At 39.9% G+C, this 235,184-nt stretch overlaps 1 protein-coding gene across 2 annotated transcripts; it reads right to left on the bottom strand.

Annotated features, from left to right (window-relative positions):
• Window positions 1-2,099: 2,099 nt before the first annotated feature.
• Window positions 2,100-201,927, bottom strand: Rorb (RAR related orphan receptor B). 2 transcript variants are annotated; one of them, XM_057779305.1, is made up of 10 exons: window positions 201,339-201,927; window positions 78,178-78,263; window positions 74,239-74,380; window positions 68,197-68,598; window positions 53,127-53,248; window positions 51,547-51,679; window positions 48,553-48,660; window positions 46,424-46,534; window positions 43,617-43,729; window positions 2,100-2,233 (listed from the first exon to the last, which is right to left on the bottom strand). In XM_057779305.1, exons 1-10 carry the CDS (start codon window positions 201,343-201,345, stop codon window positions 2,222-2,224), a joined length of 1,236 nt encoding a protein of 411 aa, XP_057635288.1. In that variant the 5' UTR covers window positions 201,346-201,927; the 3' UTR covers window positions 2,100-2,221. The 2 variants fall into 2 exon arrangements, with proteins under 2 accessions (XP_057635288.1, XP_057635286.1); XM_057779303.1 differs by lacking the exon at window positions 2,100-2,233 and adding an exon at window positions 22,470-29,854.
• Window positions 201,928-235,184: the final 33,257 nt, after the last annotated feature.

The raw sequence follows: 235,184 nt of genomic DNA, 5'->3' as shown, positions 1-235,184 counted from the left end.
AAGTTCAGGCTGCTAGCAAATATTTGAAACAAAAAGTTCTTGGTCAATTAATTAATTCAATCAACACTTAGCGGCCATCCTCTAACTATAAACCTCCTGGCCTTGGAAGTGCAATGGTGAACCAGATGCCTACGGGGACCGACACTTGAGAGTTATCATAAACAATAGAGATAGCTGTATGAGTTTTGGGGAAATTCTTTAATTAATCAATACCATCAATTGCTTCTGAGTTTCTTTCTGGGCCACCATCACCATCATCATTTTTTTACGTGTTTGATGAAAGTTTTCTGAATCACATGTCAGGCGTGGGTTTAGAAAAGGTTGTTGTTTTATTGCTCGAGAGCATGAATCTATGAACACACTGTCCAAGTACAGACAGATTCCTAGTTTACCCTTTCAATTCTATGGCTCCCTGTCTGGTGTCAAGTTTTTACTGCACACAGATAATGAAATCACTGTATTGTGTGTACTGGGAATATGCACCAGTCAGTTGCTTCAGCGCCGTGTGTTAAGTACAGAGGTAGACGGGGGCACAGAACATGCTAACATACTCCTGTGGACACCTAGTGTATAAGGTTGGGGGTGGGGCAGAGAAATTTTTCCGGAGAAGCCAGTGGAAGCCTGGGAATGGGATGCTCAGCAGGGAGAGCTTTGGTTTGGTGGAGGCAGTGCATGTCTCAGGGTCACAGCCCTGGCTGCTCTATGGAGTGGATATTGGAGGCTGACAGTGGAAGCCTAGAATACATGCTGCTTTGGGTTAGATTCCTGCCATCCTCGTTTCTTCACAAATTCCATGAAATAATGAGAATTGTGAGCCCAGTATAAACTACTGTGCGGCTTGGGTTCATTCTTTAATTTCATGAATTGGAATCCTACTTCCAAAATCCATTTTTTTTTTCATCTGGAGGTAGGCCTGTTGGAGACTTTAAGGACTGGTGAAATCTAGATAAAGTCATGAGAGTAGGGTCCTAGCTCATTTTAGTTACTACTCTATAGAAGAGAAAGAGAGACCCAAGATAGCATCCTTGCTGTCTGCATGTAATACCCTCTGCAAGAAGGCCCCCACCAGATGCTGAGTAGATGCTGGCACAATGTTTTTGGACATCCCAGGCTTCACCACCGTGAACCAAGTAAACGTTCATTCTTTATAAGTTACCCAGCATTGGGTATTTTGTTATAGCATTGAATATGGACTAAGACAACTGCCAAACATCTCTTCTTTCATAATCTGCTTTTCAAGGTTGTTGGCACCTCTTTCATGGCCTTCGTGATGTGGTCTGAGAATCTGAGTGTCACACATTTGATATCTGATTTTCGTTGGACTAAATAGACAACAGGACTTAATAAAAATGATTTTCATTGGCTTACAAGGTCTGAAATTAGGTCTGAGAAGTTTGTCGAGAAAAAACAAGAATGTAAAAAGACTGTAGGTGTGACTAAGTTTAATAGATAGGGAACGAGTCAGCCTCTGTCAAATTTTAGAGGAAGCAAAGAGAATGGAAGGTTCAGGGCTCTAGTAGGGAAGCGGCATTTCCCTTGACCAAATATATGGCTCTTCAAGATGTCAGGGACCACTTGTCCTCCCCTCATTGTGATCTGCCACACACTCTTTTTCTAGGAGGAGGAGCCATCTCCTCTTCTAGTTTTTCTGAGGTAGAGTCTAAGTGTCTTTTCTCCCTTTCTTTTCCTTTTCCTTTTTCTTTCTTTCTTTCTTTCTTTCTTTCTTTCTTTCTTTCTTTCTTTCTTTCTTTCTTTCTTTTTTTTTGAGGGGAGAATCAAACCCAGGTCCTTACCCATCTAAGCTCTCCTTACTAAGAAAAGACAAAATTTGCCACCAGTGTAGAAGAGAGACACTGTTCTCAACTTCAACATCACTTTTATCCGACCCTGACTATTTCAGAATGACCTACCTGACTTGGAAGTGTCTTCCAGGTGTTCCTCTGGTCCTGCCAATATTAACTGAGTGATGGTGTAAAACACCTGGGGGCCATTTGCCTGTTGCTTGGGTCTCCAACCCTGTCCCCCCCCCATCCAAAGCAATGTCCATGTCGTGAGTAAAATTTCAAATTGTGTCTCTCTGATGGTGCACTCTTGAGTCTCTGGGAAAGTATTTTAATTAGGTTTTGGAAAATTAGCTGAAATCTCTGTCTTGTTCTCTGGATAAGGAAGCTTCTCCAGCTCACGGTTCCTCTCACAGCCACTCACCTCACTGGAAGGATTGCTATGGTGCTCTCTGCGAAGAAGAAGGGTTCACAGGTCAGTGAGTATCAGCAGTCCCTCGCTCTAGGCTGCTGACACAGAGAATTCCCGCGCCTTCTCATCTTACTTTTTGGCTTCACTGAGGTATAGTTACCTCCTGCTGGTCAGTTGCCTTCAAGACACTCACCCTAGCCTCCTGGTCTGAGCCTTCCAGCCTCATCTGGGATTTGAACTCGTGGTCCCGAGAGCAGAATGGATTAGTGCTCAAGGGCTCCCACGCTGACTTCATCAAAGCTTTCCCCGGCACATCTCCATTATGTGAACGGCTCTGTTAACCAAACCTATTATCTTCCCCCCTTGGTTTTCAACTTGAGAAAGGGAAAGCAACTTCTTTAATGGCCCACAGATTGATGATTAACATTTTACATGTCCCTGCTGCTAAGTAAAAGAACTGCTTTGTGGACAGTGAAATGCCTGGGAGAAGGAAGCGGGAGTCAACGTGGTTTATTAACTTGTGCTGCTTCATTAATCACAATCTTTTTTTATGGCGGTGCTTAAAGGCCCATCCATTGTACTTCTCAGGAATGGGGCAGATCAAAACCAAGTGCTTTTAGTGCACCTTTGACATCTGGCATAGCAGCCGGCTATCTGCGATATTGCTCTCCAGCAGGATGGGGAACTGCCTTCCCTGTGACCGTGCTGGCCCCTCTGATTTAAGCTACTACAGAGGGCAATGAATTACCTTAAAGGAGCGGCAGTGCAGAACTCCAAGTTTTATGCCGGACCCCTGCCAGCTTCCCCACTTTATGAGTATGAACAATCAGACAATTGAACTGATTTGACTTTGCCGCTCCTGGGGTTTCATTGCTGTGAACCTGGGGCTGTAATGATGGCAATGCCATGCTAAGTGCCGCTCTGACTAGCGGCATTGCCTGCTGCCCGTTCAAGTAGGGCACCCATTCTTGTTAGCTGGGAACTGCTCTGATTTGCAGTAAGGGGGAAAATAGATCCCATGCAATCAGATTAACTCAACTCTGAATGTTATTTTCATTTAACACGGTGGAACCAGGCAGTGTCCCAATTTTTTTTTTTTTTAATGGTAAACTCATTAAAAGGCAGAATTCTTTTCAATGAGTCTTTACAGAGTGAAGGTAGAAAGCACCTGCGAAGTCTTGCCACAGATCACGGAAATACACAGACACCGATATGCATAATGTTCATAGTCACCTCCCCACAGACAAGCTCAGGCTGTGGGGGGCCAAGGAATCAACAGAGTGAATGTTTGTTGATTCAACTGAGTAATCCAAGAAGATACAACAATTCCCTCCAAAAGAGAAAAGCCATGTTGACCTTTCGGGCAGGAAATTCAATGTAGACAATAAAATGTTATTTTCAAGAAAAAAAATTTTAAACTTTATTACTCAAGAACCTTATAGTTCACAAATTTCTTATGTGAAAATGAAAACCAGCCCAGCCCGAGAGACTGTGAGAGAATCATTCTCTTCTAGATATTTGTCAGGATGCTGAAAACTGAGTGGATCCCAAGAAGGAAGCAAGCATCATGCTCACGGTTCTTGCTGTGTTCTGGACTCTCCTGAGTGTACACCATAATCCATTTAAATCTATTCTGTGCAAATCAGTAACAGTTAGAGTTGAGTTACTCTGACAGCAGTGCAATTGATCCCTACTGTTAAGGGGGAAGCCGAGGTACAGAAAAGTCCGTTGGCTTCCATGCTCAAACCTTGTGCCAGGGGCTGCCAGGGGCAGCTTTTACATTTAATGCTTATGCTTTGTTACCTCGCTGAGTCTTTGACATGATCACAGGGACTGATATTGGTGATCCCAAAAGATTACTTCCCTCACTTACAAAATACAGTGCTAAAAAAATAATAAAAAAAAAAAGTTTCACCTGACATTGTTCAGAAGCCCAGATAAAAGGAAAGATAAGGTAGAGAAAAAGATCCTTAAAACAAAATGCTGGACTCATTGTTTAAGGAAAAAAAATCTAAAAAAATCAATCATTTTGATTTTGTTATTGATGATTAGATAAAGATGCACATACTCTTATATGAAAAGCACACAAAACAGTTCTGCTCTAAGGTCCTCTGCAATAGCAGCAAGGACATTTAATGGCTGAGTCACCTCTTTAGCCCCTGCACATCTCTCTGGAAAATGACAGAGACGGCTTTAATGGAAACAGGCAGTGAAGGCTTCCTGTATATGAGACATAAGCTCTCTGTGTTGTGCAGGTAGAGCAGTGACCCGAACCTGGTGAAGAATACAGCGGTAGTGAGGTGATTAGTCTTGACAAGTTAACTTGACTGCAGTTTGAGTGAGCTAGACATCTCTGGGTAAACCTGGGTGTGTGAATTCCTGAGAGATCTAACCCCGTGCTAGCACACTATCCGTGGGCTGGGCTTCCAAGCAGAATAAAAAGGAAGAGCTGGACCACGAGCGTTTAACTCTTTCTGCCTTCTGAGTGTGAATGTGCACGGTGAGCAGCTGCCTTCGCCTCTGCCTGTCACAGTTTCCCAGTCTTGAGGGACTGAACCCTCAGACCATGAGCCAACACGAACCTTCCCTTCCTTAAGTTGCTTTTTGCAAGTGTTTTGTCATAGCAACGAGAAATACGCAACATAACTGGGTATGGGGAGAGAATAACCCTATTATGCAGAGTTACTAACAGGTTCCCTCTATTTTCCCTCCCTTTTGCCAGGTATGGTGGTGCATTCCTTGAAGCCCAACACTTGAGAGGCAGAGGCAGGTGGATCTCTTGTGAGTTGGAGGTCAGTCTGGTCTACATAGTGAGTTCTAGGCTAGAAAGAGCTACATGGTGAGACCCAGCCTTGAAGTTTCCCTTACTTTTAACAAAATTTCAAGGGATTCCTGAATCACCACGGGAGTGATAATCCATTAGAGGCACTTACAGCAATCACTGAGCCTATGATACTCATGGATTTGCTTTCCTACAAGAAAGCAGCCAAAGGAAGAATGCACAGGAGAACGCAGGGGTTCAAGTGTGAACAATGTGAAGGAGTTGTCCTTCTCTCATGCTGTGTGACAAAAACCAGCTGAAGAAACTCACTGCGCTGTCTCTAGACTTTCTGCCAAAAATTAACTATAGACTTTCTGAATAGCTATTTTAGTATCCAGCCTCACTAGCAGCTTGTGGTAACATCTTGGTCTATGGTCTTTGTTGAGGTCAGAACTGACGCAGTGTGATCCAAAGTCTCAACATAAATTAATTAAACATAAATGTTAAACTGACCAGTGACACAAGCTCCTAAACGGACATTTCTATCAGCTGGTGCATCTTAAGGGCCTAGAGAAGCACCTTCCATTAACCAAGGGCAAAATCCAGGCCTGTTTTGGGTGAGGGTCAGTCTTTATTGAATAAATACATGGCGACAAAGAATAATAAATCAATGAAAGGGAGCAGAGAGGAAAGTGGTGGTGGTTGCTCTTGTAGACAGAACAGCAGAAGTGGGACGAGAGAAACACCTGGGCAAAAGCGTTTCAAACCGAGAAAGCTACAAGATCAAAGGCAGTGAGGCACAGAAAGAGCAAGGAGCTGATTTCAGCTAAGGAGGTGTGAGCAGAATGTGAGCATCAGGGAGATGGTGAGGAGCAGGCTGAGGGTCAAAAGAGATCGGGAGAAAGATGGATCGTCCTGGGCCTTGGCTATCAGAGATTAACTCCGAGGGAGACTCCTGGAAGACTTGAGCAGAGGAAAGAAATGGTGCTCATCCCCGTTAGCTTGAACTGTCAGCTTGACCCAGCCTGGTGTCATCTGAGAGGAAAACCTGGGTTGAGGAACTGTCTAGATCAAATTGGCTTGTGGCATATCGTCTTGCTTGCTAGTTAATGCACACTGTCCCAGTCCCACCTTTAGGCAGAATGGTCCTGGGTTGTATTAAGGAAACCAGCTGAACATGAGTCTGCCTATGATTGAGCCAGCAAGCAGCGGTTCCCCATGGTTTCCTGCCCCTGAGTTACTGCATGAGTTCCTGTCCAGACTTCTCTCAGGGGCAGACTGCTAAGTAGAAGTGTACGCCAAGGAAATCCTTCCAACCCCGTAAGTTGCGTTTGGTCAAAGTGATTTGCCATAGTAACAGAAAGGAAACCAGAATGCTGTTATAACAAAATGCTTGGGATGAAGTAATAACAAAGCGTAGAGACTGGGCTCAAGTTTCTCGAGACTTGGATGCGGCTGATTAGAATGTGAGTCTTCCCGCTATGTCACAGCATGGTGGGTTAACGTCAGGCTCCTCCTCCTTTGCGTAAAGACACTCACGCTATCACAGGTTCCCACCCTCACAATCTGTTCAAATACAAATTCATTTTTAATTTACATCTTCATTTCTCCTTCAGTCTAAGGGTTACCTAGAAGAAATGTCTAGTTGCTTTGATTTTTTCTGTTTTGGGTGGTAATAGGCTCTTCATGCAGTTGAATAATTTCTTCATTTTGGAATTTATTGAGACTTTATTTGTGACAGAACACAAATTTTTAATGAACGTTCCATGTGTTTGAAAACAATGTGCACTTCCAAATTTATTGGGAACAGAGTTAAATATTTATCTTAGGAGATCAAACTTGTTAGCTGCGTTATGACGATCTTCTCTTAATTATCTTGGAAGAAACTTATTTGATCTTTTAGTAGCTAAGCACTTTGTTCCATGTGATTTTCCAATTTTTCCTTGGAACTCTAAAATATTTCAGAAGTAAAGGCTGAGGTGCGTAAAGGAACCTTCAAGTATTGAACACTCTAAGTGGTTTTGTAATTTTTTGAAATGTTAGACAGTTCACCTCTATTTCTCTTGAATTCTTTTGTCTATTACGGTTTCTATACATATAAAATATTTTTTGTTAATCTTTATCTTGGATTTTAAAAAATTAGTTTTACTATTATCATCATCATTATTATTGTGTGTATATGTTTGTGTGCATGTGTATGTGTGTGTATATGTGCGCATGGCCACACTCCCCACAGTGCACATTTGGTGACCAGGGACAATGTGCAGGACTTCATTCTTTCATCCTACTATGTGGGCCCCAGAGATCGAAGCTCTGACTATGAGTTGCAGTTGTTCACTTGACACACCTGGGAAGGCGGAATCTCAGCTGAAGAACCACCTTTATCTGATTGACCTGTGAGCATTTTCTTGCTGCTTGATTGATGTGGGAGGGCCGAGTCCACTGTGGGAAGTGCAAGTGGGCTTGGCATATGTAAGGGAGGGGTCCTGGACCAACCTGATGAACAGCATTCTTCTGCAGTCTCTGATTTAGTTCCTACCTTGGCTCCTCTTGATGATGGACAGTTAATCTGTAAGCCAGACCTGTAAGTCCTTTCTTCTCCAACTTACTTTTGGTCTTGATGCTTATTAGAGCAACAGAAACTAAACCAGTACACATGCAAAGCCATCTTGCCAGGTCCATTCTCTAGGGCAGGTTTTCAATACTTTGTTTTCCCCTTTTCTCTTCCAACCATCTTTAAAATTCTACCTTGAAACATTGCATATTAAAGTGTTTAAAAATAAATTTGTGATCTTATCATTAACAGGAGACAGGGCCTCTCTTATAAATTATTAACATGAGTAATTCTTTTTGTGCCATTTCATTTTATGTTCCTTATATAGTACATATTACTACATTATGATTCCATTGTTCAACCTGTTCTTTCTCCTTTAGGAATTCAGTGCATTTCTTCATCTTCTTGAGTGTGTGTATATTTATAACTTTATCTATATAGGTCTGCTAATTTTTTTCTGTTACTTTATGGCATTTATTACACTGTAGTTTGTGTTTTCTTTTTCTGTATTTCTTAATAATATAGAACTTTAAAAAGATGAGGATTTTTTACACACTTATTCACTTAGCTACCTAATGAAAGTGTCTTTTTATGTTAGGCAGAGGTGGTACACACCTTTAATATCAAAACTCGGGAGACAGAGGCAGGCAGATCTCTATGAGTTTGAGGCCAGCCTGATCTACAGAGCTAGTTCCAGGAAAGCCAAGACTACACAAAGAAACCCTGTCTCAAAAACCAAAAAAAGGTCTTTTTCATTAGAATAGATTTTGAAAATCAGGTTTTCTAGAAATAGTTATTATACTCTACAATGTAGTGATTTTTATCTCTACAATGTAGTGATATTTCATTTTTAATAAATAAAGCTTGCCTCAAGATCAGAGAGTAAAACAGCCACCCTGGTCAGCCTTACAGAACAGGCAGTAGTGACACACACCTTTAATCCCAGTAGCCACACTAGTTTGCCGTAGAAACCAGGTAGAAGTGGTGTATGCCTTAATCCCAGCACTAGAGAGGAATATAAAATGGGAGGAGACAGCTCTCAGATAGCCTTAGTCTGAGGATTCTTGGAGGCAGAATCTCCATTTCAGACTGAGGTAGAGGTAAGAGCCAGTGGCTGACTCTTTCGCTTTTCTGACCTTCAGGTTGAACCCCAATATCTGCCTCTGGATTTTTATTATTTGTGCTATATTACTCTCTTATATTTACTTTGTCATCATTATTGCCTGTGTATGATTTGTGTTGGGGAACTTGCATGCACAGGAAGTGTGTGGAAGCCAGATAGCATCTTTTAAGGATTGGATATCTCCTTCTGCCATAGGTTCTCTGGATTCAACTCAGGTAGTCAGGCTTCCTCACTTTTACTCACGGAACCATCTCAATGGCCTCTGCTCTCTGATACTGTCTGATTTCTAGTTCTCTTCTTCAACTATATTCCATGGCTTCTCGCTCATCAGGTATTAATAAGAGCTTCTATTAAGAATGTTTTTGGCAGTTATTAGTAAATACATTAGCACTTCTATATTTTTACATGATTTGTTAGCACACACAGATTTACCATGGGGTGACTGCTTCAAGAATACCACAGTGCAGTATAGAATTATTTTAGTAACTTTAGTCTGAATCTTGAATTTCTGGTCCTATTAAAATATGAAGAACTTCCTTCTATCTCTCAGATATGTTCGGCTTCGGGAAGTTGCATGTCATAGCTGAAGTTTGGAAGTCCTGCCTGCCTGCAAATATTGATCTTCTGCAACACCAGTTTTCTCATATAGGCTGTTGGGATGCTCCAGTGAAGGATGCATGTAAGTGACTTCTCTGTGAGGAAGGCTGCAACAGTTCTCTACTGTTATTGCATGAGGTATTCAGTTAGCATCAGTTATTTCAATTTTATAGCTAACTTAGTCGCCTTAATCAGATATTTTGTTTTCAATCAGTGCTATGGAAAAAGAGATATGGGATCACGTGCCCAGAGGCACACTTGGGAGTGTAGAAATTATTCACTTAGAAATGAATAATATGCAGCTTTTTTTAAAGGCAAACTCCAGAGTGTTTTGTTTTCCTCCTGCTGATCCTAACAACACATCTGTGGAATACAGCTTCCCAGTGGTCATTTTTTGTCCAACACAAAGCTGAACAGATGCTCGCTCAAGTCCCAGCCACCTGGCAGGCCATTGTTGCCTTGGCAGGCACCTCCAGACTGGGGAATCTGAGGAAGACATTTCGTCCCAGCTGACGGCAGGATTACGACTCTGGGAATCGGTGTGAGACCCAAGGTTTACTATGGGCATCATTGGGAATGGCATGGGAAGCTTGGGGATTCACATCCATCAGGCACAAGCATCAGGAGCCAGCAGGTAAATTATGGAGCAAAGCCGTCATGCCAGCTGGAAAGATGTTGCAGTTCAACTGTAGTGCAGGTAGGACTGCCCTCGTTAACAAAAAGTCATTGGGAAAACTGGAATATACTTTGCCACAGCATTGCTCATAGCAAATTATTAGTATACATGGCACACACAGTTTTAGAGAAAATTCCCCATTTTTTTCCACCTTGAGTTCCACGAGCCTCTTTCTAAGCAAAGAACTAGAGAGTCCAGGAAAACCTTCTCTTGATTCATAGTCGATAGGCATGGTCAGATGCTGTTGTATCTTGTTGGTCCTTACACAAAATTAATGCAGTTTCATCAGAAATTAATATCAAATGGCAAAATAACTTAAAATATTTAATAATTTAATGAAATACTTAAGCGTGAATTTTATCTTAAACAACAATGAAATTCTCACGTAAATAATATTTTATCAAGATTTTCTTCTGTTATGAGACTCAGATTACATATACAATTCCCTGCCTGTGGACAGCCAAACCTCTTCCAGACATCCTTGAGTTTCTTGGGAAATATTTAAACTCTTGTCATCTCATAAATCTTTTGAGGATGACTATATGAGTGTATTGAAGTGCTGTTATGTCCATATGTGAAATATCACGTGTTTGGGAACTTAGTCCCCAATTGTTGATACTGTTTTGGGAGGTTATAGGACCTTTGGGATATAAGCCTGTGCAGCTTACCCAGAGTAGTATGGTTGGGCCTAGAGGACTAGAACTGGCTAGTCCTCCTCCCAGCCGAAGGGCCTGCTTTCTGTCTGCCATTGCGATATAATCAGCGGCAGCAAGCTATGATGGCAACAGGACAATCTGCTCAGTCGCTCTGATTTCCCTGCAGTGAAATGTGAGCTAAAATAAACCCTTGCCCCTTAGCTGGTTTCAGTTATTTGGTCCTAATGTGACAAAAAAGGTAAATAATCCAAGTACATGGGGCTCTTTGAATAGCCAACAGTCCAAAGCCTGTGCCGCCACTTGGTTCTGCTGCTCCTCAGAGCCATCCCTGCTATAGGGAGTTTACGGACTTCTGACTTATCAGTGCATTGGTTTCCTGATCTCATTGGCTCCTGTCCTGATAGGTCCTTCGTATTTCCGCATGTCTGTCTTTCCTCTTGAAGAACCCCGGAAGCTGAGTTCTTCTTTTCTTGCCGTCAAGTCCCAGCAGGACTGAGTTTTCTTCACGATAGAAAGGGTCTTCCTGAGCAGGTGGCAGTGAAGATCCAAGAACTGACATGTTTGTCATTTTTATGGGCAATGCTGTGCCCAAGGCGACTTCCAGAAGAAAGGGTTTATGTTGGCTTACATTTCCAGAGGATGAGGGTCATAACGGGAACGAGGAAGAAGCAGGCTGCAGCATGCCGACACGAGCAGGAGATGGAGAGCTCACATCTTCACTTCTTGGGTAAAGCAGGGGTGGGGGTGGAGGAAGAAGAAGGGGACAGTAAAAGTGGTGGAGGCTTTAACCTTAAAACTCTTCCCCTGGGATGTACCTTCCTCCAGCAACGTGGTACCACCAAACCTCCCTCGCGTCCATCAACTGGGAACTGAGTGGTCAGTCAAACACCCAAGACTATGAGGCACACTGCACCACAAAGGGTGTCTTCTTTTTCTTCGCAAATTAATCTTGATGAGATGAAGCCAATCCTGATGGGGTTTTTTTTTGTTATTGTTTTATTAAGAAAGTATATAGGGGAAGAGAAATAACTGTTTGATTTAGCCCACGGATGGCTACTTCTGTGAGGGCAGCATTATAAAAGTATTTAACTAAAAATTAGCCTCCATGGAGGCATGTCAGGGTTTTGTAACAGCTGGCTTCTGATCTTCCCCCATCACTGAGCACCAGATGCTATGCTGCCTGCAGAGCCAGGAAGGTAGAGACGGGCGGAGAGGAAACTGGAGGAACTGTGTCCTGGGTGGAGGAAGGGCCTTGGCTGGAACAGTCACCATTTCCACATGTCTGTGTGGAAACTATGTGGCCAGACCCCTTCTGTTTTCTCTTTTGTTTTACAAAAATTCTTCAAATGTTGATTTAATATGAAACTTCCTAATTAGATGAAAGCTAAACAAAGCATGTTTGGAGTAAGAGTTTGGATGTAGTTGCCAATTATTCTGCATCCTAGTTTTCTCTCCGTCTCTCTGCTTCCTCTCCCTTCCTGCCCTTCCTCCTTTCTTGCAGTTTTTTCTCTTCCCTCTTTTCTCCCTTTTCCTTTCCCTCTCCTCCTCTCTTCTCCTTTCCTCTTTCTACTTTTGTCTCTCATTCTTTTTCTTTCTTCTTCCTCTCTCCATATTCCATCCTCTCTTTCACTCTCCTCTCTAGATTCTTCTTCATCACATATTCTGGTTATCATTTTAGGACTCTGTTTAAATGGCAGTCTTTTTTCTGATCCCCATTTTTTCCTACAGCTATTTCCAAGCAAATTTAGTCACTTCTTTTCAGTTCAAATACATATTTCAAAGCTCCAGACTATTTGTTTGCTGGACTATTTGCCCTGCTAGACTGTGGAAACCTGAAAGACAGAAGCCATGTTAACCACCGGTCATCTCAGGACTGTCATAGAATGTTTAACATGTAGCAAATTCTCCAAATGTGCTCAGGAGATGAGGGCAACGGATATGTCTCTTAGCTGAGTCCTGACTGCCTCACTTCTCTGATTCACTTCTCCCACAAAGCAAGGTGACACGATGCCCTTCTTTTATTGGGCACAAAAAGTTTATACTTGGTCTTTGGGGACAAACAGAAAAGTAGCTAACTGAATCTATATGAGGAAAAAAGATATTTGTTTTCAGTATATATCTGTGCTCTCTTTTTGAAGAGCCTATTTAAACAAACAAACAAACAAACAAACAAACTTTCTACCCCTCAAATTATCCCACAAAATAGAAACAGAAAGAACATTGCCCAACTTGTTTTATGAGGACACAGTTACCCTGATACCCAAACCAAAAAAAGACTCAGCAAAGAAAATTAAGGATCAATTTCCTTAATAATATAGATACAAGCATTTTCAATAAAATACTTGCAAAATGAATCCAAGAACACATCATAAAGATCATTCACTATGATCAAGTAGGCTTCATCCCAGAGATGTAAGCAGGAGTCAATATATATAAATCAATAAATGTAATCCACCCATATAAACAGACCAAAAGACAAAAACCATATGATAATCTCATTAGATATACAAAAGGTCTTTGACAAAAATCTGACGCTTCTTCATGATAAAAGTACCATAAAGATTAGGGATGCAGGGGACATACTTCAACATAATAAAGGCATTTTGCAGCAAGTTCATAACTTAAATGGCAAGAAACTCAAAGCAATTCCATTAAAATCAAGAACAAGACAAGGTTGTCTAGTTTGTTCATACCTAATCAAGACAGTACCTGAAGTATTTTCTCTAATAGCTAGAGCAATAAGACAACTAAAGAAGATTAAAGGGATACAAATTGGGAGGGAAAAAGTCAAAGTATCTTTATTTGCAGATGACATGATAGGATACATAAATTACCCTAAAAATTCTACAGGTAAACACCTACAACTGATAAACACTTCAAACAAAGTAGTTAGATATAAAACCAACTCACAAAAATCAGTAACCCTCATATATATTGTTGACAAGTTGACTGAAAAAGAAACAAGGAAACAACACTTCACAATAGCCTCAAACAATGTGCAATATCTTGAGCTAACTCTGACCAAGAAAGTAAATGGTAAGAGTTTTGCTCTTTGAATGGTCAGAACTTTGTTGGGTACAGTGGCACACACCTATAAACTGAGCACTCAGGAGGCATAGGTGGCAGACCACCGGGTCAGAAGCTATCCTGGTCTACAGAGTGTCTTCCAGGACAGCCAGGACAACACAGAGAAATCCTGTCTCAGAAGACAAAACAAAAACAAAACAGCCAAAAAACCTTCAAGACAATGAAAAAAGAAAATGAAGAAGATATCAGAAGATGAAATAATCTCCCATGGTCAAGGATTAATTTGATTAATATAGTAAAAATGGTCATCCTCCAACAGCAATCTATATATTCAATGCAATCCCCATCAAAATTCCAACACAATTCTGCATACATCTTGAAAAAACAGTTTCAATTTCATATAGAAACACAAAAACTGAGGATAGCTAAAATAATCTTGAATAATAAAATAACTGCTGGAGGCATTACCATTCCCACTTCTAAATTGTACTTGAGAGCTATGGTAATAAAAGCAACGAGGTATTGGTACAAAACGAACATGTTGATCAATGAAATCAAACTGGAGACCCAGTCATAAATACACACACCCACGACAACCTGATTTTTGATAAAGAAGTCAGAAAAATACACCGGGAAAAAAAGACAACATCTTCAACAAGTGGTGCTGGTCAAACTGGAAAGCTACAAATAGAAGAATCCAAATAGATGTGTAGTTATCACCCTGCACAAAACTAAACTCAAAGTGGATTAAAAACTTTAACATAAAACAAGATATACAGAACCTGATAGAAGGAAAAGTGGGGAATAGCCTTGAACTCATTGGCACAGGAAAAACTTCTGAACAGAACACTGCTGGCATAGGAAATATGAGCAACAATTAATAAATAGGACCTCATGAAACTAAGATGTTTTGTATGGCAAGGGACATTGTCATTTAAACAAATTGGCAGCTCCAGAATGGGAAAATATTTTTTACCAACTACATATCTGATAGAGGGCCAGTATCCAAAATAAATGAAGTACTCAAGAAACTTGTAAACACCGAGTCAGGCACAAATTCCTTATCTATAACAGTGTGCTAACTGCATGCTATGCTAAGGCAATGGTGCACAGAACTTGTTGGGAGGAATCAACTGTCTTAGTGAGGCTTTTTCTTGCTAAGAAGGGGCACCAAGACCACAGCAGCTCATAAAGAAAACATCTAGTTTGGGTGGCTGCTTACAGTTTCAGAGGTTCAGTCTATTATCATCATGATGGGAAGCATGGCAGCGTGCAGGCAGACATAGGGCTGCAGTAGTAGCTCAGAGTCTTATATGTTGAAGGCGACTGTTGCACTAAGCAAAGCTTGAGCCAAAGAGACCTCAAAGCCCACCCCCACGGTGACATACTTCCTGCAACTTGGCCATACCTACTTCAACAAGGCTACTACCCTTGGGGGCCATTTTCTTTCAAACTACCCCACCAAACAATATCTGATTTGACTGAAGACCCACTCTACCAGATGGAGCCCATGCCAACATAGCTTGGGTGACCAAGAACCTGAGACTAAATCGCCCAGGGTAAAACCAAATACTACTTACAATGGTTCTAAAACAAACAGACAGCTCAACAATGAAATGACTCCCAATGACATTCTGCTATACTCAGAATTCAGTGCCTTGTACAGCCGTCAGAGAAACTTCCTCCTGCAGCTGATGGGAACAACTACAGAGAGCCACAGGAGAGGAGGCATAAAGAGTGGAAGAGCCAGTGGGGATGAAGGACACCAAGGAAACAAGGCCCTCTAAACCTACACGATCCAACATGTGTGAACTCACAGAGACAGAGACTTGCGTAGAGCCTGCATCAGTCTGCACCATTTGGAAGGCCTTGAGCTGAAAGAGGGGATACATGCTTCCACCCAGAAGCTATCTCCAATTGATAACCACTTGAAAATGAAAATTTAGTTTCATCCAAGGGAGAAACAAACTACCTGGGGAAACAAACTACTTTTAAAAGCAGGCTGCATGCCCAGCAGTAGACGGCCAACAGAAAATGAACCGAGCTGCGTCTTTGAGGGCGCCTAGAATCATAATATAGTCTCAAGCCTTCCTTTTTAAAAATTACCTTATTTTTATTATAAGTAATAAAAATACTATTAAAATTTTGTTTACATATAATACATATGTACATAGACACATATTTTTGTTTTACTCTATTGGTCCTTGGTGTATATATTATGGCTTTAAGTTTAGTGTTTTTATGGGATTCCAGTATGTAAATGAGAAGGTCTGTGTTTCTTGTGCTTTTTCTTGGACTCTTTTCTTTGGTTTGTTTTGTTCAATTCCAATATGTTAGTTTTTGTTTCATCTTATTATATTTTATTACTATCCCACAGAAGACTGTTTGTTTTCTAATGAGAGACAGAAAGGAGGTGGATAAAATGGGAAGAGAGGAAGGAGCAGCTTGGAGGAGTTGAGGGAGGGAAAACCATAATCAGGATGTATTATATGAGGGAAAAAAATCTATTTTCAACAAAAGAAAAAAATAAATACAGAAAATATTCTACTGAGCCATCTTTCTGGGAAACTGGAGAGATGTTTGTCTTTCCTGGGGTGTGAGGAAGCATGCAAGACGGTGAAAGCTGGAAGGTGGATGGAGCTATCGACATCACACTAAGGACTCCTTTCTGGAACATGAATTGGGAAAAGCAACAGAACTGCCGCTTTGAACCTGTCTGGATAAGGGATTTAAGCTCTGCTTAGAAGTCACTAAGCATTTCCCAAGAACGACATCACTTAGAGGGCTCTGAAAGTTCAGATAAAATTACTTCTAGAGATTGACATTCTAATTCAGAGAGGAATTATAGCTGGGAAGGTGGATGCAGAGGAAGAAACTTAGAGCCTTCCACGTTCATCTAGAACAAGAAATCTTGATGAAGAAATCTTTAAAACAAAGAGGTTTTATATGAATGGTGTAGAATCAAGATGTGTGTGAAGGGATGCTTTTAAAATTAATTTCCTTTTCTTTCTTTTTTTCTCTCTCTTTTGGCTTTTTAGAGGCAGGGTTTCTCTGTGTAACAGCTCTGGCTTTCCTGGAACTCACTTTGTAGACCAGGTTGGCTTCAAACTCACAGAAGTATTCCTACCTCTTCCTCCCAAACTGGGTTAAAGGTGTGTGCCACCTCAAACTGACTAAAATTATTTTTCTCATTTATTAATTATCAGTTGCATATCATCCATATATTTGTGTTTAGAATACATTTTGGTCGCATTCATCCCCATATATTCCTCTCACCCCCCTTCCCCAGAACCCTTCTCCCTGTTTTACCTTTCAGTTTGGTTTCTGTTTTCGGTTTTGTTTTGAGTCCCACTAAGTTTAATGGGTCCACAGAGTGGGCATGAGAGTAGAGCTACCCAAAGGAGCATGGACAGTTTACCAGTGGCGACACCACTGAGAAACAATGATTCCCTCCCACAACCACCATCAGCCAACAGCTTCCCAAGGAAGGCCCACTCTGCGAGCCTGCCCGTATTCACAACTGAAGGATAACAGACCCAATCCTGCATGGGTACCCATAGCTGCTGTGAGTCCATTAGTAAAATGATCTTATCCTTCCCTGAAGACAGATGCTCTCATTTTTCACCTCCTCTTTTGTGATGTTCCCTGAGGCTTGGAAGGAGTGCTATGGCTGTTCCATTGAGGCATAAACACTCAATAGACGTTTATTTTTAGCACCTTGACCAGTCATTAGTCTTTAACCACAGTTTATTGCAAAAAGAAGTTGTTTTTGACCAAGGTTGAGAGTAGCACTACTCTATGGGTATAAAGGCAAATATTAAGGAGCCGTTTTATAATGTATTCATTGAATGGAACAGAGGCAGTAAGGTTCCCCCTTTGAGTCTATGATCTCCCCAGCCATGGGCCCTTGACTAGGTCCACAGTGATTAGGCATGGACTCCCTCTGCTGCAGGAAGCCCCAGGTCCAGTCCCAATACCATTGGCTGCTCTTTTAGGCAGTGTGTCATTATTGCAGCAGGAATCCATCCAAGGGATTACAACATTACCTTATTTGTTTGTACATTTGTTTCTTCATTTTGGTATTGTATGTGTGAACATGTTCACATGCCAAGACACACATATGGAGGTCAGAAGACCTTTTTTTTTTTTTTTTGAGTCAGTTCTCTCCTTCTACCCTTCAAGTGGCTTCCAGGGATTGAAGTCAAGTCGTCAAGGCTTGTGTAGCAAATGCCTTTGAATGCTGAACCACTTCATCAGTCCCCAAAGGATTATTTAAATGGTAAACATTTTATTTCACTGTCCAGGGTTAGAAATATCTTAGAGTATAATGGTTTTGAATACAAGATCAACAAAAATTTATGAAGTTCCTATGTGTGTCAGATTTCAGTCTCTGTAGTATGTGTCAGGGAATTTTAAGGTACCATCAACCTGAATTCCCTGGTCAATGATGTGGCTGTGGTTGGAGGAGAGAGGAAGTTCCTGTGAACCGAGAGATGGAAGGGAGGTTATCTATTGTGGGACAGTCCTTTCCAATTTTACCTTCTCTGCTCATCAAGCCTATCACATAGCTCCCAGTCAGCCCTCTTTCACCTAATCCTTCCAAAACCAGGGACAAGCCATATGACACGCTATCACCATGTGTTTGAGGATTGTAGGATTGTAGGCTTGCAATATTTGGTGAGAATGGAACATGCCAAGCAGAGGACTTGTCAACAAAGTCTCAGTGACACCAAGTGGTGTCCCAGAACAGATCATAGTGCTGGGAACTCGGCCGTCCTTCTACAAATCTCTGCTGCCTGTTGGTTCTAAAAGAGATTACAAATCCTCTCCTCCCTCCTCCTACTTAAATATTTTCTTTCCTGGCTGAGGAAGGAGCTGTGAAAGATTAGCACTTATATTTGAATTCTTAGTGTGACATAGGATGTTTTCTTCCTGGGTCACATTCATGGAAGGGGGAATGGCGTATTCGTGAGTGGCTAGCTGCATTTGAATCATAGAATTCCCACTTTACCTGTTTGCTCCTCCCCATAGTCTTTAACTAATTTGTTCAGATAGCTTCATCCTCTCTCTCTGCCTCTGTTGGTACTACTTTGATATGTGTCATTTGCATCAAGATCGTTCTATGTCATTTGTAGATTGGCAGTCCAAAATGAAGTTGTTCAATTAATACCATCGTTTTCCTGAAATCAACTTGAAGTTTTCAACATCTTGTTAATTGGGCGAGAAATCACAAGATATACACACTGTTTATTAAAGCATATGTTGAAGTCTTAACTTCTAGAAACTCAATATGTGACTTCATTTGGATCCAGGTTCTGTATAGTCATAATCATATGAAAAGGAGGTCATCAGATGGGAATAGTAGCCTTATAATAAAGGGAGAATGTAGACACAGACATACATACAAGCAGCATGTCCTATGTATGAGGATGAAGGCACAGAGATATTGGAACAAAGTTTCCGTAAATCTTACACAAAAGGTAGTAGAAATATTGCTTTAAAAGAGCCAAATACTGGGCAAGGAACAGAACAGTTCTTTTTTAGAGAAACTTTCTCAGAGGGAAACAATCCTGATAACATATTATTCTACAAAAGTGGGAGGACACACACTTCTGTCATTTAAAGCAGCCTGTTTGTGAGGCTTTAGCCCTTGAAAACTGGTACACGAGGATGGACACATTATTGACAAGAGCTTGACGGATAGAGGAAAATGGTTTCTTAAAGTGTTGCCACCCACGTGAGAAGCCTTGGGGTACCTGGAAGTTGCTGCTGAGCGCCTGTCTCCAGGCACTTAGACATTCTTTCACAATTCTAACTTAAGATAGAAATTTCCTTCTTTGGTGTCTATTATGAGACACAGCTCTCTTTGCTGGGCAGAGAACTCCGGAGCTCTGGGGCCAATTTTCCACCTCATAGAATCCCCCAAGATTAGGAATTACAAGGAGCCTGAATGCAGAGTCAGGAAACAGAGGGTGAACGTTTCCTCCCTTGGAGAACTTGGATGGCTCTGTTCTTCCTGCATGAGGGGAGGGACCATAGTGAGTTCAAACGCATAAATCATTTTGCATAAGCATGTCCTTTTATCCTGATGCTTTGATATTTGGGGTCTTGCTGTCCCTAGAAAGATTGTGCCCCTCCCCCAGACTAGCCAGATCCTTGGATAGGAAATGTCTTGCCTGTAAGTCCACTCTAAGCAAAGCAGTGACTCTAGACAGCAAATCCTAACTTCCTCCTTTGCTAAGCTTCCAGGAGTGCTGTGCCCCTATCTCCCTGGCCCAGTCATGCAAGGGCCAGGTAACAGACAACCTGTAAGAGCTCAGCATTCTAGAGACCACTGAAATCATACATACTAGCAGTGCCCAACCTACTTACCTGGTCACATCTATTCTTTCTCATAAAAATCCCAGAGTATGGTTCATGAACTCTAGACCGACAGCTGTGGAGCCTCCATGGGTCTGAAGTAGGTCCTCCATATGTGAGAGACAGTGGTGAAGCTATCTGAGGGGCCCCTGGAAGTAGGTACACGATCTATCCCTGGTGTATGAGCTAGCTTGTTGGAGTCCATTCCCTATGGTGGGATGCCATGCTCAGCCTTAATGCAGGGGGCAGGGGCTTGGTACCTCCCCAACATAATGTGCCAGACTTTGTTGACTCCCCAGCTGAGCCCTTACCCATGGGGAGGTAGGCTTGGGGGAAGGCAGGAGGGGAGGGAGGAGGGGTGGGAGGGAGAACCATGGCTGGAATATAAAATGAAATTAGAAAGAAAGAAAAGAAAAGAAAAGAAAGAAAGAAAGAAAGAAAGAAAGAAAGAAGAAAGAAAGATCCCAGTGTAGGATCCTGCTCCTATCTCTCCTTGTTTGCTCTCTCTGCCTCCTGATTGGCCCTGTAGCTTCTTTGACTCATCTTTGATGGACCCTACTTTCTGAGAACTCTGAGTCATAAACTGCCTTTCCTTTTTTACAATTAAAAATATTTGTTTAAAAATTTATATTTATGAGTATTTTACTTACATGTGTCTTGATGTACATGTATGCAGTGCCTAAGAAGTCAGAAGTCAGTGGCTCCCGTGGAACTCTAGTTACAGGCTGTTGTGAGCAGCCGATCAAATCTGGCTTCTTTGAGACATCTCTACAGCTCTGCAAATTTCCTTTTCAATGATGTAGCAACCACCCAATCTCTTGACCTTCCTTTTCCTGAATAATAGTGAAACCTATATTTTAAAATGCAAATAGCTACAAAACTATTTTGTAAGGTAGACACACACCTTTAATTCTAGTGGGAGGAAGATACAGACTCTATGAATTTGAGGGAAGCCTGGTCTACATAGTGAGTTCTAGGACAGCCAGGGCTACTCAATCCCGTCTCAACATTTCCTCTCTACCTTACTCTCTCCTCCTGCCACTAAAACAGTGACAGCAAGCAGCAGCAGCAATAACAACAACAACAACAACAAGAAAAACCTGTGCCTTAAATGCACAGCTCATAATATTCACCGAGATGGCATTCATAGTGGATCCTGTGTTCTGATCTTTGCCACTGGTTGTTCTGATGAGCTTCAATAAATAAACCTTGTGCTTAAGAGCAGACTAAACTGTGAGAGATGTTTGGGATTACAGACATTCTAGTTTGGGAAATGGCAGGCCAGGACGGAGGTCCTTCCAGTCCCCTTACTGTAGACTGATAGGACAAATGTGAATTTGCCTGTGCACTTAGTCTGAGTAGAAATAACTAGGAATAAAAATTAGACACAGACTAGATGTCCATCAACAGATGAATAAATAATAAAAATGTGGTTCATTTACACAATGTAATGTTATTCAACTGCAAAAAAAAAAAAAAAAAAACCAAAAAAACCAAAAAAACAAATCTTGAAATTCACAGGTAAGTGGATGGAGTAGAAACAAAAATCATCCTGAAGGAGGTATCCCAGATCCAGAAAGACCAATATGGTATGAATTTGCTCATATATGGATGCTAGCTTTAGATAGGCATGCTACAATCCCTAAACCATAAATGTTAGTTCTAGGACAAGGGAATGAGGGTGATCTCTCAAGTAAGGGGAATTAGAGTACATAGTTAAGGTGAGTCAGGAAGAGACTGGAATGGGAGGATTAACGGAGGGAGGGGAGGGGGGGAAGGGAGGGGAGGGGGCAACTAACACTAAGGGCCATTTGATGGGTCGTACGGAAACCTGCTACAGTAGAAGTTTTTTAAAGTATATACACTCATGAAAGAAATCTAAATGGCCATTACCTACTCTCCAGGATGGCGTCGAGCAAGAGTCAAAGCGTTTCTGGAAAGTTCTGGCTTCCGTGGAGCTACACTACGAACAAAACAGCAGCAGCACAGATCCTGAGACTTGCTCAGGAAACTTCATCATATATGAGGACTGTTTTCATTTGTTTCAAACTTGCTGCAGCTTTCCGCAGACTATACGAAGGGATTGCTTATGGCTCTGCAGGAGGTGGGGGACAGGGCAGGCTTCTTTTTATGCAAATGTTGAGAACAGAGCACTTACTTTTGAGAGATATAGGTCCTTTAACTGTACGACATAGCTGTGAGGAAGAACATCTCTTAGAAAAACACTTATCACCTTACCAAGGTCAAGTCGATTGCATTCTAGTAAGTTATTCAGTCAAAATGCACTCCAAGTCTTTTCTTCAAAAATCACTTTTCACGTAAGGCAGATATGGGAGACACAGAGTTTCTAGTGGAGCGATAGCCCATCAGTCATTCGAAAAAAGACAACTTTCGAAGCTAGAATCTCCAGGATCTTACTCTTAAAGCCCCGGTTATCTGTCCTCTCCACCCACTCCTTCTTGGTTCCCTGTGTGTGAAGAAAAGCACCAGGAGAGACTTTCATTTTCTTTTTCTTCTTTAATTTGTTCAGCATTGAAGGAGGGAAGGTCATAAACATTGATTGTCATTTACAGGAAACATTCAGAAATCATGTGTGCATTATCTGGGAATGCTAACAGTATTCAACTAATAATTTACAGGACATAAAATAAAAACGAACCCCATTACATTCTAAAGTAATATAAAACTCTCTTTAGCTGTTAGGGAGTGCTGCTTTAATCTATTATATTTATAATTAAAAAAATTCAATGCTTACTTCCTAAATGACTCAGGCTGCAGATTTACTCACATACACAGAAATTAGGGCTTATATATTAAACAAGGAGAGAGAGAGAGAGAGAGAGAGAGAGAGAGAGAGAGATCAGAAAATTGTAGATTTAAAAACTACATATACCACTGGGTTTATTGGTAGTTTGCCTTGCGCCCTACAGGTTGGTAAGAGTATATGGTAATAGCAAACTTCAGCTCCTGAAAAATCAGTGGTTGACTACAGGAGGCGTTGCTCTTTTTTTTTTTAAAAAGGTATACTTAGCTTTTCAGAATGAATGCTTTTATTTTACATACTTGTGGCAATGCGGCACCGGGGCACTGCCAACAGTGGTGTGCATGCTGAGGAGGAGGAGCAAGCTGGACCTCCTACCCTGCTCCTCTAGGTGCAGCCGCTGAGTAGGCACAGCCACACCCCAGACAGTCCTTGGCTTCACCTCTGGACTCAGTGGCTCTGCACCGTGGACTGTAGTCTGGAGCTATGGCAGAAGCGTTAAATCTCAGAACACCAGAAGGATAGGAAAATCATTTATCTCAATCCTAAAAGCAGGGAAGCATTGTCAGGGATTTCAAAAATATTGGAAAGTCTCATTTAAATCTAAATATCTTTTTATTTTATAAATCGATCATCATAAAATACTAGCCTTTTAAAGTCATATTTGGGATGCAGGGAAAGCATCAGTTTCACTGGCCCTGCTCTTGCCTATGTCGTTCCCTTCACCACATCACAGATCTTTCCTACCTCTCAGTCTCTTCCCAACCCCCTCCCCCAGCTTCTTTACAACATTTATTTGGTGGAGGTCAGTTATGGCTTCAGCGAATGAGTGGTCTGACCTCAAGTCATTAATACGAAATAAACACATACAAAAATATTTTGTTCATTAGAAAGCAGGGTTCGTTTTCCTTAAGCTAGTCCATGCAGAGCGGATGTGGACAGAGCCACTGGCCGTGAGGAGAGACGACGTCACTTTGACAACGGTCTCTTTTTTAGCGTCCCTTTCTCATATTTGCCAGTTTAGCTGGAGTTTGCAGGTCTTAGGCCAATCTTCCATACAGAATTCTTTGGAGCAGTTAATTGATAGCCTTGTTCCTTTCTTAGCTGTATTATGCAAAGAAGCATATACTTAACACCGATGACCTGTCAAGATGCTTAAACCGTTACAACCATTTTCCATTTAAAAAACTGAGAGGTACACAGCACTCAGGAAGGAAGCAAGTACATATTTTATCTTTGTTGTTTACCCCCCTCTAAAAAATCGTTACAAAGTCTTATGCTTAAACAGAGACATAGAAAAATCAGTGTATTCGCCGTCTCTAGATATTTACAGCAAAAATTGCAGAGACAGCGTACATTGTATTAGACTTCCCACAAGCATATATTAAAAGTAATTACATTTGAAAAAATATTTTTTTTTTTTACTTTTCCTCTACATTTCTACAATACATACTCAGTTTTCTGTGGGTGTATGTAGTTTTCATTCTTGGGCGTGTGCTAATGGGATGAAGCAAGTGGTGGTGTGCTCGGGTGTGGGGCTTGTGGCTTTCGGACATTCCTCGTGAGCGTCTATGAACGGCCGTGCTGGTGATGGGGGAGGGTTCACCATTAGCCATAGCCAGAGCGTAAGTGAGGTGAGCCTCATGCTGTCAACAGGGGGACAGACAACCTGCATTTCCCCTCGCTGGGCTTACTTAATTCCAGTCATCTTTGTGCTTTAGTTTTGGCTGTTAGAACAACCACTGGCCTGGCCTCTCTGATCCATGGGAGCTTGTGCTTTGGTCATTGAGAAAGCAACGGTTGTTGTGACCAGTTCACCTTGGGGAATGAATTTCAGCAGCTTAGGGCAAAAAGTGCACAGACAGACAGTTCCCACCTGCTGTGTAGGGACCTGTGACGTGCACTTTAGAATGGGGGGGGGGCGAGGATATTCCCATGATAGAATAAATTGCTCAGAAATGTCTAACTAAGAGACAGCGAGAAAGTGTCACAGATTTGAAGCCATACATTTAAGGACACATGGACAGGCTCAGAAACATGCAAGTTATACATCTGTCTTTCAGGGAAAAAAAATGGACAAGAAATCTGGTTCTCTCGGCTCCTTCACGGCAGAGCTCGTCAGGACACATGGAAGTGTCTTTTGTAAGCCGTCATTCAGCCGATTTGCCTCCATCTTTCGACCGTTATTTTGTTCAAGCCACCTGTTATTATATCTTTGAATAATGATGAGTAAATATTGAAACTAAATTGAGAATGAGAAGGACAAGATCTCTCCTCTCTCCCTCTGTACTAGCATACTTCCAACATCGCTCTCCGTCAAATCTGACCTGATTGGTTCTAGCAGAACAGACCTCTAGATCCGATATTTGATATCAACTGGAGGCCGCAAATTGACAGTCTATGAGCCTCTTCGGCTCAGAGATGTGTTTGTTTGGTCTGCGCTATGCTCAGTCAGCTGTCAGCATTTCCAACCTGAGACAGCTTACATAATTCAGAAGCACGGTCAGCATACAACCTCGGCTGAATGGTGGCTGTCCTATCCTAGGTAGGGCATTTCCTTGCCAGCTTAGTTTGACTGATACACTATTTGCATCCACTCCTTGCCACTCTGGGGGTTTTGAGCTTTCAACTCTTGATTTAAACAGGCAGGCACCTCTGGTTCTGAAACATGCTTCTCTTGAAAAGAAAAAGTATTAGCAACCTGTTTCCAAAAGACCCCCTGGCTCCCCACACCAGGCCTTTCTTCTGGCTACGCATGTACCAGCAGTTGCAAAGAGAACATCAAATAGTACTTCTTCATCTTGGTGGCGTTTCCCTCCTCTTCATAAAGGGACTCTGCAGAGGCTTCCCTCCGAATGTACAAGAGCTACCGCTATCATTCAGTGCCTGGCAGAGCCGAGATATCCTTGCCTGAGCCTACTGCCTTTTGTCATAATTTTACTAGAAACAATAGTTAAAACACACAGGGGGGGGGGAGAGAGAGAGAGAGAGAGAGAGAGAGAGAGAGAGAGAGAGAGAGCCAGGAAGAATGATTTAGACAGCAGCCAAATATTTCCTGCTTCTGGAATAAAGAGAGACTAAGGATGTGGAACAACACTGACATTACTTGTTTCTGTCTGGTGGCTTTGAGAAAAAAGAAAACAAAAACAAACAAAAGAAAACAAAAACCAAACAAACAAACAACGGGAACATTTTAGGTTGTCCTCGGGGCCTAAGAGTTGTTTTAGAATTGGAACCCCTTATTGTGGAGAGTCAGTGAGAACTGGCCATGCATCTTCAAGGCTTTCTCCAAACAGTTTAGCTTGACTGCTGGGATATAACCTGCTTGATAAGGCAGTCATGATGTCCCCTGATGCCTCTTGTTAATATCCAGTTGGGTAGACTCTCGAGTCTCCCAGCTATTGCAAGAAGAATCTAATCACCTAAGACCATAATATTCTCTGCGTTTTACTTAGAGATCCTTTAGCTCAGAGCCCTGAAGAAAGCATTAAGACAAACAAAATGCGGAAAGTGTGCTTGGAAAGAATAACCTGACCTTCAATGTCTAACCTGGGAATAAAAGAACCCACAGAAAACCTGACACAAAGATAGACCAAGTCACAGACTGCGTGGCCATCCATAACTGTCAACCCAGATTCGAAATCTCTGATTCTCCCTCCAAATTTTGCCTTTCTTTTTACAGAGTCCGGATGCCCTAGAATTGTCACTCACATAGTCTTTCAGTTCTGTCTGTTGACAGTTAGATCCCTGCATTTCTTTTGCTAAGGACTTACACAGGAATTCTGGATTAATTGGGAGAGAAGCGGGGCAGCTTGGTTGTTTTGTTCTTTGCTCATTTTAGAGACTGAAACTAATGTCTTTACTTGTGTAAGACTTTCAGGCAGGTCCAAAGGAGAGTGGGGGGCATTCATTTTCTTACATGAAGCCACTGTGGTTGGTCTGAAGCCTTTTAGAGAGCGTCTCTCCCTGGCATGTTCAACTTATGCCACGTAGATTTTATTGTCATTTTCCCATTTTATCCCTTCCACATTTCTAGATGATTTTTTTTTCTTAATGAAACATCCCTGAGCAGATTCAGTGCAACATCTGCATCAAGCAGTGATTGTCATCCTTGAGGCGTGACAGAGACTACAGACCCCAGTTCCTTCTTCCAGTGTATACCTCATCCTAACACACTGTGAGCCTCGGCCAGGTCTCAGGAGAAGGAACAGCTTGCGGAGACTGTGTGTGGTAAAGAGAGTTTTTCTTACTGAAATTTCATGCAGTCACTGAGATGTTCCAAGGGCAGTGTTTAAAGGCTTTCTTACCATCAAAAACATGACTTGATTCTCTTTTAAGGGAAAAGTTGGCAACCACAGCCCAAACTGGTGCGCTCTCCTTCAGATGGAAAGTGGGCTGTGCCTGGACTGGTCACCACTGTCTGGTTCTGGTTCAGTTCCTAGCTGCTTCCTCTCCCTCTGCTTCAAAGGGTAGTGCTGCCCCAATGAAATGCTAGCACTAGTGGAAATGACACAATTTCAAAACCAGTACCCCCTGAGGCAAATGTGGGGAGCAATCTTTTTCCTACACCGCCCGTGGGGCAAAGGAGGAAAAAATTCGCAGCTACTTCGCCAATTGAGCCGATGAAAATCCTCTAAGGTAAACTGGAGGCAACAATGATTCCCTTTGCAGCCGAGTGGGATTTACCGGCTGACAATGGGAAACACTGAGCCAACAGAACAATGAAAACGAAGTTTGACATGAGTTCAAAGCTCAAAGGGGAACGCCAAGTAGACACAGTAAGCCTTGCCTATCACAAGCCAATCATAAAACATACATTGCATTTGGAAGTGGCTTGGTTTAATTGAGTGCCTTCCATTACCCTGTTTTCCTAGCAATCAGAAAAGTATCTTTCCATTAGAAGGAAATATGACTCTTGGAATTAATTCTTTATACAAAGAGCTAGCAAGAGTGACATTTACACCAAAAAGAACTGAGTCCCTGTAGCGGCATAATAAGCAGTCTACAGCTGTCTTCTCAGAACCAAAGGTAATTTGGTTCGATGTAGTTAAATTAATTGAATATAACAGTGGTTGAGAAAGAGATTCATTATTTTAAAGCCTTTTTGTTTTCCCCCAATGGCTTGGAATTCATCAATCATGAGGTGAGAAAAGCCTCTGTTTTCTAAAAGGAAAGACTAACAGCACTGTTTAGATCATCCGCCAGAGTTCCAAGGCATTTTGGCGATGACTCTCAACCAAGAACTTCAGGAGAATGTGAGAGATCGAAAACAAATAAATAAAGCAAGCAAAAATCCAAACTTTCTATTAATGGAGATTTACAGAGTAGGTGCATGCGCGCACGCGCGCGTGTGTGTGTGTGTGCACGTGCGTGCGTGTGTGTCCAGGGAGAACAGGGCAGGTTTTTTTAAGCTAGGGCCTGTGCCACACTTACAGTAATCATAGCTTTTGGTGTCTCATACACAAATGTGTCCCTTAGCTGCTTTTTCGAAAGTCTTAGTTTGGACTAGATCACACTGAAGGCCTAGGCCTTCCAGGAATTAGAAGAACAAATGGCTTCAAGCCCATGCTTTCTGGTACTTAATTTCATAGATGTGTGGATGAAGAAACTGTAGAGGACACCCTTTCATTCTGTTCTTTTAAGTGGCTAAGAACTAACCAGTGTGGACAGAGGAGGTCTTTTAAATTTGTGTAGGAAAGGATTTTGGCTTTGGGATATATCAGTCTCATAAACAAAGCATTTTTTCTAATCTTTTGAACTTTTGCTCTATTTTTATTAGATAGCATTTTGAAGTTGAAAACATTGGAGACCCCAGGCTCTAGACTGTGTTCTCCTTTCTATCAGCATGTTTTCTAATAAATAAAATGAGTATGAATTTAATTTACCTTGCATGTTCTATTTCTTTCTGTTCTTTGGGAGAAGATGGCTAGACAGTATTTACACAAAATGACACTGGGACCTTGTTTTACACTACTAGTTTGATATTTCTGAAAACACTGATGGTGGTCATAATTTATAGACTGATTTTTTTTCTTTTTGTTAAAGAAATAATTAGCATCAAAGTTGAGTTTCACAATTTTAAATCCAAATCCAAAGTGTGTGTGTGTGGGGAATCTCAGTATTTTATATTCTGTATAATAAGAAATATTATTGTCTGGTTTACAGACCGATTTGTGAAACAGGAAAATGACTTCAAATCCCATTGCACCCCAAACCCTATGTGCCATCTTGACAGGGCTTTGAAGTCATTGACAGAAACGAAGCTTTTAGAAAGCAGTTATATGCTACACCGATTCCTTTGTAGACTTGCTTCCGAATGGGTACTATCCTGTTGTTATGTGTGGATGAAAACTCTGGCTGGGAAAAAAAAAACCTTGATTGTCTGACATAAAAGTAACACATAACAGAAAGTAAATCACATGAGAGCCTGACCAGACCTCCATTGCTAGCGGGCATGGCATTTGAAACCACAGTGCATGAATACGTAATAGTCATATATAATACTCTGACATATTATATATTCATTACATACATGCACAGTACTTTCCAAGACAGTTACAGATTTCCACATGCATCAACTATCTAAAAACATAGAAGTAGGTAAATCCTAGTAAGTGGAATTTTCTTAAATTATATTTGAACAATCAGCAGGAAAAGTAGTCATGTGAAGGACGGCTCTGTTCTTGTATATATCTACAATAAAATTCTATAAACAGTTGTCTCCAAAACATACCCGAATAAAATTAAAAAAGATAACACCCAGTGTCCTATATTTGTATATTTATGATCATTTCAAAAACAAACAAACAAACAAAAGAGCCCCACTCAGGTGCATATTTACATTCTTCAAACTGTAGCGGTGAAAAATAATTCTATTAAGTGCAGGACATTCCTAATGTTGCAGTAGTGACATTTTCTTAAGTCTCCATGAACACATTGCTTTTGTCTTAACGGCGATGCATTCCGTGACTCTGAGAGTTCTCAGCCCCTTCATTTGCAGACCGCGGCACAGTCAGGATTAAAGAGCTCCTTGTACAATGGAGGAAACAGTGTATTCACTATGTCTGGATGAGATTGCTTAAATACCTGCAGCTTCTCCCCATGCAAGTTGCAGACTGCTGTGATAGTTGGTATCTTGGCTATTAACTGCAGAACACAGAGACAAAGGGAGACAAAGAGGGAAGCTCGTTAGTGGACTGTCTTGTGAATTAGTGGCTTTCGGGGGACCCGGATAAAGGTAAATGGCTCTGGAAAAAGATGTGCAGAAAGAGAGAAGGCTCACTTTCAGCTTCCCTTGAAAAGAAAACAAAAACATTCCTCATCCCATGGTCTGAAGAAAAAAAAAGAGAGAGAGAGAAAGCAAGCAAGGAGGGAGGGCTAAAGCCCCCTGGTTCATTGTTCTGAAATAAAATATGCACAGGAGGCCTTCTTGTTTAGTAAGTGTGAGTGGGTGCTGAGCAGACAAGCTGTCTGAATAGGAACCGTGCTTCCCAACAGTCAAGGACAGCGCGACAGTGCGATCTGAGGCACTTTCTGGCTCAGTCTTTTCACTTGTAAAATGGGCTTGTTAGTCCTGTCTTTCTCTTTGAGTTAGGTGGACTGAGTAAGGAAATTGATTTGAAAGTGTTCAGGAATCTGCAGGTATGAAATGCAATTGTTAACTAATAGTATTATTATCTGTCCTTTCCTGCAGACGTCTGGGCCATGCATATCGTATTTCTAAGCTTTGAAGGATGATCATATTAGGAAAGGAAAGGACACCAGTATGAGGGATGACACAAAGGCAGAGGAGGCTGTTGGAGGGAGGGATGGGACCAGCAGGAAGGGAGCAGGGAAAATAGAGAGGGCAGTGGGCACACATATAGTGAAGTACACGGTGCGCATGCATGAAGGTGATATAATGGAGTTTATTATTTTGTACACTAATTAAAAAATCTGTTTGAGGTCTTATGATTATCTGCAATACTTGGAAATCAAACTCACTAGAGCTACCTGTACCTCCCTAATTGTTTTTCACTCTGATGCAGAAAATGAGACTATGTTTACTCAAGAAAGTCTGAGAGGTACTGGCTTTGAACATCTTTAGAGAAGTATTTTACAAACAAGTGGAGGACTAGCCTATAATCACCAGGCTTTGATTAAGTCTTCTCTCCCTTCTTCTTGCTCCTCTTCCTTCTTTTTTTGTGCTGAAGATGGAACCAGACCCTTGGACATGCCAGGCAGGTACTCTACCATGGAGCAATATCTACAGTCAGCATGTACATGTGTATGTGTATATAAAATCATTATATTATACACAATCATAATGATCTCCACTGTGCTACATGCTATAAAGGTCTTAGGAGATGAACATTTCTGATGTTACACTTGCTTACACCCATCTTTTAGTATCAAATTGGCTTAAGCATATGCTCCTATGACAGTATTCCCGTCAGGATCAAGATAAACTTTCCTACAGGGAACACTCTTATTAAAGGTAAGTGTGGTAGTTCACCCAGCTGCTTGAAGATGGACTGCAAAGTGACAATGATAAAACACAGTCCCTGTGTCCCTCTCCCACCAATAAGAATACTTTTCAGCCTTTGAAGTAGAGCAGCAAACAGATAATTACCCGGTGGTTCTTCAAAATCAGAAATTTCCCCTCTTCCTCTAACTTCCCTTTTAAGCACTAATTATTCCGTACCGGTACACTAAGAAAGGAGAAGCCGGCTTAGGAGCAGAACTGCTGACACACTAAAGGCATCTAGACAACATCTTTACAACGTGAGGCTTCAAACATCCAAAGATGTTTGAGGCTTCTGGCTCTGCAACCTAGCTGTCTCTGCTGCTGTCTGAAGAAAGGCTAGGCACGAAAACAGGTGGAATCTTTGTTGTCGATGTCAGACTTCAGACTGAGAATCAAGGCTGTATCTTCAACAGTATGAAGTACATTCCTTTCCTTCATGATAATTTACAACAGTTAACTGCATGTTTACTTTATAGCGAGGCTTCACTAGACACTGAATGCACAAAACTATTAGCGATTAGTAGCCCATAGTGTACTTGTTAAGACAACTGGAGATTAAGTTACCATAGTGATTAACAGGGAGAGAAAAACTGTGGTCAGAGTGATGGGTGGTAGATATGCGGATGTCCTAATTTCTTGTAACAAACCCTCCCTAAGAACGTGACAGTCAATCTGAGCAGGAAAGGAAAAGTGAGAACTGTGCAGGCTCTTGGATAGGGAAACCAAATATGCCCAGGGCTGGGGCAAAGATGCTGGGCATGTAGTGTGCCGAAAGCAACTTAGGCTTTACTGAGGCAGTGGGTGAGCATGAATTTGGGGTTGATGGTGATGGAGAGATGTGCACAACCAGAATATGGCAGCTCTTATGGTGTATGTCACAGTCTTTGGCTTTAAACATAAGCGAAGATGACCAGAAGACAATTCTGAAAGACTCACTTTGAGTCTGGGTGTCTTTTGTATATTTTTATATGTAAACAGTTTATAAGTGTCCACTTAACTGGGGCCCTTATTGAAGCTTTCTCTACCAGCCGCCGCCGCCGCACACAGAAGGAAACGGCAACAATTTAGAAACACTCCTTGCACATTACTGGGCTCCCTGAAATAGCTATCGAATGCGGAGAAACTCTGAAAGCCTTCTATAATCATCTACTGTTGAACTGATGATCGGCAGTGCTGCCGAAACTTCCAGATGCAACTGTGAAATGAGTGCCAATCTTTAGTGTGACAAGCATCGCTGAAGTGCTTCTTCAAAGTGCAGATCACCGGGACCCTCTCCCAGGGATTCAGTTGCAGTATGTCAGATTCCATGGTTGAAGTAAACATCCCTTGTGAACACTCATGTCATGAGCTGGTGGAATAGGCGCTGAGAAACAGTGCCTTGGAGGCTCACATTTTGTGGGGGAAGAAAAAAAAACTTTAAAAATTGACAAGTAAATTCTGTATTCTCTCTCATTCGGTCCTATTCCCTGAGCGTCAAGTAGGTACTTTCAGGTGACAAAGACATTTTCATGTTTGCAGGGGGAAGACTATATTTGCTCCTTCTACTATATGGGGAGGGACAAGTTGGGGGTCCTTGGTGACATACAGGCTTTACATGGAGAGGATAATGGATACAGGGCTTTGGAATCGGGTTGTCTGTGCTGAGATCCTAGCACACTTCCACTCAAACTTATGCAATCTTGGCCAACTTGTCTAATTCAGCATCCTCATTAGCCTGATATTGCGTTAGGGTTCCTATCGCTGCAATAAAACACCATGACCAAAAGCATCTTGGGGAGGAAAAAGTTTATCTCAGCTTACAGCTTATTAAGTCCATCACCGAGGGAACACAGGTCAGGGACTCGGGGCAGAAACCTGGGGGCAGGAACCGAAACCGAAGCCACGGAGGAGTGGTGCTTACTGGTTTGCTGGCTCCGCCTGCTTTCTTATACCATCCAGGACCACCCACCCCTTGCCAGACTGGCCCACCCACGTCAATCATCAATCAAGAAAATGTTCCACAGGCTTGATCATAGGCCAAGCTGGTGGGGACATTTACTCAATTGAGGTTCCCTCTTCCAAAATGACTCTAGTCTGTGTCAAGCTGACATAAAAACTAGCCGGCACAGATGGTAACTATAACATTTCCTGCTTCAGAGGGAGGTTGACAGGATTTAACCAGTCAATACACGTGGTTTTATAGTGCTCCCTGCCGCCAGCTGACGACACACATGATGGCTATTGTATTAGCTTCTTTCTAGCCATTGCAAGCAAAATTCCAGAGAGCAACGTCATGTGTAGGATACTCATCTTGGGTCACAGTTTCAGAAGCGTCAATTCGTCATGGCACTGAGGGCGTGGGAGAGAGGGAATTTTGTCAAGTCAGGCAGCTAGCAGAGTGTGTGTGAGGGGCAGGTATTACAATGCCGCTGGCCTTACTTTATTTTGACCTCATTTCCTGGGTTCTTTATTTTTTTGCAGGTTCCCTGTGATGGTTCAAATGAGAATGGCCCCCCAAACCCCAGATATTTGAAAGCTTAGTCACTTGTTTTGGCAGGTAGGGTTGTTTTGGGAAGGATTAGGAGGTGTGGTCTTGTTGGAAGAGGCATGTCACTGGGGGTGGCCTTTCTGGTTTCAAAAGCCCATGCTGGGTCCAGTCTTATTCTCTGCCTCCAACTTTTGGATATGGTTGTAAACCCTCAGCTACGGCTCCAGAGCCATGCCTGCCTATCTGCTGCCAAACTGACTCCCTGCTGTGATGGCCATGGACTCCCCCTCTGAAACTGTAAGCAAGACCCCATTGAATGCTTTCTTTTATAAGTTGCCTTGGTTGCAGTGTCTCTTAATAGCAATAGAAAAGTGACTAAGACATTTGCAGCACATTCAGGATGAATATTTCTCCCTCAGGTAGTCCTCTCTGGAAGTGCCCTCCCAGATATACAGCCGTGATTCCTAATCCAGTCAAGTAGACACTGAAAGTAAGCTGTGATGCTCCCAGTTCCACATATCACTTCCTCCAAGGGGTGAAAGGGTTAAGGTCACGCTCTTCAGTCTTAGCATGTGAGTAGCAGAGACCCAATTTAGTCATTAGCTAAGCACCAAAGTCTAAGTCTGAGCACATTGCATGTTATTTCGTGGGAAAATTAGCCGTTTGCTTTTATTGGAACGAGTGTGCAAAATCATGACTATTTTTCATTTTTTTTGCTCATTAACTGATTATAGACTAGATCCCAGTGCTATGGTTCTTCCTGTCATCGCTACTTCTGTTATAAAGGGATCATATGGGAAATTAAAAGCACAGAGTAGGACTGGACTCTTGATGGCTTCTCATTTGACTAGAGATAGGGAACTGTATGTCTGGTTTTAGAAAGTGAATATCGACTCGTTGCCTCTTTCTGCAAAAAATTGGCAGAGCCTGGCTCATTCAGTTCTGTCTCCTGTATGGGGTTTAAATACATTTCCTATTGTTCGTCTGCAGAATGGGCTGACTAGCTAACAAGCACTGTCAGCAAATAACCCCGAGAAAGCTAGAGAGCTTTATCAGACGCTATGGTCTCAGCAGCGGCTGGTGGAGATGTCCCATCAACTGTGGGCATGGAGGTGCTGGCGTGGCATCACAACTCTGCAGGCACAGTAGGTTAGGAGGCCATGCAAAGACAGTGACAAGCAGTTGGCAGCGCCCAGAAGGGCCCAGTGGAGGAAGCAGCAGGCAGGCACTTATTGTTCATTAATATTATGTACTGCAGCTGGGGACCCCCGTTTCAAAGGGCGCTCAGAGCAGCCTCAGCAGCAGTCAATGGTTCAACATCTTTTGAAACAGCTGGGGAGGTGATGCAGAAGCACTCGGAGATGGAGGGGGTAGTCAGTTTGAAGCCATCGTGAAATTCCTTCACATTCAAATAATCCTCTTCGCAGAGCTAGACAGAAGATCTATAAAAGGGCCTCCCACATCCCGTTCTTATAAGAAGGAAGCTGTGGCTTCTGTCTACGGTGGTGTACAAGAAGAGAAGGCGCTCTCTGAGAAGAGATAACAATCCTACGCTTCTCTCCAGAGAGTGGTTTTGTGAGAGAATTCACATTTTTTAAAAGTGGTACATTTGATGTTGGGAAAATGGGACAAGCAGAGGGTAAAACTAGCTGTCAGGATGTTGTCTCTCCTGACACAGGAAACCAGCGATGGTTTGATCAAAGTAGAAGAGGGAGAGGCTGAACGCATCCATCTCACCTGTCCAGGTCCACATTTCTTTTTTGATTTTTGTGCAACCAGACCTAGGCATTTGGACTGAAATAATATGGAGCTTGAGATTCCTTTCCATGTCATAAACCTCTTCCCTTCCTCTCCTCTGCCCATTCTTGACATCATGTTGTGGCACATCTTCTTTCCACCTAGCCTTTGGGGGGATGACATTAGATGCGGGCATTTGTCTCACTAAGACTGGGATTTAGAATCAGACTTTAGCCCAAGGTATTTTCTAAATGTAGCCAAGACTACAAGTCACGTAAGATACTCAGTGTATCTCCCCATAAGGACCAGGAACCAAAGAGCATTGGTATTCATACACACACACACACACACACACACACACAGAGAGAGAGAGAGAGAGAGAGAGAGAGAGAGAGAGAGAGAGAGAGAGAGAGGTAAAGAGACACAGAGACAGGCACACATAGAAAGAAATAAAATAGATACCTCAAGATGGATAAACATGGGGTGGAAAATCTTAAGGCTTTCCAATTCCATTATCTTCATGAGTGTAAACTTTTTTTTTTAAACTTTAGATTCTGTCATACCTTTCTACTGCTTCATCTCAACTCATTTTATTTTTTAGTACAGTTAAACTCGACTCATGTTACTTGTAACTAAAGAACCCCAAATGGATACACCACCCTGCAACTTGAGGAGTAAAGAGTAATCTACCGAACTCTTCTGTTTTACAGATACTTAATCTGACGGCCAGTGCCTGGAATTCTGTGGTGCCGGCCTTACAGAGTTTACCAGTCCATTGTAAGCAGCTACAATAGACTGCCCCAGTCTGGTCTCTTCCAGGAGTTCCTGGAAGAAACTGCCAAGGCACTGTTCGCCATGTTCTCCTGGCTCCTGAACTCATAACAAATGCAGGCTGAAGGGGCAAACTATCCCAGGAGAGAACTGTGTTCCGTGAATAATGATTTGAAATTTAAAACTTGTGGACTCTGTTAAGGTGTTTTATATAATTCTGCCTGTTCTTGCATTATTTTACTATGTATTTACAGCTGTGTAGAAGCCCGAGGGGAGCTTCAGGGATGCCCCAGATGTGGTTACACAGGTATGTTACATTGTGATATTATTCACTGAGCGATATAAGACATTTGAAAAAAAAATAGAGACATTTAAAGCTGCAGAACAAATTCCTAGTCAAATAGAAAAGAGGATAGTGAGACTGAGGACACAAGCCACAGCTTCTGGGCAGGGCTGTCTTATTTTCTGGTAGTACTGACTGTTGTTTTCAGGTGAGCTTGACACCTATTATCTAGTTACTCAGCTAGGAAGTCTCAGGCCTCCACTAAAATTACATGCGTGGAAAGGATACACACAAGGCCTCAACAACCTGTTATTAGCCAGAGTAGTGTCTGTTTCTGACCCCACGGAATATGCAGGGAAAGACAGCAGGAAAGGCTTTCTGGTTTCCCTGGCTCCTTCAGTATTTTCTGCATGGACTCTAGGGGGCCAAATGCTTGTTTTTTCTATGTTCATTTCACAATGGCCTTGTTGATACCGGGTCCTCATGAGAGGATACATCAACACTTAGCTGAGAGTGATCAGGAATGATAGAAGCAAGGCCTCAAACACCGACATGTAAAACAGGGTTAAGATTTCTATCTTTTAAGCTTTTCTCTAGTAACTTATATTCTTATAATAGAAAGATGAGGTCCTTATGTTCAAGAAATGGTTTTCTTATCTTATACTAGAAATAGGCAAAGGAATTAAGAAGTTACTGAGTCTGTTAGCAATATCTTTCCCAAGCTCAACCTAGTGCAGGACTCCTGGGAAGGTGGAAGCCTTTGAAGGGGGATGTCTCTGAGTTAATCAAACATTTAGAAGTGGGAACCCACAAATTAATTGCTTAGCTACTGGTAGTGGCTTAGGTATAAATTTTGACTCTCCTGTTCACACACTGGTCTACTCTGGGTAAGGTACAGGATTGCTTGAGTTTTCAGTTTCCTCTTTCATAAAGTAAGATAATAAGAGTATAACTTTGAAAACTCAAAGTCAGCCTATCTGGAGCTCTCAGGGCAGTGTTGCACACAACAAAATTCTCAGTCACTCTGAACTATTCTTTGCCTTGGCCACTCGTGTGATTTTGATGATTCGTTGTTTTTTATTGTAATCATTGCAGTGCTTTGTTTCATCCTCCGCGTCATATGACATGATATCTCATATACACAGATATTGAACATGCTATCTGTAATGAACATTTGTGAAGTCAGCAATACCACTATGACTAAGGAACCCTCTTTACACGTGAGAATTTCTTCCGCGGTGTAAAGCGTTGGTTGTAAGACTATGAGACACTGCCTCCTGCAAAGTTAGGGCTTTGTACTGTAGTGTCTCACCTGGAAGGGGGAAGCAATGCTCAGCTCCCTCACCCGGGTAAGAGATTATGTTCAGACATAGAGAAGGGAAGGAGAGGCTGGGTCTTAGGTGGACAGAAGACACTAATCTCCCTTATGTCTGAACTTCAGAGTCTAAATCAGCAATGTCCAATAGAAACAGAAGAGAGAATGCTCGTGTATTTCTTACTACAACTTAGGATAAGAATACAACTCCAGGCATTTCTATTTGCAGAATTTCTAGGAAAAATAAATATATAACTAAGGATATGTCATGACTTTAATAACCCAGGAGACAGAAAGAAGGGACCGAATTGGGAAGGCCTACGTCAGATGTGCCTCTAGTTGTTGGCCAGACTCAGAGACCTCTTTAGGGGAAGATTGAGAAATGGACTTGAAGGCATGATTGCAGGAGACACCCAGTTCTGGGCTTTGTCCTTGACTTTATATATATATGCTCTACATTGGATTGGTACATCCTTCTTCTCTGCCTCTGCTCCTAAGGTCAGAGCAACAAGAAGGGAAGATTTAGTGATTTATGATGAAGGAGGAGGACAGGCCAGAGGTGTGAAGTGACAGCAGTGGTCACAGTTCCGAATTTGTTACTGATCTTGCATCTGCTCAGCAGGTCCTGCCATCCTCATCTAGACCCTGGACCTCAAAGATCCTCACCTAGGAAACAAACCTCCCCTAATGAGTCAGGGCAATGCCTGCTGCATCAGGAGCAGAAACTACCCTGGAGAGCCGATGGAGAGGCTGACCTCCGGATACATGTACCATCGACACTGAATGCTGTAAGCTTTGGTCTCCAAGATCACTCCAAGCAACATAGTACCAGTTTGAATCAGCAAGATAGGGCAAAATCGTCCTCTTCTGTTCCCCATTACGATGGAAAACATCCAAGGAGTCCTTAAAATAACCACACAGGACTGAGCCGTGGAGGGCATAGAGAACGTTTGGAAGAACCTTTGTTTTTTTCCTTTTGGACATCAAAGAATGTTACACTGAAGAGAACTTAAAGACCAGGCAGTCCATCCTACTCGTTTCCCAGACAAGAAAAGTGAAGCCCAGAAACAGATGGGCTGCCTCCTCTAGTCATATGGGGCTTAAAAATATATATGTCTATTTATTTTTTCATGAGCTTTCATGAAAGTGACCAGTGTTATCTCATTTCCTGGCTTCTCAAATGCAGGATCCTGCCCAATCTAACTATTATTTATAGTGTGGATAAACCTTCTACTTCCCTACCTCCGTACTGGCCCATCACATGGACCCCCTTCTCCACTTTCCCCACCATCCACTTCGACTTTGTGAAAAGTTTCCACCCTTTAAGGATGATTCCAAACATTAATTTTTATATAGGCATTTCCCTACTGAAGTAAAATTCCTCCTATCAACACCAATCCTATCCTTTATAAAACAATAGCTTACATAAAGGTAAATACTTTGAAGGACTACATGGGATGATTGAAAATGATGTAACTTAGTCCTTGAAATACCCCCAAGACACTGGTGACACTTTCAGCCTGTTATACAGTGAGTTTGAAACCTATGCTTGGGGGTTCTCAGCTATCACAGCTCTAAAGCTGTGATAATTTATTAAAAATACGGTGCATATTAATATACTTCCGAGGAGAGGAAAATCTAATCCCTAACTTTTTTTCCCTTAAATATCCTTATAAATGGAAAAAAAACAAAAACAATGAAGCTTCCTAGTTAATGGATACTGACCCTTAAATTTTCAAATCCTCACTACATTGAAGTTAGGCTCAAAGTATAAAGCATTGCTGCCTAAGCCTTAATTTCAAGGTAGGTTGAAGTATGTTGTAGTCTGTTCTTTCAGGGTGAAGTCCATCAACTGTATGGATACTGTGTCTTTATCTTGTTATCCTCTATGATTATTCAGGCTCAAACAGGCAAGTAATACGAGCATTTTCTTTTCTTCAAATTATAGCAGAGGCTGACTGGTGTCCCATCCCATCCTATGAAGATTTAACATAAATTTATGCTTTACATGACTTTTCTTAGACAAAGCTTTAAATGTTTCCATGGATTATATGAACAATAAATGTTGGGAATGACCATTTTTATTTAAGAAGTGACCATGAAGGAATAGGAAAGTTCCTGAAAAGATGGAAAAATTTACAGCGCTGTGGAGTGGCTTTCACTTGGGCTTAACAAATTTTTTTAGCCGGGCGGTGGTGGCGCACGCCTTTAATCCCAGCACTTGGGAGGCAGAGGCAGGCGGATCTCTGTGAGTTCGAGACCAGCCTGGTCTACAAAGGGAGTTCCAGGACAGGCTCCAAAGCTACAGAGAAACTCTGTCTCGAAAAACAAAAACAAAAACAAAAACAAACAAAAAAAAACCTAAGCAAACAAATTTTTTTTTCCTTTGGGAGAGTTCTGTTGGAGACGTTGGTTTTCCTTGGATATTAAACATTTCCCAAAGGTGCATATATTAAATGTTTGTTCAAAAAGCCTATGGTGGTGTTGGAAGGTGGTGAGACCTTTAATAAATATGGCATAGAGAAAGGAAGTTAGCTAATTGGGACATGGCCTTCTGGGGGATTTTGGGAGTCTTCTCCTTTCTTGATTTGTTCTTTGCATCTGACCACCTTGAAGTGAGCAGCTTCGCTCCACCATGTGTGCCTGCAATAGTGTTCTATCTCTCCAGGGGTCACAAAATTACAGGGAGTTACATGGATTGACGCTTCTTAAACAATGGGCCGAAATGAAACATCCTTCTTATAAGTTGCTACTGTCGGTCGTTTTGTCGTACCACAGCATGCTGACTTGCGTATTGTCCTAAACAGTGATAACACCTGTGTCCTCTAAATGTTAAGGCAAGAAGAAACCATATGGGTTCACTCTTGCTCCCTGGCACTTGACAATGGATCTGAAACTCAAATTAAATTATGTATCTGAACCCAAGGGGGACAAATGAGAATCTATTCTTCATTGTGTTTTGGTCTTTCTACATTAGCAAGCAACAACTCATTAATGTGACAGCTATTATAAAGAGTGGTCCAAACAAGAACCCAGAATTTACAGATGAGCTCTGGGAGTTAATGCTTCATCATCCAGCTCCAGAGAGTGGTGCACAAGAAATAATCCTCTCCTAGAGTTTTCCTAGGATTCAATCTTCTAAAATTATCTCTTTATTAAAAAGAATAGAATTGTGTATTTTTCTTTTGCTAAAGCTGAAGAAAACAGGTTTAAGCTGATCTATAGAATCGATGTTGCAATTGTTTTCTTACCATCAAGTATATTACATCTGTCAATTTCTGTCTGTTTTCTAAAGTCTCAAATAGTTCAAATCATGACCAGAATGTCAGAATGTGGAATCTAGAGGAAGCATATGAGCACAAATATTTCACCTTCCTGAGAGAAGCAATATGCTTAATTTTATAACAGATCTGTAGAGAAGCATTAAAATTTAATCCTTTTTGCATTGATGTTGAGAGCAGGATTTTTAGGCAAATAGACAACATTCTCAAGAAGAACAGCAAGAACTTTTGTTTAACTCTGTTTTCTTTAAGACCTTAACTTTAGAAGGTAAATGTAGAGATCAAAACTTTTGAGAGATCCAAAACACAAGCAGGAAAGTTTCTGAAGAGATCAGAGAGGTAGCGGGAGATATAGTCAATGTACGTTATGTATTTGTATGAAAATGTCCTTGTGAAACCTAGTACCATGTACCATGAATGATGCACCAAGACAAAAGGAAACATCCTCTCCATTAATTCGCTGGATAGACTTATACCTACGAGCTAATAAGTAATTACAGACTAATATCCAGATGTTCATTTTGCTGCCCTTTTTACCCAGAGAGGCTAACAGTAGGTTCAAGCTTTACTCTTGACTGGCTAAAACCTGAGGTACTGAGAGCAAGTAACTGGCCCTTGGGAAAAGTTGTGTTGAAGGGAACTATCACTGTAGAGTGCTGTGGAAATGTTCTTCCTGGCGATGTGTTAATTTTAACAAACTTTATCATAATGAAGAAGCATATTTAACTCATGGAGGGTTTTTTTTATAGCAGTTCTCAGTAAGTGCAAAATAAAATCTGATGAAGTCTCCAAATAGTCTTTTCCCTCCCCCTTTGTAAAATAAAGAACTCCAAGGGCAGAGTGGGAAGGCTTAATGATAAAAATATAAAGAGTAGGATTCCTATTATCTTTAACCAAGAATAAGTTAAATTTGCCAGTTTCTTTCCTTCCGAAGAGTTTAGTTAAGGAAACAGAGATACGTTAAAATTTAAAATAATATTGTTCCTCTAAGAAATTCTAGTACTTGAGAAATTAGTTTAAGAGTTAAAATGATGCTGAATGTCAATCACTGACAATTAATTACTTTGGAAAACAACTTTTCTCAATACTTCTCTGTTGCATAAGTTTCCTTGGAGTTTGAAACATTCTGTCTTGCAGTGAAGTGCCTTAAGCCGGCGGAAGGTATACAACCTGATAGCTCTAAGAAGTCCCTGAAACTGACCAGATTCACTAGGCCCCTTCCTGCCAGTGTAAGCAATAGAAGCTGAGCGTCCCTCTGGGACTGGCCGAGTTAAGGTGCAAAGACTTTCAGAGAGCCAGGCTATAAAAGAAGACTCAGAGACCAGACCACCTGCCTGGGAGAAGCAGAAACTAGCCACGCTGCCTGAAAGACATTTAGGCTGGAGTCACTTGGGAAGGACATTGTCTACCCCGTTGAGCCTTCCTGCAGGCTGTGCAGTATGCTCCAGCTTCCCTGGGCTTTGTGAGCTGCTAAGGTCGGCCTGGATGATGCAGTTGTTTTTTGAGTCCTTTTTCCTTCTGTAAGTAACCCCTCACTCATATTCCTGTAAGTAACCCGGTAAAAGTCATCACTTCACCACTCTGGACCTTGGTAGTATCTGTGATCTGTTGTGGGTTTTCTGTCTGAGGTGTGTAGACACGTGTGTTGTGTCTCTACAGGAAGAGTTGTTACACACATTGCCTTAAAGATGACCATGCTTAATTAAGCCACATCAAGAAATGCGTGTCATGTGGCTGTGTGCATTCACCCCGTCATGCCAGCATGCTGAAATAACCCCGGTTATTTCAGACATATATGAAGAGATTAGAGTGGAAGGAAAATTAAGAGGTTATGGGGCCACCCTTAATTTCCACCCTGAACAGGCCAGTTGTTTGGACGTATCGGAGAAGTCAGTCAACACAGTGTCTAGCAGAACTTGACAGTGGCATGCTACTTCGCGTGGCAGCCGACTCCTGTGTTCAGAAAGTCACACACAGCATTCGATGCTTCTCTTTAATTTTGAATAAACATCTCAGTGATCTTAACTTGGCCCAGACCTGACTCATGATGGTGCAGCCTACCCTTTTCTCACCGATGAACTGGAAGGCTTGTCTCCCTGCTTCAAGTCTCTGATCCTTGGATGACACTCACACACCTGTGGATTTTTTTGTTTTGTCTCCCTGGGTCTTGGGCTCTCATCTGTCCGCATTGTCTTTCTCCAGGAAAGCTGTTCTCCGCAGCCAGGCATGGAGCTATACAACTGTAACCTTAGCATTGGGAAACTAAGGCAGGAAGTGTGTGTGTGTGTGTGTGTGTGTGTGTGGTAGGGGGTGGTCATGAGTTCAAGGTTAACCTGGAAACGTAGCCTGGCCCTGCCTAGCAACCAACCAAACAAAGCCCAAAACAACCCCTAAAGCAAATCAACTCTTTTCTCAGTGTCTCCGAATTGACTCATCTCCCTTTGGAAAAGCATGTGTTTGTACTCATGCAGCCCTACACTGGTGAGGAATTCTCCTTGCTCATGTAGGGCTCCTTTGGGGATAGCAGGACTGTAACCTGCGGACTTACCTTTGCCAGGGTCTCGTCATCCAGGTGATTCTTCTGAATCACATGTTGAAGTGCAAAATAGATTTTTTCCTGAAGCTTCTGGACCTTTCTTGGTTCTATCAGCCAGGCTCGGTCTGACAAGAAGAAAAGCCAAAGAATAAAAAGAGGGAACACACGCTTTGCCTTGTTTCCCTACATGTATGAACACTGAATTTTGGACCCATCTTAACTTAGCCGTTGCTTTTGAAGATATGTAATTATTTATATAAAACATAAATATCTTATAAACACTGCCAGGAAGTCAGCTATACAGGGAAACCATTTGGTTCAAAGAAAGGCCCTCTTTGCCTAGTGTTGGTGACTGTTTCAACGTTTTGTCCTTTCCAGGCAGGTGCTTAGATTTTCTTTCAAAGCAGAAATAGCTGATTTGAAACCACATAGAAACACTGTTAGTAATCACAATCCTCTTCCTTAGCTTGAGTTATTCCTTCATCGGGTATAAAACTGATACCATGCTATAATTTATAGGGCACACTCATCAATTTCAAAAGCTAACTTCTGAGTCTGATTTTCCTGTCCCGAATTAAGCGATAGGTAGGTTAATCCCACCTTTTTCTTTTGCTTGCTCCAGTTCACTTCCATTTTCCTAGTTTTCTATCTTCTCATCTCCATTCCTTCCTTCCTTCCTTTCAGCTTAGAAGCTTTATGCACCATGGTGACAAAGTGTAGCTAGTCTAGTATCATTGCCTTGGTTTGCTCAAGAGACTCTGGGAGTCACCAAATGATGAACAAATGCTCATGGAAAAGCACTTGGCCGTGATCCTTCTGAACGTAGTTCAGGGCAGGTGAGAAACCTGATTCTGTAATCCTAGCCAGGCCAAGGACAAGTCAAGCCAAGAGTTAAGCAAACCCTTACATAAGTGAGCACAAAGGACTTCAGTGACAATTGTCAATCAGAATCAATGAAGTTTCCCTTTCCCTTCCTTAAGCTATTTGGGAGTAAATAGACAGGAGCTCGTAAGTCAAAAGGCAGGGGAAGAGTGGGGTCTGATCCGAGAGGACACGGACCTCTCTTCCGTCTCCTCTAAGCCTGGCGCTATGCCAGGATAACGAGCAGTGTATTTGATATTGCAAAGCCTTGGAGTGTGGGTTGCTACCAAGGCTGGAAGACTCTCCACTGGGCAGAGAGAGTAAGACAAACAGATGCTTCCAAACTCTTCAGAGCGCAAGGACAGCATCTGTAGTTTCCAAAAAGGCTAAACAATTCAATTGGTTTCTAACTCATGGAGACCAACCTAGCCTTCTGGGAGGGTCCTTTGTACTGCTCAATCAAGCTGGAGCTGGCATGTCTTCAGCCTCTGCTGCTAGGAGTTTGCTGAGTTCCACAAACATGCCCAAAGAGGAGGGGACTTTTGAAAGGCTCTTCCTTTGAGAGAGCAGGAGACACAGAGGGGCTGTCTTCTGCATCTGTAGAAGACATCTTCTATGGAGCAGATCTCAGGGCAGACAACCGAGAGCAGCGAGAATACGAGAGGACACTATCTGGCATGCAGTTGCTACTTAAAAGGAGCTTCTGTCACTTTCCAGATCTGTATTTGTGTTCCTGGGACTTTTGGTTTTTGATGAAAAGGGTCAAATGAAAACCAGAAGCAATTTTTTAAAGACGTGATTGGATGGACTATCAGTGATCATGTTGTGAGCAAGACAGTCTCTGGACAGGAAAGGGCAGAGGCGCCTATTTTATTACTGCAGCTAGGATGATATGTCAAAGATATGATAGAATCATAACCACATTAAAACTGTTTCTTCCAGTCTTACTGCAAGACATGAGGATGTAAGCAAAGAGGGTTGATCTCGGAGAGAAATGGATTGCAGAAATAATTAGTCTTACAAATGGGGAGGGGTACATGCTTCATTCAGGAACAAGGTGACAAGAAGCTGTTATGCCACATATCTAACAGACAGTGGCTTGAGTGACTCTGGTCAATGAGGGAGCATGTATTTATTGTCATATTATTTTTATTCTATTACATGATTATACATTATTGAGTTCTTTATTGTTACACTTTAAGCAGGTCATATAAAGTACATCCATTGTTACAGTTTTAGCTGATCCATAAACACCACAGCTTTGGAAAAACAGTTTAGTATTTTATTTTAGATCTAGAGAAGGTGTGCTGTCTCCCCCCCCTCCATTGTAGAGTCTAAGAGTCTATTGTCTTATTTTATCAATGAAGTGACCACAGGTTTGGTGTCACACAGATAAATGATGGCATGCAGCCATGTCTGAGATTCCTCCTCTTCCACTAGGCAAGACCCACTCTACAACTAACCTTCCCCTTAGAAATGCTTAATATTCCTAAGGATATTTGTCTTGAAAGATGATTGCAATGCATTGTGGTAGAAAAGTCTAAAAATGGTAATTAGGGTCCCTATACTTGGTCTTTCATTTAGACATTTTCTGTAAGTTTCACTCTATTGGATTTTACATTAAAAATATTTCCTTTATTCTTAAACTCGAAATAGAACCCGGCCACTGAGTCAGGCCACTATTCATTTTTTATTATTTGTTGGGAAACAATTTTGCTTACCTGGATCTGGGGTGATCCCTGCCACATGTGACACTCTTGTTTTAGGGGAAAATTGGCCATTTTAATAAATGTGAGACTACTTGCCTTTGCATTGTCCAAAAAAAATCAAACAATTGCTACAGAAAATACGGTCCCTTTAAAGTTATTTCTTTAACGCTTTGGCTTGGGAAGGTGTAATTGATGTTAAAGATAGTGAAGCAGGTTTGAAAAGAAGGCAAGGGACCCGTGCCTTCCTACCTGGGGATATCAGAACAGCAGAAGAGAACAAAGCGATCTCCTCCTCAGTCAGCTGCAAGGAACACAGATTCTTCGCAAAGTCAAAAGCTTCGTTCACCAGGTCATCAGAACCTAAAAGGAAGGAGAAATTTTGAGGGGAAATACTGAACTTGTGAGATGGGGCACTGGAAGAAGCCCCTCATTATCAAGTAGGCAATCAAAGGCTTGCATATTAGACACTCAGACAGGACATTTTAAGTCCCCAGTCACAAAAAGTGAATGAGGAAAGTGGGCAACAGCTTTGCCAGGTAACTGAAGACAGCCTTAGTAGTGAGAGGGTGAAATACTGACTAGTGAGTACTGTGTCACATCAGCTGGGCACACAACCTCAACTCGACAACCCTGAAAATATTCCTAGCTAAAAAGTTGCATGTAAGCTGGATTTGATGGCACATGCGTAGGACGTCTGCACTTAGGAGGATGAGGCAGGAGGATTGCAAGTTTGAGGACAGTTTGGGAACATGGTGAAACTCTCACATCCATAAAATTTTACCAACATGACTTCCTAGACATGAGCTGACCGAGGACCATAAAAGGTATGCCAGAGTGGATGAAAGGAAGACCATGGGGCCTCAGCCCTCCACAAAGAACGAGCTGCAGACACCTACAGAAGGCTGAGAGCAGGAGGAACACTTTTCCTCAGCAATTAGTCAAATACCAAATGGTCAGACATACAAGTAGCATTACACAGATGGAGCAGGTTATATTTAGCAATATATATGTATGTACTTATACATATATGCTTGTAATAACAATTAATGAAAAAGGGCATGAATTTGAAAGAGAATGAGGAGGACTCTATGGAAGGGTTTGGATAGAGGAAAAGGAAGAGAAAAATGGCATAATTGTACTATAAGATCAAATATAAAAGAAAAAAATGAAAAGATTTTTTAAATATGGGATTTGAGAATCCTTTACACTTAATCCATAGTTTTCAGAGAAAACCTAGAAAATTCTATGCTGGGGTTCAGGGAGTGTCATTTGTAATGGTATTTGAATCTGGCAACATGAGATGTCCAGGAGCTTCAAACTGAGACTTCTTATACAATGATAGTGAGCTTCTTTCATTTTGTGTACCCCCCCCAAAATCAGACTGATTTTCATTGTCTAATTAAATGTCTCATACGTCAGTTTCTTAGTTTCATTGTGAATTTTGACAAAGTAGCATTGTATCTCTGCACTGATCTCTGTAAATGTTTATTTGATGAAGCTGGAAATATCCCAAAGCTGCCTGCCAAGTCTTTTCCTCCTTTCTTGAAAATCTAGCCTTGAGAAGGACGTGGAGGCATATCAACTGTAGAAGGGAAAAGGTGCCAGCCCATTGGACTTGCTGGTGGCTGCCATATCAGCTAACAGCACAAGAGGTGAAAGGCCAGTGGCTTCTTTGGTGTCCATGGATGGCTATGGAACAAGTGGCCCTATCACTTGTCCAGACCTTTCCTGGCCTCGGCCCATCTTTGCTAATGTTCTCATGTGTGCCTCTTCCTGGAGACTGGATAGGAGACAACTCAGCACCTCCAAAGACTGATCCTCCTAGTGTCGCCCACAGAGTGATCTAGGGGTCACTCTGATGGGGACAGTGTCAACTGTCTGTGCTCCCAGAAACTCAGAGTCCACAGGCAGATGCACACTCTTCTAGATGGAAAACAAATACAGCAACAGCCTGTTGTGGATATTACATATGGTTATTTCTCTTGATATCTTCACCAATGATTATGAATTAACTTAAGAAACTTGAAGGTCACCCCTATAGACTCCCAGTGGTCTGTATAATATGATCTGTAGAGCAGTAAACCAGAAGTTAGGGAAAAAAAATGGGAGCTGTACAAAGAGTAATCTAGAGTGGACTCAACTCATTTAGCATCAGACTTTGTTTATTTCCACAAGGCCTCAATTGTGCCAGTTTTAATAGAGCTCACTGTTCTCTCCTTCCCTTCCTGATTAGGGATTGAAATGATAGGAACTGGAGAGTTAGATGAAATACTGAACACTCACCTGGTCCAATACCAATCAAATAACGAGATACTAGGCATATCATTGCTATTTCAGTATAACTGGGGAAGCTGTGTTGTCATCCAAGAGGAACTTACCTAAGGCTTTGAACATTTGCATTCCTCCATATTTTCCTTCAAACAGAACAGTGTTGTTTAATGGATTGAAGGCACGGCACATTCTCACTAAAACCACTTCCAAGCAACCTATAAGATAAAAGAATTCAAGATTCATATGTGTATAACACAGATCCAACAATAAAGTGGTCCTAGTATGTAAGAGATGGGAAACTTTTCAAGACTTTACTTTTTTGATACAAGATGTCCCTATGTAGGCTTTAAACTCATTCGTCCTCCTGCCTCAGCCCCCAAGATCTGGGCTACTTTACCAAATCTAGGAACGTTCTTTCTTTAAAAATAGTAATCTTAGGGGCTAACGAGATGGCTTAGCTGTTAAGAGCACTCGCTGCACTTCTAGAGAACCAAAGTAGGTATCAGCATCCATGTTAGAAAGGTCACAACCACATGTAACTCTAGTTCCAGGGGATTCTATATTCTCTTCTGGTTTCTGTAGGTACCTCTACACATGATACTTAATATTTTTCCTAACACTTAGATGAAGAGTTAAAGAGAAAATATATGTTAAAGGTAGCTAATATGGAAGGCAGCAATAACATTTTGTGGGGAGTGGAGCATTTCTTGGGAGTTTTTGACTAATAATAAATTTCACTCCAGCTTTTGAATTTGTAATTGACAAATGGTTCAGGAAGGACTTGTGTCAGCCTCACATCTGACACAAGGGCTACTACAGGGAAAATTCACCTTTGGGTTTCTCTGCCACATGAAATAGCAATAGGCTATTGGGGGGATTTCATTCAGTCTTGCTTCATGTAGGACCAAGGAAAGTTCCCAGCACACAGTAGGTGCTTAATAAATTCATCTACTGCCTTTTTTTTTTTTTTGTAATCTAAACATCCATTTCTATCCAGAAGCACTCCTGTTGCACAGTTTCTCCATATTTTGGAGATGTGAACTTTGCTCCATTTGAAGGTTAGCATCTTCAAAGTCCCCAATTCTCTGTGAAGATGGTCCAGTTGGTTGTTGTGCCTATGGTCCCTTTCCTATGCTCTCACTCTATTCTGATGTTTGGGTTTATTTCTTTGCTTTGCTCAATTCCTTTACTGTTAGCCTCTGGGTTTAAAGACAGGAGAAGATGCACACATATTAACTCACCATGGTCATCTTGACACCAGTGGGAATAGATATCATTTATTGCTTATCTGCAGTATGGAAGATAGCTTCCTGGGCCCCTTACAGTCATGATCATGATCGCAACTTGCACTGACCATTTCAAGTAAATTTTAGTAGCTCCATTGCAGGATTACGGGAGGTTTTAAGGTGGTAAATACCTTTTATACTGGAGACAACATTTACTCAGGAGGCAGAGATGTTAATGACCATATAATTTGGTGATAACAGCCATGAATTGGTGATCTCTGAATCTCAGAAATGAGCTGAACTGGGTTCCCCTCTAACAGGTTTGAATTCCATGGTCTGTGATGGTGGCTGCCTCTCTGAGCTGTTGGAAAGCTCCTTTGCTTCATGGGATACAATTCTTAGTTCGGAGTTCTGTGTTTCGAGTTCCATCCTTTATTTTAAACGTCAGGACACTGCTGTCTTAAGGTGTCAGTCCAAGCTTATATATCAAATGGATCAGATTTTATTTGTTATTTTTATTTTTATTCCACACTTCCTAAACTCATCAAGAGGTAGAAGTCATAAGGTACCTTTGACCCTGGGTGGTCTTTCATGGTGGTGTTAACTGATAGAGGATGGTATTCACAACCCATTGTGGCTTCTTAAGTTAAGTTAGAAGACTCTAAGAACGCCTGCTGTGTTGTTTTGGAATTCTAGCTCCCAGAGCCCCATGCCTATACTGCCTGGAAGTCCAGGCCTTCTGTGGAGATGACACTCTTACAGGACCAGCAACCGAAGCCCAACATCAGAGCCTTTACTGATGCCAGTCTGTCATCCAGCACGGACAGTCCTCCACGTGAGGGAGAAAGTGGATTCTCCTGTCCTGATGGGAATTGCCTCAGTGTGCGAGAAAATAAACATGGTAGGGATAAGCCATTCCCTATAAACTATAGCTTTGAGAGCAAGATAAAGAAATAATTTTTAGCTAAATTTTAGGACGGCTAGGTAACTGATAATGCTAGAATTAGTGCCTGAGTCAAAGTTCTTGCCAGTTTATATTATTGGTTAAGGAATCAACATTATGTTACCATAACAACTATGTGTGGCCTATATTCAAACACCGGCTTTGTCATGATTTGTGATATTGAACACAACCTTTGACCCTTCTTCATCTTTACAATCTTTGCTTCAAGGATGAAATAATGCCGATGTCATAAGAATAAATGAGACATGCAAACATGAAGACATGTTCATGGAAAAGGGATGTTATTTCCATTGTGGAAAAGTCCAGGAAGATGAACCCAAATGCTACTGTGTTCCAATTTTCTTTTCAAAGGGTTCCAAGAAAGACATAAGTTTTGTTTCTGCTTTTTTTTTATTTAAATCTTATGTTGAGTTCCTAAGGGTCTTCCTATATGTTAAAGAGAACACTAGAGAAGAGGAAGGAAGAATCCCCACGAAGAGGAGTTTCTTCCGGTAGATCCCTGCTGGAGGCTATTCTTATTGAAATGATTGGAAGTGACCACGGAGGCTGAGCCCAGCTAGCCTGGATGTTTTTGTTCTCTTGCAGAATGCAAGGAGCTGGTTTTAGCGCCAGCTCAGCAATTCAGCCACCTTGACACGCTAATTACTTTCGCTGCCTGTCAAGCTGGGCACCTCAGCCTCCGCAATTAATAGCTAGCTCTACTTTCAATAAGCAAAATTGTATTTGACTTCAAAGGGGGAAATGAATGAATATCAGGGCATTTTTATTACTGGGTTTCCTTAGGGAGTTAGCTGACAGTGTAGGTGGTAAATCGGCCTACCTGTGGAAGCAGGATTTTTTAGGACCATCAGAGGGCTGAGGGTCAAACAGTCCCTGTCTGAAACAGGCCCCCACAGGTCGGCCTGGCTCACCTGACTTCAGCAGTAAAATCTGGTCGTTCTGACACAGCTCCATGAAGCCTGTTATCCGCTTTGCGAACTCCACCACGTACTGGATGGCATGGGTGATCTGGATGGCGCACTGCTGCCACAGAGCCTCCCTGGACTGAAGCAGAGAACACAGACCTTGAGCTGAGCGCCTCCTGGAGCTGATGAAATGCGCATGCCCGGGCACACTGGTCACTGCCACCCAAGGTGGGAACTCAAGAGATGGCTTTTCTTTCTCTTTTGAATTATGCCAATTCCATTGAGCTCAATTGTCAAAAGTATCTTATTTACCAAAGCTAAATCAGGAGAAGCAAGGTTCATAGAATGCAAAATAATTATTTTCCCCATTTCTTACAACAACAAATTTCCTCTTAGTCTGCTAGTTAAAAAGAAACCCCATGTTGAGGAATAGTGATTTTATTCTAGCATCTACCATAATACTGTTTTTACGGGAACCTGGTCAACACTGAACATAATATCTTTATGTTGTGTTCTTTCCCCAGAATTTAAGAAAAAAAAAATCCTGATTTTCTGGTTGTCATTTATTTTATGGGGGGAGGGAGAAAGTTTCACAACGTAGCCTTGGCTGGCCTAGAACTCATTGTGGAGCTCAAAGAGGCCTCAGACTCAAAGAATCCTTCTGCTTTGGCCACCTGAGGGCCAGAATTGCAGTCAGAAGCCACCAAATGAGTCAGAAAAATTTTCCTTTGTATAAGAGAAAGTCCATAGGAAAGATAGGAGTTCAAATCACGTCACTCTAATAAGTAATATAGGACCCCAAATGTATTTTACTACTTTAGTTGTTTCTCTTTGAACTAAGAAACCTAAATCTCTGTGACTTTGAAGTCTACTTTCTATGGATCTTCTTTCGTATGTTTTTTATAATTATGCAAAAGGAGCAAGAATTAGGTCACCATGTTGCTTAAATCATACGTTTAGATAAACACATTTGATTCACTAAATTTCCAACTGGTAGAACTGATTGGTTTTTGGCAGTCTCAGTCCCAAAGTCAAATAAGAATCCTTAGGCCCTAGGAGCAGCTCTTTCCCTTAAATGTGTCCAGTGTACTCAGAGAAACATGGCGATCACTGCTAGTACGGGGTGAGATACCCCTTTGTAGGCCATTTTCAAGAATGTCGAGCAAGAAGAAAATGTAGAACGTTTTGCTCCCTGTGTTTGTTTAGCAACCTTGGGCATCATTTTTGGCGGTGATCATCTAAGCATTTCTTTTTGACTGAACCCACGCTACTAGGAGAAGTCCCTCATCTGACAAAGGCTCCATCTCTCTTGTTGTTCAAATGGGGCCACGACTTTCAATCAAGGTAGTTATGTCTTCTAGGGAACTTGTGGCAACAAGTGGACATTTTTGGTTGCCACACTGTGTGAAGTTGGTATGTTGTAGATACTCTCAGTCAATAAAAACCAGAGAGGCAGCAAATTGTCCCTACAATGCACAAGGTAGTCCAACAGCCAAGAATGCTGAGGCCAAACATGTCAATAATGGTGAGATAAAGAAACAAGAAATGGGTAGTTACAGATACAATCCCCATGGTTCCCAGAGTACCTTGCTTTGATACGCCTTTATTTCCTCATAGGTGTGGGTCTGCCACGCCAGCTGATGCAGCTCTTCCATTGTGTACTGGCATGTCTCCAGATGGGACTTAATGATGTTCTGTGCAATTCGATCTATCAGAATAAAACAGCCATTTGAGGTTTTGTGAGTAAAATTGTTCTACTCCAAGAAATGATTTCTAGAAGATGCTCTGTAAAGGATGCAGCCAGTGATGGGCCAGCTGCACAATCATATGAAAACATCGAAACTCCACCTCCTAGCTTATTAAAAATTCCAAGCTCTTTATTATCTTCCAGTTAAAAGTTTCTCATCTCCTTCCCTGGTGATAGGTTTGGTGAACAAGTTGTAAAGCATTCAAATAACTGTTTGACTTTAAAAAACATATTAAATTTCCCTATTGTTCACTTTCTGACTGACAGTTTCTAAACAGCTTAGCACACCCATTCCAAAAACTCAAAAATGTTTTGAAAAGCACTGAAATAATTTTATACCAGAAAGAGGGGATTGAATACACATAAATGTTCTCATATTTAAAGTCAAATAAAATAATACAATGAAAGAGAAATATGTTATGCATAGAAGGGAAAACTAAGTAGAAAAACAAAACTTCATCCAGCGACATATGTTTTTATCTCTATTTATGGCTATGCGCATCTCTCACAGTTACCACCAAGGACAGGGTAGATATGAAAGAACTTTGGCCTGCGAGTAGGTAGCTAATAATGTTCATGATGACATTAAATTCATCTTATAAAATTTTCATATGGTATTTCTATCAGAAATTTATAAATAAGGAAACAATCATATCAACCAAAGGGGAGTTGACAGATTATCTTTTGGGCTGTTTGTCTCAGCTAAGTTGTATTTTATATTCTGTCTTAAATTGCTGTTATTTTGGCTTTAGGTGAGCAATAGAATTGGACAGGAAAGCGCTCCTGAAAACTAGCTAGGAGTTGCCTGTGTCGGATGGAGCTGCCTGACTGTCCCTCACAGTCCCACACGCTGCTTGACCACATGGAAAAGAGGGAAGCCCGAAAAGCCCAAGGACTCAGGGTTCTTGTATGTGGGGTGTGCATGGAATGAAGATGACCAAGCCCATCTAGTCACTGCTGTTCTTGCAGAAGCTTTCTTGTGTTTCAGGTGCTTTTGACAATGTAAGCTTGCTTTTATTCTAAATGGTTTTACTTTGTTTCTCTGGATAGACCTCAAAGTAATGTCAGTGCTCTCTCTGCCCTTCACTGTATTTCTGGTGTATGTGGTGTGAAGCTAGTTGAGTTTCAGTGACACAGAGGATGAAAAATCTAAGCTATGCTTCTAGTGAACTTTCTAAATGAAGTTCTCTTTAGTTGATTGGAAACTTCGAGTCAATGGCAGCTACTGTTATTACTGGCAGGACATTCTATGTGCTTTCTCGTCAGGGAAGCAGTGTGCAGAGTTGAATGGATATAAAAGAGGGTTATTTGCTATTTCAGTCAGTCTCCTAATGGGAGACATTTCAATATATGTTAGCATTTTTCAAACCAGAACTATAAAATGACAGAGATAAAGGTACTGCAAAATGCTAACTTATGATTATGGTCATATTCTATTGGCTTCAACATCAACATTTCTAGCTTTTTAGCATATTACATTACAAAATCCTTTCCTTATAAAATCTATATTCCAAGTGTATTGAATATCCTCCCATGTTATAAAGAAGGATGGGAATTACTCTCTATATTAAAATAGATTGGTAAGTCATGGTTGATTATTTTTCAATTTCATTTGGGAAGTCTAATTATTTATATTCTAAAAATTAGATATCTGTTCCCCAGTAGTTATGCAATGAAACCTGACACTAAAGCTTTACAGTCTTCAGACCAAGAGTGGCTTGTTTTCATCTTCAAAGGCATGCTGATTTGTTGGTGACTCACAGGCTGCAGGTTTATAAGCAGAACTAGAATTACTACTTAAAATTGCACTGTGGATGATGAACTGCTCTTCTGGGTTGTCTTCTGGGAGGTATGGAGAAAAGTTTAAGAATCCTCTGGTCTTCTGTCACTTCTGCCACACTTGCAATTTTAGGGAGCACTGAAGAGGAGCACAGGGACCATCAATGTGTGGAAGGACTGAGAAGACTGGACATTAAGTCTACACATTCACTTCAGGACTTGGTTGCTGGAACACTTGTAGCCAAGGCTTCCCTGCCTCTCTGTGGCCTCCTGCAGCGGGGCTGGTTGGTCATACAGGGATTCTCCCTCCTGGTGTTGAGTCCTGATTCTATCCATGCTGATAGTGTGCTTATTTTTGTGAAATTGTCTCTCTTAGACTCTTCAAGACTCTGAGATTTCCAAGAACTAGAAAACAATATTATGTGTTCACTTAATAAATACTTTTTTTTAAAAAATAAAACTGTTATTATGGATTTAAACAAAACAAATATCGATTTTATTTTTTAGTATCTACTCGGAGTATTATAGTATGATGAAATAAATTCCCTTAATTATTGGAGGGTCCTTAAAGAGAAAGTTCTCAGTTCTTTCTGGGGGAGAAAGAAGATAGCAAACAGTCTGAAGGGTGAGTAGTGGTTTGTCACATGGCTAAGGATAAGATGTACTGCAGGTAGAGGGAACAGTATCAGGAAGGCAGAGCTAGAGGTATGCACTAAAGTAGGTCATTTCAGACATTATCCATGATACTTGTATAACCTTTAATTCTTTATCATCAACTCCCTTTTTACTTTTTATTTTATTACTGCAGAGACAAGATTTAGAAAGAGTGGCAACTCTGGACTAGTTTACAGAGAGTTTGCAAAAGCCATTCTGGAGTCAGGTCCATCTTTTCTATTCAAAGGTCCAGTGTTTGTGAGTGTGTGGAGGAGACAGGGAGAAATGAGGCCATGTGAGGACAGACACGGGACTCTGAGGAAATAGGCCCAGGCATTGCTTCTCTTAGGGTTTTAGACTTGACCTTTTAACACTGGGGAGCCAGAGGATACTGTGAAGGAAAAGAGTCACATAATTCGAGTTTTGTTCCAGGAAGGTGATCTTAGCTGTGGCAAAGAGAAGGAAGTGTTGAAATGTCTGAGGAGTGTGTGAGTGGAGTCAGGCTGTTGTGAAAATGTAGGTCAGATATAAGTTACTCTGGACTAACTCATGGCAGAGGAGGGCCTGTAGGTTTGGACGTAAGACAATTCTGAACAAAAATAAGCAGGACTAAAAGACATGGCAGCAAAACAGGAACATCAATAATAGGAGGAGCGTAACTGTGGCTGACTTATTATAAAGGTTTGACAATGTCCATACATCCATACTTCAATACATCTACCATTTTTTTTGTCAAATACCCACCCAAACACCCTTCCTTACCCTCCCTTGATTCACTAAGGTTTTGAGAAAGCTAGGGTTGATCTTTTGTTTGATAACCTTAAAGCCTAATCATTCAGAATGGAGAGAAAGGAGCATCATGGATGGACTATAATTTCCCATATCTTTGTGGTAGGAAATAAGTCAAATGTCTCTTGAACATAAGGCTCATACATGCCAATGAAGGCAGTGTGCGGGACAGCTGTGTGTAGAAACTCACTTGGTTCTTCCAGGGCTCAGGTCAATAAAGCACAGGGCAAAGCTATTCCTGGTTTTTAAAAGAGTATTGGCAGAGGGCTCCTTCTGTCCTTTACAAAGATGCTTGAACATCAGAGCAAGATAGTTTTCTTGGACTGAGAGTCTGCAGTTGTGAAAAGGACTTAAAAAGAGAGGACAAAGGAGAGACAGTGAGTGCAGTATGCTAAGTTCCTGCTGGGAGCCAAAGGAGCTTCAAGAGTCCCTGCCTGGAAAAAGAGAAAAGGTAATAGCAAATGCTGTCCCCTCCAGGGACCAGCCACATGAGAAAGTCCAGACAAAGGAGGCTAAGGAGAAAGAACAGAGGAGACAAAATCTTACTGGGCAATCACACACCCTTCATCTCCTACCCTGACTTGGATTGCAGCTACTTCCCAGCAGTTGGCTTTTATTGGTTTCTTTAACTAGCTCAGGCTGAAGATGGTACATGTTGAAAGAGGAGTTGTCATGAGCTGTGCTGGGATAATGAGTTCGACAGGAATATGACAAACTCTGCCTTGTCTATGACACTACACTTTCTGAGATCAGGAAGAGGGAGGAAGGTGATTTAGGACAGCACAGCTGCAACCATTCTGGGAAGACCCTGTGGGCATGCTCAGTCGAGCAGCGGTTGCTCAGTTCACTGAGAGTCTAAAGGCTGCTTTAATTGCCAATAAAATGATGTTGAAGAGCAAGAGACACAAAATATGCTCAGTCCTGTCTTCCGCTCTCGATTACAAGGAGGGACGGTGCTGGTTCTGGGACAGATTAGGGAAACTGGGTGTGTGATTACAGGTAATATTAAGTGTATAGTCCTTATTTTGTATTAACTTTATGAAAAATATCTCTCTGACTTTCATGTATGTTCCCATATAGATAAACATACATTTCCCCCTTTTGGTGAAATTACACTTAGATTTATATTTTAGTTCTGATTCTTTCTTAGGAGGAAAACTTATTGGAACCCATGTTTTAAAATTAGTTAATAGAACTTGTAAATTCATAAATGAATTAACTAAATGAGACAAAAATTACAATGGGTAATTCACATGAGATAATAATCCATGAAACCTCTCTACCATTTTTGGTGAAAAGATATAAAACAATATTACTAAATTGTCACACTTCCCCAAAAGTCTTAAGGGTACTCTGAACTCTACTTACGACGTGGGCAATGGGAGGAGAGAAATTAAATTTTTGAAGGGGAAAATGGAATAAAAATGATGGTAATTCTCTGTAGTGTATGCGATAATTATGGAAGCCTGGGGCTGGAGTTAACCTCCTTCCTAGCTCTCCAGATGGTCTAGGCCTAAATAATCCTGTAGGTCTCTTTCGGTCTCCATCTATGTCTTAGTGTCTCTGTCTCTCTCCCTTGCTCTCTGCCTTCCACCTTCTCGTCCATCTCGAGTACTTCTCATTGTAATGTGTTCAATGAGACGAACTGCAAAGGAACCCCTTTTTCAGGCCCTCTCAGCACGGTGTGGTTGAGATGGGGGAGAGTTCACACAGCCAGATGAAGTTTTAAAGGTCAGGCATAGTGGATGGCACAAAAAAGATGTCTGGAAAATATTTTGAAGCAAAATTACAGGAATGTATGGAAAACAACTTTTCTTGCATACCAATTCAACAGTAAAAGCAAAGTTTAGAAACGAGTCACCCATTGCCAGGTTCAATGGGTAGCAGGCCACCTCTGCTTCAGCAGGGGAGGAAACTGACAGCCAAGGTGACAATTTCATGTTTGTAGCTGTGATGTTATAAAACGGGGACCAGCTTGCAGCTCCTAAAATAGCCAATGACCTTCTGCAGCTCTGATTCCAACCACTCAGCGGGTTTTTTTCTTCTTCTTCTTTACCAAAGTGGCTTATTTTAGCTCTCACTAGACATTTCAGCGAATGGGGGCTCTCCAAAGGCTACACTGTCTCAGTCGTGGGTCCAGCATCCCACAGGTGCTTTCATTAAGATCTCAGGTCCTGCGAGTTGGGGAGTTGAGCATGTCTTTACAGACTGCTGCTATTAGTAATATTACCAAGAGCACCCTGGTCTAGCTGCACCGAGTAGAGGAGACATGAGTGCTCTCTATGGCTCTGGAGGGCTGGCATCTGAACTTCCCAACCCTCTCCTCTTCCCTCCCAGGAGAATAGATGGTTTCTCCTCAGTAAGCTAGACGCCCCGCCCCCCCCCAATTTGGTTTCTTTTACAAGAGTTATTTTTTTTTCGGGGGGGGATATTTTTTTAAAATACTCTATTTTATTTCAATCAAATAGATTAATGGATCTTTAATTTGCAATTTGCCTTAAGGATCTAAAGAAGGGCTGAACACTCTGAGAAGTTTATGCATGTGACTAGTGTGGATGTGGAATGCTTAGGGGGTTTGCTTTGAATTAATGTGAGTCTGTCTCCATGGACTCTCTGAAGACAGGTTTAAGCCCCCCTGTGAGGTTTCATTGTATCAAGGTTCCCCAGACTCCATCTTTGTCAGGACAACTAGGATACATTATTAAACCAGCTGGCTGGAAGGTGAAGCAGGGAATGAAATGCACCTTTCGCCTTTTGCCAGTGAATCACGCTTTCTACCCTTCTGTTGTTCAATAGAACAAGGGCAGTGGTTTCTCATCAATGATGATGTCAGAAGACACCGTGTCGGCTAAGACCTTTCCGATACTTTGAATTTCTATCCGGAACACAAGACCTTTAAGCATGAATAGAATTAAAACACTAGTAACACTGAAGCTTAAATGCTCGGTCTATTAGTAATCCAATTGCCTTTGACGAAACAGAAGTTTTAGCATTTCTGGTTTGTATTCTTTTCAGTGGGAGGTTGCAACAATAACCTATGTGTTGTTTGTTGGCTCAGTCCATTGTTGGGCCCTCATTACTCTTCCCCAGTGAATCATAGTAGCTTCGAGTTTGCTTTTCACCTGAGTTCTATTGTTAACTCATATCAGAGTAGCAGAATTGATTTTTTTTTACTTTATGTAGACCAGCACCAAAAGATGCTTAGAGTTTTCAGAAAATAGTATCTTAACAAAATATGAGGTTATACTTTTATAGTTTTTATAATCGATATAGTTATAGAGTGCTGAGAGTATGACAAAACGCAATATACGTAATAATGAAGCAGAGAATAGATCAGATTAATGTAAGTTATGAGAATATGTGGCGAAGACTGGCTGAACAGATGACAAGAAATTGCCAATATTTTCTTAATATTCAGAAAGACCCTGCCATGTACAACAGCTTTTGGACAGAAGGTGGGAAGGGGAGAAATTGAGAAGAATCAAAAGAGCATGTGCAAGCTTCCATATTTTAGCTGAGCTGATCCAAAATGCAAAAAAAAGGAGCAAAAACATATTAACTGCCTAAGAGGGTGCTTTCTCATTGCTGGCTAGTTGAAAGCTGCTTTGGATCATGCATCCTTTGTTTTATTTCAACAGTGCATGTCTAATTTTTGGGAAATTAGGGTTTTCTTTCTTGAAACAGTTGACAAAATTGAGAAAGAATCTATTATGAAAACATTCCATTTCAAAATTAACTTTCAAAGTAAAAGACCTCCTCTACAGAACAATCGGGAAAGAGGAGCGTGTTTAAGTGTCTACAGCTACCCAGGTTTCAGGCAGCTGTGTTCGAAGATGGGGAAGTCAAGAACAACCCCTTCCCAACTTCTAATTTATGTTTTTGAGACAGTCAATTAATCTCTTCCAGTCATGGTTCCGTCGACAGGAGAGTTTAGCCACAGTGACAGTCTCTCTGGCTTTGGGAGACAGAGTGACTGGAATCTGAGAGACTGACTGGCACATTTTGTTCCATTTGACTCATGCAAGACACATCCTACTGAGCTAAAGGGAGAGAAGGGACCACAGCTTTAAAGGCAAATGGAATTCTGGCATGAAAGACACAGACAATGGACTGCAAAATTCACCAGGATCCTTGCTGACTCCCCTTTAAGAACTGCACCTCCCCATCCTGCCCAGAGGATGGTTAGAGAACCACAGATGATGAAATCTAATTATAAAAATTGCTCAGGGCCATCATTAGGATTGATGTTTATTATCTGAATTTTGTTGACACATGGATTGATCGTTAATTTAGACAGAAGCAACCCTTCCTTCTCACTGCATATTTGGAAGTTTAGTCAATATATTTCTGACCTTTAGAAAAAAAAAAGGAATTTAGAGGTAACCTTTGGAGCCCACTTTTATATGTTAAGCGCTTATCTTAAATCTTAAAAAAGTATCTTGATTGTTTTATTAATTAGTTTAATTAGGTGGTCTAAATGCTTCTTAAGTAGTCTGGGATGAAACTGTCTAAAGTGTTCTAGAACAACCTGCTTACAAAGGAGCTAACAGTTCCTTATTTACAGAACAGGTCTCTCTAGGCTTCATATCCAGGGCTCAAGTTTAATGGTTAATTTGTTCACCTTAGTATTGGGGGCTTGTCAAAAGGAAGCTTACATCCCAAATTAAAGAAACAAAATAAAACTTTCCAATTCAACAAATTTCTCTGCACCTTGACCATCACAAAAATAAAGGCTCTTCTAGTTGGTGGATAGCCCTGTGCTAGGCTAGTGGTCCCAAAGTTACCTCCATCAACTTGATGACCAATAGGCATTTCTTGCTTCCATGGCCATGGTGGTATTTTTAACTCTAACTACCTCTTTCAAAAAATGCTTTGAGAACAGAGCAAAGTCTGCAGCACCCCAAGCAGCGGTAGAGCTAACGTCAAGGCTTGCAATCTGGTGAAAGCATGCCTTGCTGCAGCATAATACTCGAAAATGCAATTCTGCGCAGTGTTGTCAGCAAAAGTCATTTCAAAGGTTACCTTGTGGGTCCCAGCATCCCTTTCTATAAGCCAAGTTAGACCATCCTGAAATCGTTCCCTTTCCTTTCTGCAGAACATTTCATATCTATGATGACTTTTGAAATTGAGTGTATAAAATGGAATTGCCTTTCCAATAGCTTCTCAATGCTTTTTTTTTCCTTGCTGGTGGATTTAAGAATCTTATGAAGTTTTGAATCCTGAGTCAAAAAATTAATCCTAAAATAGTATCTCTAGGGGAATTTCACTGAAGATCAACTTTTCACAATTTTAACTCAAAATTGAAAAGGTGCATTAGAAGATTTCCTTACACTAGTAAATGTTAGCACATTAGGAAAGTTGTATTGAGTGGGATGAACATTTATGTGCTGTAAATAGATGTGCATGTTCATAAACGCTTGAACTGACCATGTATGTTTGTGTTGAACTGACCATATATATTTGTGTTGATTATAGTAGAGGCAAAACTTTACATTTGCTTAGAGCCTCCCTACTCTCAAAATGCTTTGTGTAGTTTCCGAATTATGGGAAATCAGTGCCCTAAGTGTGACAGCAGGTGACCTTGGCATCATCACTAGGTGATATTAGTAGTCTTTGGGTAAGGGTTTATTAAAGGATACTTAGAAAGGTGGATTTGATTGACCAATAAAAGCAGCTACAGAATCCGTTGTCCTAAGTATCATTTAAAATAATTCATGGTCATGCACCAGTTGGAATAAGTTCTAATCATGATCAGCCCCAAAGTTTGTGGCAATCAGGGAATTCTTTTATTTATTTACTTTTGAATAGAAGATTGAATGCCTGAGCTAGGCAGACATTGGGAGGTGTCTGTGAGGGTCGAAAGAACACGATGATGTTTGTGTATCACAGGGACCAAGTATGTCTCTTTCCAGGGACCGACCCAGGCAGAACTCCTCAGGAGTCAAGAACAGACATTCACTCTGTGATCAGATTTGTTTTTCCCTCAGTGCTACGGATTGCACAGTGGCTCACAAGTCCTTCCTTACCATTCTCCTATGCTCGCCCCACTGTAGTGGCTGAAACAAAGGTTACCTGTGTGCACTGCCAAAACTCTCTGGAAGGTGAGAAAACTGTGGTCCTTTGAGGTCATTTTGTGCAGTTGTCTTTCCTTTTCAGAAGGGGAGACTGAGCCTCACAAAGCCAAACATTTGGAACAAGCACACGTGAATAGTTGGTGGACCTGTGATTTCAAATCTCAGTGTATTTTTCTCTAAATGCCTGCAGACTCTGTGGCCGGAGGGAGTGGGAGAGGGGGTTAAAGGACATGTACAAGATAAGCTTCAAGGCAAGAAAGGATAAACAAGGCAGACTGGATTTTTCTTTCCGCAGAACGTTTGAATGCTTTCCTCGTTGATTTAGTGTCTGTTGGTGTTAAGGACCCACTAGACTGTTGCTCTAAATCCAACGTGACTTGTGCTTGGGCGGGTGCTACCAGAGGACATAGATATCCCACAAGCTGCAACTTATGTTCTCTGCATCGCGTCCCCACAGGAAGTTAAATAACGGCCATTACAAAATACTTAGAAAAGTCCACACGGTTAAAAGGAGCTGCTTTAAGTCCATAGCATCTACTCGGAGTTCTTAAAGTCAGCATTTGAAATGTATAGAGAAGTTTGCAAAACGAAGCACCCTGAGCAATATCCTTTGGTTGTCTCTGTAGCTTTAACAATCTGAAGGCATACATTACAGAGACTAGATGGCTTTAGGCTCATCTCGTGTCGTCTCCTCTATTCAGACTCGGTTATGTAATAGACATATCCAAAATGAGGCTTATTTCTATGTTTGTTACTTAAAACTCCAGATTCCACGAATAGGACACAAAGGGACTACGAGAAGAAATCCATTTTAACACTATGTGGGAAAAATGAGACCAGTGAGTCCATGTTTCCTTGTCTCTGTCTGGAGGGAAACTCAGCAAAATCCCAGACCCAGGGGGTAGGTGTGGAAGGCACCCTCTGCCTCAGCATTGCAGCTAGTCTAAGTACATATATGCACGTATATTCACATGCATATTATGTATGTATATTCATTCTTCTTTCTTTTGCCTTTTAAAAATCTTTGGCTCCTTAAAATTGTCTTGTCTGGAACCTTCTAGATACCTTGTCAATCATCCTTTATCTTAAATGAGCTTTTTTCAGAGTATCCCTGTAGCATCCCCCGAGCATTGGAGAACTGTGGTGGTAAGCGAAAACCAGTGGTTCCGTTTTGATTTTTTTCTGCTCACTTGCTGAGAATCCTTTGCCTAGCTTCCCTTCTCTATCACCAGCCATACAAAATTTTATTCCCGGAGACATAAGACATCCATCACGCCAGTTTGAAGTAAATTCCCAGCCAAGCCCTGTCAATACTGAAGCCTAAATATTAATTTGTGGTTGACTTCCAGCCTCTTCTTATTTTATGGCTTCTTCTTCTCCTGGGAGTTTGAAAAGCCCAGAGATAGATTTTTGAAATATTCTTTGTTGTTTCTGTTCTCTTAACTGTATTTTGCTTTTCAGCCTCAAAATTCTGAGACTAAAAAGTTTCCTGATAAAAAAATAAGAAGAGGTCTGAGTAACTGATATTCACCATCTCCCAGACCTTCTTGTCCTGGATCATTTAGGACTTAGGTTCCACTACAGCTTAAACAAATAATTTACTTGGTTTAGCATGCTGGGATTGAACAAAGGGTCTTATGCCTGCTAGGCTAGTGTCTTGCTGCTAATGGCCAGTCTATTCTATTCCAAATTGTAGTTATTTCTTTTGACATCTATCACTTAGATGGTGAGAATAGACTCCAAGTTTTGCTTATTTCTGGTGGCTGCAATATTGCAAAAAGAAATTCCTCAAAGCATGCCCAGAAGTCTATGGTAGCAAAAATCAGTTGCTTAAGTTAGAATTAAGCTTTACTGGTTAACGAACTCTGTGCCTTGGAAAGCAAGAGTTTCTGACCCTTAACCTCAACTAGAGATTTCCTCACAGGTGACCTGAAGCAAGGGTGAGGCTCCTGCTGAGACGTGTGAAAGATTTCACATTTTCTTCTCCACAGAAGCTGTTATCATCAGGATCCTTATCCTAGGAAGTGTGAGTTCCTCGGGCACCTCTGGTGAAGGGTGTGTTTGATTTGGGCTCATTCCTGACTTTGATAACATGTATAATTGACTTGATGGTTTATATGCAGTTGTTTGAAATGTTAAGCTGTAGTTCATAAATGAGTATTTACCCAAAATTTCAAAGCTGTGGGGCCTTGTTGAACACAGGCTCATCTAAAGCCTGGTTTAAAAGAAAAGATCTATTCATAAGGACTGATTTCAGCATAATGGTGGGACTACATGTTCCTTACCCTCTCAGAAACCAGAGGGAGCAATCAGAACCAGCCGCCATGAGTGATGCTCACAAATATCTTAGTGACCCAGAGTCTTGGATTCACCATTTAAACTATGGCTAAGCTCGGATTTTCTCTTTTGTCTATACAGGACTTTTTCAGTGACAACATGCCACCCACCAAGTGGTTCACATGTCTAATGATCAAGTCAAGTCAAAAGGTTAGCAGAAAACCCTGTGAACTTTATGTAATGCCACCTAGAAAGATGTCAGCAAGCATCAAGTGCCAAGCAGTGCCAATGAGCTTCTGAGTGGTTAGTCGCTTAACAGGAGAAAATATACTATAAGGTCTAAAAGAATAACTTTTGATTACTTAGACCTTGACTCAAATTTGTTCTCTGGTTTTACTAAGAATCTGACATCTAGCCTCAATGTTTTCTCCTATAAAATGGGTATACAGTCATTCATCAGTCAAACCAAGACTTCTTTAAAAATTAAAAATCAAGTATCATTTAACACAATAGGTACTTAACAAAAGGAGATTGTACTGCCTATAATAGCTAGGGATATTATGTAATAATCACAATATTGATTTTACCATGATAATGATAATTCTTAGAAATGGCAATTAATAGCTTCAGAGTTATAAATATCTACTCATTTCTCCCCCTGACATAAGATAAATGACTATTATTGGTCCAAGTTTGGAGCTAAGTCTCATAGACATAAAATAAAAGATTGCAACTTGAGTGAACCAGAGTACATCACTGTTCTCTGCTGCCTTCTTGCACAGTGATGCTGTCTGTTATGGACTTAGAGTTATAGCGACATGGATGGCAAGTTTTAGATAGCTCATTAAGACAAGGCATCTGTCACCATGCTGTGGCTTTGCAACCCCACACACCTAGATCTATGCACATGGAATGGGTTTGTGTCCACTAGGTGGCATTGCTGTTTTGACAAAATCTGAGCAGAGCCAATATTTAGGTTTAAGAATCTGTTACATTCGAGAGTACTCACAGGACACTTCTAATTTCACCCTTAAAGTCTGATGAGAATTTAGAGCACATGTAGAGATCCGTACAGACTAGTGATGTCTTGAAATAATTATGAAAAGTCCTCTTTGGGTGTCAGAGTCTCTGCGGGAAGCCCTGATGTGATGTGATGTGCAGCTATCTGGTTCTCTTCTATCAGATCATAGGAAAATAGGCTGAGGGCCAGAAAGGGAAAGTGCTTGCCCACAGAAACCCAGAGCCAATGGTTTTGTCTGCAGCATTCTTACCGTAATTTCTATTGGTGATAAGTCATAAATAAATTGTGAAAGCGTCCCTTTTGCATATGAGGCCTAAGATTGCTAAGTATTTTCCAGTTTTAATTTCATTGGAATTTAAATATATGTTTCATCCCAGTATTACACTCAAGAGCTTGTATATTAAGTGATATCTTACTTTGTTCTGACACACCCCTTTGGAAAGAGTGGGGGCCTCTGCAGACAAAGGCTCTCCCTTTGGGTTGTGAATGCAGTAAGCAGTAGGTAAATAGGTGAGCACAAGTCCGGGGAATCAGACTTCCTGAAGTGGACACTGGGCTCTGTCATGGAGTTACCATGGGCCCCTTCTGAAGCAGTGAATTGCCCCTAGGCTTCTATAAGTCCCTATTTCTGCAGTAAAATAGCATTTTATTTTGTTTTTGCTTTTTAGACTTTGATGAAATAGAAATGTTTACAAAGTATCTCTGATATAATAAGGACATGGGTAAAGATTGCAAGATAGTGGACCAATCAGAGTCCAGCTATTGGAGCCTCTTGGTTGGGATATCAACAACTTAATTTTCTGCCACATGATGAGCCACTGGAAAACAGAAATAATTAATATCTCAGGTTTATCATTGTGAGGCATTGTTTCTTCCTCAAAGACACGCCATATGCAGCCTAGAACATAGTCATAGATTTCACTGTATGTTCACAGCAAATCCAAATGAAAATAGTTGTGGGCTCCAGATACTTATTTGATGGCAACTAAGCATAGGGCTTACAAAGGTAACTACAGTGGAGACTTAGTGGGCCCTTGTCTAGTGGTGACCTTCTTATGACATTCCTGTGACCTAAAACCGTGCTTTGTCCTATTCAAAGATTAGAGAACTGGGATCAAGGAGCTCTCTGTACTCTACATTATAATCCACAGAGTCAGGATTTGAACCCAGGTTGCATGCTTCTTAGCCTGGAGGCAGTCACTCCTGCTTTTGCTCTAACTTTTCCATGGTGAGGTGGACATGTAGCTCTGCTACCTGGGAGAGAATTGTATTAAGAGAGTTTGCTACTGTTCTTCTGGCAGTTCCTTAATGAGATTAACCCAGTCAACATTCCTTAGACTGTGGAGTTTTTAACAGGATGAACAAAATTACGGCAGACCGGAAGGGGGCTTGCCTGGGACGGGGACACTTCTGAGATCATGCCCTAAGAGGTCAAAAGTCATCATAGTTGAAAGCTGTCCAGGAGTAACTTGATACTCTGTATTGCATAGCCTTCAAGACCACAGTCATTATTGCTATGATTCAGAATCCCACGTAGAATTCATGTGTGTGCATGCACACGTGTGTGTGTCCACATTTGTATGTACAGGCATGTGGGACAACATTGGCTGTTGCTTCTCAGGAGTTGTTCACCTTGTTGTTTTGAGACAAGCTCTCTTTCTGGCCAAGATCTCAAATAATCTAGGCTGGTCAACAAGCCCAGGAGTCTGCCTTGCCTACCTCCTCAGTGCTGAGATATTAAGTGGGGTACCAAGTTTTTAAAAACATGGACTCTGGGGTGTAAACTCAAATTCTTGTGTGTGAACTCTCTCCCTCGAATACCCATGTCAAATTCCTGAATTAGACTTGCGAAAACCCTTAGCTGTCTTCTGGACTTCCTGCTGCACCATATAAAGTGGGAAGCTGGGGTTCTTTGTGCTTAGGGTGCGCCTACAGCAGTCTTTGAGAACCATTTATTGTATTACTGCATACTCTGTCCCCTTCTCTTGAATAGCATTGCTTTGGAAAGCTAGGAAATATCCTTGCTCCCACCAACAATATTTTTCCTTCTATAAGAAACCAAATTCACCAGAGAGCATCCGTTCTTTCCTTATAGATTGCGCCTTTCTTATTTCTTCCTTCTTCCTTCACTCAACTCTTATGGAGCAAGGGGATTGGGACAGTTGTTAGAGTATAAACCAATTTCATTTTCTCAGTAGAAACCAGGTATGCATCAGTTCATTTAGGGCTGTGAAGATGCCTTTCGTAAGCAGGACTAAGGCAGCTTCAAGGGGGAAACCTTCCATAAATAAAACTCAGAGAAGACTCAGACTTACCGATCTCAGTCATTGTTATCCCAGGAGCTAACTGCCCATTGTTGAAAGAGCTATAGGTAAACAAGTTGGGTACGGATGTGAGGTCATAGATAGGTTCTTGCTTTATCTGTTTGATTCCAGTCATGTCCAGTCCTGATTGATCGGGAGATGGCTGACCAGAATCTATGTTGTAATATCCTTCGGATTTCGGCAAGTCAATGACGTGCCCGTTGGCGTAGGTGCCGCCGGGCTCGGTGTTCAGGTTGCTGAGACCGTTACTGATGCTGCTGCTGTACACCCTGGCAAGGGCCTCTGCCTCCCCACTCTGCTGTTGCCGCTGCTCCTGCAGCCGTTGCTGGTGCTTCTGCACCTCAGCATACAGGCTGTCACGCTGCTTCTTGGACATTCTCCCGAACTTTACAGCTAGGATAGAGAGAAGAGCAAAAGACAGCAGTGTGGTTATCATTATCTTAGCCATTTCACTCTAAGGGACCTGGGTGGTTGTCCCATCAGTAGCATACAGGCAAATCCCCATGGCTGCAAACCGGGGCTTCACTCTTACATTCTGCATTTAGGGAAACATTGCATTTGGAGGGTGTGTTGCTTTGCATTGCGTTGTTGTCCAGTGTGTTGCCCAGCTTTCTGCCATTGTAGCTGATAACCGAGATGAGCAGGTTAAAAGTAGAGAAGGTTTCTTTGTGGCTCACAGTGTTAATGGCTTTTGTGCCAGTGGCACAGCAGGACACTATGCTAGAGAATGTGTGGTGGAGCAATTCAACCCAAGCAAGCCGAAGAGAGGAAAAGGAAGGGGCTGAGGTCCCAGTATTTTCTTCAGAGGGACACTCCCTAATGACCTAAGGCCTCCTCCAGGCCTCACCCTCTAAAGGTTCTACAGCCTTTTAGCAATGCCAACCTGGGTTCCATACTCCTTAATGGGCCCCTTAGGAGTACTTTCAATATTCAAATAGTAACAGTAAGCTAGGAAGAAATGTAAAAATGTGTATTGTTTGTCACTGCCATGACATTACAGATGTATTCACCCCTCTCTGTCTCTCCCTCTCTTTCTCTCTCTCCATTTGTTGATAGCATATACAAAACCAAAATAATGAACCTTATGAGACTAGCAAAGGTTTCCTGCTATTAAAATGGCCTCTGTAATCAATATTGACTTTCTTCCCTATCGTTAGGACTGCCAGGCCCTTGGAAAGAAACCCGTTGTTTCAGTTTGGGACATCTTTTATTGGTAAGAACAAGGATGCAGGTGGTGTTAAAACCTCATCAGTTGCTGCCATTTTGGATTTTGGAACAAATGATAAGAAGCTTTGGATGGTGGCATTTGTATGCATTCGGGGCAAGTGATCCAGCAAGAGCGACTTTCCTCATTATCCCAGCTCGAAGGTTTATTCTGCCCATTTCTTGCAACCAAATCCTCAGGCATTTTAATGGAAACCGAGGGAGAGGCTCCGCAAGTGTCTGGGAGTAATATAAAAAGACTTTCACCCCCGTGCACAGCTTTCTGATTTGTGGAACACAACCTCCCTAACTGATATGGATAGTGACTTCTTCCTCACAAGCCGTCAACCTTTCTTTTAGCATGCTAAACTGCTTGGTTCAAGTCATTTTGCATTCTGCTCATCTGAGTTTCTGATTTTTTTTCCTTTGGTGGTGGTGCCAATTTCCTCATGTTTTGTTGATGTCAGGACCTCAGAGGGTGTAGAAAGAAGGGAGACAAGTGTAGAAACAGATCAAGATTCAATCATGAGCGTTGGAGTTTTTTCTAAAAACCTCGACACACAGGAAGTGCTTGCAGGCTCTCAGCTCAGAGGGTCCACAGGGGAGGCCTGCATTGCAAGGATGCTTCCATTCACTCCCTATAGCATCTATCCAAATTCCTCTTCCTCTTGCATTGGGAATGATGCTATCAAATCTTATCTGAGTATGGATTGTTCAAAATGGAGACCACACTTTCTAGCCCTAATTACTGAGCAATTTGACTGTGTGATTAAGTCCTGGATAACAGGGTGTGCAGGGTGACAGAGTGTTTAGATATTCCTAGGTAGAGTGGCATGTTCTCTCTTTGCCTGCCAGATTGAGGCTGTGGCTGGCTGGACTTGAACTCCCCCCATCTCTTCCTCTTTCTTCTTACTCCTTAATCTTTCTAAAAGAAAATTCGTGAACTCTGGCTTTTCAATGCTCCCTAAATAGGAAGATGAAGCGGTAGTTATCCTGTAGTTTTTCTCAATGAAGAGAAACAATCCAATTAACTACTAGCAAACACCTCTTGCCCTCTCGGTTGTCGCTTTTACCGGGTCTAGAATTGGTTTGGACCCTTGTGTTGCATTTAACTCGCTGTGTAGACACTGTTGTCCTTACACTCTGCTTCTTCTCGGATTTTTTTTTTCTTTTTGAGTGTAGTGACATTTCAGCTAGACCACAGACAGCAGAAGTCTACCGAATGGTTAGGGAAACTTTTCCTCGTGCTTTTATGTTATGTCATTACAAATAATTTACATATTGCTCTCTAGAGGAAGATGCCATTTTATAAGGAAAATTAAATAATATTGAACATTGACTCAGGAGGACTGTGTCCCAAGAAAGTGGTATTCACCTTCTCTGTTGCTGACTTTGCATATGCATTTACGTCAGCTTTGGTGGCTCTAATGACAGCTCTAGTCTTCTCTATACAAGAACAAATTCTATTGCATAAGATTAAAATTTTGCAGTAATTTTATAGAATAGTGTGCATTCACAGGTTTGAATCTTAGGAATTAAAAATCAAGAGTGAGTCATAACATCAGAACTGCCTTTAAAATACCTGCCATTTAACCCTCAAGTCTATGAACTTTGAGGTAGAGTGATTGTATTAATGACCCTGATTCCCTTTCCTTGCACCCTTTCACATTCTGCATGCCTATTCCCAATTCCCCTTTATTCTGTGCCGGCGTGATGCCCAGCCCTGGACTCCCAGGCACATGAACTGCCTAGGTCAATGGGTTATTGACAAATGTGTTATAAGCAGAGACTTGAAAAGGGCCTGTTTGACTGGGCACCTCACCACACAAGGGCATGCCTGAACTAGATTGCTGAACAACAGGGTATGCGAAGCTGATTCAGGCCTCTTCTATCACCCAAGCAAGGTCATCTACCATCAGCAGGGTCACAGACTGCCCTGCCGCCAAAGCACGCCTCCATGTGCTGTTGACCATAGTCCTTGTAATTAGAGCTAATGATGTTGGAAAAGTATGTTGCCAAGGGCTCCGCTGTAATTGTCTGACGACTCAACGGAGAAATGTATATCTGTTGCACGAGGCTGGCTTGTCAGGTGACAGAGCAATTGGAATTAGCTAGAAAGAGGCCACAGCTTGGAATCTGCAGGCTTTGTCTTAAATCAAAGACTTTCACAGACAATGACTACAGAACTACGCCAGTACAAGTTTTTCATTTATTTCAGAAAAATGTTTCAGTTTTATATCTTCTCCTGCAATAAAGCTGGCCGTCTACTCCGGAGGGGAAAATGTACAGTACACCACGAAAACACACCAACTGAACTTCTCTGCCATAGAAACATTTCCTGGCTATTATCTGCAGACTCCTTGATGTATTCAAAGTTCCACTTCAACAAAGGCCACCACTGTTATATTTTCAAGCATTTGCATGCTTTTCATCACTCCTCATGGGTGAGCACAGCACATATTTTAGCCGTTTGTCTCTTACAAACCTGATTTCTTCTGCTAATGACATTCGTTTCAGTCTAGAGACAGCTTCTTGCGAAACTACCATGGTTTAAGAGAACCAGCATGAGTCTGTACACCTTGCAACTGATCCTTAAATATTCGGGATGACGACATCAATACCCAGTACATACAAAGGACACTTCTGTGTAGGAGGGTCGGAAATCATGTCACTTTTGTTTACGGTGTGGGAGTCTAAGTACAACAGAAGGTTTCAGGGTGACTAGAAATTAAAAGTCATTGCTCCATTGAAGATTTTTAGTTCCTGCTGCAGGAGGGTTGAGCAGGTGTTTTTGAGACTCCAGCTATGTAACCATCACCTGTGACTCTGGGGTCATTTGGAAACGGTAGTGTCTTACTGTCTCTAAGTCTCCATGTCTCTAGGTTTCTACCTCCTTTGTGCTAGTTAAACTGGTCCTGGTTTAACTCTTTTAGCACTGGAGATGAGCTAACACCTTTAGGGATCCAAACTTTGTATGAGAAGTCTGACTCATTCGATTAGTTTTAAATTCTCTCTCATGTCAGCCCTTAGACAAACTCTAGGTGTAGAATGTAGCTTCTTCCATGGTAGTATGTCAGTGACTATTGAGCACTTTCACTGAAGAAATGCGACTAAAGTCCTGAATGTTGACTTTTAGTTGAAAGTTAAATCATTTAGTGATATGTGTCACCTGACCCAGTTCTGGATAGAACATTTTCCTGTGAAGCTTGTCTATGCACAGGGCATCACCAGTGTTTTCATAGGGGTTTTCATCTATGAGAACATACTTTATATACTTAAAAATTATAAATTAAATTAACTTTTAATCTTCTAAATTTTTGCATTGTAAATTTTGGGCTGTTTACTTTTGGGGTTGTGTGGTCTAATATCTTCATATTGATATTAAGCATTTCTTTACAAATACTTATGCTGAAGATTGATTGGTAGAGTCCAGTTAACAGAAAAACAGAAGCCAGACATGGGACATGTATTTATAGTCCAGTTAACAGAAAAACAGAAGCCAGACATGGGACATGTATTTATAATCCTAGCACAAGGCAGGAAGACCATCCTTGTCTACACAGTGAGTCCAAAGCCAGCCAGGACAATAGACTGGGACTCTATTTCAATAAGCAAGCAACCAACCAAAATACCAAACAAACAAAGAGAATATACACCAGGAAGGGCAAGATTCAAGATACTTGCTCCAGGGATAGGAAGCCAATGGTGTGAATGGTAAGGCATTTTTACCAGCAGCCATCATGTTCCAGTGACCAGATGAGGTGAGGCAAGAGCCAGCCATAACTGGCAGACAGATAATGCGTTTACCAAAGTGAAGATACTACTGTATCATTGAGGGAGACATGAGCACATCTTACCCTGGTTCCTGCACTGCTGCTAAAGCACTGAGTCAGGGGTTTCTGCGTCAGTAGATAGGAAGGATATTTAATCAGCGGAGGTTAATGCTGCATCGTTCATTCTCAAGTTCTAATTGGACAAAGTGAAAAACCATAGCTGCAGAACTTTAGGGTTATTCAGTGCCATATGCTGCCATCACTTCCTGGGACAGGTAAGACCCCATCAGCCCTGGTGCTAGTGGGATAGGTCCAGGATACAAGGTTATTTATAACATACTATAGGGCTATAAGAAAGCTGGGGCCAATGTTCACAGTATAAGGATGTTCATGAATGACCAAAAATGGAAAAAAGCGGCAAAATTCTTTATTTACCATGCTTGAATTTTTCACCTTGTATCACAAATCTAAGCAATTGGTTGTGTGTGGAGGAGGAACACACGCTCTGTCATCTGAGTGGAAACACAGGACGCCGAATGCATCTGTACTCGCCATCATGGCTCAGAATAGTCCAGGTCTCTTACTGGGTATCTATGAACAGCCAGTGAACTGCCTCCCTTCCCATGGAGACATGTTCTGCTCCTAGTATCTCCATACACTTGTGTACGTCAGATAGTTCTGGCAGACGAATGGTTTCTCTTCCTTCACCTAGAGCTTTCTGACTTTAGTCCTGAAAGTCTCACATCGCAGGAAAGCTTTCTTTCCCAGGAAATGTGGCCACGTAGCCATTTACTATCTATCCTCACCTGGACTTCACTTCACCTAGATAGCGTAGGCTGCTCTGCAAATCCCCACCACCGTCCTTTCTCTTCTTATTTCTCAGGCAATTCTGTATTTGATTATGTTCCCACTTTACTTCTTAATTCACAACCAGCACTCTGCTTCTCTTTTCTTCATATTCCCAATTCCCTGAGTTAAAACCTCTTTCAGTGGCTTGAATAGCCTCTAGCCAAACATCCATCTGAAACCTCTAAGAAACAGGAAGGCAGAGGCTTACCATCTCTTGACATTCCTAGGGCAAGACACTTCTGCAGTCGGCAGTGTTGGCAGCGGTTCCTGTTGGTTCTGTCAATTAAACAGTTTCTCTGCCTTGGGCAGGAGTAAGAGGCATTGTTCTGCTGGCTCCTCCTGAAGAATCCCTAGAGAGGAAAAGAGAAAGCGAGGGCAGGAGACTCAGAAAGGGCAGCATTAGCATATACACTGAGAGGCTTTCTGCACCAAGTACAGCTGGGCTGAATCCTTCAAAAGTTTTGACTGCTTCTTGGAGCACTTATGGATGGTTCTGAGCAGAAGATATGTGCATATTTATGGACATGTGGCAGTATTTTTCTTCAGTTCATTCATTCATTCATTCATTCATTCAACCATTCAATGTTTACTGAAAGAATTTCTTTGAAGATAAGAAGGTTTTGCCCCAAAGGAACAACAGAAATAGAGCGTCAAAGAGGCATGTCACTGCTAAACCTAGGAGGAAAAAGTCTGATGGGGACATGGGCCTGGGCTTGAACTAAGGCTGTGGGTCTTGGTAGGAGGCACAGCATCAAGGAATGTAGGCTCAAGGTTAGATCCATTTTTGTCCCACATTCTAAAATGTATTTTTCCAAATCTGAAAAAAAAATCAAATTGTTCAGAAAATATCAATTTTTTTTTTGAGGCAGAGTTTCACCATGCAACTTTGGTATCCCTGGCTGCCCTAGAACTGGCTTTATGTATCAGGTTGGTTTTGAATTCACAGAGATATCTCTGCCTTGCCTCTTCCTCCACAGTACTGGGATTACGCACTATCACATGGGCAGAAAGTTGTTTTTGAAACACACAGTGTATTTTATCATAAATCACATTTTGAGTCAAAGAAACACTAAATACAATTTCTTCCATATAAAACAGGTAATGAATGAATGCCTGCCTTTAGGTTATAGGATGTGAGAGTTCTTACTTCAGGTAGGTTCAAATTCTTCTGGTGTTGAAGAACTACAACTGATAGGACTCTGCTCTTTGAAATCTGTAACTGGGTTTATTGCTATTTTTTTTAAATTCTTTTGTTATAAAGAAAATATAACAAAGAAAATAAGCATTTTCCCCAGAGACATGAAAGTTATAGTTTCCTGTTAATCCTCCAGATAATCAGTTTCCCCAATCACTGCTCTCAAAATGCCTACAGCGAGACAGTGTAAGTGAAAAGTGCCGCCAGCAAAATGATGGTCTTAACAGAAGAATTATGAAGAAACACCGGGGATAGCTCTCAGTTTTACCCTTTGGAAGTGAAAAACCTTCAAGAGGCCCGAAATAGAGTCCCTAAGTTCCTTCAAACACCTGTGTTTCCTCAGGAGAACGGAGCAGGGCTGCATAAATAAAGCAGGCCAGAAGACCAACGTGGATATGAAATTTACAGTTCACTAAAAATCAAGGCAATTAGGAAAAGGGAATGTTTTAATAAAGTGTTAAATATCAATATCAGCGTGCAAATTCTTAACAGTTTAAAGAAAGACAGGACTGATACTACTGATTTTGGTTTTGCCTTGGGTTTCAGTATGGCTTAGTATGTCATACTTAGGTTCGGTACGGCACGGTGAAGGGCGTTGCTGACCAAAAGGAACCATAGAATGACTGTATGACCAAGGACCCCTTGGAGAGAGATTCCAAATTGGCTTTGTGGCTTGAGCACAGATCCATGCAAGGAGGACTATGTTCACCTCTGCATCTTCATGTGTGGTGTTTGTTCACTACACTAGTGATTATGCAACAGGGCTCCATGAATTCAGAAACAGGAACACACCTAAGTCCCCAGGGGCTATAATGCCTGTTTTATATACCAAGAAAACTGTGAGGAAGCATCATGGAAGTGTCCTGGTGCTGTCTAGCGATGCCTTGAAATGTACATCTTAAGGAAGAATGGCATGGATTTTATCTTTGGATACTGGAGTGCCACTTAGTAGAAGAGTTGGCACAGAAGACGTTCTGAAGTCACAGCCACAAGCCCTAATTTACAGTCAATTTGACATTAATTATGAGTCATTTCTTGCTTATCTGTTGCTCATTATTGCAAATGAGATTTTTGGCATGAAAAATAGATTCTATTCCACGTTTTACTGAATGAATCGGAACTGAAGAAGTTTGTGAGCTGAATTGATGTTTCAAACGGTCGTGCATGTTGACACCAGGCATTAGTACAAAAACTCCATGAGTTATAGCTGAATCTGCTGACATTGACAGCTGATTTTGAATGGGATTTCTACTGGGGAAACTTGTAGCATATTTATACATGTGGGGGTTTTCAATGAAATAAATAAAAGTCATGTGATGTATAGCCAGTTTGACAAAAACCTCAGAGTATGCTTATTACTGACAGCATGACTTCTTTGACGACGGATTGAAAAGATGACAGCCGCCTAACCTCTTGTTCCTACTGTTGACTTGTTGGGTTGTGCTTATCCAATATTTAAGAGCTTGTGGGTCAAAACTGCTTTTTAAAATGAATGTATCTCTATAGTTTGAATTCCCGACATTTTCCAAATGTGTTATGTAATGAAATAATGACCAGGCAGCATTCATGTACAAACAACTTAGGTGGTTGTCAGCTAGACTAGGGCTCCTGAGCCTGCAGAACAAACCTGTAGAAATGCCTTCATTGGAGAGAGTTCTCATGACAAACATACTGATGTCAAAAACTGTTTGTCCTCCTACCCAGAGAAATAGCTTACTTATGAAGGGTCAAAGCAACAGTCAGTTTCTTAATAGCTTTATTGATGGAATAAAAAATGGCATGGTAGTGGGTGACACAATTCTTCATTCTGGCTTTATAGAGGAATAGAATAAAGGACCATTTCTTAGCTCTGCCTAATGATAGCACTGATCGTCTCCATTCCACTATGTTGAGTTTTCTTTTTCTCATATTATTTTTACCTTTTTTATTTTATTCTCTACTTTTTGAATTCTAAGTGCTTGATTTGTGAGGCTTGTGAAGGCACCATCAATTTCTGAAGGGCAGTGCTATCTTGGCCATTATAATCTATTTTGTCCTGTTTATATTGAAAAATCATCCTAAGATTGTGCTTGAATTCTAGAGTCTATGACTCTGCCACATCTTTGTCAGTTTGCTGAACTCAAATAAATGACTCACCTTGCCTGCATATTGCCAATGGCATTGCCGGCATCTAGCACACCCCCTGCATATGGCTCTTGAGTTTTGTTCTGGTTATACCCATCCCTTTAAAACTCATTGTGGAACTGTTTTTTTTTTTTTTTTTTTTTGGAACTGTTTTGAGTGCCCCTTGCTATTCTCACTCTTTCCCTCTTTCAGATTACTTTAAAAACCCTGTTCTTCATTTTCAAATTTTGATTATCTCAGGTTAGGACTGTGGTAACTGCTATTCCCTTAGTCCTGTGTGTTCCAAACTCATAGGAATGAATTTGTCATTGGGTTGATGAATTCTCTCTAAGGGAATACTGGACAGAATGTAAAAAAGTCTTGTGCTCTTGGCCAGTTTCTTTTTCATACCTCTATCAGTGGCATATGTCAAATAAGATTTTGTTTATATTTCAGGAACCCATTGAAAAAATTAAGATTTGGATGAGGGTGAACTTCGACTGATCTAGAATTCCACGTTTAACATTCAGTGCCTCTAGCATTTCAAAATTTTATTACTATTTTATACTTGAAGTGTATGAGTATTTTGTCTGCATGTATGTCTGAGTACCATGTATGTGTGGTGCCCAATGAGATAAGAAGAGAGCTTCAGATACCCTTAGAATGGAGTTTCAGATGGTTGTGACTACTCTGTGAGTTCTGGGAAGTGAACTTGGGTCCTCTGGAAGAGCAATGCGTGTTCTTAGCTTATGAGGCATCTCTTCAGTCAGTGTCAGCAGCTGGCACACACATCCCTCCGTGTGTCTTCTTAAAAATCTTGGCACCCCACCACAACATGGAAATCCCTACCTTGCAGCCTTCACACGTGATGACACCGTAGTGGATCCCGGAGGATTTGTCGCCACAAATTTTGCATGGTATCACTTCAATTTGTGCTGAAAGAGCAAGAGAAGACATTCTGAATGTCTATAATTGCCTTTTTTAAATTTTTATTATTCCTATGTTCACTCTTACCTGTTCTAGCCGAGATGTTTGTGTGAGGTGTTGGCAGTTGCAGGATGCTGGGTGACAATAATGGCCTGGGGTATCAATTACTATTTGAATGGCCTTCCTAGCCTTCTTCTAAGACAGTGGGCTCACCTTTCCTGATCCTGCAACCCTTTGATTCAGTTTCTCATGACATGGTCACCCCCAACCATAAAATTATTTTCGTTGTTACTTCATAATTATAAATTTATCACTGTTATGAATTGTAATGTAAATATCTGGGTTTTCTGACGGTCTTGGAGGAGCCATATGAAAGGGTTGTTCAACCCACATATTGAAAATTACTCTTAGGAAAAGACATCCATTTATTACTCTTTGCTTTTTCAAACTGAATTAAACACACACACACACACACACACCCCTACACATGCATGTTTAGAGACCAGATATTTTCTCTTTCTTTTATTGTTTTTTTCCTTTTAAAACTTGTCTTCCTTAAAATAATATGACAGAAAACTCCTGTGAACTCATACCTTTACATTGATTTTACATTTGAAATAGGAAGTCACTAGGAGTTTTCGCATGACCTTATCTCAATGTTTTAAATAACTAAACAAAGCAAAACTGGAGTGTTGGCCTATGGTGACCTTACATGTTGTGTGGCTAGACGGACTGGTCATCTCTGTAAAAATACCATTCACAAACCAGCCAAACATTAACTGAGCATGCTTTAAATGTCTGTAAGGATACAGAGACATGATGACTCAGGAGAAGATATGGTAATGATTTTGATAGTCTCATTAATAAAAAATTAATAATGAAGAAATCAGAAAAAAGTTACATAGGAAGTTAATATGCATTTAATTTCATGGGGGATGAAGAGGTTCACTTTTAAGAACAGAGTATAAAAGATAGCTTATTTTGGGGCACATCTGAGTGACCATGGCCCAGGTCATAGATTTAGGTTATCTCAAATTTTATGTTGAAGTATGGAAAGAGTTTCATAAAGTTTTATAGTTTTACAGCACAAAGGAAGTAATAAATCAGGACAAGTTTGAAATTCATGATGGGTGCATCAGAGAGGTGGTCACAGCAAGATGGGGAAGCTTTTCTATAGGTCTCAGATGCTGTCTGATGACATGGTATGCTAACTTAGTGGATTCTGAAAGAGTTTTATCTATTAGTCATAGGATGTTAGTTCCAACACAGCGGTGGGAAAAGAATGGCTATCCAGGGACCTAAAGTAAGGTAATTAACACCGGACCCTCCACATTCCACCCTCTCCACATCAGTGCAGTTCTAATTGGGAAGGCAGATCATGTTACAGATCGTGTGGAATTTGGTTAGACTGCAGAGAAAGGCAAGCAACATGGAGTGAAAACAGGTCAGAGGTCTGGTATGACTGTGGCTGGCTGTCACACAGAGTACTGGGCTTTAAGGGAAATTTGGGTCATGCGGTTACACAGAAGTGCACCACCAGACTTTGTGGCTGCAGGAGTCAGGCAGGAGGCTTTTCACCTAATCCTGTGTGCCAGGAGAAATGGATAAATTGGAGATGAATAAGAGGAAAACAAGGTTGGCTGTAGCTTCATGTTAGATAGCTTGCACAATGTGAGAAAAATCCTAAATCCAACCCCCCAAACCAACGTCTACATGAGATGTGAAAAGAGAACCCTAGAGTTTGTCAGGCTAACCAGAGAAAACCAGACCACCAACAGAAGGTTATTCCGGACAGGACTTAGGCAATGACGCAATAGGAGGCATTAGCTGTAGGACAAGGGGACGTGAACAAGCAAGTATGAAAATGGTTCAGAGGCAGAAGTTAGATTAAAAGCTGAAAGATAAGGAAAATAGAAACTGATGAAGAATTGGAAGGGAGACGACAACAGGACTGAGATGATGATCTTGACGCTGAGGAAGTGGCTGGGTGGTAGAGCGCTTGTCTAGCATGCATGAGAGCTAGCTTTGGAGTTGGAACAGAAACAGGAGCATTTGTGGCGTGTGACGTGGCGTGTGATGTGATGTGATGTGTATGTGGTGTCTCACAGGCACCTGAATGTATAAAGCCTTGGAGGGACGCTTTTCTCATCACGTAGGTTATTTAGAATGCAGGAATTCCTGTGTCTGAAAGTACGCTAAAGAGTTGTTAAAATGATTCACGCTCGAAAGATCTGTTATTTCCTTTCCTAATTTAAAATAATTATGCAAAATATCCTTCAAAATGCTTCGTACATAAAGCTGACACTTGTGTATGCTGCTATCATTTCCTACTTTCAGATACACAAAACAAATAAGGGTAAAACATTACCATCTTTTGTTATTACTTTACATAACAAATATAGTACTTAGCCTTAGGGTAACACATGAAGTTATTTTAAAGTAAGCTACAGAAATTTGAATTCTCTCTCTCTCTTTTTGTAAGATAAAGAAATGAAGGAAGGGAATTGGACATGCCCATATGACTGCAGTGGTTTCACGATTTTGGGATGTTGAAATAGGAGGTTTGGCCTTACTCGTATTTGACTGCCTAGGTTGCTCTTCTTAATCTATTACTTAGACCACAGTTAAGAGAAAATCTCTGAACTTTTTGGTCACTTATAAATATAGTATTCATCAGTAAACTTCATAGAATTGTGAAGATAAAATGGTATTTCCTGGAGAATGTCATAATTGTATCATCATCATCATCATCATCACTATACCCATTAAATGATTTTTTTCCCTAATGATTTTGAAAAATAACCACACTTTGACATATTATTGTATCTTTATTAAAGATATTTTAAAAATAATTCAGTGAATCAGACTATGACTTAATTTGCACTATGGATTTCAGTTTGACAATAACATTTCAAACAGTGGGTTATTTATAGTTACTATAAATGACTAAAATAATCCCAGGTAGCCATTGAATAGTTTTTGCCTTATATGATATTAAGTCAGAGGCTCTCTTTGCATAAATTACTCCCCAGGGAGTAGCTTACACATGGGAGAATCTGCTTCAATACATTCTTAATTATAAAATGATCTAACTCTAAAGGAAATGAAAATAGAGGTAATTTGCTCCCTGAGGTGTAGGAAGATGTTTTTGAAAGACACAAAGGTTATCGTATGCATCTTCAGAAATACAAATGAGATAAAAAAACATTCAATAGAGCATCTGCATTTATACATATTCATAACCTTGGCTCTACATATAATCCTGGAGAGCTAGAAACATTTTGATAACATGTTTAAAGAGAAAGAAGTCACCTAGATTGTATATGTGTGTTATGTGGGAGAAAGGGTTCTCAGTTTAGAAATCTTATGGCTGCTTTTCTTTAGGTAAGAAAAATCATCTGAGGTTTACTGGAAGTGAAGATAAGTCCGAATCATTTAAAGTAGTCGCAACTTTCCCTTTCCCTCATTAAAGGTCCATCTCTGAGCTGCAGCTTTACAGTTTATACTGTGTGTTTCATACAGCATATCTTCAAGACAGGCTTTCAGACACCATCGAGAGGATACTAGACTACATTGCTCAGTGCTTGCTGTTTTGAAGTGTCTTGCTAGGGGCAACTACATGGCCTCCCCTGGAACTGCACTGTGCAAACCTTGTTCCGTGTTCTCTATCGTTGATTCAAGCTGAGCATCATGGGGGATGTGGCTGCTTGGCCCTCATCAGCTATGACAAGGAAGATAAGAGAAGGAGACTGAGGAGGGGGTGGTCTTTGGCACTTTTGCATGACTCACAGAGATATTATTACCTATCTGTTTATCATCTATCTTTATCTGTCTATCTATCTATCTATCTATCTATCTATCTATCTATCTATCTATCATCTATCTATCTATCTATCTATCTATCTATCTATCTATCTATCTATCTATCTATCTATCTATCATCTATCTATCCCATCTATATATCTAGCTATTATCGATTTTTCAGTGTAACAGTAATTGAGAAACCAATTTAGTGGATCTATAATGGCCTGAGAGATAGTGAAATTTTACTCAGTTTTTATTTTGCGTGTTTTATTAAGTCCCTCTTGACCTTTCCTTGCCCAGAGTCTCCTGTCCAACTTTTCACAAAATCTTTGTCTCAGTTTTTCCTGCTTATTGAAATATACGCCTCTTTAGTTCTGCCCCATTCAAGCCCCTGCTGGTTACAGCAGGTGTTAAGGTCAGAAAACCAATTCAGGCTAATGAGTTAACCAGAAAATGGCTCAGAAAAATACTTTGACTCTTAAAAAGCATCCCTCAGGAAGACAATGATGTTGAGCCTGCCAGGTATTTATGCTGGAGGTGGGATGGTAGTGGTGGTGCCTTTGACCGTACATGATCTCAAAGCTTTCTGTCCCACTAATCCAAGTCTCCCAACTCAACTTGGCCATTTTATATTCTGGGCATTCTATGCTCAAGTAAGGATAAGGTACTGCTTCTTTGTGTGTGTGTGTGTGTGTGTGTATGTGTGTGTGGCATATGCATTTATAGTTGATGCATGCTTTGCATGCTTGTGTGAGTGCCCACGCTATCAACACAGTGTCTTCCTCTCTCGCTCTCTACATTTTTTTCTTTTTTTGAGGTAGGGTTTCTCACTGAACCTGCAGCTCACCTATTGGCTAAGCCGACTGGCCAGTGAGCCCTCACATCTGCCTATTTCTGTTGCCCTTAGCTGGGAATGTGTGCCACTTCTGGGCTTGGCTTTTCTGTGGGTGCTTAGGGACCTGAACTCAGGAACGCATGCTTGGACAGCAGCCACCTTATCAATGGCGTCATCTCCCCAATCCCTGCTTTTTGTTTTCTATGTTGTCTACAGGGGCTCAAAACTGTGGCCCCAAACTTCCTTTTGTTTTTCAGTGTAAACGAGAGATGCGACATGCTTATTTTTCTGAAGAAGGCTTTAAGAATTACTGATTTTTCATATTTGGTGTGAAAAGAAGAAACAGAATTTTCAGAATTGTCAAAGTAATATTTGGATGTGGTTTCCTGGTGGTTTTGATATAATAAGTCTTTTAAGAATTAAATGACTCAAGCCGGGCGGTGGCGCATGCCTTTAATCCCAGCACTTGGGAGGCAGAGGCAGGCGGATCTCTGTGAGTTCGAGACCAGCCTGGTCTACAAGAGCTAGTTCCAGAACAGGCTCCAAAACCACAGAGAAACCCTGTCTCGAAAAACCAAAAAAAAAAAGAAATTAAATAACTCGATCTATTACATAAGCAGTGTCTCTACTATGCAGTTCACCCCAAAGGCCCCAAACCGTGGGAAGGTCAGTTGGGTAGGGGACAGCCAGGAACTGTCATGCTTTTGTAATATCTTTTGTTTTCTGATGCGTGTACCAGGCTAAGTTCTGGGTTCCCAGCACAGCACAGGCTGTACCCCTGGGTGCTGGGCTTGCCTGTTAGTTTCTGCTTCCCATAACTTTGCAGTTAGGCTAAAACTGGACAGAGCAATTAACTCTCTTAATGTCGGTGTGAAACACAATTTACACATGTAAAAATTTCCAATAAAGATGACTATTTTGGTTAAAAATCCTTTTGCAGATGGTCTCAGTAGTCCATGTCTTATGTCATCTGCCCAAATTGTATCTCATCTACCATCTGTGATAAATCCAAGTTAAAAATCTCTGTACTCATCCCCTCTCTCCCTGACAGACCTCTAAGTATCCACCTCTTTCGTATGAAATCTTCTGAGGTCTCATGACAGCCACCCAAAGGACTATAATGATGGAAGCATGTTTAAGACCAGAATGCACAAACTGGGATGGGTACCCTATGTCATGCTAGATGGTGATTCTAAGAGTCATGACTTTGGTTCAGGCTGCATTCATGGGTACCTTTCCAGGGAAGTATGCAGTTTAGTACCAGACTCTAGGCTAAGGACCTACTGTGCTTATGAGATCAAGAGTACTCCTAGTTCTGCTAGAACATCCTTGCAACTGCCTCCTGGAACTCTTCTCTGTAATTCTCTGGAAGGTGGACTTTTCTTCCATTTGGTGGATAAATGGCTCTTAAATGACTTTTAAGGGGTGGATACATTTTGCTTTATATTATTAGAATTTCTTATGCTTCATGTTACTGGAAACTAGGTTAAGAAAAAATATGAATGCTTGACAATGGCAAAATGATTTTTTTTTTGTCAAACGGAGAGTTGTAAGGGGATCATTCTGGGATTGGTTTACCTTTTATGTAGCAGCCTGTGATTACCCTATAGTGCTGCTTGCTATTCTGACTCTGAACGGAAAGAATGGAATAAAAAATGAAACCAACAAATAACAATAGCAACTAACAAATTACAAAAAAGCAATTACAAAAATTCTCTCTTAGGGCACTTTTCATTGCTTCAATTTCAAAAGGACAATAATATGTGTTTTAATACTTGGGATATAGGGAATGGCACTGTTACCAGGTGTGGCCTTGCTGGAGTAGGTGTGGCTTAGTTGGAGGAAGTGTGTCACTAGGGGGTGGGCTTTGAGGTTTCAAAAGCTAGCTCTCTGCTTGCTGCCTGGGGACCCAGATGTAGAACTCTGAGCTCCTCCCTAGCATCTTGTCTGCCTCCACACTCTCATCTTTCCCTCCATGACAGTAATGCACTGAACTTCTGAAACTGTAAGCTAACCCCAAGTAAATGTTTTCTTTATGAGTGTTGCTGTGCCCAGGGTGACTCTTCACATCAGTAAAATTATAAGGCAGCAACCATTTTATAAAAATATTAAGTGGAAAATTCTAGAATTGAACAATTCAAGGGTTTCAATTCCATGCTGCCTGAGTAGGAAAACAAAAAATTATAAAACGAAAAACCTTAGCACTGCCACATGCTGTCTTGTGTTAAAAAAAAAGAACCATCTCTTTGCCTAGCGTACACATTCTGTATATGCTATCAAACTGTTACTTACTTAGTAGCTGTCTTGATTTTTAGATCAATTGTTAGAGTACGATATATTATAAACATTCCATTTTTACACTTAGGTGTAGTAAATATGTTATGAATTAAGCTCTGTTGTAGATCTGTTACGTGAAATGTCCTCATGGGCTTGTGTGTTGGAGCACTTGGTCCTCCTCTGGTGGTCCACACAGGCGGGGCCTCTCTGGAGGAAGGGAGTAGCAGGGCTCGGCTTTATGGGTGACAATCTGGCCCTGCCTCCAGCCTGAGCTCTCTGTTACCTGGCAACACCATAGAGCAAGCAACTGCCTCCCCCACTTGCTGAGGTGAAGTCATCTGTCCCTACCAGGCCTTCCCTGCTCTGATGTTCTGTCAAAATATAAACCCCAATAAATCTTTTCCTCCTTGAGAAATTTATGTCATGTATTTGGTCACAGTGATGAGTAAAATGATTAACACTGGATGTGCATTTGTAGAAAAATACAGTGGATACAGTGTTTGGTGGTAGCCGTTATTTCAAGCATCCACTAGAAGATGGGATATACTGGTAAAGGGGAGGACTGTACTGAATATCAGCTCATTGTTGTTCTTGTCAATACTTTTAAACAGGGTTGTGTGTTCTAGTAGATATAAGAGCCCAAGTCATGAATAAATTCCTATTTTACAAATCTTGTACTGTCAATGTCTTAATATTAATGAAATATGAGTGTAGGACTTGATGACATGATATCATCCACATAGAGAGCACCTGATGTCATCTGTCATCACGCAAAGAGGTCCATGGACCACGGGCTTTGCCATAACCTGGGAACAAGTGCAAATCTGAATACATACCCAAGCTCAACTGATGTAAAATCTGCTTTTTAACCAGTTCCCAGGCTAGTATTAAAATTCAAAAAGCAGCTGACCTGAGATGACATATGAACACAACTGTAGCCTCATGAGAGAGGCTGGATCTCTGCTATTCCTGTTGCTAAAGTAAAAGTGTTCACAAGATTCTGGAAGAATGGATGAAGAAAGTATGGAATATATACATATTAGAGTACTACTCAGCAGTAAAAAACAATGACTTCCTGAATTTTGCAGGCAAATGGACAGAAATAGAAAACACTATCCTGAGTGAGGTGAGCCAGACCCAAAAAGAGGAACATGGGATGTACTCACTCATATTTGGTTTCTAGCCATGAATAGGGGACGTTGAGCCTATTATGCGTGATCATAGAGAAGCTAATTAAGAAGGTGAACCCAAAGAAAAACATTTAGGCGATGAAAGGAGACAGAGACAAAGACCCACATTGGAGCACCGGACTGAAATCTCAAGGTCCAAATCAAGAGCAGGAGACAGAGCATGAGCAAGGAACTCAGGACCGCGAGGGGTGCACCCACACACTGAGACAATGGGGATGTTCTATCAGGAACTCACCAAGGCTAGCGGGCCTGGGTCTGAAAAAGCATGGGATAAAACCGGACTTGCTGAACATAATGGACAATGAGGACTACTGAGAACTCAAGAACAATGGCAATGGGTTTTTGATCCTACTGCACGTACTGGCTTTGTGGGAGCCTAGGCAGTTTGGATGCTCACCTTACTAGACCTGGATGGAGGTGGGTGGTCCTTGGACTTCCCACAGGGCAGGGAACCCGGATTACTCTTAGGGATGATGAGGGAGGGGGACTTGATGGGGGAGGGGGAGGGAAATGGGAGGTGGTGGCGGGGAGAAGGCAGAAATCTTAAATAAATAAATAAATAGAAAAAAAAGATTCTGGAAAAATCACCCTCTGCTACCACTTTTTTATACAGCTCCTTTTGTTCAAAAGGCGGTAGGACAGTTGGAAAGTTAGAACTTCGCTTCCTCACCCCCGAAACAAAACAAAACAGCAACTACAACAAACCCTCACCGAGACACAGAAAATAAGAGAAAGTAGCATACCCCAGCAACCTCTTGCATTGCTGCATTTAACACAGGGCACAGCAGAATTCCTTTGCCAAAAGATCTGCCCCACCTTTCCTTTGTGTCCCAACCCTGCTTGGGTGGCGGCTTCTCCCTCTTCTGCAATTCCTTCCTCGGGCTGTAGTATAAAAGTTATTTTCTGTACTAAGTACAAATCATTATTATTTTTAAGTCTACTCTTGTGTTTTTTTAAAATACAAGTTTTAATCTCTCCAGGGATTTTAATTTTTAAACTTTTGTGTAAGTATTGGTATATGTGTGTGTGTTTGTGTGTGTGTGTGTATGTGTGTACATGTTTGTCACAGTCATAGGTCAATCTCAAGTACTGCTGTCAGGAATTGCTTGCTTTTGCTTTGAGACAGACAGGGCCTTTCCTTTGCTTGGAGCTTTTAATTTTTGTTCATAATAGTTTTCCAGTGAGCCTCGTGATTCCCTGCCCCTTCCCCCTGCCCCCCAGCACTGGATTACAAGCACACACCATTTTGCTTAGCTTTCTACATGGATTCCAGGGATGGAGCAAAGGTCTTCATGCTTGCGCAAAGAGCACTTTACGAATTCATCCATCTTCATCAAAACTCTTGTTTTACTGAATTCTTTCCCTCCCTTCCTCCATCTCTCCCTCCTTTCCTCCCTCCCTCTCTGTTTCCTTCCCTACTCCCCCCCCCCGTCTCTCTCTGTCTCTGTCTCTCTCTCTCATCATTATGTGGTCCAGGCTGGCTTAAGATTCACTATATAGCTAAATGTATCCTTAAACTTGTAATTCTCCTGGTCAGTCTCTTAGTCTGGGCACATAGACATGTACCACTATGCCTAGCTGAGTTTTTCTTTTTCAAAACCATTTTCCTATTTTAAAAATGGAATTGTACAAAGTTTATTTCTTTTGATGGAAATAGGAAAATCAAGCAATGTGTTTTTCTTCTTGTTATTTTTCATCTACTATGCTGGTCTTTTTTTTTTTTTTTTTTTTTTTTTGGTCACCTTTCCACAAACTAGAATTATCTGGAAAGAGAAATCGCAATGGAGAAAGTGCCTCTACAAGAACACTTGTAGGCAAATCTGTGGAGTATTTTCTTGATTAATTATTGATGTGGGGGGCAGTCTGCTTTTGGGGTTGCCACCCTTGAACTGGTGGTCCTAGACTATAAGAAAGGAGGCTGAGCAAACACGAAGAGCTAGTCAGTAAACAGCTGTCCTCTATACTTCTCTTGGTTCTTGGCTTCAGGTTCCTTTCCTACCTTGAGTTCCAATAAACCCTTTCCTTCCAAAGTTGCATTTGGTCATGAACTTTAAAAACATCTTCTAGGAGCTGGAGAGATGGCCTAGTGATGACAGTGATGGCTTGGTCTGCACCGGGAACTGAGTTTACTCCCTAGAGCCACCTATGTCAGTGCTGGAGCCATGACACACACTCCCAATCTCAGTGCTGGGGAGAGAGAGACTGAGAGATTCCTGAGACCTGTTAACTAGACACATCAGTGAGCCCCAGGCCAAACCACAGAAAACAAAATGTGGGTGGTGCTTGGTGAAGGCAATTTCTATTACCCCAGAAATTGTGCTTTCTGGGGCAGGGAAAACTCTTGTCTTTTAACTCCCACTACTTAGGAACTTCTCTGCACTTAACTGAATCCTTGAGGTAGAAGTACCTTCATGGAAGGGGGAGGGGGGAATGCAAAGAATTGCAGATTGGCTCCATTGATGACCAAAATGGCCAGGCATAATTTATTGTCTGTCGATGAATTAAGAAAGATGTAAAACACCTCTTCAGAAGATAGAAAAATATCTGCTTTTCTGTGTTAAAACTAAAGTGCACAGAGAGCATGAAGATATAAAAGTTGCAGGGTTGGAGAAAATACTATAAACACATATCAAGTAATAAACATATGCTTGCAATATACAAATGATTAATTAATAACTAATGAAAGAAAGCTCTGAATATCTGCTTCCTAAAACACAAGGCAAGAAAGTACATTAAGGGACTGGAGAGATGGCTCAGAGGTTAAGAGCATTGCCTGCTCTTCCAAAGGTCCTGAGTTCAATTCCCAGCAACCACATGGTGGCTCACAACCATCTGTAATGGGGTCTGGTGCCCTCTTCTGGCCTGCAGACATACACACAGACAGAATATTGTATACATAAAAAATAAATAAATAAATATAAAAATAAAAAAAAAAAAGAAAGTACATTAAAAGATGCCATGTGTCTCCTGCATTACAGAACTGCAAGCTGCCTATTAGGAAAACTTTACTCTAAAAACAGAGCTACACAAATGCTGGAAAGGAGGCCAAGCAAATGAATGCTCCTTTGGTGCTGTGAAGGTCAGGTGGTAAAGCTGCAGTGTGGCAAACTTTGTAAGGTCAAAGTGAGCCTTAGCAGCAATTGTGGTCCTCAGCATTTAGCAGCTGAGTTACTGATACCCACACAGAACATGTACATGAAGGTTTATTCATGTTTTTCCCAAAAGGGAAACAATCAAGATACACTTCAATAGTGAAATGGACGAGTGGAGCATCATTTGGCACTGTGAAAGAGCTACCGGGCCATGAGCAACATCAACATGGAAGATGCCAAAGCATAATGTTAAGTGAAAGAAGCCAACATGCTTCCAGCTACACATTTGGGAACTCAAAGCTGTACAGTATAAATAAGGAAAAATAAATCAATGAAATCAGTAGTTGACACAAGCTTACACTGGAGTGGGCACATGCACACAAAAATGTGCACAGTATACATCCCACACATACAAACACACACATACATAATTTAGCAAGCTGAGGTTTGTTTGAGACCAGACCACAGAAACATGCAAAACTGAGTTTTAATCTTCAAAAGATATATTCTTATTGCACAGTCACATTTGCCTAAAAACCTGAGCAATGAGCAGACAGGTGATTGAAAAACGAGGACTTCAACACGGCTACACTGAGAAGCCTGAGTGCCGAGCTGACTTTGAGTCAGACCTTGGAAATGCAGAAGAAGTTTAAGAAATCAATGTATAGGAAAAGGGAAACAAGCTGGTGATCGAGACCGAAGGAGGAGAAACCAATCATAAGAAAAGATGCCCAGACTGGATAAACTAGCGGAGGGGCCCCTTTTAATGGTTTAAATGCAAAGCAATCAGTAGTAGTGTGTTTCCAGAATTGTCAACATGCATTCCTTTGTATTAATTTGCATACATCAAGCAGACTCACATAAAATTTCTACTTTCTGTGCAAAATAATCAATTGATATTGGGAGAATTTCATGTGATTCAAACTCGTATTTTATTATTTGTTGTGTTTTAGGATGTAGTCCCTACCTTATGTGGTTTTGAAGAATACTTGAGAGCCACACACATGCTATACACCTTTGCTATAGTGCTATATACCTCTAATATCAGCACTCAGGAGGTGGAGGTAGAAGGGTCATAAGTTCAAGTCCTACCTGGTCTATACAACAAGACTCTTAAAAAAGAAACACTAACAAGAAAACAAACACAAAAACCAAAGAAGGGGAAGAATACTTAAAAAATAATGATGTTATAAGGAATGTTTGATTAACATAAAAATGAAGTCATGGAATTTGTGCTTTTGATCATTAACTAAATAAGGGAGGAGGGAAATTAGGATGAGAGAGGGAGAAGGAGAGGGAAAGAAATTCAAACTAATGATCTTTACGCAAAACCTCCTATTTTAAGATTTTAAATTTTGAATTATCTACAAGAACTTTGATCATTTCCAATATGAATAATGCTACATTGACAAAATAATCAGAAACTCTTCAACTAAGAATTATGTCATCACAATATCTATGCTGTGCAAACTTGATGACCAGACACCAACTTCTTAACACTCACTCGAAGTAGAGGGAAATCAGAGAACTGAAGTAAACCCTGATTCTTGTCATCTCTAGTGACAAGAATAGTTTCGAGGCTAGAGGTCAGCATATTTGGATTTAGTCCGTTGTCAGACAAGTGGCCTTTAACAACGGGAGAGAGAACCCCGTGGGAAGTTTTCCTATGTGCACACAGCACCAGAAACAATTTCAGGGGTCAAATGTTCACATAAGACATGACTCAGAAGCTGTGTCTCACAGTTTTGCTCCATGCTAAATGTCACAAAGGCCGGTTGCCCAACGCAGTTGGAGTTGCTATCCCCTTCAAAGGCGGAAGGGGCTGTTCTGCTGATACTGCACACTTTCTCTAAGGCGATTACCAGCATAATCCTAAATATGATAGGACCGAGCTATCTTATTTTTGAGCTCATCAGATCCAGCATGCTCACATAATCCTCAACAGCTTTGCTCCATGTTTATGTAAGCTGGCTGGAGCCTGAACAAGATGAGACCATGCCTTCTTGTCCCCTGCAGTAACATCACTCTGCATTATTGTCATAAAAAGTAGCAGGAATGGATGGGATTTTCAAATTCTGCTGTAACGGATTTTTTTTTCCATTTGAACTCTTTCTCCTTTTACCTACTAGGGGAGCATTTCTACCCGTGCTTGACAGTCTACAAATGACATGTGAACAGAGAGAAGATGGTGCCCTCCCTGCTGCTTGTGTTTCTTACACTGTTCATTTGTACCAGGCATGTGTATATTAAAGTGTAGACTGCATTGATATGAAGATACTTGGCTTTTTATTTTTCCATGTGTTTAGAGATTTAAATTGCTTCGAAAGCAGGGTGATATGTATGTCTTTGGGGAAAATATTGGACAGAAAGGGAGTTGATGAAATCAAGAAATTGCTAAGCATGACACCAAGTGGTCTAGAGAAAGATTCATCTTCCTAAGGTTTCACTTTTAATTTACAATATTCCTTGCAGGTCTACAAAAATTTAAAAGAAAAAAAAATTACCTAGTTCTCCTTTCAAAACGTAAAAGCATTTTAGCTCATGTGCTTTATTAAATGAGGTGTGTGTGTGTGTGGTGTGTGTGCACAAGCAGATACCTCTAAAATCAAACCATGTTTTATGTAACTTCACAACGAACAGTAGTTATATGTTTCCATTAAAATACATAATTAGAAAGAAACTTACATGTTCCCTTGTGAGTTACTGTTAACTGCAACTCAGAACTAAGAGGATTAAGTACAGAGACGTTAATATGTCCACTGTTATTAATTTCTAAACAACAATAGCAACATTATCCTCAATAAATCTGTCAGTAGTAAGGATAAATAGTTGTTTAAAGACTCCATTGATGTCAGAACTGAAATCCGTTGGTCAGGACTTCCTCCACCAATCCAGTCTTTAAGAACGCAGGATTTGAACGGGGTGAGGCACAGCACAGAAACAAGGCTTGTTTTCTGTTAAGAGGACCTTGTGAGTTGTAAGACAATAAAAGTTCTGAGTTTGGGCATGGGGAGGTTTAGTTCGATTAGTAGGTGTTCAGAAACAACGGGGAAAATTTTATTCTTTCAACAATTGTATCCTTCACGTTATAACATTTGCAACGGCTGTTTGTGGCTATTTAATGCTAGTAAAAATGCAAGAAGTCATTTTTACCTTGAAATCCTTTCAAAACAGATACTCAGACCTATCCGCTCATGAGATAACACATGCTTAGGGAAATATGTCCTAACTTAACTAAAAAAAAAAAGAAGTAAAAACCAAATGCCCCAAGCCCATAATTCATTGCATTGTTAGTAACCTTTTGACCAAACAATTTTTGAAAGGACTTTTTATAGATTTGTTTTATACATGATACATTTCTACATTGTATACAAACTAAATCCGCATTTACAACATTTAGAAAGATCAAGTAACTACAGTAGTAACTGTAGCAATGTTAAAAGGCAAAACTAAAACTAAAACATATCACCCCAATGGTGTTTATATTGTCAGTCTAAGGTCAGCATGATATGGTACATGAAAGCCAATTCAATTCCAGGTCAAAACAAGCGTTTGTAGTCATTCACCTCAGGACATGACATTATTAATGTATAGAATATAGAATACAGGTGTCTATCCTCTCTAGTGTAAAGGTAGGCTGGGGTGATTGGTTTATTAAATACCCTCCCAAATCAGAAACAATTTATTGTCACACGCAGAGCTATTACTTTGTTTCGCCAAGAGCCCTGCAAACACTTGCTTTCCCATCCAAGCACGGCTTTACACTGCTAAACGTCAGCAGACAGAAGAAAAAGTACGACTCACCAGTGGCGTCAGCTTTAGTTCTGAGCTGGTTCTCACACATTCTGACGGAGCAGGGAAAAGCCTGACTGAAAAAATATTGCCCGTTTCCCTGGAGATCTGAGGACTGCCCCTATGTTGTCCCACAAGCCGCATCCCAGCAGACTGCATTAATGGGATTAGATGGAAGAGTTAGAGGCATCGACTGCTCCGTTTCATTAAGGAAGGGCGCGAAAGAGGCTTTCTCACACCGGGAAGGGACGGGAGAGAAAAATCCTTTCTTCTTGATATTTACCCAAGAGTACATTTGTGAAATTGTGAAAAGCAGTTTAAGATACCCTTGCGCCCTCCCTACGAATCACTTCGCTGTGTATTCTTTCTGTACTTTAAATCCCCTTTGTTTTCCGTCTGCTGGAGCCAAATCCAATATGAATCCGACAAGTAACTTGAGGCTAGCTGTGACTCGGAGAGCCTAGCGCAGGCTTCATTCAGAATTGGTTTGTAATTATTTTGTCCCCTTTACTGAGGTCTAACATATAAGGATTACCATTCTCCTGTCTTCCCCAGTATTGGATTATGGCTGTCTGTGAGATAATTAATGGAACACATAGATGTTTTGCAGTTGAAGAAAATGTATCTCACAGCCCAGCTTGCAGCACAGCCTGGTACCAGGGCACGGACTTCACACTTAACCTGAAGCCTGTGACTCTATTCTATCAGAGTAGCTCAATCCTTCTTGTAAGATAAGAGTGATGAAAATACCGGGAAAGTTTTGCTTCTCAACCCTTGTTACTGGGCAATGGGTTAGGTGTGCTGGTCTTCTGCTCCATCTTTTTGGGGATTTTGGCTGGTTTGATAGGGTACAGGCCTTGTGCAGGCAATTATAGCTGCTGTGAATTCATCTGTGTGACAGTCATGCCCTGCCTACAAGATGATGGCGTTTCTCGGCACTCATCCCCATCCTCTAGCTCTTAAGGTACTTTCTGCCTCCTCTTCTAAGATAGTCCCTGGGTCTTACTGGGAAATGGGGATTGATAAAGATAGGGTTGGGAGCTGAGGGAGGCGGTACAGGAGAAGGTAGAGGATAGAGGATGTGCTAATGTAAACTAACGACAGATGAGAAAAATATCATGGAAAACCCACCAGTTAGTAAGCTAGTTTCAAAATACACCACCAACAACGAAAGTGAGCTCAAAGGGAGGTACCTTGCATGGGTGGCAGAGCCATTCCCGGAACACATGAGATATTAAAAAAACCATTTCAGTGCAAGGTATGGGCTACCTCCTTATGAATTCCTGGTCAGGGAGGCCACAGAGGTCTCCAAGGCTGTTGCCACTGCTCTTGGTTACCCACCAGAATTATGGTACGATCCTATGGTTAAAGATACCAGGACCTTTGGCTGCCTAACACAGTCATGCTGAGTAGGAAGTTCTTCCTAAGGCTGCATCTTCCATGATACTGAGAGATGCTATGCAGGCTGCTGGGGCATAAAGGACGTAAATGGCCTTAACCAGCTCAGAACCCTGCATGCTATAATACTTACAAACTTGCAAGACAAGGTGTACCCACTAGTGAAATAGTGGCCTGATTGTTACAGGGTAGCATCTGTCTTCTGATTTAATTTGAGACTCACTTTGAAGAAGAAAACTTCATGTCTGGTTCTGTAATCCCAGTCAAAATTCCCATGGTCGTACTTGCTATTGTTATTTTGCTAAATGGTCATTTTGTCAAATAGCCTCCTAAATATTTATATTTACACTCATAGACTTGTGTTTCTCTCAGCCTGAGAAGTTTGTAGGCTGCAATCAGTGAGGATGCTGATGACCACCAAAGTGTTCAGAAGAAGGGCCCGGGGCTACATATTTCTGAAGTGATCAAAGTACCTGCTTGGACGAAAAATAAGTGTTAAAGTGCTTAGCATTATCTTAAAAGTAGCTGCAATTCAGTAACTATAGTTGGATATAATCTTCCCGTGCTTGCTTATGTCAGGGATAAAAATTTAGGTGGCTTTTATCATTTATGAGTGATTCAATGTTGTATTCAATGAAAGTATTCAATATTAATTAATTAATTACTATGCAATTAGTACTATTTGTGCAAGTCACTTGGGAAATACATATGATGAAATTTATGGGTCAATGTACTCATAAAGATTATAGAGTTAATCCTGCTTAGCTTCTTCTATTGACATTGTTAGTTTTACATATACAACTAAAAATTGTACCCTTTGAAGACCTGTAGCCAATGTGGCTAAGTGAGTAAATAGATTTGATTCAATATTTTATGTATTCTGTATGTTATGCTTCAGTTATAGAGACATAACTGGTTCTTTAAATTCTCTCTCTCTTTCTGCCGTGTGTGTACCCATGTTCATGCAGTTCACGCAGATGCACAGGTTGAAACCAAGCATTTTCCATCTTCTCCAGTCACTTTCTACCTTACTTTTGGAGACAGAGTCTCTCACTGAAGCTGGAGCTCATTGATTTAGCTCTACTAGGTGACCAGGAAGCTTCAGGTATCCATGTGCCTCCCCTTACCTCTTAGTGCTGCTGTGCCTGGCTTCTTATGTGGATCCTGTGTATACTGACTCAGGTTCTTATGTTTACACGACAAACATCAGTAAATGAGCCATCTTCTCCCTCTCACCATGGTAAACTATTTATGAATGATCAAATCTTAGTTTATTTGGAATGACATTTATAGGCATCATTCGTAAGGATTGAAAGTCAAATGTCAGGAGTAAAATCTTACACTTTTCCAAGCCTCTTGAATCTTAAAAAAAAAGTTCCGGTTCCTTCCCTGGTCACCAAGCAGCAGATACGAGAGACTCAGAACTGAGTTGAATGTATTTCATTCCAGAGGAATTGTCCCCTGATGCAAAGTGTGGGGTGGGAGGTGACAGCTCACATGCAAGGAGGGAACCCAGCCTATGCTGAGGAAAGAAGGGCAAATGGGAATTCTCTAGAATCATGCTTTCACTGCATTGCTTTCCTTATAAACGCTTTTTTTGAGTCTCTGGGCTCTGAAGATAAATTCATGCTTACCCTTGTCTGTACTTTTCCTGACTCGGACAGACTTTCTTCAAGTCCTGTCTGTGAACCTAAGGCAATGCCGTTCTTTCCCTGAACAGCCCCAATGCTTCATGCATCTGTCTTTTTTCCCATCTCTCTTCCCTCCTTTCTGTCCCCCTTAAGGCCCTTCTCCACTGTTCTCCAGCTACCCAAATTTGTATCTCCACTCGACTCCCACTACCTCTTTTTAGTGTCTCCTGACCATCTGTCTACAGCGGGCTCCCATGTCTCCAGCACCCACTCAGTCCTGAAGTGCTTCATTAATCTTGTTTACACGCTTACTTTTCACCCTGTGTGTAAGCTCCTTAGTAATCAAACCCCTCTTCCTGTAATCTCTTGTGTCTAGCATACACGGAGTCTGTGAATGGGTGGGTGTAGACGTGCTCATTCGCACACTGAAGAATTACACATATGTCTCACACCCTATCTCTTCAGCGTCCCCACCTCATGTTTACATGGATGGCTTATTTCTGTGGCATGTTTGCTTCCTTGCTACCGTAAAGTCGAAAAGAGGGGGAGGTTGAGAGTGAATGCAAACTCTTAAGCTCTTGCCGCTGTCTCTTCTTTATAAATTGGTTCCAGCATATAAACAAGAGGTTGAAACAAAGTTCTTCCAGTTCTTTCCTTAATAAACCTATTTTCTTTTCCTTTGCCTTCTGTTTAACTGTTACTGTCTCTTCAGGCTGCTATCCTCTTGATCTAGGTCTTTCCTTTATCTGCTTGTAGATTTCTCCTATCAGCAGTGTTCTCACTAGAAGAGAGGAAAAGATGGCTTCCACTCCCCCACCCTCACCCCCAGCTCTTCCCCCACAACCAACCTCGGACCACCTCTGGTCTAAAAGGAAATCTAGAAAATTCCACAAAAACCTTTCCAAGATTCAAGGATGGAACAAGAGAATGACTCTCCCTAAAGTGAAAGAAAGCAGCTTCATTTTATAAAAAACCAAACCAAATCAAACCAAAACAAAACAAAAAATCAGCTCCAACTTAGGACATAGTTTGCAAAATATGGTCCTCAGGTCAGAGGCATAGCTGTCACAGCGCCAGCAATGGTAGCAGTGATGGCTGTGGCATTAGTGGGAATTTATTAGAAAGGCATATTGCTAGGCCCTGCTCCAGGCCTATTGAATCAGACATTCTAGGGGCGGGATTCAGCCGTCTGTGTTTTCGTGATTTCTCCAGATGGTTCGATGCATGTTTTATAGTTACTGGTGTATAGCACTGTGTTCCAGTCAGAACGAGCTACATTTAATTCACAGCTCTGTCGCACAGTAGCTGTGTGGACTGGAGAAGTTCTTTAATCTTCAGATGTTTCCGTCTCACTGTCTGTAAAGTGGTGATAATCTGGATGTTCTTGTCTCCAAACTGCAGATGCTGAAACCCGCGCTTCCTGGGTGGCAGCTTTGGTGGTGGGTTGTTTTTTTTTTTTTTTTTTTTTTTTGTGTGAATTCATTAGGTAATGAAGGTATAGTGATCTGCCTTGCTATCTCTACTATATGAGGACATAGCAAGAGGCGCCATCTGTGAACCGGAGAGTGGGCTCCAGACATCGGATCTGCTGGCACTGGGAATTAACCAGCTTCTAGAATTATAAGAAATAAATTGCTGTTGTTTACAAACCTCCAAGTCCATACTTTATTATAACAGCTCAAAATGACTAAGAAAAGTTGTAAGAACACACACCTTTCTGGTGGAGGTGTCGGGGGATTCAAAATATGCTAATTCTTTAATTTAGAGCAGTCCAGGCTATATTATAAGCCAGTCAGTAACTTTATGCCATCACTATACTGTTTCTTCATTGGAGAATAGAAAGTATTCCATACTTTAAAAATATCTGCTATTTTTTTTCTACACATTTCTTAAAACTTGGCTGCATATTAAGACGCACTTGGGGAACTAGAAAAAAAATCTAATTCCCAAAAGCCTTATGCCAGACTAATTCAGTAAGAATTTGGGGAAGTGACAGCAGAACTTTTATTCTATAAGATATATGAAGTTGACTTTCAGGTCAGGATAGAACACTACTATAGTGATTACAATGATTAGCATCGCAATGAGAAAGTCGTAAGGTTACACGCAAGTAAAAATTATTCATTAGTGACATGAGATACTATATCGGTGAGCACCAGGATTTTGCCTAAAGTCTGGAAAAAAACACCGCAGAGAAATGTTAAAAGTTAAGTTCTACAAGGGTATGACATCTCCCATTATTGATTCTGGCTTAGACAATTCTTTATCTTCTGCGGAGTGTTTCTGTGAACTTTACATACTCTAGGCTACCATGTGTGTACCCTCACCCCTAGTTATGAGACTCATAAGATTTTTAAACATTGCCTTCAATTGATAATCTGTTCTAACATTTCAGTGTCTGGGTATAAATCAAAATTTAGTACTTAACAATATAATTTAGAGCAGTGGTTCCTAACCTCTGGGTCACGACCCCTTTGGGGGGGAAGTCATATCGGATATCCTGCATATAAGATATTTACATTGTGATTCATAACAGCAACAAAATTGCAGGCATGAAGTAGCAATGAAATGCTTTTATGGCTGGGGGATCAGTGCACCACGAGGCACTGTACGGCAGCCTTAGGAAGATTGAGAACTCCTGGTTTAGAGTGAGTTAGCTCACCCACTCCTCTGTGCCTTACTTTCTCCTTCCAGGAGATGTTTCTAGCTATAAAGTTACACCTTGCTGTTTAAGAAGTAAAATGCATATAATAAAATCCTGTGTACTTCGGAAGTATTTATCAGTACTGTCCACTGTTAACGTGTGTATTGACAGTCTTTCACCTAAGATACTGAAAAAAAAATCTGTTCTTCAGTTCTGTGTACAGATTCTGTGCCTCCATTCAATAATTTACTCTTTGAGTAGGGAATCAGAATGGTTAAATGCTCATAAGATTTTCTCAGTGTCTACACAGAGGTGTGGGGTAATCTGTTTACAGTTTTACAGATGGAGCATTTGTGCTGGTGGGCACTCATCTAGTGTAATCCACAAAGGAATGCTGGTAGGATAATTTTGGGGAGTGTAGAGTAGAGATTATTGTATTACTCTAAAACTATTATTCTGGTGGCTGAGTTTTCAAATATTTTAACTTTGAATCAGACCTATAGTATAAAACTGAACCTTCTCGCATTTTCAAGTTCTTTCTCAACAGTCCTCTTACTGATTTTTAATCTAAGAAAAAGCTATATGAGTAGCAGAATAGGTAACAAGGGACTAGAAAATGTCCAAATCAGAAGTAGCTCCCAATCTTCTGCTTACTTATTATGGTTTCTACTTTTGTGTTTAGGGGTTTTCTGTGTGTGTGAATGTGGGAGTCTCAGCCTCTCTCTGTGCTTTGTGTGTGTGTGTATTTTCCTTGGCTCTGTCTTTTTCTGTTTGCTTTCTCTTATTCTTTTTTGTCTGCTTGTATTTTTATCTTATTTTATTATTAATATTAGTAATGCCTGTTTGTATACTAAAGAGAGAGAGAGAGAGAGGGGGAGAGAAAGAGAGGGGGGGGGTTAGGGACAGTGGAGAAATGGGGGACGATTTCAGAGGAGCAGGGGGAGGGGAAACTGTAATCAGAATATATTATATGAAAGAGATCCATGTTTTAGTGAAAAGGACCCAATTCTTTGGTGTAAATATAATTTATAATTTTATCACTTGTTAATGACAAAACAAGCTTGCAAACCAAAAAAAAAAAAAAAAAAAAAAAAAAAGAGGAGAAAGAGGAGTAGCACCTAAATTTCAGTCAGAAAATTTAAAACCCTGGTTGTTCATTGAGGAACACATTGCTTGGCTTTTCTTTTTAAACATTTCAGGCTTTAAAACTTAAGAAACTCATAAGAAGAACTTTATAGAGTCATCTAAAATTATATTGCTTTACATAAAAGTGCAACTTTTTAAATATTAAGTAATCTTCCTAATTCAGTAGCAATCCTAACTCTGTAGGAATGATACGCAGAAATTTAGGAAATAAGGTTAATTTTTCTTACTTGTTCATTTTGCAAATATTTGTTGATTGCATATGTGACAACTGAGTCAAGTATCTTGTTTTCACGGGATTTCCAGTTCAAAAGCTCAGTGTGTTACAGACGTTCCCAGTGCTGTTCACCATCCATCTGGGGGTATTCCTTGATATTCAGCTCTTGGGAGACGATCTGTTTCCCCATGGTACCCCCAAGCTGACCAATCACAGCAGCGCTCTTACTGCACATGCCTATACCCTTTCTGTCAGTGACACGTTCACAAACCCCCTGAAACAGAAACAAGGCTTCCGTGCTGCTCTGCTGATCCCAGCAGTGTAGCGAAGCAGGCAAGAAGTGCCATGCAGTCAGCGTATCATTGAGCTCTGTCAAGGAAGATTGTTGCAAATGAAACCGCTTCACTTCCAGAGTCTTACGGCTCTCGTTAGAGATTTGTCTTAGAGCTTTGCTGTTGAGCGTGTATAGTGTATATTTGCTAAAAATGTGGTAATACGAATAGACATTTATGTATGTGTACATGAGCAATCTGTAGGATAAACGCAGGCATGAATTTTTTCCCCATATGTTAGTGAATGTGAGATGTATAACTCACTTCTAGTTCTCTGGAAGTTTTCAGTGTCCCAAGAGCTCCTGACTGCCATTAAGGGAGAAACACTCCCATCTGCAGCCACTGCCCCTTCGGTCTATGTTTTGTGTGGAGAATCGAACACCAAGCATCACCGTTATAGCTGTCCATTTAGAGGTAAATTTCAGTTCTTTTCTAATGATGCACATTCTACTGATTCCCAATCTGAAGCTCAGTCTGCTGTGTGGAGGGGGCATCGTTTTTAGAAATATTCAAAGGTACTGGAAACAGATGACTCACTTCCAAGAATTCACAACTGAGGAAGCTGACTTCAGGCAAGCTCCTGTGAAAGCTCACATGTCAAGGAGGCCATCATTGTCCAATGTTACGGCAACAGCAATAAGTCTGTCTTACTAAATATGCAACTTCACAGGATGGGCTTAGATTGTCTACTCTAAGTATCATGGTGACCAGCTGTTGTACCAAGGAACTATGATTACACTTTTGTATGAACTTTGTTAACTCAAAGTTTCCCAGCAAAAAGCATCCATAGCTCGAGTCTCATCTATTGTGCATTTATAAAAAAAAGAACAAGAGTAGCTTCTTTCTTTGTAAACATTAGTGGTTTTTTTTATACTAGTGATTTTTTTAGACAGTAGCTATGTAGGTTATATTCACTTATCACAGTTGCTTAAATACTATTTCTTATCCGCCCTTTTGCACTACGATACCAACAACAAACTTTCATTTCCATGAAAACGAGGCAATCCTGTCATAATGAATTCAGGTAGAGTCATTAGTGTTAAACTAATTCAACTTTGCCCTAAACAAGAGAAAGAGTTGAGTTTCTCATCTCATATTTTCCAAGAAACAGTTTAATGGCAAGATACAGTGAATTTACTTAAAAATGTATAAATGCCCAAGAATAGCAATGCCATCTCTGCGGGCAGCCTAAATTTACATTAAGAAAGAAATTTGTCCCTGAAGCATTTTGTTAAGCAGAACTGTGGGCAGCCCTTTTCCCTCGTCCATCCTGGGACAGCTTACAGGAGCTTGCAGCCGACTAAAATTGGGAATATTGTACTCAGCAGGGTGAAAAACAAATCAAGAATATAAAACCACATATTGTCAAACTAAATGTAGAGTGAGTTTTTTTTTTTTTTCCAAACTCAAAACAGCCCAGTCTGATCTAAGAAAAGTAAAAGGAGAAAATCCAGAGACCCAGACAAAGGCAAATATTTTCGGCCATTCTCCATTTTCTTTTCCAGAACCCTCAAGAATCCATAGAATGGAGGAACAATCTTATCTCTTTAAATGCATTACCTCACTTCATTCTTTCAGCCACTCAGTTGGCATTTGCAAAGATGAGTGGTTTTTAGGGACTCTTCAAGAAAGACATGCTTCAGTCAAGTGTTAAGTGCTTATTCCCTCTACGTGAAGAAGTCTTGAATGATGTTCCTAAGTCTTATAATTTCAGGGTGAGCTGGTCCTCACACATCAACGACAGGTGGCATATTGCACAAGCCCCTTCCTCTTTAAGACAAGAAACAAATACTGAGTTATCTTTTGTTCAAGGTATAACTTAGGGATTGCCATTGTAGGATTAATCAGAGGTACTATGGTAATCAGTGTTTGGCATTTAAATTTTCCCAGACTGGCAAAGGCTATCATTGGTGTTTTTGATTTTAGCCATTCTAACAGGTGAAGATGGTATCTTAAAGTTGTATAGCCTTTGCTGGAGAGGTTGTGGAGTAAGGGGTACACTCATCCATTGCTGGTGGGAATGCAAACTTGTGCAACCACTTTGGAAAGCAGTGTGGTGGTTTCTCAGGAAATTTGGAATCAACCTACCCCTGGACCCAGCAATACCACTCTTGGGAATATACCCAAGAGATGCCCTATCATACAACAAAAGTATATGCTCAACTATGTTCATAGCAGCATTGTTTGTAATAGCCAGAACCTGGAAACAACCTAGATGCCCTTCAATGGAAGAATGGATTATGAAAGTATGGAATATATACATATTAGATTACCACTCAGCAGTAAAAAACAATGACTTCTTGAATTTTGCATGCAAATGGACGGAAATAGAAAACACTATCTGGAGTGAGTTAAGCCAGACCCAAAAAGAGGAACATGGGATGTACTCACTCATAATTGGTTTCTAGCCATAAATAAAGGACATTGAGCCTATAATTCGTGATCCTAGAGAAGTTAAATAAGAAGGTGAACCCAAAGAAAAACATATAGTCATCCTCCTGGATATTAACCTTCATCAGGCGATGAAAGGAGACAGAGACAGAGACCCACATGGGAGCACCGGACTGAAATCCCAAGGTCCAAATCAGGAGCAGAAGGAGAGAGAACACGAGCTAGGAACTCAGGACCGGGAGGGGTGCACCCACATACTGAGACAATGGGAATGATCTTTCGGGAACTCACCAAGGCCAGCTGGACTGGGTCTAAAAAAGCATGGGATAAAATCAGACTCGCTGAACATAGTGGACAATGAGAACTGCTGAGAAGTCAAGAACAATGGCACTGGGTTTTGATCCTACTGCAAGTACTGGCTTTGTGGAAGCCTAGGCAGTTTGGATGCTCACCTTACTAGACATGGAAGAAGGTGGGAGGTCCTTGGACTTCCCAAAGGGCAGGGAACCTTGACTGCTCTTCAGGCTGATGAGGGAGGGGGACTTGATTGGGGGAGGGGGAGGGAAATGGGAGGCAGTGGCGGGGAGGAGGCAGAAATCTTTAATAAATAAATAAATTTAAAAAAAATTTCCCCAGACTGTCTCTCTTTAGATGTGGCAGAACTTCTCTCTGAGTTTTGATCCTAAAGTTTATTTAAAATCCTTTTCACCTTCATGAAATTATATTACTTTTCACAGACCTGTCTCCAAATGAGAATTTTTCCTTTTTTTCTCCATACCCTCCAATAATATACATTAGATAGGACCAGGGTCAACCATTTCTTTTTGTTTTCTACCTCCCCCACCCCTACTCGCTTGAGTTCTCCTTGCTTCTTATTCTCTCCTCAGCAATGAGGAGTGAACCCAGAACCACTCAGCTACATTGTTACTCTTTCTTTTTATTATTATTTTTTTAAAGGATGTAGTTTCCTATGTGGTCCAGGTTGGCCTAGAATTCTCTATGTAGTCTAAGCTGGCCTTGAACTTGTGATCAACCTGTTTCAGCTTCTAGAGTGTTGAGACTATTGCTATGTTCATGCACGGTAGCATTTTCATCATTAATGTTTTTACTTAGTTTCAGTAATAGCTTCATAATATTTCTGGCTGAATATTATTTCAATTCTGGCCTCTGGAAAAAAAGAGCAAAGCAATGCATGTTCATGATGCTTTTTACCCTTAGCTCTGGAGTTATTGGGGTTTTGTGGATGAAACTCACCTCATTTTGCCACAACCAAAGGAAAAGGCCCGAATGTGGAGAGCATTGAGCAAGTGTGGCAGTGTCTGCACTTGTGCTGTACCCACTGTTTGTTTCTCTTTCTCGATGCTTATTAGGTGTTCAAGCTGCTGTCCTTAGCACTATTAAGTGGTAAAGTTATTTTCAAACTGCTAGGAAAGCATTATTAAAATAAAGCTGCATCGGGGGTCAGCAGAGCCCGAGGTGTTTCCAGTGATGTATGTCATATCACTGCTCAGAAGATTTCTCTTCTCATCCTACTCAGACAATTCCTTTTTCTTGTTTGCTAAGATAAAAATTGTCAAGTAGAAACAATTGGTATTTAACATCCCACATTTACCAAGAGATAATGATTTTATTATCTCGAAGAATAATAAATTATTGTCTAATGGTTGAAGATTAAGAACTATACCCTAACAGTTAAAGACTGGGGCATGAGTGCTGCAGGGGCATTACAGTAGATGAAGGTCAGTATATATCCTTGAGTCTGTGATGGAAACTCTGATAGAACAGGCAATCCAATTTGCCTGTGACCTTGCAACTAATGGGTGCAAGAATAGTTAGCACTCGCGATCTGAAAATTATCTTTTGTTTGCTGAAGGCAGTTGGTGGGCTGATGTGTCGACCAAGCAGTTGCTTTAGGTATGTTTGACAAAAGTGCTTATTCTGATCTTTTGGAAGAGTCTAACTGGCTGTGCTGAGCAGTTAATACTGCTTTGGATATGAAGAAGGCAGGATATGAAGAAGGTTAGGATGTTTTAAACAGGAAAAGCAGTCAAACAATACTCAAAATGAATCCACTTGAGGTTGGAGATTGATTACTATCTGTACTACATGTGCCCTTTCTGTCTTATTTGAGATTTCAGGTCAGTAGTTCAAAAGAGAGCTATTGAAGCTACTTAAATAATCCATATTATGTAAAATAACATATGATACAACAATACTAGGGCTATTGTTACTAAAAGAATATCACTCTGCTTGGTTCTATTCACATAAAAGTGGGTAAATTCTCAGAGAAATGACTAGGAAATCATTCAACATTAAAAAAGTTTATTACAATACACATGAACAAGCAAAACTTTATAAATGCTTTCTCCTACTCGCTCCCATTTACTGGTGGATTTCCATTTCTTTGTATTCACTAGAAAATAGAAACTTTGCAGTACTGGAGACAGGATATTCCCAGTGGTAGACCAGTTGTCTAGTATGTGTGAAATCCAAGGTTAACTATCCCAGTACTCACAAATGCAGTCCCCCACCATGATGTCAAAGGAAACCAGACACAACATCTCGTTATTATCATCACAAATAACAAATATGCAGTGTGTGAGATATATTTTAATGCCTAGCAATCCACTGAGTACCTAGTGGATTGAGTCCTGTTCTTGGGTAAAAATGAAGCTCAGTGGAATTGTGACTTGCATCTTACAAGGGCCCAGTCAGGCTTGTGATGGTAGAGAGGTTGGCCTGGACGAATGGGACTGAAGACCTTGGGAATCACTGGTTTACAGTATGAGTCTTGGATATGCACTAGTTACTATATGGACTAGTGCCCTTAAGAGGCATATCTTTGGCCAAAAAGATCAACTTCTATGTGTCTGTTTCTCTATTAGTCAACTGTCATGCTGATTCCTGTCTCAGAGATTGCTGAAAGAATAAAATGAAATCCCACTGAAAGCTGATTGACCTGTGTCTGTCACGAAGACATTGCCACTGTGTTGTGGTCATTACTAAACAGGAACAATTTCTGCCTTATAGCTGGGCTCCATTGCCCTGCCTCAGTAAAAAGCCACAGTCCGACATATGCTTGGTGCCTGTGTTTATCTGAGTGCACCTAGGTGGTTAATGTTAATCAACCTGTTTTGGGGATTAATACTTAAAAACTGATTTTTCAGATAGTGTATGATGGAGAGTTCTTCCATAGATTATGTATTTCTTCCTTTAGAAAGATGCCATGCTGTTCTTACTGCCTATAATGTCACACAGGGAAGATACCTAACACAGGCACTTCTCAAATACAAGGCCAGCTTCTTCTGTTGTCACCAGAGCAAGTTAATGTTTTAATTAACACAGTGTGAAGAAGTAAAAGGTGTCTCACGAGCTTCCTTAACATCTATTTTTTGGGGACAATAATACAAGATTCATTCATTCAGACATCGTTTTTGAAAATCATTGAAAACTTGTAGGTCAAGTCCAGAAATTTAAAGTAGGTTGTATAAAACATTTTTTTATCTTATGGTTTTCTTATGAGGAAGAAATTCAGATTCTGAGCAAAAACAACAACAACAACAACAACAAAAAAAACCTTTGTCAAAGATATCTTAAGCCGCCTAAGGAAGTTTCTATAATGACAGTGAGTAGATGTCCTTGACAGGGAGCTCAATGCCCCATCACAAAATGCAGGACCTTCTTTTTACTAAAATGAAGAAAATAAACTTTTGTTCACATATTTTAGAAATTAAATATGTATAAAATATATTTGATATGCTAAAATATATAGACACATACTGATTATATCTAGGGAAATGACTAGGTTTATAAAAGGAATATTTACTTGATAAGCTTCAGTGTCATTAAAATACTGCCTACATACCAATCAGATATCCGACATCAGAAATTTTAACTTAATTTTAAAAAACAAGAATTAAATTTTAAATCAATAAAGCACTATTAAATGACTGCTCTTAATGTCTATGCAGTATTGCCCTTTCTGATATGATTAGCTTCATCTTAGTTTTCTTACAAATTATTGTTATTTACTTGTTTAATAGCACATGTCTATTTTCTTCTGTTTTTTCTAGAAGAGTAGTTTCAGAAAGATTACAGTTGTGAATAAGGTTCTTTGAAATGATGAGCATTCTGTGAACATGCCCATCACATTATCCCAGCCTAACACTGAGCACCATCAGTTTCTAAAAACTTGATGTTGTAGTTGAGGAGTTGCCTCCAGACACTGTGACATTGTAATAAAATGACACAATTTATGAGCCGACTGAGTTCTACCTGCTAGTGAACAGTGAAGTTTAGTTCTGTTATATTTTGTAGCTACATAATGCCAATTACCAAAGCAAAGGATCAGATTGTGTTTAGGAATATATATGAAAAAAGAGGCCATGGATTTGAAAGAAAGCAATGAGGGGTGTGTGGGTGGAGGTGTGGAGGGAGAAAAGACAAGGGAGAAATGGTGTAATTTAATATCAAAAATAGAAGAAGTAATAAAAAAGTAGAAGAATAGAAAAAGGTGAAAAATATAAATAAAGAGAAATCTGCTCAATGCTGAGAAAAAAGTACTTTTAGATTTCCCATGATCTGGTAAATTCTGCACCATTTTAGTTCTTCTGTGTGTCATGCTCATTGTTAATTAAAAGTTGACAGGTTGGTAGCCAGGCAGGAAGTTAGACAAGAAAGCCAAACTGAGAATGATAGGGAGAAGGAGGGTGGAATCAGAGGAGTCACCAGCTAGACACAGAAGGAGTGGGATGGGCACACCTTACTGAAAAAGGTACCAAGCCACATAGCAAAACATAGATAGAAATGAGTTAATTTAAATATAAGAGTTAGCTAGTAGCAAGCCTGAGCTATGGGCTAAGCATTTATAAGGAATATTAAGCCTCTGTGTCAGTTATTTGGCACTGGGAGAGAAACATTTGCCTACATTTTGTGGCTGGAGGATGGCTTGCTTATTAATTTAGACTTCTACTAATATATTACATTTATACTTAGAGAAGTTCGGTGTGCTCATGACTCTACTTCTGACATTTACCTTCAAGTTTCTAGTCAGTCCCAGTAAGAAACCTATTCTGAAGTCAGCATGGGGTCAGGTTACGATCAGTTATGATTGATGATGATCTGGAGCAGGGGCTACCATAGCGGTCTATATCGTCCATTAGTGACCTCATGGACAGTCATGGCTCACAGGGTTTCCCTATAGTTTCCATGTCTGCACTGATTTTCAGTGAGGTAAATGAAACACCTCAGTTGTGCTGGTTATTTTTATTTTTTTTTAAATGAATGTGACACAGGTGAAGTCATCCGGAAAGAGAGAACTTTAATTGAGCAAATTATTCTATCAGATGGACCTCTAGGCAAGTTAGTGAGGGCATTTTCTTGATTAATAATCACTGTGGGAGGGTCCAGCCAACTGGGGAAAGTGTCATCCCTGGACAGGTTATTCTGAGTTGTAAAAAAAGCAGGTTGAGCTCACGATGAAGAGCAAGACAGTAAGCAGCATTCTCCATAGCTTCTGCTTCAGTTCCTGCCCCTCAAGTCCTGCTTTGAGTTCCTGCCCTGACTTCTCTCAGTGATGGAATATGACCTGTGAGCTGTAAGATGAAATAGAACCTTCCTCTTTCAGCTTGAAATTGGCCACGGTGCTTAATCATAGCAAAAGAAAACAATCCAAGACACCAGTCACGAACTGGGATGCTCATCTTGATTTGCTATGGTGACAACCATCATCTGTAGATAGGCAATTATTTTCCATTTCATCAAGGACAACAATGAGGCTGAACACATCTCTTCTTTGGTCTGTCTTATGTCAGACCCTTCCATCCTTCGACCATTTAGAAATATTTCTGCATTTGAGATTATAATATAATTGCATTATTTCTCCCTTTTCTTTCCTCCCTCCAAATCCTCTTATATAACCCTTCTTCCTGCTGTTTCAAATTGTAGCCTATTTTTTCCATTAATTGTTGTTATAATTAATATATATACATACATACACATATGTACATATCCCATACATACCACACACACACATGCACACACACATTCATATAAAACGTGCTCAGTCTGTATAATGTTACTTATATTACTTGTACATACATACTTTTAAGGCTGACCGTTTGCTATTAAGTAACGAATTGGTAGACTCTTCCCTGAGGAAGACTATTTTTCCAACTCTTAACAATCCTTAGTTGCCTATAGTTGTTTTCCCAGGGTTGAGGCCCCATAAGATTTCCCCCTTCCACATTAGCACGTCTGTTGGTGTTGCCCTTTGTCAGCTCATGTTTAGGTAGTCATGGGTTAAAGCCAAGACCTTATGGGTTTAATTTCTGACATCCCTAGGAGATAATAGCAGAGCAAACTACCCATTTCTCGGGGTTCCACGCTCTTTCTATATTCTGCAGTTGATCATTTTAAAAAAGACATCGCCATCTCTAAGAGGTTGAATAAAAAAATAACCAGGCATGCTGACACACATGTGCAATCACAGCCTTTGGCAGAACTGTGGCAAAAAATTGTAAAATTGAGTATAGTTTAAGGTGTTGAGATTCAGTCTCTCAGAACTCCCCAGTCAAATCAAATATAAAGCCAAGCAGGAGAACCAGGCCTCTCCCGAGAGCTGCTGGAGGTGAGAGACACACAAATGTGTGAGTCAGAGGACACAATGCGGGAGAAGGACACACCTGGAGCTCCAGGGAGTGCAGTGACTGGAACCCTGCTTTATGAACCGGTGGTCAACTCATCATTTGAGGAAATGACCAAATTGCCAGAAGACGGTAGCATAAAAAATTAGACATTTGTTAAAGAAAAATTTCAGCTCTGGTCACTGTTGAGGGTTTTAGTTGGTTAAGAATATTACTAAGCCTCTAGATTTGGAGACTAGATTTGAAGAAAAGGGATGTCAGAGGGGAATGTGAGATGTCAGGTAACCCTTGGGCTTGCTTTCATATCTTTTGGTATGAGCATACTCTGGCTGCATGTAAGCCTGCTTGCCAAAAGAGGGCAACAGATCTCATTATAGATGGATGTGAGACACCGTGTGGTTACTGGGAACTGAACTCTTCTCCTCTGAGTCATCTTTCCAGCCCCTTGCGTTCACACCTTTAAACTGCCATTTGTACTAAGTTGAGGCAGAACACAGATTTTTGAGCACTGGTGGTGAGGCGGGTAAGTGTAGAGACATATTAGCAACCTAGAACTCTGTTGGAATTGGGCTGTACCTACATCTCTCCCCGCAAAATGCACCCAACAACCTGGGAGCCACACCTGTATCAGGCTGCTTGTAAACAACATCAATCAATAGAGTAAGTTGCTTGTGGCTCCATTTTTTGTGGTTAGTTTTCATTTAGACTTGTCCTGGAATAACATACCTAGGTCTAGAGGCATAGGGTCCCCTCCAGCTGGAACCAGTTTTGGGTGTAGGCACAGTAAGACAAATTGTGTCTTTTGAGGGAAATTTTAGAGAAAATCCTCTATTTACCATTGGATGCCTGTGCATCTCCTTGGAGAGGAAGGGTGCCAAGTGTGTAAGAGCTGTGGTCACACAGTGCCTCACTGACCTTCCCTGTGATGACAGACACGCTCTGTTTCTGTCCTATCCAGTAGGATAGTCACTGGTGACATGACTGGGGGCTACTTGGAATTTGGCTAGTGAAAATGAAGAATGACATTCAAATTTTGCTTTCAGTATGAATTTAGTTAAATTTATTATATGTGGCTAGTGACCATTTAATGAAGCTTTTTTTTTTTTTCCCAATCAGGGTTTCGCAGTGTAACCCTGGTTGTCCTAGAACTCGCTCTGTAGACCAGGCTGGCCCCTGAACTCTCAGAGATTCACTGGTGTCTGCCTCTTGCCTCCTGAGTGCTGGGATTAAATATGTGTGCCATCACAAGCAGCACTAAAGAAGCTTTTTCAAACAGGCAGGGGAAGCAGGAGTACAGTAGTGGTGATGGAGCATCTTTGGTTCATGCATGCCATGGTTTCAGGGTTAACTCTAAGGCAGAGTTGTTAGTCAATAGCCTTATCTCCCAGGGGTGGACTCTCAAAAGGGAGTGCTACACAGAGCCATGTGTGTTCTAAACCTGGGATTACGGTAATCAAAACAGCCCCTAGTTCTTTGCTTGATAAACACTCATGTCCTTACTTTTCCAGACCAGGAGGAGAATCAGGAAGTCCGGCAAGGAGGCCATTGCAGACAACAATCATGTTTTGTAATTAATGGTTGCATAAGCCATTCTCTTCAGGCCTCTGAATTATCAGAACAGCCTGCCTGTTAGCTTATTAATGGCGCGAGTCATCTGCTGTGCTTATCATGACCTTTTCTTACTTGGCAATTCTCTTTCTTAGGAGAGTACTCTCTGGAGTTGACAAATGTCTGTACCTTTGTCCCGGACCCTTTCTCCCTCCACTGTTCTTGGGAAATTACTATGATTTCCTTCACTCCCAAAGCACAGGCGCTTTCCATAATGACACAGAGAAAGAGAAAATGACCGGGTTTCAAGGATGAGACAGAAAGCCCTCAGTGCCACTGCTCTTATTACTTAAATAAGACCGAATAAGAAGAAAAACGACAAGCTTTTTTTTTTTTTTCTTTTGGTTCAGGTGTTCACATGGTCCTTAAACAGCTCAAACCCTTACTTCCCTCAGACACAGCCGTATTTCATTATGTAATTGACCAGGTGCCGTGGGGCTCGGATGTGATTTCTGATGAAATCTCATCTGGTAAAACACGGACTTACCATGTATTCTTTAATTCAGGATTACCTAAAAGGGTAAATATGCATTCCCATCAACCCTAGCTCCTGACACTGTCCCTTAATCTTTTAGAGAGGACCTAGTTGTAAAACTTATTCTACAGAGCAGTCATATTTTACTTTCAAATAGAATCAAAATATGACATATGTTGAACAAAGGGTGTCGTCTAAGTGGGTGAACTGGTGCTATGATTGTGTCTTTGAAAAGGGGAAAGGGATGCGAAGCTGTGGCTTTTAGTGTGCCCACCTGAAATCTTCCAGAACGGTGTGCTCTCTCTACCTCATCGATCTAATGCTTTAATTGGCAGACAGTAATGTCTGATGGGAAAATAATGGTCTCTTAAATACCTGAGAATGAAAAGCAAATTAAGTTAGCACAGTGTAAAAGGCAAGTAATTACATGATGTCAATCCCATTTTATGCTGGTTGGACTTAACCAGCATACAAAGAAAGGACATGTTTAGGAGAGAGAAAAGTAAGACTGCTTCTTCAGGTGTCTTGGGCCTTGCTTACTCTTTGAGCAGAAAAGTCTAGGGGATTGAACAGACCATCTTGATCTGTATCCAGCTTTCATCTATGGCCTATCATTGTTTATACTAACCTGTGACAAAGTAGCCACCACCATGACCCCAGGTTTTCTTTTCTTTTTTCTATTTTATGCCCATGTTTCAGAGTAGGGAGATAACCTGACTGAGTATATCATAGATCTAGAGGGGCGTTTGTTGCTAGGGCAATTGGTGGAAGGTTCCTATCTTTGGTCATGTACAAGGACAGGAGGTTTTTCTCCTTATGACCTAGGTCAGGGACATCCTTAGGGGCTGGGCATGTAGAATCGTTACTGGGATATGTCAAGGAAACTTCATATAGTCCAGAGAATAGGATATTTACATATGGAGAAAGATGAAGGACACATTACAGGGTGAATAGCAGCTGAGAAATCAATAAATCACTAAACCATCCCATTTCACTGGCCCAGTCCATTCTGCTTTCCCTATCTTTCTCTCCTTCCATCTTCCCTCCTCCCCCTTCCTTCTTTTCTTTCCTGTTTCCTCATCTTTTTAACTTTCTTTATTCTCCTTCCACTTTCCTTCTTCCTCCTCTTCCTTCTCCTCCCTGTCCTTCATTATGTTTTTTTTGCTTCCTTTTTCAGCACCCCCTCTCATCTCCTTCTCGTATTATATAGGATATCATATAGATGTGTGGTGTCTTACCAAAAATATTGATAGAATGCAGAGATCTAAAGAATTTCATTTCCTAGAGAAAATCAGTTAAGACTCTAGTGTATTTTTTATGATTTTTCCCATGCATATTTCCAATTCCATGCCTACCTGTCTGTTTTTCTGTTTCTCTATATGTGGTAATTATATTTAATACACTATATCAATATACACGCTGTATGTAGATTGTGCATATGATTTTCATATTCTGTACTCGGACAAACTCATTTAAAATTTTCCTTAACGAACACGCAAATAAGCTTCTGTCTGGAGCTTCCTAAAGGTTTGACGGAATTAACCACCTGGAGGGTTGGAGCGTGTGGAGCGTGTGGTGACAGCTCAGATGGGAAGGGCTACACAATGTTCATAAGTGCACAGCTGGTGCCGATGGTGCACAAGCCTCCCACATGCAAGAGACACATCGATTAGTCAGGGCCCATGCACACGGGTTTCCTTATTCCAGCCAGTTTGTCATCATGCCGAGTGTGTTTTTTCCCTTTTAAATGCATAGTGAAGCTTCAGCTCTTCAGACGTTTGTGGTGTGAGCCATTGCAAACCGTCTAGATGCACAGTGTCTGCTGTTTCCAGCACCGTGATTTTTCTATTCGATCCTCTTTTGTGATCTTTATAAAATACGTTACATAATCTTAATTTTTCTCAGATACAGTATTCGGAACACATGCTAGCTTTTGTACATGCTGAGCTCTCCTTTGAGGACCCCCAGCCTCGATGTGAAATGAAAAGCCCTAGGTATTGTGAGGTGTAGACAAATGTTGGTGTCCGTGTCAAAGTGGATCCAGAGGACTGTAGGCTTCTTGAGTTCCGGTCTTCTGTTTGTGTCTCTTTCCTTCCATTTTATGACAGACAATCTGCCACGTCCTGACTGGATCAGTGTTTTCCTGAAGAAACAGTATTGCTTCTGTTATCTTTCCCTTTCCATTTTCTCTGATCTATTCTTCTTGTAGAGGTCTCGAGATTGTTGGAATGATGAGTAAAATGGACTATAGCCCGTAAAAGAAAGGTAGACAGAAGCATTCGTCTGGTGTGATTCTGTACGAAAAGGGATGGTGTTTATTGCACAATTGGTCGCTAACCTCTGTAGCTTTACTCCTCATCTTCTTTGGGCATGATTATGACATCTGTCACATAATCAGTAAATATTGACTTACAGAATTAAACAGAATTCTCTGTGCATTTTTGGAACTATATTACCACTGAGTTGAGCAATGGATGGACAGATGGCCATACCTGAAAATACCATAAGTGGAGAAGCTGCTGTCACTCTCATTAGCCAAGCAGCAGATTATATAGGAACTAGGAAGACTTGGGCTTTGAAAGTTCCTTCTGGGCCTGTCCCTAACTGCATTCCTTAACTTTTAATGCCTTCCTATTCCTCAGTTTTTGTTTTGGACTGCTTGGCAGGCTCACAGTGCCCCCTTCTCTCCATTGCAGGTTTTGACACAGGTCCTGACCATTGCAAGCCAGCCTGATCTGGCTCTTCAGATTCTATCCAAGCATCCATGTGTCCTTCTCTGAGCTGCTCTATGGCCCATCAGTACTTTAGTAATCTATCTTCAGAAACTGACCTAGGCAATCAAGGAGTGGTGACAGAGGTGTCTCTACTCTAAGCTACTGGAGAATTCTTACTTACAAGTCTTAAGAAAGTAGCACAGGTTATTCCAAAGAGGCTGTTGGCCAGCAAGGGGAAGAGTATCACAGAAGAGTGACTCTCAAAACCTCAATACATATGCAGACCACCTTTAAAAGAGGAAGATTCTGGCTCACCAGATGTGTGGGGGGGTTGGAGAGTCCAACATTTTTCAATTTTTTTTTTTAATATCTGCTTCAAGTACCACATTAACTTGGCCAGGAACTGAAGCCTGGCCTTATCATTACAGAATTTCTCTGGGATGTGTGAATGCTAAGAAAGAAAACAAAGGGCTCCATGGAAAGCAAATATGGATGGCAACGTTCTGCTTCTAGATCATCAAAATATGGGTCTTCTGTTTTGCAAGGGTTGTTCTATGGGGAGCTCACCAAGGCCAGCTGGCCGGGGTCTGAAAAAGCATGGGACAAAACCGGTCTCGCTGAACATAACGGTCAATGAGGACTACTGAGAACTGAAGAACAATGGCAATGGGTTCTTGATCCTATTGCACGTAATGGCTTTGTGGGAGCCCAGGTAGTTTGGATGCTCACCTTAATAGACCTGGATGGAGGTGGGTGGTCCTTGGACCTCCCACAGGGCAGGGAAACCTGCTTGCTCTTTGGGCTGAGGAGGGAGGAAGACTTGATTGGGAATGGGAGGTGGTGGCGGGGAAGAGGCAGAAATCTTTAATAATTAAATAAATAAATTAATTAATAATAAAATAAAATAAAATAAAAAAAAGAGGTAAAATGGAGAGGAAAGTATCTGAAAAAAAGACAATGGCAACAAACACTCCAATTTTCCTAAAATATTACTCACAAAATCCCAACTAAGGAGCTGTTCAGCAAGCTCAGAGAAAGAAATTAGGAATAGCTACTGACATTCATCATAGCAAAGCCTATGAAAGTCAACTACAAAGAGAGAATTCTGAAACCAAGAAGAGATAAACAACTTGTGTTAAACTGGATGTGGATGTCCATACCTATAATCTGAGCACGCAAGAGGCTGAGATAATAAATTACTGCCAGTCTAGGCTAGCCTAGGTTACATAGTGAATTCTAGATCAGGCTGGAAGGCAAAGACCTTGCCTCAAAATTTTTTTTTAAAAAAGCAACATGTTTTAAAAATAAAAGATTTCTCAGTAAAATCAAGAGCAGAGCGCTTGTCATCAGCCTGGGATGGGAGGATACAGCAGAGGTGATCTATGCTAGCCAACAAAATATGCTAGCCAACAAAAGTATCTTGCAAAAAATTAAAGCTACAAGCACACACACACACACAAAAAAGACCAAAGTTAAGCAACAATATATCACTAAAGAAATAATTAACATCCTACATCACCTCCTCTCCGCACACACACAACCTCAAGTAACATTTTAAGCACAGGAAATGATAAAAAAAAATGGGACCCCCCAGGAAAACCAAATATTAATGTTCTACAAAAAGATCATAGGAATAAAATGACTCATAATGACATTTTTCTGTATCTATAGATCAGTATCTTTTCCAGCCTTCATTAGAGAAGCTCTCTCATGAAATAAATAGTAACTAATGGAGACTGGAGAACGTTGAAGGGATTGAGAGATCTTGTTTGGAACACTGAGCCTTAAATGGAACGTCTTCATCAAATCTCTCCCCCAAGGGCTCAAAGATTTATGTGGAAGAGGAGGTGAAATACTTCTAAGAGCCAGAGGTGATGGCTGACTGGCTCCAAGGAAACAATGTCTGCCAGACACACCAGGACTGATGCAAATATGAACTCACAGAAACTGGGGTAGCATGTACAGGGCCCACACAGGTTCAAGCCAGAGGGATCCCAGTGCTGAGACAGGGAAGTGGACGTAGGATCCCACCCTTATCCAAGAAACTCTTTGCAAATGATGCCCATTGGCAAAGGAAAACTTATTTTTTCTAAAGGAGTATTCATGAGTATATTAACCACACTTCAGGGCAGGCTTAGTGTCTAGGAGTAGTTGCTCAACACAGAATGAACTCAGTAATATTTTTGTAGACTTTTTGCTCTCATTTTGTTTTATTTGGGTATTTTTTGGGTAATTGATCTTTTGTTTGTATATTTTGGTTTCCATTCTCATGTGTTTCTTTTCAATGTGTTTCTTATTCTCTGGTTCATTTTTTTTTAAAGAGAGAGGAAGAGGGTGGAATTGGATTTGGGAAGAGGTAAGGATCTGGAGAAGTTGGAGGAAGGAAGGATGGTCAGAATACATGTACGAAAAAACTGTTTTTCATTTAAAAATTTAAAAATGAGAAGAATGAGAACCCAGGTCACTTACAGGTGTGCATTAATCAATGAAGCGTACTTAATATGCCTACTGGAATCCTCTTTATGTGAGGAATTCAACATGAATTCATCTGGCTTCTAGTTGTCAAAGAGTTTAAGTAAATCTCACTTTGGAAAAAAACATGTTTTATATAAAAATGATGTAAAATTTTACGAAGACCTGATTATTATCTCAATAATCATACAGTAAGGCAGTAGGATGAATACTTAGCTTAGTCACCAGGTTTATGCCCACTTATATCAGCTGTGTATATCAAAAGAAGAATGCTTAATGCTTTGTTTTATTCATGTTATTTGGCATAAATCGGTAGTTTTTGTTTCTTTGCAAATGAATGTGTACAACCTGAATCTAAAATAATTTGAAAGTTTAGGAATTTCATGTTAGGGAAGAATAAGGGAGAACCATGATACTCTGGCTTTATTTTTTAAAAGACCAATAGTATTTGGTTTTACCCTGGGTCTCTGGCCTTTCTAGTCTCTGGTTCTTGGTGACCCTTGCAATGTCAAGTCTGGTCTCCATCTCATGGAGTGGGCCTTAAGCCAGATTAGGCGTTGGTTGGTTACTCCCACAAACTTTGTGCCACCATCGCCCTAGCATATTTTGCAAGCAGAACAGCATTGTAGAACAAGGGCTTGTGGTTGGGATGGTGTTTACACTTCTCATTGGTAGCCTGTAGAGGACCTTCCAATATCATAGACATTAGAATGTAGGGACTATATCAATATCAGCTCCACCCCTCAAGGTTCAAAGACTTGTATGGGTATTGTCTTCAGCAATGTGTCTTTGCTGCTAGTTTATGGAAGGTAATCCATTTTCTTGGCAACAGCCTGGGTTGTCTGGGGATTCTTATGTGACCTGTTTGACTGGAAACTTTGTTTATTGACAAGAGATAGCCAGTTGGGATCCATATCCCCCATTATTTGGAGACTTCATTATGATCACTTTCGTATATTTTAGGAAGTTTCCACCACACTAAGTTTCTATACCACTTCTTAAATGCCCTTTAATTCTAGTCCCTCTTTTCTTTTCAGATTTAGTTTTCACAGATGTAAAGATGAGGAAGTAAAGTGTGAAAAGAAAAACTATAGTCATGTGCAAGGTATTCCATCCAATGTGTTTCCTTCAATAGATGAGTTGATCATTACCAATTTTAGAATAAGAAAACCATTGAGGCTTATGGAACCATTTGCCCAAAGCCTCTTTACAAGTTAGTCAAAGCCAGAATTAAAATTTCACCCTGGTTAGGCTCTTCTTTTTCTTTTAGATTTCTCTCTCTGTTTTCCCTTCCCCCTCACCCCGTGTATGTGCAAGCGTGTGTGTACACACACATGTGTGTATGGGAGTGCATGGGCCCTCAGAAGCCAGAGACATCAGATCCCCTGAAGGTGGAGTCACAGGCAGTTATGAGGAATCTGATGCAGGTTCTGGGATCTGAACTCCAGTCCTTTAAGAGAGCAACAAACTTGTATTCTTTTCCTGGCCCATGAAGACTCAACTTCTAGGCAAGTGGTTCTCAACTCTCCTAATGCTGTGACCGTGTGGTGACCCCCCAACCATAAACATTTCATTGCTACTTCATAACTGTAATGTTGCTACTATAAATATCTGATATGCTGGATGTCTGAACTGCAACACTAAAGAGTCACGACTCACACGTTGAGAAGCGCTGCCCTAAGCTGTGTGTGTGTGTGTGTGTGTGTGTGTGTGTGTATGTATGTGTGTATGTATGCATGTGTGTGTGGTGTAGGGTTGCTTGGAGAACCTTAGTAGTTAAATTTGAGTCAAGAGAGAGACAGGAAAGGCACAGCAGCCCTCTTGGAAGTTTCTTTCTGCTCACAGATTTTGTCTTACTACTAAAATTCTCAGCTTCCTTAACTGTACTTTCTGGTTTTTTCTCCATCTATTTGAAAAACTACAAGTCTTTAGACTCAGTATAAATGTGGGCAAGTGGAAATGAGAAACATCCTGACCCTGAACACCTATGCCTTACTGAGAATGATGTCTCTCAGGTGCTTGGTGTTCAGAGGCCAACAGCTACCTGTGCACTGTGGACATTAACTCTACTTCAGGGAAAACGATGGCTAGAGTCATCCCTTTTGCCAGTCCTGCCAATAGCTCTTGATTCTTTCTGAGTCCCTTGATTAAAAGAATCTCATCTAACAGAGTTAAATCCAGAAGAAAACAAAAGGAAATAAAAAACGTCAACAGGGCAAGCAGGCCAGAAAAACATACAACTGCTTTGCTTGGAGGATTAATTGATATCTTGCTTTGAATCACTTTGTACTCATACAACAAGGCAGGACATGAGCTTTAGCGGACAACAAGATTCCATTGATAGCTTAAAAGCTCCTGTTCTTACGTAATGAATATACTATTTCATGTACTAATAGCCCCAAAAGAATAAGAAATGTTTCCTATCTCTCCCTCAGAAGGAAAGGTAACTGGATGATGAATTAAGAGTATAATACCCTTGTTTTAAATCAAAGAATACCCAGGCATGATGGATGATGGCCCATAACAATATTACACTCTATATAATGGCATTTATTAGGACAAGAGGCAGACTCATTTCCACCACTAGTTTGAATCTTATAAACATTACTTTGTGTGTAGATAAAAAAATAAACATTAATTTCCTTTGACACAAGTATAATATATTAACCTGAACATGCCAAAGTCAATATTTTTTTTAATCAAAGTATGATACATCCATATGTTTCCTGGATCATAGAATCAGTTTTAGTGCAATTCTGTACACTCTAAATGTCTTACAGTTGCAGAACACAAGAAATAGGTGAAGAATTAGCACCAATCCCTTGATTTCTGGGTGAGGAAACTGATACTCCCTGGGCAGGGGTTCCTAGTTGTCCTGCTGGTTCTCTAACATGGTTCAAAAGCCTACCTGTGTAAGCTTCATCTGCTGTCCTTGTGGCATATCTCCCTGGCTTCATTATCTATTGTGAATGCTGCCTATACAATTTAAAGTAACATTTCTATTTTTCTTAGTTCTTTAGAGTGACATGAAATCTTGTAACAGAAGGGTCATGCGCAGAAGCAAAAGTTGATCAAAACTTAGTAACAAATAATGCAAACTCCCACTGAGTGTTTTCTCAGTGAAATACAAAAAAAAAAAAAAAAAAAAAAAAAAAAAAAAAAAAGAAAGAAAGAAAGGAAAAAAAGCCATCTGTCTGAATGGAATTCTCATTCTAATAGTCTGTTTTGTTGCATTAAAGATCCTCAGGTTTGTGTACGCACCTCTGGATCCAGGCTTTACGACACACCTCCCTACACTGAGTCTAGATTTGGGCAAGTGACTTGCTTTAGCCACTGGTGGATAGCAAATCAGAGAGTGAGAAGTTTGACATGTTTGTGCTCACTGGATCACTGAAGTTTGACATTGCTTATTATGTTTTGTAATCCATAGACACCTATGTGAGGAAGCCTAGGCTAGCTCATTCAGAAAAGGTTGTGCCAGCTGGGGCCCATGTATGCCAACCTTATAATCACTGGAAATGTGAGTAAGACCATCCTGGATCAGTTATCTCCCGTCAAGATTTTAAGTAACCTCAGAGGTCAGGTGCATTGACCTGATTGGCTCACAGAATCATTTCTAATAACCACATTCATTTATATAAGCTCCCGAGATTGGAGGTGGTATGTCAGGCCATGAGACAGACTGGCACATGTATCCTTATTTTATAATGGAGATAATATACATGACTGAGCCCAGAGAACAATAGATGTGATGAGAAGGCATATTTCTAGTTTCAACCATTTAGTCTGATAATTTTTAGCTCATTAAAGAAACAAAATCCACTCAAATTCTCTCATCTTTAGTGGTGCTAGAAGTTTCCATACAACAGCAACTTTTAATATAGAATTTTCTTTCCCTGGGGGATGACTGGAGAAGAGCTGATATGAGCAGCATTCCATGGACACACAGAGCCTCTCCTCAGGGCCAACACAGGTCCTAAAGTCACCAATTCACAGTACATGCACGCTCAAGGCAGAGCTCTGTTTGCCATCTGACTTTCATCGATTCAAGTGTTCTATTACATATTACTTGAAATTCACACCCTTGCCCTAGCATATTTTGCAAGCATTGTGCTTCTGGGGAAGACTGAAATACAAAAGTAAATCTGCTCAAGCCAGTTAGCTGAGTGTCCATACCGAGAGAATGGACAGATGGGTTAGGTCTCACTGGAGATCAAGTGAGGCTTACAATGCAGACAACAGACAGAGGTTGAATGTGCATCCGCAGGGACATAGAGTAGGAAGCTCTGTGCTTTTAACTCTATGACTAAGCCGTTACTTATTTTATTCAATTCCAACCCAGCTGGGTGATTTATTAGCACATACTACTCAAGTTGTCATCAAGGTCTTTCTCTACTCCGAGTTCAAACTCAGCCACAGCACAAGTAACTTTTGCCAGATTCATAAAAAAATACTCCAGTTTTGGATAACTAGAAAGAGGCATGAAGATTTCAAATATAAAATATCCTGGAACTATATATATGCACAGACACTCACACATATACTCACTCATACATAATTTTATTTCCCCTGATGCACTAATACGAATACAAGCAAAAGAAACTTCTCTATAGTGTACGTTACCACTTCACTCTGGGACCTCATTCTTCTTTGGTGTTTGTGGACAATTAGTGTGTTAGTGAAATTTATGGTCACTTATGCTTCATTATGAAGAAGCGTATGAACTCGGTTATTTCAAAGTACCTAGTGCTTATGAACTTACAGGCTGTGAGAGTTAAGGATACCATGCAGAAGCCATGTACTTGGACAGGGAGCAAAAAAGGTCTTGTCCACAATATAGAACCCACAAAGTTATTCTTCCTTTTGGAAAAAAGATTGCATAATGTTGACCAACTGCATTCTAACTTGAACACAAGGGGAGTAGCTTCCAAAGTGTAGAACAAAAAAGACCTGCTTGACAGTAGACAAAAAGTCACACTCATTTTTTTTTGGCTATACGTTTAGAGTCTGTTGACAGAGAGGATTTCCAGCTAGAGGATGGTGCCAGTGTCCTCAGTAGGGCGCTCCCACTTGAAACATGGCTCAAGAATCTATTTGAGATAATATTTATTCAGCCTGTAGGCAATCCTTGGCAGCTATGAAGGCTGAACACTTCTACTGCTGCTCTGATGCTTACTGGTTGGATATAACCCTAGGAATGAGATGGAAAAGGAGATCGAGACCCAGCTCTCCTGAGCCTTGAATCTGCTCGCTTTTCACATGCTCCACAGTATTAATTCATGTGTGGCTACTTTATTTTCAACAGTCTACCTTTCCATCCCTGATGGGTACTTTTACTGCCAGGTAGTTTTGTTATCAGAGCTGTTCATCCCCTTTGAAGACAGCCTCATTCAACTCTTTCTTCTTCCCTTTGGCTGCTACCTCCAACAGTGTGGGGATCTGTTATAGCAGCTCCTGAAGACAGAAAGTTGTGGACTCTGTTTCTCCATTATCAATGACTAGTGACAGGAAGTAGGCTAAACAAACATCTAGCCAAGCGTATTTCTATCCTCTCTGCTACTGAGCTGATAAGAAAGACAGTGGACTCCTGCCTCAGAATCAGTAGATAGCCCTTCTGATTCAATAAAAAGCCTAGTTAAAGTCCCCGATGGCTCTTCAGAGGCAAGCATACCATACTTTTTGGAAGATACTAAGAAATTAATAGTTAGGAGAGCATATTAGACGTGTTAATCACTGTGGAATAACTTTCATATATTAATTCATGTAATCTTCACCATAGACTGGCAAATTGCTTTGTTATTTTAATACCAATTTTACATGAGGAAATTGAGACACAGATTATGTAGCCCAAAATCAGACAGCCAGTAGAACTTCAGACTGGTTGGTTCCAAAATCACCCCACCAGGTCATCACGTTACATACACCTGCTGTAGAAGAGGTAAGGCAGTAGCATTTGTATATATTGCTAAGTCTTCACAGTGTATAGGGAAAATAACTTCTATATGATTTGTCACACTGAGCGTACCAGTAGTGAGGCATTTAAAGTTATGAATATTTGCTCAGCCAAACACTCAAGGTTGCAGAGACTATTTATGGATATCAAGCTTGGCACACAGAGGAACAGCATGTGAGGTCTTCCAAATGTTATCTCAGAAGATTTCATTTCAGTATGGGTGCTATACAAAGACAGCATTTGCATAATCTTGAACGCCACCATCAAAATTCTGAGGCTATTTTCTGGCCATCTTATCTTCTGGCTTGGCAAATATTAAATTCTGCTTTACAAAGAGTGTGATCTTAAGCTTGGAAAAGGCTCTCCATAACTAACACTGACCGGGTTTATATCTGGCTGTTCAGGTATCACAAGTGGACAGGCTCAATGCTAACCAGCATTTGCTCCAAAATTTGCATTTTCTACTTAAGTGCCGTCCTTTAGCATGCCTTCGTGCCTGCCCAAGTTTTGAAGAAGGTATAATGCTATTTGTGGTCTCAATTGTTTACATTCTGTAACTGGCTGAGCTTCATCCTAAAACTTTTGGGACTCTACTTGACTGAAATAGTTACTTGAAGGAGCAATTATTCATCCAATTAGCGATTACCTATAGAATTAGTTATCAACATAAAATAGATTACATTTATTTGGAAACAAGCAGTCCAAAGAGTGAGGCATCATAGTACCTTGTTGTATAATCTCCATGATTGTGTGAAGGGCACTGTGAGATAGCACTCATGTACACTGTAAAGATTTGTCACTCACATTGGTTTAACAAAATGCTGATTGGTCAGTTAAGTATAGGTGATGCAACCAGAGTAGGAGAATTCTGGGTAGAGGAAAGGCAGAGACATATTCATCATCCAGAAGCAGAGAAAGCAAGATAATGCCTTACTGAGAAAAGGTACCAAGTTACATGGCTAAACATAGATAAGAATTATAAGTTAATTTATGTTGTAAGAGATAGTTAGTCATGAGTCTGAAAATAGGCCAAGCAGTTTATAATTAATAGAAGCCTCTGTGTGTTTCTCTGGGACTGAATGACTGTGGAACTGGGCAGGACAGAAACTTTCATCTACCTGAGGGGGCAGATGCAATATTTCTGTAGTGACTGAATATGGTTAGAGAAGAAGCTTAGGTATGAACGACTGTGGGAGTTGCCTACATAAATGCGTAACAGATTCTCTTTAACCCATGAACTTCTTTTGCAGCTATCTACAGAGTTGAGGGGCTTTGAGGGTTGGTATGTAAACCTAGTGCAGTGGGAACTTCCTGAAATATATGAAGGCAATCCTAATGAAGTCTCCAAATAAAAGGGGAAGCAGAATCCCAACTGAAACTGGGTTATATCCAATTGAGTTGTTGTTGACCAAAGGTATTCTAGGGAAATCCCCAAATAACCCAGGCTGTTGTCAAGACTGTGGGTTGCTATCCACAAGTTGACAGCAAGGCCCCATTGCTGAAGACACAACTCACTGAACCTTGAAAGGTGGAGCTGATGCTGAACCTTCACACTTATGGTCTGATGTATTTGGCATGGGAGGTACTCTAAAGGCTACGAAGAGAGAAATGCAAACAACAACCCAGTCACAAACACTTTAATCTACAATGCTGTCCTGCCTACAAGATATGCTGGGGCAATATGGTACAAAGCTTGTGGGAGTAACCAAATAATGTCCGATTTGACTAAGGACCATTCCATGAGATGGAATCTATACTGGAAACTGCAAGGTTGACCAAGAACCAGAGACTAGATAGTCCAGAGTCCTAGGCTGAAACCAAATACTACTGGCCTTTAAGATGACAAAATGACTCCTAATGATTTTCTCATAGAATAGTGACTTATTTAGCCCTCATCAGAGAAACTTCTTTCTGTAGCAGATGGGAGCAAATACGGGGACTTGGAGTCAATGGTAAATGCGTACAGAGAAACACAATATGCCCTTGAGTGGAAAATGGAATTGGGTCAGTACTTGAAGTGACTGGTAAGCTTGGAATGATTTGGGGTCGGCAGAGTGGGTGGAATAAGTGATACATACATCCTGCATCTTTGTACTTGTGTAAAGTAAGGTCTAGTTCGTTCCTCCCATATTTACCTTGTACTTGAAAAGAATCCCTAGCATATGCTATATAGTTCAATGCTGAGACTTGAGCTCATGGATTTAGTCTTGAATATGTATCAGCTCTTACTTTTTGTTTTTAATCATTCCTTGACAGTTTTTGACACCATCCAAATGAGTGGATGGAACAATTTTCTCTTTGAAAAGAGACTATTCAGGCCCACAGCTGATTATCATTTGTAGACAGGAGCTTTAGGAGACTGCAAATCTAAGTGCCTTCTGGGGCTTCAGCTGGTAACGTATGTAATTGAAGGGAGATGGACAGAAGACACTACGTATGGCAGAGACAGAGACAAGCCAGTGAGCACACGCTCCATCCAGAAAAGTCAAAGGGGCTCAGAAACAGATGATTTTTAAAGAAAGGACACAAACTCAAGAGGTAACCCAGATTTATGAGTGAAATATTCTAATCTTCTAAAGAATTTGTTTACTATTATTGTTTATTATTATTATTATTATTATTATTATTATTATTATTGTGTGTGTGTGTATGTGTGTAGGTCAGAGCACAACTTCTGTGAGACAGATAGTTCCTTCGACCATGGTTTCTGATGATGGGGCTCAGGATGTTGTAACAAATGCTTTACTGGTTGAACAGCAGGCTTGCCCTCTAACCCCACTGCTTACATTTAGCTAACTGGGCTGGCCAGAGAGCACTGAGGATCTACCTGTTTCTTCCTTTACTCACAGATAGGGTTATAAATGTGTATGACCATGACTGAATCTTTCGTGGGTGCTGGGAGTTGAACCCAGGTCTTCATGTTTGCACGGGAAGTACTTCATCCATTAAGTTATAGCCACAACCTTCATAGTGATTTGTTTGTTTTTAACACTGTAGACTTGAAAGCAAAACAATAGTGTGGGAGCTACTTTAATAGGTATACCTTGAGTTTGCCACCTTTGTAGTATTTTCAGTCTAATAATTTGCTCAGTTTTGAGTGACACTGGCATTCTTATCATTCCTGAGACGTAGACTAGAGCCTCTTTTCTAACGTGGGTGGAAAAGCCCACTGATCTAGTCACTTCTCTGGTTAGTTCCTTTTTTGACATATATACTGAAATTTATGTAAAGATTAGTGTTAGAAGTACATAGGAAATAAATTATCTTAAAATAGCTAATTGGCTCATAGTTTCAAATCAAAACCTTTGTTTTATTAATGAAATGGCCTAACTAACTTAGCATGGTTATAAACCTGCTGAGCCTTACGCTTCTCTCACTCCTGTACATTGTAATGGGTGTTATTTCTTCTGATAGAATGGGATATTTTGTTCAGTTCTCTAAAATCAACAAGAAATGCAATAGACACTGACTAGACCACGGAAAAATTTATATTTTCACCACAAATACCAAAGAATCAGCCAAAATTGTCTTTGAACTTATTGATACTTATGAGAATTCTTTATTTCAATTCAAGAGAATTGACTTCACAAGCTAAAGTAGCCATATTATTTTTTTAAATATAAAATAATATGCGCACTGTATATCAAGCATCTTTGAGATTTCTAAGCTCTAGAGAAATAGTGTTATAAAATATATGATTGAATAATTCATAGAAAAATGTTGCCATGTCCTGATGTTTACCGAGTGGTCGTAAATTCAATGTCAGATGATGAGGGCTCTTGAAAGGAGTCACTTTATGATGAGACTATTTCATCATAGGGATGTCTGAATTATGAAAGTAGATGCTTGACACATGGGAAGTCTGGGTTTGAAGACTATCATTGGCCTCACTCTTTATGGTTGATAGCTGTGGTGTCTTCCCAAGAGGGCTGAAAGTCTACAAACTTTTCTTTCTCCACAGCTTTGGTGAAGCTGTGAGAACAACTGACTCATTTCTGACAAACCTCACTTGTTCCTGGAAGTTTTCCTTTGGTTTTAGGTTCATGGCAGAAGAGTTGAAAACCAAAATAATTCTGGTTCCTTTTGTAAATGAGCTCTTCTCCACATCTCCCGAAACTTGCCTTAATTTATCAATCCAGTGATGTGGGAGTGGAGCTCATACAGACTGTTGTTTATACCAGCAAAGAGTAGACTTGGCGGGTCCTATTTCAGGGCCCTTAGTTTTTACAGCTATCTTTTCAATGTCACAAACATGTTCTCAGTGCCTGTGGCTACATAGAACTCTTTCCTTTGATGTTTAGGATCATTAATAAAGTATGAGAGAATAACCAGACATGGTGTCAAATGGCTTTAATCCCAGCACTTGGGAGGTAGAGGCCAACCTGGTCTACAGAGCTAGTTTCAGGTCAGCCAGGGCCACACAGAGAAACCCCTCTTGAAAAACAAACAAAATAAAAAAAAATAATTCTCATGGCACTGATGGATTCTGTGAAGTAAGAGAGATGCTTTCTAATATATCATTTCAACTTAGGGGCATAGGAAAGCTACTTAAGGGCTCTGTGGTCCTGAGCTGCCAGGGTGTGGCACAACTCAGGAAGGAGCGCGAGTAGAGAGACTGAGTCAGACTGCCTCCCCATCTGAGCTCTGGCTCCTCCTCACAGCACGACGGGACAAATCTTCCTTCCCCTCTGCAGATTCTGTGGGGCATCTGGGGTGATTCTACATGAGGCACGTCCTTCTCTTATTTGTAGACTTCTAGAGAAATTTTCCTCCCTTCTACTTTTGTTCTCTTTACAGTCAAAAACATGGGGTCACTGTTATTCTTAAAATATTGGGGTTCCCCCCACCCGGCGGGCTCACAGAGCAGCAAGCTCCAGCGGGTCCCCAGCGGTGCCGGGCGCCGGCTCCAGAGTCTGGCACCCGAGCAGCGGCAGAGGGAAGCCATGCGGCAGAATTCCCAATGCGCGGTGGTTGTGAGCAGACCCATGGACACAGAAAGTAGCCATAAAAGCATTTATTAAAAGGGGAGAAAGGGAGGGAGGGAGGGAGGGGGAGAGAGAGAGACAGAGAGAGAGAGAGAGAGAGAGAGAGAGAGACAGAGAGAGAGAGAGAGAGAGAGAAGAGAAGAGAAGAGAAGAGAAGAGAAGAGAAGAGAAGAGAAGAGAAGAGAAGAGAAAGAGAAAAAGAGGGAAAGAGCCAGAGAAAACGCGGTGCGCACACCAAAGAAACAGAAGAGGGAAGGGCAAGATGGTGAGGGCAGGTCAGAGGTAATGCGAGTGGGAGTGGCTTGTCCCTTAAAGGGACAGGAAAGCACAACAGTCACTATTTAAATTGAGCATCCCAGAGACTTTCCTAGGTGAGGCTGTGCCATTATGAACCACTGACAAGCCTGGTGACTGACATTTCCTAGGCCTCATTTTGGCAGTTTGTCTGGGTTGTGGATGGATGGGTATCTTTAGCTGCTGGATGGATCCACACTGGTGTTCTTTGTTCCCATCATACAAGTAGCATACTTCCTAACATACGATTATAGAATGAAAGAGGCAACTTGATGGGTGAGAAGTGACAGCTTTCTGGCATTTCTTCAGTCTGAAGTTTAGATTATTTGCTGGGTTGATTCTCAGAATTGTGATTCCAGATCGCACTTACATGGCGAGCCCATCAGAAGAGCTTCACCTTCGAGAATATTTCTGCTGAATCTTGGCATGATCACACTGGCACAGCAGATTGCCGTAAAGAAACATGTAGGTATTTCTCATGTCTGTATTGGAGGCCTTGTTGTCACAGGGAGTTTATCTTAGCTAGCTGATGTCATCCCCATCTCTCTAGTCATACTCTTGCTAAGGCATACAACATCTGTGCCATTTCCAAATCTCATTCTTTCTAAAATTTTTTTTTCTTCAATAGTTGGATCTTGAATATATCCCAAAGGCCCACAAGTTAGCATATTGTCCTCTGTGTGATGCCATCAGCAGGTTGTGGAACCTTTGGGAGGTGGGGCCTGGTGGGAAATCCTTAGGCTATTGTGTGTTCCCGGAGATGAGGAGTAAAACTCTGCCTTGCCCTGCTTCCTCCTCCTCCTCATTTTTTCTTTCTAGCCACAAGTGGAGCAGTTTGCTCTGCAATGTGTTTCCTGTCATTGCCACTGGGATCCTGATCAAGGCAATAATTCTGCCCTATCATGTGTCCCAATCTCTAAATCTATCTTTTCTCTTCATAAATTAACTATAGCAGGTATTTTGTTGTAGTGATGGAAGGATGATTGACATAATTCTTATGACTATTTTGAACTTTTTCCTATATGAAATGATCTCTGATCACTAAAACATCTCAAAAGAAAACTGTTCATTGAGTCAAGAGATCCAAAGATAACTGGAAAGTACTTTGCAGAACCACAGTGTGAGAGATGAACTGCCCATGAGAAACTTCAGTCTGGGCCTTAACAACTCTGAACAATCATTGCTTTCTTTATCTGAGCTGTGATGACCAGCCCTAACCTGCACATGTGAGTGTGTTTCTTCTTAGGACTCTGGTGGCTATTAGAAGCTAGATTGCTTGGACCAAGGACTATTCTTGGCTGATCCCTACTGATCTAAGACTTTCAGCAAATTTAACAAAATCGTTCCTAAAGGAAGCCAAGTTCCTGTCTTATCACCATCACTTGGTAGATGTCTTAGGCCATCGAGCTAACCACCTACCTTTGGTTCTCAGTTTTCTTATTCGTACAGTAGGTTGCTGTACTGGCTAGTTTTTGTTTTTGTATTTGTGACAAGGTTTCTCTGTAGCCTGGGCAGTTTTATGACACCAGTTAGAATCATTTGAGAAGAGGAAACATGGTCCTACAAGACTGACCTGAGGGCAAGTCTGTCTGCCTGGCATTTTCTTGACTGATGATTGGGAGGACTCAGCTCATTGTGGGAGGTACCAGGCTTAGGCAACAGGTGTCCCTAGTTGCTAAAAGAAAGCAGGCTGGGAAAGCCTTGAGGAGCAAGCCACTTAGGAGTGTTCCTCTGCTGCAGTTCCTACCTCCAGGTTCCTGCCTTGAGTTTCTGCCCTGACTTTCTTCAGTGAAGTATTGTGATCTGAGCATTGTAAGATGAAATAAACCTGCCCCTTCTCAAGTTTGTCATAGTGTTTTATCAAAGCCATAGAAAACCTAACCAAGATAGTTGCATAGGGATTAATACCTTGTCTGACTAGGGCGGAGAGTATTTTTGGATTTCTCTCAGTTCTTCCAGTTAGAGCCTAGAAGCTGTTGGTTATCTTTAAAGGTTGTCTCAATATTTCCTTATTTTGGGAAAAATTGAAAGAAATAATGGTTAATGAAATGAATAACTAGTCAGCTAGCTTGTGTCCAGGATTTTACCTGGGTTCTCATTATCCAGTTATCACAACAAACCTACATTGTTGCTGCCTTCATTTTACACCGTTGCTCAATGAAAACCATTCAGGCTAACTGGAGAGAAAGTGGGAGAGATGGGAAAATCTGGTCTGCAAGGTTCCTACGTTTCTTTGCAATTTGACTTTATACATTGAACATGCATTCTTCTTTACCAGTTTTCCCTAAGCAGTGTTTCACTCCTGGCTTTAATGCTTATATAGCAATTTCTCTCTTTCTTTTTAAGAGAACACACACACACACACACAGTTTCCCATTGACTACGTTTTCCATTTGAAGAGTCTTGTCCTTTAACACTGCTGATGTGAGCAGATTTAGGGTGAGGCACAGCAAACGGAAACGTGGATTCCTGCAAGTAAATCGACAGCCCCTCTGTACTTAATCTTTCACTATAAATTAAAGCAGGGATAATTTGGAAAACAAAGGGCAGTTACTAGGCTTATTGTTTAAAGGCACCTGTCTACAGAACCATTCTGATACTGGCAAGAAATGAAATCCTGGTTCTAGAACGAATTGTTCAGAAATAAAGAACAGAGCAAAAAGAAAAACACCAAAGTCCACTTGCTTTGGTTTGTAAGAAGCTAAACAGTACAGTCCTTTTGCAACCGGGATTTAAACAGAGTATGTAAATACACATGCATGCAGCCTTGCTCAGAACTCACGTATACACAAAGCTCTGTGGCATAAACCTCAGAGGCAGTAGGTGGAGAGCAAAAGAGCAAGGGGTTTACGTGTAGGATGTCCAGATGAGAAGCCTGACTCCTCCCATGGCAATTCTGTGGCCACAGGCAAGCCCATTAGTACTCTACTGCCTCAGTTTTCCAACAATTGCATTATGGAAATGAATTGTGTTCACACATGAAGCACTTGCCAGTGGCACGTGGTGCTCACTTAAATGCTTGAGCTACTGTTATTTCATAGGAGTAATCTTAATAAAAGACTTTGGAACCCTGAGAAGAATGAGACAAAAACGGTTTTCAAAATATTTCCTTAGCTCACCAATTACTTGTACTCACAGGCTCAAAAGCCAGACACTGGTTTTAAAAAATCAGTTTAAAATGAATCTATTAGGTGGATAGTTTTCTGAAATGAAACCCAAAGGTTTTCTTTCTGGTCTTAAAAAACAAAACAAAACAACAACAACAAAAACACCCAACAATGCTTGCATCGTGACACTGACAAGGAAAATTCCATTTTCTCCCCCTCCAGCTTTCCTTGGTCCACTAGAAATCCTGAATTCACCTCAGGTTCCTTCCTCTCTAAGCTTAGTTAATGCTATGGCCTGCCACCTTTGCCTTTCTCCTTTCTGTGATGTTTCCACACTCCAAGGCAGGCCACAGAATGACCACCCGCAACTGACGTTTCCTGCAAGACTTGCCACGCTAATGGTGCTGAGCTATTCCAGACAGGAGCCCGGGCCCATGAAGAAAGTCCAAACAATGGAGTCTAATGTGCGCCCACAAAGGCTTTCATGTTGAGGAGGTCACCTCCTGTGAGAGAGATCCAGCAGCCTCGAGGTAATCGCATCATACTGGAACCAAACCCAACAGGTATTTTATAATTAAAGATCACTCTGGTTTCCTTTACTGTCACCGGCAACTTAATCACATACTCGAAATGTCCCCCAAATTGCAAGGCTGTTTAATATTTATTGGACATCCATAATTACCTTTACATTTCGTTTCTCTGGAAACGTATTTCATTGGTTTGGCTTCTAGGAAGCTTGAAGAAACTATTGTTTTCTTTTGAAATGTGGCAGAGGAATCCTATGTGATCATATTAGGTGCAAAGCTGCTTGTATTTCACAGGGCACTCTCATTTAAAGAGGGTTCGCGCACTTGTTATTCAATTTCATCCTCACACAGCTCTGTGTTGGCTTTGTCCTTCCTACTCGGTGGACTATAATGTTCCCAGTGCCACTCAATAGGTAGACCATTTTTTATTCCCCATGCCCGAGTTTTAATCAGGGCAGGATTTTGAGGTAAATGTCTAACTCTGTAAGGGAAGCTGCCTCTGGTTTCCGGCATCTATCTGTCTTTTCAGATGTGGCCGTCAGGTCATCAACAGCAGGGCCTTTGAGACGAACTACTCCTGAATGAATGGCCTTGTATACACAATGTTTTTGGAGCACTGAAAGAGGAAATGATGTCCCTGCGGGCTCAGAGTTCCTTCTTTGAAAATGCTTGGGATCAGAAGCATTTTGCATTTTAGAGGTTTTGTTTTTTCAATCTTGGGATATTCACATAGGTATGTTGAGTTGTACCAAGGATAGGTCTCAAGTCTATGCCTAAAATTAATGTATACTTCATATATACCTTATGAATATTTGTCTCTGTGTTTTCACAGTACTTTCATTATAGGAGCCCAGGGATGAAAATATCTATTTCTGATATCAGGATAGCTCTCAAAAAACTTTTGTATTTCAGAGCCTTTCAGATTTCAGGTTTTTGGATGAGGATGCCAGGCTGTATGGATAGAAAGTCTTGTAGGCTATCCATAACACCATAGACTATGCAGCCACCAGGACATGTCCAAAGTGTCCAAGCTTTGTCATTTACTACACGGATTAGCCAAACTCCAGGAAAGCGGCTCGGTTTCTCTGTGAAGGGGATGGGTGAACTAAGAGTGTGGCACCTAAGTAAACACAGATTCTCCATTGGCTGCCCATTGCCCTCCTGTCCTTGGAGCCCTTCTCCTAGCAGACATTTCTTCAGAGTAATAATGGAGCTATCATTGAAGCTAAGCCCTAGTTTTCCCATTTATAAAGTGAGAGGGATATTTCCTCTCTATGGGGGCTCAACAGAGCAAACAAATGATTCCTCTAGAGTTGAGGCACACAAAAAAAATATGTCTTGTCATTGCTGGCATTAATAGGCATTTTCCTGTGTTTTCAGCAATAGTTTAGAATTTAAAGCTTATTTTTGTCATGAGTCAACCAAGTGTTCAAGTGTTTTCCAGAGTCTGAGAGCAATCTTAATTCCTTATCTTTATTTGCCTCTGTATTCCTCTTGAGCAAATGCTTCTTTGCTGTTGAACAAAGCCAGGCCGAAGTTCCTTGTGAATTTGGTAGCATGGCTGCTTGCATGATGCTCAGCCTCCTTCACACGAACGGTGCCTCTTCCTAGGGCATTGCTCCCGCTGCTTTTCTCTGTTTATAAGCGCAGAAATCCGCAGCATTTTCAAATTTCTTCTTTGTCATTGTTGTCAAAACCCTATCATTATTGACTTGGAGTCTAGGTTGTATATAACCAGTTCGGGACATTTTCATGGTGTTTTTAGCGTCAGGGTTTATGATGTAAAAAATTTAGAAAGCTGAAGTTGTGCTGACCCTGACTTGGGGAGATTTTGGTGCTTTACAGTGACCTGGCAAGACTGTGGGGCAAATGATGGCATATGCCTAGACATAGGAATAGTCACATTTCCATCCAGTGACTGAGTTGCCTTTTTGGAGCTCTCCAAAGAGGCTACTACTTTATACAGCTGCCTTTAATAGCATATTTGATAAAGAATATGATATTAAGGGAAAGTATCTATAAGATACAAGAGAGAAGAAAGTTTGAGGATAAGTTTGGCAGGAAACCATGAAGCGTTAACATGAGAAGCAGACAACATGGTGGACTACAGTCATTTTAAACATTACACTCGATTATTTACCGCTGTGTTTACAGAGGATCCCAGATAGTGACTCAGTGCAGGGTCTATTTGCTGGTGGGACAGAGGAGGACAGGTGAATCAGAGCTGTCCTTGCTCTTTGTGGGAGACAGAGGGTGCTCTAACGAGCCTGCCAGGCGATCAGGAAAGAAACAATAGAGAGGCAGTCAATCAAAGCAGTGGAAATCTAGAGCGGACATCGTCTTCATCTTCCTGGCATGGCGGGCCATCATAAAGGCGCCTCTGTTTCTTTAAAGCGCTGCTCGGAGAGTGGACTGGCTCCTGCACCTTCTGGGAGGCTGCCTCTAGCTTTACTGAAACATTATCCTGACCACAGACCTTATTTCCCCTAGCTGCTTTGATACCCTGTCCAGCCAACGTATCCTCCAGAGAGGCAGAGTGTGCTCCACAGTGGCTTCAGAGACTGCCTGGAGAGCGCCTGAGGACAGAGCTCCCCCACTCTTTCCCTTTCACCACACGCAGGCGTGGTCAAGAGTTTCATTAGCGGAGTGCTTTAGCGTGCATCTATGGAGACAATCTGGCAGTTGGCTATTGCTCTAACAAACAACCCAAAGGAGTTGGAAACTCTGGTAAATGGGAGCTTTTCTGGCCAAGTGTTTTGTCCTTGTGTGTTTTTGAAGCCGTGCAGGTCATTAGCAAGTCTGTGCTAATTGAATTTGATTTCAACACTGTTACAGTCACACAGAGCACACCAATCGCGTCCTGACACTGTGTGCTCTGATCATTAGGCTCAGGTTCGTCTAGCAGCAAAAATCCAGCCTTTGGATGATGCTTGTAGTCACGAGGCACTTTGGGAATGCAATGGCTCCCAGTGTTCTATAGGAAGAATCTGGGCACACAAGTCATCTCCTAGTTGGAAACAAACAGAATGGGGAACTCCAATTTCATGAGATACATTCTCAGGTGGCTGATTCTGGGTTCCTGCCTTCATAACACTGACAGACACGCTCAGTTTCTCCACAAGATGTACCAGTTGATTAACCGCCCAAAGTGGGCCGGGGCTGTTTTTCCGCTTTAACAAAGAGAGACCAGTAGATCCGACTCTGGAAGAGAACTATTGGTGACGCTTGTGTTATATATTCTTATATATTTTATAGATTGGGAAAATAGAGCACTTGACCGAATTACCAAAATAATTTAATAGAACTGAGATCTCTGTGATCTACAAGTAGAAGACTCTGAAGGGTGAAAAATTAACCTCTTAAATTCAGCTAGTTTGCTAACTTTTGAACAATCCTTCAAGAGGCAATTTCCTCACATCTGCCTTTGTGCTCCACACAAGGGGGAAACTGGGAATATATTTCAGAGGATGCACTGGGATGTGCTTTAACATACATTGTCATGTTACACCTGGACGAGGAAACATGAAGTAATTAAATAAAACCTATTGAGGAAAAAGGGAATTTCAGCTGAATTTAGCTAATTGGTCCCGTGACTGACCTGGGGTGTAGAAGGAAAAATATTCCAAGGTTTTTTTTTTCTTTTCTCGTTTTTTCCTTACTGGGTTTGGTTTAATTAAGCCGAAGGCAATGACAGTGTGGCTCTGCTGTGTTTGTATCTCATTACCCTCAGGAGTACCCTTTTCCTCCTGTGACCTGTGCTTTAAGGGTGATACCATCACCTCATCAATTGCCAATGCCCCCAGTTCAATAACCGGCTATCGCAGTGGTACATCTCTCTCCACGAGAGGCAATTGCAGGTCTTGGCTCCTTCCAAAAATAGCCTGCTCTGCAGTACCAGGCTCACTTCCAGACTCCGCCAGGCATCTGTGCTCGCGAAAGGAGTTCATTCCTGGGCCTTTTTTGGGATATGCATACATTCAATACAAATTGTCCTTTGACTTTGGTATTATGACATAACTGAGCGTATTTTTCTTATGTCTTCCAGTACTTAGCATTTCTGTTTTCCCTTAAGACTAGTGACAATTTCTTTTATAAATACATGTTTCGTATGGTTTCCCATCCCATTGAGTTTAGCAGTCTGGATTTTAAAGAAAAGAAATTGAAGGCTTTTCCCTTAGTACCTGGGGGTATAATGGAAGAGCCTCTGGGGAGCCTGCTTTGACTAAACCCTAGCAAAAGTTGCAAACTGATATCTCATTTAGTGATATCTTAGAGTGAAGAAGTCCTTTTCTAGGTAAGGAAAAGGAAGTCCCCAGAGGGCTCTGCTCTATGTGGTACAATGTAAATTGGAGACTAGGTAGGATTTATGGCCAGGAGGGAGAAGGGCAGAGTGGGAAACCCACCAGACTGTCCAGCAAAGGATTGATTGCCTTGGTTCAGTGGAGAGGCTCAGTTACCTTCCCTTCACGGTGTCACACCTTCCCTCCCGCATCACTGGGCTATTAGATTCATGACTAAAGTCTCCCCTGTTGTCAAATGACAAGAACAGGACACTGGCATTACAGAGGTGGAAGCTACCACATTTGGGCACTGGCACTCTGAAGAAAACAACTAAGGTCAAAGTTAAAATCAAATTGCCTCAGCTGAGTGGTGGTGGCACATGCATTTAATCCCAGCACTCAGGAGGCAGAAGCAGGTGGATCTCTGTGAGTTCAAAGTCAACCTGTTCTACAGGAGCTAGTTCCAGAACAGCTAGGACTGTTACATAGAGAAACCCTATCTTGAAAAACAAAAAAAAAACCAAATAAGAAACCCCACAAAACAAAACAGAAAATAACAAATTTCCTCGACTTTTCTTTTTCTAATATAAACTGGAAAAGAGGATAGGACAAAACACTTCTTAATTGTAGGAATTAGTATATATTCTCCAGGAAGGACAATATTTAACTGGATTATCACAAAAAATAAAATAAAAGCTATTAATTTAGCTTTTAACAATGGAAACATTTTTTAAGTAATTACATGAGGCAGTGAATAGAAAATTCTACACTCTATCGAGCAGAACAAATACTCTCCAACTGTAGCACTTAAGAGTATTGTTTTATCTGGAAAGTGACAAGTCCTCATATAAAAATTGCTGCTCTTTGTGTTGTCTGCCTGTACTGCTACAACTTATTCATACACCATGATAACCTAAGAAATTCTAAAATTCAAAGGAGAAATGATTAGTTGTGGGACAGGTAAAATTCTTTGTTTCTAATTTAATTGAAACAGTAAGCTTTAAAAAACCTTGTATTTTGCTGACAGTAATTCAACTGGCTTTAGGAAATAGTTTAACTTTGTTGTCGATACCAACATCTACCACATGATGTCACCAATAACTACAACAGCAAACCCGGGAGCCGTGCAGATGAGACTAACCTACACATTAGTCTTTCCTATAGGTTAAATTGTTATGTGCTCTCTTAATGCCTTCTTGCTGTATTTGTGAAACTAATGAGAAGTTGGTACTGGCTTGGTGCTTTTGTAAAGAATGCATTGACATCTGCCATGTGATTCTCCAAACTTTCATAACTTGAAGTGTATGAAAAGTTAAGAACAAAAATAGAAATAAAAGTTAGCAGTGAAGTTAAAAAGTGGATCTTTCAAAAGATCCACTTGCTTCTTGGCCTTCACATATGTCACCTGGGATAATTGGGAGGAAAAATGAATATTCGTCAAAAATGGGTATTGAAAACTATTTTCCAGGTTCTGGGTTGAGTTGGAGATACAAAAACCTTTATTATATACATACATGCACATACACATATGTGAACTGTAGAAACCTTGATAACATGAATATACGTGCATATACATATACATGAACTATAGAAGCTTTAGTCTGAATGAATGCTACAGTCTAGAATTCTTTTTTTTTGAAACCTTTTTGATTTATTATTTTATGTGTGCTTCACCTACATGCATGCTTAGTACCACATTCATGCCTGATTCCTGAGAAGGTGAAGCCTCTGTGTGGGTGCTGGGAATCAAACCTGGGTTCTTTGCGATAACAAGTGAGCTTAACTGCTGATTAACTCTTTAGCCCCTAGAATTCATTTCTTATGTGAAGTCTGAAGAAGTCTTGTCCTGTAGAGTATGCCAGCCATGTGCAATATTTGAGTTCTAATTTGGCACAAAGCACTATTAATTTAAGTAAACTTTTTACCCTTATTCATAAAGACAAAGCCAGTCTTTTCCACCTCCAGCTCTCGTCACAGATAAATTCCGAACATACAAGGCTAAAAATATAACCACATTGTGATTGAAAGACCAACTTTTTCTCTTGAAATGGTTTATCATAATATTATGCTTAATTATGTAAATATGCTGCAGACTTTTTATTATGAGTGCATCAGCCAAATTAAATACATCAAAGATGATAAATGCATATTCATTTATATATTCAGCACATATACCCCACATGCAATATTTTATTATTTAACAGATAATGGCATGTAGTGACATGTATAATGCAAAGAGAGAGGGTATGGGACCCAGCTGGCAAATGTTGATGGAGAAACTCCAGGGAGGTCAAGGGAGGAAAAACTGGAGTTCAAGGTCATCTTTGGCTAGAGTGAATTTAAGGACAGACTTAATAAGATCTTCTCTCAAAACCAAAATCAAAAATGGAAAACCAAAAAAACAAAACAAAACAAAACAAAACACAAATGCCACAGCTGGCATTGCTGTTGCACCCATCGTCTCTTGTGCACTAAATACAGTTTTCTTTCTGTTGTTGAGAAATTAAAGGCACATTGGAGGGTAAGGGAATTTTTATTTTTTAAAAAAGATGTAACCTAGTAGTTAAATTTGATAAAAAGCATGAAATAAAAATTCACATTTACAAATATTTGGTAGCGAGGACATACAGCTGTATTTCCAACTGTGCATGCCTGAGGTATGTCTGACTTACTGATGTAGCTAAAGAAGAGACATTTGCATCTAAATCATAATTTACAGAGCTGTCAGTGTATGGAAAGCGTGGCATCTAGCATTCTATTTCTATTTTCTAAGTATTTTAAACTATTTATAAACAGATATTAATATTTCTTAATTTTTCAGATTTTTTTGATATTACCATTTTTTTTTTTTTTTTTAGTGATGGGTAGGGCTTTGGGGTTTGTGACAGTAGCAAATGGGATGTCTAAGGCCAGAGTCTCTGGCTGGTACTTCCATTTGCTGTTCCATTGCAAATCATCAAATCTGTGTATTGACATAGTCTTTAGTCATCAATGAATAAGATGAAGACACTGGTTTTTATGTGATCAACAAATGGATCTCACTCTGCAAACTGTCATTATAGTCATTATAATGAACTTTAGCAAATCCTAGCCCTGTTTTTTTTTTCTTTTTTAAACACATTTTGCTCTGGAGTGTGAGAGTGAGCTGGTTACATACCCGTGTCAACCTGCTGGGTTTAGAATTGCCCAGGACACACCCCTCTGGGCATGCCTGTATGGCTCACCTGAGGTGCCTGTGAGGATAAAAGATTCATCCTGAAGGGCACTTGAAACTGAACCATTCCTTAGGCTCCGGTCCTGTACTGAACATGGCAGAGACAAGGAAAGAGGCAGCTGGGCACAGTATCCCTTCTCCTTTGCTTACTGACCCATCTAGAAGTGACCAAGCTCCCACTTCCACACTCATTGCTATCCACACACAGTTCTTGAAGTCTTGGCCAATAGCCAAAATTAATCATTCTTCCATGAAAGTCACCCATTGTCAGGTATTTGGTCATAGCAATAAAAAATACATTTGTAAAATATACCGTGTAATTTATACATGCATGCACACATTTAGATCTTTAAATGATAACTTTTTTAAAAATAAAAAGTGCTTTTGCATATTCATGACAATTAAAACTTTGTGGGAAAAACTTGAAAAGTAGAAATATGTTATCATATTAATAATTTTCTCAAAATTGGTCTTATGTAAAATAGTATCATTTTATTATTATCAATTAATTTATTTCATTTGTGCATTGTGACAGAGTAGATTGACTCATGCTTTTGTACATAACCCTCTCTTAAAAGTCCCCCCAAAACTTGTTCAGCCCCAACCAGCATTCACATTAGTCCATTCGGAGTGATATGCTCAGCCAGGGGTACATCTCCTGTGTTTGGAGAAGAGGATTTCTTACAACGGGGCTTTTAGAGAGCATATGATCATTTAATATTTGGTCGAGGATAAAAACATCCTGATAGGCCTAGGAATATGAGACTACACCCCAAAGAATTTGTGAGTGTGTTAGCATATGCTTTTACTTATCACAATAATGCGACTTCAGGTTTCGATGATGCTCATCTCTCTCTAGGTGGTGTTCACATCACTAAACACTTTAAAGATAACTTTCTAGTTTATGTTCTTGAGAAAGCAAGTGATGACTACACTTTAACAATCACAGTCATTTTGTTAGCTTTGGTGGCTTCACTATCTATGAAAACTGACCTAATTTTTTTTTATTTTCTGGCAGGAGGGGGTTCTGTTTCAGATACTGCAGGCCAGTGTAGAAGCAGAATTTGTTTCTCTTAAGGAACGCTGCATTGGGGAGTGCTATCCAGTGCTGAATTGTATTTTGTTTTGCCCAGCAAAGCAGTTCACTTTCAACACGCAAAAGATGTCATTAAAATTTGGAGTACCTAAATGACGTTAGGGATATTGAGAAAAAGGAAGAACTGGGCCTGATAGATTAGTAGTCAGGAGGGTATATATGTTTATATTATAAACTGATAATTAGTAAACATGTAGAAAACCCTGAGATATAATAAAAAATAAAGCCAGGCTTAAGGCACTGTGACAAGTCACCAGACACTGTTTTTGGCTCTGCAAATGTCAGAGTGTGTTTTCTTTCACTAAGTTTCTGCCCCAAAGGAAGCACAGGTGTTTCAAAGGTCTTTAAGGCAAGCACCACTCACTCCCTCATTCTGGGAAGGAAATGTGCTGTGTTGAACAGCTGAAAATGCAACCTCTGGGGCTTTAGCCTTCACATAGGGCACCGCTTTTCTGTGGCTGGCAACAAATTTCATAACGAATGGACATTTTACATGTATCACTGCTCTGAAGGAGAAGGTGCTATCCACCATCTTCTGGTGGAAAGATGGCTGCCCCCACATTGTATTTTTCCTGTTTCTGTGAGTCCCTGACATTGGGCAACATCATTTTCTACCCTTGCCGTTAGCGCTGGGTGTTCTTAAATCATCTCTTTTTCCTGTCTGGGTGATGAGAGCTCAAGGACAGAAAGGATAGTGGGAAAGTCTGGTTCAATCTTGTCTCAAGTTCATCCCTACTTTTGTTTGCAGTCCATTTGGCTTTAGTTGGATTAAAGGGTCTCCCCAAAGAGAAGATGGTCCTTGCCCCAAAGACATGGAAAAGTGATAGCTTTTTGGAGATTACCAACAACCAACAGATCAAGCTCCTTTAGCCTTTAAGCAGAAATTTCTGAGTTATCTCTTGTAGAATGTTATTTTAAGGTGTGTTACACTTGTTTGTGCTGTGGAACATTTGTTTAATGACTCAAAGATGTGTTGCATTCTTTAATTCGCGTTGGTTTAACTCTGTGAAGCTGTGTTATTCTACCTGCCTAAAACATCTGATTGGTCTAATAAAGAGTTGAAGAGCTAATAGCTAGGCAGGAGAGAGATAGGTGGGGCTTCCATGTAGAGAGAATAAATAGCAGGAGCAATCTAGGCTCTAGCAAGGGGGAGGAGTGAGGAAAGGAGGATAGGAGGATAAGAGGAGCCAGCCACCCAGCCACACAGCCAGCTACAGAGTAAGAAGGAAAGAGAGATATATAGAATAAAGAAAGGTGAAAATCGCAGAGGCAAAATATAGTTAAAGAGAAATGGAATAATTTAAGTTATAAAGGCTAGTCAGAAACAAGCCAAGCTAAGGCCAGGCATTCATATGTAGAATAAGTTTCCGTGTATTTATTTGGGAGTTGGGTGGTGAATTTTGCTTGGAGTACACTTGGAAGCTAAAGAAACATCAGTATGGCTCGATGGTGGGACTGACTGTGACTTTATTGTTAATAACTTAATTATTCTCATATCTAGATCTTATCCACTCCCCAAATCAAATTAGGAAAAAGTGATTTGGGAAGGACTATAAATAACTTCTGTACAAACATAAAACTATTGATAGCAGTAATCTAAACTACTAAATAATAGAACCAACACTAGTATGAATAGAAAGCCATGGAAATAATAGGTCATCAAAATAAGAGAGGAAATTTACATGCATTGTATTTTTTCAATGAAAATAAGAAACAGAATTATTCTGTGATTCTAACATTAAGAGGTTAGATTCCAGAAAGCTGGAAGAGTTGAGTGTTGAGAAAAATTTACCAAGGGGTGTTAATAAAAGGGCATTTTCTATGTAACTGATTTCCTGGTCTTGAGTTTTTTCATCTCCCCACTTATCCTTTCATCGTTTGAGGGGGTCATAGATGGCAAAGGGGGTCATGATGGAGGAGGAGGGGAGCATGTTTGTCATCTCCTCCACAGATGGCAAGTGCATAAATGGCCATGATCTTTTCACTAACCCTTTGCCAGTCTGTGAGAGCGGCCTTCCATATACGATGCCTTCTGACAATTTTTTTTTTAAACCAGAAAATTTTAGGATTGGAGATCATCAGAGCATCTTGTTCAAAGAGCACTTATCTTTAATCAGTACAGTTATATTAGAATTAGACAGTTCTGACGTTCATGTGCCAGGCAGGAAGGAGACTGTGCCTAAGGCTCAGACCCAGGCAGAAACAAGGGAATCTCACTTGGACAAACATCCACAAACTACACAGAAACCAAAGGACTCGTGTGCCAGCACACAAGCAGAATGGCACAGGTAAGAACTCATGAATGTGAAGATAATTTTAAAAAAATAGTCACTTTGAAAAACAGACACATGCCCACAGTCCTGCTTTTTGCACAAAATGTAAAGTTAATTTTCCTCTTAACCTTACATTCCTCATTTAACTGCTCAGAGGCCGTAAATGTCATTGCCAAGCAGAGGGTCTTGGAAGATAGGAAAAATCATGTCAATCTGCAAAGTAAGAATATTTACGAAAAAGTTTGATGTTGATATTAACCAGCAAGATCTGGCAGTGAACAGTGACTAGATCTATCATTTTATGTGATTTTATTTAACACACTTTTTGATGTGAATTTGTCTCAAACATTCATAGTTTACCAGAGGTAACAGACTGTTAAACCAAAGAAGGAGCAATGGAAGCCAGCCCATTAGTTTGAGCAATTACCATTCAGCAAACTTCCCCATACACATTTGTAAACAAATGTATTGTGTATAGGGAGTTACCTCCAGAAATTGTATTGCATCCTCTAATGATGGCTCTTTCCAGCTAAGAGTTAACTTATATTAATTCTTAGTACTAGGTTCTGTGTTGTAGGTAGAAACCAGCCCTGTGTATGAGGTAGAAACACTATATAGAAACCAGCACCGAAACAGATTTATTTTCCAATGAGACATTTAAACAAAGAGCTATGTGCTTTCCTGTCCCGTATATACTAGTTTTAAGACATCTCTTGTAGTCATCAGTGCTCAAAGGTGCTGTTATACCCACAGGATGTCAGTTCACATTGAGTAGATAGAAGGAGAAATATGTTGTGAATTATTATTATTATTATTATTATTATTATTATTTTTTTTTGCGGGCCACAAAGTTCATCTCACCTGTTCTCTAGGGTCTCACCACATAGCCCAAGCTGGCCTCTCACCCATAGCTCTTCTTCCTCAGCCTCCTGAGCCAGTGCTCAGCATTACGGGCATGAGAGACTGGGCCCAGCTCAGAAGGTTTCTCATAGTTTCTTTTTCTCTTGGGGCTTGAATCATGGCCTTGCACCTTCAAGCAAGGACTCTGCCACTGAGCTGTCACCATATTAAAACAAACAAACAAGCAAGCCCCAAACACACATTTTCTCAATGCCACCAGTGTAAAGGTAACCTCCTGTACTCTTTACATGATGTCTGAAGAGTTCTGGAACTGAGATCCTATTAAGGCTCAGAATGACATTGCTCTGTCTGATAAAATTAAATTTAAAAAGTAATGAAAACCTTCTCATTCTTTAATTCCTTGGGATCCTAGAAGATGCTGTAATTTTTTTTTAAAAAAATAAGACATATAAGAACCATGTTTACATTTATTCTATATACTTTCTACTAGTGTGATTTTATTGACAGCTAAGAGTCATGATAGGTCAAAATTAAAGGATAAGGAAAAATATTAGCAGAGAAACAACAGTGAAAAATAGTTATAAGTCTTTTCAAAAGTATTCCCCAAATGGTAGAAAATGGTGCTCTTGTAAGTAACAATCAAGTATGATTTCTGCTCCTCATCAGAAGCAGAACTGAAGGAGACACCCCCGCCACCAGCAACACCACACAAGAAAATGACTTTCTCGAGCAACAATCCTAATAAAAAGACATTTTGACATTGTACATGAGTAATAAGCACAAATCATTATGCTTCGTTTAGTTTTGCTTTCAGCTCATGAGTTGTTTGGTTCCATGACTCTATACCCATTTAAAACATGATAGTAATCTTTGCAACTATACCATAAAGGAGATAGCTATGTGGGGATGCTGTCATTGCAGAGACTCAGGGAGCCTAAGTGTATGTACCAAGGTGACGTGGCAAAGAAATGGAAACTAATACCCAGATCCAGGCTTTCTTATTCATTATGTGGAGTTACCATTTTAGGTAAAGGTATATATTACAGCTGCATGGGAGGCAATGACAGAAGAGGAGGATGCAAAATAACAATATGAAGTTTTGTAGAAGCTGTTCTCCACTTACCCGCTGAGTCCATAGTTGGTTTTGTATTTGTCTTGCTTTGGTCCTGGCATTTGTGAGCTACAGTGCTGTGTTCCATGACTTCTGACCGCTCATAGGCAGCCATTGGAAAGCATCTCCTCCCCATCCTGTGGTACTCCACCCCAGCACTGACCCTGCCCATTCTCCTGTGATGTTTTACTCAGTTCCTCCTTACATCTTCCAAGGTTCTAGTTCACCACAAACAGGCCTGAGGTCACATCTCTTCCTCTGTTGCTGGCTCTGAGGGTCTTTGTGTTCCCTATTTTTGTGTTACAAAATTACACTGCCTTGCTCACTTTTGTGTACCAAACTATTGCCCAAGGTTCATTGCTATAAAAAAAATGCATGACTTTTTATCCAACCACAAGGGAAGATTAGAAAAATTCAGACGGATGGAACTTGTGTGAAATAACTAACCCTTATACTACAAAATGTCAATGTTGTAAAACAAAGCAAAACAACTTAGAAAATATTTCAGATACAAGGAAACTGAAGAGGCTTGGCAATTCAGTGCAGAGCATAACCTGGAACTGATTCTACACAAGGTTGTTGCTTTTTTTTTTTTTGTGAAGAGAATTTTGGATAAAATTTGGTGAAATTCAAGTAAAGACTATGCATTAAGTATGGACAGTTGTCAATTTCTTGTATTTTTCTGACTATATTGTAATTATGAGATATTGTCCTTTGTTAGAAAGTGCTCTTGGATGCATTTAAGGAAGCAAATTTACCAATTAATAACATCCTCACCTGCTTTAAACAGAAGAGAAAAATTTAAATACACAGACATATAGACACATACATACACACAGAGGCACACACACAGAGACCCACAGACACACACATGTGAGGATAGGAAAAGAGGGTCAGAGAATGAGAGAAGCGCAGCAGTGCTAAAACATTGAGAACTGAGAAATCCGGGGAGAGCAGACACTGCGGTACTGTTTACCTGTTCTTACAACTTTCCTTGTTTTGGTTCCTGGTACTGGGAACCAAAAAGAAATAATGATACTACTGTTTAACCCTTTTATTGCTTCAGAACCACCCGAGGTAGCACTGGGTTAGGATTCAAGGCCCATCATTCTGAGAAGGGAACAGGTCAGCATCAGATGTTGCATGGAATGTTCAGTGCTCTAGCCCCGCTCCCATATGGGATTCCCAAATCAGTGTAAATTTCTACATTTCTTGATATTATTTACATGAGATGAATCATAATAATCTTGAGTTCATTGAAGGAACTTATTAACACACACACACACACACGTGCACACACCAAGAAGATTGCAAAGATCAAAGTACACTGGAGTCTTTTATTTAAATTTCTGCCACACTGAATTCAATTTTGAGAAGTGACTAGCAATATTTTGGCATAGCTGTACAGGTAAGACATGAAATCACACCTCTCATATGATAGGGAATAAGATAGAATGGTAGACTCATATAGGCACCAACTTAGATATGAAAAATTTTCCTAACTCACAGGCAACAGATGCAAAATTATTAGTGATCTGGAAATGCCTACTGTGAGCAAATATGCTGGTATGCCCATCAGCAGCGTGACACATAATTAACATACACCATCCCCGATATAATGCATAAGAAAAACAACATGGCTCTTCTGCTATTTTGACTAAAGACACATATTGTCAATTTCTTCATGAGAAAACATAAACCAAAGACAAGCTGAGTTGTGTGGCATCCTTTAACAATGTCTGATCAATACTCATCAACAGGGCTGCAACCATGAGAGACAATGAGAAGATATATAATCTCATGGATTAAGGATATGTAATTTTATGAATTAAGGATATCTAATCTCATCAACCAAATGCAACGTGGGGTTCTATATCAGACTCCGCAAGACAAACAGTAAATTTGAAGTGCAAATAAGGCTGGTAGACTAGGAGTCCTGTATCAACGCCAATTTACTGGTTTTGATCAAAGTCCTTTATTATGTAAATTGTTGATGGAACTTAGGTAATGCATATTTGCAGAACCCCTGCATTATTTTTGCACCTTCTTCTCAGTCTTTATTTTTTTCAAAAAATATTGCTTAGGACCAATTCTCTAATAAAGTTATGATAATTCTAACTTGAATGTTCTCAGTTTTGAAGATGGATATACCACATTAAGTTAAAAAATGTTATTTTTAGTAAAATAAAAGGGTTAAAAATTTAAACTCATATTCAGTTCATACTTAAGATAAACATGAAATGATAACCTCATAGGCTTATACCAGCTATTAAAAAATAAGATTTATTTTGAATATCTTTTAAAGAAAGGCAGTACTTTATTGAGTATTTATTCTGGTGTTTCAGTACTAGTTTTGATTAACATATAGAACAAGAGCTGGAGATGCATGTTGGTGAGTTCAGGTCACTCATTTCTCACTTCTGAAGAAGCCGAGGTGCTGATCCCAGCAAGTCAGAGGTCTGTGTTGCTACAATTTGCTTCTAATGTTTCTTCTGCTTTTTTTCTGCCCATTGGGGGATTTGTAAGAGAATGTGGCTCTTTTTCTCTGCTACAGAAATGGAAGGGAAGCTGATGTTTGGAGGAAACACCATCTTTATTGTAACCCAGGAGCTCAGAGGAAACCAACTCCTTCCTTAAGCTGGGGTTGAAGGCTTGACACTGATACAAACGTAATACCAATAGCGTCATTGTGAACCACACATTTCCACCGCTCTGACAGCCACATGGAGGGCCATCTATATGCTTTACTTTTGATTTTTACTTGTGCAAGTAATTCTAAAACAATAATCAGTTTTATATATTGTCAACACTAAAAGCTATTTAGATTTGCCACTGTTAAAATTTATTTTATCTCACTAGATAAATTCTGTAGACAGACTTATAGATCCTCACTCTTTCCTTTTTTCTCTCATGTGTGTGTATGTGTACCTATACATGTAGGTTCATGTGCTCGTGTGTGTATGTGTGCCTGTGGATTTGTGTGATTGTGTGGAGGCCAGACTTGTAAAATGAGTATCTTTCTCAGTCACTCTCCACCGACATTTTTGAGATGGGGTCTCTGACTGAATCTGCAGGTGTCAAGTCTGCTGGACTGGCTGGCCCAGGAGCTCCAGAGATGCTGTTGTAGTCACGCCTCTCTGTACTGTGGTTGCCGACTCACGTCCCAGAAGCCGATTTTTGACATGTATGCAAGAGGAGCCAAACTACAGTTTTCATGCGTATGTAGCAACCGCTTTACCTACTAATCCACATCCCCCACCTTCTGCTTTCAGATTTAACTTGGAAATTTTCAATGTTCTTGGAATGACCACCACTGCTAAAATCCTGAGGGAAACGTTTGTATTTTCTTAGGTCTGTAAATAGTAAACCTAACCTACACCACACCCCTTTCCCCCGCCCCCAGTGTTTTCCACTCAGTAACTTGGTACAGAGTGCGTAGTGATTAGCATGTTGCAATTGTTAGCACACAGAGACACCATTATCTTTGGCATGCTCTAGGCAGACAATATACTCAAATTGGAAGACAATTATTAGGGACTATGTCACAGCAAATTCTCCATCCTTCCTCAAATTCTGAAAGCATTCATTAAATCACTCCTCATGGGAACTCAAAAAATATCTCACCCTTAAAGACATGATCTGTAATGTGAACTCATAGACTAGACTCTGAGGGAAATAGCCAAGGAAATGCTTCAAGAGACAGAGTCTCATCCATAAATAATATACTGTGAAGAGGACATTGAAGTCCCCACCTGCCACTGAAGAACGGAGACCAGTAGTAGAGAGCTGTAGGGTAAACACGCGCTCAAATTCTCTTTACTCGTGGAATAACTGAGTTATTGGAGAGATACCAATATCAAGCGGGATCTGTTTGATTTGACTATTCAGTATCAAAACATTCAAATAGGATCTTGAAGATCGTTTACAATGTGGTTGTATGACATTTGGATAAAGCTTTTAGATTTTTTCTTAATGTTCCTATATATTTACAGTATATTGACTGTCCCAACTAACACATATTTTTCTATGACTTTTTACAATATTTTTCAAAGAAGCAGGTCCTGGTGTCTTCATAAACAAAGAAGGATAACAATTTTATATCTCATGGGTGGAAGTGTTATGAATATTTCAATGTTACTATCAAGGTGTATTCATCTCTTTGGTAGGAAGATGTCATAGAAAACCAGAATATTACTATTATTATCCCATCTAGCCTCAGTGAACTTTAGAATCCAAAGGTCTTGTCTTTGCGAGTTTTATAATCCAGTCTGAAATATCTGGATTTGCTTTTAAATTTCATCAAATGTCTAGCTCCATCAATAATGTGCAAAGCCAAAGGTGAAACTCTAGTTATATTAAAAAAAAAAAAGTAACTCACAGAGACATAAAATCCATCAAGGGAGTATAGTAGAGGAGGTTATTGGGAGTGACTTTCTTGGGCCAGGGTCAGGTTGTCACCCAGTAACCTCACATAATACAAGTCTTAGTTGCAATTTCTGGAAGGTGCAGCCAGCTCTGAGCTGCCCTCTTCTATTAATGTCTTCATTCTGGAACTTGGGAGACACTTTTGGGAGGCTCAGTTCCCCTCTTCGGGGGCATTAATATCCTGAAAGGCATTTTAGTATAGAAGATAAAACTATTTACCAAGAGGTCATGAATAGGAACTGGAGTAAGGCTGCTTCCTTAGCATGTACGTGTCTCTAACTTGTTTGTTTTTGTTTTCTTTTTTGGGATAGGGTCTCATCATGTAGCTCTGGTTTGTCCTGGGACTCACTATGTAGAAAAGGCTGGCCTCGAACTCATAGATATCTTCCTGCCTCTGCCTCCTAAAGACCACCATACTCAGGTAGTCTCTGGGTTAGATCCCCAGGGTCACAGAGAAAGGACAACAGATATATAAGGAAATACCGTTTAAGTTCCAGGAAAGCCTCCAAAGCTACAGCGAAACCCAGTTTTGCAAAACAAAAATGAATGAATGAATGAATGAATGAATGAATGGATAAACAAATACATAAAAATTAAAAAAAATCTTTTGTTTCTGTTCTGCCCCGGAAATTCTTAGTACCCATCAGATCCTATACATTGAGCAAATTAGTTCTACCAATGAAGATATTTTAAAGTGGACAATGATGCTTTAATAAAAGGATTTGAATGTTAATTAAATGGTCAGTTGCACTCTATCTAGAAGTTTGATTTTATAATTGTTGTTAACAATGTCCATGTACGTGTCTGCTTTTAATGAACACTCTCGGAGGGGGATTTGTATTTTAGCAGACAAGAGCTAAGATCTTTCTGAAGTTAGAATCCCAGGGTAGCAGGCAAAGAAGCAGTGCTGGGGCTTATGTAAGACAATGTTATGTAAGTTGAAAAAGCTCCCAAAGAGAAGTGAGGCTCATTGTTCTCCCCTCTACCTCTCAACATTCATTCTCATTCTGCTCACACTGGGAACATCTCCTCCAATAGACAGGAAGTCCTGAATCCCAGATCAACTGGTAGAGTCACTCCCTCCTAGACTCTCAGCACATGCACTTGAGTGACTGATGGGTTGAGGAATAGAGTCTTCCATAAAATAGTGCCTTTAGCTATGAAATTAGAAAGTCAGTATGCATGTCTATTTTATTTTTTTAATTTATTATAAAAGCTTGAAAATAAATAATAACATTTCCCACTGAAATTAACCATACAGAACTGTTTATATGTAACTGAGTATGAGTTCCTCAAGTTGTATAGATGATCTTTGGGTTTTATTAAGTGTCTGCCAATTTAAGGTTAATCTTACAGGGATTATGAGAGCTAGGACAACAAAAGAATTGGCAGAAGTGGTCAGCGTAGTTCAGAGGCACCAACCTGACGACTGCATATTCTCAATAAACTATAACGCCATTGCCAAACTCCCACTCACCCCTCCTGCTTAGACTCCACAGACGCACAAGCTGGAGCAGTATGCTGAAGAGTAGCCAAAGAAAGAAGGATTGCTCGTGGGGTACACTCACTGGTACACTATGACAATCAAGACGCTCACGTTATGGCAAAATCACAATTGTTTAAAAAATACTGTGCATGTAAATATTAATGAAAGCATACCCTCATGAATGGAAAGGCATATGGAATAAATATGGAATAAACACCAGCTGTTTATTCTGTAAGGTGGAATTGTGATAAGCCATGTGATAAATCAATCTCATTTCCTCTTATTTTGATACTTTCTAAATTTTATGTTGTAATTATTCATCACATTTTAAGTTCTAAACAACTTTTAAGTTTATAGAAAAAGATAATATGAAGTAATAAAGGCACCTAATATGGGCAACTGGAAATAAATCAAGTATTATAGTTTTTCCTTATTAGTGAAGCCAAATGATCTGGGTGTGATGGTACACACCTGTAATTCCAGAACTTAGCAGGTGGAAATAGGAGGATCAAGAGCTTATATCTAGCCCAGACTATACAGAAAAACCCTCACTCAAAAAACAAGCCAGCCAGCCAGCCAGCCAGCCAGCCAGCCAGCCAGCCAGCCAGCAAGCAACCACCACAATACCAGCCAACAAACCTCAAAATAATAAAACAGAATCAAGCTCCTGTGGTTTAGTTTGTTCCCTTGTATGCTAAGATCCTTAACAATTTAGTTTTGGTAACTTGCATTGTGAAGGATGTCACAAATATTTCTCTGCCATTGCCACAATTAAAGTCAAGATTGTAGAGAGTCATTTTCACAATGACAGTGAAACTTTGTATGGGAATAAAATCATGTCCTAGTTGAGATCCTATATGTCCATGCTATCTATCTAAATACTTTAAGTGTATTAGGTGGGATTTTTTTTTAACGTAAACAAGATCCCTGACTCAATCTGGCTATGTTAACTCCCTAAATACACCCAGAGGCAGAGAAGAGTCCCAGGCACAGTACCAGTAAATCTCAAGCCATTCTCTGGAACTCTCCAGTGTGTAGGAGCTAATTCCTTAAGTTTGCTTCTGTACTGCTTCATGGTATGGACTGGAGTAGCAACTGACACCACTTGCTTCCTTATTCAGGCTGTGGAAGGACAAGAGAATTTCCCTCCCAAGTGCAACATAGAGTCCTTTGGGTCAGAGAATGCTGTGTAATGACTAGACTAAACCTGTTTGCCAGACCAACCCCAGGCAAAGAAGAGAGATTATTTTGATTCTTACAGACTAAGGTTCAGCTTGGGAACAGGGGTAGGAATAAATTAACTCTGATTTTTCTGAGTTACACGAGAAATGAGCTCGTTTTTGAAAAATAATTAAGGAGCGGGAGAATTCCAGCAGAAAGAGGGAAATAATGGACATAAATACTGGCAAGGCAAAGGACATCATCTACTTTGTGATGGTGTATTCATAACAGAAATGGAAAAAAAACCAACAAAATAAGAGCTAAGATATCCAGACTCTAATTCTGGAGCTGCCATTAGCAACCTGTTTGTAAAGGGTCACCAAATTTCTGGGCTTTTGTTATTGTATCAGTGGCAAGAACACCAGACAGTGAGAAACATCTCTATGGGCCTGTTCAGCTTCACTATCAGATTCTTATTTTCTATCCCTTTCCTACCTCGAAGCCCACTCCCCCGGCTACATAAATACCTTTAAAGGAATGATTTTCTTGGTAGAAAAAAAATTTTCTTTTTATGGTATGTCTATGCTATTTATCTCATGGCCGATCAGCCAGTTGTTATGACCTAGTAGAGCAAGACAGTGTGTGGTGCAATTATCTGTGAAATATAAGACAGCCTGTGCCATCAGATAACGCAAGCCAAGGTGGGCTTTGTTTCTCGAATGATCTGTGGGGTCGTGGTAGATGGTGCCCAGTCCTCCGATAAAGGGACAGGGCTCCACTTTTCTTTGGTTGCCTAACTCCCAATTCATTGTGAATGAGGATCAAACTCTTTACTTTCGAGATAAGATCATTTATGCTACATTTGAAAAAGCCAAGGTTTCTTTTGCAAGGCTCACTTTGCTCCCTTAAGGTCATATGATATCCTTCACTTACTCAGAGGGTCCTTAGACCTACAGCAGAGATTCTTGTACTTCTACAATAACATATCAATAAATACATGAAGTAAATGAACTAAAATCATGCAATGCTTCCATTTCCCTACAGTGGTCAGAAGTGTACAGACATTATCCCAACCACGGTTAGTGCACTGGTGGTCGTATACATTGAAATAACCGACAGGAGTTCTTTTATATGTTCAAAAACTAGAGTGGCAGGAAGTAACAAGACCACAGATTTCTAATAAAAAATAAAACCACTTGGGCTCATGGAAAATGAATCAGAACCCTTTGAATACACAGACAAACATCATAACTTCATCACGGAACTAGTAAAAATGCCACCAAGACACGTTCTAAAAGTGGAAATACAGACTGAATTGTGGAGTCAGCTTGTGGAGGGAAATCTCTGAGAAATTCCGGCTGGTCTTACAGATGCTAATACCTTCTTATTTTCCCACGCTGACATCATATGCAAACTGCCACCCCCAGAAAGCATTTGCAGAATACGCAAGTAGTGGAATGAGCATCACTCCTTGTTTGCAGCCACTGCAGACCCTAATTAGAGTAACAGAGAATTTAAAGCAGCGGCCACTGCAGGAGTGCGCTGCCATCTAAACCCTGTACTTTTTTTGAAATGCATACTTCTGAAAACTCAGTTACACAGACCCCTGTGCTTTAGGTCATGCCAAACGCAGAATATTTAAAAATATTTAAACAGTTATGACTTCCAGTTTCTGCTGGATTATTCTGCAGATGTGTTTGAGCAATTGTTAATTTAATATAGGTACACACTATATATTCATATTCATTAAGGTTTCATTTCTCTCCTACCGATAGTAATTTCTTAAAACGCTCGTGGCTTTTGGACTCTTCTCATTGAAATGGGCAAGCTCGCACTTTAAATGTCTCCTGATCACCGGCTGCTTCTCAGGCTAATAAAAGCCGCTAAATCACAGCGAGGACAAAGGTCCCCACTGTGGTGCATGAAAAAGAAGATTTACAGTCATATGCTATGCCGAACAGCCTTGTTGAGGGCATTGTAGTGCCCTGTGTCTGTGACAGGCTAAAACAAACTGCATGCCAGATCTGATTTCAGACTTACTTACGTAAGAGGCCAGCTAGGCTGCTGCCTCAGCGCCTCGGAGGATACAATGATGTGAGTAGAGGGGACACAAGGGAAGAAGAGAGAGGGCCAGACCAGGCTATTAGTGCGTGCCTCGTTTTAATGACTGATTTTCAAGTGTTGCTTTTGCTCCCATACCCACTTTCTTCCTACAAGTCTTCCTTTGCTTCCTCTCCTGCACACAGCTACACTTTCAATCAGACCACATGCCGCACGCACACATTCTGGTAACTGTATCGTATTTGGCCACATTCACAACCACAGAAAGGAGACGCCAGGCAAAGTTCTAGGGTGACGAGATCTCTAGCTCGTGGCGACTGCATTTGTAATACCATCTCCTAGCAAAGAAGGCAGGGAGCGCGCTGCTGTGGCCTGGAGCTACCAAATATCCATCAGCAACCTGGATTCTTAACCTAGCCTTTTAACTGTCACTCCACTTGTGTGCACGCCCTCTTTGTCTTGACCGATTTCTTAACGAACAAAAACAAACAAACAAACAAGCAGAAAGCTGGTATTGAAGGTCTAATCACATAAATGGTTCCGAAAATAGACAGTGGGACTCCATCATTTCTTCTTCTTTTTTTAAATGTTATTCAAGTTGCCTCTGGAAGAGGTCTGACTTTGCATAGCTCTAACCCCTTGGAAAGCTTAGCTGTGACAACCAGGATTGGCTGTACGGCTCATTATTATGCAGCTTTCAAACAACTCACTCCAGCAACTGTCCAAAAAGAAAGGAAAAACGTCCAGGTGCTTCAGCAATGTAGGCTAGGAAGGCACAGAGAAAAAGTCATAGTGATAGAAGCCAGCCTGGGCTTCTGTGGTTGCCTTTGCAGAGAGAGGAAGGAAGTCCAGTTCGGGATGCAAAGGCAGGAAGCCTGGAAGCCTCACCCTGGAGCTGGTTTAACACTGAGCTAGGTTGTCCTCAGCACAACACATCATTGCTTGGATTCTAGCTGCTTCCCATGTGCACCAAATTGTCCTCAAATTTGAGTGTGGGCAAATTTTATCGACAGGGCTTACTAATGTATCCTTTGCCGGGCCCCATCTCCAAATCTGATTCGGCAAGCCTGGGTGGGGTTCCGGAATCTCCAACTCTGTTCATTTCTCAGGTCATGATGATAGTGCAACTCGGGAAATTACTAAGAACTACTGACTAGGATGACTTTCAAGGGATCTTGGGATGCATGGGTGACTGGGGATGGTCCCAGGGGAACAGTGTGCGTGCTAGGGAAGCCCTGTACTCTAAGCTACATCCCTAGCCCGTGGAGGGCTCTTCACCTTCTTTGTGGTACGCAGCCTGTCATGTTGTTCTCAGATGTCACATATTGCTCATGCTGGCTCAAGGGGACAAAGGAATGGCCTTAATGCATAATTTCTTTTCTGAGTTGAAAATCACAGGAGTTTGTTGGTCCAGACATCATTCGCTTATTGTACAGAGCAGAAGACAATAATAAATGTCTGCTCGAAAGCCCCAAAGCATTTTTTTTTCAGCAGGTAAACACAGTGTCATCGGGTCTCACAAATGTTGTCTATTGGGGTATTTATTTACTAACTTCTAGCCAGTGAAGCTCCAGCTTTCTTTTGATTCTGCCCATTTCTTTCATGTAAAATCACACTCAGAAATATTTTTCTTCCACCCTCCTTTGAGTAAATAAATGGGGGGGTCAGTATATTTGATGACGATTGTACGCTGTTGATTCTGGTTATCATCCTGTTATTGTGACTTTAGTGAAGTAATTTCACTAACTGTGTCTCAAAAGTCTACTCTGCAAAAAGAACATTCTCCAGAATTAACAGTATTTATTTAGAATTCTGCTTCTCTAAATATGTAAGTAAATGAAATTTTTGGTTCCTGAATCAGCACCAAAATATAAACGAAAATGAGGCAAAGTATGTAAGTCTCATCTGGAGGCTCTAGACTCGGGGGAAAAAAATTGTTTCAGCCCATCTGCTCCTGCAGGACTGCCCAAAATTGCTCTTCCCGCTTCTACTTCTGCTCCTCGCACCTCTAACAGCTTCCTGTGGCTGCAAGCTCTGCATCAAGGCTGACCCATTCAGTGTCACCTGCCCAGGTAGTTTTCCTGTACACTACATGGGTTTTTTTCCCCCGATTTTTGAACCATCTGCCTAGTGCACGTTTTTGGATTCAGACTTTCAGAGAGACCTTCTGAAGCACGTGATTCTTTTCTGCCTCTTCACTCTATGGGAATGTCACAGCATTTGCTAAACTTTCTCACCCATGTGGTGTGTTCATGGTTCATTCCCAACATCTCTGTGGAGATCACAAGTCCCCTGTCAATAGCACTCGCCTGTCGGCTCTCCTGTCCTTGGAGCCCAGCAGTATGTACGTACTTGTGCTCTGTTCATTCTGTTTGCTACATGAGTAACCGAATATTGAAAATACGATATGGGAGAAAGCTATCTGCTCCAAACAGACATGACTCTGTCTTACAATAGCTGGACATATTGTGCCCATTATAAGCTACGTGTTTATATAAATATGTAATACTGGATTACATAAGGCCATTTCGTGAATTAGGTAATGTACTTTGAACATGCCCTCCCCTTAGCCCACTGCCTTCCTTTCCTCTCTTCCTCCCATGTATCCCTTTTACCGTAGGCATCTTTGAAAGTGCCTTGTTGATTAGTATTAGCAGTTAGGACTCATGGCACAGTAAGACATAGAACCACATTTGCAGAGTCTACGCTCTTAAACACTATGCTATAAATGATGAGATCCAGCTCTAACGTTTTCTTTCCAAGAACTTCCTGCTAAATGAATCCTCCATTTAGGCTTGATCACTTCCACATATAAAATTCTCAGTGTTTCCGAGTCAGCCTATTTCTCATACTGAAAACTGTGATAAACCCCCCATTATTCTGGCTCCGAATTTCCCTCATTGTTGACTTTGTTTCTTAGTCTGAGCTCTGCTTTTGAAAGTCCACAGGCGTCATCTCAGCAGTCAGGAGGCAGACACAAGCAGCTGGCTCTCCCCAACTATAAGCAAGCCCGATTTACACAGAGCCTTCTAGGCCAGCCAAGCCTGCATGGTGAGACCCTGACTTAAAGGAAAATGAAGCAGGCAGAGATGCATAGTACGTCTTCCGTGATGTCCTTCAGCAGTCAGAAGCTACGTAGTCTGGCCTCTCAGAATCTTTACCTTCTAGGGTGACCTTCCCTGTTTTTTTTCAAAGACTTCCCCTAGAGTAGCCCTCTTGCTTCTCTGGTATTTGTTCTATTACTTCTGTCCTGGTATTGAACACATTTCTGGTGTGATCTCATCATTTAAGAACAGAAAGCACTCCAGAAGGAATTTCTGAAAGGCAAACACATGGTGACAACTATGTCAATGAAGACGTGTGTATGCTATGATGAAACTAAGTTATATTAAGTCTCTAAGTAAGTTATATAATTTTAGATCCTTAATTAATTTTCCAGTAATGTGAAAATAAATGATTTTATTTGTCTCACTGGAAATACTTTGTCTCTAGTTAGCAGTGTTCTGGAGAATCTAGCGCATGCTTCACATATAATTTAAAATTCTGTGGTAGTTGCACTTTTCAAAAGTAGAGAAACAGGTGGACTCTTAAAATGTGTTTGGTTAACTCATAGCTCTGAAATGTCATTTCATTTTAATGTGTGGGAATTAGAAAATTATTGATGAAATCATTTTACTTTTGTAGGTACCTATATTTAAGGATGTATCAATTTAAGCTGGCCAGGTTTTAATTGCTTGATAGGCACATGTGGCTGGTAGGGCCATGCTGGACACTGAAGCTCTCAGTGTTCATAGCGAGACAGTGCCCAACACATACTCCTTCACTGGGCTGCCTTTTAGATCTTGTTGTTTGTGACTACCAGCAAATGGGGCTGACTCGACAATTGCTTTCTTCTAGAGTAGCTATAGAAGTAGAGAAATGCTTTGAAGTGACATCCTCTTCTGTCACATACACTGTCAAGTGGTAATTGGAAGGTGAAAGGATCCAAAGTTGTCATTGGCCAATTAAGAGGAAGTTGCAGAGAGCCAAAAAATCAAAACGACCGACTTCTCTTCCATTGGAAGCTAATAGGAAATTACTTTTCAACCCTGGCTAGTCTGTAAGACCACTTGTGGAACTTTCAAAGCTTCCGACTGCCCAAGTCCTACTTCTGATCTCTTAATAGAGACTTTCTGGAGACAGACAGGTGGCCTAGGTCTGCAGCCCAGGTTCAGAACCACTGATCACAGTCTCCCAGGGCTGAAAAAGCATGTTTTCCTTCATGAGTGAGTCCTAGTCTTTACCAGGTATTTGAAGAAGATCCTCCTTTAATCTCATTTGAGACACATAGAGTGGTGTTTTTCTCCTTTAACTTAAAAATTACCAGAGATATAAAATTATTTTTAAAATAAATTCGTTGAGGCTACAACATATCAAACATTTCTCAATATTTGAGGGAAATGTTAATAAATGGTTTTGCATTTGTATTTATAAGTTGAAACAATTGCTCAGTGTGGCCAGAAGGAAAGCGGAATTAGAAATGACACATGAACCTAACAGAGGATGAGACAAGATGTCTCTAAGAGTGGGGACGAGACTGAATGGCTCACCTTTCATGGGAGCCGGTTAAACAGTTTATTTCAGGCTTAAAATACTGACACCACTTGCTTTATTACTACCATCTTCATATAGTCAAAACTTAAACGAAAGATTATAAAGTTCGGTAGAAGATTAGGATAATTATTTGTAGTGTATTTCAGTCAAAGGAATTATATATCCAATACTGGTGCAAAATCATTAAACAAATGATGTATTCATTATCTACATCCTGTATCACCATGCAAGTTTATGCAAAGAGATACGATTATGGGAAAATACTCAGACTACATTATCTGAAAAAAACCAGAGTACTAAATTTGTTCATACTATGATCTCAAATCTGAAAAAACAAAGTATATCTTTAAATATATGAATGTCAAAGTAGGCAAGAAGAGGTTCATGAATATACTTGCAAGTGTTTATGAATTTTTCTTAATAATTTTGTGATTCTTCATTTTCCACATTCACTGCAAGGGCTAATTGTCCTTTTGATTTTCACGTTGGTTTGGAGGTGACAGCGTTGTGCCTCCGGGGAGCAAGAGGCCAGGCTGTGGCTGGAGCTTCCCAGTGCACAGTCTGTGCAGCTGGAAGCACAGCCCACACCCAGCATCAAATCCACTGAAAAAAGTGAAATGCAAAATAAGAAGCAAGAAAAAGACCTAAACCCGGAAAATGGTGACGTCCATTGGATAAACACCTCCTGATCAGGCAGTTAATGTTAAGGATAGGCTTTTTCTGTGAGACCTTGGAGCTATGTTTTCCCTAAACTTTTCAGCCCAAAGAAACCATTATTAGGAAAGGCTGGCGTTGTCAGAATACTTAGTTAAAACATGAACAGAAAACTACCTCGTTGGTTCAATAAAGGTAATGCCATTTCTTGCAACAAGGAAATGCCTAGGCGTAGACAGAACACGAGCTAGGAACAAGCCAGTACCCACAATGCACCTCGCCAGGAGCCTCCTCCTGCTGTGTGCTAACACTGCGGTTTTGGCTGCACAGACAAAAGAACGGGCCGTTGTTCTTAACTAATTTTCTATTTCGGATTCAAACTGGCCGCAGTTCTTCTGTCCCTTATACAAAGAATTGCGTTGAAAGCTTACCTGTAAAACTAACATTGACTTTCTTACAAAAGGCACCCAAGACCTTCTCCAACCAGGAACCCTGAGACTTCCTCTCCTTTTCCAGTAACTCTCTGAGTTTATCCCTTTGCTTTCTATTCTTATTCTGACACCTGGGGTTCTAGCATCTCAGGACTTTTGCATCTGTTATCCATTCTGCCCGAGGGGGGGGGGCGGAGGGATGGGGGGAGTGCTGCAGACCTTCACCCTCCTGCTCATCCACCTGCTGCAAGGCTGGGCAAAAGTAGCATGGAGGTCCCCTCAATCTCCATTATTACTGTAGCTTGTTCGTTCCACTCATAGAATTTCTCAAATCAGCTTTGACAAATCTCATGTTGCTTCCTCTAAGCCTGTGTCCTTTAAGGTCAATGGAAGATGTTTCCCCCTCCCTGAACGGATAGGGTTTTAATTACTGAAGCCCAGGTCACCTGTTGTGGTCCTTCTCTTTATCTCTGAACCACAATGCATGTGCTCTACTCTTCTCCCCTCCAAGATTGACCAGACTTCTTCCTTATTTAAAGGCAGATTTTCTACACTTCGCTCTCACATCCATCTCTTTCCCTTGGACCATGTTTCACAGTGAGAAGGTGTCTGTTCTGAACGTTTTTCTGTAGCTTTCTTCCTCCATACAGCCTGCACATGTACTTAAACACCACTACTTAAGGAATCTACAATGACCCAACAACCTTTAATCCTGGTGTATCTTAACTCTCACTGTCAAAATTAGAAAGTGGTCCTTTCCGTTTTCATGCCCAGTACTCTCACTTCTGAGAGATTTAGAATCCACATTAAATTGACCGCATCAGTCTCTAGACTTAGGTTTGGGATGCACACAGTCCCATCTCAACAACTGGACCTAATGCCCAGCAGAAGCAATGCCTGCACAGATTAAGCACCTCAGTGCCATACAGTCTTCTATTATCACTTTCATGATTTTCCTCCTTAGCTTTTCCCTTCCTCTTGAATCCTTCAACAGCCCAGGATGCTGCGGGATGCACCCTTCTCCTACCCCCTTCTATAGCTACACCAGTTGCAGGACCATTTCCCTGCCACTTGAATGTAAGCAGTTCTCCACAACTCTCTGTTAATCCTCATTTCTTATTGCATTTGCCTATTGGAAATATTAATCGCTGCAATATTTCCCAAAAATTATTTCCCCAAATTCCCACGTGTCTCCTCTTTCCAGATATAAATCCAAAATGTTCCATCTTCCCAAAGGTGCTTCTTAACTATGGTATCTAATCCAATACTGGGTTGTTTTTCTCCATCATCACACTTACAACTTCAAATTCAATTTATGTAGGTTGTCTAGATCATGAGGCCCAACATTTTCCTCTTGGTCACATCTTTAGAGCAGTCTGCTCCTCTGTAATGTGTACATTTCGTTACTGTTATTCTTATGGTTCCATTTATTAAGATATAACCATTCTATTATCATTCAATCTCTCTCTATTTATCTCACATCACATTTTCTTTATCTACCCCTCTGTTACTGGGCATCCAGGTCGGTTCCTTAACTTAGCAATTGTGAACAATGCTTCAGGAAACAGTGACTCACATGTGCCTCCGTGATGTGTTGAATTGGAATCTAAGTCCTTAAAATGCCCAGGAGTGAAACAGCTGGTTCATACAATAGACCTATTTTGTAGTTCTTTTTGAGAAACCTCTTTACTGACTTTCATAGTGGTTTGACTAGCTTACTGTTCAACCTGCTTGTACAAAGGTTCCCATCTTCGTCAGCATTTGTTATTTGCTCTCCCCCATATTAACTAGGGAAAATGGAATCTCAATGTAAGTTTAATCTGCATTTCTTTTATGAGATTGTTTTTCATATTAACTGGCTACTGTTACTCTATCTTTTGAGAACTCTCTTCATTTCCTTAGTGTATTATTGATTGTTTTATTTCTTGTTACTTATTTTTTTAAGTTATTTATATCTTCTAGCTACTAATCTTCTATATGATATGCATTCAGCAGGGTTTTCTCCGATTACATCGCTGCATCCTCTATAAGCTAATCTTTTTCCTTCCAGTGCAGAAGTCTTTTAATTTTGTAGTTCTCTGTCAATTACTGCCTTTATTTCCAGAATAATTTGTCTTTTTCAAAAAGCCTTTGTCTATGCCTGCATCTTAAAATGTTTTTCTTTCTTTGTCCTCTAACAACATTTGAGGTCCTGTACTGGTTTCTGATCCATTTGGAGTTGAATTTTGTACAGGCTGAGTGAGAGAGAAGATCTAGCTTCCTTCTTTTGCAAGTAGATACTCAATTTTCCAGTGTCATTTGTTGAAGAGGCTATCTTTCTTTTAACATATATTTTGACATCTTTTTAAAAAATATCACAAGACTATAGCTATGTGGCTTATATCTGGGTCCCCTACTAAGTGACATTGATCTTTGTGCCTGTCATTTGTGCAGCTGCCATGCTTTATTTCTGTAGTTTGTCCTAGGACTTGAATTCCGGCACTTTCTTTTTTTCTTTATTATATTTTTGACTCAGGTTTTCTTTAGCCATTCAAAGTCTTTGTGCTTCCATATGAATTTTAAGGCTTGTTTTCTATTTCTGTGAAGAATGGCATTGAGATTTTGATAGGAATTTCATTACATATTCACTTTTATCATGTTAACCGTTCTTATCCATGAGTACAGGGGGCTTATCATTATCTAGTGGTTTTCTTCAATGTTTTAAAAATTTCACTGGAGACAACTTACATTTCTGTGGCTAGGTTTTTTTTTTTTGTAATTGTGAATGAAATTGTATTCTTGACTTCTTTATCAACATGTTTGCTACTGGTATATAGGGAATCTACTGATTATGTTTATTAATTTTGTATTCTGTCACTTTAGTGAAAGTGTTCACCAGTTATAAAAGTATTCCAGAGAGTTTTTAGAGTTTCACATGATCTTCAAAGAAGGAAACTTTGGCTTCCTCCTTTCTTATACCTTTCTTTTTTATACCTTCTACTTTTCTATCACATTGCTCTAGCTAAGATTTCTAGCTTTACAGTAAATAGGAATGAAGAAAGTGGACACCTTCTTACTAATATTAGCAGAAATCCTTGTTGGTGGAGCGGCGGGGCTGTGTCCCGCCACCCGGTTAGCTTTACCCGGAATAATTACATGGAAACTATATTCTTTTAAACACTGCCTGGCCCATTAGTTCCAGCCTCTTATTGGCTAGCTCTTACATATTGATCTAACCCATTTCTAATATTCTATGTAGCACCACGAGTTGGCTTACCAGGGAAAATTTTAACCTGCGTCTGTCTGGAGTGGGAGAATCATGGCGACTCACTGACTCGGCTTCTTTGTCCCAGCATTCTGTTCTGTTACTCCACCCACCTAAGGGTTGGCCTATCAAATGGGCCAAGGCAGTTTTCTTTATTAATTAACCAATGAAAGCAACAGTTTAGAAAGAAATCACTCCCAAATCAAATCCTTGGAATTTTTCTCAGTTGGTTCAATGTTTTTCACCAGTTTGTTGCCTTTATTGTTTGGAGATATGTTCCTTTTACTCTGGTCTCTTTGGGGGCTTGTATTATGAATAGGTACGAGGTTTTGTCAAAAGCCTTTTCTGTATCTAATGAGATGGCCATGTGATTTCTGTCCTTGAGTCCATTCATATTATATATTATATTTACTGATTTGAATATAGTGAGCCACCAGAGAATCTCTGAATAAAGTTAAGGTGGTCATGTAGGATGATCTTTTTAATGTTTTGTTTGTAAAAACATTGAAAAATTTGCATCTGCACCTTTCAGGGAGATTGGCTTATAATTTTCCTTTCTTCTTTTCTCTTTCCAATTTTGATATAAATGTATTAATGACTTTATAGAGAGAGCTTGGTAGCATGCCTTCTCCTTATAGGTTTTAAAATAAGCTGAGAAGTATTGATGTTAATTCCTTAAATGTGTGGTAGAACTTACCAGCAAATTCCTCCAGACCTGCACTTTAAGTTGGAAGATTTTTAATTAGTGCTTTAATCTTGTTGCTTGTTATAGATCTGCTTAAGTTTATTTTTCCTTTTAGTTTAAATTTTGGTAGGTTATATGCATATAAATGTTAATCCATTTCTTTTAGATTTTCCAAGATATTGAAATGTAACTTTTTAAGGTGTGTCACAATGATTTTTCTAAATTTGTTTGACATTTTTGTAATGGCCTTATTTTATGTCTGATTCATTTGGGTCTTCTCTCTCTTGATTAGTTTGACTCAGCCTTTATTTACCTTATTTACTGCCTCACAGAGTCAACCCATTACTTCATACAGTTTTTTGGTTTTATCAAATTTCTGCTCTCATTTTATTATTTTTTATCTTCTTTTGATTATTTGGTTTGACTTATTAATATTTTTCCAAAGTTTTAAGTTTCATTATTATATTTGAGTTGTGTATGACTTTTTATATTAAGGCATTTTAATATTAAGCTTCCTTCTTAAAAACTATTCCATAGGCTTGGGAATGTTTTGTTTTTATTTTCACTCTTTTCTTGAGGCATTTTTCTTTTATTTCCTTCTTGTTTTTTTTTTTTTTTTCCATTTTCATCATTCAATAGTGTGCCATTCGGTCTCCATGAGTTTCTGTGTGTTCTGCAGTTTTTCTTACTATAGATTTCTAGTTTTGTTCCATTGTGGAAAGTAGAATATAAAACATTATTTCGATATCACTGTCTTTGTTAAGACTTGCTCTGTGTCCTAATGTATAATATTGTTTGCAGATGGTTCCACAAGCTTCTGAGAAGAATGTGTCAGAAAACTTCTAGAACATCTTTTTTGATACTTTTGTCCCTCAAACCTTGACCATTGTTCTTTCTTGTTCCCTTGATAGTTTCAGATAGTTTCAAATTATTACATTCTTTTTTCAAATATTACCTATTTCACAAATACCCTTTTCATCACATAAACAGGAAAATTGGATTTTTATCATCACTAAGACACAGAATGATTTCTCCATGATAATATTAAATATGTCTCACATAAAGATAAGTCTGGAGTACCTAAAGAAGTCAACTTAGTTATAGTTATTTGTGAAAATTAATAGAAATATTTGATAGATAATAGTTACTTCAACTTGAACTATCCAAATATTGGAAATCCTCCTGACTGAGCCAACATTTGGATTATAACACTGTGTATAGAAGATCTCTTTGAAGCCAAAAATTGGAAGAGAGGGACTTTAAGCAAGTTAAGTTTTGAGCTTCATCCATCGGGTCACCAGTTGTCAGTCTGGGAACAGAAGCACTCCCTTTCCTGGTAAGTTCTGTAAAGACTTTTGAGGCTGGTAGAAACAGAGCAAAGAGCACTTTCACATTTGCGTACCTTATAACAACCTACAGAAGCCTTCTTATCCCCATGCCAAAGTCTTACAGGATCTATATTACAAATCCCCAACTTAAGATGAGGTAGACAAACTTCTGCAAGGTTAAATTTCTCCTCTGATTTCACCCAAATAGTTAGTGGTCAATTGGCTCTGAGTTATAAGCAATTGCTTCTGAAATTCATCTTCATTCTTTTGGATAGAATGTGTGAAGCCCAGGGCAGAGGGCAGTTTGATGATACTCCCTAGTCTTTGATTTCTCTGAGCAACAGCATCACAGGACAGCCTTGTGGCAGGAGTTAGAAGCAACAAAAGATGTGTAAGGTGCCTGGTGAGGAGATCTCTAGACTCTGAAGGTTGGCCAGTCAGTTGGCACAGAACTAAACCTCTAAGTTGTGACAGCTTCCCTAGGAGTGCATTCCCTTGTTTATCTAAATGCACTGTCAGAATAAGAGAAAATGATCCAGCCATCACTAGAACAGTTCAGCTCTTTCCCAGACTTTTGGTTTTAACCATTTTCAGAACTGAATTGTACACAGAGTACCTCAGGGAGCTGGGGTCACTCTAAACTACAGTGCTGTCTTCATGAATGTGCAAGTGAAGGAAAGAGGGCTGGTCAGACTAACATGGGCCATTTCAGCCTCCTCCACGTGACCACATAGCAATCACCATCAATAGCCGTATCTTCCAGTTAGTAGGCTAAAGATAGAGAATGGAGCAAACAGAGGCAAAGGCAAACCCAAGAGTGTTTTGATCTGTGGCTCAGTAATGAAGACAAAATAAGAAGGAGAAAAGGCATTGTGTGTGCTGACAGCATCTTTCGCTTCCAAAAGTGAGAGCCCCTGGTACAATCTGAAAGATTCCATTCAATTTCAGCCCTCAGCCAGGGCACTGGGAAGAACACCCGTTAACAGTAGGAGTCTAGCTTCAAGGTATTTCTTTTAACTACAAGCCCAATCACTTCTGACTTTTCACATAAGGATGAAACCAACTTTCATATTACATGCATTTAGCTGAGACTGTGTTTCCAGTCATTTCCTCCCCACACCGATGAAATGATATTAATTTCCTTTGCATTACAGAGGAGAATATCTCCCATCTCTCTTTTCAAGATCACTGATAGGGGAGTATATTAGTTTTTGATAGATTTGATTAGCTACCCATTATTTAACTACTCAATTTGTTTCCATTTAAATGTATATGTTATTTCAAGACGATTTCAACCCCTTTCCTTCTTTTTCTTTGAAGATAACATTTTTTATTTTGAAGCTACAATTCCTTGAACTCTCAACTTTACCTGGTAAGTTCTTTTGGAAACAGCTTGTGACTTCTCGGACCTGACGATATGGCCTGGTACAGGGAGAGGAATGGCTCAATAAACTTGCTGATGGAGATAATGAATAACCAATAAAAGAGGTTCTCAGAAATAAGGAGAGCAAATAGCCTGTTGTTCTTCCACAAGATGGGAATGGGGATGTGACATGTGATGAACGAAGGGGAGTCCCCTCTGATGTTATAACACATGGAGCTCCTATCCAACCGACATCTCAGGTTAGGGACACTCCTTTGTAGGTAGCGATCACTTGTTATGTGGGCTGATATGGCTAATTAACTGCACAGACTAGAAGAAAATATTTTGACACCATCAGTCTCACACAGGGGTATCAAAAAGGGGTGGATGAGTGGCAGTGTGTTATACCCGACAGAAGGATGCCAGTGGACCCTGTGTTGAAGGCTCCATGGTCAGTGGGAGTGAGCGGAAAAGGAATGATGTGCCGAACACCCAATAAACAGGCAGCTTGGTCGGCATTTCTTATGTGCTACAGTATTTAATGTTCATGGGCCATCCTCTTAAGGATGATTCCCTTACTCACATTTAAGTGTAGGAATGCTGAATGAAGCTCAGGAAACTGTAGGCTGCTGACACTCCAGTTAGGATAAGTGAAGGCCAGACTCAGCCCAGGGCCTGAGACGCCTATAGACTAGTGCAGGAATGGGCATTGAGAAGTGTGGGGGCTGTATTCTAAGAGAAACTCAGAGACACCTGCACCATTAATCTTGGAATTATAAGCATTTTAGTGGAGTTAGTACAGAACCTTTTTGAAAATATATTGGATTAATCAGGGAAGTGGCAACTTTGCTGAGTCTGAGCAATAACATTTTTTAACCAGTTGTAGAGAATTGCTGATGGTAGAATTTTGCACATTGCCCCCAGTCCCTGCTCTCTTTTACCAAGACAACAAAAGGCTTATGTCTGATGATTTTATCTCCTGTTTCTCTCCTTTTGTCTTACATATTTCTGTGTCTTGGTTGTGTGACACACTGGGTAAGGTTTTCACATATATCTTTACTTATTCTTGAGTTGTGGTGTTTCAGTTTTATATACCCCTGACATTAAATTTTAATCAATAAGCAAATTTCAAAATTTTATTTATCTGTATGAGCATTTTCCTGTATGTATGCATGTACGTATATATGTATATATGTATGTACGTATGTATGTACGTATGTATTTATGTATGTATGTAAGTATGTATGTATCTCCACATCCATTCGAGATGCTTGGGTAGATCAGAAGACAGAGTCAGATTCTCTGGAGCTCATGGAAATGAGTTGGACCCCCTGCATGGACAGCACACACTCTTCACTGCTGAGTGCCTCCCTAGAACTTTAATTAATATAGTTTTGATTTCTAAAAGGTTTTTGCTTTCTTCAAAAAAATATTTTTTTCTGTTTGCCATTTACATATGCTACACCTTGTATTTCCTGAGATACAACACTAATAATACTAATTTTATAGTTTGGTTTTGTAATCTTAATGCTTAAAGTCTTGATGTCTCGTGTTTCAGTCAGTATATCTCATTTCTGTCAATATTTTGTTATTTTTCATAGTCAATTTATCTGTGCGAATTGAGGTCAGGATTGAAATTCCATTTTTATTTTCTTAAGAGAATTACACTTGCACTCTGTAAGTCACTGAGGGTAATGCCTATTATCTCAAATCAATTTGTGGATTGAATTGGGGCTCCCCATATTCATAGTACAAATGCTAGCTGCCAGGCAACAGGAGGACTTCTTTGTAGTCATTAGTTGGTAAGAAGGCCCTTTCTGCCTCTACAATCGAGGCAGAGACATTGTTGTCCCTCCTGTTTCATGTAGGCTTCTCAGCATAATCCCTGGTTAGGGAAGGTCTTAAGATCACTGTCCTGCCTCCTCGGTCCACCTCCCTAGCCTTCAAAATGGAAGGACCTAATGATTGGCAGCTCAGGCATGAAAGCAGCTGAAATGCTGTATGCCCACACACTGTCTGTCTACTCATCACAGCTTATTGATTTTGTAGATAAATGTTAAAAACTTCTCATAAACTAAACACAAACCAAGAGTCTGAATAACTGACACCCCAGAACTCCGAAATGCTCTATAGTACAGCCTGGAGTTTAGGAGAGGAGTCAGCCAGTTAACATCTATTGTGCCAGGCTGGAGGACTGTATAGTTGTTTGCACATTTAATATACTTTTTTTATTATGCATGTCACTGTTGAGTTTTATTAGGAGAATTATTTTAGCTTTTGAAGTCGTCTTAGACTTCTCTTAAGTCTAGATTTTACATTCTTCCCTTCTCCAAAATATTTGATTTTTACTAGCAAATGTATCTTTACAAAATGTCTCCTCAGGTGCGTCCCCAGACTGTGGGTGAGCTCTGAGCTGGCCCAACCACAAGAGATAGCAGTTTGATAATCCGTCTACAATAGCAAATGCTGTTGCCCTTTGAACTAGCAATCTCACTGCTGGAAACCTGCAGACTTTTCTGCATACCTTCAAAGTGTTATTTTTGTGAGTTTCCTTATTTAGGCATTATTAATAAAATCAAAAGACTGGAAAATCTCAAATGATTCTCAATAGTCAATTATTGTAGATTTAGTCAATGAAATAATACACAGCTATGAAAATAGAAAAAAACTTAAGTGAAGGAAGCCAAATTATATAATAATAAATTGTTATATCCTACTTTTTGTACATAAAAATCCCCACTATGTGTTCTTCTTAAAACATATCCATGTTGAATGATCAAACATATTTGTTAGATACTCATATGACTTATTATTGATATTAAGCCATTCAATTCTCATTAAAGCCTTTGGGATGGATACAGTTACCATCGGTTTTGCGTATGAACTGACTGAAGCACAGAGAGGGAATTGTGCTTCAGAGAATGCATAGCTAGGAAGTAGAAGGAAACAAACAAAAATCCTAAATTAGATTTCTCAACATAGCCACAAGAAGAGTATATGGAGTATGGGCATGGACCAGAAACCTCAATACAGTATTCCACTGTAAGAGTGTTACAAAGAGAAGCCTACAGCACCTAAAGGATGCTTCAAAATGAATATAAAAGCCAAAACAAATACAAGCGATCATAACTGTTTGTTCCACTCTGCCTGTTCCTAATGGATTGCTTCCTTATTAGTTAGAGCTCAATGTGGGAGGTGGAGTCTTCATTCTTCAGGATTTGTTTATTATTTAGATTGTTTTTTCTAGCCCTATAGAACATGAGCTTTAATTCAGCTTCTGTGTTTCTAGTTCTACATAATCGCCAGTGGGATGGGGAGTGCTTGCCAGGGTTCTGTTTTTGTGTCTAATTGTAGAGCATGCATCAACAGAGACATTGCAGACACCTTCGTCTTCTTTGAGGTGGCTGTTATTCATTATGCCTTTTTCATTCATTGTGTTGGAGGGATCAGGGAGCTTGAAAAAATTGTTCAAGGTCACCCAGCTAGCCAAACTTGGATTCAAACCTAGTTTCATCTGTCTCCGAGGACACTACTATTAATTGTGGCTAAATGAATTCCCTTTTACTACTTAACTCTTTTCCATAATCTTATTTATTTGTGTGTTTTTTTTTAAATTGTTATCTTTTGCCGTGAGCTACTCAGAATTAATTTCTGAAGCAGAGCAGCCATAATGCTCGTATCCAGTCTCATGACTGTATTTGTACATTGGTTTTAATGATTCAGTAATAATCACTTAGAACTTAATAATTATGATCAGTAACCATGTGCACAGCTGTTTTCATTAATCCAGAATACTGTTATCCCATGACTTAGCAAAAGAGGCAACCTTTTGAAAATTTCTTCCCTGTTTTTTTTTAAGTTCTAGAGTTTTATTTTATTCACCTTTGATTTTTGAATGGAGGTGGTAAACGGTGAGCAGCACAGAGAATTCTATAGCAGCATTTCTTTTTGCCCTTTCAGGATTATTCAAGGAGCTTCTTGCAAACAAGGATGCTGTGTATTCATTAGTTAACAGCGATCTTTGTTATTTCTATATCCGCACTTCTCAACTTCATCAAGTGACATTTAGAACTTCAAATGGCTCACAGCTAGTCAGCAACGAAGTCCTTTGAAAATGTTTCATTTTGAACTAATGAATAAAATGCTTACTTTTGAAGCAGAACGACGAAAGTTAAATGTCATTCTTGTTTTAAAGAAAACAAACACCTGCTTGAAGATTATTTTATATTTAACCAGAACTGAGTGCTGCACGTGAAGGGAAAAAGAAATGAGATTTCTTTTTCAAATTTCAGGAAATACAGGATGACGTTTTCTTTTTTGTTTGAGTGGGCAAATGTGAATAGGAGAAGCGCAGAAACAAGACGGTTCAGTGGAGAAAAATGTTTTTGCTCTTTTCAGATGCTTTCTATGTTGATGCTTCATGGACTCTGCTAGCTCCCCCAACGAGAGAATATAGATTTTGTTCTTCTTGTCCCCCCCCCCTTTGGTAGAAAACAGAGGGGAGGGGCAGTGACACAGAAGGCAGCTCGATATACCGGAAGCAGCATCATGTTTGAAGAATAAAGGTGCTTATGTTCCGAACTCACTTCTTAACTAGTTCTGGGACGTAAAGTAAGTTGCCGAAGTACTTGGGAGCAATTTTCTTTATCTGTAAACTCAGCACCCCTCCTGTCTGTTGTGTTTCTACCACGCGGTTGCTGAAACCCATTTAGCAATGAGCAGTGTGCAGAGCGTCAACACCCAAGGTCGGTGGTGAGAACCGTTCCTCGTGGGTTCTGGGAATGGCTAACACACTGCAGGAGATTCAAACATCCCTCCCTTTTAGCAAGTTCAAAGCCTTTTGAATGGCACATGCTAAACTGTTGTCCTTCTCGCTGCTTGCCCAGTGACCTTTGACTAACCAGCTGATGCCTCTGCTTTGTAGTTTCTCGTTTTGAGCCACGGGAACAACGTAACAAATGACTCCAGCTACACAGTCTTCCGAGGGCCCTTGGAGTTACTGACGTGATCACGGCACCGTCATTGCAGGACAGGCAGCATGCACAGCTGGTTGGGAATTCTATAGTCAGTTGAGTTTGCTCCAGAAAACTGAGAGGAAGGGACATTTTGAACTGTTTATCTTCTCAATTATCCAAATATTTGAACAGCTGGTACTTAAATCTCAAAAAGTGGTGAAGAATTTCAGTTCATGTACTTCTGGGGTCTTACTTGGACTCATACAGCTAGTCGGCTAAAATAAAGCATCTGTTCTTGCTGCCCTACAGGAAACGGCGGTTGGTACCCTTTGTTCTAGTTTTCTTTTTCTCTTCTTCACTCTGCTCTTCCTCGTGGTCAAATTCCTACTCAGTTTACATGCTGTGGCTTAGCACTTTGTCCGTAATGGTTCTCTCCATAAAATTGTAAGATTTATTTATTATCAACTCAGACCATGAAACCTAATATAAACTGGCTTCCCAGGCATGCTTCAGCATTACGGGGTGGGGGCATGTTTCATTTCACTTCGAGTGTATGAGTGTTTGGCCTGCATGTATGGATGTGTACCACATGCGTGACTGCGGAGGACAAAAGAGTAGATGGGGGTGGGATGGGTGAGGTGGGGGAGCTAAAGAAGGGGAAGGAGGGGAAACTGGGTTGGTAAGTAAAATGGAAAATATTTTGAATATTTAAAATATTTAATATTTAAAATATTTTTTTGTGTTAAAAACAACACAAAAACAACAAAAAAAATCAGACAAACAGAAAAGAGGATCCTAGAACTCTAGATACTTGTGGCTGAGAGCCAACATAGGGAGGGTAGGGCTGAATTGGGGTCCTCTGCAGGATTACCATGTGCTCTTAGCTGCCAAGCCCTATCTCTAACCCTGCTTCCTCGATTTAAACCTAAAAACCAAGATGTTATCTACACCAGGATAGACCATCAGTTGAGTAGGGTTTTATGTCTGTTTTTGCATGCGTATGTAACTGAAGAATTTAGTAACTTATACAGGCAGAAAAGTTTATTGTACAAATTAGTTACATAGTCACATTTTGTATTTAGTTTTGCTATTCACATGTGCGGATATCTATGAGTCAGTGACCCACAGTTACCTTGAAATCTCGAGCTACAGCCATTTGTAATTTTTAATAAGAATAAAATGCACCTGTAAAGCCCCGTATAATGTTGCTGTCAAGACATTTGTTCTTTCAACTTTACTTCTTATGAATGAGCAAAGATAAAATACATTTAATCTCTATAGCACTAAGCTAGATATCGAAGACGAACATTATTGCTATATCTCTTTATTAAGTGTTCTTCCAGAATTACAAATTCAGAGTGCACATGGGAAGATTCTCAGGTCAGCCCTGAAACATTCCTAAGCAGTCACACTTTTTATTTTGTGCTTACCATGGAATGACAAAGGAAATTTTACTAAATCCTTGTAAGTGTCCAAACTATTTCTAAAAGCAACAGAGAGAAATAGGAGCTTTTGATTCTATTCTATATTATGTTATATTCTATAACAGGCAATTAGGAGTGTCATGAGAGTGTATTTTCCTGGGAATGAGGGGAGAAGGCTGGAAGATCTAGGCACCCCATTTTCCTTTTAGATATTGTAGGTGGAGCTCTGTGATCCCAGTGGGGTGTCCATATCATCTCATGTCCACTCTCTTGTCTTATCCTTTCGGAGTAACCTACAGACTGAGGGAGCCAAAGACCTGCATAGGTTTTATCCAAAGAACAATTCAAATCCCTCCTCCATAGCACAAAAGATTTGCTCTTTCATCTCTTTTCCCATATATTTTGATAAGGTGAATAGAACCACAATGTGATGTGGTCCCCTTTTGGAAGACGATGTGGCCCCACCTTGTGATGCTGCCCCCTTCCCCCACCCTGTGTTGCGCAGGGAAAGGCTGCAGCTTTCACGTGAAGTAACTGCATGTTTCCCCTTGTTCTCCAGGGCTCTGCATTGCCAGTGCTGGCTGCACTGTCAACTTATGTGCGACTGACTGGCTACAGAGCCTGCTGCTCTATATGGAGAGGTGAGAATTTGTCACTGTGCATAAGGAGAAAGATCAGTCAGAGTCGGTGATAGATCTGCTCTTTGCCTGGATTCATCTGCTGCTATATTAGGGTAGTGCCGCAGCTGGCAAATCCAATTGTGAGCCAGGGTTTGTGGTTGAGGAAACAGAAAAAGAAGGAATGATGTCCTAACATAGCCGCTTTGGGATACAGTATCTGCAGAGTGAAAATATTATCGTAACCAATATGTCAAAGTATTTTTTTGACTGTCGACCTGGTCCAGTAACTTCAGCATCCTTTCCCAAGCATCACAGAGGAGTCTATATAGTGCATCTGGGATGTAAGCTGTTGGGCAGGCTCATACAGAACTCAGTTTGATTTTTTTCTTGGCCTGCTAAGTAGAATTAGCCTTTGTTTTTACAGAACTACTCTGCCATCAAGGGTATCATACGGTCAAATGACCCTTGAACAAGCAGCAATGGCATTACAGGAAAATACTACAGATTTTTCAAAGTTCATTAATATGAAGGACATAAAAGACCAAGTGCCTGTTAGGTCAGAGGGTATAAAACATGTGTGGCAGCTTGTGTGTTTTGTGCTTTTTTTCCTTAGTCATTTTCATTACTGTTCATATAGACTAAAGATGGGGAAAGAAACAAGATCAACGTAATAATACCAGGCAGTCATCAATCATATTTAACCAGTGACCTTTCGCAGGTGGATGCCATTCCGAATTCCGTATCTGAGAGGAAACTTGTTTCTCAGCTCCCCCCTGGGAGCGTTAAAGGGCACTTTGTATGTTCTATATCCCCATATGAACCTGGCAACTTGAATCACAGGGAGGAAGGGGGAAACATGGGAAGATTTGCTTGTGAAATAGGAGCAGCATCATGAGGGAAGCCACATCGTGAGTCAGTCAGTTTAGAATACACAGTGCAGAGATGGGCAATTCGGTCAGCGGAAACTGCTCCCTGGCACCACAGTGGCCAACTACTATTTAGAGAAATTATTTTTCCTCCCCTCTACCTGATTATGTATAGGAATCAAAGGTATAACTCCCTCTGTTATTAGGCTCTTTGCTACCCCCAACAGGTGGTTTTCTCTTTTAAAATGTCACCAAACTTCAGTTCTTCTCTAAGAGTATGTAATCAGCTTCCTCAAAGACTTCAGCAGCAATGTATGCTTTAGAGAATCTGAGCATTTCTCTGGGTTCTGCCTGTTAGAGCACTACATGGATTTAATAACAAAAGCACATGGTGATAACCAGCACCATTGTCTTTCTGGGCTGATGTTCAGCCCTGCAATCATTTTAAGTAAACTTGACAAGGCCGCCGATATTAAATTGATTTTTTAAAAAGTAAAGAGAATAGATTTTTTTTTTAAAAAAAACAACAACGTAATAAGCATTAGAGTGTGTTAGCCATTGGAGACTTACCCTGTGATTAAAAATATACATGCCAAAGGGACTCCAGTCTGCAGCTTACTGTCATTAGTACTATTCAGGTCAGAGCTGGTGCTGTCACTATCACTGTTAGTAATTTTTCCGGACGTTTTACAGAACATTTCAAAAATGCAGATCTCATCATGTTCCCAGAGTGGAAGCAACTGAATGAGGGCTCCTGAGGAACAAGATCGAAAAACTGGCAAATTTTTGCATACACATGAGGGAAGCCACAGGAAAAATATTTTGACACTGAAAGGATCCTATCAGAGGCAAGCATCTATTATCTTCCCTCATGGTGAAGTGGCATTCGTGAGAGAGTTTAATAAAACGACTCGGAAAGTCTTTCAGAAATGTTTGTCTGGGGCAGAGGCAGCAAGCTCAAACACCTGGAGAGGCCAGGCTGGAAATACCGGGAGAGAAGCAGACGTGGTGGGCAACAGGAAATACAATGTAGCCATCTGAAGATGGTGGCCAGTTCTCAGCTTCAGTTCCACAGACACGGACCCAAATCTACAGGCTGTCAAGGTTTTCTTAACAGAAGAGCTAGAAATTTATTTTTTATTTTTTTGAAGTTTCAAAATGAAGGCAACTTACTCAAAATGGGTCCAACAAGACCAAATAGACGCTTTGCCCACATGATTCTCTCTCTTCATTCAAGAAGTATAGTGAAACCTGTAATCTAGCCCCTGGCATATACTAGTTACTCAAGAAACCTTTATAAAATGACTAGGAGAAATAAACAAAAGCAATCTGCGCTATACCATCGCTGTATGTTCACCCACATGCATGCACACACACATTCGCATGCATGTGCATACATGTATGCATGCACACACATGGCCTGTCACACCAGCTGTGGCTTTTTAACTTAGACAGCATGTCATCGTATGATTTGTAATTACTAAGCATCTCCTGAACACTAAGCTCACTGCTGATCTTCAGAAGGTTAATGGTATTAGAAGGACACACTGATGATGAGGGTATAACAAAGAATATGATGTACAGCTGACCCAAGGAAAGAGTAGTTCTTCATCAGTCCTGTAAAGATATAGTATATATAGCACTACATTCTTTTGAAAGGAGTGAAGATTCTTTACAGCATTGAGACCTCATTAAAAATAAGCTCCAAGGAGAGTCAATGAAACTGCAAAGAAAAAAAAAAAGACTGGACTTGGAGTGGTTCTTTGGGACAGGATATCAGTCCTGATCATTGAGAAGAGAGGTAGGATGAAGAATCTGCTAGATTTAAATCATCTTCAAATGGATATCTCTAGGTAATGTGATTTTTCTTAAAATAGGATGGCATTTATGACTTGATCATTTCTCTACCTGTAGAATACCCCAGGAATGAAGAGTAAAAATGCTTGTAGTGTTAACTGTTCCCCAAAGTATTGGGAACTTGAATATTTGGTCTCCAGTTAGTGGTGGTATTTGGGCAGGTTAAGGGGTGTGGCCTTGCTGGGAGAAGCATGTGATTTGAGACAGGATTTGAAGTTCCAAAGTCTTGTGCCATTCCCAGTTAGCTCTCTCTGTTTCTTGCTTACAGTTTAACATGTGAACTCTCAGCTAAATGCTTCAGCTACCATGCCTGACTGCTACCATGCTTCCCTGCCACAATGATGGGTGACGGACCCTTATCTGCCTGGAACTGTAAGCCCAAATAAAGCCTCCTTTCTGTTATTTGCTTCGGTGAGGGCGTTTTATCACAGCAATAGGAAGGGTGTTTTATCATAGCAATAGGAAAGCAACATACAGAAATTGGTGCTAGACAGTGTGTTATTAATTTGAAGAATCCGAGCATGCTGTTTTATGGAGGAATATAGATGATTTTAGGACTTGGAACTGGAAGAGGGGTTGAAAGGCTATCTAAATAAGAGTCTGAAAGTTAGTACATTCAGCTGTTTGGACTGTGGAGGGCCAGCTGAAGAGGTTTTAGAAGGAAATGACATTCACAACTAAGCTAGACTGTTCTTGTGATATTCTGGTAAAAAAAAATGATTCCTTTCTACCCTTAAGAACTCGCTCAAGGCTAAATTTTAAAGCAATGGCTTAATTTCTTCAGTGCACTACTACTTAAGGCTCTGCATCTAGAAACTCACACTGATGTTCAAAGTCAGGAATAGGTAAGCTTGGTGCAACCACTTGCACTGCAGACAGTTAGGCAAAATTATGTATTTCCTTAATTTTATTCACAGTGACAGTGTGTCAACTTAGATGGGAAGAAACATTGAAGGTTTTCATAGGTTTCTGACACCTCATAGCATTAGTTCTGCTGAAAAAAATTCACGATATGACTCCAAATGGTAATACTTTTGACACTGAATTTCAAGATTAGGAAATCTTCACTCTGCCATTCTTCATCACGTGACCCATCAGCAAGACGAGTCAGCCATCTTTAGAGAAAGTTCCGACATAAGGCTTACTTGAAATTTCCTGGGGGTTGTGGTGGGGTAGAGAGAGAAAAGCTACTGAGTTCATTTGTCCTGGATTTTTTTTTTAAATGAAGATTTGATAGGTAGGACTTATTTTTTCTTTTGCATATTAAAGGGGACAATTATGCGATGAACATATATGTGTCTACATGTATATGCATATGGAATAAGAATCTTGAACTTAAGGTGTCTGAGCCATTTAAGTCAGTCTCACAACAGAAGAATTAAAATGGCATGTGACCACAAGTTTGGCCTTCCTGAAAGGGGAATTTCACTCACTTAAGGTATTTCGGCTTCCAGATCACCTTTTAATAAGGATATAACTCATAAAAAACCAGGGAGCTTGTGGGCCATTTTCTCGGGCTGAGTAGGGCCTTACACCTTCTGAACAGGGTGCTTTGGGGTTGAGGATATCTTAGAAGCAGAAACGTAGTGTTTCCTCTTCATCTGTCTTTGTTGCCTAATCAGGGAGAGCTCACTGCTCTTGTCACCAGATTGGGTCTCCTAGATGGTCTGAGCTCACTGATGCTGACTGAACACCGTTCTGAAGTCAGCTGCTGCTCATGCATCACAGTGCTCTGGAAAGCTCAAGGGTGCTCCATGAAGTCACTATCACCGACTGCCTCGTCAAAGTCGGTGCCTGCCCATTTTCTCAAAGCACGGGGAGTTTTTCTTAATTATGAAAAATTTGCTGCTTATAACAATATTTCATTCCCTAACCATTCTCATGGATAGAAAATATAGAACCCCTTGATGAAATGGTGGTTCAAACAGAGAGGTCCTCCAATGTTACATTGAAAGATGATTCATGAATTTGAGTCCCAAAGGTCTGCAATCACAGTCTGATATAAAACATGTTGTGGAGATGTTATTTAAATTGCTTGAGCCTCATTCCCACATCTAAAATATGGTGCCTACCTCAGAAGATTTCTTTTTCATTACAGTAATCAAATGAATGGAATACATGAAATAAATCTAAAATTTAGGTACAAGTAGGTGCACAACAAATGCGACTTTCCCACTTGTAAGCAAATCCTAAGGCGAAGGGCACAGAACTGTCCCCAAGTAACTCATCAACAAACAGGGGTGTGGTACTATAAACAAAAAGGGTCAATCACAGTAAAAATAAAAAAAATACAAAACTAAACATTACATTTAAAAGAGACAGTTTTCAGGATGTCCCCAGATGCTATTGAAAAGCCAGAGTAAGAATGTGAAAACAATTGTGGGTATATCTACAGTCTATCTCCATCTTTTCTAGTTTGCTCACAGTTTACAGATAGAAAGGGTAGCAAGACTTTGGCCCGGCACACTAAATCCTGCATTCAAACACACAGAGCTGCCGGCTTTCTTGCCGCCAGACGGACGGCTGTTCGAGGAGAGATTAGGAGACACTTCAGACGCGGATGCCCGAGGCTTGCAGTCCTAACCATAATAAACATTTTTCTTTTTCAGTAAACCAAATGCGATGGGAGCAGCTGCACCGGCAAAGTACCATTTTCACAGTTACTTCTAGCAATAACTGCACTTTAATGTGTTTCCACACTTGGGCTCTGAGAACCTCCACTCCTGTTATGCAGATCACAGTTTGACTCAAGTTGGGGACTCTCTAGCTCCTCTCCCCTCAGGGCCTCTTGGTTTCTACTACAGCAGAAAAAAATGATCTCTGGTTTTCCGTCACTTAAATTTAGGGGTAAGCAAGTGACAGGTTCCAAGTTTATTTAAAAAAACATAAAAGTTTAAAATACATTTCAGTAAACTATGTAATTGTTGAGAGTCGGCATAGCTCTCTGTGGTCCGAAAGTCACTCTGAGACCCCTGTTGGAGATCACGTTTGACTGTGTCATCACTGACATCGTGGTGTTAGCAGCCAACTGTCCGCAAGTGTGTGAAGTCAATGTGCCAGCCTGTAATCACACAGCTGGTGAGATGCAGAGAAATGCTTCAGAAGAAGGAAACCTTTCTAGTTGGTCTGAACTTGTTTGCAGCAGCACAATGACCAGAGGGGACAACTTCTGTGCTCCTAAGAGGTGTGGATGAAACAAGACAGACGGCTGGCCACCTGTGGGTGAGCTTGAACTCATCGTGTCAAATCTTAGACAAAATGTGAACTTCTGTAGCTCTGTCCTTTCTTCTGGAAACCCAAGAGGTTGAGACAAGTGACACCAAGCCTATGCTTTTCAATACTATTCTTGGCAATGGGAGATGTGTTACTTTCATTGTATAGAATTAAAAAAGAATACTTCCCCACAACTTACCATACAGACACTCTATTCTTCCATGCTTTAGTTTTTCTCTAATTGATGAGCATCATAAATACTACATTTTTCTTATTAAGAGTAGTTTCTGCCTCCCATTTCTGCAATGCAGGTTTCGCTGGGATAAGCATTCTTGATCTTTTTGGTCACTGTTATACTCCTGGATTTTGCAAGTTCTACCACCCTCCTGTATAACTTTATTAAGTAGTCTTTACCACTGTTTGACTTCCTACTGAGTTTTTTAAAAGAGCCTTAGAAACACCACTTCTCCCTGACTTCATGTTCAAATTTCTTTTATTCAGTGCGCAAGCCTTTAGCTGGTAATGAAAAATCAATATAACCTTCAACCTTCATAAATTCTGTTTTACTTCCAAAGGAATTAATAAGTCACAGTAGGGATTATGGCTCACAAACACGCTACTCTTTCTTCATATGTCATTTAGATGACAAAATGAAATATTGCTTATATTCTGAAAATCAGGAGTTTAGCCTTGCTATTCTTGATCTAAAGATTATATGGGATGGGTTAATCTTTTGTATTTACTTACTAGCATTAGGGATGTAGATTGCTAAGTAGACTTGGTATTATATAAAATTAATTATAATTTCACGAGTAATTTTGAGTATTATATATACTTACACACACACACACACACACACACACTTAGATTTATGCTCAGCAAATCCAAGCTGAAAGAAACCAATTTCTCTTTCTAAAGTTCTTTATTATTAGATTATGAGAATATTAGACTATGAGGCACTTTGTTATTAGAATTAAAAATGTATTTTCTAAGAAATATTTCTAGAAGCTTAAAGAAAAAAAATGTTATCTTTCCAAATATGATCTTTGCCCACAATATTCTACACTATACCACATTATTTTTCTATAATTAAATTTAAAAGAAAGACAAAGACAAATATCATATTTTGAATTTTCTTTTCATATTTGAGTTATAATGATTGATCTGAGCTTTGATTAGTAGACAAGGAAAAAAGCCAGCATCGACTGAGAGAAGTGTTTACATTATACAAATATAGGAGAGACTGACTACCGGGATAGCGTAAGCAAATAATGGAATAAATATTTAAGCATTATCTCCTCCTATAAATTGGTTGATCCTTTTCATGCATGTGCTTAAAGCAACAGCTCATCTTATAGGAAGGTAATGAAAAGGTCAGCAGAAACAAAGTTAATTAACTTCATGGCAGAAGTCAAGACCTTCAGATTTTCTTCAAGATCTCTCAAGACTCAATATTGAGGGGATGAAAACGAGAAGGCTGCACCATCAATCTTTTATAGCAAACGTTTGATTGGCTTCATTATCCAGCACACACATCATCTCTCTGAAGGAATACCACCTTTATATAGGCATTTGCTTACTTTCTCCCATCACCTGCTACCCAAGGCAGACTAAAAGTCCCTTGTCTAGGCTCTTATGCTGTATTGGCATTATTGTTTGGTTTTATCTGTGATTTTTGTACCTGAAAGTATCTTTCTTCCTCTTCTTCAGAACCAGTACAGGTCTTGGAACAAAGTAGTTTCTAAAAATTGGATGTCTAATATTATAAATGAAACACAGCCAAAGATGTATGATTTTTTGGTCCACAAATTTAAACTTACATTACAGAGCAACACTGAATTATTCTCAAGGTTATTTTATAGTTTATGAATTAAAGACTAAGAATAAACCCAAATAGGTTCAGCTGTGTAATTGAGTCACCAAAATAGCCCACACTTAATATTGATTTTGGAGGAATATTCAACAGTCAACAAAGACCAGCAACATACTTCTCTTGGTGGAGCTTGAATTTCCTAAAGTTTTCATAACTTTCCCAAACAGGGCCACCTACTGGAGACCAAGTCTTCAAATATAGGCTCCTATGGAGGAAATTTCTCTTTCAAACCACGACAGTCCTCACGGCATCACAACCGGTTTTAGGCCTTACTGATAAACTGGTGAATAAGTATCGTGTGAGAATCTGAGATTAGGATGTTGCTCTCTTGGTTTGTCTGTCTTATCAACTCAGATGATAGCGTGAGCTGTTTTTGGAAGATTCTCACAGAAAAGTTCTAAGATACATTTTGAGAGTTGCAGTACTTCTGTAGAGATTTGCCCATCATGTAACCTTTCATTTGTGGTGAAGATTGTCCACTGTTCTACGGTCAGCAATGGGCACTCGGGTTCTTGTTTGGACATTGTTAGGTTGAGAAGAATCAGAGGTCGGAGATGGGAGGGAGGGAGTCAAGCGCATTTTATAGTTGCTTCATTTTCAGTTTTCTCAGTGAATTTTAGTGATGCTTCCATTTGTCAAAATGCTTCTTTCCTTTCTTTAGTTTATTACAATTTTAATGTGAGTTTGGATGTTTTGGGTTGTATTTTAAAATCTGAATTTAATTTTGCACCACGGAGTAAACCATGACTCTGTGATTTACCCAACAAAAGGTCATGGGCTAATCCATCTGGATTTTGAGAAGGAAAAGGAGCACTTACGTTAATTATAGAATGAGTTTGCATGATCTATCACCCCTAGATCTGTTGTGGAAAATTCTCAAGGGATTCCATATTCATGTGGTTCTTTTGAGGGAGGATACCATTGTTGTTACAGCTGGACATCACAATATGAATCATTTGGCGCTTACAATTAGACCCTCAGGAGAAACATTATTCTCAATAAATCATCATCCCAGAATTAAAATCAGAGTTTCTGCCTAGTTTTGATGAGTAATATACAGGTACAGTTGAATTGCAGTTCTGGCAGGACCTCAAGTTTGGAAAGTATTCTATGACTCTTTCTAGCAGGTAGGGAATGCCAGTTAGTATCCTGTTGTCTAGTAAACTAAATATAGGTCTGCTACATGCAGATTATTGGCTCAATTTAATATCTCAACCTGGATAATTATTCCCATCACAAAATTTTACCACTTGCTTGTGTATCTTACAGACCTGTAGCTATAGATAGTAAGTAGGCCAGGGTTTGAAATGCTCTAAGGTAAGAAATAATGCTGCAGCTTGCTGTCAGGCAAGATGTATGATCAACAGAACTACAGCAGATTCTCAATATGTAGGAGGTAGCTGGTCAGCAATGGGATTGGCAAATTAGATGCAAGACCAGTTTTCAAAGTGCAAGTATACATGATTGCTGCCTTTCACATGATGCTACAGCCGATGGAGGACCTGCTAAATTTGACATGTCCCACACCATTTAACTCCTATGTCTATCAGGTGAAGCAGGTTTCATTCTCCCATTGGACAACTAACAAAGTTGAGATTCAGTGAGATAGGGATCACAGTCCAGGGTATTTAGGATGCATTCAGAGGCAGAAGAACTCCGGACCTCAAGGCTCCATATTTTCAGTTTCTCTTTCTTTCCCCTTTCTTTTCATAAGTGTCAGTCTTTTACTACAATGTTAACACTCATTTACAAAAGTAACTTAAGCTCCTTGCACTAGCAACTTCATATTTGTGTGGCAAAATTGCTTGTAAACATCAGCTTATTAGACTTCATGCAATATATAAGAAAGAATAAGAATGTCTGGACTCTGGTCTTGCCTCTTCCACCCTCTGCTAGGTTAAATCACTGTGTTTTCTTTAAATTTTATTTTAAATGAAGTATTGGGGGAAAATGTCTTCCTTCATTGTCTGTGAAATCCTTAAATGCAAGAATCCTCTCCCCAAGTCTCAGTCTCTTCCCAACAGCAGTTAGAAAAACACAATACATAGTGAAGATTGTACCCACGTTCAGAGATATTTTAATTGACCTTCAGTGAATAAAGGATCTGGTGACATTCCTAGAAATTGCTGTGACATCTGAAGAGAAAACAAAAAATCAACAGAGAGGATGGCCACTGGTGTTTTTGATTTGCATTTGTGCAGCATACCTATTTCTAGGCATCTCTGGGAGGACAGATTTAAGAAAATAAAAGTGGAAATGTATCCCCCACCCCCGGGCAATTTTTCTGACCTTAAGAACATAAAATATCAAGTAAGCCGAGCTTCAGAGAGGAGAAGCTGCTGCTGGGATTGAATCGGTCTGGTCCTGAGTGGTCGGTGGGCAGAGCTCTGCTTTCCGCTACCAGAAAAGTCCAAGTCAGCATTTAGTTAGAAAATTTCTTTCAATAGAGTTACAGAAGCAGTCCACAAGTATCAATATTCCCGGTACAAACTCATATCTTTGTTCTGTTCGCTTGCTCTTGTGCCATCTCTCTCCTTTTGATTTTCCTATAAAAGCTAAATTAGATCTCAAGGGTTCTGTACCACTGAGCAAGGATCTCTTCTAGTCCATTGTGATGGAAGTAAATGCTCTCAGGAGGCAGATGCACTTGAAGGAGAGGCTAAAGTGTCTCCCTTCATGAATTCCCCTGTCTCCTGCACAGGCTACCCACCCTGACTTCTGTCTCTAAATACCTTCAGCAGGCGCACGCGCACACCACACTCCAGACGGCATTATAAAATCTTCCAGGGGTTTAGATACTTATCTTAAATCTGCACAACCTTCCTGTGCCTGTCCTATCTTAGCTCTGTCAAGAGGGAATGGAAAGGTAATTCAAGTTGTCTGGCTGCCTAGCTTTCTCCTGTCCCCGAGAAAATGTGTCCTTGCGAAAGGATTCAGTAGGATTCCTTATGAGGCTGTAAACGATGCGAAACTGAATGTGGTGCCTTGCTTCAAGACTAGAATACAGCCTTGACCTGTTTGTAGTTTTAACAAATCGGGTGTATTGTAAGGTCTGGTGCTAGAATTTGTTGTGATTCTAACAAGACAGAGAGCACGGGCAGGCTTTAAGGAACTCACCCATCAGATTCTGGAATTGGGAAGAATACTGTAGTCCAGGATTTAGGAACTCTGCAGTCTTAAGACTGTAGATGCCTTCTTGGATTTGAGTCTTCAAAAGCCTCTGTCCCTCAAATACTAAAACAACTGAAAACCAATTCCTGTAACACGATAGTGAAGAACATTATCTTTAGGGCTGGAAAGATGGCTCTGTAGTTGAGAGCACCACCGGCAGGTGTATCTTCCAGAGGCGGATTCCTAATACCCACCTGCCAGCTAACAAAGGTAACAATGGTTCCAGGGGATCTGAAAGTCTTTTCTGGCCTCCACACACCAAGAATGCAAGTGGTGAGCAGACGCTCATGCAGGCAAAACACTCATATAAAATAAAAAATAATTTTATTATCTATTTTATTAATTAATTTTAAAATAAAAAATCTATGATTTTAGAGCTGATTCTATAGATGAAAGGGAGCCTGGGGGAAAATTTCACCTCACATGTCTCTGAAATGAGAAGATGCAGTCCAAGAGGTATTAGCTCCAGCCAGCAAAATGCAGATTGATCTGAATCTTAGAGTTTTTTCCACTGAGTCTCCAAAAGACTGTCTTTGTGTGTTAGCCTCTGCCTACACTTGAGTGTGAGCCACACCATCTCAAGATAATTTGTCAGGGCCAGGTTTGGTGGGTGGTTATTAGCTGGTATTTATTTGAATGTACAATAAATAGAAAGATATGCTTTTCAGTGATGCTGAATACTCATTCTCTCACTCCAGGTGTCTGTCCCCTTATAGGTGCAGAGGAGGGAGGCATTAGTATCACACAGGGCACACAGAGGAAAATGAGCCAGAGCATCGCTAAGCGTCGGCCTTGCTTGAATCCGACTTTGTTCCCTTGGAAAAGCCACCAAAGCCAGAGACTCACAGGTGATGAGCAGGAAACAGCCTGAGACCACAGGTGAGTGACATGGATAGCCCAGTTGTTAAAAGATTTAGTCTTAGCTGTCCGGATACTGATGGGCGTGATCTTGAGCAAGTTACTGTAAGGTTTCCTCATCTGTAAAATGGATTAAAATGCTACTAATTTTAGGAGTTTCTCAGATAGGTGTATCAGAGAAAATACACCCATTCAAAACATCACAGCATGTTCCCTACAGTAAGTTACAGTTAGTTACGGTGAGGAGAAAAACAAAATAACTTTGATGAAGTCCTAGAGGAACTTGAACTTTATAACTTATTTATTACTCATTTATAAGACTTGTATAAACTCATTTAATTTGGAGACGCAGTTTGAACAAAATTCCCTTGCCTTTTTTTTTTGAAAATGTTCTCCAAAAAGATAGTAGCATCAGCATGTCTTCCACAGCTGTAACACACACACACACACACACACACACACACACACACACACCAGGTCTAACATTCAGTGAGAAAGAATGTGGGCAAGATTCAATTTACCTGTTGCACCCAGATTTTTTTTTCAGAAAGGTTGTTAAAAATGTAAATAAGATGAGAATAAACCTCAGATGTGTGTTCAGAAATGTTATGAATGAGCAAAGATACTTGGTAGAAGACAGGGTTTTAGGGGTTTAATGCCCATGTAGCTCATTCTGCAGACACTATGCAGATCAAAATTCCAAGTCTTCTCTCTGTTTGAGCATTCCTTTAATCCATGCAGTTTAAAGTCTTAAGAGGTAATCTTCTACACATGGATATATGCATACATTTCCTTTCAGACAGAACTTTGGACATTGAGCTAATCTCCAATAATCTAAATGGGTTCCAACATGCACAAAAGTACCTTCCTGGTTTGTCAATTTGGTATCTTTAAGCTCTTGTCTTTTTGTAGTTCTCTACTTCCTCCTGAGAACTCTCTAGGAAGACGTGTACATCTTAGACAATACTACCCAGTTGAGAAACAATAGTTTGTGACTTGAGGCTAAGCTTTCTCATGCACATTTTGAATGTTATAATGCAAACTGGAAAGATATAATAAACTCCCTAATAAGGTCTAATTGCTATGTCTTAGCTCTCTACTTGAAAATATTTGTCTTTGATTTACCCCCAATAAGAAACCTAGGATACAGATATTATTTATCTTCACTCACACACACACACACACACACACACACACACACACACACACACACACACACTATATGCCTATATATGTAATTATACCACATATGCAAGTAGTTATACATTGTATATATGTCAATGAAGTACAGAAAACTGACATAAAAGTAGAGGAGTGGAACTCGGACTACCTTACATCAACACCTGATATTCTTGCTGGTCCCCTAGGAAGTCCATATGATATTTTACTGAAAATGATTATTTTTTTATTGAAAAGTGATTGAACATGATAGAATATCAAGTGCTTCCAGTGACCCTCTCCCAAGACACAGTGGCATCTGCCTACTACTTTCTGTACTTCTCTAAGCTTCTGAAGTTTACAGGTGTAACTTGGCAGTGTCATATTGTATTATACCCTCTGAGATTACAATTCATACCTGTCAATTTGAAACCTTGGGGATTCATTAATTTCTTTTCCCTTCCTTCCTTCCTTCCTTCCTTCCTTCCTTCCTTCCTTCCTTCCTTCCTTCCTTCCTTCCTTCCTTCCTTTCTTTCTTTCTTTCTTTCTTGTTTGTCGAGACAGGATTTCTTTGTGTTGCTTTGGAGTCTGTCCTGGAACTAGCTCTTATAGACTAGGTTGGCCTCAAACTCACAGAGAACCACCTCCTCTGCCTCCTGAGTGCTGGGATTAAAGGTGTGAGCTACCACTGCCTGGCGGGGATTCATTTCTTTTTATTATTATTATTTTTATTGAGCTCTACATTTTTCTCTGTTCTCCTCCCTACCATTTCCCTCCCAGGGTCCTCATGCTCCCAATTTACACAGGAGATTCTGTCTTTTTATACTTGCCATGTAAGTCTCTCTTAGGGTCCTCATTGTTGCCTAGGATTCATTTCTTAAGAAAAGACTTTGGTGAAGAGTAAGACTAAAGTCACAAGAAGTAGGGGACCAGAACACCAGGCTTGCGCTTACTTGATATGGCTTGGGACAAGTGTCCTGACTGTTTTATTATCTCAGCTTCCTCATCTATCAGATAGACCAACAACAGACACTTTTTTTAAATTTGCTTCCAGAAAAATGTTCTTCAGTAGATCTCCTCCAATGACTTAAAGTATTCCAGACCTATCAAATATTTGGTAATTGTTTTGCTATTTGCCTGTTATTTGTTTAGCTTTCATAAATGATAATGTGGTTTTAGTCATCTATTATAGATAAGTATGGATTTAATCTTGGAACTAGTCCAAATGATATAAAATGTATTCAAGGAAAACATATGAAATGCTTTTTAAATGATAGTTTACTATAGGGAGACTATATGAAAAATGTGTGCTAACATCCTACTACCTGTGGCCAACAGCACTTTCTAATGTCTATGCTGTATTAGGTTTGCGATTCTTTTCTTATTCTCAATCATTCCATTGCATTTTAGCATATTTTAATATCTTCTTAAGGTTTAAATTTTTGTACCCATTCAATAATTATTTATTCAGGGATGAGAACATAAAATTTAGAGATATGTCCTGTCTTTGGTACTTTAACAGTGAAATGCTGGGGCCAGCAAATAATTGTCCACCTAAATCTAGACTGTTTTGTCTGTAAATAACTATTGAAACATAGTCATAATAAATAAGTCTTTATACTTGGTCTATGGCCTGTTTGCATAGTTCTGACATTATGTTGTGATGAGAGCCACAGAAATTTCATGAATTCCTGAGTTTAAAATATTTACTAACGAGACTTATAGAAAACGCAGAGTGGTCTAGAGGAATACATTGGCACGTATTCTTTGAGTATCGTTGTTCTTTTATCCCATGGTTGACAATTCTAAGCTTGCTGATTTTTCATAATTTCTACAGGGAACAGCTACTGTAAAATGTGAGTAAAAATGAGCAGTTTCTTATTGTCCAAAGATTGACACAATAGTGCCTAATCATTAGGGTCATTAGGAAAAGCTACCACTTTGAGAATTGGTTATCCTTCTGAGGATGAAATAGTTGCCCCGGTATTGTGCTTATGAATTATAATATTTATGCCTTCATTCTTAAGTCTATCAGCATATTAGGTACTTTAGGCTTACAGTTAAACTAAAGTACAGTGACTCACAGAAAGAATACTGTCTTCCTACTATCCCAGAGTATTTGCTTTTTTGCTTAAAAATGAAGCATGCTATGTATGCAAAATTTGAAAATACAGAAAATGTAGAAAAAACAAAAAAATAAAAAATTTGTTTCCAGATGTGACTTTTACTATTTTGTTTTAAGCATTTTATATAAGTTATATTTTGTAGCATCTAAACATTTACACTACAATTCTTACTGGTGTTTAGGTATACTCTGATCAAAGAGAATTTTGTATTTATTGCCATTTTAACTCATTTTTCTAAAGCATATTATCAGCTACATACATATACTTAATGCTAGTGAAGTGCATGGAATACATGATAAATTCATACATGTGTGAACGCACATAAGTGAAGGCTGTGGCAAAAGTATTCCACTGCACAGAAGTATTCTCTAAATCATCACAAAGCGTATAGTAAGGCTGCAGCCATGTCTAGTGAAATTGCTTCCTGTTATCCCTTTCATTTTTTTTCCCTTAGAAAGATTCCAAGAAGTGAATTGCTGGAGCAAAAATAATAATTAAAAATATTAATTACTCTCACACATGTATTTCTATACACAAATGCTCAGTTATGTATAAATACGTATGTGATTTATCAGAGTTTCATCTTATGGGCTTTGAAAAAAGATTCCAGAATATATCAGCTTTTCTTAGTTATCGGACTTTTCAGAGCAGTGTCTACAAATGCCAAGTTCTTCAGTTTCTCCCTTTGTAAGAGAAGCCCAGAAGAAGACACCGAGTCACTGAAACAGCGGATGCAGATACAGGTGGGATAAAAACTGAACAAGGTGAAGAAACAGAGCACCAGTATCATGAGGGTTGATGGTAGGGGTTTTACTAATGTGATTAAACTTCCACCATAGCACGCAAGGACACTGACTCTCAATCTGTCACCCTTGCTGTCACTTAACAAACGAAATTCCCACTTCCGTTGCTTTATTTCTTTAATGCTTGAACCTGAGTCCCCTCCCCAAGTTCTCATCAAGGGTTTTTTTTCTTTTCATTTTTTTTCTTAAAAAATAAACCAGATGCTTACATTTTTAAATATGGGACTCATTTGAAACGTAGGAGTTGGAAGCTTAAACTGTTTTATCAAGCATTCTGTTTACATTTGAAAGTTTCCTTTGGCTCTTCTCTCCTACACCTATTATTCTGCATGCCTGTCTTGCATATCTCACAAGACTGCTGAGTGGACTGTCAAGATGGCTTCTACACAAGCTGCTTGGAGCTATAGAGCAAGGAACAAGCAAGATATTATTATACTGTTTTTTCCTGCTGTTACGTTTGTACAGGGATGAGGCTGCATCTGTCAGTTCCTCTCAGCTTTACACAGTTCCTTTTAAAAATGTTTCTAGAACTTTCCTTAATAGCAGCCACAGTATAGAGAGTGACAGAATTAGTGATGCTGAGGAAGAGGGCCACTATCTCTGAAATAGTGCTAGCAGGGAGGGTATTTTACATAAAGCGAGACAAAGAGGCTCACCTGAGGTAAGTCTACAGTCTTTCCTAACCTGATAACTATTACACAAAGTAGGAAGCAAGTATGAGATGAAGATGAGCCAGCATGTGCAGCTTTCTTTTGTATAGTATCTGCAGGCAAATTAGGATGACTACAGGAGTCAGCATCATTATATAATGAGATCAATTACTGTCCCGGAGTATAAATCACCCGGTAGTGCTAGCATTTCACACCATTCTTCGTATAGTACAGTTTACAGTGAGGAGACCTAAAAAAGTCAATAACAGCAGGCTAACAATCGTGCCCTTAAAGAAACATAAATGGACTTAATTTGAAACGGTAAAAATTAATCATGTAAATGATAGCTTCATGTAAGGTGCATTCTGTTTCAGCCAAAATGCAAAACAAATTCAATTGCAGCGTTGTTAAGGAGGAGTGGAACTCTGTATTTTCTTTAGAATGAATGTCAGTTGTAATTGGTTTTCCCCTGTATGTTGCTGGGTACAATTAGATATGGTACCTTCCCAATGGTGCCAAAGCTTTTTCCTTAAGAAATATCTTGACTAAAGCACAGAAGGATGGGAAGGGATCTCTGGTGCTGATGTTAGCCAGCCAAACGAGGTGATTTCAGCTCAGGTAGGTAAGTGGTGGTACGCCAGGTTCTTTATTTGAAATCTTTATGTCTAAAGAGAAACCACTGTCTTCCTGACAGACATTAAAAACAGACAAGACCAGGGACAAATAAGGACATTTATCTCAGACTGAAAGAGACGTTGGGAATTGATTGGAGAACAATGTCATATCCAGGCCCCAACAGCTTCAGAGATATTTCCCAGCTCTGCTTCCCTGCAGTCAGTATAGATTCTTAATGGAGAAACAAAATGTGTAATTTTACTAAACAGTTGAAATTGATATAAAGAGAGAGCATAGTTGAGTTTATGAAATTATATATATTTAAAAATTCCAATGGAATAATTATAGTGAGAAAAATACTACTTACATGTTGGATTCATTTTTCTTTTGGCCAGTCAGTGCCTAGTCAGAACCTGCAGGTTGTTCTACTTAGTTTAATACTTAGTTAAATTCTTCCTCATATTGGTAACAACATCATGATTATTCAGGGAGTAAAACTTGTGGAGAACCATGTTTTCCCAAAGGCACACTGTAATTGAATAGACAGTTTTATTGTGTGATTCTTCATCATGTGATCAAAACATTGGCTAGAGTTTTAATGAAAACTTCATCTTAAGGAATATAGTGACCAAATGACAGAAAAGTTTACCTCCATAGTTAACAAGTGATTGGTGCCTTGCCAAATTTATTAGCAATGTCTACTACGCATGCCAACATGAGGAAACCAGAATGGCCTAGAAGAGCAGACTGCAGATTATTAAACAGAACTAGGTTCATAATCAGAAGTCTTGGTTTCAAGGTAATTTTAGGTAAATTTTTAGATCAAACAACCATAGACAAATTATCCATGTTTTACATTTAAAAAGTGGCATAAACAATAGTAGACACCTGAGACATTCTTATGGATGATATCTGATTGGTTCTTTAGGTCTTTCATGAGGAACATCCTCTCCTCTCTTTCCTACTTCCTCCCCCTTCTTTCTTTTTCTTCTTCCTTCCCCCTTCGTTCCTTCTTTCTTTCTCTCCCTCCCTCCCTCCTTCCTTCCTTTCACCTTTTTTTCTCTTCTATTTGAAACAGTTACTTGTAGGACTTAGTATCTTACACATATTAAGTGCTCTGTAATCTGATTTACACCGTTAGGTTCCACAAACAGCTTTCCTCCCATTTCGTTTTAGTCACTGTACCACGAGAAAATGCTTTTATGTGACTATAAACCAACACTTGAGTGAGTCATGTTAGTTTTAAAATTCATTAGAGAAAAAAATGGGTGCAACAAAATATTGGCAGAAATAACTCAGAGTCAATTTATTTATTTGAGAAATAACATGTTCTAAAGCTAAGAACATAACTGTTCATTTATTCTTATTTGAACATCAGTCAGAATTAGTCTTTAGTAATATCAGTAAATAAATTGAAACAAAGCTATGATGGGTATTTATGTAAACTTATTAATACCCTTAATGTTTATATTTTTGAATTTGTCCTTGGGATGGTTTATTAAAAAATATCATTTCTTTCGTATCTAATATATTTTTAAACAGTGAAAAAATACATATGAAAGAATGAATGTGATAAGAATTAATCTCATTTTAAAATGTAGTCAGATTTGAAAGGGAGAGAATCTAGGATATTACACTGTTCCTATTTAATTTTAGAATAAGCTAATTGATTAATACATGAAGATCCCCAAATCCTCCAAGTAATATATTTAAAATATTTTATTTTGTAGAAAGGAAATTATTTCCAGGAAGAACCATACCTTAAAGATATGACATGTTTTTCCCAGCAAATGTTCTTCTGTTCTACCAGACTGTGCAGCATTTGCTCATATTTAACAACTGTGGGAATTTGGACCGAGGCTTCCTCTTTTCTTTAAAGTGTTTAATTCCTCTGTACATGCCAGGCACAACGTATGTACAAGTTAACAGAAGACGCTCTGTGTAATAATCTTGTTATTTGACTCAACAATGCTAATAATAGCAAATCATTCATTAAGAAGTCAACACGCCTGAGTGTTTTTCAACTTGTGCTGTTGTTTCGATCAGGAATCTAGAAGCCAACAGCTGGGGGAGTGAAATACATGTCTCGGGTGTTTATTTTGTCTGAAACTATAGAATTAAAAGGGGGTAATTTCTAATATTGAATTTAATACTAATGAAGTACCATTAAACTTTCTGAAGTACGCTTGCAATTCATTCCTTAGACATGTTCCATTTAATATTTTCAGTGAAGCTTTTCCAGAAACTGGTTGTACTACACTATTTAGGCAAATAAAAATAAAGCAGTGATCTGATGTTACAAGCGGTAATTACAGAGAACAACACACGCTGATCCTGTTTTGTAAGATTGCCCTCTGAGCAGTCTGTCTAATGAAAGATCAGAATATTAGTTTAATGCTATTAATTAGTCTAAAGTATTAGGCATATTTTTTCTTACAAGTTAAAGTAAATACACAAAGAAACAAACTAGATCTGTGTTATGAATAGCAACTCAAATTGATGCACTGTTTTCCCAAGATTCACTCTATATTTATCACCCAGAATAGGACATTGACCAGAAATTATGTCAAGTGTAAGCATATGCCCACTGTCATTAAACATAAGTCTACCAGATAGAAATTGCAAGAAGTATTCAGAAAAGCAGTTGTCTTATGAAATAACTGTTTGGTCAAATGACTTTCTAACTTTTCACTCTTTTAGAGAAGCCCCAAGAAATAAGGTCGGGTTGTCGAACTACCTCTTGAATTCTTCTAGTATCAAGAAATAAAGAGATCAAATAGTCATCACATATCCAGGTGGTGCTAAAACAGAAGACCCCATTTCCTCAGTCTGGTAAATTCCAGCAAAAAAACAACATCAAACTAAACACTGTTTCTCAGGGCTGCAAAGTATGACCATAGTTTTGCTTTCCATGCGGAAATTGGGAAAGAACATTTTTGCTAATTCAGGGGGTTATGACCAACAGTGGGGACAATTTGCCTGCTTGGCAGCTTTAGAATGTTGACATTTACTGTGCTGAATTCTCCCCAGCCCGACCTGCTTTTCAGCTTCATAGGCTCAGAAACCCGATCCCACCACTGTTTCAGAGTGGACTAAACACTGGGATGAGGACTCACAATCACTTAACTAAGCTCACAGAACTAATGCATAAGATAAGAACTGGCAAACTGTCATTTCAAAATGAGGAGTCTTGACTTTGAAGACCACCATGGGGGCCTTCAGCTACTGCCTACAAAACTCACCTGCAGAGGTGGATTTATTCTTCTTGATATCTGGTAATCTAAGACACTCCCCAGAGTGGTATCACTACTTTCAGATAATAGCTTAAACATTAAAGAAAATGAAATTCAATATATTCAGCTACTTCCTTATTTTGGAAAAAGAATTTTATTTATAACGCAATATAAATACATGCATATTGCATTTCCACTTATCTTTTCCTGTGATACTTAGAAAACAAGCAACATATGTATACACACAGGCATATATATTTGTATGCAACAATAAAAATCAAGGAAAAAGAGGCATTCAGTTTGAGAGTTAGGGGCATGAGATGAGTTGTATGGACATGACAGGAGCTGGAAAGAGGAAAGGGAAGGTTAAAAGGACTGTGATACTATTTTAATTTAGAAATGCATAACAATTTAAAACAAAGAACAACAAAAATATAATCTTCCTCATACTGACATTTGTTGCCAGTATTTTTTATAACTAATAAATACTTTAGGTTTTCTTCTTTGTAATTTATCGTGTGAGATATCTGAAAACAATGCTACTGCTTTTGTTTTCTTTTTACACGAGATTTCATTATTTTCTCAATAGTTCTTTCATGATAAGCCCTAAATTCAAATAGTACCAACTACAAATGGTAACTGGGGGGAGTATACCGTACAGTATTTTTATAAGCCCCATTCACATCAACAAATTAACCAAAAGCAGACCTTCTACTATCATTCCAGGCCATGCTAAGTACCACTTCACCTGTGAGACCTGAGCCCCAGGTGGACTCTTCACTGTTTTCTTGCTGACTTTGCTTCTATTCTCCCTAGAGCAAGACCTGGACCAAGCATATGGACCACTGTGTCAGCTTGAGCATTCTCCGGATCTATTCTTGGGTAGATGGTCATTAAATAATTCTTGTGTGTGCAAGGCACATTCATTTCTATTAGTATGAATATGGACATTAAAAATGACAGATTTGATCTTTTCTCCCTAAAATTTAAGTAGCGATGGACACAGCTTGGAGAAAATGATTTCTTTCCCATACGTGAGGGTATAATCTTGACTTGAGCTACTACAAGTACAACGATCAGCAAGTTTGGTTGTTTTCAAAACAGGAGAAAATGGTGTGTATGAGGTGTAAAGCAGACAGATAAATTGCCATTTGAAAACATTTAAAAATATTTGCTAGAAAAAATAACATAATAGCTTATATTTTTGCCCTTAATTATGAAAACACTGCTTTTTATGCTTTTATCTCAGTACTGAAGCATGGTGCCTATGCCGCTATAATATGCTCACAGCATAGTCTGAGCAGTTTAGGTAATGGTGTAACAGCAATTTAAAGAAGTACAATTGATTGTACACTTTATCCAAAATTTAAAAACCATGTAATTTAAATTTTACTTTTTTGACATGTATAATGCAAAAAGCTTTCATAAGGTGAAATCAGTGTAGATGTTTTCCTGAGGCACCCCAGATCACATGCATGCTCTATATAGCAAGATATTTGCCTTCTATGATTATTCAACAATAAACAGCATCATCACCAAAAGTATCATTTAGTAAACGACCAGGCTAAATTGTTCTTTCTTTGCCAAAGACACTAGTTTGTCTAAGTTAGAGAAATCAACCCAAGATCACAAATATGATAGCCAACCACACAAAACAACATTGACAAACACCTGTTCTAACAAAGTAATTTCCAAAGTCACACACTCCATGTTTATAAAATACCGTATCCTCTAAGTGTTAGTTTTAAATGTTTACTCTGTGGAATGAACAACCACATGGGCAAATATATATAGAACAATCCTTTTACCCCCGCGGATAAGCATTAATGAAGTTGCAAGGATCGCAGAGTCACTAAATGTGGTACTTGAAATATTGATGACCACGTAGAAACGGTATCTTTATGGTTACCCTAGCAAGCCAAAATTTTACGGAATTGAAAGTACACTATAATTTTGTGATGCTGTGAACACAGTATTTCATTTTATAAGAGTCCACACACAATACCATTTGTAAGCCACATGTTATTATATTTAGCTAGATTCGCCACAAATACCGTTATAACACCTGTGGTTTCCCTCATTAAGAACTGAATGGAAGAGGTCAGGGGTTGAAAGGGCAGCATATGTGCCATGAAAGAGCTAGTTAACATAGTCTATTATATTGGTGCACTGGTAAATCTCATTTCTATTCATCAGATGATTAGTTCAATCAATATTTATTCCTCTATGCTCCCTTTGTCTTAAGCTACAAAGGAGACATCTTTCAAATTCATGGCAGAAGCCTTGTTATCTATGAATTTGTTGCTTAATTTGAGAGGGAATATTTTATTTATTTGGCAATCCTCAGTTCTTTGATTCCCTTTCCCTCTAATTATCATTAGGCAGTATAATGGAGTTTTGTGTAGATTATTTATAAATAGACGCTATTAGCAGTTTCTTTTTATGCAGCTCAAGTGCCATATATATTCACATCTCTTTTCTGGATGCTTTGGGAAGTCGTTCTGTTTCTGTAAATATGCTTGAATTTGAAGTCTGGATTGTGAAAGCAAAGATAAGAATGATTTTCACTCTCAAATGTTCATTCTTTTTGTCTGAGTGGGTGGTTATAGGCACATGGATATACATATTGCGTATCAGTGTGTATCAACAGACGCCTCCGAAGACTGCTATTATCTACTCGCAATTCTGTTAAGTCAGAGATGCTATTCAAAGTCAGATTAAATATTTGCAAGAAGCTGTAATTGGAAGATGATTGCAAAATTACAGGAATAATACTTTTTATGTAGAGTACTCATTTTATCAAAGGCCATAATTCATTACATCATTAAGGATTTATTTCATTAGTTGGCTTAATTTTTACCCATTAGATAAAAATGGGTGGAGAGTAGAACTATATCTAGAAAAAGTATACATAATTAATTTTAAGCATAATTTCTTCTCTCATCTCTACTTTTTAAAATATATTTTGACATAAAATAGTATTTCAGTAACATCAACTAACTTAATGCCAATATAATTAAAAACTATTACTTTTTGGATTTGTGGAGTAGTCATAGGGATGGCTCAACACTGAGAATCTCTGTTTGTACTACTAGAATGATAAATATTATTTTAGTTACTTTGTGCTCACAATGTGAAAACTCATGACCTTTGTTTTCAATTGGACAGAACTTGAACCCTTCAGTTCGATGTTACTATTCTTATCTCCTGATACGCTTAACTGCAAGTCACATATTTTGCCAATGCACAGTGGCACTGATGTCACCACGCATAATTTAAACCCATACTTTGTAAAATTTCGGAATCACAGCAGCCTCATGTACAGTGTTGAGACTGCATTACTTTACTTGATTAATTTAAAACTTTTTATTTATCAAAAGCTGCAATATTCACTTTAAATTAGAGATACTTTATGAATGTTAGTAAATTAATTAGTATGCTACGAGTCACATTTACACTCCTAAGAACTGTTGCAAAAAATGTATAAGAACTCTACAGTTTGTCTTATCTTCTCAATACGTGAATACACCTTTATAATATGAGAAGTCAAAGCTTAAAACATTTGTCACCTTATGTAGAAAAACAACCTGTATTCAATACTGTCATGTGCTAGTTTTAGAAAAGCAGTATTTTTCTTTCTTTCTTTCTTTCTTTCTTTCTTTCTTTTTTTTTTAAACAAAGCTTGGATACCATGAACACTAACTCTAAGTTCTTTATAATTTCTTGGTGCCTTGATACCCTTTTTGTTCTAAAATCATGTTTTGCTAATTGAAAACACTTAAATTTAAAGAATAATCTGTGCAAATACACCTATGGGTAGTTGTTGAGATTTTTAAACATTTAGCGTTTGACACAGTACCAAGATGAATAAATATTAACATTAATATTTATATTTGGTTAAGAGCATAACATGATGAGTTATTGATGCTACACTATCACACAAACCCACTCTGACAGTGATAGACGAGAGTACCGTGAAGGGTTTTCCACTGACCAGAGGTTATTGTCACGATTGGAAAATATAAGGATTACAAGTTGTAGATGAGTGCAAACAAAGGACTTGTAATTTTACCATCCTAGTTTATGAAGCCTGATACTCAAAATTTCCACCTTTACATATACCATTTTTTTTTTAAATCTAAAATTTACAGTGGACCCATACCTCATCTTCATCGCCAAGATGCCTAAGAGTTCTGTATCCCAATAGTTAACAATTCACCGTGACTGTTGAGGGAGGAGCAAGGTGGGTGAATGTACTTATTAGCATTTAGGGGCATATTTTAGGATTTTTTGGCTATATATTTTCTCACAGTACTTGAAACAGCACTTTAACATTTTTCTTTAAACTGTTGAGTGATTGATTTTCGTGTTAGAAATACAGTTCATTGGTGATTTCCGAGTGGGCAGAAATAAACGGAGGACTGGCAGGGCTATCCTTTCAGTTAGGTTTTTTTTTTTTTTTGTGAGGAAGGAGGAATATTGGTTGGAAATATTTAACATATTTAACTTAAGTAATTTAATTGGAACTTGTGGAGACAATTTAGAGCAAACATTTGATTAAGGAAAAAAACTAAGAATATTCAGATCCTTTATATTTTCAAAGGTGGCTGCATCTCAGAAAGCAAGCTAATTTTTTAAAAAAACTTCAGCAGGCAATAGAAATTTATTACTTGCACTTGATAAAATCTAGAGTTCAAAAAAAGCCAAGACCCCTCCTTGTTTACAAAAAGAATAAACCCAGAGTTAAATCCTCCAAGTTGCAGTCATCTATGGAACACAATGGCAGCTATGCTGTGCTTTTGCTTGGGACAGGGGGATTTTATGCAGGAGTAGCAGGGAACAGCCATCATTTAGTTATCCCTTGTAATAAACAACAGACAGACTACTCAACAAGGAGCCTTGAAACACCAGGTTGCTTCACTCCTTTGCTGCCTAAGGATCTCCCCCTTTCTAGAAGTTTCCTTTCAAGAAGCAAGGAGAGCATCCCTAGAGCTCATAGGATGCTCTCCCACAGACAAAGGGTGCGAAGTTTTGTGGACGATCAAGCTGCCACCTCTTCCACTTTAGGAGACAGGAGACCATGACTGGAATTGGATTCTGGTTAGATAGGTTGTGCTGCAGGGCAGGGCAATGAACTCAAGAATCATCACTCCACTCACGCTAGAGCTTCCCCAGATATACTCTCAAATACCTCAAGCACACCTGGGCGGTGTAGTCTGGGGGTAGATTGCAGGATTGACCCACAGGGATACTGCTCAGTCCTAGACATTGCCACCGTTTGTGTCTGGCAAATCGACCTGACTCAGGACAGTTGACATTGCCAGAAGCAAACCTTGGAGCCAAAGCTCTGACAGGACCACTTGGGAATGGAGACAGTGTGTGTGGTGGGGCAGGGCATGGTGTCTGGAGTAGATGGCATGCTCACAGGCAAAAGGCAAAGCCAAGTTTGCCGGCAGCGCCTCCCCCAGCAAAGCCTGTTCCAGTGGTCTCTACTTAGCAGCTCTGCACAAGGGAAAGGGGATTTGATTCTTCTCTCTCACCTCTAAATCGACACACAAGTTCAACTATTAAACGACTTCTGGGTAGCCTCATTCTACACTCCTCTCCTTATGGGAATGCTGGGCATCGGACCGCCAAAGGGCTTCTTATTTTATCTTTAATGATCGGCAGCCGAGTATAGGCTGGGGCAAGGCATTGACTGAAGGGAATGCGAATGGAACAGTAAGAGATCAAGAGAGGAGAGGCAAAGGGGCTAGAGAGATCCCTGACTTTTTCTTTACCAACTTCCCGTTGGGCTGCCTCAGGGGTCATCTTGGATTAGACCTGGTATATCCTCCTGGGCGACTTGGTGAGCCTGATGTTCTCTGAGACAAAGATGTGGCTTCACACTGGATTTCTAAGGTGTACACCGAGACCAGCCCTTGCCTTAAATCCTGTGAGGCAGGGGTCTCCTAAGGGAACCTGGCCGAGAAACAGCAGGACCAGCGCGGTCAAGGTGAAGGCAGTGAATCTGCGCTGTGCTCTACCCTCTGGTGTTTAGGAGGTCTGCATCCCGGCTACGGGATTAGTGCAGGGGACCACCTGCGGTGGCACGTGGTTTCTGACCCTCAGGTAGCTTGAACCTAGCCATGGGGGAGGGAGATTGTTGAGAGGGGAGAAAAAGCCAAGCCTCTAACCCGCAGCTTCAGTTAAGAGGGAAGGAAACCGAAAGGAAAGTGCGTGAGAAGGTGAGGTGGGGCAGAAAAAGATAAACAAAAATCCAGTTTCTCACGAATTAAATGCGCTCTCCCCGCCAATTCCTGTAGTACAGTTTCTTGAAAGAATTTGGATAGTGGAGCATGTGACCATCCCGTGACTGGGACAATCAGCTGTTGTCACTGCTCACAAGCACACAGAGAGCCTAACTTCGAGTTTGCGGGTCAGTCAAGACATTAACCAAGCCATCTTTGTCCCCCTATCTAGAGTCCTATCCCCAGGGGTAATGGGCAACTTCTCTCTATCCCCTCTCCTGCCGTATGTTACACAGCCCAGGGTCCAAGGCGGTGACCCCTGCATTTGTGTGCCTTTGAGGTCAAGACAGGCCTAAGGCTCCTGGAGGATAGCCAGAGTGAGGGTCACGGCTACTCCCCATTTAGGGAGTGGGGTCAGTGCATGGGAACAGGCAGCCTGGTGGATTTGGTATTTGTGGGCCTTATTCTAAATGTGTCCTGCTTAGAGCACTTTCACCTAGGATGCAGGAAGCTCCAGAGACTTGACTGTTACCTATTTCAGGTTTTAGGATCTGGAGGGACTTGTGAATCAGAGAGAAAAGCCCCCATAGGAATACGATGCATCAAGGAAGGGGCACTCGGATGTTTGGGTTGGTTATTCAGACATATATAGATATACAAGTCAGGAGGGTATCTGTTTTTTGTTTTTGAAAAGAAGGAAGTTGTGTCCTGCGGTAAAGTGAGAGGGGTCTGGAACACAGGGCGCAAGAAACTTGTGCCACAGGAGAGAAGATCTACAAACTGATTCCTCAGGACCCCTGGCCAGCTATTCAGGTAGCCCTGAGTGAAGTCAGAGCAGGGGACTCGCATCTGTCATCCCTGCGGGCCACTTGGGGAGCACCGTTTGCCCTGACGTCGCACCACCGCTGGTGGCAGTGGTCCTGGACAGAAGGCACGCTTAGCCCTAGCTCCCACCATGGTCCTTTATCACACAAAACAGACCGAGCCCCTGGTTTCTCCGGACCTGAGTAGCATGGCCTTTAGTCTCCTGAACTTTCTCCTAGCAACTCTTTTTGAGGATGGGCCCAACCAGAGTGAAGCGGAAAGGGAACAGGGGACCTGGGGAAGGTCCAGCCATAGGCATCTGTGTCCAGTTTCCGGGAGCATCCCGTGTTTCCTATTGCTGAGAAGGGACGCGCCTATAGTCTGGGATGCTCCTGCGTCTGGCAGCTTGGCCCAGTGTTATCCCCCTTGAGCCCGCTTGTTCACCTCTGGGCAGGGACCATGGCGTGACCCGATCTTCCAGCTGCCTCTACCCTGTCATTCAGTTTCTTGCTTTCCTCTATCCTGTGTCCTGTGGCGCTCCCGAGAGCGACGCACAGAAAAGATTCTGAGCAAATCCAGAACTGAGAGAAGCGACTAGCTCTGTCCCGGTCTCCAAAAAGCGCCCTCCCGCGTTCTGCCGAAGTCCCAGCCTTCCACACCTTCCCACAACTTTCCAAGCTCAGGCCATTTGTAGTCCCACCTGCGAACCGAACTCGGGGAATTGCGTGTGGCCAGTCTCTCTTCCCTTGGGCCGAGAGCTCTCCCCTCCCCCCAGCTCCCGGTCTGGCTAGAGTTGGCTGGCCCCGGGGACCCTGGGCGCCCGTGCACTCTCTTACCTCGCATGGTGTGGCCGCTGTCCTGCTCCTCGTAGTCATGAAGCTCCCAGCCCGAACCCCAGAGAACCCAAAAATCCTGCTCAGCACGAGGAAAGAAGGCGGTCGGCGAAGAGCTGCTCCGCCGAGAGAAGCATCCCTTTAGGCAGACGTCGTGGCCACAGCGTGACGGTGGCCGCCGCCACCACGCTAACAGTTTTGATGTTGTTGCTGATGACTGTTTTTGATGGCTGTTTGTTTGTTTTCAGGCAGGGTGGAAAAAAAATGTCCTGGCTGGCTGGTGCCTGGGTTTTGTTTTGCTTTTGTTTGTTTGTTTGTTTCTTTTTTCTTTCTCTCCAGTGTGCTTGCTTTTTAAAAAAATTGCCACCGCCTAAGGCTCGGAGATTTCTTTTGTGATCACTTGGACTGAGGAGGAGAAGGGCAGCCGCAGGAGGAGGAGTTGGTGCTGGTTTTGTTAGTTACAAAGAAGAGGGAGAACGATCAAGGGGAAAAAAAGGAAACAGAAAAGAAAGAAAGGCGGTGTGGATGGCAGAGCATGTGCGCTTTCACATGACATCTGTGCCTGTTAGCGGATCCACAATGTGAATTTTCACTGTTCAGTTGCAGAGAGGAAGGGAGCGAGAGAAAGAGGAGAGAGGTGGAGAGAGCGAGCGCAGAAGAGGCTTATACGGGAGGGCGGGTTTGGCCGTACTTCCTGGCCCCGCCTCCTGTCAGCGCCATGGCCAATCAGCGTCCCACAGTGCGTGGAAAGGCTGGGAAGGCGGGGGAGGGGACGCGCTTGAGGACAGGGGGCGGGGCTAGGGATTCTGGTGTCCCAAACTGTGGGGACCCAGACTAGGAATTAGAGATGGTTTTAACTGGGGTCCGAACTGGGATTCGATCTGGGCCGAGTGTAGCTTGCCTAGGAGTGAGGCAGATCTGCGAGTGACGTTCACTTCTGACTCCAGTAGTTAGAAAGGGACACTGACCGGTTCTTTGGAGACAAGAGCTGGCAGGGCTGCATCCACTGTCCCTCTCTCACACAGCCCTTGGAGAGTTTTGTATTTCCAGGAGCGCTTTGCAGAATCTTTTTTCCACAGCGTCCGCTCCTCTGGCAGGGGTTTACTGTGTCAGGACGCTTAAGCCTTTAGAGGTAAACTACAAAACCGCACCCCTCTAGCTCCGCGCAGCTTCTTTTAGAGACTATTCAAAGGTCCCCCTCTCCTCTCCTCACTCTGTCTAACTCTGACTAGTCTCCAGTTTTCCCCTCTTCCCTTCCTTTCCCTCCCTCCTCTCTGCCTCTCAGCTGCTTCCTGCTCCCTCCCCAGGAATTTCAGGTTTTTTTTGTCAAGGACACGGACTTCTTTAGCATTAGGAAATCCTCTGACCTCTGGTTGCAGGACTTAGGACAGACTTATTTGGCTTTTTGGTCACTTTAGTGGTAGGTCACTTGGCAAAGAGCCCAGACTAGAGAGCAAGACAGTGTGGCTCTTCTCAGTTGGTGAAGGCTTAAAGAGCAAGGCACATGGCTAGTGGCTGTCCAGAGACACCTGTTTAGGGGAGCTTGACACTATCACATTCCTTAGATTAAATTTGCCTCCTATGACAGTTTACTTTCAGCCTAGAAAAATGACACAAACTTATCAAAACTGTTCCTTTGCTTAGCTTTCTTTTTTTTGTAGAAGAAGCAAACCCATCATACAAATGCATGACATCAATGATTTCTTTCTGTGCAGTTAGGGGCTGCCTTAAGAATTTGGTTAATCTGTCATCACAAGACTAGAAGTGCAAAAGTTTCCTTGATTGTTCAGTTAGAAAGCCTAGAGACAGGACTCAGTAGCACTCCCAATGGAAATAAGAATTTTTTTTGTCAGTTTTTTTTTGTCAGGGGGTTGTTCAGTCCTCTGTACACTGTACACTGTCAACTAGTTGCCCCTCCAATAAGAAATGGATTACTTCTTGACTCTCCACCAGTGTTCAACTAATACAGCTTCTGGGTGCCTTTCCATTTGCAAGCCAATGTGCAATTTGGGAACATTTTGTGGAAAAAGTCAAAGATGATTCATTAATTAAGTGAGATGAACAAAAGGAAGTCACTATTCAGGATAGCTATTCCTCATAAATACCTTTCTCCTAGATTTTTAATTGACACAGTAGTTAATCTTTTAAGATAATATTTAAGGCTCCCTGGTTTTATCATTTTTAATCAAGTAAAATATATTCATCGTAACTACATTAAAGCTGCAGTAAGTTATGCTTAATTTAGTTGCTTCATTAAAAATTACTGCATATAAAATAGTTAAGAAACAAATTGTGACTATATCATTTTAATTTTATGAGCTTCAGGAAGTGTCATAGGAATATTGAAAATTGAAAACTCTTTGTAAACATTGTAATTGGTATTGTTATTATTTCTGATTTCTAGTTCTCATTAAAGAAGAATTTTAAAATCCAAAAATAACTATTTTAAGTATTAAGTTTCTTTGTTTTTGTATGGTGGAAAGGAATGTTTTATTAAGTTCCTTTGGGTGAGACTGACGGGATATTAGGTAAAGTCATGACTAACAGCCAACTTGCTCTACAGAGGTGAGACCGCGATCACTACTGTTATTTATTTTTAAGTATTTTGAAACTTTATTATAAAGAAATACATGTTTTTGAGAAGATAAATATGTTAAACTTGATTTAGACATTATATAAAAGTATTAAGTTTCTAAAAAATTATTGAATCCTAAATTATATTTTTGTTGCTGAAATAACTATAGCCTTCAAAAAAGACAGTAAACATATATATGGAAGGAACTCACCTGTGCACATGGACCTGGAGGATGTTTTGTTGGTGGATCAGTTTTGATTAATTTCAGTGACAATTAGTACAATTAGCACTGTACTCAATCTCAAGCATAAATATGATTTCATGTAGGGCTGAGTGTGAATCGGCTGTCTATAATGTCAGCACTCCTCAGGTAAGACTGAGTTGAATATTAATAAAGAGATGTATCCTAAAGGAAACAAGCTTTAATATAAGTCAGCCCGGTCAGGTAACAATTATATGGCAACCCTATAATGCTTTAAGAAAAGAGAAAGTCATGGTTCATTATATTTGGCATTTGGTTGGTCTGTACACGGATAGTGTTTACATAGTTATAAACCTTGGAGGGATGTTGGCAATGCTGACATCTGTAATAGAAATGACTGAAAGATTGCCTATATTTTAGCATAGTTCAGGAAGGCGTGTCATTAGGTAAAGACATATATATGCCTTTAAATATTATATAAGGCCAGTGAAAAGAAAATTTTACATTTGAGCCTATTAAATATGGAAAAAATAAAGTATTGAGGTTCACTTTCCTTCAGGAAAGTGATGTAAGAAAGATCTGATGAAGATGGCATACATTTCTGTTCTAGGTTGGGTGCTGTCTGGGATACCTCTAAAGATCCTCTGGGGCCCCAGACCTGAACTGCCCTGGCAGCTGCATCTGAATGGCACCTGGCTTCCTACCTGAGAAGGTAAGCCCTAAGAGTACAGGGTCTATGATTCCTGGAGTCCAGGGGTGTTCCTGGGATACCATAGGTGTGGGGCAATTGTAGGTTCTTTATATTGTAGGAACTTTATAATCTGCTAGCATTTTCAGTTCTTCCTTTTAAAGTAAGAATACATATTTGACAAGTATTGAAAGTAAAAAAGTAAAGCAAATATAAAAAATGTGTATTACAATAAACGAGAGAAGGTAGCAGGGATTAAATAAAAACACAAAGTAATCCCAATGTGCAGGGTGGAAATGAGGAACACAAGGTTCAGGAAAAGAAAAACAATACAAAAGTTAAATAAAGAGGAGGGAAAAAAGAGCTAATATTTGCTTTTTCGGACAAACCACCTAATTTCTGTCCCTCTCTAGAGCTTTTCTGTTCTCTGTTATATCCTCCACACCAACTCCAATAAAGCAAGAGAAGCTTGAAAGCTAAGTGGACTGTCAAAGAGCACAAACCTAAAAAATGCTGGATCCAGAGTTCAAGCTAAGCTATAAACCTAATATGTAAATTCCAACAGCACGGGACCTACTTTGATTTTTTATTAATTTTAGCGCTAAACAGACAGAGTGTAGAATTTTGCTTGGCAAAAAGTAGATCGCTAAGATATACCAGAGAATAAAGAAACAGACATTTGAGCCCTGGCCCTGCCCAGTACAGCCTTTTCAGGGTCTAGTCACTAAATGACAATGAACGCAGGACAGTGAAACTTGACTTGAGAAATAAAAGGATAGGGTGAAAATTTTATCAAACTATAATTGGGCTCATCACACAAATTAGAGAATAAATTTGTAATAAATATTTCACATCAGAGATAGTATCACCGGGAATGAGACTTGCACCAGTAAAAATGAAGAGGATGGGAAGCCAAGTGTGATTCCGGGGTCCATTTTGCAGGTGGAAATCTTGGTGTCTCATGATGACTATAGGGAGCAAGGGAGTTTGGGTGGTTGGGGGTGTGTGGGGTTGGCAGGGGGGTAGGGTGGTGGTGATGGGTGGATGGGTGGTAGGTAGGGTGAGGAATGGAGGTGGTAGGATGTGGGGTAGTGGTTGCTGGGGTGGGAGATAGGGAGTGGTGGGAAGATGGAGTGGTGGTGGTGGTGGTGGTGGGTGGGTCTAACCACAGCTTCCTGAGGCCAGAGAGTAAAGATCAAGGGAAGAACGAGCATTTCCTGGGAACTAAGCATGGTGTAGAGGTCCTTTAAATAGGAAACCCTTGAGATAAGCTTGAGTTTTCCATATGTTGTCTGTAATATCCCACAGGTTGCTGTGCACAGAGCTAGAGAGAAACATTAGTTAAAGGGAGTGAGAGCCAGAAGATATTCAAACACAATTGGAAACACAAACACTATGCCATTGAAATAGAAATAAGAACAAAAAGCAGTAGAACTCCATATGTGTGTATTCAAATAATATTGTGGACAAAGACAATTTTTCTAAATGAAGTTAGTTCTTTATGATGCATAGAGAAAATGTATTTTTTTTGTATATCAATGAAAAAGTGAACATTTTGAATGGTGGAAGATTCCCAAACAAATCAATAGACTTGGAGGAAATATTTGCAACATAGTCAACAGAAAAAAGACTAACTGCCTTCATAAACAAATCAATACAAATGTACAAATTGATGAAAACTACCAAGCCTGGTGTTGGTAGAGGAGAAAGGTAGTGATAACTGAGATAATTTTTCTTTATGACTTTATAATTTATTAAAAGCTCCAGCAATGCTGCTCATAAGTGATTTTTCAGTTTGCTTGGCAAAACTTTAAGGAAACTTTTGCATATTTGGTAAAATATGAATTGAAATGCAAATGTAATATTTTGTACAACTTTGTCATGGCTGATATACTTCAAGATTTATCTTGAATTATTTGTTTTTTCTTTTTCTTCAGTGCCTCATCAAGCCAAGCATGGGAGAATATTCTCAGATTTTTTTCTGGCCTCCTCCGTTCTTGCTTCGATTTCATCAATTTTCCAGTTGTTTGAAATAAATTTTTGAAAGTCTAAATCGAGTATAGTTTTCTTTTAGCAATAAAAGAATAATCCACACCCCTTTTCTTGGCTTAGAATATAAACTAGGGATTGCCTCGAATCCCTGTATAATTATTTAAAGTGCCCCTATCCTTTTCAGATGTATTTCAGTCTGGATAACACTTCAGAGGGTTACACTAATTCTGAATTTCAACTGGCATAAATATCACGTTACTAGGGGAAACCTTTTCCATTGTGTTTCTACTCAAATAACACTTGTTTGTGAGTCTTTTTCAGAGCATATGTTTGCTTTCTCTATATCACAATTGGAGTTTTGGACTATATATATTCATTTATTATTATCAAATCAAAAGTATAAATAAATTTTAGCTAATTTCAATTCTACAACACAAGGAAAGACTTAGTATTCTTTTACTCTTGCCTATACAGTGCCTGATACTTAGTATATTCTTAGTAAAGTGTTGTTGAATGATTCCCTAATGTGGACTAGGATTAAGGGACACAGAAATGCTATTTTAAAGATTGTTTCACACATTTGCTAAGATGCCTCTCTATCACATAGTTACATTAAAAGCCATGTGGAACGAAGTTGTACTTTTCAAATCAACTGACATGTGTAGTAACAGTTAAGTGCATTTGTTCTGGAGTGGAATGAAACAGAAAAAAAAGAGCAAACATTTTTTTTTTTAAATCTCACATCTAATTAGCATTACAGCTTTTAGTTTGTTACTTAACCTATTATGCACCGTATGCTTGGATTCATGTTACATTGTTACCTTGACTTTCTTACCCTCAGTGGGTACCCAGAGATTAAAACTTCAGATGGTTATTTGAATTGGATGAGGTCATGAATGTAAAGCTCCTATATCTCTTTCCTCTTTCTCAGGTGGAAACAGAGCAAGCAGGGAGCTGTCTGTAAGCTCAGAAGAGGGCCTTCATTAGGCTCAGACTCAGGCCAGTCTCCTTAACTTTAACTTCTCAGCTTTCTAAACTGTGAGAAAGAAGTTTGTAGTTTAAACCATTCTGCTTACATTTTATTGCTGCAGTGGATTTAGCCAATGAAGACACTGTCTGGAACTCTAATATGTACTCTAATATGTCTGGAACTCTAATAATTTACTCATGTGGGGGGGGGGGCTGGGTGTGAGGGATGGGCAGTGTGCAAGCTAAGCCTAATAAAGCCAAAAGATAAAGGAAGATATGATGATATAGTGTTCAAAACTTTATAATCAACTATTTGCTTTGGAAAACCTGTTTCACGAATTGGCAAGCATTCAACTTTTTAATGTGTCTCATTTAGAAAACTGCTTGTCTGTCATACTCCTCAACTTCTATGCAGTTAGTGAGTGCAAAGCACGCAACCTAATTTGGTGTTTGCAACATTACTCACTTTCAAGTTGTTTCCCTCCACTTCCTTTAGTTCCCCTCCCATCTCTTTCCTTTCTTATTTGAATGAATAATTTTGAAATATTTTATGTTCCTTTCTCTTCATACACTGATTTGATCTCTTCTCACTGTTCTTTTATTAATGCCCTGTGATAGTTAATCTTGAATATCAATTTAATGGTTTGAGATGCACCAAGGAGATGGGTTGAGCACATCTCCCAGTGTGCCCGTGAGAACATGTTAAGGGATGATGAACCCGTTGGAAAAGAACTGCCTTAAGTGTGGACAGTGTCGTTGCATCAGCTGGGGGCCTAGATGGAAGATATGGAAATGAAGAGAGAACCTTCTCTCTGCTCCTGAGCTGCCACAGCCCGAGTTGCTTCAGGTTCTTATGCCCATCCGCCATGCTATCCTGAAACCTCCGAAACTCTGAGCAAGAGGAATCTTTTCTTCCTTAACTTGCTCTTCTTACAGGATTAGAACAGCAATGGAAGGTCCATTATATATCCTTGGAGAATAAAAACCACATGTCTATGGTTTATTAAGACTAATATGAACTAGCACGTGTGTACATTCCAAGCAGGACCAGAAGAAGCAGTCAACTTGTTAAACAGTCAGTCCTGATATGCTGAATCCCAGTAGGGCCATCATCACTCATCTTAACTTTAGATGTGATCGAACCTCTTGAAAATAGTATTGCCATTATTTTATATCATCAGCATTCATTTGGATGGTTCCCAGATTTAGATTTTCTAGTTTTCTTGCATTTTTGTGCTTCCTCTTAAAATATTTTCTTCCTGCTGCTTCGTGGTCCGTTTTTAGAAAATGGCCGCTGTGAAATTTTCCTGGGCTCTGATGCTATAGGAATGTCTGTTACTTTACCTTAAAAAATAGCTTTTCTTTCTGGTGACTTTGTTTTTAATATTTTATTCATACTGCTCTATTGTCTTATGTTTTATGTCATTCTGACTGAGTAAGAGTCAGCTGTCACTGGAAGACTGTCCTTTTGAAAAGAATGTATTCCTACGTCGTGGTCTGTTTGCGACTTCTTTTCTGTCATTGTATCTTACTTAGCTGTTTTACTGTGATGGACTGAGGAATGATTTTTCTCTTCTTATCCTTTTTTTTTTATAAGAGAATAAAAATATTTTATTTTTATATTTTGTGTGTGTGTGTGTGTGTGTGTGTGTGTGTGCATGCTCACAAGCGCAGACAGTGCAGGTCATTACGGAGGCCAAAGAGGGTATAATTTCCTCTTGAGCTGGAATTACAGGTGGTTGTGAGTGAGTTTTCTGATATGGGTGCTGTAACCCAGCTCAGGTCCTCTGGCAGAGCAGCCATCTCTCCAGCTCTGGGTACAATTTTCTCTTTTTATTAGCTGAAGTTTGGGGTGCTGCTTGCATGTATGGCTTAAATTCTACATCACTTGGAATGTTCTTGATATCCAGTCTTGCACAGCCTTTGCCCCATTCTCTTTCTTTTCAGGATGGACATGGTATTTCATGCATGCTAGAAATGTCATGCACCACATCCTTCTCACACCTCAGTATAATTTATACTTGCTTGCCTTCCCAGGTTCCATTGGGACATTTGTTAGATAACTTCTATCTAACTAATACTTTTTCCTTACATTTTGTTGATAGGCGTATCTAATAAATTGTTTTATTGTAGTTGCTGCCTTGTTTTTTACTGGGCTCAGAACTTTCATTTGACTCTCCTATAAAATTCCAGTTGTCAAGTATAATCTTTCATCTCATTTTCTATTTAACATATGAACATAGAATTATTCATGTCTGATGACTCATATCCGAGTCAATCTTTTACTTTGTGTATCGTTTGTTTATTAGCAAAGATTTGTCTTTTTCACAAAGATCCATTTCTTCAGGAACAAACTTAGCTAGCCAAGAGCTACCCAATCCAATCTGCACCTCTCAAAGTTCAAACACTTCTAAAAAAGTTTTCAGGATATGAAACTTTGGACAAACTCCACAGTAATGGGGATTGCCTCAGATATGGGGAAAATGGAATGAACAACGGAAGGAGAGATGAGGGCAATTTGGAAGATCTGAATTTGAAAAATATTCTTGAAAGACAGGTGCATATATACAGTTTGATTCAGCATTTTTTACCTGATTTTTGAGAGTGGTTTTATGTTTATACACCTCACACATTAAAACTGATAATGGCATGGGGCAATATTTTATAAAACACTGTTATCCTTCTCTTGTTTTCAAACTGACTGCCCAAACAAGACCCATTTGTAGCAAAAAATATTTTTTAATATTTTTTTGTTTCTTTACTATTGCTCAATGAGGCAATGGAAAGTCATTTTCCTCTGAGATTTCATAGTGAGGTGAAAGCCCACCCTTGTGACTTTCAACCATGCTTCCTTCCTTGGGACAGAGAATGGAAGACTGCGTGAAGCCATGAGAAGAAATAAATGATGATGACCAGGTCTTCTGTAGAGAAAAGGCACGCTTGGTGAGACTTCCCTGTCTGAATGCTTGGCATATGTGAGGGTTGACAGCCTTTAGATAAATGATGCATGTATGTAATTTGAAAATTTAAATTTCACTGTCAGAGACAGGAGATGTTTGTGTTAATGAAGCCATGGTTTTCTGGATTGGAGCAGCCAAGGGAGAGCCAATTCCTCCAGATATGAAAGCCTTAAGAATCTGTCCAGAGAGTGCAAAGACACAAACGCATGGTACCATGAAGTAAGGGCAAGGTACTGTATCACTCCAAATCAGTTTTGGAGTTCATCTTCCTCTCTGGAAGGGTGCTGGGAGTAAAGCCTAAAGATCAGTGTGCTATTTTACAGACTCAGAATTTGTATCAATGAATGCCTTAGTGGGGCCCTTAGAATTTCAGTCAGTTCACATAACAATGTGGAGGAACGTTTTTATTAGAATGTAAACTCTGTTAAATGAACAACCAGGACTCAGAAGAAGGACACAGAAAAAAATTATCAAGACAAACCAAACAAAATTGAAAAGCAAAATAAGAAACACAGAAGAGATGAAAAGTAACAATAAAATAACAGAAAGGGAATGAGAGCAAGGGGTTAAAAAGGCTTGAGAGAGGCATGGAAGTGACTCACGTGTCTTTAATAGACATAGTAAATGTGGACTGTGTATTTAATTGGACATTTTTCAGCTTAGTCATTCTATGGAGAGTAAGAAGAAGCAGGACTGGGACTGGTACATGAAGAGGAGCGACAGAAGAAGAAAAGGGGGAGTCAGAGAGAGACAGAGCAGGGAAACCTTGCTGTGCTTTATTGGCTTTGCAAAGGACAACATATTACTTAAAACTAGAATCCATTGCCTGGTCCCCGGAGGAGTGGTACCTACGTTTTTGTTTGTTTCTTTGTCTTTCTGGCAATCAAGTCCCTACAGTGTTCTCACAATGACACTTTTAAACAACCAAGTCCTTGCCATTTAGCCACAGTAGTCTATCTGGCGAAGAGAGCAACGGGCTATTCTGCTTAGAATAATTTAGTACACACAATGCGGTAGGAAACCAGAAAAACTGAATGATAGCTTCAGCCCTTCAACAAAAGATGCAGAACGGGTTTTGCTTTCAAAGTAGCAAGAATTGAATTGCTTTTGAAATTATTTTAAAATTTGTATTAGTAAACTCAGATTGTTTATTTTCCAATTCTTTAGAAGTTAAATTTGGTAAATCTGGTGCAATGTACAGCTACATGCTAAAAAGGAAAAACAAAAAAACAAAAGAAAGTCACCCAATTCCCATATCAGTGAACTGATAGATAATGTGAGCAAATCTTCCTTTTTTTCTTTTTTAAGTGATGAAAAGTTTTCTACACTCAACGTACCAGGCACAGGGATGAAACTATCTTTCGTTCATTTTCTTTTTCTTATTTTGACTTTTTGAGGCAGGGTTACTCTGTGTAGCCTTGGCTGTCCTGGAACTTGCTCTGTAGATCATGCTGGCTTCAAACTCACAAAGATCCGCCTGCCTCTGCCTCTTGAGTGCCAGGATTAAAGGCATGGGCCACTATTGCCCGGTGTGAAATTGCTTCTTAAAGGGCCTACTGTGTCATGAGTTTCAGAGAATGGTGCAATCAATGTTGAAAAAGAAACATTCAGGTTGATTGTGTCTTCACATACACACACGCATGTCTGCACAGAAGGGTTATGTGACTACTTCATGCTTTTAAGCTTTAGGGTAAGTTTGAAAAGAACTGTGAAGATTTCCTTCAAGTGTTCCTCCCTGACACTTTTGCTTGGGAAAATACTGATAGAATATTAGGAAATGTCGGAGTGGTGATGACAAAAAAATCTGTCAAGGGGTCTATTTTATTAGCATTTTGGTTTACCGATTTCCAGCAGAGGGCGCAGGGTTGGTGGCAGAAACAGGGTTAGCAACCACCAGCCAGCACCAGGAATCTGCCTTGGAGCTAGAGGAACACAGTCATTTCCTGTGAGGAGCTAACTGTAGACCAAGTCAACATTTCAACTTCAATCTCATTGAGCTTGAAATTAAATATAACAAACTGTATCCATTAGTCATTAGAACAATTAACCTAGTCTATTCTGTTTTATTCTTATTAAAACAGACCATGAAAGAATAGGAGCTATTAGGAAGTGCAATAATCTCTTATTTAAAGTTTTTCTTTAAGAAACCAAGAATAGTTTATTACAAGATGTCCTCTTTTTCCTTCCATGGATAATCTGTCTATACAGCCATTCCTCCCCCGGCAAGTCCATGTTCCATTTAAATTTTGAAATCCATACAACTTCAGTACCGGACTGCTTGTAACTTAGCTTTTTTTACCTTGGAAGTTTGCCTCTCTAGTGGGTTTTTTTCCACTAGCTCTCAGAATGCTTAAAAAAGAAATACCTTCTCCCCCTAAAGGTGTAGAGAACTTGCAATAACAAAGGCACAGTAATTGGAAACATTAGAGTGCCCGAGGAAAAGGCAAGCAAGTTTTGATTCTGTGGATGGTGATGAGCAGGGTAATACACTATCTGGTCAAAGATCCTGGAGAGAAAAACATGGGGCTTGCGCTTATCAGTGGCTGAGAAAAGGCTACCTGCAAAAGGACAGGACTGCATATGAAAACAGACCCTTAAAGGTAGAATTATTGCACATTTACAGAAGAACTTTTCATTTACTATCTATTCTATATAAATCTTTATATATCCAATATACACTTAGTAAAGCTGGCTACCCACTGCAATACTTACAGGTATTTTAACAGAGGTCAAAGCTCAAGCAATTTCGAAAAGGATAAAAATTGCAAAAACTCAGAAATAATCAGATATTTGTTTAAATAGACATACTTTAAGAAAATATTTTAAGATATACACAAGCCTGAAAAGTTATCTTCTTATATAAATTTCCCGTCTAATATATGTAAAAAGTTGTAAGAATTCGCAAAGAAAAAGGAAGATCCCCCTAAACGTATATAGAAGCACATAAAACAAAATATAAAACTAGAATTTACTGTTAAGATGGCCTTAAAGGTTATGTTTGAACAAACATTTTAATAAATGTATTTTAGAGCATATTAAGTTTACACACACACACACACACTTGTGCAGAAAGCCTCAAATTCCCATGTACCCTGCCCCACCCTCACTTTCCTAAGTCTGTTATTGCTACATCTTGCAGACTCTCTTATAAGATCCATGGTTTCCTGAGCTCTGAGTAGTTGGGTAAATTATCAGTATCAGGCCTGTTGGCCTTCTTGTTGAGTGGGTCTTAAGTCCAATTAGAGAGCTTTTGGGTACCGCCAAGGTATGTGTGTCGGTACTGCAGATTTAGGGTTGTGTGGTCATGCTGGCCATTGTTGTGGGTCATAGGCATTATAGCTGGGTAAGACTGTTGGTTGCTTCCAACAGATGAGAAGGACCACTACTAATTACTTTCTAAACATTTGTTCTTATGCCCACAAATAAATGGAGTTCTTACCCCTCATCAAGAAAAAAAATCTATTTGCATCAAAGGCCAATAAAGAAAAACCACAGCCAATGAAAAGGCTGAGCTGTGGAGCTCAGTTCCAACTGATATATCTAAAACACAATGTCTGCACCCAAGACTCTGGCACTATTTTAGAAGAGGGGAATGGAGGGATGGAAAGTTCCAAACAAGTGAAGAACTTGCCATGAGATTTTTATCTCTTAGTGACATTAGAAGCTAAATCCATAAAGTCTCATCAACATTATTTGATAATTAACTGAATGAGGACAACAACATTAAACAGCCTTACATGGACAGAGGCACAATAGGCCCCAATCCTACACAAAGAACCATAGGCAACTAAAGAAGGATGAGAGCAGGAAAAATAGCCTTCCCCAGGGAAGAGCACATCTATTGGTTACCCAATACCAAATGGTCAGCCCTGAAAACATACATATGTGCATCATTGTACAGACTGAACAGGTTATATTTATGTATTTAGGAATATACATGTATATGTACAAATATATATGCACATGTGTTTAATAACATTAATAAAAAAGGTCATGAATTTTAAAGAGAGTAAAGGAGGGTGTGTGTGAAAGTTTGTTGGGAGGAAAGGGGTGGAAAATGATGTAATTATATTATAACCTCAAAAAACCACAATAATTGAAAACTCAAAGATGATCATTGATATATCTAAATATCTTGAGAAGAATAACATCTGGCAATAATAGTGTGGCAATTCTTTGACAATTTCTGAATGAATATTAGGATGTCATTATTAACTATTCTTTCTTCATGTGGCGCGGTCTGTTGATTCTGCAAATGTATAGCATGTTTCGTCATGACAGTATCATACAGAGCACTTTTGCCATCCTCTAGACACACTGTGTTCTGTCTGCTCATTCTCAACCCAGACCCTGGCAACCACTCATCCTTTTACTGGGCTCCACGTTTTCCTTTCCTTGAGGATCCACAACTACGTTCATACTTCCGGAATTTTCTCAGACTGGCTTTGTTCACACTGTAAGATTTTCAGGTCTTGCAGATTCATTTCTCATATGGTCAAATGATGTTCTATTGTTTGAATATCCCAATTTATTTTCCTGTTTACTTTTGGTAGGATATCTTGGAGTCTTCTGAGTTGTGCAGTTAGGGATAAAGCTGCTACAGACAACCACATACAGTGTTTTATGTACACACATATTTCAAGTTAACCTTGGAAAATACTAAGGAATTTGAGATTTCTGGATCAGCTTTGGAAGAAACCAATAATCTTTTTTTTTTTTTTAAGGCGGCTGTGTCATTTTGAATTTTCAACATTGAAGGAAATTTTTATTACTCCATATCCCCAAGAGATTGTTTAGGATTGTGACTATTTTGCCTGGTTCATAGTGGTATCATGTTAATTTACTGTTTAATTCTGTGATGACTTGTGACATTTAACATCTTTTCAAATGCTTATTTTCTATCTGTCTATTCTCTTTGGTGTGATGTCAGTTGAGATCTTTTGCCCAAATATGAACATTTAAAATTTATTAAACACAAATAATAATCAATAGAGGAACCATAGAGTAAAATAAAATATATTTATAATTATTTTGAAGATAAAACCATTGTCATTGTATTGTCTTTGTTCCAGTTTTTATTTTTGTTTTAAATGCATAAAGACTTCATGTATTTGTCATTACTTACATGCCATTTGATTCTATTATTTAAAGTTCTATTGAGAATTTCATACATTAGTATGTGCTCTGATAAAAGCCACCTTCTTTCCCTTTCAACTGTACGTCTACACACTCCCTATCAGTTTCCCCTCACAACTTCAACCACTTTTTTAAAAACTCACTAAGTCTACTATTTGCTGACATTATGTGCTAGGATGTTGGTCCATATAGTGCAACACGGGGAGCCTACTGGAACCATATCTTTGGAAAACTGACTCTCTCCAGAACCACCAATGTCCATTAGCTCCTCAGTTAAGGATGGGAGTTTGTGAACCCTTCCCCATACATGTCTGGCTCCATCCTGTAGAGGTCTTCAGTGTGCACTCTCAGTCTCTATGAATGCCATGTGCAATAGCACTGTCATGTCTGGAAAACACTGGTTCACACCAGTCCTCTGCACCTGTGGCTCTTACATTCTTTCTGACTCCTCCTCTGTGATGATTTCTGAGTCCTGCAGGTAAGGAGTGTGAGGTATCTGTCTCATTTTAGAGCTGAGAATCTCATAGTCCCTTATTCTCTGCATTTGTTTAGCTATGAATCTCTGTGTCAATCACCATCTACTATGAAGAGAAGCTTCTCTGATGAGAGTTAAGAGGGTAACTAATCTGTGGTTATAAATGTAATTATTTATCAATTTGTTGAATGCTATGTACTTTTAGCAGAATAGCAGTAGGTCTCCTAGGGCTTATGACCTACTTAGCTGTGGGTTATTGGTCAAATTAACAGTATCAGATGCAAATTCTGTCTTGTAGAGTGGGACTTAAATTCAAGAGGAAAGTAACTGGTTACTGTCAAAATGTTTCTGCACAAATGAAGATATCTTGTCAGGCTGGTTGTTATTGTAGTGAGGAATTTTCAAAGCTGGGTAAAATGTTGATTCCTTTACTCCCTATATAGTTGGAGAAGCACCTCTGGCACCACAAAAACACTAGCCAGTAGGGGTGAAACTTCTAAGACAGTATCAACTTGATTTCCCCATGACCTGTGAATCAAGTTTATGTTATCTTTAGTATTTGGGTCTTCATATGAAGTTCAGGAGGAACAAGAGCAATGACAATATCCTGTATTAGTTTTGGGGGGAGGGGGGTTATAGGACACACTGCCAAACTACTCAAAGGAAGGTAACCCACATCTGGCACTGGTATTTTGTTTGATAGCTAAAGCTTCTGTGAGAGGCATTCTTTCCTGTATGGAAGGGGCGGGCAGGGAGTACAAGCAAACTCTTTTTGTACATGTATGTATTCATACGATTTCTAAAATAGTAAGTTTCCATATTTTTAAAAGATTTTTTAGTGTTATTCTTTATTGTACCCATTTTGTACCCTGCTCTTTCTTACTTAATCTTTCCTTCTAAATTCTTCACCTTTTACACTTTATACCATATGTGCTCTCCTAGCCACTTTTGCTGAAATCCATGCCCAATTTAAACACACATCTGTAAAGATTCAAAGCTAGTATCCTCCTACAAGAAAGAAGATGTAGCTTTTGTCTTTCTGGGTCTGAGATATCTGATTTAGAATCTCCAGCTCTATCCATTTACCTGTAAATTTCAGTTTAATTTTTCTTTACAATAAATACAATCATATATATATATATATATATATATATATATATTTCATTTTCAGTTTATAGACATCTGGGTTGCTTTTATTTCCTATGGGGAAAACACCAATAAACATGGATGCACAAGTATGTCTGTAATAGGACAAAGAGTTCCTTGGGTATATGCACAGGAAAGGAATAGGTAGATTATATGCCAGATATACTTCCATGTTTTTAAGAACCTCTACACTGATTTCGGTAGTAGCTCCACCAGTTTACAATCTTATTAGCAGAGAATAAGTGTTTATATTCATGGGATATATTGTTATAAACTGAAAACACATATAGTATGTGTGTATGTATGCATTTATGTCTTAAAACATCTAACCTCTCTCTCCCAGTTTTTCATAAATTGTACAGAAAGTTGTGAACTATATGCACTCAAGCAGGCTACAGAACGTTAGAACTCTTCGTTCTTCTCCAACTGCATTTCAGTATTCATTCTTTACCTTTCTATTTTTCTTTCCCTCTCCCTTTTATCAGCAATAATTATGCAATTCTACATCTTTGATGTTAACTATTTTGACTTCAGCATGTGAGTGAAAATATATTGTATTTGTCTATTTGTCTTTCTGTAGAAAATATATTGTATTTGTCTATTTGTCTTTCTGTAGCTTTCTTATTACTTGTCATAATTTCTATTGTTCTCCCCTTGTTGCTACAAGGTGCAGTAGTCATTGTTCTTAAGCGTGAATAATATCCCATTTTGCATCCATGCCACACTTTAATTATCTATTAATCCTTTGAAAGAAAACATAGTCAATTTTGTTTCTTGACTAGTACAAAGCCAATAAATATCAAAATGCAAATATCTCTTTATATAAGATCTTATTTTATTCTGACTTAACAGCAATAAGATAACTAGGTCACAAGGTGTCTCTATTTTTAATTTGTTGCAGAATAACTGTTTTCCATAATGGCTCTCCAAATTTTCATTCTCACCAATAACATAAAAACATGCTTCTTTCTCCCTATTCTTGTCATCATTTATTGTTGTTGTGTTTTTAATTACAGTCATTCTGAGTGGTTTTAATTTGTATTATCTTGATTAATAATGTTCAAAATTTTTCATGTGTTTATTAGCCCAAATTTCTGTTTTTTCAAAATATCTATTGTTGTCGGGGTTTTCTCTCCTGCCCAGGTCCCACAGTCGTTAAGTCCCAAAGAAATCACACAGAGGTCTACTTTAGTTATAAACTGATTGGACCATTATTTAGCTCAGGCTTCTTATTAACTATTATAACTTATGTTAGCCCATTATTCTTGTCTGTGTTAGCCACATGGCTTGGTACTTTATTCAGTGAGGCAGTCACATCTTGCTTCTTCTGTGGCCGGGTCATGATTGTGTCCTCTTCCCAGAATTCACCTGTTCTCATTGACCTGCCTCTACTTCCTCTCTGGTTGTCCTGCCCATATTTCCTGCCTGGCTACTGGTCAATCAGTGTTTATTTAAAGTATAATTGACAGAATACAGATCATGGTCCCACATCAATCTATCCAGACCAGTAATCTATTGTTAAATTGGGTTTTCAGTGTTTTTTCTAGCAGGTACTTATGGATTTGAAATATATGAAGGCTTTTGATATTTGGCTCTTATTATCATCTGAGTCTCAGCCTGCTTCCTTGTACACCTTATTTGTTTCTCTCTGTTCGTGGTTTACCCACTAAGTTCAAAACGTGAGCATTCAGTGAATTTATTGTCAAGTTTCTATGGCTTATAAGTGACGGTCCACGTTTACAGTGTATAAGCATGAAAACATTTCAAACCCATCATTTTGGACAATTGATATACATATATACAAAAATTAGGAACAGTGCTTTATATTTTAGAAATAGCATTGGTTTAAATGAAGCAAAAGGAACAAAGTGTGGTGAGCAGCATCACGTTTAGACTAGGAAGCACACAGGTGAAGCCGACTGTTTGCCATCTTTCAGATGGGGCCTGTCTGTGCTGACTGCCCTCTCCAGAAAGCTGAAGATGGGAAGGGTACTATCCAGATGTTCATGCTTATACTGGACCAGCTCAATGAGTTCATCCAGGGAGATTTTTCCTTCTGGTAGTTTCAGCAAAAGTCTCACATCTGCTGTTAGATGGTTAAGCTTAGGTCATATTTCTGTTCTTCAATACATTAATGATGGTCTGATTGACAGGTGTGGGAGCGGGTCTATGGAGAAGTTGTGGAGGGAGACAGTTTTACTGGAATTATATGGAAGAAGAATTGGCACAAACAACATTGACTTTGACAGATAAAAGAGTTTACATATACTTCTAGTCATTCTTGTAATATTTCTTTTGCAACATCTTTAAGGGTCATTACAAGAGACAAGAAAGATAAAAAATTCTTCTGTATTCCCATCTATTCTTCTCTGAAGGAAATATGAAGTCCAGAACCAATAGACTGCCTTCAGAATTACAATAGAGCCATGCTATAGTTCAGGCAGAATGGTGGCACCCTTCCTTCCCACCTTTCTCCTTGCTTCTGTTCCACACCATTCGTCTTAATTCCCACCTATGATTTCAGAGGGTACTTAAGAATTACAAAGAGGCTACTTTACCTCTGGATAAATCAGATGAGGAGTTCTTTGCAATATAGAAAGATCAGTTCAAGCTGTCCAGTGGTATATCTTTACTCTTCTCTCTCACACACAAGTGACTTACCAAGAAATCTCAAGATACTGTCGTCATCTAGCACATCTGGAAGAAGTGGGGGGCAGAGGACTGAGGTGCAAGCTGGCTAGATGCACTTTAAGAGAATAAAAGAAAAAAGAAGGGAGGGAGGGAAAGCAGAAGGGATGAAAGGAAAGAGAGAGGAAGAGAGAGAAATTGAGATGGGTCTGGTCTTGGCAGACAGGAACTGGTCTTGTGTTTTCACAGTTCTTGTTGCTAGGAGCTGGCTTGGCACCCACAGCTGCATCTTGGCAACTTGAGGGGCCACGTTAGAGATCCTAAAATTGTAGAGAAAGTTGCAAAGAAAAAGTTGAAAAATATTAGATTATTCACAAGTTGTACCAGGTTTGACTGTATTCCATACTGTCCTATTCAAATGATTATTATAAATACAGTAAAAAAAAACAAATATAAACTATCTATCTGGATTTTTTAAATAATTGGAGAGAAAGCAAGCTGAAGGAGGAAATTGTAACACTGTGAAATCATTTATATTTGCCTTGTTGTTTTTAGGGCATAACTTGGCTGTTGCCTTTTGAAACTGTGGGCAGCTGTGATCACTTGAAGGAGATGAAGACTCATTGGCTTTCTGTAATGGGAGGAGAGGTGGGTGTTCCAGAGTGCCTGTCCTTCCCAAAAGATTTATACACAGTTAATCATTATTGGGGGGAGAACTCCTAATGCCTCATCCTACCAATAGGATACAGAGACAACTGCTTCTGGGGACATATTTATTTATTTGTTATTATTTGTTCAATGTAGCTACCCACAAGTTGTACATATTCCTTTAAGTAGTCCCTCATCAGTGCTCAAGTACAGAAGTCCAGTTAAATGCATTGACTTACCCACTGCACTTGGGAGAAATAACTTGTTTTTATTGTGGGTACCCTGTCTAGGATAAATAGACAATTGTTTAAATCACTTAAAAAAAGAGCTCACACAACATTTGCAAATGGGAAAACCTGGTCTTGATGTCTTGATGTTTCTTCTTCTTCTTCTTCTTCTTCTTCTTCTTCTTCTTCTTCTTCTTCTTCTTCTTCTTCTTCTTCTTCTTTTCTTCTTCTCCTCCTCCTCCTCCTCCTCCTTCTTCTTGAGATAAGAGTTTCTCTATATAGCCCTATGTGTCCTAGAACTTGCTCTTGAGAACAGGTTGGCCTTGATGCTTTCTTGATGTAGTAGCAATTAGTGAAAACAGTGGCAGGGGCAGGGTTTGGAGGGAGGAAAGAGAAAAGGGAATCTTGTATTTATGTTACATTATAATCTCAAGAATAAAAAATAAAAGAAGAACAGACACAGATAATATATAAACACATAAGAAAATTCAAATTATTTAGGAAGGCATAAATTAAAAGTCATGATTCTATTTTTACCTCATTTACAGTATCTTCTAATTGATAGTAACCACTGTTAAAATATTGTAGAATTTATTATCTATAGCCACAAATAATATAAAGTATCTTGGAATAACTCTAATCAAGCAAGTGAAAAAACCTTTTTGACAAGAAATTTGAGTCTTTGAAGAAAGAAACTGGAGAAAATATCAGAGGAAGAGTGTAATGATTGTTCTGTCTCTTTAAGAGACAAGCCCTTCCTACTCCCTCCCCCACCTGCCAAGGCAGGCAGGTCTTCCTTCCTGCTTGCAGCCTTAGTCACTCTTTCTTTTCCTGGCTCTCTCTTGGAGAGGCAACTTCCATCTCTCCCTCCTCTCTCTCTTCTCTCTCTCTCTCTCTCTCTCTCTCTCTCTCTCTCTCTCTCCCCTCTCTCTGCTCTTCTCCCCTTCTCCCTTCCCTTACATAACCACTAAATAAATATCCAACCTCATTCTGCATGGTGTGCCTGTCCATCTGTCTCTTACCAGCCACTGCCACATGGCTCACTGCTTGGGACCAGCCACCTTGGGAGACCTGCCCCGTGGTCTCATGCTTCATCCCTGCCTGGGACTGACTGTTCTTGGGACCTGCAGCAGTTTTTAATAATTCATTACAAAGAGTTCTCCTTTGCTCGTGGATCAGTAGAGTTTAACATAGTAAAACTGACCATCTTGCCAAAAGCAATATAGAGATTCAGCAAATCCCCTTCAAAATTCCAACACAATTCTTCATAGACTTTGAAAGAACAATATTTAGCTTAATAAGGAAACCCAAAATATCCCAGTATAACTAAAACAATCTTGTACAATAAATGAACACTCCAAGGTATCACCATCCCTGATTTCCAGCTCTACTATAGAGCTATAGTAATAAAACTGCATGGTATTAGCATAAAAACAGACATGTGGATCAATCGAATAGAATCAAAGACCCAGACATAAATATACACACGTATGGAACCTGATTTTTGACAAAGAAGTCAAAATTATACAATGAAAATAAGAGAGCATCTTTAGCAAATGGTACTGGCATAACAGGATGTCAGCAAGCAGAAGAATGCAAATAGATCCATATGTGTCACCCTGTACAAAACTTAAGTCCAAGTTGATCAAAGACCTTGGCATAAATCCAGTTACACTGAACCTGATAGAAGAGAAACTGGAAAATAGCCTTGAACACATTGGCACAGGAGACTACTTCTTGAATATAACACAAACACTGAGATCTACAATGAATAAATGGGTCCTCCTTAAATTGAAGTAAGGCAATTTACTGTCAATAGGACAAAAAAGCAGCCTACAGAAGGAGAAAGATTTTCACCAATCCCAAATTTGACACAGGGCTGAACTCCAAAATATATAAAGAAGTCAAGAAAGTAAACATCAAAAAAAAACCCCCAAATAATCCAATTAAAAATGGGGTCTAGATTTAAACATAATTTTCAACAGAAGAATTTCAAATGGTCAAGATAAACTTAAAGAAATGTACAACATTCTTAGCCACCAGGGAAATGCAAATCAAGATGACTCTGAGATTCCATTTTACACCTTTCAGAATGACTAAGATTAAAATACTAATGACAACTTATGCTGGAGAGGATGTGGCACAAGGCAAATACTCTTCACTGACGGTGGGAATCCAAACTTGCACAGCAAGTTTTGAAAACTGACATAGTAGTTTCTTAGAAAACTTGGAATCAATCTACCTCAGGACACAGCTATACTACTCTTGGGCATATACCCAAAGGATACTCAACCATACAACAAGGTTACTTGCTCAACAATATTCATAGCAGCATTATTTGTAATAACTGGAACCAGGAAACAACTTAGATGCCCTTCAATAGAAAAATAGATAAAGCAAATTTGGTACATTCGCACAATGGAGCTGTTAAAAAATGACATTAGGAAATTTAAGAGTACATAGATAGTACTAGAAAAAGTCATCCTGAGTGAGGAAACACAGACCCAGAAAGACAAACACACTCATAAAAGAATATAAGCTATAAAGTAAAGAATAACCATGCTATAATCCATAGCCCCTGAGAGGTTAGGTAACAAAAAGGTTACAAAGGAGATGTATGGATTTTCCTAGGAAGGGGGAAATAGAGACCCACAGCCAAACTTTGGGCTTTTCTAGGGGAATTCTGTTGAAGAGGGGGAAGAAGGATTAAGATTGGAGGGTAAAGTTCATCACAAGGGAATCCACAGAAACAACTAAGCTGGAATCATAGAAGCTGACTCTGAACTTACATCTAGGAAGTCCACATGGGACCGACCTAGGTCTTCTACACATATGTGACAGTTGTATGGCTTGGTCTGCTTGTGGGAATCATAGCAGTGGGAGTGGGGCCTATCCATAACACTTTGGCTGGTTTTGGAAACCTATTCCTCATAATGGGTTGACTTGCCCAGTCTTAAAACAAAGGAAGGAGCTTAGTCCTACCTCAACTTTATATGCCTTGCTTTGTTGACAAGCATGGGAGACCTGCTACCTTCTGAACACAAACAGGAGTGGATTGGTGGGGGCAGAAGAGAGATGGGGGAAGAAATGGGGGGTAAGAGGTAAGGGAAACTGCAGTCAGGGGATGTAAAATAAGTGAATAAACTTAATAAAATTTAATTTTACATCCATATTCATTATTTTAATTTCATGCGCGTTATACTTTATTCTCTTTCAGATAATCAAATTGTTTTCCTATCACTACAAGTAAAATTCTGGTGTCTATTGTGATTTAACATTATGGTGGGCATAGCCAAAGTCTCATTTTTTTTAAATCTAATTTTCGTTGCCACAAAATCTCTATGCAAGCATAGCCTCTCTTAGTATTTTCAGAGAATGGCTCCAGCATCCCCTTCATGAATACAGAAATTCACAACCATCAATTTTTTATGTAAAACTATGTACAACTGTATTGTAAATTTATATTTATTTAATACATTTATATTTCAAGATAAAGTCTCACTCACTAGCCATGGTTTTCCTGAAGCTCACTTTGTAGACCAGGTTGACCTTGACCTCAGAGAGATTTGCCTGTCTCGCATTGCCGTCATGCCTTATATTAAATTGCTTTATTTTTGGCATGCACATATTATTCCATATACTTTGAATCATAATAGAAGAAAAACTATCATGTTATGATTTTTATGCACAGGCATGCCCATACACATATTTTTAATGACACTAAACAATACCTTCCTTACATGTACATATATACATACATAATACATAAACAATTATATATGTATACACATATCTACGCATATTTCAGTATATAATCAGTGTTCAGAAAAATGTTTTATTGAAAGTCATTTAAATCCACCCTTTTTATTTCTTTCTATCTAATATTTTTTGTGAGATAATTGTTACTAGCAATATTTATTCTGTTCCTAAGATGATTAGGCATATTTTATGACACAAATTACTTCTTAAACAAATTATTCCTGGAGGAGTAAATAAGAATTGTGTTTAACAGCACCAAGAAGCTTTTCAATGGCTTACCTGTTGTTTATTGTCCAGAAGGAAAATGAGCATTCAAACAGGTTTTTGTCAGGAATAATTCTATTTATTTTGTCACACTTTTTCTATTAATATAAAAACCAGTGAAAGCCTGAAAACACTGGGGAGTGTGAAAATAACCCCAATTTTGAGTTTTCAAAATACTACAGTGAAAGACATTTTGTTGATAATTTCCAACGCTTTTGAGAGGCTTTAGAACTCTATGTGTGTCTGGATTAAGAATGTGTTCATTTGAAGGGCAGCAAATCTTTCTTACTCTCCCTCATACCCTTCGCTTGATGAGTTACATCCTTTTATACCTGTGCAAAAACTGATTTACTCAGTAGAACAATTCTATAACTATATATCTTAAAATAATCAAAGTGGTTAGCCTTTAATCTTGGTCATTAGTATTTGGAAGTCTGAAAATTAGCCCATAGAACAACAGGCAAAATACAACATAGCCTAAGGAAAGAGGAATTTCTGACATGTGCACACTTACAGATAGGCAATGATATTGCCAATTGGCAAAGGATATTTCAGTAGCATCATGATAATGCATAGTTGCATAACATGCTACTTAAGTCAATAAAATTTATTTTTAACAATGCTTCATTTTTAATACTTAATTGCATATATTTGTATGTTTGCATGTAGGCATGTATATGTGAGGACAGGTGTTTACAGAGGTCAGAAAAATCCAACAGATCCCCTGGAACTCGAGCTACAGTCAGATATGGGCCTCCTTGTATGGTTGTTGCAAGCTGAACTCAGGTCCTATGCAAGAGCAGTACATGCTCTTAAGTGCTGAGACATCTCTCCAGAATCCATATGTTACTTCTTAACTGATGCTCATTCAACCTTTCCTATCTCTTGCTCCATGAAAACTATAAAGTTCTGTATTCTTCACAGGACTTCCTGATAACAGCTTTCCTTAGCTATCACTGAGTCAATGTGGTTTTGTGTTCATGTGAGTACATCAATGTGTCTGCTTCTAGGTACCAACCATTATTCAGGAGTAATTGTTTACGACTAAAATGTGACATATTTACTTTTTAACCTATTAGTTTTCAGTCTTCAGATTAATTCTGTTTGACAGATATTCTAATATGAGTTTAGACATGAGGTTGACTGCAGAAAGAATAGATGACTGAATCATATCATAGAAAGTGACACCATAATACTCTGATCTCAAAGTGCAAAGCCTTCACTAAGTTCTGTTTTTTGTTAAATATTAAAAAAAACTCAGCAGAATTTTCTGTTAACTTTCATCACAAATCTTCTCCCAGACTTGCATTGAAGATGAGCTGTGTTTGCTATGCTTGATCTGAACATAAATTTAAAGAAACTGATAATTGCACAAATACCCATGTGTGAAAGTTCTCTTTTCAAATGTATTTGTCATTGGGAGGTGGTGGCACATGTCTTTAATTTCAGCATTTGGGAGGCAGTGGCAGGTGGATCTCTGTGAGTTCGAGGTCAGCCTGGTTTACAGATTGAGTTCTATAACAGCAAGTATTGTTACACAGAGAAACCAAAAACCAAACCAAAAAAAACAAAAAAACAAACAAACAAAAAAAAGACATCTCCACCATCACCACCACCACCACCAAAACAAGTGTTTTTGTCTCCTAGAACTTGTGTATGACTCCTTTTCCAAGTGTATAGAATAGGAACATATGATATATGTGGGCAACATGTTTCTATGTTCTTTATGGCTTCAGTTCTGTCATTCATGCCCAATATTCTTTGTCTTTTGTCCATTCAGTGGGACAAGACATCTTCTTATGAATAAGTCCATTATTAGGGTGTAGTATGAAGAGAGGCTGCTTGTTGGTTTCCTGCCGCTTAGCCCCAAAATAATCACACAGAAATATATTATTTAAAACACTGATTGGCCAGTTACTTAAACATATTGCTAGCTAGCTCTTTCATCTAGAATTAACCCATCTCCACTATTTTATATTTTACCATGAGGCTCGTGGCCTACCAACAAGGTTCTGGCTTCTCCCTGACTCTGCCTCCTTTCTCCCAGCATGCCATTTAGTTTTCTCTGACTACCTAAGTTCTGCCCTATCAACAGGCCAAGGCAGTTTCTTTATTCATTAATGGTAATCACAGAACACAGAGGAAAATCCCACATCATTAGGGAATTGCTACCAGTGTCATGGCAGGCAGAGAAATGATCTGTGAAGAGGTAAGAATGAATCTTCTAGAGAGTCTGATGCCATGTGGCTTACCACCAGCATATTTAAACACAATATAATTTGGAAGAAAGTTTCTTGCTATAAAAAAAATCTCCATTGTACAAGAAGGCAAAATTACTGAACTCAGAGTACATGCCATTTCTTCCAAGAAGGGGAGTTCTGGAGATAGGCTAGGCTACCTTAAGAGCCTAGGGAAGCATCTGACCTGATCTTGGTCATACAGATAGTGTAGGTCATTTGGGCTATTAGCTACCTCTGATCCTGGTTGTGGGAGGTTGGAGTAGCCCCTGGCTATTTGGATAATGCAAGGGTCATTTAGACTACTAGGAATCTCTGGTCCTGGTTGTGGTAGCTTGATATGGCCATGGCACAATAGATATTACAGATCTGTTAATCACCCCAATTCTCAGCTTTCTTAATAGAAGAAAATTTCCATTGAAAAGACAGTCCTTCATGCTTAACATCCCTAAGTTCCATGATGATCTGTGAACACAATGATTTTCGTGCTCCCAGCACCCTTTTCCCATGAAAATTCTTCTGCCATTTGCATGGTCTTAGACTTTTACGTGCCTCAGTATGCCCTAACTCAGAGCTGCCTCATCTTGCATCTCTTAGATCTTTTATCTTTACTTGATACCACACTCATTAAAGCATAGAAGAGCATCAATATTACAAAACTACGAACAAAAACGATCATCAGAAAAAACTCTCCTGTATGAAAGTAAAAGAAATGTAAGAAAAAAACCTTATAAAACAAACAACAACAACAACAGCAAAAAGACTTATACATCTTTCAAGACTTTCTAAAATAATATATCCCTTATAGGAATAGTAGCATTTACTCTTCCCAGCAGCTCTGTGTGTCTATCACATTTGCCAAATTTTGGTATTATTAACATTGTTCATTTCCTTTGACATACAGCACTCAATTAAGTGACCATTTTATAATTTTCATGACAGTTCTATTACTGAGTTTCATTAGGGTTGTTTCATGTTTGGGGCTATTGTAGATTATGTAACTACAAAATTCTAACATATGTTTTAGGGGGTATACAAAGATTAAATACTATGACTATTAATTAACCTTAAAATTCGTTTATGTGTGTATCTCCCTGCCCCCATACATGTACCTGTGTCTTAGCATGGGTCTGTGCCATGTGTGGAGGTCAGAAAACAAGTTGCTGGAGATGATTTTCTTCTTCCATTTGTCTATCTGAGGAATCAAACTTAGGCCATACACTTTGGTGGAAAATGCCTTTTCTTGCTGAGACACCTCACTGTCCTTACAATAAAAATGTTAGGAAAAACACTTTTACCTGCCATCATTTGGCCAAGGAATGACACAAAATTGGGCAAATTCAGGCTAGAAGAGGCTCAGAGACCTCTGCCTTGCTGAATAAACAGCACACTTTTGTAAGAGTAGCAGAAGCATTACAGAAAATTTACTCACTTTCTCTAGCTGGTATCTGTCTCATTTAACTTGGAATATTGACATACCCCATTTGACAGACTCTTATCAAAGAACTGCTTGTGAGTAGCTGAAGCTCAGCTATTTGCAACTGTTGATTTTTTTAAACCTTTATTTCTCTCCTTGTGGTGCTTGTGCATATGTGATCATGTGTGGGTATATGCCTACAGTTCTGAATGCATAGGTGCATACAGAGGGCCTGAGGCTGATTTCAGGTGTCTTCTTGAATTGTTCTCCACTTTGAAAAAACAAAATATACATTTTATTTATTCGTTGAGTATTTCATCTATGTATCAAATGCATTTTGCTTACCCAAATATTGTGAGGCACTCTTCCTGGGAAATGTAAACAAATGACTGCTCATGCTTACACTGTCTGGGGAACTGTGATAGACCAACATAAGGACATCAGCAGGGAACTTAACAAGCCAATGAGTTCTCTTGGAAATACTTACAGCAATATGGGTGAGGGGTTAATTTCAGGAACAAAATTAAGACAGTTGGTTGCTAATAAGCCCACACCAGAATGAGTGTAAGCCATGAAGACTGGATACCTGGAGCACACTGCATAGCCTGCAGACTATTGAAGAGGTTGGGTACCTTCTCTTTTGGGGACCTTAGTTGCTCTGAGCCTCTCCTAGGAGCTAAACTGATATCTGCTTTTCTGAGGTGGATTGGAAAGTCTCTGTTCTTTTTTTCAGGAGATTCTACTGGGCTGAGACTCTTCTAGGCAGCTCCGCTGCTCTGAGAGTGTCTCTCAACAGTTGGCAGCCCACACTACTTATGTATACACAAGGACTGAGTGATTTAATGTGTCTTTCAGTTTCAGAGACTTCCTAAAACCTTTGCACTGTTTGCTTCCTAAGGGTAGCAAGCTTCCCTGAGGGATAGAATGTTTTCACTTTCTAATGAACATCTCTATTTTAAAGAGCTCCTCCTCAAGATGGAGATTTTATTTCAGGGAAAATCTTTACAAAACCTCTCCTCTTCTTTGCTCTCTTCAGTTAACTCCTCCCAGACACTCCACAATGTTTCTCTCCCTGATAATTTCATGTCCTTTTTTTGTTTTTCTTGGTCAACGAGTTTGGTTGTGCACATGGCTGTAGAGCTATCCATTGCAACATAGTGAACCTACCACAGGTTACATCTCTGAAGAAAAGAGACTTCCACTCCTCCACTTGCTATCATCTGCTCCTACTCCATGAATGCTGCATGGAGTAAGCTGCTTGTTTGTCCAGAGCACCCAGAACCACAATAATCACACAAAACTGTATTCATTAAATCATTGCTTGGCCTGTTAGCTCTAACTTCTTATTGGCTAACTCTTACATCTTAGTTTAACCCATCTCCATTAATCTGTGCATCACCATGAGGTCATGGTGTACCAGCAAAGTTTCAGCATGTCTATCTCCGGTGGCAGCAGCTCCATGGCATCCCCTGACTCTACCTTCTTCCTCCCAGCATTCAGTTTAGTTTTCTCCACCTACCTAAGTTCTGCCCTATCAACAGGCCAAGGCAGTTTCTTTATTCATTTATGGTAATCACAGCACACAGAGGGGACTCCCACATCACCTCCCCTTTTCTGTTTAAATAAAAAAGGTTTTAACTTTAACATAGTAAAATTACATATAACAAAACAGGTATCAAGTAAGCATTACAGTTACAATATTTCTATTTAATTTATCTTTTATCATAACTAAGAAAAGGTATAACTATAACTATCAATTCTTGAAATCCATCAAAGTCTCCGGAAAAATATACTATTACCTAAGTAAACAGAAAGTACATTGTAAGCAACTTCCAAAACTCTAGAAATGACAGAGACATCTTGCTGCCTGGACAGTTACCCAAAGTTCTTCTGTACTGTTGGGGTATCCATCTTTAGCCTACAGACTCATAGTATCCGGCAGACTTTTCCATGAAGCAGGAAATTTCAGACAGTTTAGTCACTTTCTTCTGTGTTCTACAGAATATCTCACAGACTCTTTCATGAATCAGGAACCCCGAAGGATCATCTCACCTTTAGGCAAGTTCAGCAGTCATTTCTTGGCAGGTCCTGCATGTCTAGTGAAGCAGTTCAGGCAAGAACAGTTTCTTGCCCAAATGGCTAACCAACTCTATAAGAAGCCTCTTCAATGCCCATCATCCTTTTGAAGTAGCTTGGTGCTGCCAGCAGCAGATGTGTCTCACCATCATGAAAAATCTTAAGTTCTTAAACATTTTAAATGCCATATTCTGAAGGTCTTTGAAAGATTTGAAGAATACCTATCTAACTCAAATATATATCTATACATCTAGAAAATCTATCTAACATGACTACAAGCTTAATTATTATATATGAGTATCTATTAGCTCATATTTCTCAGAAATACACACACACACATGCACACACACACACACACACACACACACACACACACACACACATATATATATATATATATATATATATATATATATATATATATATATCATGTGTGCAATGGCCTTACTATGTTCAGAGAACATTTTTGTAGCAGTCCTTCACAAACTCTGGGTCTTATATTGTTTTGCTCCATCTTCTCTGATAATCCCTGAGTCTTGAGGGTAGAAGGTATGGCATAGATGTCCCTTTTAAGACAGAGTGCACTGCAGTTACTCATTCACTATACTTGTCTAGTTTCTATTTTATGTTTTTGTATTGGTCACTTCTTGACCTTTACTGATGATTTGGCTAGGCTCTCTGGCTGGGCAGTAAGCTCCTGTCTCTACATCTGCCTGTCTCTGCCTCCCTAGGTCTAGGATTACATGTGTATACTGCTGTACCTGACTTTTTGCATGGGTGTTGGGGAACCAAATGCAGGTCATGATGTTTGTGTAGTAAGTATGTAGCTGAGCCATCTCTCCTGTCCTGATAGCTTTTTAGTATGAAAAGCATAATAAAATTATTGTTTATCTTTATCATACTCAGGTAGGTTGAGATTTATTATGTATAATAATAATTATTATTAATATCATGATCACACAAACTGTGGGGATAGACTCAATTACTAGCCTCTTGATTGCTTTGTGTTAATGTTGGTATATTCTAGTTGGCAATCACCAGTCATTGAGAGTGCTACATCTTAACATATATTGCTGAACAACTTTCCAAGAGGAAAACTTAACCACCAGCCATTCATGCTAGTTCAGAGTACTACTTGTTTCTAACAACACTAAGCATCATCAGTCCTCTTAACTCCAGTCTTTAAATGTGTATGTTCTGTCATCTCTTTGTAGCTTTCATTTGCATTTCTTTAACTTGTTAAGATAAGCATCCTTACAAATGTTCAAAGGCCATTTTTGTATTTTTCCTATTGAAGTGCCTCTACAAGCATAACTCAAGGATTTATGACTCTTTACATGCTATGTGTACGATCATTTTTATGGTTACATATGTTGCAAATACTTTCTGCCATCTATTATTTGTTTTGTTTTGAGTTCTTTGATAATTAAAAGTTTGCAGTGTTAGTTGGGCCCAATTGATCATGTTTAGTTTTTTTTCTCAGACCTACTTGTCAACATTTTAAAAGAATTTTACCCATCTCAAGATCATGAAGAATTTGAAATGTGATTTTTTAGAAGCTTATTATTATTTTTTACTGTGTATTTTTACTTCCAGTCATTGACATTGGCTTTTGTGTATGGTGTGAAACAGGGACCACATTTCCCTTTTCTCCATGATTTCTCATTGATCCTGCACATGTAATCATAGACTGTCCCTCACTGCTGCTTCCCATGGACTCAGCCATCTTTCATCTGGTCATGAAGGAGTGTGTATATCTTCAGCCTCTATCAGGTACTAGAGTTGCTTTCCTTGCACATGGTTGTTATGGTTTCGATTAGCTTTAAAATATAATTTGGCACAGTAATATTTCACTTTTTAAAATAATGTTGACTTCCATATTCTTGAACTTCTGTTATAAAATTTCATGATATATTTGTTAATTTAGAGACACACACACACACACAAACACAAATACACACACAGAAAGTCAAAAACCCTGCTGATATTTTTGCTGTAATTGATTTGAATTTATATACCAATTTTGTAAGAACAAGTCACAATATTGCTTTTAAACATGAATATACATATAAATTTTCAATATTCTCCTAAAAATATTGGTCATGGTTATTTGCATGCCTGCTAGTTATTTGTATATATATATATATATGCATATAATATTTTTAGTACATGTATTAATTATCTAAATGCAACAAATAATTTTCATAATTTTGGGGTTTTATTTTAAATAAATTTGATATTTGGTACTGTGTGTGCACTTTGAATTTGTGCCAAATGTATGCATTATTCTAAATGTTTTTCTGTAGCTTCCCATGAATGTTCTGTGTAAGCCATTATATCATTTGCAAACATTGCAAATCTTCATTCCAAATTCCTTCCCCATTCATTAATTTAGCCATGGTCCATTGACTAGGCACTGCAGCATAATGTGAAGGAGAGGCGGCGACAGTACCATGCTTTGTGTCCTGCACAGGCTCCAAGAGAAACTCTTGGACACAATCCCCTCCTAGGATCTGTTATGCATATGAAAAAGTACTCTCAATCAATTTCAGGCCCTGTAGGAGCTAGGCAAGTGCTCTACTCTGAACCACACCCAGCCCAGTGCCATATTGTTTAAGAACTCTAGTTTGGCTACTTCTTGGTTTTGAATCCTGACAATTTGTGCTTTATCTTACTTGCTTGTTTTTGAAAAACATTTTTAGAAAATTTAAAATTTTATTTTATTTTCATGGAAGCAACTCTCACTTTTTGACACCAAAGTTTTATATTTGCTTTTTGCTTCTAAACCTGACTATTACTTTTATTTGCTTCTAACTTTGGCTATAGTTTACATGTTTAAAAATACCTTTATGAGATGAATCCTTAGGGTCCTTGATGTTTTCTAGATTTTCTTCTTGAACTAATCCATAAAAAAACACTATAAAACATCAATTCTATTTAAGTCCCTTCTTGACTCTTTCATGTGACCAATGTGTATTTTACAGTATTCAAAAACTAGCAAATACGGTGGATTTTATTTCTGATTTTTTCTGTAATATAGACTATAATTGTTGCTTTGATTACAGATGGTGACATTATGGTGTTGTGCAGCATTCAGAATTGGATTTATTTTTGGAGACACTATCACACTGAGTCAAAATGCATGGGAGGCTCAGTGTAGGAAAAGGACGGCACATCAGTCATTGACCCTGGTCAGTACCTCAATCTACAAGCAGCACAATAGGACAGTGAATGCTCACCTTGGCCATCCTAGCCCAGTTAGCCATATGGTATCATTTTTCAACTGATACCTTCAGTAACCAAAACGTTGCCTGACTTAATTCAGATTATTGTGGGAGGTAATAAAAAAGTATTGTTTTTCATTAAAGCAGTCAATGTTTATGTGATATTCTAGTATGTTACAGATTTTCAAAAGTGATACTAGCATTCAACAACTGAGTGAATCAATAAATATATGCTATAAAGCAGTGATAATATATTATGGGAATTCAGCATACTTTTTTTTTTTGGTAAGAAGAACAAAAAAGGTAAATGTAGGTTAATGACAAAAGTAGTAAATGGGAACCATGGAGATGGCTGCAAAAGAACACAAACAGAGATACTTCGCAATCTCTGCAACAACTATATTACCTTTCTCTCATGGGGCTAAAGTGTAAATGTAGAGTTGCTACAAATGAATCTGGGTTATTTTGCTTAAACAAGTTCACTGTGGTCATGGGTTAGCTTAACTATTTGGTGCATATTATTAAATCAGAGGTGGGTCTGAGTGTACAGTTATATTGTGAAGTTCAGCTGTATTTTCAAGTCCCTATTTTAAAATTAAACTTTGCAAAAACAAAGCACTTCTTTACCTCTAAGAAAAACAACAGTGTCTTGATACATAACAATGATTACAGGTTTTTCAATTTTTAAAGTAGTAGGAAATTATTTAGTTATAACTTATTTTTCCTTATGTCTATAAATACATATCAACTATAAGTATGGAAGTCCTTATAGTTTAAAGAAGTGAGAAATGAGACTTTTTGAATTTTTCAGTCTTTTTGGTAGCTTGTTCTTCTTCAAATGAACTGAATAATCTTTTCTATTAATTCAAGTCTTTTCCATCTTGATTGCCTTCTCACAGAAATAGATAAGATTTCTTATAAAAAGCCATAAGATACTATTAAATATTACTTAAAGCTAGGAAGTGGCATATGAAACCACAGTTTAATTTAAGTGGGCAATAAAAGAATTAAAATGTCTTAAAACATCATGAAGACAAATACAGTGGGTCTTTATCATTTACTTTCATATGGTGTGTCCAACACTTCTTTAATTCCACTGCTACTTATTGGATGAAGAATCAGTTTTTCTATGTTCAGTTTTCTGTTGTGAAAGTTATATACCTTTTAACAATAACAGATCATTCCCTCCTCACAATAACACTCTTATTAAAGGAACATAAAATTCA

This window comes from Chionomys nivalis, chromosome 8 (assembly GCF_950005125.1).
Source record: "Chionomys nivalis chromosome 8, mChiNiv1.1, whole genome shotgun sequence".
Taxonomy (NCBI): Eukaryota; Metazoa; Chordata; class Mammalia; order Rodentia; family Cricetidae; genus Chionomys; species Chionomys nivalis.
The sequence above is the reverse complement of the archived record's forward strand: the minus strand, read 5'-3'. Positions and strand labels throughout refer to the sequence as shown.

Excerpts from the sequence above, each read along its gene's own strand:
- Rorb (XM_057779303.1), bottom strand. Across the intron at positions 53,249-68,196 it reads GATAACAATGACTGAGATCG|ATCGAATTGCACAGAACATC; the intron begins GTAAGTCTGAGT and ends TTATTCTGATAG. Across the intron at positions 48,661-51,546 it reads GATTTTACTGCTGAAGTCAG|GTTGCTTGGAAGTGGTTTTA; the intron begins GTGAGCCAGGCC and ends TTTATCTTATAG.